We start from the raw sequence: 288,358 nt of genomic DNA, 5'->3' as shown, positions 1-288,358 counted from the left end.
GAATGCGATTTGAGAATGTGATTCAGCTGGGAGACATGGAGCCACTTTGAGGTTTTTATGTTTTAACCAGGGTGTTGATCACAGGAATGTTCACCTTTCAATAATTTATTAGGCTTTGCATTTATTTGGGGTAGTTTTCTGTATCTGTGTCTTCTTTTACAATAAAAAACATAAAAATAGTATTTTCAAATTTGTGACCACACAAGGGAAGTAGATTGAAGTTCTGAATACAATCAACTAAACTGACCTAATTGATACTAGTCATCAACTCTAAATTTTATATTATTTTCCAAGAACACATAAAATCTTTATATTTTATTTTACTTTCTTCAATTGTTAAGAATAATTTCACAAGATTTCAGAACTCATAGATTTTGTTGTCACTTACAGTTATATACAAATTTTAAAGATGTTATTTCACTGTCTACTGATATCTGTAACTTCTTATGACAAGTTGGTGAATTTAAATTTCTGTGCCTCTTCTGAAAGTAATATTTTTGTTTTTTCTGGCTATTTTTAAGATTTTTCTTTATTTTTGGTTTCTAACACTTTCTGATATGCCTACATATGATGTTCTATATATTTAAGCTACTTGGGGTTGCTGAATTTCTCAGATCTGTAAGTTTAATGTCAGTGAATAATTTGGAAGTTATTAATCCATTATGTTTTCAAGTATTTTTATGTACCCCCTCTTTCTTCTGCATATGTAACTCTAAATGCATGTATTTAGATATTTTTATATCATCCAACATACCCCTGATAATTTTTTGTTCTCATCTAATCTATTTTTCTTTCTGTTCTTCATATTGGAACTACAAATTCACAGGTTTTGCTTATAAATCTATCTAGTACATTTTCAGTTTTAGATATTGTACATTTTCAATTGTATGTTTTCCATTTACTCCTTTTTTTTAGAATTTTAATTTCATTTCTGAGATTTATTTTTTTATTTGTTGCAAGTATTTTTTTCCTTACATGATTGAACATAGTTAAAATACCTGCTTTAAAATCCTTTCTGGTAATTTCAACATCAGTATAATTTTAGTGTTTGACTAGGTTGTTTGCATTTTTCTTTCAGAATGGGTTGTATTTTCCAGTGGTTTTGAATATTGAGTACTTTTCGGTTGTGTACTGGACATTGATATTGATATATTGTAAAGTCAGTGGATTCTATTATAATCCTCTGAAGACTGAAAAAATGTATTTGTCTTAGCAAGCACTTGACTAGACTAGAAGAGTAACCTCTCTCCTACATTAAGCAGAACACTACATCTTAATACATCTTAGTTCAATTATTTTATGTTTTGTTGTGTCACTGATGACTGAACTCATGCAAAGTTCAGTCATCAGCAAAAACTTTGGGAAGAATTTAAAGGCAAAATTTAGGCATTCCCTCCCTGGTTTCTCCTTTTCTAGACTTCCTCATTTACTTTCCATTAACTGCAGTTGTACTTAACTCTATTCTTTGGTGCTACAAGCCAGAAATATTGGTATTCTGTCTTTTGCCACCTGATATGGCACAAACTGAGTCTGCCTTCAATCTAAAAGCAAGACATCTAGGAAGGTCACCCAGTGCTTTTTCTTTTTCCAAGTTTTGACTCCTGTCCAATATTTGCCTGCATTCGGTCACTCTCTTGTCTCTTCACATAGTTTTTGGGCTGTGTATATGTGAATTGCTCCCAAGACTTGTTGTCTGCAGGAGAGTTTGCTGAAAAAAGCTGCACCTCCACATTGGAAAAATATTTTTATCTAAGTCAATATATAAACACTCCATTACTGTATCTTATAATGCTCTGAAATGTCATTATTGTTCCAAGTTTTTTTTCTATAGCTCTTCTTCTGTCAGTTCTCTTTTGCTATGTTCTTATTATGTTTATCCATTTCATGGGATATTTACTCATGGAAATTTTGGTTTTTTGAATTATACTTTAGTCCATACTAAACTTCTAATTTTGAGTATTATGTTCTTTTGTTCTTTTCTCATTTTTAAATGAGTATTTTTAGAAATGTATTCTCTAATAGTGTTTGCATAGTCGCCATGCTATTGTTTTAGCACTCCTGTATTTCGTTTGGGCAGGCCAATCTAATGCTTTTTATTTAGGCTAATATAGAACAATTGAATTTGAATCTCTTTGTATTGTCTAAGCTTTAAATTGAGGATTGGAATAATTTTATTCATGCCACCCTTTTTATTCTGAGAACAGAAGAGAGAAAGGAGAGGTGTACACCAGTAGGGCAGCGTACAACATTTGTTAGAGATCCTCATTCTATATCTCATAAAGTTTGGCTAACTATTTTCTACATGTCTGCATCCCAGGGCGGGCAAGAGGAGGCAGGAGAAGGCAGGGTATCATTTTATAGTGAACTGGGGAAACCACTGAGCTTCAGTTTATTCCATAAATTCACTGTGGAATTCAAGAAATTGAAGGGCCCTGGAATATTTTACTGATTCCGATAATGCCACAAGAATTCTAAGTAGGAGCTGCTACTCTTGAAAATTTTTCTACCATGTCATTGGCTACCTAATCACACCCATTTTACTTAATTTCAATCTGGAAGTTATTAATGAAAACTCTCAGAGTTTTCTTAATGCATTTCTTTTCCCTTCTTGAAGCTGAGGATAGGTTATAAGGTGTGTAGCTATCTAAGCTGTATCAAAATCCTCACATCAGAATCATTGTAAAGTGTGTGGTATGAGGTTATACTCTCTTTCTTGTCTGGTTGTTGCTGGTAATTTTTCTTGATTTTCATTCTTTGTTCTTTTGTGCTCATTTTACAAGATTTTGAAGAGAGGGAGATGGTGACTCTTTGAAGCTACTATTCTACCCAGAAGCCCATTGCTGTGGCTTTCTGTGTCTTTCTCTTCTTAAATTATTCTTCACTGTCTCGTCTGAGATACTCTAATGTACAAATTTAATTATATCACTCTTACATTTATAAAACATAAAGGGATTATAGTCTCTTCCTAAAAAATTTCCAGTGCAGTATTCTAGTCCCTTCATAATCTAGCTGCTTCCTACCTTCTTAACTCTCTCTTACTGCTTTTCTCTCACCTTTTCTCCCAGCAGTACGCACAGGTTTCTTGTCATCTCGACCAGAATGATCCTTAGTATTTTTTACATGGTAGGTTCAATTCAAAACCAAGTCTATGTTTCATTTTTTGTTTAATAACCTTCCAGATAGACTGTAGTACATCTATCATTTATTTTCACAGAACTGGAAAGGCTTGAATGGAAGATTTTTAGTTATCATTGAGTAATACCTAATGTGAAGTGTTCAAATAAGTATCTTCACTAACATTTTTAACTTAAAATGGTGAGAAACTTTTGTTCTTTTTCTAGATGTAAGCCTATATTTTATGTGCATCAAAGCAGCTGATAGTAATATTTCAGAGTATTAGAGGATGCCAATTTAGGAACAGAAATTTGACATGTAAGAAGAAAGAGAAAACATATTTACAACTAGGAGAAGAAAAAGAGAGAGAGACAAAAAGAGAGAAAGAAAAATAAAGAGATGGAGAGAGAATACTGAAAGACGCAAGTCTATTTCGAGACATCTTAGATGGCCATCTAAACCTTGTTCTTCTCACTTAACGATTCCATGAGGTAATATTTGAGCTTCACATACAGGCTACTCAGATTTAAGTTTCAATCACTTGCAACCAGAATGATTATTTTTTATTACTTCTATGCAATTCCAAAATCATCTTCATCAAATTATATGATATTTTGTCCTCAATAAATTGTGGATTCATGAAAAATATATCACTGCTTCCTTCATCTTAGGCTCCTCATAACCTAACATACTGATTTGAATTTCAAAATCTGGGTTCTCAACCCTTAAAATTGTTACTGTTTCTTCCTAATTACAAAATAATCTGTGATGGTGCAGTTTAGTTCAGTTCATGAAATGCATTTTTACTATGTACATCTCCCATGCTAAATATCGAGAATATAAAGATGAATATGGCTTTATTTTTTAACAATTTTAAGGCCCAATGAGAACATCCAGCAGAACACACCTATAAGATTATTTTAATAAATGTGGAAAGTGATAAGCTGGGGTGCTGTGAGAAAACAAGACAGGCACTTGGCAAAACTTGAAGATGGCTTCTTGGAAAAGATGTTGCCTCAGCTCCTTGCAGAAACATTTAAAAAACTGAAAATTAAAAAATTATAAATAAAAGAAAAAACACAATCTCACATCCTGCTGTGCTGACACAACTACAGTGAACACTTACTCTTTTCAGGTTGCACACACACACTCACATACACACACACATACAGTATAAGTTGCATTAGCTTTGGACATTTCACATTCAACATTTCTAAACAACACTTTTGATACAATAATTAGACAATATTATTTTGTTATGATGAAGTAAAAGGGATTCATCCTAGGTCATTGAAGCATGCTGCTACTATTGGACATTTCCACTGTTTCAATATTTATTTATTTCAAAATAATTTTAAACTGAATATTCCATTTCACCCATTTCTTCATTTCTAATTATTTACTTAAGACAGATTTCTAGTAATTTACGTGAGTCAATAGCTCAGTTAACTGGCTGTTAAATATGCAAAATATTGGGTAAATTTCATGCCTAAACTTTGGCATAATTGCAGTCTAAGAACACTGAGCTATTTTTTTTTTTTTCTTTTTACTTCCTCGGTAGTGCTTCCGCTTTTCCTCTCTGCTCCTAACCCCTGCCTCACGTTGATCAATCTTTCCTGTTTTGTTGCCTGAAAAACTGTGTGCTGTCCTGGCTGGGTGATCTGCCCTGGTGGCATAGACAGTCATTCATACCCACTGTATATGGGAGCTGCCACTGGGACTCTTGTTTGTTACTTCCCAGATTACTAATCCTTCATCTCAATTAAAAGTACCCTGACAATCACGGGCAGGCCACGGAGGCTCAGCAGGTAGAGTTCCCACCTGCTATGCCTGTGACCCGGTTTGATTCCCGGTGCCTGCCCATGCAAAAAAAAAGTAAAAGTACCTAATAATCACCATAGCACCATGCCATATTGGTGTAGGGAAACTTTTAGCTACCTCAATAATCACACAGTGGAAGGTACTATTTCTCTCATTTTTAAATATGGATGGATTTGATTCTGGTGAAACTTCACCTTTATTTCAGTGTCACAAATAAATTAGCTAACAAGGGAATTGTGGATGGATTTCTATTTCTCAGACAATTGTTTGCATTCTTCACCTGGAAAACATAACAGAGGGTATGCAGATGTTGAAAAGGGTAGAATAATTTCTCACCTGTGAACAAAAGCCAAGCAATTTCTAAAGAGAAAGAGCATATATACTTCTATTAAATGAATATTGCAGTTTTGGCAACAAAATGAATTTAATATTGCCTTATTTTTCAAGGAAATAAATCCTGTTGTAGGAGATTAAACACAGAAATAAAGGGTATCCCCAGCATCTGACTTACTAAAGAGAGATACATGTCTTTATCATTCCTCTCCCATGTCCATGGGAGAGTTCCCTAATTCCTTTTGCCTTATCTCTTCCAATTTTAAATCTTGGTCCTCAGTAGACATCAGGGCCCCCTGTAATGAATGCAAATACTTTTCCTACTTTCCTAGTATCTCATCCCCACCCCAGTGGAATATCTCTCAAATGAAGCTGTCCAATAAAGCATCATATTATATTAATAGGAAATCAGCCTGGGTTTCAGCCATCTTCCAACCAGCTAATAAAATGTTCTATTTTTCTCAAATGTTGAGGTAAGATTATAAAGTGGAGATGAGCAGTCAAGGTTAGCTATATTTTTAATGTATGAGATCAGGGGAACATATATTTATGAAGATCTCAATTTAAAGAAGGAACTTGTTTATCATTTTCAAATCATAGTGTTTTTTATTTATCTTTGTGAACTCTTGGCTATTTAATCATTGGCTGTTATGCATGCACTATAGCACTCAATAAAGGAAGGGGGGTGAAAAAGAGGTCCTAGGTGAAGGAAGAGGTATGAAAGGAATATAATGGCTTCTGCTCCCATTAATTAATCTTTCTAAACATTTTTAATCTCTCTTGTCCTACAATACCTTAATTTATTCCGCAAATAGATATCGAATATACCCAATACAATGCAATGTACCAAGCCTTGGAAATATATCACTAGAAAAACAAATATAATTTCCCTAAAGGAGTTTACACTCTCAGAAGGGACTAATGCTAATGATCAACCAAGAATAAAAACATAATTAATTATTTTATAGAAGTCTTGTGATTAAAAGTAAGTTGTGCAATGGAAGTGCATAATAAGGAGTCTAGAATGACCAGGAAAATTTAGTTGAATAAGTGGGGTTGGATATGAGCTTTGCAACATATGTACTTAAAGGAGGAGTATCACAGTCATAGATAATCACATTGCATAGGACCTAAGATGTAGAAACACTTGACATATTCAAAGCGCTGAAAGAATCGCAATATGGCAGGAATGAAAAAACAAGGGACATAGCAACAAGAGCTCAGCATCTGAATTAGACAGTGGACACATTCCACATTCATCTAAAAACTTTTTTCTCAGAACAATGGAAAACCCTACAAGAGTTTTAGGCATGGTAGTGACAAAATTTCCATAAATTTCCTTTCAAAAACGATTCAGATCCTATGTGAACAACAAATTAGACAGAGGCAAGATAGGATCCAGTAAGAAAAGCTAAAGCTTGAGAATCAATGGTAATTTATACCAGGATGGTGAAATGGCAGTCGATAAAAGTGGACGAATTTGAGAGATATTTAGAAACAGTCATGTTTCATTGCACAAGATGGATGAGAGAGAAATAAAGTTAAGTGCAACTCCCGAGTTTCTAGAGCAATTGAAAGGATGAAAGTAGCATTTGTTTAGTAGAATAAAGACTTTGGATTGCACATGACATAAAACCTAAACAGTATAAGAAAAAAGTGGAGTTAGGAAATTTTAGCTTAAATAACCAAAAGTTAAGAAAAGCAGAGGTAGAATAAGATTTATGATTTATAGTATCGTGGTATCACAACACAGCCAGACGTCTTTCATGTCAACTAATCACTGATTCTCTCAAACTATTGTTTGGATTTTTCTATTAGGTGCATGGGTTTTCTCTATACCATAAGAGATTCAGCTACAGATATCTCTTTGCTTCCAAGCCAAAAGGCTTGAGAACTTTTCTCTGCAACTTTTAATTAGGAAAATCCCAGAAAAATATTCTCATTACCTTGGCTTGTTTCATGTGTCCCCTTCCTATGACCATGACTATAAATGCTAAATGTCTGTGGAGACTCTTCAGTGTTAAAGTCCTTAGAAATTACATTCCTAGGGGAAATCACATCCATAGGAAGGAAACAGTTGAGATTCAGGCAGAGGTACAATAGTTGGAGAGTGACGTGAAAGACTTGTGGGTAATTGGTGTGGCACTGAGCCTTAGACTGTCTTCTGGAAAAATACCCATTGAACCTATGCCAGAGATTGAGATGGAGAGATTATAGCAATATTATGAGTCAGGGAATATATATACATGCATACATACATACATACATACATACATACATACATACATACATAAATACATGCACACATAAATACATGCACACATAAACACAGATTCATATATCAGCACTGCTTACATTTTCCCTCTATAATCTGAGTCACAGTACAGTAGTATTTTTAGTTTGATAGTTCTATGTAACTATAACATTTATGAAAAAATATATTAGTGACTATGCATAAAAAACAACAACTGTGGAATGCAAACAAGAAATGTCCATTAGACAGCCACGGACTAGTGATGGCAGAAGGGACAGCAAATAATTTTTTAAGTATACTACACAATGCAGATGCTTCCATCTGGCCTTTTTGGAAGATGAAGAAAATAACATTCATAAATACAAATAGGATGTTACATGGTCTTTATTTTTCTCACAATGAAGACATATGAAGTATAGATTAATGGTTAAACCCCCCCGGCTGTATTTTAAACTGCTCTCAGTCTCTCAAGCCTACTCCATGACCCTATGTCTTCCCAACTGACTTAATCATTAGGCTGCAGAGACATTATAAAAAGCTACTACAATTGCATTCCTCCAGAATTCAACATCTTTTCCCCAGAGCTACACACTCAAGGCATTGGCTTGCTATAGCTCTTGCCTTTACAGTTCAGCTGTCTTCCTTTCTTCTTTCTCTACTGGGATATGGAGACCCAAGTCCTTAATAAAAGAAAAGCCATCACTTCCATACGATACTGAATAATATGTAATAAAGATCCAAAAAGTTTTCCAAGATCTTCAGCAGCTAACTTAGATCCTCATAGTGTTCAGAAACCATAAGATAGAGTATTCTGTATCTTCTGATGATAAGGGCATCGCAGCCTTACACTAAATCTGTTGTTACCTTGCAGACCCCTACCACTTCCTTCAGACAGCCAAGGCCAGCTAGTATGTTCCTATTTTAAAACCCCTAGGAACAGGAAAATAATTCAAATAATTATTCTCAAGGTAAATATTTGCTAAATTGAGAGATAAAGGAAAAGATGGATGGGTCATTGTAGAATAAAAAAAAGTTGCATTATCATAAAAATAAATACATTAGCACTAAAATGTTGGATGTGAGAAAATGCAGAATGGAGACATAATCTAAAGAAGAGTGGAAGTGACCAGAAAAAGTGCTGAATAACTTACAATTAGAAATTCTGACTACTTCCTATGTTGAAAAGGAAGTGTACTTTAAAAGGTGTGTCATCAGCTTCAATCCGAGAAATAGAGCCAGATTGAAGAGCCAGAAATGAAGAGTATAAGGGACTTATTATAGGAATTTTATTTTACTCAACTTAGAGGGTTGGTAAATTAATATTGGCTCAGTTGCTTGCTCTGCTCTTTTTGCTTCTGGCTCTGAGCCTAAGACACAGAGCCAGCAGGTGGGAAGGAAAGATGGACATGAAGTGGAGTGGATCAGAAACAACTGAAGCCTATGTCTGTCTTCTTACTGGAGCCTATGTTGACTTCTCCCCATTTTCAAATCTCCAACATTACTACTATGGGAACCTGCAGGAAAAGCTGGTAACTTTGCAATGGAGCTATACTTTCAGCTGAAGGTAGAGAGTCATGTATTAGCTAGAGGAGATATATGTCCTACTGCTTTTCTCACCAGCAAAATGAGCCAACAGAGATGCAAAAACATGAGGCAGCTACAACAATGCCTAACCCACACCAACTCCAAAGAATAGATACAGCTTCTGCTCACTTCTGCTCATCTCATCAACTTTCTCTTGTGACAAATCCTAATCAGAGAAATGTAGGGAAGTGAATTTTGCAAAACATGATTCAGCTTAAATAAGTCGTTACATTACGAAAAAAGATATTGGTATCATTTAGCAAGAATTTAAAGGGCTATGGCTTGATTTTTATTGAAAAGTAAAATCAGTTCTTCCTTGTCAGAATATATTCAGTGCTCAAGGGATGTCTGCAGGAGGCTCCAGGAACCCTTGCCTTGACCTCCATCTGAGTGGAGCCCTGATAAAATGTAGCTAAGTCGAGGAAACAAGAGTATTGAAGAGTCGAAGCGTTAAAGGATATATATATGTCTTCTTTTTTATAGTTCTAAGGAGCAAGAATTCCAATTCTTGAAAACATCAGCCATTTTTTTGTTATGCTTCAAAATAACAGGATTGTGTTTACCAAATCCAGCCAGTTTTATATGATTTAGTTCTATTTAGTTCCACCTTCATTCTTTTACGATAGATGTCTTTTGAACATTTAGATAGGAGCACAGTAAGACACGTACATAAATAGTTAGTACATAATTATCTAAATAATGGGAATAGGGAAAACTAGCAAAGCCATTCTCATCTATTCTTTTTCTATTGCCTGATACTCCACACCTGGTCATTATCTTTTCTAAGCCTATTCTAATGCCTGAAACTTCCTGCTGAAATATGAATAGAGTGATTAGCTGGTGAGATTTTTAGTAAGGATTTATTCATCAAATGTCTTTTTCAATTAAAGTAAAATGAAGCAAAAGGAAAGAACTACTTGTCAGTGAGAGGAAGAGGTGTAAGAATCAGATATAATTATATTAAATGTAAATTTCCCTGGCTTCAGAGTGTGCCCATAGAAAGTGTTATGCCAACAGTGATAATTTTTGTCAAAAGACTTAAAAGAAGAGAATTCTAGCACAGCAGGAGCTCACCATCCAGTAATAATAGCCAACGCTTGGCGAGTGTGCAGTGTGTGCTGGGCAGTCTTCCAAGGGCCACACCTGCAGTCACTCAGGTGTAATTCAGAGCAGCCCTAGGAGGGAGATACTAATGATCACCTCCATCTCACAGATGATGACACTGAGTTGCAGAGGTGTTAAGTAACTTATGCAGGTTTATACACCCAGTAGGATGCTTAGCTTGAACCTGACATTTAGATAAGTCAGGGTCTGATTGGGAATTCTCTAATACTAAGTCTTAGTATTAAAGCAAATAAATTCACACAGTCATTATCAAAAGGGAAAAACATCTCAGCCAGATAAAATAATTAGAGGTGAAGAGAAAAGGGTTTTCATAATACTAAGGGATTTACAATCAGAAAATATTGAAGGATTAGATTCAAATATGAACAGAATGTAGACTAGAGGTGAGATTTTAAAATGAAGACTAGAGATAAAAGTATATTGTTGGAGCTGAAGGCATTCAGAATGGTAAGTTCAGTTCCATGCAATTGACCTCTGTCCTTCTGCTTTGTTTTAGTTTCCTAGCCACTAAATAAAAAACCATGCAGTGAGTTGGCTTAATAACAGGAATTTATTGGCTCATGATTTCAGAGGCTTTTCTGTCACATGGCAATGCACATGACGATGTCTTCCCTTTCTCTTCCAAGTTCCATGGACTTCCAGCTTCTTGCTTTCTCTGCGGTTTCTTTCTGTGGCCTTCTCTATATGAATAACTTGCTGAATAAGTTATTAATTCTCCAGTAACAGAATTAAGAACCATCCTGATTAAGCTGACTGCACCATAACTAAGAATAATCTCATCAAGAGGACCTATTTACAATGGATCCACACCTACAAGAATGGATTAAGATTAATAATATGTTTTGCTGGTGTACAGTCAGTCCCTAACAAACTGCAATGTTCTCTCCCTGTCTCTCTACTTTTCCAAATTTAATACATCTGTTAAGGTCCAGTTTGAGCCTGTAGGCACAAGCCCAACATCAGTTTACTGCTGGTGTTAGCCAAGTCAAGAAACTAATTACAGAGTGGAGTTTTGTGTCTAGATGTACAAAGACAGACACTCTTAGCTGATTAACAACTCTCCTCCACCTGGAAAATAAAACCCCACTTTGGTTCAGGGCATTCTCAGCTCCAGGTGATATAAGTTTTTTCCTAGAAGTCTTGGTACACAGGGATGGGGTCATGTGACCCAATTATAGCTAATGAGACGTAAGCAGGCATCTGCTACTTGTTCAAGAGATTCTTTTGTTTTTTTGTTGAGAGAAAAAAACAATTCTGTTTGTCATTGCCACTACTCCCCTCTTCTTCTTTTGAAGGCAGTTATTATGTCTGGAGCTACAGTAGCCATCCTGTGATAATGAGGCAAGGAGTATAAAAAAGAAACCCAACCTGATAATAATGAGAAAATAAAGACCTTGCATTGCGGATGAAACTGTTGAAGATCTGAATAAAACCAGTGATATTTCAGACTTGTTTTTAAGGGAGAAAGTTTATCTCCCTTGTAAAGTTATTTTGGCCATGAGTACTGTTAGTTGTAACTGGATGTATTTCCAACTTCCATTTTCAAAGATTTTCAGACTAGCCTCAGGAAGACTCTGAGGCTTCATCAAGATGTCTAAAGCATGCTGTGGGGCATGGGGAGGTTGTTGTGCAGCACTGGGAATCACAATCCAACCAGTAATTTCAACCAGATCAGTTCTACTTAGTAACAGTTGCATGTTAGGGCTTCTGCTTAAGAATTTATTTAAAGATAAATTTCGCTTATAAGAAAATGTATGAAAAGCATTTGTCTGGCTGATTTTTAACTTCCCTTCTGGCTTTAAAATTCCAAGGTGTGAATTCCTTCTGGATGTCTTCCCTAATAGCTCAATATGATGCTTATTGTTGACAGGGCAGAATACTTTTCCTCTATATTATCTTTTGACAGTTTATTGTGACAATTTCACATTTACGTTATGCGCTATACATAATGCTTGACAAGTTTTCATTTGTGCTAGTCTTATCTGTAGAGATTATCAATTAGGAGAGGGGATGTTTCGTATCTGACACAGTTTGAAATAGTGCTAGACATGTAGGAGGAGTCCGGGATTCATACAGCAAAGTCCCAGCACATGTGCATCTGGTTGGATTATATGCCATCCGGATCCTCTGATCCTTGTTGCCTGTGTGACAGAGATTTCAAAGCTACATTATTCATCACATTCCAGATTACACTGCATGAAAATTGAAAACATTTGAAAGGACTTATTTCCTACCCTCAAGATTCTCAAAGGTAGAAGGAGCTTCTGTACATGCATCTTCTAGAATTTCCCTAATACTCCTAGTCTGACCTTGCACTTATCACTGACACAGGGAAATTGTAGCTATGAAGTTAAGATTATTCCAGCATACTAGGATCTCTTTTTCTCAAGTTGTGGTATTAATGTGTCATTTTGTTTCATAGCTTCTGAGTTAATTTCTATTACTGTTGCTGACCATTGGTTTCACAAAGAAATTCATACTGATAAATTGGTTGGTTTCCACTAACTGTGCTGATAGCTGGATAGGTAATGTCAGAGTATCTGAAAGAGGCAACAAAAGAAAGACATCAATGCTCTATAGAAATAGCTTACACACAGCATTTTAATTTATTTTCCGTTGCTGAACTGGTACAAATACAACCAATGGGTCATAGAGAAGCACATCAAAGCTATTTTACAGTTGAAATGATCAATGATAGCATGTTGGATATGATGTTCAACCAAGAACAGAAGTGGCCTCCTACTTGGGAGCTCAAAGTTGCAGTCATTTGTGTATATGAGAAATTCTTATGGAATGCCTACTATGGTACAGTTTCTTTTCACACTGAGAGTCAGAGATCAACAATATACAATCCCTGCCCTCCAGAAACATGTAAGGAAAAAGAAAATAACAATAATAATAATAAACAATGCTTCTTTGTTGCCTAGCACAGTATTTGCACAGAAAAGAGACTTACTAATGATTAACTAAAATTATTATTAGTGGCCATAATAAATACTCCAAAGCCCATCCACAGAAATTCACAAATGCACTACAGCTTCTATTTAATTTCTTATTATTTCAAAGGCAATTCTAGCAAATATATACAACTTGTTCCTTAGACCTTCTAAAAATTAACAGTGGCTAATTAAATGGAAGGGATACAATTAACAGACAAACAAGAAATTTGGGGAAAAGACAAACTGATAGTAATGGGGATGTCAAAAAATTATAAAAATTCTGTATGCAATAGCAACAACAAGCAAACAAAAAGAATATGTATCATCAGAAGTTGTTCAATATGGGGATGAACAGGTTGTGGGCCTACAAAGTAGAGTAAAGGGGCTACATAAGAACTGAGAGTCAACTAGTATTTGGGCACTAGGCTTCTTCATGTGTTTATTTCATTTGTTCCTTACAAAGATCCTGCTGAAGTAACTTATTCTAGTTAACAAATGAGATGATAAAGCCTCCAAGTAATCAAAAAGCATATTCAACATGAATCATGAATATGAAGTTCAAGATGTTAAAAATCTAAGTATCTAATTTTGATTGCATCTTTGACTTTCAGTGCTGCATAGGAAATACTCCATTGAGGGAATTTATGATTATTTTTTAAATCCTTAGATGGAATCCAAGAGTTTCCTAACACTCTAATCTTACTTGAAGCCAGATATTCTTAATTTAGAGAACAGTTAATATGGCTAAATTAAAAAATATAAATAAATCAAGACCTTTCTTCAAGAATGGAACATCAAACTTGTGCTACTGACCTGCTCACGGGGAGAAAAATCTGCATCACTTCACTCCCGAGAACACAACTGTCAAAAAATGGAAGCCACCCACATGTAATCAACTGATGAATGGATGAAGATAATATATATACATACAGTGGAATATTAGACAGCATAAGAAAGGAATGAAGTTCTGGTTCATGTGACAAGATGCCTGAACTTTGAAGACTTAAGTTGGATGAAAAATAGCCAGACACATAAGGCAAATATTGTATGATCTCAGTGATAAGAAATAATTATTATAAATCAACCCATGGAGTTAAAATCAAGAATATAGGTTACCAGGGGATGGGTTGGGTTTAAGGAATGGTAAACTAATGCTTAATCTGTACAGAATTTCCATTTAGGATGATTATGAAGTTCTAGAAGTGGATGGTGGTTTTATAACATTGTAAGTAATTACCAACACTGAATTATATGTGTATATGGTTAAAAGAGGAAATTTCTAGGTTTTATAATATCTTACTAGAATAAAAACTAAAAGAAAAACATAGGACCTTACATCACAGTGAACCCTATTGTAAACAATGGATTGTAGTTAATAGCACAATTATGATAATCTTTTATAAATTGTAACAAACGTACCATACTAATGTAAAGTGTTAATAACAGGGCAGTAGGTATGTGGGAATGCTGTAACTCTTACATAAGTTTTTTTGCAAACCTACAAATTCTCTAATTAAAATTGTTATTTTTAAAAACAACCCAAAATGATTTAACTCAATTATTGACATAGCATGATGAAAAAAGCTTCCTTTATACAATCCAGTTTTTAAAATTTTTTATTATATAATATGACATACATACAAAGCAAAAAAAAAAAAAAAAAAGCAATAGTTTTCAAAGCACTCTTCAACAAGTAGTTATAGGACAGATCCCAGAGTTTGTCATGGGCTACCATACAATCATCTCAGATTTTTCCTTCTAGATGCTCCAGAACGTTGGAGGCTAAGAGGAATAAATATTTTTTATCATTACATTTGACTTCTTTTTTTGTGAAAAATAATGTATATCAAAAAAGCAATAAATTCCAAAGCACACCACAACAGTTAGTTGTAGAACAGATTTCAGAGTTTGGTATGGGTTACAATTCCACAGTTTTAGGTTTTTACTTACAGCTGCTCCAAGACATGGAGACTAAAAAATATATATCAATATAATGATTTAGTAATCATTCTCTTTTGTTAAATCCTACCTTTTCTGTATAACTCCCTCATCACCTTTGGTCTTTCACCACTCTTTAGGGGTTATTTGGACTATGCCCATTCTAACTTTTTCATGTTGGAAGGGGCTGTCAAAAATATGGGGTAGGGAGATAGAACTAACTGATGTTCTGGAGAGGCTGGGCCATCTAGATTTCAAGACTTATCTGGTCCAGGGACCCATCTAGAGGTTGTAAGTTTCTGAAAAGTTACCCGCGTGCATGGACCTTTATAGAATCTTATATATTACTTCAGGTGTTCTTTAGGATTGGCTGGAATGGTTTTGGTTGGGTTTTGTCAAGTTATGATAGGTAACAATGTCTAACTGAAGTTTGTGTAAGAGTGACCTCCAGAGTGATCTCTCGACTCTATTTTAGCTTTCTCAGTATAACCTTATTTGTTACACTTCTTTTCCCCCTTTTGGTCAGGATGGCATTGTTGGTCCCACAGTGCCAGGGCCAGACATCCCTGGGAGTCATCTCCCATGCCACCAGGGAGACTTTCACTCCAGGATGTCATGTCCCATGTAGGGGGGAGGACAATGATTTCTCTTGCAGAGTTGGGCTTAGAAAGAGAGAGGCCATATTTGAGCAACAAAAGAGGTCCTCTGGAAGTAACTCTTAGGCATACCTATATATAGGCTAAGTTTCTCTGCTACATACATAAGCTTCACCAGAGCAAGCCTCAAGATCAAGGGCTTGGCCTATTATGAAAATATATCTATTATATATATTTTAAATATTATATATATTTTTAAAATATAGAAAATATATCTCTTATATTTGACACAATATCAGGGGTTTCCTCAGTGGTAAAGTTGAGTAGTTCCATATTTTTTCTCTCATCCCTCAAGGGACTTTTCCAGTGTTTCTTAATTATGTACTTAATGTATTCTAGGACAATCCAGTTTTAATGATCCAATTTTATTACACATTGAAATCCAACTTAACTTTACTGTTTTGCTTTTCCTTATTTTCACTTTTTATCTATTCAATTTATCTGAATACATTGAGACATTGGAGATGCCTTTTCTATTTTAAGGTAGAAAAGTAGAAGTTAGTATAAATATATCTTTACAAGTCCCTAGAAGGAGATGGGGATCATCTCTTATTTATGTATTTATGTATTTGTCTTTGAAGTTATGAGCACGGGATTTGGGAATGAGAGCCGAAAGTGAAATGAAGAAACATGGAATAAATAGAATTATACCATTATCTTTGCAGTACTGGAAAGGCAACTGGACTGCTCGGAAATCAAAGACAAGTGTGAAGTCTTCTGGGGATTTGGGAATGTGAGTATTACTAGTTAATGCAATAGAAATCAAGGAGTGGAATTTTAGTCAACATTTCAGTTTTATCATCATCAATAAATATTTGAGTATTTAGGTGTTTTAGGCATAGTGCAAAATAATGAAAATTATGATAAAATTAATAATAGCTACTCTTATTGTTGAAAGCTTATCATTTGCTGAAAATAAGAAATGCCATGTAACACCTAACAATGGCACTGTAAGATAGGTATTGTTGTTTCCTTTCCACAATGAAAAGTCGAGGTTTGAAAACATAAAAAAATTTGTCCAAGGTCTTATGCTGATAAATAGCACTTTTAATCAAATAACATGCGCTTGATATTCAGCCCTTCCATAAACTAGCTCTTTAACTCTAGGTGAAGCTGGTTGCCTAAAGCTGCCTTACTTTATATAATTGCAAATTATGTAAAGAAATTTGTAAAGATTGAATTCAGTAAATATGTGCATGTGTGTGAATGGGTGTGTGTGTTCATGAGTGTGTAGATACACCTGGTATCCATGATTATGTGTATGTGTTAAGCATTCTGCTATATTTCACTGCTCTGTATTTTATATTGCTTAATATCCTTTTTAATTCTTTCAAAATGACCCAGTTCTATGTGCATTTCTTTAATCTCTGGCTTAATTTTTTAATATATATTACATTAAATAGCTAAGGATGCTATTAGTAAAAAAAGATACTTACTTGGTAATGGATGTTAACTTAATCTAAGTAAAATATTTGTATTTTGATAGAAGACTCCAGAGTACAAAATGCAGCCATCAGGAATAGCTCTAGTGGAAATAATAGTTGTCCCTGAGTTCACATTGGAAATCCTGGGAAATGTAGTTGGCGTATGTTGGACTCTTGGTGTTATAACATAGATATTATTGTCAGTCTCCTATAGAGAGGGATGATCTTCTGATTGGATACAAAATCTAAACCATTCTTGATTGCAGTAAACCTTATATCCCATTTTCTATCACCTGGAATAGAAGCAACTTTGATTGCATGGTTCTGTATTGCAAAGAGACGGGGAAAGAGGTACCCAGCATGATGCAACAGTGAAGTAGGAATGGGTTTCAAATCGGATTTAATATGAAAATTAAAACAAAAACAAACAAAACAACTAGGTTTACAATTTGGTATGTGGTACTTAATGGACCATGTTTATTGAAACATATCTAGGTGTAGTCGCCTCAGCCACTAGGGGTCAGAATTACACAGCGTACTCAGATAACAAGGACAAATGGTGGGCCAAAACGGAGGGACCAGCAATCACCATTTGGAAATGGTTTTGTGCATTGTGTGTAGAGTACACTGAAAAAGCATTTGCCATATGCCTGCCAGGTCTAATTACATGTTAAAGGGTAAGAAGATGCAATTGGCAGATGGACTTGCTCCAGCTGATTTTTCCAGAAGTATTTTTCTTTATTCCTTCATAAGATACCACTTGGAATTAAATTTGAAAGAGGCTCTCCCCAACTCTAGGAATTAGGTTTCTGGCAGCCACCATGGCAGGAGAATTTGACATTGAAGAACTTAAAAATCTTCAGAAGAAAATAGGATTAAGAGAGGCACTATGTATGGTTAACCTATGGAAAGCCTTTACAAATACATCTATCTTCCCCAAAATAAAATGATAAAACAGTATAGTTTTTAAAAAATTTTAAAAAAAGAAAATATCATTTTAAATATATGTTTTAAAAGAATTGTAGGTAGAGTTCATTTCTATTATTTCTTAGCTCACCTGAAGCTTTTCATGATTGCATCATAACTTCAAGAGACCCAAGTAGTTGTTTTCTTTATTGTAAATACACACTTACTCATGAAGGCAAGAGGCATGTTTGTCTGCTTGATCTTCAATATGTTTTGTCTTTATTACTGGGCACTAGTTCACACCTGTCCCTCAAGTTCTACCATGAGCCCTAACTCCAGAATTCCCAGGACTCCTCTTTTACATTCTTGGTCCTGGTTCAGCTCTCACCCTCCTCTCAAAAGCTAGTCACATGGAGCTATTATTAGACTAAATTTACTTCCCCCACCTCCCTTTCCCATTACCAAGGCTTTTAGTAGAAACTTAATTTCTTGATATTTGCTTTAGGTCACTTTGCTATTAACAACCAGCAGTTTCCTTTTCCTCTAACCATTCCAAAAAAAAAAAAAATTACATTTAATTAATACTGGAATAGAAATTTTCACAATTGCCAAAAAGCTAATCTGAAACAAATTCACATATATTATTTCATAGAACTTATGGTTGGGAATATGTATATATATTCACACACAACCATGTGTATAGTCATTTGTGATCTTATTGTTTTACATTATCATTCTTAATGCTAAACTAGTAAATATAGCCTGGAAAAATTAATTAAAAATGTATGCATTCTCCTTGGAATAAGATAGTGCATCACTAATGAATCAACACAAATAAGAACTACTTTTACAGCTTTATAGGCAGTGTGATACAATGAAATAAGAGCTGACAGGCGAGGAAATAATAAAATAGTTTGTGTTCAAATATTGACTCTTACCAATTATTGCTATGGACATGGATACTTTTCTTAAATTTGGTTAATAAACCCTAAACCACAGTGATTGTGTCAATTAAATGTATTTCTTTTTAAAGTAAATGTAAATGAAAATGATCCTTAAGAGTTAACAGGTATTGAAGTGGGGATTTGCAGTTCTACTTTGCCAGGATAATACTGTGGCTGTAGTTATAGAATGGTTCTATTTTTTTAATGAAATTTTTTTGCGATATATTCCCATACCATACAATCCATCCAAAGTATACAATCACGGGCTCACAGTATCATCACATAGTTGTGCTTTCATCACTACATTCAATTTTAGAATGTTTAAATTACACCAAAAGAAAAAGAAAAAATACAATGTAAAAGGTAACCCAAATATCCCATACCCCTTATCTCCCCCTATTTTTGACCCCTAATATTGCTGTGGTACATTTGTTACTTTTGGTGAAAGAGAATTAAAATATTACTGTTAACTATAGTCCATAGTTTGCAGTAGGTACATTTTCCCCATATATCCCTCTATTAGTAACTCATTGTAATGATGTCATACATTTACTCTAGTTCATGAAAGAACTTTACTGTATTTATACAGTTAATCACAGACATTGTCTAATGCAAGATTCTCTGCTACACATTCTCATGTTTTAAGCTCCAACTTCCCTTTACATGACTCTGAACTTCTCTTTACCACATTCACACACCATTTCAGCACAGCACTGTTAATTATGTTTATATAATGTGCTACCATCACCCCTGTTCATTTCCAAACAATTAAAATCAACTTGGCTAAGCCTTCAGCATTTGTCAAACAATTGCTCCCCATTCTTTAGCCTCATTCTATATCCTGGAAACCTATATTCTATATTTTATGTCTATAAATTTACATATTATAATTAACTCATATCAATGAGATCATTCAATATTTGTCCTTTTGTACCTGACTTAATTCACTTAACATAACGTCTTCAAGCTTCATCCTTGTTGTCATGTGGTTCAGGATATTCATTCCTTCTTACTGCTGAATAATATTCCATTGTATAGTATCTATCACATTTTGTTTGTTCATTCATCTGTTGATAGGCATTTGGATTGTTTCCATCTTTTGGCAATTGTTAACAATACCGCTATGAACATCAGTGTACAAACAGACATCTTTTTTGCATCCCTACTTTTAGATCTTCTGGGTATACTCAGGAGCAGCGGGATGGCCATGTCATATGTAAGTCAAGTCTAAGCTTCCTGAGGAACTGCCAAACCATTCTCCATGGAGGCTGTACCATTTTACATTCCTACCAGCAGTGAATAAGTTGCTCCAATTTCTCCACATCCTAACACATTTAGTTTTTTATTTGTTTAATAGTGGCCATTCTAATAGATATGAGATAATTTCATATTGTGTTTTTGATATGTGTTTCCCAAATAGATAGTGAAACTGAGTATCTTTTCATGAATTTTTAGCCATCTGTATTTCCTCTTTGGAAAAATTTATATTTATATTTTTTAATAATTTTTAATTGGGTTAGATGTCTTTTTATTGTTGAATTGTAGGATTTCTTTATATATTCTAGATATCAAACCCTTATCAGATATGTGGTTTCCAAATATTTTCTCCCATTGTGTTGGTTGCCTTTTTACCTTTTTGACAAAGTCCTTTGAAGCACTAGAGTATTCAATTTTGAGTTCCGTTTATCTGTTTTGTTTATTTTACTGCTTGTGCTTTGAGTGAAAATTCTAAGAAACTACTGTCTATCACTAGATCTTGAAGATATTTTCTACACTGGCATCTAGGAATCTATAGTACTCATTCTTATATGTAGGTCTTTGATCCATTTTGAGTTAATTTTTGTATAGGGAGTGATACAGGGGTCCTTTTTCATTCTTTTAGTTATGGCTATCCAGTTCTACAAACATCATTTATTGAAGAGACTATTCTATCCCAGTTGAGTGGATTTGGGAGCCTTATCAAATATTAATTGACTATAGATCTGAGTGTCTATTTCTGAACTCTCAATTCAATTCCATTGATCAATATGTCTACCTTTAAGTCAGTACCATGCTGTTTTGACCACTGAGGCTTTATAATATGCTTTAAAGTCAGGAAGCATGAATCTTCCCACTTCATTTTTCTTTTCCTTAAGATATTTTTGGCTATTCAAGTCCCCTTTCCCTTCCAAATAAATGTGATAACTAGCTTTTCCATTTCTTCAAAGCAGATTATTAAAGTCTGGATTGGTACTGCATTGAATCTTAGATAAATTTGGGTAGAATTAACATCTTAACAGTATTTAGTCTTCCAGTCCATGAACATGGAATGTCTTTCCATTTATTTAGGTTTTCTTTGATTTCTTTTAGTAATATTTTGATTCTGTTTTTTGAACCACAAGTTTTGGTTTCTAAAACTCCTGTTTCCCAGAGTTTTAGAAGCCTGTGTAGAACACTAAATGCAAATCCTGAATTATTTCCCTGGATTCATGGTAAGTTTAGTGCCGAACACCCACTGATCTGCATATAGAATCCTGAATTACTAAAGGCTTAGACAGTTTCTCAAATGGGGTTGTGAAAATAGTAATTACTACTACTACTACCAATAATAATAAACAGTGTTTGGTATTCTCTGTGGGGAAAAAGGTTTATTCATTTGGATAGCTGGGAGGTTGTGGAGGGAGAGGTAAAAGGTGACAGTAAATTAGAGTCCTTTCTTGCATCAACATAAAAAACAATCTCAAGTAGATTTGAATTTATATATTTTTAAAGTTGTAAAAGTATTAGGATAAAATGTATGAGAATATCCTATTATCCTGTGATATAGAATACTTTTTAAACACAAAATCAAAAGCCATTAAAAGACAAATATTATTACCTACAAATTTTAAAATCTGTACAGCAAAACACACAAAAGCAAGGTTAAGGGCAAATATTCAAACATGAAAGGGATGGTACACTTGGCAGTCTACCTGACCAACCATCAGAAGGTGTTGTGACTTTATGAGCAGGCACTGTGCCACCTCGCATCTTGGTGCATCCACAAGGACCAATATCACTACTTTCTTGTTTGATGAGAATCTGGTTTGAAGAACAGAAGAAGGAAAAGGATATTGTGAAGGTCATAGGGAAGTGGAAGACGAACTTTGCACAGTCAGCATCCATGGACTTGTGTCTTCCCACATTCTCCTGGGGGTACCTCCTTTGACAGGTATGAGTGTCACCAGACTCCTGAGTGGTGCGAAGATGACTGGGGTGTTTCTGAGAAGGGAATGTACCCTGATTACTTTGCCCAAAGAGAGCAGTGGAAGAAGGTGTGGATCAAAAGCAGGGACAAGAAATTAAGCAGCTGCAGGAGGAAACCCCATCTGGTGGTCCCAAGAGTGAAGCTTTGCCCCCTGCCCAGAAGGCAAGTGATTTGCCCCAATGTGGTGGCACACTGTGACCAGGTCTCAGGAGCAGCCCCTATATAGAGAGAGGTAGACACCTCACCATGCATGTTTGCAAGTAAAATGAATTGCAGAATATATATATACCTGTCCTAATAAAAAAACTAAACCTGTAAACAAAAAGGATTTGTTCACGTTATTAAGGCAAATTAAAAAGCTCCCCCTCCACCAAAAAAAAAAAAAAAGAAAACAACCCTAAAGAAAAAGGGGCAATGTATATAAAAAACAATTTACAGAACAAGAAATTTTAAGGCCAGTATTAGGAAGAAGCAACCTAATGGATAATTAGGCAATGACAATTAGAACAGCATTTAAATATGATATTAATGACTTTGTATTATTTATATTACAGAAGAAATAAATGCCCATCGAAAATATACTTTCTATTTCTTCCCCAAAGGTAACTTGATTTTTCAAGTATGAAATTTAGTCTCCTGGATTTGTATCAATGAACAAAAATGCATTTAAGCATTTGTGCATATGACTGATTCAAATCACTATGGATTTGTGGTGACCATGGCTGTTCTTATTTTTCTACCTAAAGGAAAGACTTTATTTGTCTGTTTCCTTCACTTACAGTAGGTCACAGAGGTCTTTTCATAAAGGCCTTTTTATGTCAGCAAATGTAAATCTTTTGTTTTTCTAACCACATTTTTCTACAGAGCACAGATGCATATATAATTTAATTACTCATGCATTTATTGACAGACATTTTGGCTCTCCATAATGTTTCATTGTAAAGCAATGATGAAATAATAATTCTTCAACACTGACATTTGAAATAAATTTTTCACCCTAAGTTAGCCAAAAAACTTAAGTAACTGATGATATCTGGCAAGACAAGGACATAAAGAAACAAATACACTACTAGGGGAAAAATAATTGTTAATTAAAAAAAAAAACTTTGGGGAGCATCTAGGCAAAAAAAAAAGCTTGGAAGGAAACACACAAAACTTTAAGCTGAGGTTATTTCTGGAAAGTGAAGGTGTATTACAGGAAATGGAGCAACTTAGAGAGACTTTTGCTTTTTTATTCTATATAGTGACACATTTTTTGAAGTTTTACAATAATTATTTATACCTTCGCAAGTAAATAAACTAAAATAAAAATGAGAATTTTCTGATCAAATATCTTTATATTATATAGACTATATCCCTCTTGGAAATGTACAATGCTTATTAGCATATTTAAGCTCTAAGAAGCTCCAAGTTATTCAAACCATATGCCCTTCATTCAAATAACATCTATTACTACTTCAATAATTCATTATTTCTGTAACACTCTTTAGAAAATCATGCTGATTCTTAGTCTTAGAGAATAGCTGTAAAGAGAAATCTTCCCAAACACTCAATTGTTCAAAATCCCTGATTCTTGACAGTTTCATGAATATCAGGCTCAGGCCTTTAGATTCAAGAGCAAACAAACTTTAAGGGAAAATGACATTTCCCACGTTGTTCAAGTAATTAATTCTGTGCTTGGTGGACTTGATGTGTCGGGACAGTGTACCTCCAATCACAAGTACCTGGTCTCTATGGGAAGTTGAGGAATGCTGGGGCCCAGTACAATGAAAATCATTTACTCTAATGCGCTGAAATGTGTCTTGAATGTAAGGCTTAAAGCATGAGAAATATACAGCATAGCCCCTTCATTTTCTCAAACTACAGCTTCTTTGAGCTAGCCTCTCCTCCCTCAGCTGCTGACATTCAAATTGACTTTTTGCGCTTTACAATAGCAGTTCCCGTCTTGTTTTTAGCATCTCCTCCAAGACTACTGCTGTGATTTTCTGCTGATGCACAAGATGGAAGAAAGTGTCCCAGAAAATGAACCACTTATTCCAGTCGTTTTGCTAAAGGACACTCAAGTATGGGCAAAATGATCAGAGAAAATGACAGAGAGCTGTGTGCTGCTGTCAGGAATTGCTTCCTCATCAATGGACCAATTTTCAGAAACTAGACCAAAAACCCATGTGCTCTCAACTTTCAGACAAGAAAGAACTGAGCTGACAAGACATCTAAACTAAAGTGTTGAACCGGATTACTTAAGAAAGATGGAAAGACAGATGGATGGACAGATGGAAGGCAGGAGGGAGGGAGGGAGAGAGAGAGAAAGAGAGAGAGTGTGTGTGTATGTATGTGAGCAAGAGAGCAAGAAAACCTCAGTGATGCAAACCTCTGGGCAGAAACACCAGGATTTGGCAAAGCAAAATTAAAGTTTATCCAAACGGCAATCAGTAAAATTGAAATGTTTACTAATCACTTTGCAAGTTCTGAAGCAATAAGAAAAGGTTGAAAATAAGAATGGAGAGTGCAGGAAGAGGAAAAGAATAGGAACCACAATTTCCAAAAATGAGAAATTTGTAACCCAGAAGATAAAATATAATTAAGAGAAAGAGAGAGAGAGAGAGAGAGGTGCATCCAGAGAGTGACAGCTGAGATCTGCTTATCTGAACAGATTGCTGGAACCATAAACTACTAGTAACACTGTCTTAGTTTCCTAGGGTGCTCAACCACCTTGAAATGGATCAGGTTAAACAAAGTGAATTCTTGTTACTCATAGCATGAGGCTGAGAAAAAATCCATGTCAAGCCATCATCAAGGCAATGTTTTCTTCTGTAAGACTGTGGTGTTTTGAGGCTGGCTGCCTTAGATCTTGGTCCTTAGTTTGTCACATGACAAGGCACATGGTGACATCTCCTGTTGTCTCCCTTCTCTTCCAGGTTCCCTTGAATTTCAGCTTCTAGCTTTCTCTCTTTTATGTCTGAATTTCATTCCATTTATAAAAGACTCCAGTAATAGGATTAAGACCCATCCTGATCGAAGTGGGTCACACCTCAACTGAAGTAACCTCATAGAAAGTTCCTATTTGCAATAGGTTTATACCCACAGGAATGTTCTTAAACATGGTTTAAGAACATGTTTTTCTGGGATACCTACAGCTTCAAGCAACCACAAACACTTAAGTGATAATTTTGATAAATTACTGAAGTCTGAGTTTGCACTAATGTGAGAGTGAAAAACTCTTGGGGTCCTAATCACAGGGAGAACTCACACTTTCACCTTACCACCAGACCAAGGTATCCAGTATGGTATACTTGACTATTGCTCAAAGAGTTGTAAAACACCACCTCTACATAAGGAAGAATTCATCAGGAAGCCTAAATACAGCAAGGTAATCAAAACAAGAGTACCAGGAGAATTTGAAGTCTCTGGCACCTATGACCATAGAAAACATTAAATGCAGTTTAATTCCTGGTCTTCTTAACATAAAACCTCAAACTAAATGCCTATTTACCATAGTTTCTGTTACTTAATATATCATTTCCAACTTGCAACAAAAAATTATAAGGCATGCTGAAAGACAAGAAAAAAACATAGTCTGAATTTAATGAAAAGCATCAGAATCAGGTTCAGATATTTCACAGATACTGGAATTATTTTACAGGGAATTTAAAATAACTATGAGTGATATGTTAAGGGTTTTAGTGGGAGAAGTAGACAATGTACAAGAATTGATGGATAATGTAAGCAGAGAGATGGAAACATCTCTCTGAAAACAGAGCGAAACAAAAGGAAATGACAATAATAGAAAACACTATAACAAGTGCAGATTGCCTTTGATGGGCTCATTAGCAGACTGAACACAACTTGATATAGAATCAGTGAGATAAAAGATAAATCAATAGAAACTTTCCAATCTGATATACAAAGAGAAAAAAAATGAAAACAACAGAAGAGAATGTCCAAGAACTCTGATCATTTAAAAAGGTATTACCTACATGCAATTGGATACCAGAAGAGAGAAATGAGCAAAGAAATATTTGAAATAAAAATGAATCTATACTTTCCAAAATTAATGATAAACACTACACCAGAAATCAAGGAAGCTTGGAGAATATCATACAGAATAAATACAAAAAAAATCAACGCCTAAGCAAATCATATGCAAGCTGTTGGAAAACAAAGTCAAAGAGGAAATTTTGAAAGAAGCCAGAGGTGAAAAAATCACCTTATCTGTAGAGGAACAAGGATAAGAATTACATGAGATTTCTTGCCAGAAATTATGCAAGCAAAAAGAGAGTAGATTGAAATATTTAAAGTGTTGAAAGAAAGAATCCCACCAACCTGGAATTTGATATACAGTAAAAGCTATCTTTCAAAAATGAAGGAGTGGGCCACAATGGCTCAGTGGCAGAGTTCTCCCCTGCCATGCTGGAAACCTGGGTTCGGTTCCCGGTGCCTGTCCATGCAAAAAAAAAAAAGCTGAGTAAAAATGAAAGAAAAATAAAGACTTCCCTGATAAACAATGACTAAAGGAATTTTTCTAGAGCTGTTCTGCCCTGCATGTTAAAGAAGTTTTTCTAGTAGAAGGAAAATTGTTTGGGTAAAAAACTTGGATAACATAAAGGAAAAGTGTTAGAGAAGGAATAATGAAGGAAAAGAAAATCTTTCAATTTTCTTATTCTTAATTGATTTAAAAGGAAACTACTAGTTTAAAGAAATGATAGCAATAGTGTTTTAAGAGATTATAGCATATGGATAAGTAAAATGAATGACAGCAATATTACAAAGGACAGGAGGGAGGAATTGGGAATTAGTATGTCATAAGATACTTGCACTACATGTAAAGCAGTATAGTTTTATTTGAAGATAGACTTTGATTAGTTATATATATATATATCACTAAAATACTTTTGAAGATATATAATTAATATGCTATAATCATAGACATAGTGGAGTCATATCAAATGGTCAACTTAAGCCAGAGAAGGCAGGAAAAGAGGGGAAAATAGAAAGAAAAACTTCATTGAATAGAAAAGTTACAAAAATAAATGTAAATATGAATGATCTAAGTACAACAGTTAAAAGAAGAAGATTGTTAGAGTGCATAAAAAATATCAAACTACATTTTAAATATGAAAATTCAGATTGATTAAAAGTAAAGGGATGAATAAAAAAAAAAGGCGGGCCATGGTGGCTCAGCAGACAAATTCTTGCCTGCCATGCTGGAGACCTGGGTTGGATTCCCGGTGCCTGCCCGTGCAAAAAAAAAAAAAAAAATCAAAGGGATATAGGGTGTATGGTGGTTCAGTGGTGGAATGCTGGTCTTCCATGTGGGTGACCTGGGTTCAATTCCTGGACCATGCACCTTAAAAAAAAAGTAAACAGATGAAGGAAGATATACCATGCTAACACAGATCAAAAGAAAGCTGAAATAGCTATACTAACTTCAGGCAAAGCAGACTATCAGAGATAATGCGGAACACTACATAATAATGAAGGGGATAATTCTCCAAGAAGACACAATAATCTTAAATGTGTATGTACCTAACAAGAGAGCAACAAACCACATGAAGCAAAAACTGATAAAACTAAAAGGAAAACTAGGCAAAGTCACTATCATAATCATAGGCTTTAACATCCTTTTGTCAGTAATTGATAGATGAAGTAGGCAGGAAATCAGTAATGACATTGAATTCTGAAGTGTAATGTGAATCAAATTGAACTAATTGACTTTTACAGACTACTCCACCCACTAGCAGCAGAGTGCACATTCCTCTCAAAACTCACATAGACCATCCTCCAAGATAGATTGTTTTCTGTGCCACCGAAATGCATTAACAAATTTGAAAGAATAGAAATTATACAAAGTATATTCTCAGACTACAATTGAATTAAATTAGAAATGAATAATGCAAGGATTGTTGGAAAATCCCCTCAAATTTCTAAATTAAATAACACAATTCCAAATAACACGTAGGTCAAAGAAGTCTGAAGAAGTATTTAACACATATTTTGAACTAAATGAAACTGAACAAAACAACGTATCAGAATCTGTGGGATGCAGAAAACACACTGCTTAAACACACATTGAATTTATAACATTAAATGAATATATTAGCAAAGAAGAAAGCTCTAAAATCAATAACTTAAGTTTCCATTTTAGGAAATTAGAGAAAGAAAACAAGCAAAGGAAAAGATATAATACATTGAGCTCAAATAAAGAAACCTGAAAAAAAGGAAAAATTACAGAAAAAAAAATTTAATTAACAAGCTAGTTCTGTTCTTGAAATCATCTATACGATTGATAAAACTTTATTAGCTAGGTTAATAAAGAGAGTAGAAGAGAGAAAGAGAGAGAAGATAGAAATTGCCAATATCAGAAATGAAATAGGGGCCATCACTACTGGGCCCATGGTCAGTCAAAGGACAATAAACAAATATTATGAAAAATCTATGCCCAGAAATTTGACTACTCAAACAAAATGTACCAATTCCTGGAAAGGCACAAACTAGCAAAACTCATATAGGGAGAAATAGGTAATCAGTATAACTCTAAATCTATTTTAAAAATTAAAGCAATATTTACTCACCTTCCAAAACAGAAAGGACCAGGCCCTGATGATTTCATTTAATTTTACTGTATATTTAAGGGAGAAAAATACCAATCCTCCTTAATCTCTTCCAGAAAATTGAAGTATTACCCTAATTCCAGCATGATCTTAATATCAAAATAATATTTAATAATTTCAAGAAAAAAACTACAAAAAGATCTCTCTCATGGACACAAACCAAAAATCCTCAACAAATTATTGCCAAATTGAATCTAACAATTTATAAAAAGAATTATACACCATGACCACTTGGTATTCATTCCAGGCAGTTAAAGCTAGTTCAACATTTGAAAATAGGTTAATGTAACCCACCATATCAACAGCATGTGTCCCTAACAAGAAAGTATCAACTCTCTCACTCTTAAGTATGATGTTAAATATAGATTTTTTATAGATGTTCTTTTTTAGGTTGAGGAACTTCCCCTCTATTCTTAGCTTACTGAGAATTTTTATCATGACTTGGTGTTTGATTTTATTGAGGGATTTCTCTGGGATAATTATATGATTATATGATTTTTCTTATTTGGTCTGTTGGAATGAATGAGCAACAATTAATTGAATAATTAATTAACTTTTTTTGCCACATTAGCCCAAGAATCAAAGTACTGAGAAAGCCTGTTTGATCTAGGTTGGATCACATGACCACCTCTGGCTAGAGGAATTTAATACACCTTTACTGTACACAATAGTAGAAAGGTAACTCCTCAAAAGAAGTGAAGAAGCTGTTACCAAATGGAGAAAGAGTGGAAACAAGGTTGGGAGGTATAATACTCAAAACTAATAAAATATAATTGTGCATAAACTTTCCAGTGTAATCCTCAAAAACACTCATAAGGTAAACCTTGTAATTATTTCCCACTTACACATTAGGGAAAAAAGATCCATAACATTTAGATAAATCATTGACAATTGCATAATTAACCTGGTCATTTTATTCTAAGACTAAACTCAAACAATTTTTTATTAAAATTTCAATTTAGTGCAATTTGCATAGAGTTTTTTTTTATCAGTTAGGAAGACTGGCTGCAAGTAATGTACCATGAATGAAAATATGAAATTAAACAATATGAAATTGCAAGATTTCATGTAAAGAGAAGTTCAGAGCTAGGGAAAAGCTAAGCATAGTATGTCTAAAATTTTTATTCTTCTTTTGTTCCTTTGACTCTATAGTACTTCATATGTGGCTCCACCCTCAGTTTGACATCAAAATGGCTGAAGCAGTTCTAGTACTCACAAGCATAAGAAGGTGTTTATTGAAAGAAAGCAATTTTTTTCTGTTTCTAAGAACAAGGAAACTTCCCAGAGGCTTCCCAGCAGACTTTCTGTGATATTGTATTGCTCAGAACTGGGTTATATGTCTATTTCTAAATCCATTACTGTCAAGTGATAAGGAAATTAGATTGTTATATTAAATAACTAGTGTAGATTATTCATTTGGGGTGCAGTAGATATTAAGAAGTCAACCACCATAATTACTGCAAAGTAATCCCTTCAGCACCCAGAATAATCCTATCAGACTTTCAGATCTTTCTATATGAAAGAGTCTAAGAAGTAAATAAAAACTAATGAAAAACACATGGGTACTTTTGATATATATATATATGACAAAGTCTATAGTAAACCTAATTGGATTATTTATTTGCCACTAAATAATATCATATCTAATACTTGGCAAAATCATGACAATTCAATGCTTTGGAAAACTCAACAAAAAGACTAAAGCAATTTCAATCATCACTGCTACTAACTTTCATCACTATTATTATGTGTTTGTTTTTTGTAGTTTCTAACAACACAAAGTTGCAAAAAGTACAGTGTGCGATGTTGGAGATTTTATTATTAAGCTAGTATTTATAACAAGCATTAATTTAAGAAGCTAAGTCACATGACATAGTTTGCTGAATCTTCAGGAAGTTCTGGAATAAGTATGAAGTTATGTCATAGAGTCAGTCTAGAGAAAAAGCCAGTGAACTTTCAAAGTGTACCTTACTAATCCCTTCAGCCAAATGCACTCAGTTTATTTTCTGTTTTGACTTTCCCAGCATCCAGTGTACATGAAATATTTTATGGGTGTATATTTGTGTCTGTATGCATGTGTGCTACCATTCTGCCTACAGACCCCACTGCACATAGAACTAACTATAATTTTTTCTGTCTAGTACAGACACAATCCTTTTCAATATCATGATCCAGGTACATAATGCAAATTACTCAGAGTTGGCATTTAAGATAAAATCTACTTGCAATCATAAAACCACATTATTATACAAATGAGAAATTAGAGATTAGAAAAATTTGAAGAACTTTCTAACTTCTTGATAAGAAGTTACTTATCAAGATAGTTTTGTGACAACTAAGGACTAATGGCTACAAGCTAACATTTGTCTACCTCCTCAATCTACCAGTCTCTCTTCCGAGTGCTTTTAGTGTAATAATACATTTAACACTAATAACAATCATGTAAAATAAACATTATTGTAATCTGATTTTATAGATTACTAATGAAGCACAAAGAAGTAGCTGGTACATCCAGGATTTAAATACAGATGATATAAATCCAGAATCTATGTTTGTTACCATGGTGTTAAACTTCTCAGAAAACTTGAACAAGAATGACAACTTTGGCTTAGAAAATGAATCTCAACAAATGTCAGAAGTACCTAAAATGCATTTTCTTATTCACTCAAACTTTACCTATTATAGCATCACCTGTCTATTGAAACATGTTTCTTGATCTTCTATTTAATTTCAAAACAAAAGTGCTGCTGATAAACTGTCCTTAATTGCTAGAAGTCACTTTCTACAACAACCCCAAATGATTTGTAATTTATTCTCCATTCACATCTCATTACATATAATGCTTTACTTCTTAGCTTTTGAGACAGGAATTTTTAAAAAGTAATTTTTATTCCTTTTGAACTCTTTGAAAATATATCATCATGGTAAAGAAGGAAAAATGTCTCAAGGCATAAATATTGACATTTACTGACTCTGGGTATTAATTTTCCAATTTGTAAAAAATATTAAAAGGTGTTCTTTCAAAATGTCCTCGTATTATATGAACAGCTCTTAGAAAAATGGGTTAGAAAAATGGGTATTTCAAATAATTTATCTGAGAATATTAAAGATAACTAATCTAAGTAAACGATCCCATCCACTTAAAGAGTGAAAAAAATCTCTCTTGTTCAACTTCTTTCTAGTAGTACACTAAGGCTTCCTTCTAATGTAAATACAGAAAAAAAAATCTCTTGGTAATTCCTTAGAGCTTGACACATTTTAAATTTCATTTCTGACATAAAGTGTTTAACAAGAGAATCCCTCAAAACCACTTTCTCAAAAGCCTATAGCTTCTACCAATATGCATTATAATTTTTAAAAATGCAATATAAATTAAGAATTTATTAAACTTAAAAAAGGATGAAATTTAAAATATCATAAGTGCAAAAAGAATATGTAAAAAAATCTCTAACTATTATTTGTAGTGGTGAAAAAAGAGAGAAAAATAAAACTAAATATCCCTCAATATAAGAGTTGTTAAATAAAGTGGGATATTTCCATACATTAAAACGCATGTAAGAACTTTCATTTTTGTCCTAGATGTGGAAACAAGGCTTGTATATATTCTCCTACATGAAACAATTTAAAAACAAAAACAAAAACAAATATTTGAAACACAACTTTCGATACCTTAGACATAGATGAAGGAGAAGACGGATCTCTGCAGTGGGAAACAAATGGCGAGACCAATGACTTTTCCAACTGACTGCCCTCCTGCACAGCAAGGAAGAGGCAGGCCCCAATGGACTACCTGAGGTGTAGAGACAGAACTGAAAGACCAGGAAGAGCAAAGCGGCTAGATCTCACCAGACAGAGCTACATATAAAAAGTGTGCCAGAGATAGCAGGTCTTTCCAAGTATTGGAGAAGAAAAGAAAGCTTTATTCAGAGATAGCAGAGACCCTCTGAGTATTGAGCAGGGTGCAGATCAGCTCATGCTGGAGCTGAGGCTGGGGGCAAATGCACACACACACGCACACACATACACACACTAGAAAGTGTTAAAAGGAACATTGCCCATAATTTATAGAGAGTTGGAAATGGATTTTGTTTTGTTTTGTTTTCCCAAGCCAGCCTGTAACATTTCATAATTTAAGGAATATATACAGCAAAGACCTCATAAGTGTCTTTCCTAAGTAATGTAGAATAATTATCCCTATACTAAATGTTGCCCTAGCCCTGCCAAATTAAGCTTAAAAACGAGACCTGAAAGATTCAAACTGTTTCCAAGTAAATCTGCATTCAAAAATAAGTTTCAGAAATATTTATAGGCATTCAAAAAAATACCAGCACCTAGCAAAGAAAAAGTCAAAATGTCTGATATTCATACAAAAATAATCAGCTATGCAAATAAATAGGAAAATACTATCCATAATGAGGAAACCAATGAAAACTGACCCAAATGTAAGAATTAGCAAGCAGAGACATTAAAATAGTTACTATACCTGTATTTCATATGTTCATAAGCTAAAGGAACTATTAAACATGTAAGACAGAGACGTTTAAGATATATAAAAAAAGACCCACACCAAAATTCAAAACTAAAAACTACAATATCTGAAATAAAAAATACACTGGGTGGGATTAATGGCTAAATAGATATTGCAGAAGAAGAGATTAATGCATTTGAGAATTGGAAAAGGAAATTATTAAAAATGTGAGAGAGGAAAATGTCTTGAAAAATAATGAATAGATCATCAGTGAGCAATGGCATGAGTTCATTTGGCCTAATACAAATGTAATTGGCATTGTTAAAGGAGAGGAATGTGAGATCAGAAATGATTGCCTGAATTTTTTTCCAAATTTAATGGAAATTATAAAGCTCAGATCCAAGAAGCTCAAGTACAATAAAACTACACCAAAACTATCATAATAAAATTGCTAAAAAAAAAAAAGATGAAAAAAAAACCTTAAAAGCATTCAGAAAAAAAACAGGAAAAAATAAAGAAAAGGACACTAACAGATTTATCTAAAGAAACCATTTAAGAGAAATGATAGTGGAACAACAACAAAAAAGTGAAATAAACATCTCTCAACCTAAAGTTCTACATACAGCAAAACATTTTGCTAAAATGCAGGTGAAATAAAGATCTTTTCAGAAAAACAAAAGTTTATATAATTCAGTAGTAGATTTTCACTGCAAGAAAGGAAAGTAATGCCAGATGGATATATGAATCAACACAAAGAAAGCACCTTGTGCAATTTACATGTAGAAATATATAAGGTTTTTCTTACCCTTTAAATTTCTTCAGATGATAAATAGTTGTTTAAATAATGATAATAGTTTAAAATGATAGTAGCTGTTTAAAAAATGCATTGTGGGGGTGGGCCATGGTGGCTCAGCAGGCAGAGTTCTCGCTTGCCATGCCAGAGACCTGGGTTCAATGCCTGGTACCTGCCCATGCAAAAAAAAAAAAAAAAAAAGTGCATTGTGGGATTGATTTATGTACAATGACATAAAAATGTACAATAACAAGTACATAAAACCCAGGAAAGGAAATCTAGAAATAAACTATTGGGGAGTTCTTTTACTATATACATAAAGTAACTTTGATGGTGACAGATGTTTTCGTGTGCACATACTTATGTCAGATGTTGTCAAATTGTATGCTTTGAATATATACTATTTATTTTAAAATAACTGTATAAGCAATAAGTAATTATTAGGCCTATAAATTACTGATCTGAGAGATGTTCACCATGTATTTTTTAAGTAAAGATAAAGCACATAATAAAACATCATACAGCACATATCAATTAGAAACAGTATAAATCTCATTTTCTCCTTTTATCTGGACAGCATGACATTGGTCCTACCTCCTTCAAAGGAGGCTGGGAAAATAAGTATTTAGGTTGTTCAGTCTCACTAATGGAATGATCAGGGGAACTGGTAGTTGGTAATGACTGCTGGGATTGCCAGTGCTAGTGTCTGACAAGATGATATGATCTCATTAATGTGAAAAGAAAGAAGGGGGAAAGTAAAGAAGTAGGAGATATAGATACACAAATATTGATATGAATATGGATGTGGTTATGATAAATGTTATGAACATGCACATGGATATGGATGTGAATATGGATATGATATATATATATATGTATAGATATAAGTATGGATGTAGATATATATATATATGTGAATATGAAAATAAGTTATTTGTATTGCAAAGGGTGTTGGGGGTGGGAAAACAATCCTGATACAAGAAGCACCTTAATCATAATAGAGATTATTTTAGATTGAAAGATTACAGGAAATTATTTTCTTTGATTACTTTTATTCTCCTGAGGTATCTAACATTTTGTGTTCAAATACTTTCAAGTATTTCAGTGAGCATGGGTTACATTTCTCATCATCAAAAAGAAATACAACTATTTATAAAAAAGAGTAGATAACCAAACAGTTGCTACAAACCCTGGAAATAAAAATTGCCCAAACTCTTCCTGCTGCCTAGGAAGTCCCACACATCTCTCACTCCCTTACTTATTTCAGGTCTCCACTCAAATGTAAACACACCAGACGATGCCTCCTTGACTGCCCTATACCGTAATCACTCCCTGTAGCCTTATTCTGCCTTACTCTTCTTTTTAATACTTTTTGCTACGTGATATAATATATTTTTGTGTTTGTTTATTATCTTTCCTCCCTGCTAGAATATAAGCCATCTGAGAGCTGGAATATTGTTTACCACTCTCTCCAGTGCTTAGGAGAGAACCTGGCACATAGTATGCCATTGGCACTCAAGAAATATTTTTGAAAAAATTTTGGCCGAAGTTTAGCACCTGACATTCAGATGTCTTCAAGAAACCTACAACCTTCCAGATGACCTTTACCTAATGAGTCTCTCTGTGCTGTTTCACTCTTCAGGGAAGTGTCTGCTGCTATCTTGCATAGATCTTTCCAGACAAATTAAAACATAACTTTCATTTCCAGGGCATGATGTATAAGGGTTCTAGTCTATTCTATCTATTAAATCATGTGTGCAAACTTAAATATACGTTATTTTAGCACTATAAATGCTTTATCAATATAAACCTACTTTTACTTAAGTAGGTTTCAAGACTGATAGGCACACTTGTTTATTTCTGAAAACCTTAAAGGACAAAGGGTCAGAATAGCCTGTGCCCTTTCTGGTAACATTTTTCAACTTTGCCAGTTTCAGATGGGACAAGGTTTTATCATACATAGGTCTATGAGCCATTAGCTGAGTATATCACTGTTTCTATCTCTAATTCTTTTTCTAAACTCCTACCACTCACCTTTAGTAGTTTAATTCAGAGGAAGTACTGTATGTGAAAACTGTACAAGAACTTAGGAATGCATCAATTTTATTGAAGAAATTATTCAACAAAAAGGAAAACACTGGGATGCGTCTGTTTGTGGAGGTAACAGCAATTTCTCTAAGCTGTCTTCTGCAACCAATGTCTTCTTAAGTATCAGTGAAATGGACTTACTTTTCATGTAGGATTTCCAGAATCCAGTTTACTTCTCACTGATTCTGAGTGACTCATAATCCCCAAATATCATTCCTTTCCTCTATATATCAAAGTAAAAAAAAAAAAGGCAACAGACTGCAGATTCTAGTAAACAAATCAGGCTTTAAATCAATTTGATATTTTCTAGGCAATGCCTAGATTACCATTTTAATCGCCTATACTATGAGTCTTTGTTCAAATGGTTTCATTATATTCATTAAGATCTGCAGGGTATTTTAGCCTACTGCCTCTCCAAGATTCAGTCTAGGACTACTGATGCTACTAAGAATGACAAATAGTTCCTGATTTATATGCCAACTCCATCCTCTTGGCAACAACTTCACAGAGATGCTTTTTTAAAAAAAAAGAGAGAGAGAGTATTGTGAGGCAGTGACCAAACTTAGCAGAGTTTCATGACTGATATGCAAAGTCTGCCATGTGCTCCAGAGGCTGATGTTTCACCACTCATGCCAAACATATGCCACATCTGTCCTGAATTTTATGCAGAATCTTAGAAGACAGAACCATAATGCCATATAACTTTCCCAATTAGGTCCAGCCAACTCTCTGAACTTTAAGTCTAACTGCCCGCCCTACACTGGTTATCCTTCTAGGTTTTAGTTTCTTACTCTCTTCCTCACTCCACTCTCCCTCTGTCTTAATTCCTAATAAAACTTCTGACTACTTTGTTTCTGAGTTTTTATCCATTAGCTCATTGATCCATTACAGACTAAATATCCTGTCTCTAGAACATGGTATACAACTTTTATATTTATATACAAAAAGGATATACAAAGGCATACAGCCTTTGATTCACATGTGAAGATTTTCCAAAAACAGATTCTCACAGGACTGGAACCCATTAGGTTTATGGTGTGTCTAAGAATTTATAATATTTACAAGCTGCCTAGCTAAATCAGTGGCATGAAAATATTAGGAACCTTTGCCATAAGCAATAGTTTCTACTGAAGTCTCCCTCAAATTCAAGAACTGTGAACCCTCTGGCTACCATTGAAACTTTGGACAATTTTGAAGCTAGGGCAAAGAATATGGATATGATAACAACCTTCCTAAAAAGAAATGTTATGTAGGTAGTCAAACTTCACCTATAGACATTAATTGGAAGAAACAATGGAGCTTTGTATCACCTGAAATTTGTAACATCTGATTGTATAGAAGAATTTTGAAGATATTCACATATATATTACTTTCAACTTAAAAGCAGTGTAATTTGAAAATCTCATAAGCTCCATAAGGATAGTAGACTTTCAGTAACTTTTTAAATAAAGGAAATAATCGATTATGACCTATTATTAGACCATCCAGGCTTACTTTGACGAATAAGAGTACTTGCAATTGGAAACTTAACAGTAAAATAGTCTCAGAAGTAGCACACTAGTTTCTGAATCTTCACAAACTCCATATGAGAAAAGAAAGAGCAGTGAGATACTCCATATAAAGAAAGAAAGAGCAGTGAGATAGCAAAACAAAAACAACATATCCTGCACAATATTTACAATAACATTGAATAACAGAATTATCTTCATGAACCAAAATGCAAGCAGATAGGAATAAACTAATAAATCCAAAAAGATTTGGGATAGCTGAGCACCCAAAGAGAAAAAAAAAATCAATAGGAGCAATGAGTTATCTACTATATATGAGAACATGATAACTCCAAAGTTGCCAATAGGTATGTATTAAAAAGGATAGAAAGCCGATTCCAGAACAACTGAAAATGAAATGAGTGTTTCACTCCAATGATGGCTGAAGGCAATGCCTGCAGTTTTGTTCCTGTAGCTTTTAAAAGTATACCCCAGACTTCAAGGAAGATGGCCAAATTAAGTAGGTTGAGATTTGCCCTGCTCCATGGAAAAGTCAGAGAAGTGACAGGAGGGTGACTTAGGCAGCAATTTAGGAGTGCGGCTGACCTGGGAGAGCCTTCTGCCCCACATAGGGCAACTCTGGTGGCAGAGGCCGAAGCACCGAGAGGCCAAAACCTGGAGGTTTGGAGCCCGCAGGAGTACACGGACGGGAGCCAGGCACTAGGAAGTAAGCCAGGCCATGTTCCTAGGGCACGCTACCCTCACCAGCGCAGCCCTGTCATGGGCAACTCACCCCACACCCCACGCACCCAAACCCTGTCACCTGCTCCTATTCCCCATGCTCCAGGCACCCCCACACCACCAGCCCCCAGTGAACGTACCTGCCCCACACTCCCATCCCAAGTGTATCCCAACCCACCTTTACTCCACCCCTCCTGAGCACTACCTCCCCTTCCTTGCTCCCTGCAGGCTGTTGCCAGTGAATAAAGGTTGCAGCACTAACCTCCATGCCCACGCTACCCCTGCCCCCTGCGCACAGTGTCATACAGCCTCATATATTTGAGAAAATTCAGCATCCTTTTCAATAAAAACACTCCAAAAGATAGAATCAAAGGTAACTACCTCAATATGATAGAGGGAATATACGAAAAACCGATAGCCTGCATCATACTCAATGGCAAGATCTGAAAGCTTTCCCTGTAAGATCAGGAACAAGACAAGGATGCCCACTGTAACCATTATTATTCACCATTGTGCTAGACATTCTAGCTAGAGCAAAGAAATAAAAGGCATCCAATTTGGAAAGGAAAAAGTATGACTCCTATTATTTGCAGGTGGTATGATACAATACTTGGAAGATCCTGAGAAATCTACAGCATAGTTACTTAAGCTAATAAACAAATTCAGCAAGGTGGTGAGATATAAAATTAATGTGCAAAAATCGGCAACATTTCTGTACCCAAGCAATGACCTAGCTGAGCAGTGAGTTAAGGAAAAATTCCATTCAAAATAACAACTAAAAGAATCAAATACTTAGGAATGAACTTAACTAGGGATGTAAAGGACTTGTACACAGAAAACTACATAATATTGCTAAAAGAAATCAAAAGAGATCTAAATAGGTGGAAAGAAATTCCCTGCTCATGGATAAGAAGGCTAAAAATAGTTAAGATGTCAATTCTTCCCAAATTGATATACAGATTCAACACAGTACCAATCAAAATTCCAACAACGTACTTTGAAGATTTGGAAAAGCAATAACCAAATTCATCTGGAAGGAAAAGAGACTCCAAATAGCTAAAAGCAGCTTTAAAAAGAAGAATGAAGTGGGAGGATTAACACCCCCTGACTTTAAAACCTATTATAAAGCCACAGTGATCAAAACAGCACGGTACTGACACAAAGGTAGAAGCAGTGACCAATGGAATCAAATCAAGAGTGTAGAAATAGATCACCAAATCTATGGTCAACTGATTTTTGACAAGGCCCCCATCCTCTGAACTGGGACAAAATAGTCCTTTCAATAATTAGGCAGGGAAGAACTGGATATCAATAGCCAAAAGAATGAAAGAGGACCCCTATCTTACACCTTACACAAAATTTATTTCAAAGTGGAACAAACACCTAAATATAAGAACTAGAACCATAATGCTTCTAGAATAGAAGGTAGGAAGACATCTTCAAGATCTAGTAATAGGAGGTAGCTTCCTAAACTTTACACCCAAAGCACAAGCAACAAAAGAAAATATAGATAAATGGGAAGTCATCAAAATCAAGTGCTTCTGCACCTCAAAAGAGTTTGTCAAAAAGGTGAAGAGGCAGCCAACTCCATAGGAGAAATTTGGAAATCACACATCGGGCATAGGTTTGATTTCCTGTATATACAAAAAAAATCATATAATTTTTTTTGTATATACGTAAGAGCAAATAATTATATAATGGGCTAAAGAAATGAATAGGCATTTTTTAAAAGAGTAGATACAGATGGCTCAAAAACACATGAAGAGATGCTCATTTTCATTGGCTGTAAGGAAAATACAGATCAAGACTGCATACAATGAGATACCACCTCAGACCTATAAGAATGGCTGCTATTAAACAAACAGGAAACTATAAATGTTGGAGAGGATGTACAGAAACTGGGACACTTACGCATTGCTGCTGGGACTGTATTATGGGGCAGCCACTGTGGAAGACTGTTTGGTGGTTCATTAGGAAACTAAATATCAACTTGCCCTATGACCCAGCAATAGCACTACTTGTTATATACCCAGAAGAGCTGAAAGCAACGACACAAACAGACATTTGCACACTGATGTTCATAGCAGCATTATTCACAATTGCCAAAAGATGGTAACAAAACAAATGCTCATCAACAGAAGAGTGAATCAACAAAATGTTGTATATGCATACCATGGAATATTATGCAGCAGTAAGAAGAATGACATCCTGAAGCACATGACAAGATGGATAAGCCTTGAGGACATAATGCTGAGTGAAATAAACCAGACACAAAAGGGTAGCTACTGTATGATTCCACTTTTACGACCAGCATAAAGGTATAATCAGAGGTTTATAATACAGAATATAGAGAACTAAGAGATACATAGAAGCTAAAGATGGGTGAACCATCAGCTAATGAGGTCGAACTCCAATGTGAGGGAATAGATAGGAGTGAAGGTGATTCTCTAGTGGGTCCATAAGCAATACTATCATATTGAAGATGAACCAGATTGAAAGGGATTGTATAGACCTACATGTCCCACTGATTAAGACTTGAAATATGAATTAGTTCTCTCAAGAATTACTTCAAAGATATGATTCTTGTACAAAGAGTGCTAAAGTCCAGGGTACAGGGGAAAACTGTTATTGCATGCTATGAGCTATATTCAAAAGGTAACTATCAGCAGTACCACAGCAACAGCAGAGGTAAATAATGGGGGGAGGAAAAAGAGTTAAGAGGAGGTTTAAATTCCCTGTTTGGCATGGATGTGGTTATTGGTTTTCTTTCTCTTGGGAACAATGAAATTATCTAAAATTGAGAATGTTGATGGACTGTGGACTTTAGGCCTTCTACATGATGCTCAATGATTGCAGGTAGTTGAAGGATGCACTGACAGAGAAGTAGATTGGCAAACGATGTTGCATACTTATGAATGAAGGTTGTGCTGCTACAAAAAGGAACAAAATCATGAGGCATGCAATGATTTGAATGAACATGTGGGACATTTGGTGAGACAAAATAAGGCATAAACAAAAGAACAAGAATGGTATGGTCACTTTAGAAAATACTTATAAGAAAACAGGGGCCTAGACTGTAAGCTTTTAGAGTAGACACATGAAGTCCACAGTGGTGATTATTATTTCTGGATTTTGAGAGGTTGTTTTATATATACAACCTGATATTTAGAGGTAAGAATGAAGCCAAACAGTTTGGGGTTAAAGTAATTCAGAACATAGGGGTAAGGAACAGTTTCTACATTTTAGAACCACTCTTTGAGACCGATGGAAGAAAAGTTTATTTGGCCTGGAACTGAAATTTTCTGTAGTGCATAATCTAATTCACCCTATCTGTATTGCTCATTTAAACAACTGAAACACAGGGAGCCCAGAATAAGAAAAAGGTCCTTTAATCCCGTATAAATTATTGTAATGCCTGGATACAAGCTAGAGTATATTAAGCCGATAATCAAAATTGGCAAAGTCCCCTAAAAGATGGGAGAAAGAATATGGAACAATTAAACTTTACTATCAAGGAATCCCCTGATACTGTGTCAAACTTTAGGGATACCTAAATCAATAGGTCATGCCCTCGATCATGAGGCTTACTCTTGTGAAGCTTATGTAGGTAGCAGAGAAGCTTAGACTATCAATAGGCATGCCTAAGGGTTACTTTGGAGGACTCTTCTGTTGCTGAGATGTGGCCTCAGTCTCTCTAAGCTCAACTCTGCAAGTGAAATCACTGTCTTACCCTCTACGTGAGACATGGCATCCAGGGGAAAGTCTCCCTGGGGACATGGGAGATGACTCCCAAGGATGAATCCAGACCTGGCACTGTGGGATCAACAATGCCATCCTGACCAAAAGGGAGAAAAGAAGTGAAATTAATAAAATATCAGTGGCAGAGAGAGTTCAAATAGAGTTGAGAGGCTACTCTGGAGGTTGTCCTTATGCAAGCTTCAGTTAGACATTGCTACCTATCATAACCTGCCAACCCCCAACCAGGACCATTCCATCCAATCCTAAAGAACACCTAGGGCAATATGTAAGATTCCACAAGGGTTCCATGCACTAGAGTAACTTTCCAGAAACCTACAACCTCCAGATGGGTCCCTGGTCTAGATAAATCCTGAAACTTAGAGGGCCCAGACTCTCCAGAACATCAGATAGTTCCATCTCCCTACCTCATATTAGTGACAGACCCTTCCAATAGCAAACATTTAGAATGGTCACACATCAAACACCTCTAAAGAGAGGGATGGAAAGATCAAAGGTGATGGTGGAGTTATACAGAGAAGATAGGATTTAACAAATGAATATAAATGCTGAATCATTAAATTGATATCTCTTTTAGTCTACAATATTTTATAGCAGCTAAAAGTAGAACCTAAAATTGTGAAATTGTAACTCATGTCGAACTCTCAAATATGTTCCACAACTAATTGTGGTGCTGTGCTTTGAAATTTATAGCTTTTTTGTATACATGTAATTTTTCACAAAAGGAGAGGGGGGAAAAAGTCGATTGTGATGATAAGAAAATATTAAAACCCTCCATCCTCCTATATGTTGGAGCAGCTAGAAGGAAACTTATGAGAGGATCATATGGTAGCCCATGACAAACTCCGGGATCTGTGCTGTAACTACTTTGGAAGAATGCTTTGAAAAGTATTGCTTTTTTATTTCTTTGCTTTGTATACATGTTATGCTATATAATTTAAAAAGTTAAAAAAAAAAAAAAGTACACCCCATCCACACAGTCGTTGGTTCTCACATCCAAGAAATTCTCAGTAGGATCTCATTCTTAGCAGAGAGGCTTTTTGCCACTAGTGTTGTTTTCACCCGAGCAGCACTCATGCTTATATGGCAGCCCAGGTAACAGCTTGGCCTTTTACCTGAAGATGAGGTAGCAGTGTTTATAATCTTAAGAGTTACAGACTTTCTGTGGTTCTTTATAAATATTTTCCATTTAAGCACTTTTTATAACAGAAGGCAACCATAAGATCACTAGGAAAACATTAACTTTTGATAGAAGTATTCTAGGACATCTCATTTCCTTGAAGGTAAAGGTGATACAATTTTTTTTATGTTAGGATGAAGCAAACACAGAAATGTTAATAATTATTATAATCAACAGTTAAGGAGAACTTACTTTGTGCCAGGCACTCTCTTTCATCTAGTTCTATAAGATAAGTATTATTATACTCTCTTTTTTACAAATGAGAAAGTGAGACTCAGAGAGGGAGCCATTGAGTTCATTAAATGAAGGAGTCAGAGCTTGAATCCAGGTCTGTTGACTCCAAAAACAGTGCTCTTGACCATTCATTACAGCCTCTGCTAACTTAAAATCTGCTCTACCTTGCTATGTTGCACTCTTTTTTGTTCTCTTGTTCTTGAGTCCATGAAAGACAAGCTCCATCTTCATGCTGATGATCAATAGAATGTTCACAGATACCCCCCCCAAAAAAAAAAATTGTACCCTAAAGCTCCCTCCTGGGACATGGCACCATATTGAAGAGAAATTGAGCAAGTTAGGGATAATACAGAGGAAAGAAAGTGAAGGTTTGGATGGAAGTTGGGTTGGAGAACTGAGCCAGAAAACCTCAAAAATCAAAAATGGTTAAAGCTACTCAAAAATAGAAGGAACTCATTTAAGTTAGAAAGAACACCTTGAACCTATTTCTAAAGGTTCATAAAACTAATTTAATGTAGCAAGCAAAAGAAAGACATTGAGATCAAATTTCTTACAAAATGTTTATAAGAAAAAAGAGAATAAGGGACAGAATAAAAATCCTACAACCAATAAAATCAGACAGATAGACATACTCAAAAAAGGGATTAAAACTCTCTATTTCACCATCTATTTGACCATCAGCTTAAAAATGATATGAACAGGGTGGGCAATGCTGGCTCAGTGGCAGAGTTCTCACCTGCCATGCTGGAGACCCGGGTTTGATTCACTGTGCCTCACCATGTAAAAAAAAAAAAAAAAGTTGATATGAACAACAGTATAGATCTCAATTAGGAAAATTCAGAAACAAGTTAAGAGAATTCAGGAGAGAAAGGAAAATAAAATTTAAAACTCACTTTAGAACTTAAGGATAAACTAAAAGGAACAAAAAAATGAGTAAACAATGAAGTTTTTTGAATAAAGAATAAATGAGGAGATAAGATCCATTGTGAGGAGACAAATCTTAAAGGTAGGCAATGAAGATTCAACACACAAAAAATAGGAGTCCTTGAAGAAGAAAACCAAAACAAGAAAATGGAAGAAGTACTAAAATAATACATAAAGCAAAAAAAAAAAGATTTGAAACAGCATATTGAAACATCATACAATATACATGAAAATCTTGACACAGAATGACCAACATTAAGACATATCCAAATAAAATTAACAAACTTGAAAGAGATAGAGAAATCCAAAGTTTATCTACTTAGAAACAGTAAGTGATGTATGTGAGAAATAAATGTATATTAGCATCAGACTTATCAACATTATGCCAGAATGTAATAGAGTAAATTATTTAAGATAGTCAAGGAAAGAAAATGTGAGTCATTTCCAACAAAAATAATCTTCAAGTATAAAGGGCAAAACAAAAAAAAAAGACGAAATATGTTATCAACATGTGAGAACTCGAAGACGATTGTTCCTATGAATCTTCCTCAAGGTATCTAGCAAATAATACATGTAGGAATGCAAGAGTAGTTCAGGGGTAGAATTCTCACCTGCCATATAGGCGATTCAGGTTCAGTTCTTGACCAGGAACTTACCCCGCAAAAAAAATGTTGTTTGCAACAAATGGTTGTGCAATAATAGGATAGTCACATGGAAAAAGAATGAAATGTGGCCTCCCACCAAATAACATATGAAAAAAAAGGAGTAAGTTTAAAGATATCCAAAGGAATAGAGAGACATCAGCAAGGACTAGTGAGCATAAACTATATAGTTACTTGCATATCTAAGATTAAATGAAGATTAAAAGGGGAGGTTATAGAATTTACTGAGATGGACAGAAAGAAGGCTATGGAAACTGTCAGTAACATAACTAAAAAGCAACAGAAAAATATCAGGATCAAATTCTGTACAAAGTTACTATAAGGAAAAGAAAAAAATAAGGAATAGAATAACATTCTTACAGCCAATGAATGCATACCAGCAAGATATTTTCAAAATATTTTATAAAAATGGTAAGAGAATAGGAAAGGCATGAGCAAAAAGCAACAGGAACAAAAATAATGTTTTTAACCGTTTTAAGAATTATTATTAATGGTGGTACTATCAGAATTGCTTTTCAGAGATTGCTGTACATGAAAAATAAGATAAAATAAATGAGCATTTATGAGTTATTCTAATGCTATCATACCTCTTGCCCTTGGGAACCCAGATTGTTGCCCTTGAGAATGCAGATTCTCATTTTGGAAGAAAGAAGAAGAAACCTAAAAGAGTTTGCACTAAAAATCCCATGGTACTTGAATGTAAATTGGAGATAGCGATCTAAGCACAAAATATACAAATATATCCTGATTCTATCCAGTGAAAAGACTTAGATATAATAACCCAGAATCCACAAATATCCCTTAAGGTCTTGAAAATAAATAGAAAATAGAAAAGAAATTTGGAGACAGAGAAAGACAAGAGAGAGATGGAGAGAAAGAGAGAGACCAAGTTGGACAGAAAGGAGGTGGGAGGGAGAGAGACGGAGAGAGGGAGGGAATGACTGGACTGAGGCACTGATCATCAACATTTGCTGACATCACAAAAAGAGAGACAACCAGATAATTTGTGCATCTTATGGCCTTGCAGTATCTCACCTGTAGTAGTCTGGTCAAAGTAATGAAATATAAGTGCAATTCAGTCTCTTTCCTCTTACATCTGCTCACAATTTTTCCTAGCAAGTGTTTCTTACCACATGATATATAAAAAGTGAAAGAAGTGTATTGATAGTAAGAAACCTAACTTCTAGTTTTAGTTTTGTCAGTTCTGTCACCTGTGAAATGAGTTAGTTGTAGTAAATATTATCTGTGTATGTGTTCCCCAATTCCTAACATACTAAAGTTTTACTATCTTCTCAGCTTTATTAAAGCATCATTTGGATAATAAGACATTTCCATTAGCAAAGTTGCATTTTATCACAATCTTTTTTTTATTCCATTGGCAAAAAGCCTTTCTTCTCTGTCATATTTGAAGAGTAAGCTGGAGAAAATAAAAACATTTACTTCCTTTTTAAGAAGTGAATATCGATCATTAAATTTCAAATAACCATAATTATCCTTAAGGAAGGGTATCCTAGTTTCTAAGACAGTCATAACAAAGTACCACAAACTGGGTGGCTTAAAAAAAAAAAATTCTATCATCTTGCAGTTCTGGAAGCTAGAAATCCAAATCAAGGTGTTGACAGCACTGTGCTTCCTCTGAGGTCTATAGGTTTCCAGAAGTGTCTTGCCAGCAATCCTTGACGTGCCTTGGCTTGTGGCATAATTTAATCTCTGCCCCATTCACAAGGCTGTCTTCTCTCTTTGACTGTTTGCCTGTGCCCAAATTTCCTCTCCTTGTAAGGACACAGTCTTATTGGATTAGGGTCCAAACCTAATCCAGTTTGGTCTCATCTTTAAAACCATCTTCAAAAATCCTATTTCCAACTAGGATCATGTTCACAAGACCAGGGGTTAGGACTTGAACATATCTTTCATGGAGATACAATTCAATCCATAAAAAAAGGGCAAATGATTTTTATTTAGTATTTGTTTTTTGAAGGATGGTGAGCCAAAGTGGTTTTTATTGGATTTGAAGATTATATAGTGGGAGAGAAAGCAGAAACAAGGGTTAGCAGGGAAGGGGAGAGAAGTCTGAGGAAAAGAAACAGGAATACAAGGCACTAGGTCCAGGACCTTGAATGCCTGTACCTCCTCCCTGAAAGTGGCCTCATGGTTCATCTTTGGTCCAAGAAGAATGAGATACAGGACACTAGAACAGGTCAAATGAACCTGTGCTGTGTTAGATTAGAGAAAATTCCTGCTATTCTGAGCCAAGTGGCTTGTTATTCAGTGAGCTGGGATTTTACTCTGCCTAGACTCTAAGATCTCAGTTACTAAATTAAACATACAGTCTTCTGTGGAGTTGAAACACAGCTGTCCTTGAACAAAACGGTCTGGCTTAGAGGGAAGAAGCTTTGGCATGCTGGAAGCATCTGCAGCTTGCAGCACAGCAGATTCTTATAGGCCTTCAGGCACTACTGGAAAGGTAAGTATTAAAGAAGAGAAGCATACGTGTTCCTTGGGCAAGAACTGGGCAGCTTAGGAAACTTGGAGATGACAGCACGGGGTAGATACTCCTATAGCACTGAGACTGGCAGAGGTGAACTAATTCTGAGAGTCAATGCCCTCAAGAATTGTAGCAGCATTCCAGCTTCTCTGTCTGAGGGCTTGTGCAAGATCTTCATACAAAAGACCTAGTCTGGTAGTTAGGCCTTCAGGCAACTGGGAACTTTGTGCATGAAAACTTATATAATCAGGTGGGTGATGTCAACTCTTTGCAGAGTTGCAAGTACTTGTATTTGGTTTTAGAAAAGGGACCCAAAACAGTTGTTGGGTTGGCGATGCAGCCAGGGCTGGGTTCGTGATAGTTGCACAGAACTCTGTGCTCAGAAGAGCCCAGAACTTGGGTTAATCCTATATTGTCACCATCTTGAAATTTTTAAGAACTTTTGAACAATTAGTTCAATATTATCCCTTTGAACTGGTTACCAAAATTGTGTAACCCCCAGTTCTTGAAGTTAATGAACTGGCAAATGCTAGTCTGATTATCAAGGCCTTGCCATGTGTCTGGAGCTTTGGACAAAAACGTTGTCTCAATAAAGAACTAGAGAGCAACACAGGATAGAAGAGTTAACTTATTTTACAAACTTGGCTCCTACAATTGAGGTTAGAGAATAGAATACATTTAGTGGGCACAAAGACAGGAAGGGACACACGAAAGACTCACTAGGTAGAGGTTGAGAAGCTATTATGCCTGATTGCAGACTTTACTTGCTTTTGGGAATGGGGCTTCTAGTAAGTTGCCTTTCATGGTTAGGCTGGTTGAGAGACTGCATGTAAACTTCATGAACTTCAAGTTCATGTTTGTAAATGTCTCCAAAATTTTAATTGCATTTTATTTGGCTTTGAAGATCATGAATACAAACTTTTCCACAATCCAGCTGTTTTATTTTTCTATAAATCCAGATGAGAGAATAATGCCTAGCACAGTGATCAGGAGTGGATGGAACAGAATTCAGTAGAACGTCGAAGTCTTCAGTGGCTGCATATCTGTGACATAAGATTGACAAAAACTTGAGACAGGTCAAGTATTATTTATTCTAAGTATATAAAAGAGAAAATTACACTTTAATCAAGGGACCCAGTCAAAATCATTTCAATAGGATAAGGTGATACCAGAATTCAGATCTCCAAATTCCAGTCTAGTTCTGTCATGCTGTCTCCCAAATTAATGACATTTTACTGAACTGAAAATGTATCCACACGAGACTCATTTATTTGGTGATGAGTCCCTGAACACCGTCATTGGCTCTATGAGAAGAAACTCAGTGAAGGTGAGATTCATGTATCATAACCAGGAAAGGCTGTAGAGTCTTGCATTTCTTATGATTCCAGTCTTCCAAGACATGATGAGGAGGTAAATGAGCTATACGATGTTGTCTTCACTTCATTGTCTTTCATTATCAAGCAATTTAAACCCATGAACTTTTCTAGGTTAGAATATTTCCCAGATATGGTGATGAAGTAAAAGGATTTTTTTAAAATCTAGCTATCATCATTTTGTCATATTAATCAATTAAACCAACAGGTTTCCAGCAATTTCTTTTTCATTATTGTGCATTACAGATCCTTTAAAATATAGTTTCTCTTCTATTTGACTTAAGATTCTGTCTAGTGAGTTGAACAACTGAATAATTATCCAGTTACCTGAATCAGGGTGGACGATTGATCTACTTAATATTGCCTGAAATATATGTCAAGTTAAAATGAATTGAGGGCCTGAAGACTATTTGACCATGCATGAAACCTGACAAAATTTATATCTCTAAAATATACACCTGTACCAAACGCAAATCATGTGCCTTCTCTGCAGAAGATTGTTCTTTGTAGAAAGAGCAATAGAGTTCATTTGAGTCAGCCTTCCTCCTGGATCATGGCTCTCAAACTTGGCTGCACATTAGAATCACCTGGGAAGCTTTTAACAAGCAGGGGTGCTCAGTCCACAGCCCAGACCAATTAAATAAGAATCTCTTGAGTTGGGACCCAGACATCATTATGTTTTAATACCCTACAGTTTAGTCTGCTATGCAAATAAGGTAGATAACCATTGTTGTGAATTTTCCTGAAAGACAGAAAATTTACAATCTTTCTTCCTCTCTAAATGAGCATCTTCTGTCTGAGCATGTACTTTACATTTCATTACTATTCGTGAAAACCTGCTCAGTTTTAACTTTGCTCAGCAATGGACAATCGCTTTAAGTTGAGTTTGTCCCTGATTTAATGGGTTAGATCAGGTCAGATCAAAATAATGACTCCAAAACTCAACTCTACCCCCACTTCCACCCACTCTTTTCCTCTTCAGCTTATTTTCAACCCACTCTTGCTCTGATACTCCCTCAGCAGGGCTAAAGCAGTTGTATATCCTCCATATAGACTTTGATTCCAGTTTATGCCATTGTGAAACTTGGTTAGTTCCCACTCTTGCTAGCAATTGACTTGATTTCCCCCTTTGGGCTTTGCTGTGGTTCTCATTTTCTATTCAGCATTCCCCACTGTCTCTGAAGACATTCTTTCCCTCAGATTTACCAGCAGAGGGTAACCTAATTCCTCTTCCTAATCACACAATCAGCATTCACCTGACTCCCTTGGGGAAATTGTTCAACCCACTCCAAAATTAAAACACTCCTTAGAGGTTAAGCAAAATCATCAGGAGAGGATCCTAGCAAAGTAAATTTCGAATTTCCTCTGACTTCCTACTTGAATGAAGGAATAGCCAAACCATCAGCAGCCACTTGTGATAAATTTAGGCTTGGAGGATTATTCCGGGGTTTAGAAAGGCCAAAAAAGCCAACCAAATTAAGAAAACCTCCTGTGGCAATTTTCTCATCCCACTATAAGTCAAAACTTAAAGGCTCTTAGCTGTAAGACATGCTAGAACTTAAGCATCACAGGCTAGTGGAAGGCAGTATATACCAGGGACTGAAGGGACTTATCCTGATGTTGGGTCTCTAAAATAGTAGCAGCGTATAATTCAGGATAGAGATTTCAAGATATGGTACCACCCTGGGGTATTTGTGAAGCTATTATCAAGCTTAAGGATGCCTAAGGATGCCTCAATTCACAGTTGCAGAAAGTAATACTCAAGACTTGGTGGGCAGAAATAGGGACTCTTTCATGGTGAATATATGGTGAGCCGTGTCCTAGGCTATGTCTGGGAATATGGGTCACTGACGTCAAGGCTTTTCCCCATTCATGTAAGATATAAATAACCTCTCTAGTGCCAGGGCCTCAGCCAAGTAGAATGAGATTCATAGCATGGCTCTGCAGATTTAGCAGTTGAACAGGGAGGTACAAAGCAGGAAAAGAGACTGTAAGTCCAGTAGAATCAGTTCAAGACAAAGTCAGCTGATGGCTGGTATATCCAAGGCTCCGCATGTCCTCAGTACCTCAATCTTCTGTCAGCGTAAATGAAGCAGAATGTGCAAGGCAAGTTGGGTCAATGACAGTTATTGAGCCACTTATATAATGTTTTAAATTCTGAAAAATGCTGCTATGTATTTTTTATTTACATACAAATAAATTTTTAAATTTTAAAAACATTCAAGCAAGGGACATATTGAAATTTGTGTGATGCTTACCTCTGGGAAGGGAGAGGTATAGGAGATTTGGAGACAAATATATCAGACATGATTCTTTAGAAAAATATTGAAGAAAATAGGAATTTGGGGTACACTGTTCTTTCATTTTAGTACTTGAAGCATTTTTCAACAGATTTGAAAGGTTTCATTAAATTTCATATGTGTATATCTATATATGTGTGTCTCAAAGGTATCAGTGTTATTTATTCAAACCTTAGATATTTAAAAAATACAATCGAAGTGATAGGTTATTTTCGATCTCCTAAACCCACTTAATTTCCTTCAGCCATCTGGTAACATGGAAATCATATTTGTAGCTGATTCCATAAACTCTCCCCAAGTCCACATCTGTATCTACAGCTCTAAAGTCATCCCTGTGCATTGAATTCCACTATGGCCCTCTACCCTGATTATAATCTAATGCTCTCTTTCTTAGGTGGAATTTGTAAAGGATTAAATAGTCAATTATCTAACAGTGTGGTTTGTAAAGTGATGGTAATACACTCTTGCCCTAAAATAACCTTCCTGATACTTGGAATACCACACAAGTACTGCTTTATTCCTGTAAGGTAAGTATCACCCTCTTCATTCTTCTTCATTGAAATGCAAATCTTTATGGCTAGGATTTGCATTTTAATTAAGTCCCTAATACTTCAAAGTTAATGACTTTATCCTAAGACTTTTCTTTCTTGACAGAGATGTACAAGGCTAACTGAAAGGTTTTTTTTTTTATTATTTAGGGAAATTGTGAAACATGTACCTGTTACGAAAAATACAGGGAAAAGGACAAATTAGGAACAAAATTATGCAAAGATTTTGTCCTGAGATTTCACAATCCCACAGATGGGATCCATCACTTTTCTTCCCTTTCATATGTTTTAGTAATATACTTCTTAGTCATGCAGAAGGACCTAAACAACTCAATTGGCCCAATAAAATCATCAGCTCAATGTTGGCCTTTGCTTGATATCAGTTTAATGATGTCTCCACTAGACAATTTTATACTATAGAAAGAACGTAGTGATGGGATTCTAAACTCCTGGGCTACATGTAAAGTCTCCTAATCTCTTTGAGCCTCCAAAGCCACGCCTATAAAATAAGCATAATAAAATATGTTTGCTTAGTTTGTAGATTACTAAGTGATCCCTATGAATAAAATCTATGAAAATAAGTTGTAAAATATAAAATGATCTACTTATATATGTTAATTTTGGCATTTGTCATTGCAGGTAGTAGAAAACCCATATCAAACTAGTTTAAACAAAAGGGATATTTGTTTTCTCATATTGATATAAAATCCAGATTTTATGGGTTCAGGGTCAACTGATCAGGGTTTTTGTCAATTAATCTGTTATTCTCTGATTGGCTCAATGATCCTCTGAATACCAGGTTCATATTCATCTGGTGTTCTCATGGTCACAAAGTAGCTGCCAGAAATAAATTGAACCATGCTTACTCAATAATTTCCAGAAGCCTTGAAGAGAAAAGATCAAGTATCATCACATTTATTTCTGGATGTCAAGCTGATTTGTCTCCAGATGAAGCTAGCTAAATATCTCTGTAGTTAGTGGATTGCAAAGCCCTGACTGACAGGGATGTTCACAACCATTGCTACAACGGGCTGGGATTTCTTGGACTGGCTTAGGCTACTGGTAGTGGGGTCAACTCATACAAATTACAATGAGCGTGAGTGAAATGGTTATACCACTTATAATCTTATGCCAATTGATATCTATAGATTTGTTTATTATTTATTATTTATTTTATTAATATTAACTATGTAACCATTATTCTCATCACAGATTTTGGTACTTATACTACACCACTATATTATTATTTCTACCATGTTTACTATATCTTTCTAGGAATTAAAGAGTAGTTGTAGAGACATAGCAATGTCAGTACTTTGCCAAGGACAATGAATATTTAGTTGGTCACATTTCTTTGCAAAACAGCATTCCTACTAGCAATATGTTTAAAAATATTTGTTTTTAAACCCAAAGTGTTGGAGCCTCAAATTTTGTTATAACTGGATAGGTTAAAAAGTAGCTAATAATACAAAATTATATGAACTTGTTTTGAGGTATAAGATAAAAGACCATAGAAGTCAAAACTTCTTGAAGAAAAGAGATGTTACTGAGGGCTAGAACAGTCAAAATGTTCTCGTGAAAGTCACAGCACATCATTTAGGCCTCACCAAACAGGAAATATTACAATGGAAGAAGAGTCAAGAGGAGACTGTATGCAAAAGCATACAGTTAGCAATGTCCCAGTTAGTTTAGGAGACTTTGAATGGGTTAGTTGCTCCAACAGAGTTCATATATATAAGTTATATCTAAAAAAAGATATAAACTTTGGTGAACTGTCTTGGGCATAAACCTAAAATCTTGATTAGATATTAATCCCTGAACTGGTAAGATGAAGGATGGTTTTTTTGGGGTAAAAAAAAGGAGGTGAGATTAGTGATGTTAGGGCTATTTGCACATTGGCATTGGCTAGTAAACATTCAAATTTAGGATTGCAAGTTGGCTATTATCATTGGCTGTGCCTACATTTAAAATAGGGATTGCAAGTTGATTATTTTCATTGGTTGATGGGTTCTGCTACCCTTTTTTTAATGTAATTATTGAGGTATATTCACACACCATGCAATCCAACCAATATTTATAATCAGTGGTTCACAGTATCATCACATAGTCACGCACTCATCACCATGATCATTTTTAGAACATTTGTATTACTCTAGAAAAAAAAGAAGACCGCAAACATCCTCTTTTCCCACCCTCTTATTGACCACTAGTATTGTACTCTACCCAATTTTAAGACTTACAATAGAGGTAGGTTAACTAAGACAGCATAGTATTGTCAGAAATATATTTATTTCTTTATCAGTGGAACAGAACAAACATCCAGATGTAAATCCACACAAACTAAGGCAACTGACATTTTTTTTTTACTATGTAGTTTCACAGTCATTATCAAAGGCCAGTATTACTGGGTTACAGTTAAACAATTTCAGGTAGTTCCTTCTGGATATTCTAAAACCCTAGACACTAAAAAGAATGATCTATATAATGAGTCAGTAGTCATCATCATTTGTTACATCCTCATTTCTCAGTTATACTTTCTTCCTCTCATTTGATCTTTCTCTCAATCTTCAAGGCTATCTAGGCAATGACCATTTGAATTTCTTGACAGGTGCTCTAAATTGGGAAATATACTCAGGTCAACCAAACATCATAGAGCTAAGTCTTCAAATCTGGGACTTATTTCATTCACCATTCCAGAGTGTATAGATGGTGGTGACCCTTTCTTGAATTGGAGGAGAGGATGTGTGTAATTTGTTTTCAAAAATTAATCTAAAACAAATTGGTATATAGAGTGCTTTGAAATGAGAAGAGGCTTGATAAGAAGACACAAATTTAGAAACAAGTGTGGAGGTACAAGTAGAATTATATAATGTGTAAAAGAAATAATTTAAAAAGATATCACAGTGGAAGGATTGATTGATTTTGAAAACTGATTAGATGTGAAGGAGTAGGGATAAAAGAATATCATTTTATTTGAAATCAAATGACTTGAAAGTAATAGGGGAGAACGATACTGGCAACACAGACAAAAAGTTATCGATTAGGAATGTTAATTTTATTGAAAGTTGAAGATGCAGATTTTAAATGGGAAGATTTTTTGATGCCAAAGGATACCATTTCAGTAGATATCTAACTTCTAAATGTAACTCTGCCTTTTGGATTCCTGGAGGCACCCATATCCTAATAATAAATGTTTCTCTCTATGTAAGCAGGGCTGCCACATTCAACCAACCAAAATACAGAATTCCCAGTTAAATTTGAATGTCAGATAAACAATGAACTTTTTTAAGTAGTTGAGTCATATTTATACTAAAAACAAATTATTAGTTGTTTATCTGAACTTCTCACTTAACTGGGTAGCCTGTATTTTTCTGGCAAGCCTGTAGGTGTGCCGTCTAGAGTTGGTTATGTATTTTTGCAACCAAAATTCTCATAAGATGTGATCATTGCAGTTATGAGAAACTATGGGATGTCTGAGGAAGGAAATAGGACATGTATGAGAACAGAGCCTTAGGAGAGATTCATCCCTATGATGATCTAGTTAATTGACCTTCCAGAGCTGTGGAGTATCTATCATTGGTCAAATATCTTAACTCAGTAAAAATGATATGTCTGCTTACTGTACATATAGCATGCTGCTGTCATTCATCAAAATCAAAGACCTTAATGATAAGACCATATCATTGTATGTGTGTGTTTCCCACAGCACCTAACTCAGGCTTGGCCACCCAATGAACACTAAATAAATGCTGGTAAGATTGAAATTTTCATCATATAGATTGCAGGCATGATCAACTCTCTTTTTTTCCTACTCTGCTTTTTGCTCCTTATACTCTAAACTACATTTGAGATTCTTTGAAAGTTGAGAAGCCATAGAGGACTTCACAGTGTTATAATAGCATTGAAATGAAGAAGAAAGAGGTCTGGGGAGGGGTGGGAAACAAAAGCCCAAAGAAAAACCTGAAAGAAAGCCCAGCATTTCCACTAAACACTTCAAGCTCGCCTGCTTCAGCCTCTGCAGGCAGCAATTACATTCCAAAGGAAAATGTTTTACAATTGTAATTACACATAATAGGAGGAATGTATTTTTCCTTCATCCTACTCCCATGGCGAGTCAATTTAATTTTTAAATACAAGAGACATAATTGATTTTAGCCCTAGATTAGTGCTGAAAATGATCTATATGTGTTCTCACTAATGGAACAAAAGAATTGGTCCTCCTTGGAGACTTTTACCCAAACCTGTTCATGCAACAATTACTACAGCCTGACAGGTTAGTGTGCAAGGAGAGGGAGGCGGGAGGGAAACACCCCACTGATTAACAATTGAGCAAAATAATTAATATTATGCTCTTCCCAGTTAATTATGGATTATTCACAAATATATTATCATCATGGAGGCCACAAAATGATGAGACTGCCTGAAGGAGCCCTGTCCTGTTCCCTAGAAAATAAGTCTTCTGTGAGGGATTCAGGGCAAACTCATTTCTGCATTGGACTCTCATGGGAGGGGATAGATTAGAGGTAGGCTAATTTTCCCTAGCAGTGACAGACCTATCTCTTATCTGGCAATGGATTTTCCATCTGCTCTTCTACCAGATTGCCACATAACTGGTGGATAAATGGAATAATGATGGCTCAAGGCAAAGCTATGAAATGGGTAGTTTATACTCTGCCATTTTGCCATCAAAACCTACCCTCAAGCAGGACTTTGGAGTCCAATTCTTACTCTCACCGAGTTGTCAACTAATCTCCCCTAAAGCAGGATTAGTAACTGAAGTATTAGCTTCTAAGACCATAATTCCCAGGTGTATTTGCATTTTAATCAATGACTCCAGGGAGGCAGCTTTGGCGTGGAAAGGTACTGTGGAGTCCTAGGTTCCAATTCACACCCCTCATGTACCAGCTAGGATATTTCTAAACTGTAAAAGAGAATCACATCCACCTCATGCAACTGTTGTGAGACTTTCAGCTGTGTAATATATTGTGGAAGCAACCAGCATGGTGCTCGATAAATCTTTGAATGTCTCAAGGTTTGGAGGAAACCCTCAAATCCCAGAGGAATGAAGCTACAGCTAGGATTCTGTGCAACCCTGGAGAAATCACTTCACCTGTCCAAGCTTCAGTTTCATAGCCTTGAGAAGAAAAATGTTTGTCTTGTGACATCTAAGATCCTTTCCCCGTATCAAGTTCCTAGATTGCATTTCTGCACATTAATAGTGCTATCTATAGTGACACACAAACAAATGAGGACAAGCAAGGACAGGTGACCCAGCCCTTATAACCACAAATGGAGACATAATCATACAAAGTGCTTAAGGAGAAATTTCTGGCTCCCAAACATAGGCTGTGTTAGTGTTTGGGGCCTGTGCAGTTGGCAGTTAGAAATAGTGACAGAGATGTGCCCATGTGGTTTTCCCATAGAGAAAGTGGAACAAGGAAAGAACTGAAAGTAATAGTAAATTCTTTCAACTTCATTTGGCAAAAAATCCAACTGAAAAAATCCTGGCTCTCTTTCAGTGTTTTAGGCCCAACCCCCTGTTGAATTGGAATATATGGTAAAATCTCATAACCATCTCATCTTTCATCTCTGATGATATCACCCAGCCAACACATCCCATTTTATAGGCATTCTGAGAAATGGAAAGATAGTGTGTGCATTGTGTGCATGTTTCTGTGTGCATCTATATGTATGTCTCTGTGTGTCTGTGTGTGTGACAGTGTGTACGTGTGTGTGTCTCTGCATGTATAAGTGTATGTGTATGTATTCCCAGATAGACCATTTTTTTATTAGATTTAGGAATCATATAGTTTGTCTCTAATAATAGTGGATAGGAAGTAAACGGAAATTGTCTGTGTGCCTAGGAAAACAGTGGTGCCTCTAGTACAGTTCGCTGACTAAATAAATTATTTATTAGTAGTTTAATGTACCTTCAATGTTCAAACTCACATTCCCAAACCCCCTCACACCAGTTTCAAGTGACAGTAAGCTGGGCTCAAAACACTCACTTCAAAAGCAGGGAAAATGAGCAGTCATATAAAAAAGACTGCTCCCACTACAATTCACATGGCCAGCATCCTTCAACATTAACTGACGAGTCTGAAGTCTCTTTACTATTATCTCCTTGTATAAATGGATGACCAGAAAATTTAGAAAATTCAGAGGGCTTGAAAATCCTAAAAGTAGCAATGATGAGTATTCTGACCAAACTGCTCGGGTATAGGCAAAGAAATTGGTCACTTATTTGACAGGATATTAAAAGCAATTATCTCCCTGAAAAACGTGAAATTCCCATATTCTGACCTGAATGAATAGGCTTTCAGGAAGTTAATATATCTTTTATGTCTTCATATTGAAATTGGATGAAAATCAGAATTATTTCATGGGACCTGTATGAAAAAATCAACTTTTATCTATTTTGCTGCAAATTGAGATCCCAAATAAATCAAACAAATGCTCCATTGCCAGGAATCTAGCATGCACCTAATAACTGTTTCCTCTTAATTTTAGAAAGCCACTTGCATATGGCAGGCCAACACAATGACAATAGAGTGGGTGTTTTAAATCTGTATTTGAAGGGCTCAGGTAACCCTTAATATCTGAATAGAATTAAACCTCGTGTGTGGTTTCTTATGCCACCTAAATAATAAAATCATTAAAATGGGATTGATTTCTTGAAATCATGATTTGAATGGCCAAATAAAAATTGATGTGTAAAGAATACTGAATTTAGAAATGGAGAAAATGGAGTCTGTGAATAGGTGGACAGTCTGTTGTGTGCAAGATATCACATCAGCTTTTGTTGAAGGGGATCTTCCTGAAGTAAGTTTCAAGATCACCAATGGCTTGTGTTTGCAAGAAAATCACCTCCAGACTCAAAGGGACTTTCCTCTACATGGTTTGTATTTTAGTTTGTTGGCCCATCTCCCCTTTTGACATCCCTGTCATTATTTTTTTCCTGACATTTTGTTTCTGTGCTAGTTTGAAACTGTTGTATACCCCAGAAAAGCCATGTCCTTTAATCATGATTCAATATTGTTTAGAGTGGAAACTTTGATTGGACTGTTTCCATGGAGACGTGACTCTGCCCATTCAACACGGGTCTTGGTTAGTTTACTGGAGTCCTTTAAAAGAAGAAATATTTTGGAGAAAGCTCAGATGCAGATACAGATGTTTGGAAATGCAGATGCCCCAGAATCTTAGTTTGGACATTTTTATGGTTTAGAGCTATAAACTTGTAACTTAACAAATTCACTTTTTAAAAGCCATTCCATTTCTGATACTTTGCTTTCCAGCACTTTTAAAAAACCAAAACGGTTTCCTAGGTAGAAATATTAGAAGCACTGAGTCTGTGGTTAAAACCTAAAAAGATGACAGTTGAGGATAATTTTCTTTGTTGTCCTCTTCTTAACAGAATATAACCTTCTTGAGAAATAAGACTTGTACCTTGTCTGAATTTTCCGCAGCTCTTAACATGGTTTCATTTAAATAATAAGCAATCAATAAGTATTATTTGAATCAATAGATTCATGTCTCTTCAAGGTTAAGGATGTAAGAAGGCATTCAGTAGCCAATGGATTGAGTAAAGCCCTCTACAGTGACAGAAATTGGATTATTAACTTCATTAACACCTGGATAACTGGGTTGATCAGTAGCAATCAATGTGAGAAACTTTCTTTGCCTTTGGTACTGTGCCTAGCACTTTTCATGAATTATATATTCAGAGGAAATCTGAAAAGTTCACTTACTCATCTTACAGATAGGGAAACTCAGGCACAGAATGATTAAATAACTAGACCAAGGTCACACAGTAATCAAGTGTCAGAACCAGGATTTCAGTCCTGATCTATTTCAATAATGATGGAATTGTTTCTTCCACATCACCTCAAAGAAATTTTCTGACCCACAATCTCTAGCTCTGTTCTCCCATTGTATCAGCAATTCAACAAGATCAGAGGTATTCTTAAATTGGGTTTATAGGAGACTGTTGAAAACAGACAGTTTAGTTACTTCTCTTGCAAAAATGAAATATCAAAGAGAAGAAATCACTATCGGGACCTGGAACAGAGAGGGTTGTGTGGAGAGGACTGTTGTCTGGAGCTTTAACTGTCAGTTGAGGGATGAAGCCAGCCCAAGCTAACCCATCTAGGTGGGAGCTTGGGGCATACATTCTGATCTCCTGCCAGTGCTTTCCATTGGTAAATCTAAGAGGAAACTACAGGGCAAGGGGTCTTATTCATAGAGTTCATATAAGTCAGCCTCCACACAAAGCAAGAAGAAAGAGTGGAGCATCTGGAAGAGGAAATAGAAGCTTTCTACCACACTTACCACATAAAATAAGTAAAAGATAAAATTGTGATTTGAGGTCTTTGGAGGCAAGGAAATCTAAAGTACTAGATTGAACCTTAGCTAATTTTTAAAAAGAGAGGAATCTATAGAGTTATAAAAAAAATAATTGTTCACTGCTGAGTTCAGCTTAAGACTGTTTTTTTTTTTTTTATTGAATGAATGGCATCAAGAGCAAACTTATAATGCACCCAAGATATTAATTGGAAAGCAGTTGTAACCAAGAATGAGGGCAGAGAAATAATGGCAGCACATTTAGCACAGTGGGTAGCTCTGCTTTGTCAGATCAAAATTGCCCCCAGACTGGGAGTGATGAGTTTCAATTCCACTTGAACAGTATGGCACCCTGGAGTAGGAGTGGAAAAATGCCAGCTAACATTTTACATTTGGTCTCTAGAGTCAGAATACTTGTTCTTTTAACTCCCTGACCCTCTGCTCTATTCAACATACAGGCTTGAAATTTTCTTATCAACCCAAACCTTAACATTCCATTTTCAGCTATGATACCAGGTCAGTTTCCATTGACCTTAGAGTCTCACCTTACTTTGTGTACTGGGAGCCCTTTTAAAAATCTTCACTACCAGGGGGACTGGCATGGAATGGACACCTAATTGTTATAGACACTCAATGGTGAATAAACAGCTATATAGATCAGTTGGAAATAAGATATATCCCTCCAAGTGAAGGCAGGAAGGATGCTGGGGAGAGAAAAAAAAAAAAGAGTGGACCCAGCCATTAGGTTAGAGAATGTGTCTATTGGACAATTCAAAACCTGTATTTTTTTCCAGGTAGCTTTTTAAAAATGTATTATTTACATTTTCCTAGTGTTAAAAAAAATGTCTGAAAGCAGTTTAAATAGAAAGAAGTAGGAAGAAAAGAGGTAGGAACTAGACATATGTAGGACGATGATTGTTTCTTATTTCATAGTGGTAGAATTCTCCGTTTCTAGGGATCTCATCTTGTGGCCCAGCCAGACACAAAGCCTTACAGAAATACAGAAGCTCCCTCATGTTTCCTGCTTATATCCCTGTGGAGCCCATCTCATAGGTGATTGGGATACAATGAATTATACACCCCAATTTAGACATGTTCTGAATGTTAATACACATTCCTCTGGGTATGAACTCATTGTAAGTAGGTTCTTTGCAGATGTTATTTTAAGCTATATTGTGGCCCAAATGAATGCTATTGGGTCTTAATCCAAATTATTGAAGTTCCTTATAAGCAAGAGAAATCCAGACATAATAAGAGAAAGGCACGGGGAGAAGCCACAAGCCAGAAGTTGGAAGAGATGAGGACACAGAATAGAAAGGGGAGGATATCACCATGTGAAGCAAGGCAAGTACACAAGCCAAGGAACCCCAAGGATCTCTGGCAGGTAGCACCAGACTATAACAGACCTTGGGAAGAGAGCATTGCCTTTCTAATGCTTCTATTTGAACTTCTCCTAGCCTCAAAACTGTGACCAAATAAATTCTCATCATTTAAGCCAATCTATTGTGTGGTGTTGTCATAGTAGCCTGGAAAACCAAGGCAGTGGTCCTCAATGTAACTGATGAAAAGCAGTGGTTAATGTCTTCTGCCTTCTGATAGTATATTCAACTAAACAGGAATTCCTCTGAGGCTATTTGAAAGCACTTGGAAAAACAAGCTGTTGGGAATGTTCAGTGATGAATATTCAAACTTTCCCTGAGTGTGGTTTCTTTAAGGGTGGGCAGGGGTAATTTTTGGATGGATCTAAACGTAAAGCATTGAACAAAGCAGTTAAAGGAGGGCAGTTTACAATGAGAAGAGTTTTTAGCCATATTGCATACCATGTCCCCAGAATTGGTGGGGTTTTTTTCTTATTATAGTAACTTCTAAACTACAATGAAATCAAAGACTTACATCTGAAGGGAAAAATTAATTTCGCCATGAGGTTTCCCCTGCCAGCTAAGCAATCCGAGGCATTTGCAGATTTATATTTCAACCCCTGCCTCTGGGTAGGCAATTATATTAACAAGTGTTTTCAAATTGCCCCATTGTTTCTCAGAATCACCTGTAGTTTCTTACATTTTTATAAAACACTATTTTTTAAATGTCTGTGATTTCTTAACTTTTTTGCTTGTTATCTGCGTACACTTTGGAGAAGAAAATAATTCTTTTTCTAAACTGTTTTTTATTTTGGTTAGTTTTTCTCGTCTGTTTATTCCTTTTGGGATAAGGTTGCTTTGCATATGGTATACACAAGACTGCTAGCTCATCTGAATTGGTTTTATCAGATACCTAGGGAATATAGAATCTGAAGTGGACACGAAACATGTCAAGTGAGAATTAACATGCCTTAGATTAAGTCAGAGAGTTGGATGGAAAGCATGGCTGGGGCAGTTAGTATATTTACTATTGACCTTTCAGACTCTTTTCCCCAGTAGTTATGGTCTCCTGTTTCTTATAGTCTAAGGAAGATATCCACCCTGCAAACTACTAACCCATCTCCTTCCTCGGCCCCCCTTAGACTACTGGATCACTAGTCAACTATAACAGAGGCTCGCCACTACTTTCTCATACATGACAAAAACATACCACAGTTTAAGGTAATATAATGTTTTTAGTAAAACTGAAAATTGCCCCAAATGTAAAAATTGATATATACATCCATTCTGTATAAAATAAAAAATACATAAATCTTGCTTTTATAATGACTATGTACAGTTAATTCAATTAAAAATGCATTGGATTATAAAATTTTGAATACTTTTTTAGGAAAATACCTTCTCCCTATAGTATATCTGATAAAAATCAAATTCTTTTGACAAACTCACTGGTACCACTTGGGAAATGAATCCCAGCACTTAACCACCTTCCCTGTCAACATCCATTATCTTTTAGACTAAAACCCTTTCATACTTGTGTTAACTCAGTTTCCCCTATTTGTTTTTTAACAGTGAGGAAAAAACCTTTAATCTTAAGGTAAGATTTTCACTGGAAATTTTTTCCCAATATGGATTGCATTCATGTCACACGTAGAGCTTTCCCAACTAAACTGTTCAAACTTATATCATCCTCATGTGCTCACACACACACGTTTGTGCCAATCAATAACTGGCTCTAACCTTTGCAGAGCCTAAAACAAGTGTAGAAATAGAAGTCCACATATATTATGCCTAAATATTTTAAAACTGTAAGTCAAAATAATAAAACATTAAATAGTGCATGTTCTATCCTCCTACATTGACAAATATACTTTCATACTGACCAGGAAAACCAAGTTTGAATCGAGACTTCTTGAATTCCTAGGAGATTCATGGCAGAACAAGTGGAGATGGACCCGAGTGGTTCCTGACACACAGCTGTCCCCTTTTCCTCCTTGGAAAATCCCCCTCCATACCCTCACTCAGTACCTGTCCTAGCCCTACACTGTTCAGAAGTTTATGTCTACGGTTGTGGATACCCCAGCCTGTGTGTCCAAGTTCTTTCACTCCCCTTGCGAACAGTTGTCTCTCAATCACCCTTCAGGCTTAAAAGTGCCCACCCTTGTACCAAGACTGGAAAAGACGTGGGTCAGGCCTTGAAGCAGGGCAAGGCCCTGTGGGCAGGAAATTTCAGGGTCCCAGGATCTGGAGACTTGTATAAAAGTGGGTATGTGGGTTCCAGAACATTCCTCCTGGCTCTGCCGACACCTCACTTCATGGCATAGCTAGGAGGGCCCGGGCAGGCTCTCTATAGCATGGAGTTCTGAGCAAGGGCCAGGCTACACAGATAAACTGACACTTCTCCTTAAGCCTCTGTCTACATAAAGTGACTTTTTTTCTCATGGGGAAAGGCCTCAATCCCATAGAGTACAAAGCTGGAGTGGATTTTCCTGCAGCTCTGATGATGTTACAGGCTGCCTTACCTCCAACATGCAAAGAAATCACAATGTGCCTGTCCACTGAATTTCATCAGAACAATCTATCACATAAACAAGGTATTAGGAGTAGGTACCTTCTGGTAATCTTCAGCTACTTGATTTATACACATATGTTCCAGACCAGTTGGCATCACTGAAGATAAACTGAAACTAAGACACTCTGGTTTGTACTTGAGTCTGGTTCAGCTTTCCAAGGGTTTTCTACCACAGGTTCTAATGCATTTGCTTAAAATACAAAACCTAGTGAATATAAGCAACTATTTTAAGCAGCCACAAATTCTATTCCACTGTTAATCCCCACTGTAACCCTCCCCCTTATTCCCATAAAGACTTTAAAATAGGAAGCCTAAGGTAAAACAACTGTTCACTCCCAAACTTGTTTATTCAGGAAGTATTTGTTTCACACATACCATGCAGAGGACTCGATCTATCTGAATGAAAGTAGATAGTATTTCTGATTTCCTCTAGCACCAGACCCAGCACTTAGGTTAGAGAATTATTGTTGATGATTATTAAGTTGAATAATCCAACTCATCAATTGTTTTAAAAATTCTTTCTAAGTCAGATATATAATACTTGAAGGTATTTTCAAAAGGATCCATGCCTTCTCAGATGAGACTCAAGAGGCGAAACGGGAAATTCAAGCTCCTCCTGACAGGTCCACAGAGAACATAGAGGGGCCTGATTTCTTCTCATCCTCTTACAACATAATCTTCAATTCAGAGAAACAGCATCACTACTTCTTAGGACGGATCAAAAAGTCAATTTACCATTACCCAGTACTAGTGACATCTAGGGTGCAATGGCAGTTAAGGCCAAAACTTCTTGGAAATTAAGGAAGTTAAGAAATATAAATACTGTGTTTCCTTCTCCCCTCGGTTCTGTGCTTTTCTTCTTAATCTTTGCTGTTTTTCTCTAAGATCCTTCATGATCCATGAATGTTTCTGCTGATTCTTCTGTCAAAACTTATTTTAAAGGTTCTTTTATCAGTCATCTACACTCTAGTGTGAATTTAGTTAATATGCAGCATTTATTCAGCAGTTATTGAATGTTGTAATATAACTATGAACTTTACAAAGATCAGGGGATATGAGAGTCAATCATCTAGTATAGGATGCATTTGTGAACTACTGAGAAAAGGGAAATTCAAAAATCAAAACCATATGCCAGAGTGCACAGGTAGTTCAGTGGTTAGAATGCCTGCCTTTCATGCGGGAGACCCAGGTTTGATTTCCAGACCATGCTACTCAAAAGCAAAAAAAAAAAAAAAAAAAAAACATGGCACAAAGTTAACTGCCCACATAGACACATAGACATAGCTTGGATAGCCACTTCTTTTCATTAGCATAACTTTACTATTCCAGGAAACTCTTGCCAGCAAGATAAAAGTTGTAAATAACTTTAGTGTTTATTCCTGAATTTTCTGAAAGACCCATCAACTTTTCAATAGAAAGCATCAGCTGGTAGTTTTTCATCTCAAGAGTCTTTGGATGACATGTCTCAAATGTTTTGCCTTGCTTTGTCCTGCAACCCTAAACTACTATACAATGATCCTTGCTCAGTCCTAATCCAGTCTCTGCTGAAAGACGTACCGTGAACCAGACTTTAAAGTCTCAGACCCAATACCTTGACTTTGCCCATAGCCTTCTCAAGATTCTGCTAAGTGAAGGTCTCCCTTATCTTGAAGCAATAAACCCAGCTCTGTTGTAGCAACAAGTTGATCTGATGATATTTGGGAGGCTTGTATTTGACAGATTACTTGGGTTCCTATTTGGGGGCCCTGAATTGCTGAAGAGTTTGGGAACCCACAACTGTCCATTTCTTAGGGTGCCCTAGATTCTTGTAAACACCATTTCATTTGCAATACATGTTTTGGGTTTTTCTGCTCAATCCATTTTGGTAAAAGAATGTCTGACTCTCTTGCTTATGTGTCATGTCTAATGATTGTGTAACCATGTGTTGGATTTTCACCCCCTCAAGCTATTGAGATTGATCACAGATGGAAAAAAATACAAGCTTCACACAAGCCATAATGATGCTGTTTGTGAAAGGAGAAACAAATGAATTCTGAGCCAGCCTTTCATTCAAATGTGTTTGAAGAGATCATGTCTACTAGAAGCTCTTTGGCTCCCTATTTAAATACCCCACACTGAGGCTCAGTACTGTGCCTGTCACAATTGGATTTGAATTCCTTCAGATAAGGCTTTCTGTCCTATTAAAGGGACATAGTATTGTCAATGGCTGTGATCTACAACTAGAAATGAATCCGATTATTAGAGATTTGCCAGGTGGCAAGATCAAGAGAGGAGATATCAAAATATCACAGAGGAAACTTGGAACAACAGATGGCAGATAGGAAGAAAAAATCTTCTGCAGGCTCAGAGAAGACAGAGCAATGAAAAAAAAATCAGCAACAGAAATGTCTGGGAGGGCTTTGGGGTACACTAGCACCTTCATGATTTTCCCAAGGAATGGTTGCTGTGCAAACATTGTTTATATCCTCAGCGATGAAGTGTTCTGTATACTGAAGGCGAATATGATTTTGGGAAATGGCAAAAATTATTTAGCATCCAGGCCATTGGGTAAGATGAGGGGTCATGTAGGTGATGTAATTCTGAATCCAAAATAAGGGTGGAGAGGAGTAATGATGTTATTTTATTATTGTTATAGTTATTGTTTATTGCTTCTGTACTCGTTCTGAAGGCAAGTACCACAGTGTACTCCCCAGTAGTCACTATGAAGGATGCATTTATCTGGGCTATGAAATTCCATTTACTTGTTTAAAATCAACTTGAGTTTTATAGGAATTCAAATGTCAGTCAAAAATTAAACCAGTTGAGGCTTTTTTGAAAATCAACTTTATCCCTGTTTATCAAGAGGGTCTCATAATAGAACTGATTTTTTTTTTCACTTGAAATACCTTATTTTCTGAATGAGGTTACTAATGAAGATAAATATTTACTAGTATTAAAGTCAGATTTCTTGTTGTTCTGATTATTGGCCCACTTTTTACATATAGTTTGGAGCATTCTCAATTTATATGAGGCCTTGAAAGCCTATCATTTTGCATACATCAGGTCTTGTATCAAGCTTTGAGGAGCATTAAATATCTTTGCTTCATATTTGATTAATAGTTTAGTCAGATATAAATGTCTGGCTTGAAATTACTGTCTCTTTCAAAATTTTGAACACATATTCCTTTATTCTTGCTTCTTGTGTTGCTAATTCGTAGAAGTTTGCTATTATTCTGATACTTGCTCCTTTGTAGACTGTCTCCTCTTTCATTCTGGAATCTTTTAAAACACTGCCAATATCTTTGATATTCTTATATTTTAATGAAATATTTCCAGGTTATGTTTCTTTTTTTCTCTTATCTCTGTTTAATAATGTTGAACACTTTTTATCTGAAATTTTTAATTCTTTGTATAGTAGTTCTTAAAAATTATCACACATTATTTCTTAAAATATTTCTTCCCCTGAGTCAATTAAATTTTTTGTTTTGTTTTGTTTTAAATCTTTTTTTATTGTGAAATATAACATAAATACAAAAAGCAATACATTTCAAAGTGCATTTTAAAAGTAGTTATAGAACAAACATCATAGTATGGCATGGGTTACAGTTCTACAATTTCAGATATTTCCTTCCAGTTGCCCTAAGACCTTGGGAACTAAAACGAAATATCAATATAAAGATTCAGTAGTCATACTCATTTGCTAAATCCTATCTTCTCTTTATAATGCCTCCTTCTCCTTTGATCCTCTTCCCAATCTTTAGGGATATTTGGGCAATGATCATTCTAACTTTTTCATGTTGTAAAGGGATGTCAGCACTATGGAATAAGGAAATATAACTGGCTGATACTCTTGGAGAGACTGGTAGCTCTGGGTTTCAGGCTTTATCTGGCCTAGGAACCACCTGGAGGTTTTTAGGTATATGAAAAATAAACTCAGTGAGTGAAAATTTTTAGAGTCTCAGATAGAGCCCTGTATATTCTTTAGGGTTTGCAGGAACACTGTTGGTTGGGGCTTGGCATACCATGGTAATTGGAAATATGTACCTGAAGCTTGTAGAGCAGTAACCACCAGAATAGCCTCTCAATTCTATATGAAATATCTTGGTCACTGAAACCGTAGGGTCAATTAAATTTTTAACTTTCCTTCCATGAAAATTATTTTATAAATATTGATTTACCTCTTCTAATATTTAAATTGATGAATTTATCCTTTAGTTTTATACATACTGCTTTTCAATTCAATTACTGAATCTTTATTTTCACTCAAATTTTTCTTGCCAAGTAATTCCTTTATCATTAAGAATATTTAGCATGATAATTCAAAATGGTGGTTAAATCCTGTTTCTCTGGCATAAGTTGCCTCGTTTGTAACCTTTTCTCCTTCTTTTTTTTTAAAAAAAAGAATAGTGGTGTTGCCGCTTCTCGTTTAGTTGGCTTGTTTCCGTTTGCTCACATTCCCTGGGATGCCCGGGGCTTTGCCAAAGGGCCCTGTAGGGAATGTGTGAGCCCCAAGCTCTGCTTGACTCCCTTAGTGAGTTTAGGGAAGATGGGGTACCTGGAACTGGGCCTTGGGGTAAAGGTCTGGTTTTACTGTCTGAGCCCAACCAACTCTCCTTTGGATAAGTCTTCTCACTGGTGATTCTTTTCCTCAGACAACCCTTCTGCCATCTGCCCCAGGCACTGAGATACTCCTAGTCATTTCCTCTTTATAACTGTCCATTGCTTGGAGGAATATATGTGCAGGGGTAGTTATGCTCAGGGTTTTTCGGGTCGTCTTATACAGATCTGCTTCTTGTCCCAGTCTAGAAGCTGCCCCTCTCCCAGTGGTATGCCATCTAGACCTGGCTGCCATTGGAGTTCCTGGGGCTCCCTGCTTCATAGGGATTCAAGGGCATGAACCAGAACTCCAGGACAATGCAGGAGAAGGAAAATGGCACAGCAAAAAGCCTTCCTCGGCCTGCTCCCACTGTAATAACTGGTTCTCATGCATTTTCAGCTGCTATGCTCCCCCAAAGCAGGAACTGTTGACAGTTATTTCCAACAGCACATTTTCTGTTCTCTAGATGATGTTCTACTTTACACCTTTTGTCAAACCACAGATTAGTCATGAGCACACACTAAGTTGACAGCCATGTGTGTTATCCATCTCCAAGATGCTTCCAATATGCTTTCGTATCCAAGGGACAGCATCACTTACGGTTAAACAGCATATAAATAACCGAATATCCATAGACTGAGAGCAATGGAATGTCAGAAGGTCAACAGGAAGTTGGAAAAAGGGGAACTACTGTGAGCTGTAAAGAAAGGCAGTAACAATGTAAGAATAATATGTTCATATATACTCTACATAATATGTGTGCATAAACATACTATGAATAATTCTTATGACTGTACTTTGTCATAGATATTATTATCTTCTGTTTACAGATGGTGAAACTAAGTTTCAGAAAGCATAACATAATTTGTTAAATCACATACGTAGCAAGTGCTTAGCAGGGATTCAAACACACAGCTCTCTGACTCCAAAGCCATTGCTCTTTTCAGTATACCACAGTCCCAATTATGAAGGAAATTAATTTTAAAGTTTGTATATGTGAATAGGTAGAGGTGACATTTGTGAACATAAACACAGTCACTCTGGTAATGAATCAAGGTGACACATACATCAAAAAGGGAGGACACCCGACACTGCAATAGCAACCTCTGTCTTGTATATGCAGACTCGTGGCCCCTTGCAAGTTGGGGTAGAGTTGAGTGATCAGCACTGGGCATGGTTAGGTAAAGCAGGGCAATACAATGCTCCTCAGAGAATGAAAGTTACTCCAACTCCAAATAAATGGAGCGTTTCAAAAGCGAATTTAAGACAAAAGTTTTAGGGAAAATAATAGTCTCAGGTAGGGTGTCAAAGCTCTGGAATTTATTTTCAGCATTGTCAAGGAGTTCCAGCATTACGAAGTTTCATGAGCAATCTTAACAGGAACGTTGGAAGTCTCATCTGCTTGTCTGATTGCAGAAAGCATCCTGCTGTGGAGGTAGAATGAGAATGCCTACATTTCCAGCAGAAGAGCTCATAATGGAGCATATAGTTATGGCTTCACATGAAATGTAATGTATGGTGCAAAAGATAACGAAGAAGAGTACAATACGATCTGCATGCATTCCTGGGTTTATAGCCAATCAAGTGGAGTATTAAAATCTGAGCACACTTAATTAAATGCCTCATTTTGAGTAGTGTGATGAATAAGGGTCATGAAATGGTTAGTACTGAGAACTGAAAGTCAGATGCCCTAGATTCCATTCCAAACACCATTTCCACTCACAGAGATGGGGAAGGCATCAATTCAAACCCTTGCTCCCTCACACCTTGACTTGAATCCTGCAACATAAACCCTGGGTTAAGACTTTGATTGTCAAATTCTATATGTTACTAGGAAAACATAATTTAGCCTCTCGGTTACGAAGAGAAAGAGCAGATGCTGAATCTATCAATTCACCAGGCCCTGTTTCTATGTTTTTTAAATTGTATCTACGAGTAGATACAAAAGAGTTTTCTAAACTTGTGCCTATCTTCAAAGGATAAATTATAAAGTTTTAAATCTTGTTTGTTAAAGAAATAGGAAGTTACTTTTGGGTAATGGTGTATTTTGCGTATAAAGAAGAATTAAGGGTGGGGGGGGGAATGCAGGAATTAAGTCCTCAAAGGGTCATTGGTGGTACTGTTTTTTGTTTTTCACATGGGCAGGCACCAGGAATCGAACCCAGGTCTCTGGCATGGCAAGTGAGAACTCTGTCTGCTGAGTCACCATGGCCTGCTTGGTACTGTTCTTTTTAATTTAATAGCCTACAAATGCAGGCTGTCTATTTTGAATATTTGTTTGATTAAAACATAAAGGCTTCTAGAAAGCTGAGCAAAGACCTGATCATCCGTTCGTCTCTTCTATGAGTTAGAAATCTCATAAGACTCATTCATTAGAGGCCCACTATTTGATAGAAATTATGCTGGACTTTGGTGTTATTAATCTATATGTAGCCTGGTTTCTGTTTCAAGACTTTCCACCAAATTTAGAAGTTAACATATTTACATGAAACAATTCTTAAACACTGTAATATAGTTTAGATATGGTATCTCCTAAATAGAGCATTTAGTAATTACATGTGAAATCAAAATTATATTAAAAAAATTACTTAGTCCTCACTTTGTGCAGGGCAATGAGGTAGCTACTCTGGATGATTTAAAGGAATTTGAAGTGGAAATCTAGGCTTTCCCTGTTTCTCACTGCCACAAGTGTACTTCCTTAGCTATTACACAAATATTCGAATTGTTCTAAGTGCTTTTAGAAATAAAACCTCTACTGCTATAAAGGCAAAGAATAATCCTCTCGTAAAGCACTTGACAATTTTCAAAGCACTTTTAGCTTCGTGATCTCAGTTCATATTCACAGCAGACCTATAAAATAAGTAGGGCAGGTGTTACTATGCACATATATTTTTCACCTCAGAAACTGAGGTGTTAGGAGATTGCAAGTCTCCCAAAGACACAGCTAAATAAATGTTGTAAAAGAGCCTAGAACAAAAGTATTTTAGCTTTTCATATGTGTTCTTTTCATAACAATATGTAAAGATGCCAGCATTATTTGTTCTATCTCCTTTCCGGGAGAGGAGAGAGAAACATAGGGCTAGGAGCAGTTATGCGATAAAAGCTAATGTCTAGTTTTTCTTGTCTCTAAATATTCTTCATGCCATCCTGCTCACCTTAGATTATGCCCTGTCACATCCATGAATTTTTTTCAGATCATTTTAGCTCCCATTCAGAAGCCTTCTGAAATCTATTAGCATTTATCTGTGAAAGGAAAATAGTGTCCCTTGCTGTTCATTTGACTGTCTATTCTTTTGAGTTTTTTCTTTTACAGTTCATATCTCAATGATTCAATTGTACATTTCTCATAGGCAGATGCCAGAAAAAGAGCTTACTCTACTCCTTATATCAAACTTTTGGAGACTTACAAACAGGGTTGTCCTGGAGGGAGAGTGGGCCTTTAGAAGAGATCTTACAAAATAAAAATAGAGTTTACTTGATTTCCCAGTTACTCTTATTTTGCTAATTCGGTAGTCCAGATATAATAGTTTATTTGTGGTTATTTAAACAAGTTTTTAAATAGATTTATTGAATTCTAATTCATATATAGTAACCTGCACATATTTAAAAGTTACAATTTGATAACTTTGGCATACATATACATCTATGAGATAAGAAAATGAACATATCTACTTGCCACAAACATTTCCCTGTACCCTTTTGTAATCCATCCTTCCTACTCCTCCTTGCTGCAAGCAACCACTACCTTGCTTTCAGTCGTTTATAGATTAGTTTGCACTTTCTAGTGTTTTATAGAAATCGAATTCTGCATACATGGGACCATATAATATGCTCTCTCTTTTTTGTCTGACTTCTTTGGGTAAGCATAATTATTTTGAAATTCGTCTACTTTTTTGCGTATATTGAGACTTCTTTTGTTGCTTGATGGTATTACATGGTATGGATGTACCACAATTTGTTTATGTTAGTGAAATAGCAGTTTGTTTACATTTTTGACTATTACAGTAAAAGCTCCAATGGACAGTCCTGTTCAAGTCTTTGTGTGTCCATAGCCTTTAATTTCTCTTTGGTAAATATCTAGGTATAGAATAGCTGGATTATATAGTAAGCATGCGGTTAAGATTTTAATACACTGATAGTTCCCATTAGCATAGTCCTGGCTTCAAGGATGAAATGGATGCATTAAGATTGTATTCATATCTTGCTATTTTATTGAGGATTTTAATGAGATTTTGGTTCAAATGCCTTTTCAGCATCTGTGGAGAAGCTCATCTGATTTTTCTCCTTAGATTAATAAAATGGATTATATTAATGTTGGCCAGTATTGAACCATCCTTACATTCTTAGAATAAAACTTCCTTAATGATGACTTTGAAATATTTTGTTTTTGTTGATTCTGTTTTCCAACATTATATTAAGCTTTATGCATAAATACATAGGTAAAGTTGACATATGGATTTTGCAATTGCATGGCTTCATTATGATATTTTTTTATAAAAATAAATTGATAGATTTACTTTTTTCTTTTTAGATTCTGAAACATTTTGTATAATACTGGGTTTACCTGTTCTTTAAAAGATTGGTAGAATTCCTTTCGTGAAATAAAAAAACAGAGAATACTGCTTTTTTCCCATATTTTCTTGATCATATTTAGAAAGTGGTTTGGTAAGAATTTCCCTCTCTTCTGGGATCAGTTTTTGTTGAGAACTGAAATCACCTGCATCTGCATAGATTAACTACCAGGACAAAAAACCAAGACCACCTACTCAACATGACTTTACTATACATGAAGGGAATTCCTGTCAAGGAAGATCAGGCTAAAAAAGTAATAAATGCCTTCATCATTTGCATCAGGAAATTCCTGAAAACCATTTTATTCAGTTTGGTTACCTTGGCTAAAAGCTTTTCTGATAAACAATGGGTTGCTTGCCTGGAAGATTAGCATGTTTAACAAACAGCTGTTTATGTATGAAGACTTGCTTAAATTTCCTCATCTCACTGTGCCCTCTTTTCCTAATATATTATGGCATTAACTTTACCCAGCCCCAATCATCTTTACACCTTGATAGGCTCATCTTCAACCATTTCATCCCAGACTCTAAATCTCTATTCATATCTACCAATGACATCTCCTTTTGAGACATTCCTAAGACTTTCAAGGATACATTCTCCTTACTGTGGTAGTTTAATGAACTTTGCTTTGCTTCATTAACAGGTTATTCTGGTGGTGTGTTGTGGGAGTCAGCAGTAAATAGGACAATATATGTTTTAATAGAATATTATCCAATTTGTCCTGATTTCCAAATGTATTTCCATGTAGTTGAACAATTTCTTTTTTATGGCATTTTAAAATAATCTTGTTTCTATTTGTATTTTTCTTTATAACTATATTTGAACTTTTTCCCCTTTATTCTTTGAATAGTTTACTTATGCCTTATTTATTTGATGAGTTTCCCTCAGCATTATTATTTCAACTGTTTTTCTGTTGTATAACTAAAAGGTTATGCTATTTTTTTCTGGGCACCTTCAAAGCTGCACTCCATAGGCACTGGCATTTAATTCTGTCATTACCATAATTTTCTAGGAATGTCACAAAGCCAATTTCTACTTCCATTTTGACTCAAGAGTTGTATACTTAAATTACTGTTGTATACTGTTTTGTGTCAACTTGGTTAGGCTATATTATTCATTTATTAAATTGACCGCTAATATGGGTGTTATTGTGAAAGGATTTTATAGATGTGGTAACATCCAGAAGAATCAATTGTCTTTAAATAAAGGAGATTATCTTTGAAAATCTAGGTGGGCCTCATGCAATCAATTGAAAGATATTACTATATGCTAATTAGTGGAAAGATAGGCTCAGGCACTTTCAAAGACTTCATTATTTACATGTCCCAAATGGTGCAAAAGAGAAGGAGAGATCCCATCCTGGCCTGTCAGTAAGGAGGCCAACTGCTGGTGTCAGGGTGGGTGGATGGTGGCTCCACACACCCCACTTTCCAGGAGAGGGGGAGAGGCCTGTCCTTTATACCCTGGAGGTGGGGAGATGGAAGCATGGGGGTTGGGGACCCTGTCACTAAGTAAAAAGGGTGTACCAAACAGCCTGCAGAGTTCTACCCTGATAAGCGGCTGAGGCAGCTTGTTCCTAGTTTTGGGTTCAATATCAAGGTATCCTCAGGCCCTTCTATTAGACCTATTGTCTCTCCCAGGTTGTGAAATGGAAACATCTGTGTGCAAAGAAAAGGAAGGGGGTAGGCAAGGACTGGGAGATGACCCTTAAGTGTGTCTGTGATTTCCCCAGCAAAGGCTGTAAGAGCAAAACTGAGGCTTCCCTGAGTAGAAGAAAATCTGCCTCAATTTTTTGAAAATTCAGAATCAGCTCTTGCCTGAGAGTTTCCACCCTGCCTGGAGCTAATTATTTAGTGTTGTCTTCATTTTCAACATCCTCTAAAATAAACGTCCATAGTAATGATGATAACAGACATGTTTGTCCTATTTCTGATTTTAATGGAAGTAGTTTTAGCATTTTATCATTTATAATGTTATACACTGTTGTTCTTTCATGATTCCCCATTAGTATTTCTAGAAGTATTATTACTTCACAAATGAATGTCTCCAATATTATTGGATGACTTTTCTTAGTGACTATTAATATTATCATAGACTTTTTATGCATTGATTGTGTTGATAGTTTTTTAGACAAAGAATCACTGTTGCATTTTTGGGAATAAATCCTAGCATTTTAAAGTGTATTTTTCTTTATACTTATCTGGACTCTATTTGACCTTTTTACTTAGAATATCATATGTATATTCTTAAGTAAGATTGATCTCTATGTTTCTTTTTTTTTTTTTCACAGGCAGACACCAAGAACCAAACCTGGGTCTCCTGCATGGCAGGTGAGAATTCTGCCACTGAGCCACCGTCACAATGCCTTTTGTTTCATTTTTATATATCATCTTTATGAAAGGTTGGCATGAAGTACTTGGTGACTTCAGAAAACTAATTGGAGTGCTTTCTCTCATTTCTTATTGTGTGGGATCGTTTATACAACAGTCGAATTCTCTATTCCTTGACAGAATTCAGCTATGAAACTATTTTGTCTAAAATACTTTTGGGTTGCATTATTCTTTTTTTTATTAATTTTATGTTTCATTAACTTTCATTATCTTTATACTAACTTTAGATTATTTTATTGTATTCTTTTAAAAACTTTAGGATAATTTTATTGAAGACCTTTAAAATCAGGTTTACACATTTCCCATTGGTTGTGGTAAGAAATTTTAACCAACATTTTTGGGTGTGAATAAACCACCAACTCTTTCCTTATGTCATGTTAATCTCATCAAGTAATTATAATTAATGTGACTAAATTATCAAGCAAAATTAGTTTGCCTGCGATTGCTTTGTACTTGGGCATGTGACCAAATTCTGGCCAGTGAGATGTGAATGGATGTCTACTGGGAGATTTGGGGGAAAGTTCCTTGTCTTTATAAAGAGACATGCTGGAAGGGATAATCTGTTCATCCAGTGGATGCTGACATATTTGAATGTGATACCTGGATATGAAGCAACCCTCTTGAGAACAAATCCACCCAATGGAGGATGGCATGGCAGATAGAGAGAAGAAATTCAGGGCCCTGATGAAGTAATTGAGCAATGAATTTAGTCCCTAAAGTATCTTATTTTAAGATTCCTTGCTATAGAGATTATTATTAAAACAATTTAAATCTGGATGCTGTGACACTTTTATTCAAATTATCTTAACAGATACAAATGTACTTATTTGTCTTTTCTTCATTTTCTAAAGTGTAATTTCAGTTTTTTACTTTACTTTTTTTTTTTTTTTTTTGCCTTAAGAATTATTCAGAAAAATGATCCTTCATTTGTAGGTTACTATTTGGAGGATGTGAGGACCCAGGGCCCAGGCAAAGAAAGTAAAGCCCCGGCTTCCCTAATAACCAAATCTCACAGGAGTCTGCTAAAACTCCATTGTATCCAAATCTTGAGATGTTAAACATTCTAAGTCTTTCTCTGGGCAGGCTTTTCCCTCTCTTGGCTTTGGGTAGAGTGCAGACTTTCATCTCCCAACTGCCTGCCATTGGAGAAGATCTTCCTCTACTCCATAAGCCCCTAATAAAGCTCATGGATAATCTTCTGTCTGACATGTTCTTTGGTCTCAAGATTGTGCTGTGCTGGAAGAAAGATATATATATATATATATATATATATATTTATTTATTTATTTATTTAAAAAATTGCATTGGATTATTATCAGAGATTGTGGACTATAAAATTCTTCCTTTTGAAATGTATGTTTTATTTATGGATAGGATGTGAATTCTTGCTGTAAATATTTCCTGAATATAAGGAAAAAATGTCTTTTTCTATTCTTGTGGATACAACAGTGTACATACAGTGCATCTGTGTATACATATGCACATAAAACCTAGTTTATTGACTGTATTATTGTATGCCTCTCGGCCCTCACTTATTTCTTGTCTGTTATATCTTCACAATTCTTGAATGAAGCATAATAAAATCTTCTCTCATAATTGCATTTTTATCAAGGTCAATGTGCATTTCTAATATTTTGCTTTATAAATTTATCTGCTATCTTCCTGGTGCATGCAATTTTATGACTTTCATATCTTCTTCATAAATTTTTCCTTATATCATTGTGTAATGTCCTTCAGTATCCTCTTCTTGCAACCTTAAATTCCAGTTTTTTTCTGATGTTAAGTATGCCATTCCTGCTTTGTTTTGTTTGCATTTGTCTGTATTTTTGTCATCTCTTTGTTTAAAAACTTTTTATTACTCTAAGAATTCTTGCAAATAATACATAACTGAGTCATTTTTTATTTTTTTTTATCCAGTCTGTGTCCTCCTCTTTGCAGGAGAAACTGATACCATATTATATAATGCTTATTATTTAATTTACTTTTCTATGTCCTCATTTAAATATTATATTTTTCTTAATTTAGCATCTTTGACTAAATGACTTATTTCCTTTGTTTCTCTTGCTAAATCAGAAGTTTTATTGACTTTGCATTTCTGTAGTTGTTTTCCTCAGTTTTCCTAAGCATGCTTCTTTATCTATTATTATATGTATTTTAGTTTGTTAAGTTGCCAGAATGCAATATACCAGAAATGGAATGTCATTTGAAAAGGGGAATTTATTAGGTTGAAAGTTTACAACTCTAAAGCTGTGAAAATGTTCAAACTAAGTCATCTAGGGAAAGATACCTTGATTCAAGAAAGGCCGATTGGTACAGAACAATTTTGTCAGCTGGGAAGCCAAATGGTGATGTCTGGTAGCTTTCTCTTTTCCTTTTATAAGGTTTCCCCTGGGGAAACATCTCCAGAGGTCTCTGGCTGTTTGGACTCTGTTGAACCTTTTTCAAAATGGTTCCCTCTTAAAGGATTGTAGTAAGCAACCCCACCTTAAATGAGTGGAGACACATCTCTACGGAAACAAAGAGTTCCCACCCAGCAATATTGAATGAGGATTAAGAACATGGCTTTTCTGGGGTATACAACAGATTCAAACCAGCACATTACGTAACATATGTTTTTCCTTTTCCCATATCAAGGCCTTCTTCTTCCTTGGTCCCATCTCAAGAAGACTTAAGTTTAAATGTTCTTAATTCCAGCCCCCCAACCCTGTGTCAGTGTACAACTCCTGAGTTTTGCTAAAATGTTTTGTACTTTTATATATTTATATTATTACTCTGCTTTTTTTCATGCAATATGTCTTTTCTATTAAAAAACATATTCAGTAATTGTATTGAATATTTATGAAAATTATCTCATAATCACTTTAGATTTAAGTACAGTGCAAAGTTCTTTATCCATGATATTCCCTCTCTCCTAATTCATCCTCAACATTGAGATTTCAGTTTTGATTCATTTAGTATTTAATGTTCTTCTTTGGGTCATTTCCTTTGATGGATACTTGCACAATACATTCTCTGATTCTTTGCATATTCACAACTAACCTTTTTTCATCTAATAGGTGAATAATAACTTGACTGGGAATTGGATTGCAAGTTCGGAGTCCTTTCAACTCAATAGACCAAAGATGATTTTCCCACTACCTTCTAACTCAAACTTTTGTTAACTTCGAGAAATATTGCTGTATAGAGCCAGATGAAAAAAGAATTTTGGCTATAAAGGCCATTAAGGTCTTTTTTGCTACTACTCAACTCTGTAGTTGTAGCACAAAAGCAGTCATAGACAATATGTAAACAAATAGGTGTGCTGTGTTCCAAAAAAACTTTATTAACAAAAATCACAGTGCATAGGATTTGGCCCATAAACTATTGTTTGGAAGATTATTTTAAGTCATATTATTCCAATGACTGTTTAAATGTATTATCTTTGTAGTAACTTGTTCTTTAAAAAAATGTTTTTGCAAAATCTCATCATTTGATTTAGAATACTGATAGAATTTGCCTAAATGTGTCTTTTTCTTTACTTCTGTTTTGAAATTAAGTGATATTTCAAACTGCACACTCAGATTTTTTTTTTCAATTTAGAATAATTATTTACTAGTATATGAATAAATTTTCGTCATGCAGATGTTGTAACAAACTGAAAACAGATTGAAATCAAAAGTAAATTAATATTTGAAAGCAGTTAATACAGGACAAAAGTTTGAATAATCAATGCAGTTTTTTTGCTTGCTTAAATGCAGCTTCTAATATGTCTGAAGCACAATAAACAGGCCAGCACACACAATACATTTAAAGGTAGAGGATATCAAAATCTTCAGAAAATCCATTGGCTATACAGCCACTGGACTACAGATGGAAAGCCTTTGAACAAAGGAACTTGGGAGACTCAAACATGCTGTCAGTGGAGAATCTAAAGTCATCAGTCTTGGAAGGCACTGGGCTGACTGCAGGATGCCAGTGAAAAAGGCAGAAAAATTTCACAGCAAGGCTTTCAAGCAAGAGCAGCCTGGAGTGTATTTGTGTGAAATGATATCTCTTTGTGGTTCTGATTTGCATTTACCTAATAGCTAGTAATATTGAGCATTTTTCATGTGCACTAGAACCATTTGTACTTCTGCTTTGGAAAAATATCTATTATATTCTTTTGCCCATTTTTAATTGAGTTGTTTGTCTTTTTTGTTGAGTTGTAGGATTTCTTTTTATAGTATAGATATTAAACCCTTAATGGATAAGTGATTTCCAAATATTTTCTCCTATTGAGTAGGTTGCCTTTCACTATCTTAACAAAGTCCTTTGAAATATCAAAGTTTTTTATTTTAAGGAGAGCCCACTTGGTTTTTTCTTCTTTCATTGTTTTTGCTTTGGGTGTGAAGTCTAAGAAACCAATTACCTATCATAAGATCTTGATGATGTTTCCCTACATTTTCTTCTAGGATTTTTATGGTCTTGGTTCTTATATTTAGGTCTTTTATCCATTTTGAGTGAATTTTTGTATAAGTTGTGAAATAGGGGTACTCTTTCATTCTTTTTTGCATATGGATATCCAATACTCTCAATTCCATTTGTTGAACAGACTATTCTGTCCCAATTGAATGGATTTGGCTTCCTTGTCGAGTGCCAGTTGTCCATAGGTGGGGGTCTATTTCTGAACTCTCAATTCAATTTCATTGTTAATATATCTGTCTTTATAACAGTACCATGTTGTTTGAGCCACTGTAGTTTTGTAATACTCATGTCTCATGGTAACTTGATGGCCCATGGTTAGGTGCTCAGTCTCTCTCTACTAAGGCCCTGTAGCAGGCCAAAAGCTGTTTCTCAAAAGAAGAGTAGTTATCTCAGCAGATGGGAAAGCTTTGCTCCAAAATCCTAAAGGTCTGAATTGTGATTCTCCTATGGGGCCTGCAAGAGGCTCCAGGCAGCATCTCTATTTGCCACTGACACTTCTGGCACCATTGGATCTGCTGGAGCATATGGTCCAAGGGACAGCAGCTTGTACAGCAGCTTCGACCTGCTGCAGGGACTTCTTGTGTTTAGGTCCACACTCAAAATTAGCTGCTTTTCTGGTCACTCTGTAAATGGGCTGGATTAGACTCTCAAATGAGGAATATTTTGTTATAAAAATCCAAAGAGACCAACTAGGTGTTGTGACTCTTTTTTGGTCATAGGAGGGGCCAAATGCCGCAGTTTATCCTTCACCTTAGAAGGAATATCTCAACATGTCCGATATCACTGGACATCTAGAAATTTCACTAAGGTGTAAGTCTCCTGTATTTTTGATGGATTTATCTCCCATTCTCTGACATACAAATGTCCTACTATTAGGTCCAGAGTAGTTACTTCTTGCTTACTAGGTCAATATGATATCATCAATATAATGACTCAATGGATGTCTTGCAGGAGGGAGAAAATATCAAGTTCCCTGTGGACAAGATTATGGCATAGGGCTGGATAGTTGATATACCCCTGAGGTAGGACAGTGAAAGTATATTGCTGTCCTTACCAGCTGAAAGCAAATTCTTCCTGGTAGTCCTTACTAATGGTTATTGAGAAAAAATTATTTGTCAGGTCAATAACTGCATACCAGGCACCAGGGGATGTGTTGCTTTGCTCAAGCAATGATACCAAGTCTGGAACAGCAGGTGCGATTGGAGTCACCACCAGGTTGAGTTTATAGTAATCCACTGTCATCCTCCAAGACCCATATGTTTTCTGCACAGGCCAAATAGAGAGTTGAATAGGGATGTGGTATGACTCACCACCCGACATCCTTCAAGTCCTTAAGGGTAGCACTAATCTCTGCAGTCCCTCCAGGAATACAGCATTGCTTCTGATTTACTATTTTGCTAAATAGGGGAAGTTCTAGTAGCTTCTGCTTGGCCTTTCCTACCATAATAGCCCTCTATTACAAAGCCAATGTGGGGATTCTGCTAGTTGTTCAGTATGTCTATTCCAATCATGGATTCTGGAACTGGGGAAATAGCTACAGAATGGATCCATAACCCACTGGACCTACTGTGAGATGGACCTGAGCTAAAAGTCCATTAATCACCTGACCTCCATAAGCCCCACTCTGACTGTTGGAACAGAATGATGTTTATGGGTCCCCTGGAATTAATGTCAATTCTGAACCAGTGTTTAGCAATTCCCAAGATAATTGATCATTTCCTTTTCCCTAGTGCAGTTATCCTGATAAAAGGCCATAGGTCTCCTTGGGGAAGACTAGGATGAATATCAACAGTATAAATTTGTGGTGGTGTAACAGAGTCCTTTCCTAAAGGGACCTGGCCTTCCACTCATTCAAGGGGCTCTGGGTCTGCAAATTGTCTCAATTCTGGGAACTTATTAAGGAGCTGTGACTCTCTTTTTTATAATTCAAGTTTGACTTCTGTTTGCTTGACCTGAAACTCTTCTGCTTATATGGCTCAAACAAGAATATAATGCAACACCCATCTTTGGTACTTCTAGGTACCCCGTGATCTACACCATAGGTCTCTGCAAGTCAGAGGTTTTTTACTCCTGTTTTGAGTCTGCTGTCTGTTATAATAGCCATGCCTACCTTGTCTTTAGAAATCAAGTATCACACCTGGCTTCTTCTTACTCAACATCCAATCACTCTCATTGCATATAAGGATTCCTGCTCAGTGACAGAAGTTCCCACGGTAATATCTGACTTACAGAGAAGGGTGACTGCAGAGCTCTTCATGGAAAATGGAGCTATTCTCACAAATTTATTTCTTACAGTTCTGGTAAAAGGTGTGTCCTTTATATGTTCCTGGTTGTGTGAGCAGGCCTTCCCTGATAAATCCACTCTAACATTCCATTCTTTAAGCCTTTGAATCCCCTCTTCTACATTATACCAGGGAATTATGGCATTTCAATCTCAGATAATGTCGGCCTCTTTTTGATCCATATTTCAGTCAACCACCTGGACAAACTGTTTATGCACTTTCTAACCCTTTGAGCTACAACACTGAATACAGAACCTCTGCTTAGTGGGCCCATATCAATAAATTCAGTCTGATCCGGCTTTATATTCCTTCCACCATTATCCATTCCCAAATATATTACCATGATTTCTATTGGAAAATTTATGCAGTTCTTTAGGAATATAGTGTACCTCCTTGTAAATGACACTTTTTACTTCACCTTTTGGGTCTTGTTGGGACTTTAGTCTAGTTGTAGGTCTAGAAGAAAAGAAAGGTAGTGGGGAGGGTCAGGAAAAGAATGAGAAGTATCTTTTAAGCCAATTACCTCAGGGCATTCCTTTGCAGTTTCATCTGGTGAAACAGGATAAATTTCTCCAGACAGAGGCACAAGGGCTGTTCCCTCAGGGGAGGTAGTTATATGCATCACAGGCACTGAAAGGTTAATCTCTTCAAGTGGAAATTGGATTGTCTACTCAAGGTGGACTGGAGGTGAACAGCTATGTCCTCAGGGTAGACCATTACAAGTTTATCTAGAAAGAAGTCAGCAGAATCTAGGGTTTCAGTGTCTCCACAGCTGTCGTTATCAATCCATGTGTCTTTATTACAATTTTCAGGATCCTTCTCTTTTCCAAACAATGCCCTCACTTTAACAGCAGACACCTTCAATAGCAATGTTGAGACTTCAGTTTATGTTGTAAATCTGCTACTCAACAATGAGGCTTTGGGTCTGATTTTCAGACATCTCAAGTCTGAGGCTATAGGAAAGAAAGTCTTCCTTCAGGGCACTCATAGAAACGTTTACATCTTTAATATGGTGCTTAAGTTGCAAATTTGAAGTCTTCAGCTCATCTTTTCTTTTATAACTAAATCCATTGTATCAAGAAACAACCAGCCAACATCATTATACCTTTTAACTCCACAAAACTCTGTTAAAGTGTCAAAAACACTCTCACCCAGAGTCTTGCCTCATATAAGCATACAATTAGCAGAATCAAATGGTAATATTTTGCACATCTGTCTTGCCAACTCACCCTGTGGACTGTGCCATCAGTGCCATCCTGATGATTGGATACAGAGTCATTACTGCTTTTGAGTTTAATCAGAGTAGAAACCAATTGTAAAAGCCCATTTTTAAGACTCTGTTTCTCAAGAACTCCAGGTACAAAGCTATATTAGTCAAGGTTCTCTAGCAGAACAGAACCAATAGGAGAGATCTGTAAATATGAGATTTATAAAAGGATCTCACACCATCGGGGGATGTATGAGTCCAAATCTGTAGAGCAGGGCATGAACTGGCAGCTTCAATGAAGGTCCTTAATGAACTCCCAGGAGAGGTTGGTTGGATGAAGCAGAAAGAAAGATTCTGTCTTCAAATTTTCCTTAAAAGTCTTTGATTGATTAGATTAAGCATGACTCACTGCCGAAGACACTCACTTTAGCTGACTGCAGATGTAATCAGCCATGGATGCAACCAACATGTTCATGACTTAAGTCCATGAAATGTCCTCACAGCAACAGATAGGCCAGTGCTTGCTTGGCCAGACAGCTGAGCACCATCACCTGGTCATGTTGACAAATGAACCTAACCATCACAATAGTGTTCTTCTTTGTCTCATAACAGTTTTGTATTTAAATTCTATTAGTATAACTGCCCCAGCTCCTTCTTGGTTACTGTCTATATGGAACAACTTTTCCCCAAACTTGCACTCTCAACCCTTTTGTGTCATTGGGTGTAAGGTGAGTCTCTTGCATACAGAATGTAGACAGATTAGACAGATCATACTTTTTTCTGCCAATCTAAGGCTTGATTTGGGAATTTATTCATTGTTATTACTGTAAAGGCAATATTTAATTCAATCTTTTAACCCTTGGTTTTATATATCATATCTTATTTTTGTCCTTTTTTTTTTACACTTTTATTACCTTTACTGATAATCTTTTCTACACTCTTCTACAAGTCACTGTTCTTGTCTTTTTTTTTTTTTCAGCCTGCAAAACTCCCTTTAGTATTTCTTGAGGACTGGTCTCTTGTTGATGATCTCTCTGTTTCTGTTTATCTGTGAATATTTTAAACTCTCCCTCATTTCTGAATGATAAAGAATTTGTGACTGGCAGTTTTTCTCTTTCAGTACCTTAACCATATTATGCCACTTCCCTCTCAGCTCCATGGTTTCTGATGAGAAAGTGGCACTTAATCTTGTTGCAGTTCCCTTGTATTGCTTTTCTCTTACTGCTTCAGGGTTCTCTCTTTGTTGTTGGCATTTCCATTCCAATTAGTACATTTCTTGGAGTAGATCTACTAGGATTCATTCTGTTTGGTATAAGTTGTGCCTCTTGAATATTTATATTTATGTTTTTCATAAGAGTTTAGAAATTTGGGGGTCATTATTTCCTCCAATATTCTTTCTGTCCCTTTTCCCTTTTCTTCTCCTCCTGGGATACCTATGATGTATATGTTACTACACTTCATGCTGTCATTCAATTCCCTGACATCCTACTCCATTTTCCCCATTGTTTCTCTATCTGGTCTTCTGTCTGTGAGCTTTTATTGTCCTATCTTTTAATTTGCAGATTCTTTCTTCTGCCGATTACATTCTGCTGTTGTTTGCCTCTTGTGTCTTTTTCAGTTTTTAAATGTATTTTGTTGAGATATATTCACATACGTTACAACTATCCAAAGTGTACAATCAATGGTTCATGGTATCATCATATAGTTGTCCATTTATTACTACAATCAATTTTTGAGTGTTTTCATTACTCCAAAAAAGAATACATGTAAGAATAAAATTAAAAATGTAAATTAAAAGAACACCCAAAATATCCCATGCATCTTATACTCCCTATTATTTTTTTGTCTTTACTTTTTACTCATCTGTCCATAAACTTGATAAAAGAAGTGTCCGCCCCAAGGTTTCACAATCATATGGGCACACTGTAAAAGCTATATAGTTATGCAATCATTTTCAAGAATCAAGGCTACTGGACTATGGCTCAACAGTTTCAAGTGTTCCATTCTAGTTAGTGTAATCCACTATAAACTAAAAAAGGATGTCTATAGAATGCATAATAATAATGTCCAGAATAATCTCTAACTCTATGTGAAATCTCTCTGCCATTGAAACTTTATTTTGTTTCATTTGTCTTCCCCCTTTTCATCAAGAAGTATTTCTCAACCCCACAATGCCATCCAGGCTCTTCCCTAGGAATCATGTCTCATATTACCAGTGAAATTTACACCCCTAGGAGTCATGTCCCTTGGGGTGGGGAGGGCTGTGAGTTTACTTGTCAAGTTGACTTAGAGAAAGAGGCCACATCTGAGCAACAAGAGACATTCTCTGGGGGTGACTCTTAGGCATACATGATAAATATGCTTAGCTTCTCTTTAGCAGAAAGAGTGTCATAAGGGCAAGCCTTAAGATCGAGGGCTCAGCCTATTAAATTTGTAATCCCTAATGCTTGAGAGAATATCAGGAATTCCCCACGTGGGGAAGTTCAATATTTCCACATTCTTCCCTAGTCTCTCAACAGGACTTTGCAAATACTTTTCTTTTTAATTATCTCTCCAAATTACTCTGGGTTGTATCAGAGCATCACACTAACTTGCACAAGCCAAAGCAATCTCACTCCCTATTCAGGGTTCCACATAATTATGGTGTTTAAATAAACTGACCATACGAGGTAAATTAGGTAGTGTACTACTGAAAGTATAAATTTTGTTCTCATACAGAAGTTGAAGTTTTAAAACACATTTGATATCATCCTTTACCCTTCAGTCTGATTTACCTTAGTCCCAACCAGATCTACTTCATTCATATCTCATTGATGTCTCATCTCCTTTCCAGCATTTTTAACAGCTGCTGTGTGGGGTAATGTTGACTTTCATAGTTGCAGAATTCTAGCTCTGAGTCTCAGGTGTCACAGAGATATCCAAATTTCCAAGGACTGATCAGATTATACATAAAGAGCTCAGCATCTCAGAATTTAGAATAGCTGTTAAAATTCAGGGATAGATATGATTGTTGTAAGAGCTTACAACTTGGGAACCTTAACAACAAGCCTTCCCCTGATAACTTAGGTTTTCAGATTCAATTCCCAGAGTTTACCCTTTATAGTTAGTCCATATTAGTGAGGTGTTTTAGTCTTTTTCATGTCTGCATATTTCACTCAATATACTGTCCTCAAGGTCTATTCTTTTAGTTGCATGCCTTACAAATTCATTCCTTCTTGCAGCCACTCAATATTCCATTGTATGTATAGAACTCAGTTGCCTTTTCATTCATCAGTTGATAAATCCTTAGGTCACTTCCAGCCATTGCAAATTGTGGGTGTTGCCTCCATAAAAAGCAGTGTGCAAATGTGCATTCATGTCCCTGCTTTCAGTTTTTACAAATGTATATTTAATAACACAGTTGCAGGATCATATAGCAATATTATATTCAGTCTCCTATGTGACCACAGCGCTGCCTTCCAGATGGGCTGTTCTGTTCTACTTTTCTACCAACAGTGAATAGGGAACAGTATATCTCTATCTCCTCTTTTTCCCTAGCATTTTTATCTTTTTTGTTTATTTTTAAGTTTTATTCATGCAACATACAATCCATCCTAAGGAAATAATCAATACTTCCCAGTATAATCACATAGTTATGTATTCACCATCACAATCTAAATGAGAACATTTCCATTTCTTCCACAAAGAAAGAGGAAAAGAAAGAAAAATAAAAATAAAATAAAAAAGAGAAATATCAACACCAAGAATCCCATACCACTCCCTTTTATCCCCCTCTTATGACATTTAGCTTTGATATACTGTCTTTGCTATAGTTATTGAAAGCATATTACAAAATTACAGTTAACTATAGGCTCTAGTTTGCATTGATTGTATTTTTTCCATGTACCATCCCATTTTCAACACACTGCAATGTTCACATTCATTTGTTCTCCCTCAGGTCACAGCATTCTTATATTTGTACATTTAATAACCATCATTGACCACTCTATGTTTTGCTAAGTTATACAATCCCAGTCTTTATCTTTTTTCTTTCTTTCTGCTGTCATACATGCTCCCAGCCTTCCTCCTTGATCCACACTCTCATTCTTCTTTTTCAGTATACTTACAATATTGTGCTACCATCAATATTAATGTCCTATCCATTTCTGGATCTCTACAACCAATCCTGTTGAACATTCTGTACTCCTTCAGCATCAAATGTCTGGTGTCTACCCTCTTTCTATCATCTGAAGACAGGTGTTCTCAACTTTAACTCTCAAAGTTTGATCATTAATGTTAGTTCATATTACTGAGTCCATACAGTATGTGTCCTTTTGTTTCCAGCAGATTTCACTCAACGTAATGTTCTCAAGGTTCATCCACATTGTTACATGATTCAGGACTTTATCTATGAGCTCATCCAACTCACAAAGTCTCTGTTTTTGTTTTGTTTTGTGTTGTTTTTCAACAGCCTTGGCTCCTCATGGTGGGGGTGAAAACTCTCAGTTCCTTTCTTCTTGTTCCATGTTTTTCTGTGCTCAAAGCTTATATTCAGCAGTCTGAATTTGTTAATTAATTTTGCAATTGGCACTTGATTGAGCTACCTCCTTTGCTCTTAGTGGAGAGGGCTTTATTTTCCCTCAGGGAACAAACTCCAAGACAGTGTGCCATTTTAAGGGGGGAGGAGCTTGGGAAACTTACAGTTCTGCATGGGATCTCAGCAATTCCACCCCTTCCAGACTGGTGTAAGGATGTGTGAATTGTCACTAAAGTTCCCCAAACTCTTGTTTCAGATAGTTTCTAGCTGTTTATTAGCTGCCCTAGAGAACTAATTAGATTCCACACCTCACTATGCCACCATCTTGCCCTGTTCAACTCTAGTGAATTTTTAATCTTCTATTTATTCTTTCATTTCTATAAGTTCTGTTATGCTTCTTTTTATACTTTTAAATTTTTCTTTATGCACACCCAGTGTCTTCTTAATATCCTTTATCTCTTTAGCCATGTTTTCCTCATCTTTTTGAATTGATTTAAGAGATTTGTTTCAACTTATTTAATTAGTTCTTCCAAATTATGTATCTCCTCTGAAGTTTTAATTTGTTCCTTTGATTGGATTGTATCCTGTTTCTTAGGATGGCTTGTAATTTTTTGCCAATGTTTAGACATCTGATTATCTTGATGAATTTACTCTGAAGGTCAGTATCTCTCACTTGCCTAGGGTTTTATTATTGATTGACTTTGTATTCAGGCTCTTCTTTGACACCTGGTTCAGCAATCCTAGACTTTTAGAACTGCCCATGTTTCACTGATAAGTTTTTTAAATTCTTCTTTATCTGATTCTTGCTCTGCGATTTTGAAGATTGCACTATTTGTGCAATTATTTTCATCTCCAGGAGATAGCTTCCTTTCCTGTGTTCCTTCTCCAGGAGTTGGGGTTGAAGGTTGGCAGTTGCTGCTGAGTACTTTACTCATAGTTCTTTACTGCAATGCCTCAGCCTCTATGCCCTACTCTTCTTTGGATGCTGTGCAAAACTCCCCTATCCTCCAGCGCCCAAGAATGGTTATTTCAGACAGTTTCTACCTGTTCACAAGCTGTTTTTGAAGCAAAATTGAGTACTACAGCTCCTCACGCTGCCATTTCCTTGGAAGCAATCAGCACCATTCTTAAATATGACATTCCAATCAAGGTCTTAACTGAATAACCAATATTTCCAATATGTTCCAGGAAAGGGGAAGACAGATTCTTATTGAACTTATTCAAAAAACCATATTGTGATGAAAAAAAGAAAATTCAGTAAGATATTCCCAATTCCAGAGATGTCAGGCAAGGAGAATAAAATATCATTTATAAACATATTTCACTTCAGGCTACAAAGCATACTCTACTACATTTTAACAAGATATAGCTAGGTTAAGAAGATAAAAGTTTCCTTTATATCTAGAAAATAGAACATTAAAACAATACCAATATTCCAAATGATACTACAATCATCCCTCATCAGTTAATTCAATCCTATGTAATTAATACTTTCTCCACTAGTCTTGGATGAGCAGTCTTATAAACCTACCTGTTTCTTCACTACAACTCTAGATGTACCATCTGAGTACACTGAAGTGGTCCCAAAGTTGTTTAAGTGATGCTATCAGAAGACTGTACTCAAAAATATCTGATGTAGTGAATTTCCATGGCACTTATTCTTTTTTGTGAATAAGCACTCTAGCCTTTAGCTGATTGCAGGAACTTTTAGGAAAGCATCATCATCACATAAAGAATCAAATGCTCTGTATATGACATAAGACTTTAAATGGCTGTGTTTAATTTATTACTGCTAGTTATCAAATGTGGAAGATCTGTTGAGAGTTTATTGCAAGAGTAAAGCAACTAATAATGGAATTTATTTTTTTCTGCAGAATGCAAAAAAAGATAACAAAGTCAATCCCCAAAAAAGTTGTAGACAGAATAATTATACACATAACATTTAATCCTATTTCAAAGAAGACAGTGGTCATTACATCTAATTTATAAAAAATGGATGAATCATAATCTTTACAGAGAAAATATTCTTGAGATCTAATACCTAACAATCCTTACAAAATATTCATTTTTACATAATACCATAATATGCCAATTGCACAGTAAGAATATACTTTAAAATACATCAAGTAAAGAAACAGAGTAAGTCTGGAGTAGGTCCTTAATATCTGTATATTGATAAAACCCCATAGTAAGTGATGTGAATCCCCAATGGAAAGTCATTAGCTTAGAATATGCTGTATTCGAATTTGAAGAATTAAAGAGACACCAAGATAACATTTAAAACTCCAACTGAAATTATGACTGATAATTTATCCCATCAGTGCCTAATATCAGACAAAGCAACACCAGCATTCTGGTAAATAGAAACATGTCAGGGAGTACCAGGGAATTGACAATTCTCTAGGAACATCCCATAGAGCCTACCATTTCTGAAATATTTATATTAATAACATTTTAGCATACACATTTACCCTAAGGAAAGCTTAGCATGTCTTCTAATGGGAAACTCTTCCCATGCAATACATCAATAACAACATACCAAAAAAACCTAATTATTTCTAGCACCTCTGTTTTTATAAGGTGGAAGAATTCATCTTTGTGATTTTTCTGGGGTCTTCTGGAATATCTTAAAGGTAGGTATTGGTGCAAAAGATATCTTAAAAGTTTTATTTTATTTCACTTTATATTTAAGATTCCATTTTGGGAAAACAAAAATCAAAAGTTGTCAGAAGATTTTAATACATAAACTAGTGTTTTAGTTTACTAAGCTGCTCAAGTAAGTACCATGAGATGAATTGACTTAAACACTGGCAATTTATTAGCTTATGGTTTTGAGGCTAAAAGGAAGTCCACATCAAGGTGTCATCAAAGCAATGCTTTCTCCCTCAAAACTGGCATTCTGGCGCTGGCTGCTGCTGCTGCTTTGTTCCTCTGTCACATGGCAAGGCACTTGTTGGCATCTCCTGGTCTCTTCTTCCTCTCCAGGTTTTCTCTCCATTTCAGCTTCCAATTTCCTGTGGTTTTCTTTTTTGTCTAACTTTCACGCTCTTATAAAAAACTCCAGTAATAGGATTAAGACCTATTACTTGATCAAGTTCGGTCATACCTTGACTGAAGTAAGCTCATCAAAAGGTCCTACTTACAATGGGTTCACTCCCAGAGGGATGGATTCGATTTAAGAACATGTTTTTCTGGGATATATATAGCTTCAAACCACCACAGATAGAAATTGGAACATGCCTGAGAAATACTTGACTATTCATTTCAAAGGGACAATAAATGTTTTCAAAAAATAAACCCAGAAGGCAATATGACTATAAAGGACCTTAGCTGATTTTTGTTTTGTTTTGAGGGAGAAAACTGTTCTTTCACGTAATCAAGGTGCAAGTGTTATAAATCAAAGCAAATAAAATTTGCTTCCAAATTTGATGCTTTGTTATTCTCTTTTATACTCTGGAACAAGCTGACATTTTACTTTAGAACTGATCTCAGGGTGTCCCCATTGTTAGAATTCATTTTGTATTATTATTAAGATGTTATCAACATGCAGTGCATTCATTGTTGCTACCTGTAAATGGACCAATGAAATAAACATTTAAAAATTTCTCAGTTTCAATTTCCAATAAGGTAGATATCAATAACTAAACCCCACAATAAAAGCTCTTTGTGTCCTTAATAAGACTGAAAAGGACAAAAGAATTAGGAGACTAAAAAAAATGACAAAAAAAGTCAAACACAGAAAAAACTCCTTTGGAACAAAATTACTCTTTTCCTTGAAAAGTAGATGTATGTACACAGTTGAATATTTCTGAAACTATTGCTCCTTAGCAGAACTGTTAAAACAAAATAACTTCAATTTCACAGAGAAAACTTTGGATGGACAACCACAAATGTTCCACATCAGTATCCTTGCAGCTTACAGAGCTCATGAAAACACACAGAAACTTTTGACAGCCATGCTTTATACATGTTCTCAAAGTAACAAAAATGAACCTATTCATTAGCAAACCTAAACATATATTCTGTCTATGGCATATAAAAATAAGAAGTAAAAGCACATAAACTTGAAATTACCATTCAGTAATCAATGTTTTAGTCCCCTATTTTAGAAATTGTCTAGGTATCTAATGAATATCCATTAATTAACTCAAATTAATATCATTCTAAGGTTTTAAGTTACCTTCCGGTCCTGAAAATTGTCTTAAAGCTGACAAAACAAAATTGCTGTTGAAATAAAATTTTATTAGAGTTATGAATTTATTTGGCTAAATAAAAAGTAAATTTTTTCATAACCTTAAATATTAAGTATAAGTAAATGTTAATTTATTTGATAATCAATCTTAAGGAATTTGGGAAGAACACAGTTAGGTAAATAAAAGTATAAGCTTGCATTATCCTTAACTCTGGTAAAATCATAGGTGCTACTATTAAACAAAAACCAGTAAACTAGTCCTATTTGCCAATGATGTACCTAGATTATGTTAATTTGAATTCAAAACACACTTCTGAGTTAGTTTCTTCAAGAACATTTTTAAAATCTAGCATTTTGAAAGTATTAAAAGTTCAATTTTCTTCTTTTGGGGAAATTTTAGGAACATTCCATTTAAATAAGCAATTATTTATTTCTATAAGTCAATTAAAATAAAACTCCCTAAAGAAATATTTTATCTAACTTATTAATACAATCCAGAAGTAGAAAAGTATTATATACACAAAATCCTTTCTTGAAGTACAGACATATAGACAGCCACACAGACATAAATAAAGTGTATAGCTTTAATCCTAACATTTCAGAAATGGGTTAATATTAAACACAAATTACAAAACTTGCTAGTCTGTATCAAGGGGCTGTATTCTTTCCAGTGGTTACAAATTCTTCATTGATTTGAACTCAAGAGACAAACAGAAAAGACTTAACATACCAGATTCTTTATCATCTCTCATCCAACAGAGAACAGATTTTTATAAACCATTAATCCTTTACAGAGATCACTAAATTGTGAGATCATTTCCAATGGAGCATAGTTTAGCAGATGTAAACAAACTAAAAATGAATCAAAAACAAAATTAGTAGCCCTGAGAAAGATGGCTTTCTTTGTGAGTTCTCAGCAAGCAATGCTCCATTTGGCTCAGGCAATGAGTAGTTAAGTGCAGAAGAGGAGACCTGGGCAGCACACTGCAGAATCCACTGTAATTGATAATAGTATTGTCACACCTATATTCTTTCAGTTGGGTTCTTCCAATACCTTTACTCACCTCTTATTTGTATAAACTTTTGTAATTTTGTGAAGGGTTAAAAATTCTCTGGTTCCTTTTACTGCCCATGTCCGAGGCTCCAATTCTGCCCATGACTCCCTTGTTCCCAGCATCCTCAGGGATGAAAGGGAGCACACCTCGAACCTAAGTTGTACTCTCAATTCCTTTATTCTTTACATTAAAACAATTCGGCCTTGAATGTAGTTCCTTCAGAGCCTTGCTTTGGCACTTGTGATGGTCAGTTTTATGTGTCTTTTTGGCTAGGCTACCATCTCCAGTTATTCAATGAAGCACTAATCTAGGTGATACTGTGAAAGTATGTTATAGACGTGACTAAGGTCCATAATCAATCGACTTTAAGTAAGGGAGATAAAACTAGATACTCTGAGTGTGTCTGTTTCAATCAATTGGGAGGCTTACTGTCTCCCTCAGGAGGAAGAAATTAAGCCTGAGGACAGCAGCTTCAGCCGGTGCCTAAGAGTTCCATGCTCCCCTTCTTGATAGTCTGCCCTGCAAATTTTATTTTGATAAACAAAGAGTTCCATGCTCCCCTTCTTGATAGTCTGCCTTACAAATTTATTGCAAGGACAATTCCTTGCAATAAATTTAGTAATATAAATCTCCTAATTTTGTTCCTGTGGTTGAACCCTGACTGATACCCTATATATTTTTTAACCTACATTAAAATATTTCCTAGTATTGTACTAACTGTAGACAATGATTATGCATTCTTTTCTAGATGATTTCCTGGAGATATGAGGTCTTAACTAAAAAAATACCTTCCTAGCAGTTGGGAATTCCTTGACTTTGTGTCAAGGAATTGACCTTTTGACAATACCCTTCAGATTATGACATAGGTATGAATTTACTACAACTAACACAGGGCCACATTTATTCCTTTAATTTGTTCATTTGCAGCTGGACTATTTGCCCAATTTCTTGTTATGTTTCCTTTGGAGAGGCTCCACGTTTCTTTAGACTGTTGGAAATGTGTTAAATCACAAATCCCAGGAGAATATATGTACCCACCATATTTTTGAAAGTATACCAACAGGTTACTTTCAGTATATCATGTAAGGATGACTGAAAAAGGATAGTGTCTTTTTCACTAAAAAAGACTGAAACAGCTGAATGTTAATTTCCTTACTGTCTAACCAAGATTACTTTATATGAAAACAAAGTCCATTTTTTACCCTAGATTTAAAATAGATACTGATAATCTGCTTGTAGTAGGCAGAACGATGTCCCCCCAAAGCAGTCCATGTCCTAATCATCAGAATCGATAATATGCTATGTTGTATGACAAATGGAAGTTAAGGTTGCAGGTGGAAGTAGGGTTGCTAATCAGCTGACCTTGAGATAGGGATATTATCCTGGATTATCCAATTAGGCCCAAGGTAATGTCAAAGGTTTTTAAAAGTGTAAAATGGAGATAGAAGAGAGGGTCAGAGTCATGTGATGTGACCTTTCAGCATTGCTGGGTTTCAAGACAGAGGAAGGGGGCCATGATCCAAGCCATGAAGATCACCTCTACAACCTAGAAAGGAACACAGCTGCTGAGACCCTGAATTCAGTGAGTCCCGTATTCATCCTCTGCTCTCTATACCTAGAAGACAGACTTTTTGTCTTGTTTTAAGCATCTAAGTTTGTGCTTATTTGTTACGGCAGCAATACAAAACTAATACGCTGCCAATTTAGAATATATCCTCCTCTCTCTATTTAATAAGAAGGATATGCCCATATCATATATTATTACAGGGTTAAGAACACATTGAGAACAGACACTGTGATTTATTCCTTGTCTATATCAAGGTCCAACACTCTGCTGTTAGACGGTAGGTAATCAGTAAATGTATGGATTTCTACCTTAGGCTACATAACAGAAGGGAGACCCTCAATATTTTCATCTTCAGCATCTAGGCCATTGAAGCTGTGTATAGGTGACTCTTAATTATAAGCATGATCATAATATTTAACGGTACTAAGGTTAATGTCATGCTGAAGTCAACCTGTACTTAATATTTTCCTCTTATTTATCTACCAATTTTGTTATTTTGTCATAAATTATAGAATATAATTATCTCTTTCATAAAGTCTGAGTTTCCTTTCCCTCCCTATAAAATTGATGTGTGTTCTCATTGTGTTTTCTACATATGTTTATAACAGCACCTATAACACTTTAGCTCCCTTTTGTAATTGGCACTTTTTTCCTTCACTAGAAGCAGTGCAGCACATAAACGGTTAAAACATTGTTCCCAGATTCATAGCTGGTTTAAAGCCCTAATCACTGGTTTACAAGTTGTATGACCTTGGACTCATTACTTTAACAATCACCACTTCAATTTCATTATCTTTGAAAGAAAAATAAAAGTGCCTTTCTCATAGGACTGTCATGAAAATAAAATGAATTTACTCATGAAAAAAACTTGATGTGCATTAAGAATTCAAAAGTATAAGAAGCCAGGGTGCACAAGTAGTTCAATGGTTAGAATGCCCTCCTTCCATGTAGGAGACCTGGGTTCGATTCCCGGACCATGTACGCATATATATATATATATATATATATAAGAAGCCAAAAAAAAAAGGATGTTAATCTTTTGAGGGCAAAACCTATGTCTGATTCCTACGGTTTTCCCTGCACCTTGTTCAGAACCTAAAAACACCAGAAACAAGATCTTATCACACGCGAAACCCCTCAATCATAGACATTTAATATCTTTCCCTTGTTCTGGCATCCTTGTGCTCCAATTCCTTTCTGAATTTCCTCACTGCTCTCAGAACTCATACTTAATACAGAATAGATACATATGATTCTGGGTGATATTACATGATGGCAAATTCACATGATATCTGTATCTGGGATGACACTAAACTAAATCAAATTAATGAAGCTACTGAAGTTTTACAAGATTTCAATGTTGAAATTTTGTTAATGATTTCAAACAAAAATTATGTACTAAAACATTTGCTTCCTGGCTATATGTTTTGGTGTCTCCAGCATTTGTCCTCAGAGTGAAGCCATCTGTCAAACAGCAAGATGTTTCTGTCTATACAGATGTTTTGGATTCTTTGATTGAATGTCTTTTTAATTACAGAATTTCCCAAAGTTTTATCTAAATGTTTCTTTTTTAGTTTTTTTTTTTTTCAAAAAGATCTTGCTTTTGATGATTTAAATACCTTTTGTGGTAGGATTTGAAAGTTGATTCCCTAAAATTTCATATTTTGCTTTGCTATTCAACCTTGAAACTCTGAAGTATATTCTTCAAGAAATCACTTAGGTGTGAGTTTATAGAAATTTCTACTTTCAATTCTCTAAAGGCCAGAAAACTCTTGAATGTGTTTAGCTATGAAAGATGCAGCTGAAGTCTGCTGGAGCTTTCAAGATGGAGATATGACCCCAGGCTGGTAGGCATTTGCTTTTTACAGTCTTTAATTTTCTGTCAGCCTAGAAATTCACTTAGTCACAAACAAAGCATAGTTTCCTCAGATTTTTTGAGAGAATTGGAAACCATTTCTTTGTTTTCCAATTTGGTGCCACCAGGTAACAAATGTTCATACCTGCCTATCTGATGTCTCACAATTTTACTAGCCTCTGTAAGAGTTAGCCAAAGAAGGGAAAGCTTGATGTGACAATTCTATTAGAAGCGAAGGGTTCGTTTAGATCATTTTCTCAATACTGAAACCATGCTAGAATTCTCAGGCATTTCTGAGCCCAGTCTAGTATTTCAAAATGACTCTGAATGGTACTAATTTTCTGAAGGGACAGTTTAACTTCTGTAAATAGCTCAGCTCTTTTGAAACTGCTGTTCAAATATGCTAAATGGTCACATCACATCCTTGAATGAAATACACTTTTATCCTTCCCTACAAAATTTGTATAGCAGAATACAACATTACTCATTGGGTCTCTCTCTCTCTCTCTCTCCTTCTCATTTTCAGATAATCACATCCCTAGGGCGTTATAAGTGAAGACATGTATCCAAGCTCCTCTAATCCCCAGGAGTATGATTGCCTTGTGGTAATTATACTCTCTTTCCAAAATGTCGTATACTATTATTATGGTGCTTTCTTGCTCAAATAAAACAGAGATATCAGATAACATAATTACCTCACCTTATCACACTTTAATAAATAATGTAGCAAGGATGGCTTCTGCAATGAGCTTGTCTAAAGAGACCAAGCATCCAAAGGGAAAGTGTATGTGATGCAGCTGATATTAATCTGCAGAACTGAAGGAAAGCAACAGAAACATTAACATCAGATATTTAATCAGGATTGATTAAACAAAACACATAAAGCAGGGAATATCAGAGCAAAGCAACCTCTCCAGCCACTTGGAGGGCAGAATGCCCAAGTGTGAACATTTGACACTTATCTGTTTTTTGAGGCATAAAGAGATGCCTGAGATTTGTTGGTTTTTTTATTCCTGTACTTGTTCTTGCCCCTGCATCTAACATAATTGTTATAAAGGTGAATCAATATATGTTTGAAACATTGGCTATTATACAAGAATGAGCTTCCTGTGGTCATCAATTTAATAACAGCTAATGATTATTTCTCTCACTTTCTTGAAGATTCTCTGCTTTCCCTTCAGCATTTTGAATAACCAAGGGCTGTATTGATCAGTGCTTGGCAGACAGTTCTGATTATAATTAGAAACCATCATAGGACACATAGAAAGCTCTTTCTTCTAGCCATAGTGGCATGTTTATTACCTGATTAAGAAATAATCTTCAAAATATAGACATGATAGGGACCTTCTTAGGTAAAGAATAATCTAAGCAGACTTGAAATCTGTCTACTCAAAGAAATGTAGATAAATATAGCTGTATGTCCTCATTTGAAGCCTCTCCTTTCTCATGAATGAATGACATAAAAGGAGGAAGCTGATGGTTTATGACCTGAATCCTCTCTATCGAGGATTATTTTGAAATGGAAATCAAACCAGTCACAAGTTCTGAGAATTTGCAAACAAGGCAACTTTCACAAGTATGTTACAAGTTGCATTCCTTATGCTATATTTTTATTAATAGACTTGGGCACAAAGAACATTTCTTCACAAGAGAGTCAGATTCAAAAGTCAGTAAGTAATGATGCAAAATTAACTGTGCCACCCTCATAATGAGGGAATAGAAGATACTTCATTTATACATTATATGCCACTCTGCATGAGATATGTTAAAAAGACTGTAAATGAAACTGTGATAAAGGTCCACAGAGACTTAAATATTATTGATCCCTGCATATTAGAGGATAAAGAAGAAATAAAGAGTTGTAGTGGAAGACAAATCAAAAGGGAGAAGTAGAACCAGGATATCCCTGAAGCAATGATAAATGGGTTTCAGACAGGAGTGAATATAACATTGATACTGAGATGTTGAAAGTGAAATGAAATATGTTCTGGTGATTGAGTAGTGACTGACACTCTAGGAAAAAAATCCCAGGATTTTGGTGGTACAGAATCGAGTTCATAATGGTTAACAGGGGCAGTTACCTGTGGCTAACTCTCAGGAAAGATCAGGCTTTTCTAGGACAATAGTTTCGTGGAAAATGCCAGGAAACAACATGCTCCTGGTTTTAACTCCCTTGGGTTATTGGATGAATAAATGTATAGCACAGATCTACATAATAATACTTTTGCAAGCTTGATTTCTAAGAGGAGGATTCTGAGGTATAATTTGGTGTTGCGATCTTCCTCTCAGATCTTTTACTGTTGTTCCTCGCTGACACATCACTAGGTACACTTGGATATTGAACTGGCCATATTCCTGTAAAAAAAAAAACCTATCTTCTGGACTTAATAAGATATGTGATCATTAAAAATATATACATATTAAACACGCAGGATGTTTAAGGCAAAGTGCTAAATTTTACAAGGAATACAAATTTGCTTCTTTCTCAGGTCTCTCTCCTGTTCACCCAGACATTCTGATATGCCATTGGAAGTACCTGGTTAATACAAAGAGTATCCTATTAGATCCCTGCCTTGGGTTGGTCATGTTGCTCCATGGAGCAAACACAAATGTTCAATTTTACCACTGTTCTGGTTAGGCATGTGCCTCACTCCTTCTATACTTGCAACTTGTATTTATTTTTCTTAAAAGTCATTATTTTTTTGACAGCTCATTAATAAATTGCTCATCCAATGTCTTAATTGTTTTGAGAGTAAGGGTTGTCCAAATTACCTAGTTAATTATGATATATTAAACATAAATCCATACTAATATGCTTACATTTCAATGAAATGTTGGTTATTTGGGGCTCTCAGGGATAAACAGATATGCTTATTTACTCTATCTCTCTATCTAGCTACCTATCTATTTATGTAATCCATCCATCTATGCATCTAGTCATCCATCCAACTGTTTTATTAACCAGGAAAATAGATGGGGAGGGCAAAAGGAAATATGACATAATTCCAAATGAAAGTGAAAACAAAATCAACCAAATTCCAGAAAAAAATAGTCTCTATATAAATGGAATTTTTTAAAAGAACATGTGATATTTTGGAATATATTTCAGTCTCTAAAGAATTAATAGAATTAAATCCCCAAGATCACACATAATATAAGGACACAAATCATGAAACACAAAAATAGCATAAATTGTTGGATAGAAAATGGCCAAAAGCATAATATATGTTAAGCTAAAATTCTCTATCTCTAAATTATAATTTGACAAATAATGCGAGTTAAATACAGAAATAAACCAGATATCAATGTCTGTCTCAGGCCCTGTTTTTGGATTTCTTTCTCTCTCCGGATCTTCAGCAGCTCAATCTTCCCACCCCCACCCCTCCAAGAAGAAGCCACTAGAACTTAAGAATTCTATGAAACTAAAAGCCAGAGTTCTCTGAAAGATCAATCCTCAAACTAGTCGTTCTAGGTTACTTGTTGCTAAGTATCAAGAACCAGGAAAAAGTGTTGCAAATTTCTGGGGAGAGAGCATGAAATGAATCCATCCATCCTCCTTTATCTCCCCTGATAAAGGAGAGGAGAGAGGAGAAAAGTATAGAAATCATGTAAATACCTTCTATCTTTGTGATACAAAGATCAAAGAAGGTTACTAGCATCCACTCATATAATTTTTGAATATTTGAATATCTTATTACATTAAGTAGCATTTGTCTTAGTTTATTTTTTAAAATCCCTTTTAGTTTAGGTGTCTATACTTTTTGCTTTGTTATATATTTTTCAAACTGTTGGTGATGGAGTGTTAAATTTTTCATGTAATTGTGTTAACCAAAGATTAGGTAACATTTTGTGGGCTGGATGCTTTAGTTTTAAAGAGGTTCCCAGATACAAATGCTGCAATGGTTTATACTAAATGTCCCAATGAATTGCTTTTACTAAAATATGTACACTGGAGGATTAGAAATTCTAAATATTTATGATTTTGAGGAAAGCTAAAGATATATTGGCCATACTCACCCACTCCACTGCTAAAGCATTTGTTGATGTTCTCCTACCACAAGAGAAAAGACTTATACAAATATGAATGCCTTATTAAGGAGCCAACATGACTTCCTCGGCATGGGGTTACAATGAAGTGCAAGTGAGAAGAAATCCCACGGCCAGAAATGTCACTAGGGGTCTGTTCTGGTTTGAATTTCTTGTAGACCCTAGAAAAGCCATGTCCTTTACTTAATCAATATTGCTGGTTGGGAGTTTTTTGATTGTTCCCATGGAGATATGACCCGCCCAATAGTAGGTGGTCACTTTAGATTAGATGGGTTCCATGGAGATGTGTCTCCACCCATTCAAGTTGGGGTTGCTTACTGGAGCCCTTTAAGAGAGAATCATTTTGGTAAAAGTTTTAGAGCCCATGCAGCCAGAGACCTTTGGACATGAAGAAAGTTAATGTCCTGGGGGGCACTTCATGAAAAAAGAAGCCTAGAGAGAAAGCTAGCAGAGTCACCATGTTCACCACTTGTCTTTCCAGTTGAGAGAGAAACCCTTCTTGAACCAAGGTATCTTTCCCTGGATATCCTAGATTGGATGTGTCTATAGACTTGCTTTGGACATCTTCATGGCCTTACAACATGTAAACTTTCAACTTAATAAATTCTCCTTTTTAAAAGTTTTTCTGTTTCTAGTATATCACATTCCAGCAGCCTGCAAACTGCAACAGATTTTGGTACTGGAGAAGTGGGTGCTGCAGTGGTTTGAAAATACAAAATATGTTAGAATGGCTTTTGAAATGGGTAAGGAAAAGATTCTGGAAGAGTTGTGAGGAGCTTAATAGAGAATGCTTAGAATGCTTTGAAGAGACTGTTGGTTGAAACGTGGACTCTAAAGATACCTATGATAAGACCTTAGACAAAAATGATGAACTTGTTGTTCCAAACTGGAAAGAAGGCACTCTTTGTAGATGGAAAGCAGAATTTGAGAGTGATGAACTTGGGTATTTAGCAGAAGAAATTCCCAAACTAAATGTGAAAAATGCAGTCTGGCTGTTCTTTGACGCTTGTAGTAAAAAGCAAGAGGAAAAAGATAAGTTGAGAACTGAACTCCTGGGTACAAAGAAACCAGAAATTTTTTCTCTGGAAAATTATGGACTTCTAGGAAGGGGGACCCCAGAGAATAGTGCCTCATGTGAGGATTTAGCCAAATGTGGAAACAATCAACAATTTCAGAAGAAGCCAGGATTGGAGATGGAGTTATCCAGAAAGAACTTGTGGAAATGTCTTTTTTCTGATGGGCAGGATCTGAGCATATTGCATAGAAAGCCAACAAGAGTGTTGTGGGATCTGTATAAATGGAACTGCTGCCAGTCTGGACTAAAAACCTCAGAAAAGGGACAAAGTGAATGTAAAGTATCTTCAGAGGCAGAACCTTGCGGGCTGAGGTCTGGAGTCAGGAAACCTTAGTCCAGGACAACAGACCCACCCAAGTACTTGGAGAGTGTTAGTTTGCCCCAAAGGCAGAAGTGGGCCTTCCACCTCCTTGCAGTGAAGGAGTTGTTCCCCCTCAAGCCTTGAAGCACTTTCTCTGGGGATTGGGGGGAGCCTGGCTGCCACCACATGGAGAGGTTGAGCTATAATTGGGGAAGTTAGAGCCCGGGTGTGAACCTGATGCTTGGAAAGGGTGGAGCTGAGAAAAAGGTGGTCTCTGCAATGTCTCCCAAGGTTGCATTCAGAGAGAGGTGGGCCACTTTTTTGACTTTTGGGAAGGATGGGACTACAACTTTCTAAAGCCCTGAAGTTAAATTACTCTTGGTTTTGAAATTTAATGGAGTTTGCCCTGCAGTTTTTCGAAACTGCTTGGGTCTGGTGACCCCTGTGTTCCTTCCACTGTCTCCCTATGGAAATGGGGGAATGTATACTATGACTGTCCTTCCTTTGTATTTGACAGCAAATAACTTGCTATGAGTTTTACAGGTCCAGAGCCAGAGGAGAATTTTGCCTTAGGATGGACCAGGCCTATAGCTGACTTTGATGAGATTTTGTATTATTTCTGAGTTTGTTTTGCATTTGTATTGTTACTGAAATTGCTTAAGGGTTTCTGATATTATGATGGAATGAATGTATTTTGCATTTGGAAAGAACATGTCTTTTGGGGGTTCAAAGGGTGGAATGTGCCAGTTTGAATCTCTTATGGACCCTAGAAAATCCATGTCCCTTAATTTTCATTCAATGTTGCTGGGTAGGAGCTTTTTGATTGTTCCCATGGAGATATGACCCACCCAATTGTAGGTGGTAACTTTAGATTAGATGGGTTTCATGGAGATGTGTCTCTACCCATTCAAGGTGGAGTTGCTTACTGGACCCCTTTAAGAGAATCATTTTGGAAAAAAGCTTTAGAGCCCATGCAGCCAGAGACCTTTGGAAATGAAGAAGGAAAATGCCCCTGGGTTATCTTCACCAAACAAGAAGCCTGGAGAGAAGGCTAGCAGACATCACCATGTTCACCATTGCCTTTCTAATTGAGAGATAACATCATTGACTTTCTTGAACCAAGGTATCTTTCCCTAGATGCCTTAGATTGGACATTTCTATACCCTTGCTTTAATTTGGACATTTTAATGGCCATAGAACATGTAAACTTAAAAATTCCCCTTTTTAAGAGCTGTTCAGTTTCTGGTATATTGCATTTCAGCAGCTTGCAAACTAGAAAGGGTCTGACCAGAGTTCTATCAAAGATTTCCAAGTCCTTGGAGCTTTTAGTCTGTCCCACTTTTAATGCCTAAGTTTTCTGATAAGTCTTGGATTGGTGTTCAATTTCCTCTGGGAGTAATCTTATACTAATTTTTGTGGATTTCATATACCCTAAAATGAATCAAGTGTCACAAGCAATATTTTAAAAAGAGGGTGATGAAGAGCTGGCACAAAGGCCCCAGAGTTAAGGAAAAGTACATTGGTTTGGAGAAAAAGAAGGCAAAAGCCAAAGACAAACCCTAAGCATTTAGCCTGGTAAATACCTTCCTTGGCAAGGCTTCATAATCATCGGAGGAGATTTAAAACAAAACATTGAAGCTTGAGCCCTTTCCCTGGACCAGAGAGAAAGAAAATATGCCCCATCCATATTTCTGGAACGTAGTTAATATGGGAATCACTGATTTGCATATTGAATACTGGGCATCTCCTGATGTTAGCTGAATGATTTGGCATTTATTCCCACTTCACATAGTAAGCTGCCTCTACATTTCTCTAACCATTTAATAAATAGTTCATGTAAAATATAACTGATTCAGTTCTTTTGAGAGAAAATCGCTTTTTTCACAAAACAATGCTATTCTATTACTCAATATACAGCAAAGATAGGGGAAGCCTGATGGACATGAACAGCAGTGCAAAATGTATATGTGAGCTGTCACTGACCAGGAAGGACCCAGCTGATAGGATGCCACAACAGAAATTCAAGCATGGGATTTTCTCCCCCAAGTAGCCAAGGCTGAGGAGTACGAAGCTGAAAATATATGCTTCTATATACTCCTCCATATGTCTATGAAAAACTTTGGAGGGGTGTTGGATGCTTTGTAATTGAGGGAGGGGGGAAAAGAAGAAAAAAAAAAGAAGAGGGATCTGGCAACACAGCTATAAAGATGGTCGATGCTGAATACAATATCTACTGCAAGGGTATTCATCAAATCAAAGTTAATGTTTTAACAGGTAAAATGTTCTCATTAAACTCTAATAAAAGTCTCCTGAAAGAAGTAAAACCATTTTTATCTTCCTAGGTCTTCAGGGTAAGCTCTGTTATCAGAATCAAATTCTTCTAATTCAGCTACTCCACAGAGAAATCTAAAATTCCAAAGCAGTATTTTATTCCTGTGAATGCTTTTTTTTTTTTGCCTTCTTAGAATTTATTTTTACATGTTAAAGACAATAGTATTGTGAAAATCCAGTTGGAACACTTTAAGAATGGTCTGTTATTAAGCATTGTCTTTAATTAATATCAACTCGAATCTATTAAATTTAATAGACTTTGAGTTATTGAGTTTAATTCAATTTCAATAAATTTCAACTAGGTACAATTTGTTTCCATTACTTTTATTAATTCCAGTCACTATCAATTACCTTCAATTAATTTAATTTACTGGCAGTATATGTTCAGGTAATTCTCTATTATTTTCAATTAGTTTCTATTCATTTCAATGGGCTTCTTTGGCTGCTAACTGATTTCATAGAGACAAATGTACCGCTATAATATAGTTTTTACATTACAGGACAGTCATACAAACTAATTAGCTCCTCATTCAAACTTACTATAACACAATTAGGCCACTACTCGATCCACATACAATATGTACTAACCTCTTCCCACCTTGGGCTGATATTTCTGAAAAGTCTGGCCTGCTGTGGAGTCTGATATTTGCAAAGAGATGTCAGTTATTTCAACTGATTCATAGATCAACCATACCTGCTCTGTCCTTGGGTCCTTGTTAGGTGCTGCAGGCAAAATAGGTAAAGGACAGTACATTAGAGATTACAATGGGATTTCCCCCAGTCATTTGTTTGATAGAAGAAGCTGGATGTGTCTTTTTCAGCCTGGCAACCCCATGAGCATGATAGTTCATCTAGAGTAGGTTCTCAGTAGATGTTATGCATCTTGCTGGGATTCTCAGTAAAGTCAGTGTTGAGGTGGAGAAGCAGGGTAATAATGAGGATAAAATCTGGGTCACACAAGTAAGTATGAATATATACTCTCCATTCAGAAGAAAATGACTTAACACTCAAAACCAATATTAGTGCTGGAGGAAGAATCAGAGAACCTGTAATATGCATGCTGCAGTTGAGGTTCTGAAGTTCAGTAAATTATGCAACTTGTATATCACATTACTAATTTGATGGGGAACAACCTTACCTCTTCTATCTAGGGAGCATTTGCATTTAGAAAAATTATCAACATATAACTTTACATAGTTTGCCCAGCACTTTAGCCTTCATTAACACATTTCACATTCCTAACAACCTTGTGTTGGAGATGGTACAAATTTATTATCTGTACTGAGAAACTATGTCATTCTGAGGTGAAATGGTTTGCTCAATTTTGGATTACTAGGAAGTGGTGAGGTTCAGAGGCCAGAACTACTAAAGGAAATAAACCTTGATGACAGAAAAGTCCAGATCCACGACATTTTTTGAGAGCTTGTATTTAGGAAAAGAGGCAGTTCAAATCTGTAAGTGAACATATCTTGCCCACTCACCCATAAGGTGGTGAACACCTTCTTGTCCAAACTATTCCAAATGAATGACTATGTCACTGGGAGAGACACTTCAAATAATGACTCTCTTCTTCCAGCTTTCTTCTACTGGAAAATTCCATAGAAAAATGTACCTGTCTGAATGGAAGTAACATTCAAATGTACATCTGAATGGATGTATGACAGCTGGATAAAGCAGAAAGCATGAGTGGAACATAACACCCCACCAGGGGAGGGCCAGGTGCCTGCAGTAAGAGGCAACTTTGCACAGGGTTCTTTGGCAGCACGGCAATGCTAGAGCCCAAGAGAACTTGGCTCACTCCCAACACATCCCTGGCAGAAAACTCACTCTGAGAAAAGAGGGGAAGAATGCAAGGCTGAATACAAATAAAGTTGCCAGAGCCCTTTAGCTAAGATGCAGGAGGTCCTGGGATGGAAACCAGGGACTTCAACATCAAAAGTAAAATTGACCACAGGGAATGACAGCGCCATTTGAAATGAGGCTGAAGGAATCTCAGTTTAGGACCAGACTACTGGCAGAGATCACCCTTTCCCTCAGCAGCTTACTGGAAGCAAGAATGGAAACAAGATATGGTATAGACAATCAAAAAGTCAAATGTTTAGAAAATTGGGTCACGAGCTATAGACATGTAGTCTGTAATCTCTGCTTGATATCTTGTTTTTCTAGACCCATAGTAAGTTAATAGCAAAACTATTTCTATGAATGTTTAATGAGTGTCCCCACTGTTCCCCAGAATAGACTCGCTTCCCAGGTTTATGAAACAGGATGATGCTTTGTCCCCTCATGTCCCAATTATCTGAATGCTACTCATACTCTCAGGCTTGCTAAAATCAAGTGATAGGTCTTCCTTGACTTCTTCTTCACTGATGTCTGTAGTTCAATGCAGAGAACATTACCAAACATCCACTGGCATCAAGCTCCTAGGATATGGTAGGTATACAAGGATGAAATAGGGCCCAGTCTTCCTAATAATAAGATGGTGAAACCTAGGTCTTCCCCTCTTATTGAGCTGCAACTAGTGAATTCCTCTTTCAGATTTGCCATTGCGCTTTTAGTCTCCTCCATCCCATTTGACATTTATAATTCTAACTTTCATATAGTATTTTACTTTTGTAAAGGTCTTTCATACGCTATATCTTGTTTAATCATACACTGATTTGTGCAATTTTCTAATTATATCAGGTGAATAGAATCCCCAGTTAGACATAAAAAATAGAAGCTGCAGCTCTTCTTTCTTTTTATGTTCCAGCACGTACAGCATCTAGAGATCCCAATATGGACTCATTATTCTGTTGCTACCAGCTGAATGGGGTGGTCTGGAAGAATGGATCAACAGACATTTTTTACATTTATTTATTACATAATAAATATATATTAAGTATCTAGTATGTACAAAACACTGTGCTGAGTACTTCAACCACATGATAGATCTCAGGTCTCTTTCAAATCAACATGAAATTGCAATTCCCAAGGGTATATGATATGGTAGAGATTCTTCTTTATTCAAAAGTCTTCTTCAAGAACATTTGACATTCACATACACACATGTATGTATATATATCACTACTAACCACTCTTCCCTCAGTTTCTACCACCTCAGTGACAGTACATATCAATTGACAATAAGCTACAGTCTCCTTTGTATTTGTTTGGATTATTCCATAAGTATTTGTTTTATGGTGTTCTCTAGCTAGTACTGTCTTTAAAGACCAGATCTGTTTGTTTTCTATCTTCCCTTCCCCATCTATCATGATATTGGGCTCAATATGGCCAACTCACTTACCTTGATATGCTTCCACAGGAGACATCCACATTACAATCATGAAGCTTACTTTAACATGCTTGGTCCCTACGTTATCCAATCTTCATCCATCCATTAAGGATGGCTGGAACCAGGGTCAGTTGATCAATGGTGCCCTCAGCTCCTGTTACATCCTTGGTTTCTTAATATAACTACTAGAAGGCAATGATATAAAAGCCCTCCCATTACTGAAAGATATTCATTTTATGTCCATGTATATCATGATAAGTATTTTAAGGAATTGCTTCATATGGGTGTGTAATGAGTGCATTATTTCTTCCTTCTATGGGGTGAGGGAGTTTCCTACGAATTGTGAGAACCAAAAAGTATAGGATGATTCTTGATGCCATAAACACAGTTCTGGTAAAGTACAACATCAACCTTTGGACAAGATACCAGAACCAAGTGAAGTATTGAATCTAGAGAAGTTACTCGTTTTTTAGAGAAATATAAGATGGCACCTGCATTAGTTTTCTAAGCTGCTGAAATGCAATATAACAGAAATGAAACAGTTTTTAAAAAGGGAATTTAATATTTTGCAAGTTTACAGTTCTAGGGTCATGAAAAATATCCAAATTAAGGCACAACAAGAAGTTACCTTCACTCAAGAAAGGCTGATGCTGTCTGGAACATCTCTGTCAGCTGGGAAGGCATGCGGTTGGCATTTGCTGGGGTCTTTGGCTTCTGGACACCTCTGTTAGCTGGGAAGGCACAAGGCAATATATTCAAGCTTTCTCTCCTGGCTTCTCATTTCATAAGGTTTCCCCAGGGGCATTTTCCTTTTGCATCTCTAAAGTTCTCTGTCTGTATCAGCGCCTCCACTTCTGAGGTTTCCCCAAAATGTTTCTCTTTTAAAGTATTCCATTAAACTAATCAAGAGGCACCCTGAATGGGTGGAGTCATATCACCAACTAATCAAAAGTTCACACATAATAGCTTCAAACCAGCATAGTCAACCCTCTGGGCCCCCCAAAAGACATGTTCTTTCTATATACAAAATAGATTCACTACATCACAATATCGCAAAAGCCTTAAACCATTTCAGTAAAAATACAAATACCATACAAAGTAAAAACCAGTACAAAATCTCATCAAAGTCAGTTACAGGCTTTGTCTGTCCTAAGGCAAACATTCTCTGGTGGCTCTGTACCTGTGAAATTCAGAATAAGTTATCTGATGCCAATATGCAAAGGAGGGACCATCATAGGATACAGGATTCCATTGGCATAGGGGGAAATTGAAAGGTAAGCAGGGGTCACTGGATCCAAACAGCTCTGAAAACCTGCAAAGCAAACTCCATTGGATTTCAAAGAGTGAGAGTTATTTATCCTTGGGGCTTTAGAAAGCAGTAGTCCCATCCTTTCCAAGGGCCTATGCAGCAGCCTTGCTTTCTCTCCAAATGCTGTTGGTGTTACAACACTGGGGCACATTAAGGAGGCCACTTTTCTCTCATCTCCACCCTCTTTAAGTTTCAGGGAAGCACACAGAATCTCTGCCCTCTCTGGGGCACATGCTCAACCCCTCCAGAACAATGGGTGGTAGTCAGGCTCCCCCCAGTCCCTGGTTGATGCACTTTGCACTCCACCCTCTCTGAGGCCTGGGACAGCAAAATTTTTCCTGAGCAATGAAGCAGAAGGACTGTCTTCTGCTTCCTGAGCAAATTCAGCTTCTCCAAGTGCATGGGTGGGTCTGCTCTCCTGGCCTGAGAGTTCCTGGCTCCAGGCCTTAGCTTCCATGGTTCTTTCTCTGAAGTCATTTTTCCTTCAATTTGTTCCCTTTCTGTCTCTTGTAGTCCAAACTGGCAGTGGTTATGTTTATACAGATGCCACAAGACTCTTGTTAGTTTTCTATGCACTATACTGGGATCATACTCATCAGACAATAGGACTTTCCACAAATCCTTGCTGGATAACTCTGTCTCCAATCCTCACTTGTCCTGTAATGGATGATTGTTCCATGTTTGGTTAAATCCACATGTAGGGCACTACTCACTATGGTCTCACTAATGGGAGCCCAGAATTTTCCAGGCCATCAGTTTCTGGTTTCTTTGTACCCAAGATTTCAGTTCTCAACTTTTTGCTTTCCTGTTGCATTTTACTGTAAGCTGCAAGGAACAGTCAGATTGCATTTTTCACATTTCGCTTATAAATTTCTTCTGCTAAATGTCCAACTTTATCACTCCCATATTCAACCTTCCATCCACAAAGAATGCCTTCCTTCCAGTTTGCAATGACTTGTTCATCATTTCTGTTAAAAGCCTTGTCAGAGGTATCTTTAGAGTCCATATTTCTATCAACAATCTCTTCAAAGAATTCTAGGCCTTCTCTATCAAGCTCCTTATAACCCTTCCAGAATCTTCCCTTTATCCATTTAAAAAAATGTTCCAACATGTTTGGTATTTGCAAACTGCAGCACCCCACTTCTCTGGTACCAAAATCTGTACTAGTTTACTAAGCTGCCAGGATGCAATTTACCAGAAATGGAATTGCTTTTAAAAAGGGAATTTAATAAGTTTCAAGTTTACTCAAGAAAGGCTTATGCCATCTGGAACTCCTCTGTCAGCAAGTAGGCATGTGGCTGGTATCTGCTGGAGTATTTGGCTTCTGGGCACCTCTGTCAGCTGGGAAGGCACATGGTGACATCTGCTAGCTTTATCTCCTGGCTTCTCATTTCATAAGGCTTTCCCAGGGGTGTTTTCCTTCTGCATCTCCAAAGGTCTTTGGCTGTGTGGGCTCTGCTATTTCTGAGGTTTCTCCAAAGTGTGTCTCTTTAAAATATTATAGTAAACTAATCAAGACCTATCTTGAATGGGCAAAGTCAAATCTCCATCTAATCAAAACTCCACACCCACAACAGGGCATGCCATGCCCTCCTGTATATCATCTCATCAAAATATCAACCAGGAGTGGTGCATCTTTGTGGCAATAATCCAATCAAAAGGGTTTCTGTCCTATGATATTGAATGAGGATTAAGAGAACATGGCTTTTCTGGGGTACATAACATTTTCAAACAAGCATAGCACCCATAATATGAAGGCAGGGAATCAGAGGGGAGGCTGACAAACTACAGGCCAGAGATGATCAGATTTTGAATGAGTCTGTAGGCCAAGGCTTCTGTTATTAGAAACCAAACTTTTCAACTTGGCTTCTTGTGGGTAATCATCTTCTTTTTTGTTATCCTTTGGCATTCATTCAAGTTTTTATTTATATTTCCCCCTTTCTAATATCAGAGCTCATCTTAACCGTAATCATAAGAGCATAGAAAGAGGTGTGTGTCTCTGCTTGGCCTGGAGTTTTAAATAAGGAGCGAGAGAAGGAGCAGTATCTTCCTGAGCAGAGTCTAAGAGGTGGCAGCAGAAATATAAGTGAGGGAGCTCTAAAGAGAAGGTGGGACCAAAATAGGAAGCCTAGGCCTGCTGATCTGGACCCTCCTGACCACCTAGATTGCTACTTGGTCAACCTGAGAAAACAGTGAGTGTGTATGCCTTTTAAACACAGTGAGATCGTGTGTGATGTAAAACAGATGATAGAAGCATAACATGCTCTTAAAGTTTTACAATTCATTTTTGTATGCATGTAAAACTTGAGGGGGTTGGTTTATTGTAGCAATCTCAGCTGCTGCCACCCTGCTGGCACTCTGTCCTTTTGTCTTTTCAGCAAACAGTTGGTGGATTTATCATTATTAACAGGGACTTCGTCATGTCACTGCCAAAATCATAAACTTTCATTTGACCTCGTTTCCTACCCCCTCAATTTAAAAAATCCTTACTAGGCTTGTTTTAAATCTGTACTAGGCTTTTAAAAACTTGGGCCTGTCCTTTTCATCCACCCATTGCTTCTCACCTTCAAGTTCACAGACACACCTCCTCATTCTCATTCCCACATCCTTCCATTCCCTGTGATGGTCTTCTCTCCTCCAAGTTCTATGCAACATCTAAAATTGTGCAGAGGTTTACTCTCCTTTCTGAAGCTTTTGGTGACTCTACATTCTTCCATGTTGAAGCATAGGTACTATAATATCATTGTATAATGTTAAATTATTTAATTACAAGGAGATTGATAGCTGTCCCAAGGAAAGGCCTTGATTTATGTGCCTTTGCATACCTGTTCAGGCAGTATCAGAGCAAGGAAAAGGCAGCAGAGGCCCTCTCAGGGGTTTCTGAAATATTTGCATCCCTCAAGGGGGGCAAAGCACTGGTTTATTAAAGTGATATGTGTCAGATTTAAACCCTAATATGGGGGTGCAAGGGTAGTTCAGTGGTAGAATTCTCACCTACCATGCGGGAGACCTGTGTTCAATTCTCGGTCCAATGCACTTCCCCCCAAAACAAATAAACAATCAAAACAAGCAAACACAAACAAACAAACAAAAGTTCAGTAAATGGCATTGCAATAAAGGATGCTCACATGGAAAAATAATGAAATGTGAGTCCACTATATAGCCTACAAAAAGAAATCTCTAATATGGATCAAGAAACATTCACATCTGATTGGAAGGGTTTAATTCAGCCTGAATCCTCACATTCAATGAATCTAAATTTCTATTTTTCCCTGGCAGTAAATTTGAATATATTCCAGACAAACTAAGCATATGATCCGCTAAACCTTCAGAAACCTTAATGCCTTATACATAAGTATAGAGCACAAGTTTCCAAATCTTTCCAAATCACTTTGAGACAGGTTAATCCGAGTTTCTGGAGCTCCCCACCTTGTAGCCTTATGTGTTTGTGTAATCCTTGTTGGACAAAGTGGTTTTGTCTTCAGTGAGCATGTGTATAAAACCTTGCATAGAATGCTCTTTTTCTCCACAGGCTTAGTGAAGAGTTCAGGCCTTAGAATGTGAGAGCCCCTCATATAATTCAATAAAACACAATCCCATTGATTCCAAATACCTCAGAAACCTCAAAGATTCTCAGAAGAATAATAGACCAAGAGACAAATACAGGCATAACTACCTGTGGTAAAAAATCAGATCAATGCTAACAAAAGAACTCCATGTGTAGCCATAATCCAGTGTCTCCTGGTAGACCAGAAAAAGAAGAGCAGTGGTTCTGGACAGCAGAGGTTCTACAAGGGATCTTCTGCAACGACTTGCTGGCCTCTCAGTTCTCACATGATCTGTAAAATAAAGGAATCTGGGCCAATAGTCCTTGTTTTTTCATCTAAGTCTGCCTTTCTGTATTTCTGTAGTGTGCTGGTTATTCCCATTTCCTTCCTACCCACTGCCACCAGATGCATTTTCAATCCTTCTTTGCTCGGCTGTGTGTCCATGGCTTTGACTACCTCACACTTCAGATTTAGATTGGGTTTGTCAATGGGAGGCCTCAGCAGGAGCTCAAAGAAAGGGCACAGAGATAGGCTGGGTTATTTCTTCCCTGTTCTCTGCCTCCCCATATCTTTCACAGCTCTACCTCTCACAGGGTGCTGATATCCTTACATTTCCCCCTTGCCTCTTCAGAACCACACATGGTAACACCTTCCCATTATTTCTAATTTCAGTGCCACAATATCTATTAATTCTTCTCGCATCTCTGTTCTGGTTCCTTTCTTACAGTCGAATGAACAACCAGAGTTGGATTGTTTCCTGCTAGGACCCTGACTATATATGATTAGATAATATTGATAACTTTTTGAAAGGAAAAATTAAAAGTACTATGGTACAAATTATCTGAATAGAATGGACAATATAGAGTTCCATAGTACTTCCCTGGTAGAGACTGAGTCGTGGAATTACGCAGGACACAAGAGAAGGGGCCCCTTTCCTTCCTTTCCCTGGCATCCTGTGGGGGTTAGGGAGGAACAGTAAATCTGACTCAAGAAATCACCATGAAATAAAGAGCATTTATAGGAGCATTTTCTGCATGGTTCTGTATAAGGTTTTGTATTATTTTCCTACAGCTGTGTTAAAAATTACCATAAACTTCAGTGGCGTAAAACACCAACATGCATTCTCTTTACGTTTTCAAGGCCACATGTCTGAAATCAGTTTCACTGGGCCAAACCCAAAATATTGGTAGGGCCATCCTCCCACTGGAAACCCTAGGGTAGAATCTACTTCCTCACCTTTCCCAGCTGTTAGGGTTGTATTCTTTGCATCCCTTGGTTCATGGTCAATTACACTATCTTCAAAGGCAATAGCAAATCATCTTGCTCCAGTGTGCTTCTTCTCCAATAAAAATCTCCCTCTGCTTCCCTCTCATAAGAACACTTGTGATTTCATTTAGGGCCCACCTAGATAATTCAGGATAATCTTTACATCCCAAGATCTTTAACTTAATCACACCTGCAAATTTTCTATTGATAGATATATAAGGTATCACAGATTCCAGGTTTAGGACCTGGATATCTGAAGGGTCCCTGACTCAGTCTGCCACAAGTTATCTTTTTAACCTATTATCTAAGTTCTTGCTATCTCTTCCTTAATGTAGAACTGGTTTGAAGATCTAGGTAAACTATGATTGAAATTGTAAATAGCATAAAAACATAAAGAACAGATGGAACAAGAGTATAAAAAGATATATATCAGCAACTGAAATGCAAACTCCAATCAAGCCTATAAAAGAAATTGCTGTGAAGGCTTCATGATAAGGGCTGTACAATAGTTTTTCAATAAGCATAATGATTAGAATTATAGCATTACGATTAGTTGGATAGAATTAATGGTCAGATATGTAGAAACTTCTTTTATACATAGCTGGCTGGACCATCATGCCAATAATGTTGGGGAAAAAAGAAAGACAGGAAATTCAATTTTATTTAATTTTCTTAAATTTTACTTTTTTCTTATTTTTCTGTGAAGAGGGATATAAATGTATTCATGACTAACCTAAAAAGGTGAAATCAATTTAGAGCTTTCCACTCTGTATGCCCCTCATCTATGACTCCAGTCTAGGATGTCAGCTAATTTTGCACATCCCAAATTAACTGCTACTTTCACCGATTATTTGATGAATTGGTTCCCAAGCCTGGCTAATCATCAAAATCACCCAAGCAGCTTTTTGAGTTCCTGGATGTCAGAGAGGCAGAATTCTGAAGATATCGCTCCAGTATTCCTTTCCCCTGGTTATTCAATCAAATACTAATCTAGGTGCTGCTGAAGGAATTCCACAGATGTGGATAGCTGAACTTAAAACAGTGAGAATAACCTAGATTCTTCAGGTGGACCCAGTGCACTCTTATGATCCCTAAAATGTGGATGAGAAGAGCAAGAAAGGTGTGGCAGACGAGGAGAGGCAGAAGAGAGCTTCCGTAGAAAAGGAAGTCAGAAATATTTGAAGCGATAGAAGAATTCTATGTGCTGTTGTTGGCTTTTAAGATAAAGGGGGCTGTGAACCAGGGTAGGTGGGCAGCCTCCAGTAGCTGAGAATGACCTCCAGCCAACAATCATTAGGGAAACAGGGACTTCAGTCCTACAACAATATGGAACTAAATTCTGTCAATAACTTAAATGTACTTGAAAGGAGATTCTTCCCAGTGACACCTGATAAAAGCCTTGCTAGCCAAAACCTTAATGTTGGCCTTATGAAATCCAGATGAGAGAAACTAACTGTGCTAACCCTGACTTCTAAACTATATAACTGTGAGTGCATAAATTTGTGTAGTTTTAAGCCTCTAAATTTATGATAATTTGTTAAGTCAGCAATAGAAAACTGTGTTTCATCTAGGAATTTGTATTTTGAGTAAGGATCTGAAAGTGTCTGATACAATTTTAGAAATGGATATTTTGAATATTAAGTAATTGCCACGCTTTATTCAACAGACCACATTATCTGACATGAGATATCAATCAATGGCAATGACTTAGTTGACTCTTTATTCTGAGTCCAGAACTATAGCTGGATATAGTGCTGGGTATAGACAAGGGAAAAGATGTAGAATTTTTTAGCTTTAAAGAATATTAAAGGTTCAGTTCTGAAGAGATGACTTCAGCATATAAAGTAATTATCAGAGATTTCTGACAATAAAGAATCACAATGTGGATTGTAAAGAATGCAGGCCATAAGAGTTCAGAAATGATTGAGAGCCTACACAATGCAGAAATCAGAGAAAAAAACATGTGGTAGAATTGAGATAATTGAAAGATAGGATTTACTCAGGGGGCACAAAGGAAAATGGAGGATATCTTGTCTGAGAAAAAAGCATCTATACATCAACCCACTTCTTATGGCGATTAAAGTCTCTCTTAGTGATTTATATTTTGGGATAAATTGTCCCATTCATCAGATTTCCTCCAGACAATCTGTGGCATATTTAGGACCAAACTGGACATGTATTATTTCTAATAGTTTCAACATATGGCTGTTTAGGAAGGTGTATGTGTGTATGTTCCTGTGAGGTTATGTGTTCCAGGTACATTAGGTAAGTCTTACTGGGGAGGTAGATTGGAATAGTAAGAAAGAATCCTTAGATAGATAAACCTTGTATTTAAGTAGCTAACCATTACTGGTAACATAAGAAGTATAGAAAGCCTTCCGTTGTTTGTTCACCAGACCCAAAGGAAACTAAATCCATACATAAGGGGGAATTAATTTTTTAACCCAGGGAGAATGGTTGGAAGGTCAGACTTTTTCCATGTAATTTCCTTTTACTGGTGACAAGAGAAGTTTTAGAGTTTGAACTTGTATATTAAAACTTTCTCAGGGGTAATTATTTTAAGAAGATATTTGCCCTTTTGAATATTGGATTGTCTTGATACTATCACTGCTAATTTGAAAATTCCATGAAGGTTTTATAATGGTTAGAAATTATTTCAATGGAGAGTCTTGGAACTTGTTATTCAGGACACCTGGGGATGAACAAGCAATTCAACCAATGCAGATGATAGTGATCTTATATGATTAATAACGCAGGGTATAGGTGGATGTTAGAAAAATATTTGGAATTAGATCATAGGTAGAGAAAGTACTTGAAGGAAAAATTTCTTTAGGACCCCAATATGTCAAAAAATCATTGTAACAAAGCTGAGTCATGCAACATTGTGAATGAACCTGTGGGACATTTGGTGAGGTAAAATAAGCCAGAAACAAAAAAGTAAATATTGTATAGTCTCATTTAGATATACTTATAAGAAAACAAGGGGTTAGATTGTAAACCCTTACGGCAGTCACATTTAGTCTGGAGTGGTAATTGTTATTTCTGGATTTTGAGAAGCTGTTTTATATATGTAGAACCTGGTATTTAGAGATAAGAACAAAGCTAATTAGGTCAGAATTAAGGCAGTTCAGATTACAGGGGTAAGGAAGACATTGTCTTATTTTAGAACCTCATCTATTCTTTGAGACTAAAGGAAAAAAGGTTTATTTTGTCCAGAAAGTACATTTTCTGTAGCACATAATCTAACTCAACCTGTCTGAATAGATCATTTAAACATTCAAACACAGGGAGCCCAGGATAAGAATGAAGGCCTTTAATCCTGTATAGCTTAATGTAATGCCTGGGTACATCCCAGAGTATATTAAAGAGATAATCAAAAAGTATTGGCAAAGTTCCTTGAAGGCTGGGGGGAAAATGTGGAATTACTAAATTTTATCACCAGGAAAACCCCCGATACTATGACAAACATTAGGGACACCCAAATCAAAAGGCCAAACCCTTGATCTTGAGGTTTACTCTTATGAAGCTTATGTATATAGCAGAGAAGCTTAGTCTGCCTATAGGTACCTGAAGAGTTATTGCTGGAGAACCTCTTTTGTTGTTCAGATGTGGCCTCTCTCTTTAAACCAACCCTGAAAGTGAAATCATTGCCCTCTGCCCTACGTGAGACATGACATCCAGGTGTGAATTTCTCCCTGGTGTCATAGGAGATGATTCCCAGGGATGAGCCTGGCCCTGGTACTGTGGGATCAGCAATGCCATCCCGAACAAAAATGGGGGAGAAAGGTAACAAATAAGGCATCAGTGGCTGAGAGAGTTCAAATAGAGTTAAAAGTCTACTCTGGAGTTCACTCTTACACAAAGTTCAGTTATACATCGATACCTATCATAACTTGCTGAACCTAAGCCAAAATGATTCCTGCCAATCTTGAAGAACATTTAGGGCATTATATAAGATTCTACAAAGGTTACATGCATTAGGGAACTTTCTAGAAAACTGCAACCTCCAAATGTGTCCCCGAAGCAGTGAAGTCCTGAAATGCAGAAGAGTCAGCCTCTCCAGAACATCAACTAGTTCCATCCCCTTATCCCATATTATTGACAACCCCTTTCAACACGAAAAAGTTAGAATGGGTGTAGTTCAAATACCCCTAAAAAGTAGTAGAAAGATCAAAGGTGATGATGGAGTTTATAGAGAAGGTAGGGTTTAATAAATGAGTGTGATTGCTGAATCATTATATTGATATTTCTTTTAATCTCCAGTATCTTAGAGCAACTATAAGTGAAAACTTAAAATTGTGCAATTGTAACCCTTACCAAACTCAGAAATTTGTTCTATAGCTAATTATTGTGATGTGCTTTGACATTTATTGCTTTTTTGTATATATGTTATTTTTCTCTTTTTTGTATGAAAAATAAACCTTTTTTCCAAGTGTGGGGAAATAAAAGTTACATAAGCTTCACATTTAAAGGAAATTTCAGTTCATCCAGTTCCCTTTAAGTTCAAAACCACTACTCTGGTCCAAGCCACCATCAGCACCTGCCCAGATTGTATCTTTACTAGTCCTTGAATCCATTCTTGCCCTCCTCCAAGCCAATTCCTTATATCAGCCAAGAACAATTATTTCACAAATAAGACCAGCTTGTATCACCTTAAAATCCTTTAGTTGTTTCATACTGCTTTTAGACTAAAGTCCAAAGTCCTGTGTCTTGACTTACTCCTCACTTTTTGCATCCCAGTACATTGGTATCCCAAGCTACACCAACACAGTTATTCTGTTCCTTCTCACATCCTCTTCCCTCTTATTGACCACTCATCCCCAACACTTTATAAGACTAACTCCTACACATTGTCTAGATTTGACTTATGAGTCCTCCATGACTTCACTTCCCATCTATATTAGACCCTCTAGTATATTCTTTCATAGCCTTTCCTTCACTATCCTTAATACATCTGTTAATTATATGTTTATTTGAATAATGACTTGATATGCATCAAAAATTATGTGGCATAATACAGTTACTATGTCTCATTTTCACTAAATGTAGTTACTTCACCTACTCTGGCACCTGGCATAGTAAAGATGCCTAATAGATATCTATGAATGAAGAAAGAAAAAGGAGAGAAGGAATTGATAAACAAGGGAAGGAAGGTAAAAGGGGGAATAGAGTGTTATTAATTAATGAAAGCATAGCCAAACCAAGTGGTATGGACTATTCCATTGTATTTAACTGAGACTTAAAATTAGAAAAAAAAATGATGGGGAAGTTGGGGTGGTGGAAACATCAGATGGGAGAATCTGGAGATTGGCTAACTTTATTCTTCACCAATTTGCTCTCAAGCCTACCTCTTATCTACCAATCACCAAATTCACTTTTGGAGCCATTTATAAACCTATGCAAAAGATCCACCTAAACTGGGTTCCTATTTCTCAAGAGACCCTTCTATGTGGGTCAGAAGTCAGAATGTTAAAGCTCTGTTCCTTGAACCCTGCTCTAAAGAGATGCTGGGTATCTTGTCTACTTAATTGTGGATGGTAATGAATGATTACTAGCTTTGATTTTTGTAAAGAGGAGAAACTTAGCAATTCTGATGAAAAGACCCTGCTGGCACTCATCACCATCTCAAGGTCTCTCTGTTTCCCTTTAGACTGCAATTGGAGCAAACTGTTCATAAGGAGATATTCTTTTTGGAGCCCTGCCTTAATGAGCCTGGCTTAGTTTACAGAGAGTCTTGATTGAAGAGCTATAAGCAAAGAGCCTTTAGGTTGGGATATTAGACTCAAAAAATGAGTCTAAAAAGCATTAATATCTATCTTTAGGAATGAACAAACTAATCTTGTTATCAAATAAACTGTACAAAATAAAATATTAAAGGAGATGAAGAGGGGATGCAAGTGTTGTTGAGTGGTAGAATTCTTGTCTGCCATTTGGGAGTCTTGCATTCAATTCCTTGTCCCCATGCACTACCCCCCCCCCCGCCCACCCCCCTCCCCAAAAAACAAGCAAAATGTACAAACAAGGAACAAACAAAAGAATTCAACAAATGGTGCTGTAGTAACAGCATACTAACATGTAAAACTAATGAAATGTGACACCACCATAAAGCCTACAAAAAAAAAAAAAAAAGAGAGAGATGAAAAAAGAGAGATGAGGAAAATGATGAGAGATGGTGTGGATCCACCACTCCCCACACATCTGTGCCATGCATTCTCCAATCAAGATTTCATAATGTTCACACTCAGAAAATCCATGCTAACTTTAGTCCTCTTTGATGTACAAAAATCTAATCATTCCACTACTGTGAATATGGAAAGGATAAGGAACATACTCACAACTGGGAAGTTTTCTAGCCATACTCTAGATTTTTCTTGGGCTTTATTAATTCCCATTATTTAAATGTTCCTCAACTATCCGAATTTTGTAAAATACATTTTTGCTTTTTTCCAAAATGGAAGGTAGAGAAAAGTATTAACAAAAATCCTTTCAAACATTTTTCAGCCATTTATACATTTGAATAGTACATATGATAATGTATATGTATATAATACATGTCATAGTAAACATAATTATGTAGTATAGAGGATATACAACCTTTGCTCATTTATCTTACCTTTCTAAATCAACTGATAAATTGCATTAATGGCCCCAATTTTTCCCCTTCTGCACTCTTTTACAAGGTGATCTATACCTCTTTCCATCAAGAGGTCTATTTCTCCAAGCCTTAAATCTAGTCTTGCCTTGTGAATCTGCATGACCAGTAGAATTTTGAGCCAGTTCTGAGCAAGTGCCTTAGGAGGGATTGCAGCTTCTGCTATCTTGTTGGGAACCATGTCATGCTGCCATGTTAACAATCCTAGCCTAGTCTCTTTGATGATGAGAAATATCTGAATTATTTGTTCCCATTGTCTTGGGCTGACATTCAGCCAGTCTCCAGAAGCAGAGCCTCTAGATATCCAACAGCAGATCCCAAAACACAAATGACCCTAGCCTTGACTGTAAAATAGCCCACCTGAGCCCAACCCAAATGGCTGACCCACAAAATCATAAGCTAAATCAATTTTGTTGAAAACCACTAACCAACAGTTATCCGATACATCAATTTCTAATGTTCTCCTGAACATTTTTTTAAAGAAAAGAAGTTCTTTATATTTTACCCTGCTATATAAAGCATGGTGTGGCCAAAAGAGCCCTGAGTTAGCACCTATGGTTAGATTATTGCTGATTATTCTGTTGCTATTTTTACTGTAGAATCTAATCCAAGATGTATTCCCTGTCCCTCAAAATTCTGTGAAGAGCTCACATTGTAACTATTTGTTATAACACATTCTAGCACAGATATAGGGAACCCTCTTAAGACTTATACAATGTGCAAATCTGATTTTCTAATCCACATTGGAAACCCAAAGATAAGTGGAGTTTAGGAATACATTTTGTGAATGATCACTTCTCAAGAGCAACTTTAGGAATGGAAAACTCTTACACCTAAATATTTCTCATTTGTAACTCGACCCTTTTACTGAAGGTAGAAATTCTCAAAGTATTGACCAGAGGTAAAACGAAAATAATCTGGAAGAGTATGTAAAATTATATAAAAAGCCCTCTTCCACTTCTACTAAATCAGAATCTCTGGAAGTAAAGTCTACAATTAAACAAGCACTGCAGGTGATTCAGGAGCAAGCAACAATTTGAGAGCTATTAGGTTTGTTTCAGTCTCCTCAGAATCAAGAAGGGACAAACCACTATCCAGTCTCTAATCATGTTTATATCTGCTCCTTTGAGTAAACTAAGTTATTTAATTGCTTTTTGATTTTAAAGAGAATCTTGGGCAATTAGCCATTTTGATTGGTGACATTAAGGAGAGATGACTGACTCCTGAAAAATAGTCTGATTGAGATTCCAGACAGTAAGAGAATCCTGGAGTCTTAGAAGGACCAAAGGTGCAGATGAAGAAACAAAGAAGAGGACTGTAAGGAAACAAATATTTCATGTTTTCCTAGGGCTAACCCACACTAAAAGTCTCTGGGAATCATGCTGCTTGGATTAGTATGGTTTAAAAGATAATTGCTCTCAGGACTCACCACCAAGTTGAGGTACCACAAGGCTAGAAAGGCTAGCAAGTATAAAATATAAAGCCAACAGGAGATCCTATAACTTCTCAGCATTTAGCTGTCCAAAGCCACAAATATCATTAGCTCTTTTCTCTGCCAGATTTGCTAGTAAGATTTTTCTTGGGTCAGTGACTGAGTACTTTCTCTGTTTCTTTCAGTCTCTAAATGAGAGCCTCCTTCATGAAGATTTGGCCTCATATCTTGGCACATGAAATAACACCTATGCCATGAGAATTATACCTTCTACATTAACAATTCTGGGTTCATTCCTTTAGGTTACATAGAACACTACTTTCCACAGAAGGGAAGAAGGAAGAAAAAAATGAAAACGAAGATGGGGGTTTGAGAGAAGAAAGAAAACTGATATTTACTGAGTACCTATATCATGCACATTTACAAACATCCCATTAACCCTCGCAAAAACCCAATGAAGCAGGCATGGTTTCCTCTACTTGCAAATGATTGCAAATCATTCCTCAAATAGATGGGATTCAAACCTGGTCAATTCTGACTTCAAAAGCAATAATTCTACTTCCTTGGAACACAGGTTTAAAAACAAATATCTCTGAGAGTGCAGAAAGGGAATTCTTATCAGTCAACACACTCTGGTGAAAACACATAACTCTGAGCCCTCTAGAGAGGCATTTTGAAGAGAAAACTCTTGTCTAAGTCAAAGTCTTTAAAATTGTGGATGGTTACTCATTAGTGAATCATGAAATTATTGAGCATCATTCAACAATATTTAATGAAATAAACAGTGGAATAAGAACCAATACAACTGTTATGGGGTGTTATAGAGTAAGGATAGCAAGGATATATATTTTTCCCACAAATCTTTAAAAAAATTATATATATATATATATATATATATATATATATATATATATATATATATATGCAGTACACTGAGTTGTACCATAGCGTATATCTTTTTAATGTGATTTGTTGTGAAAAACAAAAGTTTGAAATCTGGCCTAGAAAATGGGAACGTTGCCCAAGGCAGGGAAATTAGTTCAGACAGAGATAGGTCCAAAAGGGCCCTGAAAGGAGAAGAGGATCAACACTACAGGAAATTTTCATGTTTTAGAGTTTTATAGATTGTGTTGTTCTCCTTACTTTTCAGCTAATAAAATAATTGAAGTACAGAGGTGAAAAGTTCTTGTAGCAAAGGCAGGTGAAGGTCTACAGACACTAATTACCTGTGAGGAACCGGGTCTTACATTAAACTCCTATTAGAGTTTTCCAGTTTTATTCTATACATGCAGGATCAACATCGATTTCCTTTTTATCATGCACTGTCCAAAATGGATGAGGCGTTTCTCATTATCTCTCCCTTGAAGAACATACTCATCATTTATTCAGGACTTGCTGAGATATATGTTCTTTATTTTCTTACTTGCTCAGGAAAAAAAAGTCCTGCTACATTTTCTTCCTCCATTTGGAGCACATAAAGAGTGACTGATAATAGATAGCAAGTATCAGCTTTTCTTCTATCTTGCCTATTGAAGAGGCCAAGGAGAAGTGTAATGAGGCTTAATATATGGAATAAATATCAGTGCACAGGGCTAGCCATTCAGAATATCGTTCTAGCCTCACACTGTCACAGAAAAAAAAGGGAAACATGCAACAGAATTTAGTATGACTGTTTCTAAGCTATAACTTGATATGGCCACTAATAACCATCTGTCAAACCTATGAAAACCTATGACATGGAAATTATTAGCAACAATAATGTCTATTAATTGTGTCGTGATTGAAAGGCCACTTCAAAGTAAGTTTGCATATTTATCTCCTTTTCATTCTTATAACAGCCCTGCATGATTGGGGGAATATTATCTCCATTTTTACAAATGAGTTAAGTGATTTATCCAAGAACACACAAGTTAGTTTCAAAATTGGAATAAAATCTGTAACCATTAACTCCCAGCCCTACATTCTTCCCAATAGATAATGGTACCCTCAATTAATTTAGCCCTGTAATATGCTCCTCTGTTTCCCCATTTGACCTGTTTGACAAATGTATTTTTACAAGTTTGTGTGTTTAAAAGAGGAAAGAAGGAAATGGAGGGTGGGGTGATTATTCTGTCACATCTGCTGAATGCAGTTAATTCATTGGCTTCCTGAATATGAAGTGGTCTAAAGGAATATGTGTCTATTTATGTAACAATCACATATGCTGGGAAAATGTACGTGGTTGAAATACAGATACATTGGTTTCAATTCTCATATTGGTTTAAGTAAATTACATGTTAGGCCCCAGCCAACAAATATATCCGTTACAGTTAAACTTTTCTAATTTGGTTAAAGGACCCTAGATTTATTCAGTGGTGCACATATATCAGGTTATGTAAAATTAATAGCTGAAGTTCATTCATATGGTTTTAATTAGAATGCATGGGTTGGGATGAAAAAATAAAGCGAGAGCTCTGGCTTTGATTATAACTGTATCTGCTCCAGTATCAGTGTCTGCGTTGGCAAATACGTGTTGGCTTCACTTAATACATGCTCGTTCAAAGAAACTGTGCATTGGCTTAATTTGACTTTGAAGGCTTTCATTAAAATATATTGTTTGTCTAAATACCAGTTTAGTTGACGTTATTTAATTATCCAAGTGTATTTACAGGGCCTGGAATTTAATTGTATACGTTCAAAAATATTTGATTGTGTTATGTTTCAAAGAGACTAGTTTCTTTCTGTGAAAAATTCTTGGATCCTTTAAAAATCTGTCCTGCTTCCAAGTTTATGTATTTGTCTCCAAATATCACTTGTGGAGTCTGACCAACTCGTTTTCTTTCTCAGGAAATAGAACTCTTTGAGGGAAAAGCATTCCTTGCTGGGCAATAATGTTTTCCTCAGGTGCTTGCTGAACTTTCTCAGCAAGACCAGAGGGAGAAGTGAATTTTATAGAGCCAATGACTTACTTTACTCCTTAGGGCCTAAATAAGTTTCCTACTCCTCTGTGACCTCTTCCCTGATCCTCAGAGTTTGGAGAGAGATTTCTCTTGCCTACCAGACTACATTGTCATGCCTTGTAGCAGGGAGACCATGCTTTGAAGACGCATACATCCTCAGTTCCCAGTTCTTTGTCTTATACACAGTACAACTCCCACAGTGTTTGTTGATAAATGTTGGAGCTGTTGGGTGAATAAAAGTTACTCTGGGCTTGGTATGAAGTACATTTGATAGCATGATCCTCTTACCTTAAGGGGAGACCCACCCACCCCATTGGGAGGGACAACATCCCATACAGGCAGAAGACCTGGCCTAGCATCTGATCAGTAGTAAGCAGAGATATGCTGCAGAGAGCACCAGGGTGGACAGCCCATGAGTACTGCTAAATCCAGATACATTGGTGGAGGGCAAAGCTCCAGTCCTAGGGAATAGCAATGAAATAAAGCAGAAATCTAGGCTGGGGCTTGTGTTGAGAAAAGTAGTTGCCTTTATCAAGTGTGCACTATTTATCAGGCCTGGCTAAGAGCATAGGTTCTAGAACAGCAGAGATCTGGACACATTACAACAAAGTCTCCTCCTCACTGTAATCTTTCGATCTATCTGAGTCCAAATTTTCTCTTCTCTAAGGAAGCCAATGTTTATAAAGTGTTTATTGTCATGCCTGATAAATACATAAGGTCAGTAATGTTAATCACTATCATCATTGTCTTGGTTCTTTCAACAACTCTATAAACATGGATTATTTTCCACATTATAGTGATCAAAGAAATTGGAGGCTAATAAAGAATAGCTTACTCAAGCCCACTCAACTAGTAAGTGGTCTAGCTGGGAATCTAAATTCCCAAAGATGTGAAGCACACATGCAAGTAACTATATAAAGACCAGCAACACATTGGCTAAAAGTATGATTGGTTCAAAATATTTGGGTAGGGCCCAGCTTGCTAATGGGGATAAAATGGCTAAGCTATAGATATTGGGGAATATCCAAAAATGAAGCCAGACCACTCAATCAAACCCTTTGCAGATCTTATCTTTCTTTTCCATCCTTTCTTCCTCAAATCTTGTTTGTCTCAAGATCTGCGCTCCAAACCATATGACCAAGCACATAATAAGAGAGAGGGCTGTGTATTCTGGTCATCAGCTCAGAGATACTTTCACAAATTATCTTGGTGTCAGAAACCTACAATAAAATCGTCATTGCTTTTGATTCCAAAGTATTTATAGCCTGCAAAATGTCTTCTATTAAAATGCAAAGGTCCCTTGGGGGAGAGAGAATCTTTTAAGCTATTATCAGTTAAACTTGAAGTGGGTAGTTAATTTATGAAAATTGAGATAGAAAATGTTAAAGAATTGAAGAACATAGAACATGTTTCTGGCAAAGAAAAAAAAAAAAAAAGGAGACACTCACAAGGGAGAGAGTGGCGTGGAAAATGATCACTAGAGGTTTGTTACGTTTTTCCTGAGGTTTGTTTCTGTTTTGGGTCACTCGCCCTTCCATTACTCCTCTTTCTCCCTCTCTCCTCTGCTTGCACTACTCTCCTTCATACAACCCTTCCTTTCTCTAAAATTCAAAATGAGCATGCAGGTGTTGGCCAAGACCCAGGGGACAAGATGATAAAAATGCATATTGGAGATGTGTGGGACATTAGTGAAGTTTGCCTTTAAAAATTCCCCAGTAATTGCTGACTTTATTGTAGAGTTTGCTAAGGGCATAGAAGTTGAAGTCATGGTTTAGATCCAAGTTTTGCTGCTTTTTATCCTTTCTGAGCTTCAGATTTCTTATCTTAAGGTCATGGGAAACCCTAACTTTGGGTAGTCATGAGGATACTGCATGTGAAGCCCCCAACACTGTGACTGATGCACACTAATTGCTCAGTGCATGCTCATGATATCGGCAGTGGCATTTAGCCTCAGGGTGGACTCTTCCCTGGATTTGGAACTTCACTCCTCCTGACCACTTATGGACTCATACCATGTTCTTTAGATTAGGTTAGAGAGTCAAGACCAGGGTAAAACAAGAGTGTAAGAAAATACTCTCAAGATATGAGAAGGACTAGACTGAAAAAGACATCCATGTAAGTAGACTGTATTCCCACCAAAGGAAGACCCCTTCAATCAGCTCCTCAGAGAAAGAGACTAGAGGGAGAATCTTTGCCTAGACTACTTTTAGGGAAGGTGCTTTCCACAAGTGGAAGAAATAAACCAGTATGTGGAAAGATTGTAGAATCTCATTTAATTAGAAGCCTGACTCCAAGCTACTTGGATCATGATTTTTAAAATAAAATTAAAAACAGTTATAAGCAGCTCAATAAATGTCTGAAGCCCATGAAATGAAATGCATGCACTTAACTCACAATTTCACAGACTATTAATCAACCAAGAGTCTAGTAACAGAGACATTCAAAAGGGCTGGGCAATGTTCTAAAGCTGTGAGAAGCAAATAATCTTTACCTATAAGCACTGGTCCCTGAACACCTGACTATAAGGCAAAGAAAAAAAAAAAAGGAGACACTCACAAGGGAGAGAGTGGCATGGAAAATGATCACTAGAGGTTTGTTAACGTTTTTCCTGAGGTTTGTTTCTGTTTTGGGTCACTCGCCCTTCCATTACTCCTCTTTCTCCCTCTCTCCTCTGCTTGCACTACTCTCCTTCATACAACCCTTCCTTTCTCTAAAATTCAAAATGAGCATGCAGGTGTTGGCCAAGACCCAGGGGACAAGATGATAAAAATGCATATTGGAGATGTGTGGGACATTAGTGAAGTTTGCCTGTGAGAAGCAAATAATCTTTACCTATAAGCACTGGTCCCTGAACACCTGACTATAAGGAAGAGAAAAGAGAACTTAAAAATCAAACAGTATTGCTATCCAAATCAGAGAATATTTCTTCAGGAGGAGATAGCCAAGAATTAGTTTGTAGGAAATGGTCTCGTATATTTAGAGGGCTTGGAGAAATGAGTGCTCATCGGGGTGTCTATTTAGTAAAAATAATGGTGTTGTCAGATTTTTTGTCAAAGACGTTCTGGGACTCTCTCCCCTTTGGCAAAACAAGCAAACAAAGACAACAGAAGAGAGTGGTAATTCTATCACAAGAGCAATGATTAACGGGATGAAGGCTGTTTGTAACCTACATATTGGTTCCAGGAGAACTTTGAGGCAGACAGTGAATGCCTGGCTGCCCATCCCTAACTGTTGGGGTTGGAATTGGGGCAAAGAAGAAACGGTCCCTCCTCCAACCCCGCCCCTTTCAAGATTCCCATCCCTTCCTATCCTCTCTGGTGTGACTTGTCCTTCCTGCCACCTTCACCACCCCTTTCTGGGGAGAGGTGTCTCTCTCTCTCCCTCTCTGACTCTCATTCCTTTCCAACCTTATAATACACATTCCTTTCCTTAAAATACACATTCTAAGCATCAAGAACTGCTCCCTAAGGGCACCTAGACCGAGCATCTCCATGCTGCTGAGAAATATCTCAACCCTTTGATCGATCATATCAGTTGCTTCCACATTCACCATATGCTGTTGTGGAACAAGCTTGCCATTTATAACCAGCTCTGTTATTTCCCTCTGTGTCCCTAGGCTTCTTCACCTGTGCTTCATTTCCTTTCCCATTAACAAAAAAAGTAGTGCTTACTTTACCTGCCTTAATTTGCTTCCCAGGAGTCCCGGAGAATCCAAATTTATATATAATGAATATGTTTTTATATTCATCCACTCAGCAAATTTATGGAGTGCTTATCATGTGAAAATGATTGGAAAATAGAAAAATTATTCTAGGAATATTTTGAGTCTTCCATTTAGTATGAGTCTTTGGGGAAAAAATCTAACACCAGAGTATTCAGTATTTTATTTCTGAAACAAACTGCTGATGAATGAACTGATTTTTTTTACTTGTCTCACATTGTGGGTACCATCTTCACACTTGCCTGAGCAAGAAGTATTGTTCCTCATGTTTCTCAAACCTGTGGAAGAGGGTAGACAGTGAAGGGGAAGTAGGTGCAAAGCAGCTAGCTTTTCACTGGAGGAAATGACCGCTTTGCTCCCCAGGGAAAAGAGAGCCCTGCAATTACAGCATTTCATATTACTGCCATCCTAAATCTACCAAACCAGACTGCAAACAGCCCCAATACTGGCAATGCTTCTAGGTGCGGGCACTTCTGAGAGTTCTAGAGAGTTACTCCATCTCACAATCAAAGGCTTGACTTTCACATTCAACTGGATACTCAGAATGGTGAGCATCCTTGAGTCCTCACACTGGAAGAAAGCACTGCTTCCTGCCTGCTGACATCAGCAGTGCAGGCACCTGCATGCAGAGGCGGAGTCTGGAACTTCCTTAATCCATGTGCATTAGTTACACTGTACCCAGTTCTGCCATTAGTGACTCATCTCTTTCTGAGGCCAGATTCTCCCATCAGCTATTTCCCAATGCTGCCAATCAATTTCTCTAACCCTCTCTCAAAATCTATGGGCAAGAGAAGCATAAGTATTCAAGGAATACTTCAAGTATTCAAGAAAAGGAGCAAGCTCAGGGATACTCAAGGCCACCTGTGGTGCCAGGAGGGCAAGGGAAATTCTTTACAGGTGGGCATTTTTACAAACTGCTAGAGTTGTCTGAGATACACTGGAGCTGGATGCTGTGCTTAAATTACCTACCCATAAAGTTAGCATGGACAGGTAAAGGCCTTGTTAGGCTGGAATCAAGGCTATGTCACCAAATGCATAGAATTTTTTTTCTACAGCCATTAAAATCAAGGCAAATGGGAGGAACAAAGTATGCGAGGTAATTTAATGCAGACACTTGCTGAAATAATTTATGCTCTGGAGCCTCTGTGGTCAAAAGGGGATTAACTGTCACGGAGGTTTGAAACATCCTGGAGTTCAGTCAGAAATTGCAAATGCCAAATCTGAACCATGGAGATTTGCTATCTGGTATGTTCACATTTTCTGAACTTCACAATCCATGGACACTAATGTCAACTGTGGGTTTATAAATAGGTGAGTAGAATTTTCACTAAAATCAGTGCATTCCATGTGAAATCAAAGTGCTGCAGACAGTGCTATTTTCCTATGATGTTTAACAAAATCACCTCCTTGCCCTTTCCCCCAAATTGTCAAACCATCAGCATCACATACATGGGGGTTGTGTGATCTGCCAGATCTGGGTTCAAATTCTAGTTCAGCCACTTACGAGTTTCTGACCCAAGTCGTATCACCAAACTTCTTGGTAAAATGGTATCATATCAGCTTCTTCTGCCTCCTAGGGTTCTTATGAAGATTTAATTAGCTAATGCATATAAAGCACTTGGTAAAGTGTCTGGCATCTTAGTGCTTAATGATATCATTATCTTGTTTTGTTATTTATAGTTATTGTTGTGTTTTCATCTGGAAGTGACCTTGGAGTTATCTAAAATTAGAACCTCCCACTTCCAAGGCTTTATCCATTTCTCTACTTTGTTACCTAACAGATATCTTTAAAGCATTTTATGCTACTCAGTAAAATATACCAAAATGAAATATATTTTCCCAGAGCAGGAAGAATAGTAAATGTACTTCCAAACAAGTATATGCAAACCCATTTTGGCATTTAGGATGCATATAAATAAAAGATAATGCCTCAGGACCTCAGTTTATAAATATAAAATCATCCTAAACCTTGCTTTGCTTATATTGAAGAGGTAAAACCTTTTCCCTTACACTCCTGAAAGATTCTTCTGTGGAGCACTTTACTTGTGGAATGTTAAATTTTCCAGAGAAACCCAGTTTCTTTAAAATCAAATCAAGTGTTTTTTCATCTGTTTTTTCAAAGAAGGGCAAAAGTTGGAGGGTTTTCTGTGTAAAAATGTCAGACCTGACCTCAGGGGCTGCGAGGGTAGGCTGTGGTGGTAAGCAGGCCTGTAACTCCCTAAGGACACATTCTATGTGCAATTTCAGGAAGTTCTTGGGCCTGTTCACACCCTTATCACTGGGTCAACATTCATTCATCTCATGCTGCAAGGCGTTTCTACACTATTCCGTCTTTTGTTAAAAAGAAAGAAAAAAAAAGTTCCCATTACATTTCTTTCAATGCTTTCACATTCAATTAAAGTAAATTTAGCTGGAATCACTTGGAAAGGAAAGCAAATCTGGTTAATTTAATTGTTTTTATTTTTATTTTTGTTTAGCTGGGGATTAACTAGAAAACATTCATCTAGTTTTCACTCTTATGATTCAAAATATATAAGCATGCTTTCTTCCCTTAGAAATTACAATATTGCCCCAAAACTTACTTTGTGTGTTTTTTTAATGTTAGACTGAGACAAGGTTGTCCATAAGTTTCCATTCATTTTTCATGTTCTGTTACTCTGATAGCAGTAGATAATGTACCAATGGTGAGAGGAACCACCCCACATACTCTACAATACCACGCATATTAAACATAATGCTTCTGCTGATTACTTATTCAATATATTGTCTTGAAAATTTGCTACAACCAGAATGACTGTGTAGGTGAAGGCTCAGACCCAGGACAGCTAAGGCACAGGAGGGCAGAAGAATCTAAGAACGCCTGATGGGCCAGGGCATCAGGAAAAGCCAGCTCAGGAGAACAGCCTACATCACAGGTGATTCCTTCTCAGGTTTCCCTCTGAGAATCAACAGAAACACTTTACTGCCTTTGCTGTGACTTCAAAAAGGAGAGCGCAGTCCTTTAATCTGCAATTATCTGATTAGCAGAGACCTGAAACCAGAGATGAGGGTTATCAACCATTTGGATTTTATTTCCTGCCTAACCACTTGATTATTTGCCATTACCTCCATCTCAAAGTCGGCCAACAGGTGCCTGAGAGATGGATGAATTTCATGGGCATTTTGATTCTGGAGAGGGGCTGAGAGAAGTAGTGGAAAAGGTTTGGAACTGATCCTGGCTGACTCTGCCGCAATGCTGGATGTTTACTATGAAATCCACCATTGCCTGGATACTTGTCATGGTTCATAAAAGAGATCGACAGCTCCATTATCTCTGAGATGCGTGTGTGTAATTCCTATTAGTGTGAGCAAGGGTTGCAGCAGCAGAGCAAATTGGAAGCCTAGTCTTTGTCTTGCTCTAAAAAGTGATGTTGAAAATCAGCTCTCAGGTAAACTATAAAAAGGTCAATCTATCCATCTGAAGATTTGGCAGATTGTTCTCCACCTTAGTCTCAGAATGTCTGTGCTGGAAGAAATTTGAAATGAATCAAGTCCAACTCTCTCATTTTCGAGATGAAGAAAGTGAGTGATAGAGAGGACACCACACTTGCACAAAGTGAAGATGCTCGGCATACGTGAGAGTCCTACCCATACTCCAGGACCCCGATTTCTCTTTCACGGTTCTTTATTCCAAGTGTACTATCTGGCCCTACTAGAAAGTGAAGAAAGTAACAACATAACCCCAAACAAAGAAGTACAAAATGGTCATCTATTTCTAGACAGATTGGGGTATCAAGGACTCGACTTGACCTCTCACCATAAGCACATAAAAGACCAGACAAAATATTTGAAATGATTGCTTTTAGAGATTGGAAGATAGGCAGTGCATGATTGTAAACCCCAAGAGAAGAGAAACAAACAACACAAGTCCCATTCCCCTCAGAAGGAGGGGAGCCAAAACGAGGTCTATTGGATCATTGAGTTAAGAAGATGGCAATCAAAGATCAGGAAGGCTGAGGTAGCTGGAAGTAGGGCACAATTTTTCTGAAAAGGTAGGAGATATGCAAAGAAAAAGAGCTTTTGAAATCCGCATAGGGGTGCCTTGCCTGGTACTATTTTGCATATATACATAGTGAAACTACAAACATTCAGATAAAGAAGAAACGGTTATATGCTGAAAATTTCCCAAAGCTCACAGAATGGAGAAAAATTTAAGCATTGAGAAGCCAGTCCAAGTTCTCTTGGATGCTCTGTTAATTTTTTTTTCCACTCTTTTTTTTTTAGCTTTTGTAACTTGTATTGTATTGAAGTGTATTCTAGTTTCCTAATTCTTTCCTCAGCTTGGCCAAGTGTACTGATGAAACCATCAAAGGATTTCCTCATCTCTACTGCCATGTTTTCTCATTCTAACATTTCCTTTTGCCTCTTTATAATATTTTCCATCTCTTGGCTAAATTTCTCATCTGTTCATGCACATTGTTCCCTTTTCAACAAGATCCAATAACATATTAATCAGAGATATTCTAAAGTTCTTATTTTCTAAATCTAGCATTTGGGTCATCTCTTTCAGGTTCTGTTGATAGCCTTGTCTCTTGTTACTGACTTGGTTTTCCTTCCTTTTCATGTGTCTCTTATGCCCAGCATCTTGCATAGAAAAGGAGAAACTGAGGCAAATAAATAAATTATTTATGCATAGATATTGATCGGTTTCAAACTCCTCTACTGATGTTTTTCACTTAGAATGCAGGCTGGATTGAATGTTTTTTTTTTTCTCAGTGTTAGAGAATTAATGTCATTTTTCTGTTATTCCATGCTCATGCCACTTTCTCTTTAGTAGAATGCTATCATTTATTGCTTGACTTTTGCCAGCCTAGTGGTGGGGACTGTTGCAAATTATCTCTGTTTTCATGGTTCAGTCCCAGTCTTAGGCAGCTGCTATTTGCTTGGGTCTTGAGGGTGGGGCGCTCTCAGCATTCTTTCTCCTTCTCCCTGTGTGCAGCTGTATTCTGTATTATAACTGTGTCAGGTCAAGTGTCTGAGAGACATTTTTTTCTGCCCTTAGCCATAGGAGGCTTAAACTTTATTGGGATAGGATCCTGGGGCCAGGTTTATTTTCTGCCCTTGCTATAGGTGCAGAGGATACTCCCAGCTCCAACATTTTCTCATCAATGATAGGTGTTTATCTGTACCTTCAGGAAAACAAGGGTGTCTGCCCTTGTTGCAGATTCTGAAAGTTTTGAAGGAAGCATCTGGAGATGGGCCATCATACATTTCCCACAGTGGCAACCAATTCTTTACTTCACACTGGTACCACTTAGGGAGACTCACTGCATTCTCCTGCTTTGCTGTAAGTCTTTCTCATGAACACCAGGTACAGGGCTTTGAAAAGAGCCTACAGTGAATGTGAAACTTGTGTGGATCCAGTCCACACTCAACATTTAGCAACATGTGTCTGGTATATGTTTGGTGGTGTAGGTGGGGTGGGGGATCTTGTCTATGTTGGATATCAGGCTACTTATCTGCAATTTCAGTTGTGTGATAAGTTCAAGAAAATTATGTTTATGGTTTATCCAGTATTTGTGCATTGTTAGTATAGAAGCTTTGAAAATTCCTAGCCAACGCAATATTGCAAGCAAAAGAAAATAAGGGGGGCCACGGTGGCTCAGCAGACAGAGTTCTCACCTGCCATACCAGAGACCCAGGTTCGATTCTCAGTGCCTGCCCATGTAAAAAAAAAAAGAAAGAAAGAAACATAAAATGTTTGGAAAATAAGAAATAGAAATAATACTATTCATTTTAAATATAATTAATATGGGGAAGATGACCGACTAGAGTAGCTTGAGATTAGCCCTGCTCCACGGAATAGTTAGAGAAGGGACAGGAAGGGGAATGAGGTGGCGATTCAGGAGTGCGGCTAACCTGGGAGAGCCTTCTGCACCACTGTGGCAGCCCTGGTTGCAGAGGCCGAGGAACTGAGAAGCAGAAGGCTGGAGCCTGGCGCAGAATCGCAGAGCCTGCGGGAGTGCACGGAATGGAACATGGAACTAGGAAGTAAACCAGCCGAGTTCCTTGTGCACACTACACTCACCAGTGCAGCCTCGTGACCAGCAACTCACCCCACACCCCACACACCTGAACCCTGCCACCCACTCCCATTTCCTGTGCTCCAGGTGCCCGTACCCCACCAGCCCCCAATGCACATATCCATCCCACCTGCAGCCCAACCCACCTCCCCTGCACCCCTCCTGAGAACTACCTCCCCCTCCTTGTTCCCTGCAGGCTGTTACCAGCACACAAATGTTGCGGGCACTAAGCTCCCTATCTAGTTACCCCACCACCACCACCTATTGTGTCGCACAGCCTTACTCCATCTTCCCTGAGCTCAGGGTATCCATTTATGGCACTCTCAGACCCACACATGTGCAGGGGCTCCCAGTCATGTCATTTAGCTCTGGGAACCACACTTTACAGCAGTCCTAGAACCACACATGCACAGAGCACTTAGTCTCACTTCCCGCCTCAAAGAAAGTGCTGACCTGCACAGCTGGGTCACATCTGCCCCCAGTCCACAAAAGTGTAATGCCGACCTGTTGCCACAGCTCTATATATGCCACAAAGGGCCCCATGCCTTAGACCAGAGCACACCAGGGCTGCCACAGCTCTATGTATGCCACAAAGGGCCCCATGCCTTAGACCAGAGCACACCAGGGTTATGTCCCCCAGACCAGTGCACACTCATAGCTACATCCTCCCTGGCTGCTGGGCACCCCCTTTCACAAGCATCAGCATAACATTCCAAACCTGCACCCATGCCTGGCCTGAAACCAATCAGTGTACTGAGTTCTCACCCCATGATCTGCTCCCTGCTGTAAAATCATCCGCAAGCACAAGGCCTTAGACTACTGAAAGAAATCAACTCCCAAAGCAAATCAATCAAGATATTTACATGCGATGAAGATAGCAGAAGATCACTAAGCATATCACAATGCAGACAGATATAGCTCTGCCTAATGATCAAATTAAAACACCAGAGGAGACACAGACATTGGAGCAACTAATCAAAGATGTTCATACAACTCCACTTAATAAAATAAGTGGGATAGCCAATGACATAAAGGAGATCAGGAAGACAGTAGAAGAGCATAAAGAGGAATTTGAAAGAATGAATAGAACAATAGCAGAAATCACAGAGAGTAAAGACACTGTTGACCAAATACAAAACATACTAGAGGCACACAACACCAGATTTGAAGAGACATAAGAAAGAATAAGTGATATAGAGGACAGGATAATTGACTTCAAAGATTCAAAACAGCAAATGGCAAAAAAGATGGAAAAAATTGAATGGGAACTCAGGGAAATGATAGAGAAAATAAAGCAGACAAATATAAGAATCACTGGTGTCCCAGAAGGAGAAGAGAGGAGTACAGAGTTAGGAAGAGTAGTTGAGGATATAATGGGGGAAAACTTCCCAACCCTCATAAAGGACATAAAAACACAAGTCAAAGAAGCCCAAAGAACTCCAAATACAATAAATCCAAAAAGGCCTTCCACAGGGCACATACTAACCAGTCTGTTCAAATGTTGAAGAGAAGCAGAAAACCCTGAAAGCAGCAAGAGAAAAACAAATAACTTCATACAAGGGAAATCAAATAAGACTGAGTTCAGACTACTCAACTAGTACCCTGTAGGTAAGAAGGCAGTGGTATGATATGTTCAAGATCCTGAAAGAGAAAGACTCCAGTCAAGAATTCTGTACCCAGTGAAACTGTCCTTTGAAATTGAGGGAGAGATTAAAGTTTTCACAGACAAAGAAGTCCTGAAAGAATTTATCAACAAGTGACTGGCCATACAAGAAACACTAAAAGGAATTCCACTGGCTGAAAAAAAAAAAAAAAAAGACAGAGGAAGGGAGGCCTGGAGGAGGGTACAGAATTGAAGAGTACCACTAAGGGTAATTTAAAGAATCCAAAGAGGAAAAGGGAAAAGAATATATAGATCTGACAAATAAAAAAGATAAGATGGTGGATTCAAGAAATGCCTTTTCAGTAATAACTTTGAATGTTAATGGACTAAACTTACCAATTAAAAGATACAGATTGGCAGAACGGATCAAGAAGCATAATCCAGCTATATGTTGCTTACAAGAGACTCATCTTAGGCACAAAGATACAAATAAATTGGAAGTGAAAGGAAGAAAGATTTTCCACGCAAGTTGTAACCAAGAGAAAGCAGGAGTAGCTATACTAATATTGGATAAAATAGACTTTAAATGTAAAGGCATCATAAGAAGCAAAGAAGGACACTGTATACTAATTAAAGGGTCAATTCACCAAGAAGATGTAACAATCATAAATGTTTATGCTCCCAATCAAAGAGCTCCAAAGTACATGAGACAGACAATGGCAATACTGAAGGAGCGATAGATGTTTTAACAATAATAGTAGGAGATTTCAATACACCACTGTCCTCTATAGATAGAATAACCACCCAGAAGATCAACAAGGAAATGGAGATGTTAAATAACTAGATAATAAATTAGAACTAATGGACATATATAGATCATTGTGCCCCACAGCAAAAGGTTATACATACTTCTCTAGTGCTCATGGAACATTCTCCAGGACAGATCATATGCTGGGGCACAAAACAGGCCTTTATAAATTTAAAAATTTTGAAATTATTCAAAGCACTTTCTCTGATTGCAATGGGATGAAACTGGATCTTAATAACCACTGTAGAAAGAGATCATTCACAAATATATGGAGATTAAATAACACACTCTTAAACAACCAGTGGGTCAGAGAATAAATTCCTAAAGAAATCAGTAGCTATCTGGAGATGAATGAAAATGAGAATACAACTTATCAGAACTTATGGGATGTGGCAAAGGCTGTGCTGAGAGGGAAATTTATTGCCTTTAATGCCTGTATTAAAAAACAAGAAAGAGCAAAAATTGAGGACTTAACAGCAAACCTGGAGGAATTTGAGAAAGAACAGCAAACTAACCCCAAAACAAATAGAAGAAGAGAAATAACAAAGATTAAAGCAGAGATAAATGAATGGGAAATCAAATGAACAATAGAAAGAATCAATCAAACCAAAATTTGTTTGCTGAGAAAATCAAAAAAGTTGATGGGCCACTAGCAAGACTGACAAAGAAAAAAGGAGAGAGGATGCAAATAAACAAAATCTGAAATGACAAGGGGTGCATTACTATAGACCCTGAAGAAATAAAAGAAATCATAAGCAAATACCATGAACAATTATACACCAACAAACTAGATGACTTAGATGAAATGGACAAATTCCTGGAGACACATAAACAAGCTATACTGACTCAGGAAGAAATAGATCTCAACAAACCAATCACAAATGAAGAGATTTAGTCAGTCATCAAAAATCTCCCTACAAGAAGCTAGGGCCAGCTATTCCCCAGATAGCTTCACAGGGGAATTTTATCAAACTTTCCATAAAGAGCTAATGCCAATCTTGCTCAAACTTTTCCAAAAAACTGAGGAAAAAGGAACTCTACCTAACTCATTTTATGAAGCTAATATCATTTTAATATCAAAACCAGGTAAAGATACTATAAGAAAGGAAAACTACAAGCCAATCTCCCTAGTGAACATAGATGGAAATATTCTTAACAAAATGTTAGCAAGTTGAATCCAACAGCACATTAAAAGAATTATACACCATGACCAAGTGGGATTTATACAGGAATGCAGGGATGGTTCAACACAAGAAAATCAATTAATGTAATACAGCACATTAAAAAATCAAAAAGGAAAAATCACATGATCATCTCCATTGATGCTGAAAAAGCATTAGACAAAATCCAGCATCCTTTGCTGATAAAAACACTCCAATAGATAGGAATCAAAGGTAACTACCTCAATATGATAAAGGGAATATATGAAAAAATGATAGCCAGCATCATACTTAATGAAGAGAGACTGAAAGCTTTCCTCTTAAGATCAGGTACAAGACAGGGATGCCCACTGTTACCACTGTTATTCAACATTGTTTTAGAAGTTCTAGCTAGAGCAATCAGGCAGGACATAGAAATAAAAGGCTTCCACATTGGAAAGGGAGATGTAAAACTCATTATTTGCAGATGACATGATACTATACTTGGAAGGTTCTGAGAAATCTACAGCAAAGTTACTTGAGCTAATAAACAAATTCAGCAAGATGGCAGGATATAAAAGTAATGTGCAAAATTCAGTAACATTTCTATACACAAGTAAAGACTTAGATGAGGAGCCAGTTAAGGAAAACATCCCATTCAAAATAGCAACTAAAAGAATCAAATACTTAGGAAAGAACTTAACTAGGGAGGTAAAGGACATGTACACAGAAAACTACAGAACATTGCTAGAAGAAATCAAAAGAGATCTAAATAGGTGGAAAGATATTCCATGCTCATGGATAGGAAGGCTAAACACAGTTAAGATATCAATTCTCCCAAAATTGATCTACAGATTCAACAGAGTACCAATCAAAATTCCAAAAACCTACTTTGAAGATTTGGAAAAGCTAACTACTAAATTCATCTGGAAGGGAAAAAGAAACTGAATAGTGAAAAGCATCCTAAAAAAGAAGAACAAAGTGGGAGGATTAACACTCTCTGACTCTAAAACCTATTATAAAGCCACAGTGGTCAAAACAGCATGGTAATGACACAAAGACAGAAGCACTGACCAGTGGAATTGAATTGAGAGTGCAGAAATAGACCACCAAATCTGTAGCCAACTGATTTTTGACAAGGTACTCAAATCCTCTGAACTGGGATAATACAGTCTTTTCAATAATTGGGCATGGAAGAACTGGATATCAATAGCCAAAAGAATGAAAGAGGACCCCTATCTTACACCCTACACAAAAATTAACTCAAAGTGGGTCAAACACCTAAATATAAGAACTAGCACCATAAAGCTTCTAGAAGAAAATGTAGGGAAACATCTTCAAGACCTAGTAATAGGAGATAGAATTCTAAACTTTACACCCAAAGCACAAGCAACAATAGAAAAAATAGATAAATGAGAACTCCTCAAAATCAAATGCTTCTGACCTCAAAAGACTTTGTCAAAAAGGTAAAGAGGCAGCCAACTCCATGGGAGAAAATATTTGGAAATCACATATCAGACAAAGGCTTGATTTCCTGTATACACAAAGAAGTCATACAACCCAACAACAAAAGGACAAACAATCCAATTATAAAATGGTCTAAAAATATGAACAGGCATTTTTCTGAAGAGCAAATACAAATGGCTCAAAAGCACATGAAGAAATGCTCATTTTCACTGGCTGTAAGGAAAATGCAGATCAAGATTACAGTAAAATACCACCTCACACCTATAAGAATTGCTGCTATTAAACAAACAGGAAACTATAAATGTTGGAAGGGATGTGGAGAAACTGGGAAACTTATGCACGGCTGATGGGAATGTACAATGGTACAGCCACTATGGAAGACTGTTTGGTGGTTCCTTAGTGAACTAAATATTGAGTTGCCCAATGACCCAGCAATAGCATTACTTGGTATACACCTAGAAGAGCTGAAAGCAACAACACAGACATTTGCACACCAATGTTCACAGCAGCATTATTCACAATTGCCAAAAGATGGAAACAAAGTAAATGCCCATCAACAGATGAGTGGATCAATAAAATGTGGTATATACATATATAAATAAATATATATATATATTTATATAAATATATATTTATATAAATTTATATAAATATATATATATTTATATAAATTATATATATATTTATATATATATATATATTTATATAAATTTATATAAATTATATAAATTATATAAATACAGTGTCTATATTATATTATATATATATATATAAAAATAAATAAATAAATATATATAATGGAATATTATGTAGCACTAAAACAAATGATGTCCTGAAGCACATGACAAGATGGTTGAACCTTGAGGACATAATGCTGAATGAAGCTAGCCAGACACAAAAGGATAGATACTGTATGATTCCACTTTTATGACCAGCATAAAGGTATAATCAGAGGCTTATAATACAGAATATAGGGGACTTAGAGATACACAGAAACTAGATATGGGTGAACCATTACTAATGAGGTTGAACTCCAATGTAAGGGAATAGATAGGAGCAGAGGTGGTTCTCTAGTGGGTATATATAATATAATATAATATAATATAATATAATATAATATAATAAATATAATATAATATAATATAATATAATATAATATAATATAATATAATATAATATAATATAATATAATATAATATAATATAATATAATATAATATAATTAATATAATATAATATAATAATATAATATTATTATATATATAAGTAATATTACCATATTGAAGATTACATAATTGAAAGAGGTTGTATAGATCTACATGTCCCACTGATTCACACTAGAAATATGAAGTAGTTCTCCCAAGAATTACTTCAAAGATATGATTCTTGTATAAACAGTGTTTAAGTCTAGAGTACAGGGGGAAAACTGCTATTGCATGCTATGAGCTATGCTCAAAAGGAAGTTAACTCTTGTTAAGAAGAGGTGCTTCTGAAGAAGAGGTTTAGATTTCCTATTTGGTGAGGGTGTGTCTATTGGTTTTCTGTGTCTTGGGAACAATGAAATTATCTAAAATTGAGAATGTTGATGGACTGTGGACTCTGGGCCCTCTACATGATGCCTGATGAATGCAGGTGGTTGAAGGATGCACTGATGGAGAAGTAGATTGGCGAACAACGGTGTATACTTCTGAACAAAGACTGTGCTGCTACAAAAAGGAACAATGCTGTGAGGCATGCAATGATGTGAATGAACATGTGGGACATTCGGTGAGACAAAATAAGCCAGAAACAATAAAATAACAATGGTATGGTCACCTTTAGAAAATTCTTATAAGAAAACAGGGGCCTAGATTGTATGCTTTTAGAGCAGACACATTAAGTCCAGAGTGGTGATTATTATTTCTGTATTTTGAGAGACTGTTTTATATATATAGCCTGATATTTAGAGATAAGAATGAAGCCGAACAGGTTGGGCTTAAAGTAATTCAGAACATAGGAGTAAGGAAGACAGTGTCTATATTTTAGAACCACACATACTCTTTGAGACCAATGGAAGAAAGGTTTATTTTATCTGGAACTGAAATTTTCTGTAGTGCATAATCTAATTCAACCTATCTGTATAGCTCATTTGAACAAGTGAAACACAGGAAGCACAGAATAAGAGGTCCTTTGATCCTGTATAGATTATTGTAATGCCTGGAAACATCCTAGAATATCTTAAGCAGATAATCAAAAAATATTGGCAAAGTCCCCTGAGTGAGGGGGGAAAAACTATGAAACTGTTAAATCTTACCATCAGGGCATCTCCTGATACTGTGTCAAACTTTAGGGATACCCAAATCAATAGGCCATGCCTGCGATCATGAGGCTTACTCTTGTGAAGCTTATGTAGGTAGCAGAGAAACTTAGACAACCAATTGGCATGCCTAAGAATTACTTCTGGAGGACCTCTGTTGCTCAGATGTGGCCTCAGTCTTTCTAAGCCCAACTCTGCAAGTGAAATCATTGTCCTCCCCCCTATGTGGGACAAGACATCCATGGATGAAAGTCTCCCTGGCAACATGGGAGGGGACTTCCAGGGATGAATCCAGACCTGGCACTGTGGGATCAACAGTTCCATCCTGACCAAAAGGAGGAAAACAAGTGTAATTAATAAAGTATCAGTGGCAGAGAGAGTTCAAATAGAGTTGAGAAGCTACTCTGGAGGTTGTCCTTATGCAAGCTTTAGTTAGGCCTTGCTACCTATCATAACCTGCCAACCCCCAAACAGGACCATTCCAGCCAATCCTAAAGAACACCTAGAGCAAGATATAAGATTCCACAAGGGTCCCAGGCACTAGAGTAACTTTTCAGAAACCTACAACCTCCAGATGGGTCCCTGATCCAAATAAGTCCTGGCACCTAGCCCAGCCTCTCCAGAACATCAGATAGTTCCATCTCCCTACCCTATACTAGTGACAGATCCTTCCAATATCAAAAATATGGAATTGCCATGGTCCACACAACCCCAAAGAGAGGTATGGAGAGATCAATGGTGATGGTGGAATTATACATAGGAGATAGGACTTAACAAATGAATATGAATGCTGAATCATTAAACTGATGTCTCTTATAGTCTCCAGTATTTTAGAGCAACTGTGAAAGTCTGAAATATGTTCTACAGCTAATTGCAGTGCTGTGCTTGGAAATTTATAGCTTTTTTGTATTTATGTTATTGTTCACAAAAAGAAAAGAAGGAAAAGAAAGTTGATTGTGGTGATAAAAAAGTATTTAAGCCCTCTAGCCTCCTATATTCTGGAGCAGCTAGAAGGAAAAATATGAGAGGATCATATGGTAGCCCACGACAAACCCTGGGATCTATCCTGTAACCACTTTTTGAAGAGTGCTTTGAAAACTATTGCTTTTTTATTTCTTTGCTTTGTATATATGTTATACTATACAATTTTAAGAAGTTAAAAAAATTAAATAAAAAATTTAAAAAACATATAGTTGATATGTAAAAAATTCAAAAGATTCTACAATTATGAGTTTAAGTAGGCAATTAGCAAGGCCACACAATAAACAGTCATATAGAAAATCAATTTTATTTCCATATATCAGCAACAAATTGCAATAAAGTAAATAAAAATTAAATGAACTCAATTAAGTTATAAAATTTATAACACCCATAAAAAAATAAATATCTAGGATTGAATTAAACAGAAGATATTCATGGGCTGTTTAAAATATATGTTACATTCATAAGGGTTATTCTTGCATATTTGAAGTTTCAATTGTTAAGTTGTTAGTTCTCTCGAAATTTATCTCTGGATTCAGTGCAATGCTAATCAAAATTATAGTGAGTGTTTCTTATTTGTGAGACTTCACAAACTAACTTTAAACAACATGGGAAAATACAAAGGACCCAGGAGAAATGGAGTGGGTTCAATTATCCAGAAGTTATGTCCAAGTCCCCTGGGACTTGTGAATGGGATCTTATTTGGAAAAAGGGTCTTTGCAGTTGTAAAGTAAGTATCTTGAGATCATCCTGAATAAACCTGGCCCTAAATCCAATGATGAATGTAAGAGACAGAAAAAGAGATAATAGAGACAGATTCGAGTGACATAGCTATACGTCAAGGAACATCAAGAATTTCCAGCAGTCATCAGAAGCTGGGAAAGAATCATGGTATGGATTCTCCCACGGAACCTCCAGAAAGAACCAAGCTTGCCAACATTTTAACTTTGACTTCTGGTCCCCACAACTGTGAGAGAATACATTTCTGTTTTCAGCCACTCTGTGATCATTTGTTTTGGCAGCCCTAGAAAACTAAGACCAAAAGATGAACGTTGAAGTAAATACATTGCCAGACATGGGGTCTTTTTAAAAGCAAAAGTAATTAACACTCCATAGTATTAGAACAATACCAATAAATTAATGATAAAGGATAGCGATTCCAAACATATACCTATGAAATGCATACATAGACACTGGTTGATATAGAAGATGACAGTTTAATACAAGAGATAATTGTCTTTATAATTCCAATTAAATTTTTAGTTTTGAGATGATTTTAGTTTCACATGAAGTTGTAACAAATGACAGTGAAATCTCATGTATATTTTATCGAGTTTCATCCATTGGTAATATCTTGGAAACTATGGTAAAATATCACATCCAGGATGTTGACATTGATACGATCCAGATACAGAACATTCCCATAACCTCAAAAACCCTTCCCTTTACTCTTTTATAGCCACATCCACCCACTGTCACTCCTCTGTACTTTACTGGTAGCAACCGTTAATCCCTTCTCCATCTCTATAATATTGTCATTTCGAGAATGTTATATAAATGGAATAATATAGCATATAATCTTTTGAGATTGGCTTTTGTTTACTCAGCCTATTCTCTGGAGATTGTTTCAAGCTGTGACACATATCAGTAGCTTATCCTTTTTAGTGCTGAGTAGTATTCCATGTAATTAATGAACCACAGTTTGTTCACCCAGTCACTCCCTGAGAAATATCTGGGTTGGTTTACCAGTTTTGGTCCATTATGAAGCAAGCAGCTGTAAATATTCATGTACAGGATTTTGTGTATTTTTATTTCTCTGAAATAAATGCACAGGAGTGTAAGGCTGACCATTTTCTAATAGGAATTTTTTTGTTTGCTTGTTTTTACTGTGATTTTTGAGAGTTCTTTGTATATTTCAAATACTAATTCGTTGTTAGATATATGATTTGCAGATATTTTCTCCTGGTCTATAGTTTAAACTTTTGCCCTCTTAGCACGTGCTTTCAGTGAGCAAAAGTGTTTAATCTTGATCAAGGCAATTTATCAATTTTTGTTTTCTTTTGGATCAGCTTTTGGTGTCAGATCCAAGAATTTTGCCTAGCCTACATCCTGAAGATTTTCTCCTAAGATTACTTCTAAAAGTTTTAGTTTCACATTTTATATTTAAATCTGTGATTCATTACTAACTAATTTTTGTGTGTAAGGTGGGAAATGTAGGTCTATGTTCACTTATTTGCCTATAGATGTTCAATTTTTTTCTTGCACCAATTGTTGCAAAGGCTGTCCTTTCTCCATTGAATTGTTTTTACACCTTTGTCAAAACTCAACTGGGCTCTTTTGTAAGAGTTTGTTTATGAGTTTACTAGTATAATTCATTGGTTCACAAGTCTATTTCTCTGCCAATACCACATGGTCTTGATTACATAGCTATGTAGTATGTTTTGAAATTGGGTAGACTTATTTCTCTTATTTTATGCTTCTTTTTAAAAATAATTTTAGCTATTCCAGTTATTTTGATTCCCTATATAATTTTAAACAATATCATTCCTAAATCTACAAGAATCTTTCTGGGATCTTGATTGGGGTTGCATTAAACCTTAATAACAACTTGGGGAGAATTGGCATTTGCACTTTTACTCTGTTTTGTCTTCCAAACCATGACCATGATGTATCTCTTCATTTCTGTAGGTTTTTATTTCTTTCATCGGCATTTTGTAGTTTCAACATACCTCTACTGTGCATGTTTTGTTAGATTTACTACACAATAATTCACTTTTTGAGTGATTAGAAATGATACTGATTTTAAATTTTAATTTCCATGTGTTCATTGCTAGTATGTAGATATAATTGATTTTGTATGTTTATCTTGTATCCTATGAACTTTCTGGATTCACTTATTTGTTCTAAGAGGTTTTGTATTTGTTATTTTATTTTCTACATGGATAATCATGTCATCTACAAATATTGGCAGTTTTATTTTTTCTGTTTCTTTTCATACTTTATTGTACTGATTAGAGCTTATAGTACTCTGTTGATAAGGGAAGTAGAATCAGATAACCTTGCCAATCTTAAAAAGAATTCAGTCTTCCACCATTAATTATAGTGTTGGCTGTACTATTTTGTAGCTGCTCTTTATCAAGTTGAGGAAGTTCCCTGCTAATCCTAGTTTTCTGAAAATTTTTCTCGGGAATGGGTGTTACTTTATGACAAATACTCTCTCTGCATCAATGTATATGATAAAGTGATTTTCCTTCTTTAGTGTTGTAATGAATTAAAATAAAATAGGTAATTTTCATGGCATCATGCTTCCTTAGCATCTCCAAGGTCAGTAGTAACCTAAAAGACTTTGTATTGTCGTAATACCTCAGCATCCTAGACCCCATCATTAGGGCCCTCAGGGACCACCTCTGATACCTGTTTATGCAAGATAAACAGCATCTCCCTTTTATCCCCTTGTCCTACTTGGCTTCACCTCCTCACTAAAGTCAAATGCAAATGCATGAATCCCCATTTTTGCTGGACCAATGGCTATGGCTCCACCCCTGTAGCATAGTTCCCAGGTCCACTGTAAACTCCTGATCCCCATCTACTTGAATGGGCCTAACTGTTGATATTTCACAGTGTGACCCTGCAAAGCAGGCCACTCTTCTCTGTTCTAGGACCTGTAAGTACTAATAAATTTTTCTTTCAAACACCTCTGGGGTCACTCGTCTTTGCCAAACCTGACAATCTATACAATAGAAGTCTATTAATATGATGATTACATAACCTGAATTTTTTTATTATGTAATTTGCAAACCAAGAAATTCACCATTTAAAAATGTACACTTTATTGATTTTTTTCAAGAATGAGGCAGAAATTTATTACTTACTTTTGTTGTTTTACTTGATAATAGACTTTATTTTTAGATGGATTTTAGATTTACAAGAGAATTTAGCAGAAAGTACAGAGAATTTCTATATACCTCCTCTCTCCCAGGATAATTTTCCCTATATAATTGACTGAAATTTGAATGTTGAAACAGTTTTGCATTTTGACCTCACTTGGTCACAGTGTGTACTATTTTATATATTACTGAATTCTGATTGTTAATATTTTAAGATTTTTATATCTTATTTATGAAGAATATTATCTGTACTTTTCTCTTTCTGCCCTGTCTTTGTCTGGTTTTTATATCAAGGTAATTCTAACCTCATAAAGTTATTCTATTTTCTGCAATAGTTTGTGTAGATTTGGTGTTAAATCTTTAAATTTTGTAGAATTCTCCACTGAAACATTCTGAGCTTGGATATTTCTTTTGTTAGTTTTTTTTTTAATTATTAATTTAATTTATTTAATATTTGTGGGATTATTAAAAATCTATATTGGATAAATTGTAGTACTCTGAGTTTTTTGAGATATCAGTCCATTCATTTAAGCTGTTAAATTTATGCATGTAAAGTTGTTTGTAATATTTCCTTATTATTCTTTAATGTCTGTAGGGTATGTAGTGATATCCAGGTTCATTTTTGATATTATTCATTGTGTCTTCTTTCTCAATCTTGCTTTAGATTATTCTTTTTTTTTTTTTTTTAACATGGGGAGGCACCGGGAATCAAACCCGGGTCCTCTTGCATGGCAGGCAAGCATTCTTGCCTGCTGAGCCACTGTGGTCCGCCCAGCTTTAGATTATTCTTGATTATCCAGGTGGGCCATTCACTGCAAAAGATACTGTTAAGGAAATGAAAATACCCACAACCTGGGAGAAAATATTTGCAAAATATATTACTTAAAAAACACGTGTATACAAAATACACAAAGAACTCTTAAAACTCAACAATAAGAAAATCTGATTTAAAAATGGACAAAATATCTGAACAGATACCTCACCAAAGAAGAAAAGATGTGGAAAGATAGTATAAAAGCATGTGAAAGATGCCATATAAACATGTGAAAAGATAGTCATATGTCATCAGGAAATTGCTAATTAAAACAAGATTCCAATATTTACTTATTAAAATGGCTAAAATTAAAAACATTAACAACATTAAATACCAGCAAGGATGTGGGGCAACAGGAATTCTCATTCATTGCTGATGGTAATGTAAAATGGTATAGTCACTTTAGAAGACAGTTGGCAGTTTTTTACAAAGCAAAACATAAGCTTATTGTATTATCCACATGCCTAGGTATTTGCCCAAATGAAATGAAAACATAGTCACACAAAAATCCTGCAAATGAATGTTTGTAATAGCTTTATTGATAACTGCCAAAAACTGGAATCAACCAAGGTGTCCTTCAATAAGTGAATGAATAAACTGTGGTACATACATACAATTAAATATTGTTCATTGATAAAAGGAAATGCATTATCAAGCCACAAAGAGATGTAGAGATACCTTAGATGCATATTGTTAAGTGAAAGAAGCCAGTCTGAAAAGACTGCATACTAAAAGATTCCAACTATATGATTTTCTGGAAAACACAAAACTCTACAGACAATAAAAACATCAGTGCTGGTAGAGTTTCAGAGGGAGAAGAGTGGGGATGAATAGGTAGAACACAGGGCAATTTTAAGGCAATGACACTCTTCTGTTTGTAGATACATGATTTTACATATTTTTCAAAACCCATAGAACTGTACTACACAAGGTGTGAACCCTAATGTAAACTATAATAATAATAGTGTATAAATATTGTAAGAAACATGCCACACTAATGCAAAATGTTAGTACTAGAGGAAATTGTATATGGGATTATGTGCGGGGCATCATTATGTGATATATGGAAATTCTGTACTTTCTGGTGAATTTTCTGTAAAACTGCCTTAAAAAATAAAGACTTTTTTTAAAAGAAGCAGTCCAATGGAACCAGACCCTATGAAAAATAATAAATCAGAAGAAATATGGTTTGGTTTTTATAAACCAGTGCACAGAGTGTGCATTTTATTCTAAGTGCCACAGAAAGCCATAGGATAGTTTTGTAATGTGAATGACACGATTTTATTTACATTAAAAAAAAATTATTCCATTACTTTACCTGCTCTGGGGACCAACTACTGGGGAGGAGGGCAGTGGAGGACACGTAGAGGACATGGGGCAGAGATGGGCAGTCACTGCAGTGGCCTGGCAGACACATAATGGGGTGGTCAGAGGTGGCAGCCCTGAAGTAGAGATGGAGAGAAGCAGACTTTTGACATATATTAGTTACAGTCAACAGGGCTTGCTAATGCACTAGGTGTGAGTGCTGAGAGAAAAAGCTAATTGCTAAGTTCTTGAGGACTTGGGTTGGTGTTGCTGTTTAGTGAGTCATGAAGACTAAGGGAAAAAGAAATTGAAGGGGAAAAAAAAAACTTGTCTTGGGCATGTTAAAACTTAGGTGTCCATTATATTTTAAAAGATATTTTGCTTTAGGGTAATTAATCTAGCTGTTCTCTTGCCTAGAAGACTCAGCCCTTTTCATAGCTGGTTCTTTCTAGTTATTTGGGATTCAGCATAAATACCTTCTTCTCAAAGAGTCTTTCCCTAAGCACTACTCCAAAGTAGCCAACCTTTTACTCTCCATTACCTTATTGCAATTCTCTGGGTAGCATTACTGCTAGCAGATAATATCTTGTTTGTTTATTTTTCTGTGATAATTTAAGCTGAAACAGAGCAGGACCTAAAACAGTGTTTGGCACATGTAGGGGCTCAACATAAATATTTATGCAATGAATGAATGCCCCTGGAAGCAATCAGGCCAGTCGACATTTACACCAGTAGACCAGTAGGTATTACCAGATGTAATATCTACATTAAACATTTATGAAGATTAGCTGTAATGAATGCAAATTTCTTGGCAGTGTGTGACACATGGTAGGCACTCTGAATGGTAGCCAAAATGATCATTTCCACGAATATGTGCTTCCTGAATGGTTTTGCCTTCTCCATTAGCAGTATTTTCCATTGAGACCATGCAGCACCATGTCAGCTACTTAAAGCAAGGAAGTATTTGGTCAGAAGGGAATAGCAAATAATAAAATGATAACAAAAATACATTTGGCTTGGTTTCATTTAACTAAATTCAAATGTTTATTTGTCTTCTATTGAATTCAATCACAAGTAAAATCATAGGCTCATCATAATAGATATCAGTAAAAGTATTGTCCACAAAAATATTCATGTGAAGACAAATGAAGCTGGTAGTGAGATGTACAGTGATTGCACATGCAAAAGCCGATCAGCCTCCTTCATACAGGGCTCTCAGGGACTCACGCAAGAAGCACTTGATTGTCCACATCTGGACTGTGCCCCTTCCTCATGCCATGCATTTTCTGGGTATTGGTTGTTGATAACCACAATTTTGCCATTGCTTCACAGCTATTACCAAACACTCCTTTGTGACATGCGTCTGTTATATATAGGGTGCTCAAAGAAAATGAAGTGGGCAATCTTATATGTTGAACAGCATTAGAGCAGGACTGTGTATGGCTGATTATTACTTCATAATAATCTTGATTTATTTCCAAGCTTTCTGAACCATCCCATGTCAATCTTGGGGATGGCACTTTATTTATGCCATTCCAACTTAAGATGGAAGTTGTAATACACAGGACATGGGATTTTGGTTTTTTGGTGTTTTTTTTTTTTTTGGCTTTAGCCCTCTCTTTATCTCACCCACATCAGGCCCCCTCAGCTTGTTAAAGGTTTGCTTTGGAAATGGAACTGAAGGGTATGATTGAAGCATTTGGAGAAAATCACATTCTCTCTACCCTAGGAAACTATAACTCCCTACAAGGAGGAAGATTTCCCCAGGAGACTACATCTTTGAATTCTGGAGGGTCACATATTTGAAATGTTAATACAATTTTATGGATGAAAATTTTACCTGCAAAACATTTCTAAAATATATGCCTGTCAAATATCCTTTCCTCCAGGGAAAGTCCTCCTACACATCAAAGGCAGCTCTTCTCCCAGAGGCAGCCCTCTGTGGGAGAAGTAAGACTTCTATTATGTGGAAGCAAGGCTCATGGTGTCCAATTATTGTAAACTCTCAATTATCCACACTGCTTGGAGCGCAAAGACACAGAATAAACAATTCACAAAGCATCGCTTTCTATGATGCATTTTCATTAAACATTTATACTGTACGTGTGATCTTGGAAATGTCAATTTCTCTGGATTAGATAGACTCAAATATATGCACTCCCTCCTTGTGCTTACATAGCCCCAATCATAATGGAGATGTAAACTTCCCACTCTCTCATTCTCTCTGTTATGTCTCTCTCTGTCTCTTTCTTCATAAACACACACACACAGCCATATTTATGGGGATTGAATCATGTCCCCCATGGAAGGCATGTCCAGGTCCCCACAACTGGTCCTGTGAGTGTGGCCCCACTGTAGATGAGACCTCTTAGCGATACCATTCCAGTTAAGGTGTGGCCCTGCTGAGTCAGTCTGGGCTTTAACCCAGATTACCGGAATCCTTTAAAAGCAGAACGAAATTCAGATAGAGAAGAAGGGAGCCACAGGGAGAAGCCAGAAGTCAATGGAATCCTTAGGACACACAGAAAACCTTGTCATGTGCAATGCCATGTGACAGAAAAGTCAAGGACCAAGGAAGGCCAGCAGCCAGCCCCAGAACACCAAAGTCCTCGTAGTAAAAGCAGTGCTTTTACAACATCTTAATTTTGGACTTCTCCTAACTTCAAAACCGTGAGCCAATAAATTCCTGTTTTTCAAGCCAACCCACTGTATGGTATTTGTTTTTGTAGCCTGGAAACTAAAACAATGTGTGTATGCATATATGTATGTATATGGATATGTATGTGCATACATATATAATATATATATAGTATATGTGGAATTATCTATATTATATATTGAATTAGAACTTAGGAAATTCTGAAGTTTAAGACCTATCTTTCTTTTCATTTCTTTTTCTAAATATATGGTCATTAGGAGCTTCTGATGCCCCAGCCTTGAGTCTGCATGTCCCCACAATTAAAACCTTTACAGCTCATCTGTAGGCAGCTCAGGCCCACTTATTTTGATAAGCAACACTAAGCTCACATAGAATCAATTTATGGAGCTCCCAAATCATCACTCGTAGTGCTAGTTGAACTTTGTGATTCAGCTTCAGTAAATGGTCTTCCACTTTTTCCTGGAGATTTCACTTGACAGTTGAATCTGGGGCTGGAGCCTTGTCTATCAAACCCTTCCATCAGCAAAGGAGCCCACATTGCTCTTTGCAGTTCACCCTCAGGCCTGATACACCATCCCTGACAGGAGGCTCTGCTCCCTGCTGGCACATTTCCTTTACATCAAATGTCACCATGTTGTGCCCACCTATAGTGCCTCTTCCATTCAGTACCTTCATGGTAGCCACTTTACTCTTACACTCCAGATACTTTATTTGTATTTTGTGTATTTGCTTCCATGTCTGTTACCCACACTGGTTCTTCTTCAAAGACTGGCTCAGATTTTAGACCTTGCTTTCTCCATGAGTTCTCTGACCCACAGCAGTTTTTACTGCTTTGCCTCATTGTAAAATCTGATAAAATAATTTATTTGTGAAGGGATAGTTTGGAAGTTGTTCAGGAAAAAACAGGAATAATCAAGAACTGTTTGCATAATATAATCCTTCAAGGTATTCTTTGAAACACCACTGTTGTACCATTAGCCAATATGGGACATGATTCCTTCTTCTCAGCATGTAGTGCCAGGACAACAAAACTGGCATTTCTCCTGAAGAACATGCATGGTTCTTTTAATCAGATAATTAAAATAATAATTTTTATGTTTTCCATTATAATAGGTTTCCAGGAAAGTCAGGGCTAAATTTTCACATTAACCCAGTCTTTGTTCTAATCATATTTTCCTCTTCCATCTTTATAGATCCAATCTTTATGTTTTCAGTGATGCCTTTTACTGTAAGCCACTTAAAATCGTTTGTTTTGACATTCTGATATATTATTTAACAGTTTAATAATTATAGAAATTCTTGGCAATCAGCATATTTATGGAACAAATTCATGTGGAGGAAACAAAAGAAAGTAGATGGACATGAAGAAATAAGAAAGGGGATGCTTAATTTACAGCAGGGACATTTTAAATACAGCTAATAGATAAATATAGATTACCTTGGTTCTTAGGGAAAAGCCGAAGCAGGATTTCAGGAGAGACTGAGAAGGTGTCATGAGGAATTGTGCTCACATGAATCTTGAAAATCCCAATCCCAGGTGCAATAAAAACAGGTGTTGACTTTCTTGGTTCTTTTACCACTTTTTTGGGAAAAAAATGATAATTAAGAAAATAAGCCTTAAAGTAAAATGCTTAATTATTTAAATTCTTGTATTTGTTAGGAAGGATAAATGTTACATCTTTATGATGATTAGATCTGTATAATAAAGTTATAGTGTGTCTTAAGCATATGGGGTTGTATGTAGAATTCTGGTGGGGAGATGTGCCTTCCAAACTTGGTAAAAGATGAGGTTGATCACTTAGATTGCTTTCTCCAGAATAATAAGACAGAGAGAAGTAAATCTTTGGAAAATAGCTGCCATATGAAATAATTGTGGGGCACTAGAACAGTGATTTTCATGTCTCTGTGAGCATCAGTATCAGCTGGAGAGTAAGTTCTAAGCTGATACCAATACTGCTAATGGAGGGACCACACATTGAAAACCCTTGCAATGGAGTGAAGACCTACAGCTCATCTCTGCTATAATTCCTCCTCCATCTGCAGCTCCATTTCACTGTGATTTTTCCCCTTCATCAGTCCTGAGTGTTCAGCTTTTCCTGGGATTGGCTTACATGAATTCTCAATGGGATACACCTTGGTGAGTTTCTGTTGTTTGCAAGCAAAACAGACTAAGTGTTAAAAGAAATATTTTCATCACATGAAATATCTACTGTGTGTGTGTGTTAATGGAAGTTACAAAAGTAGATGTGTTGCCTCAGCCCTGCTTGAGTTTGTAATCTTCTGTAGATAAATCTGACTGGCTATAAAGGATGTTCTTTCTCCTGCCTCAGTGGGGTCCAGTGCAAGTTGGAAGTAATTCAATCGTAGCAACAAATTTATGTCAAGAAAGTAGCAAGGATGAGGGTTTGAGCAATTGTTTGGAGGGTCTGAGAAAATCTTATGTTCTCTCTGCATTCAGCCCTAAGCCTATTATGACATTGGGGGTTCCCACAATACTTCCCAACCACTAGGATAAGTACTAGGGGAAAAGCTACTGCTCTTCTTTTAGTGGAGAGAATCAGATGTTGTCCTGACACTCAATGGTCCAGAATTCTCTCTTGGGCTGCATTAATTGTTGAAGGCTGTGGATTGTGTGTAGTTTACCCCCTGGCTTTGTATGTCCTCCTTGTGTGTATGTTTCATGGATTTTTGGGGTGTGTGTGGGATGGGATAAGGGAATGATCAGCATGAAACTGGCTGACTCTAGAAAATCAGCACCCTCTCCTGTGATCGTAATGCTAGACTAGGAGTGTGGGGGAGAAAGCAGAATATCCACATATTTTGGACTCAGGGTCAAGCCCAGTTCCCCACTCTGGCTTTCCAAGCAAAGACTCTTTAATCACTGTGGCCTTTCTTCTGTGCATATTTCTCAATTTTTTTCTAATTTCAGATGAAACAATTAGTGTCCCTAAAAACTTCATCTGAGAGATGTTAGCAGATTATTGGATGGGTCTGATGGGGCAGGCAAATAGAGTAAAACTAGAGGAGAATCATGCTGATAAGAATCTTAAATTCAAACACTGTTTTGAGTAATGATAAAGTAGACATTAAAAGGCAAATGATTTGAGTTTTACCAGGCTGGGCATCCAGAGATTGGGATGAGTCCAGCCATCAAGAGCAGGAGCTGTTTGAGTTAGAGGCAAACGAACTGTGGCTGAGACAAAGACTTAAAACAGCAGAAAGGTAAGGTACAATCAGTTAGTGTGAGAAGTGTGTGGAAGAAGGGGGAAGAATTAAGATTAAAGAAAGTGAAGTCTACATGAGCATGTTTATTTTTCCTCCTCCATATTGGAATATAGTGGCTTAAATTTAGTTTCATATTTCCAATGACTTTTTTTTCTAAGAACAGTTTTTGTTTATTTGATAGTTTTCATTTCATTTAATTTCATTTTGTGCTTGTTTTCAGATGGAACAAGAATTGATTGGCAGTTCATAATGTACTGGTAAAAGTTTGCTTTTTTGAAATCTAACAGGGCCAGACCAAAGTTGGTTTCTGTTCTTTATATTTTTTTAAATATTTGTTTGTTTTGTGCTTATGAATTAGAGTGAATGTGAGAAAGCAATATTTTCCTAAAGCAACCTAAGGGAAGAAATCACTGAATACAAATTATTGATTGCATCCTCCCCTAGTGGGCTTGTTATCCTATTGACAGTTTGTCCAAGATCACAAATTAATGCTGTATCTTCTAGGAGAAATATGATATTCATTCAATGTTGAGTAAATCCATATATTAAAGCCAAACACTGATAAATAATGTAAGCCAATAACCTCAAAAAGGCAGATTTCCATATTTCCTGGAAGGGTGACAGCATGCTACTATTTTTAATGGCTCTCACTACTGCCATCTCACATGTGTGAATGATGTTTCAGTGGTTTAGGCTCTGATTTATTAATTAGAATGCAGTTTTCAGTGTGCTAATGTTACCCTGAGTTGAATGATAAGCACATATTTTAAATATGAGGTTTGGCAATTGAGCAATATTTTAGGTTGAATTGGAAAATGTAAAGGATGAAAATCTCTCAGAGGTATAGGTTATTCAGATCACTTCACTGAGTACTGGCAGTTTAAAAATAAAATTATCATTTGTTTTCTTAGGGATGAAATGGAACAGGGTATTACTTTAAAAGCAACTTCTTCCTTCTTTGCTTGAAGACCTCCTTCCTCTTCTACCCCCTCTACTTAACCAAAACCCAGCAATTTTGAAATAATTTACTTTTCTGTGTGCTGGCTCTGCAGTAACAGCATCCAAGGGTATTTTTTTACATTAACAAATAACTATCTTTCTTTTCTAAGTAAAACTTGCCTGCTAATTCTATTGTAGTTGATAACTGCTTTTTTCCCTTGGAAAAGTCTTCTATATAGGCCAAAAAGATGACTGCTGTGTGTGAGTGTGTGTGTGTGTGTGTGTGTGTGTATGCACACACACGTGTTTTCAAATTCAGAGTTCTTTGGTCCAAAGTTCCAGCCAATCCCTGTTTGGTTTACATTGTTTCCCAAACTCTAACAATAGTCTCACAATTTGATGGCCTAATACTCACATTCAAAAACGGGAAATGCCTAAACATAGGGGTTGGCCTTGTTCCCTGGCACCAACTGCACCCTTATGCCAAGTTCTTTGGTATGTGAGTGGATTAATTGCTTATTAATTGTCCTTGAGCTGTTTGTACAGTGGAAAACATGATACCATCTGATGTCAATATGGCATAAAAATGAGTATAGATCACTTTGCAATGTTTAGGCTTTGTTTGTTTCTTGGCTCTTTTAAGTTCTGGCCAAAGCCAGTAAGAAATATCAGTTTTGTCCCAAGTGCAAACTTCATACTTCAACTGATTAATCATGGAATTGTGAGAAATGAAAGTGACAAGTCCTTCTGCATGCACACTCTGGTCTAGGATTGTTGAGGAGCTCTCCAGCCCCCAAGAATGGAAATAGCCTTAGTGGGAGTTCCTTTCGTACGTTTTCTGTAAATAGCAACTATCCTTTAACTTCCTATTCACTGAAGGTTAAAATGTAGAATATGAACTACCTGACATTCGACAATGGTCTAGGACAGATGCTCAAAGGCCCTTCACTAAGAAAATCTTAAAAACAGTGCTCCCAGATTTGGTTAAATTAAGGTAGCTGTTTAAAAGCAGCAATTCATTGACATTATGTCTGGGTCATTTGGTATAGGGATGTTGAGATATTTATGCCTCAAATATTCCCACTGGCTAAGCTGGTTTAGCCTACTTTCCACTATGGTCATAAAGACTTCTGAGGATGATTCTGGATCACCAATGAAAACTATACAGCATTTCTATTTTCTATATGAGATGTCAGGTATATGTTACTTTTTTCCAATAATGTTAAAATTTTTTAAACAAGTTTCTATGCTTACACGGATGATTCAGCTATTTGGAAAAAAGTTTAGTAGTTTGTTCCAGATACACTCTACCCCTCAGGATGAGTAAGTTTCATTTAAAGGCAGAGTACTAAGTTGAGAAAAAAAAAAAAAAGGAAAAATATGACTAATGCTGAAATATATGCAGACACAGTCCTGCCACATTAAGGTTAAATGTGCTTTCTTGTCCTTCATTTCAAAATTCTCTACTTGGATATGTTGAAAATTCTGGAAATGAGTGTTTATGCCCAGCTCCTCACTTCTCTAATCAAGCACACTCCAGACTCCAGTCTCTGGACATGCATTATTGTTAGTTTTTGTAGCTTCTAAACTGTCTTCCTCTTGCTGCTCTATTTACACCCTGTGTGCTCATGAGATTTGGGAAGTAAAAGTTCTTAAACCTTCTATGTATGTGGTGTAGGTTTACAAAGGACAGGGTTCAGAATGTTCTTTAGAGTATCAATGGACACATATTATTTCCCTTTAGATTTCAGGACAAGAAATAAAGTCAGAAAATGGGAGATGGGTGGTGGCTATTTTGCAAGACCTGGCCATCTCTGCCCACCTATTGTCTCCATGTATGAAATGGTGGTTCCGTGAGTATGATAGTCAATTATTTTTGTCTGTGCCACCAGCATCAGAGGTTGTGATAAAAAGAGAGAATATAATCAAAACTACTTTGAAGACTATACATTTCTTGGGTTGTTTTATTATATTATCTTCTAATTATATTCAATACAGGTTAAAAGACCTCCCTCCTATTCTGTCTTTCCCAGTGTTTTTTACCCTCCATTTTCTCCAATGTTCTGTTGTTTTAAACCACTTAACAAGGCCCTCCCCATCCTTCATGACTAAACACACTTCCATTTTGTTTTGAGACTCCTATGACCACTATAAACTACATTATAATTTCTGACATTATGAAATACTATTTTACTTAAAATCTTGTGTCACTCATACTAACTATGTCACGCTACCTTAGAACAAGATTATAAGCAAGGTCAACATCCCACTCTTAAACCTTGTCCCTCATTTTTGACTCAACCACAGATTTGTAAGAATTGTCTTCATTGAACCAAACAGAACCTCAATGTGTACAGGAATGTAGGGATTTGTAATTAGAGAGGATAAACAAAAGACTTTCCTTCAAACATTAGATGTTGAGGATGCACAAGTAATACTTCTGTGATTATTTTTTGTGAACATAGTATTAGGCATTCTCAAGAGTATGGGGGAGAGTGATTAGAGATGAGGTGAGACTAATAGCCAGGGCAGGTTGTTATAGTGCATTTTAGAATAAGAACATGTTCATAAGAACATTGGCTTTACCCTGAGATAAGGAGGAAGCTGTGGAGTTCAGACAGGTGAAGGGCTGTAACTCACGTTTTAAAATATTCTGATTGCCATGGTGAGTTTAGGCTCAGAAACAGGTAGATCACTTAGGAAATACAAATAGTGTGGTGTATGTGGGAAAACACATGTAGGCCATGATTTCTATGACCTAGAATGTCCTTGGGGAGCACTTCGCATGAGGAAGGAGGAGAATCACTCACTGAAAGGCTCAATCTTGATAGGCCTCAGATGCTCTGTCAAAGGGTTTATACTTTTCTTCTTTAGGCAAGGATTTTTAAGTCGTGGCATAATATAGTCCTACGGACACCTTGAAACATTGCAGTGACATTTTGCATTAGATGGAGTCAACATTGAAGGTGGGGAGGTCAATCAGAAAGTGAATGCAGTAGTCTAGAAAAATGACAAGAAGGGACTAGAAGAATTAAAAAAGAAGCCATGTGGAGGAAGAATTGGGGACTAATTTGAGAGCTTTTTCAAAAATTGAGCTTTTATGATTTAACGATTGAATGAAGGTAAGCATTAAAGAGAGGGGACTGTGGAATCCCATTCAGGAGTCTTTGAAGTTTCTGTTGTCCTAGCTCTATGTCCTTCCTCTGAGCTTTAAGATTTATGAATCCAAGAGACTAAAGAATTTTGCATGGCTCTTGAGCAAATTCATTTCCCCTGGTTTCTTAAGTCAGCTGATAAAACAGGATGATGTCCACTATACCTGTTGAAAATAGGTATGTATTTCTTCTAAAAAGATAAATTCTCCTGTTCATGTAGACAGGATCTTTTTGCCTTTACCCTAACTTTCCAAACCTAAGAAAAGCCCTACTCTGTCCATTTCCTGTCACATTTTAAAGCCAGCCTCCAGGGTGTTACCCCTCCTATTAGTTTCCCATGCTATGTAGATGCTTCTCCTAAAATGCCCTGGTTTGATGTATGAACACACAGTTATTACTGCAGCAGGCTCTCCTCACACCCTTTCCATCATAGTTATGGCTGCAACCTAACAGGAACTTCACTGGAAATGAATGTTAGAAATCATAATGGCATTTTGTTTCATGCAGTTTTATTTAGGGAAATGCAATTCAGATATAAAAGTCGGGGCTGTCCAAGAAAGAAATAAACCACTGAGCCCATCATGTCAGGATTTGGTGTCAAGAAGATTGCTTCCTGGGAAGAGTCTGATAACGTTTTTATTTTATATTTCATCCCATCTTATTCAATTTGGTTTAAAATTTAAGTTATAACATTTGTTGCCTAGTTAAGGTTGCTGTGGTGATTAAAATATTGTTTTGTGTGTAAACAGAAGACATCTTTATTATCGCATAAGAAATGGTGCCTGTCATTCCTGTTTTTGTTTGGTCCTCATACAAAACCAGTTCAATTTAACACGTTTATCAAACATCCCCCACTTGTAAGACTCCCAGTGGCCATTGTATAGATGCATCTTGAGTTATGGACCACAGTCCCTCTTCTCAAGATTTTATAACTCAACAGATGAGATGAACCTTGTCCAAAGTAAATATAATGAGAAGGGAATTGCATCAAGTATCATTAGATACAAAATGTCATGAGTATTAAGAAGGCAGGGCAAACTCACTTCTAGCAGCACAAGAGGTAAAATGAATGTGAATATATTGCTTAGGAATCGCTTGTTGGCTTATGGCAGGTTTGGAGAAAGACTCATGAAAATCACAAGACTGGTTGAAAATGTGAAGGCTGGGTCCTGAAATAGTTTACTAAATGGAGTAAAGGCATTCCAGTTAGTAATAACCAGATATGAGATAAAGAAATAAAAACCCTTAATGTATATCTGAGTGTTGAAGGATAGTGAGAAACTCAGCGGACTCAAAAGACAATGTAGAGGAGTAGTACAGCATGTACCATGGAAGAGGCTAGGGCAGAGTACTTTACATCCTCCCAGGGAGTGTATACTTTATTGCCAATGAGAGTCATTGAAAGCTCTAAACTAGAGCATACACTGATCACAGGAGGGGGAGATTGTTGGGGTAGGACACTGGGGTAATGGAGCGATCAGGCTAGTGATGAATGATTGGTGAGAGATGACAGGCCTTCTCTGAGATAGTAGCCTAGCAGGAAGCTGAAGGCAATCAGCTTTAAAGTTATTTCAGGGCTAGAATTAGTTGGGCTCAGTGATTGCCTGGATATGGAAACAGAGGGTGAAATGGACCTGAAGAGTTTGGAGCTTTTTTTTGGTTAGAAGTTAGCCTTTGTAGCCACTAAGCAAGGAGAAGTCACTCTTTTTAAATGAACCGAAACCCATTCATTTGATTGGTCGATTCATAAAATAGCTGCTCTTATACATGTCAATATATTTGCAAATAAGTATTGATGGAAACAATTTAAAAATACCTTAAGGTGTATTTTCTTTTTATTCTGCCTCAGAATGTAGCATCAGTGAAAATTGGCTTCTTACCTTCCTCTCTCTTTCTGTGGTTTAATAAGGTGTGCTGGTGGGAAGAAAATTATTTGCCTATCAACCTTCATCTCCAAAGCATTTCTTCCATGAAGATAGACCAGAAGCACTTTGGAAATAATTACAAAAATTATTAGCCCCATGGATATTCATATTCCAGTTCTTTATTGAGTACTAAATTGCAAAATCATGACTATAATCAGCTGTTAGTGGCACTCTACAGTCAGTGTATTCATTAGTTTGTTCTTGAGCAGCTCTGGTACTTAATCAAAAAAGACATTGATTCCAATTCATCTCAGCTCATATGATTTAGGTTTAGTTGTATATTTTAATTACCTGGTACTAATGCAAGGTTTTTAAAGGTTCTCTAAGCTCATAAAGGAATCCTAATTTCTAATAGCACATGCAGTTGAAATAAAAATCAACCTCTATATTTATATGGCACCCCCCTCCTTTTTTGTCAGAGGAGCAAAGTAATTTTCCCTAGTAGATTAGATTTTTCAGATGAATAAGCTCTTCTCAATATGTAACAGGAACTGGATTTCTATTTGCTCTAGTTGTTGACTAATTTTGATGTCCTTAGTCTAAAGGCTTCTGTCCTTCTCTGAAAGATTTATCTATTCTCAGGAACCTGGCTATTCACAATAAACCCTCCCACTAGATGCCCAAGGTAACACCCCTGATAGACCAAAATTACATCTTAATAGTTTTGAGTATTTTAAGATCTATAATGCACTTGAGTATTTCCACTCTCATACTATTCTCTTAAGATTCCCTCAACTGTGATACAAACCAAGGGTCTATTATGGGAAAAAACATCTTTCTCGAGAGGTTAGAGATAGAAAGCAGTTTGAAAATTGATGCCCTCACATAAAAGATATTAATTCAAGTTAGAGGATGCCTTTGGGGTATGACTATGAGGGAGCAATCTCTTTGGAATGTAGGATATATGGAAAACTGGGGGATAGTAGGCCTTGAGATTTACTGGTTGGGTGTAACTGGCTAAGTCACTCCCCAGGTAGGTATCTTCTTAAGGCCTCCATTTCCACAAAAGTACAATCAAATTTGGATAATCTGAATAACAGAAAGCACCTAGAATGACATCTTACACTCAGTTTTATGGTCCTCCCCAACCCCAGGGGACTTTTGAAATTGAATAATGATTAGATATCCCCAAAGGAAGCTCTGTCTGCTAATTGTTACAGTTCCCTCAAAACTAGCTCTTTGATAGCCTAGTCCTCAGCAACTCTCCCCTCTCTAACATTTTCCTGAAAAGTCCTCTGTTTTCAAGAGGCTGGAAAGCCATTGTTCTAGATGCCCAGTGTTAACCTTAGATTTTCATTTTGTTCTGAGTAATTTGCTTTAAGTTTACAAATTCCCTTCAGTCCTATCTGTTCATGCTACCAGAGGCTGTATCATCTCCTAAATTCTTGGGGCTTATTGTGTAATATAATTTTGTTCACATCTATTTTACCTGATAATGGTATAAAGAAATGAAAAAATAGTCAAAAATTTAACCCACATATATATATATATATATTTTAACTCTAAAAACATATCGCTTTCTTAAACATTGTGAAATTCTGAATGGCTACCAGATACTGCAGTGTTGGTCTTTTTTATTATGAGAAATAACATACACAAAAAAGCAAGAAATTTCAAAATACACCTCAACAATTAGTTATAAAACAGATTTCAAAGTTTAGTATGGATTATAGTTCCACAATTTTGGGTTTTCCTTCTAGCTTCTCCGAGACACTCGAGACTAAATGAAATATCAATATAATGATTCAGCAGTCATAGTCATTTGTTAAACCCTATCTTCCTTGTTATAACTCCACCTTCTCCTTTGATCTTTCTCTCAATCATTTGAGTTATGCCCATTCTAACTTTTTCATGTTGGAATAGGGTGTCAACAATATAAAATAGGTAGATGGAACTGTTAATGTTCTGGGAAGGCTGGCCCCTCTGAGTTTCAGGACTTAATCTGGCCTACGAACTCATCTGGAGGTTATAGGTTTCTGGAAAGTATTCATAATGCATGGAACCATGTAGAATCTCTGATAGAGCCCTAGGTGTTCTTTAGGGTTGGCAGGAATGGTTTTGGTTGGGGTTTGGCAAACCATGGTAAACAGCAATATCTAGTTGAAGCTTGAATAAGAGTAGTCTCTAGAACAGCCTCTCGACTCGATTTGAAGTCTCTCAGCCACTGATGCCTTATTTTGTATAAGTTTTCCCCCTTTTGGTTAGGAAGGCATTGCCAATCCCACAGCACCAAGGCCAGGCTCATCCCTGGGAGTCCTCACCCACACTGCCAGGGAGACTGTCACTCCTGGATGCCAGGTCCCATGGAAGAGTAATGATTTTACTTGCAGAGTTGGGCTTAGAGAAAGGCCACGTGTAAGCAACAAAAGTGATTCTCTGGAAATAACTCTTGGGTGTAACTATAAGTAGGTTTAGTTTCTCCACTACATAAATAAGCTTCACAAGAGCAAGCCTCAAGATCAAGGGCTTTGCAGACTCGGGAGTCCCTGATATTTGAGACAGTATCAGGGGTTTCCCCAGTGCTGAAGTTTAATAGTTCCATATTTTTTCTCACATCCTTCAAGGGACTTTGCCAATACTTTTTGGTTATCTACTCAACATACTCTGGGATGTATCTGGGCATTACATTAGGCTATAGCAAATTACAAGCCCTCATTCCCATTCTGGGCTCCCTGTGTTTGGGTTGTTTAAATGATTTATCCAGACAGGTTGAGTTAGATTATGTGCTACAGAAAACTTAGGATTTGGACAAAATAAATCTCTCTTCCTTTGGTCTCATAGAGTAGGTGAAGTTCTAAAATACAGACAATGTCCTCCTTAGCCCTATATTTTGATTTACCTTAATCCCAACCTGATCAGCTTTGTTCTTATCTCTGATTGAAACCCGATTTCTTTTTCAATCTCTTTAACAGTTGTTGTGTATGGCAATACTGGCTTTCAGACTTGCAGAACTCCTACTCTGAGTCTTAGGTGTCACATAGGTACCCATAGTTCCAGGGAAATACCATGTTATACATATATAGCACAGCATCTCAAAACCTAGAAATAACAATTACAGCTCCAGGCTAACTGTGACAGCTATACGAGTTTACAATCCAGGCCCCAATTTGCTTATAAATATTTTCTAAATGCAACCATCCAATATTTGCTCTTTTGTTTCTGCTTATTTTGCATCACATAATGTCCCACAGTTTTATTCACATTGTTTCATGCCTCATGACTTTGTTCCCTTTGTGGCCACATGATATTCAATCATATATATAAACACCACAGTTCTCCTTTCTGCTTCTCAGTCAGAATATCCTTCAGCACCTCCATCCATGCTGCCTCATGTATAATGTCCAAAATCAACAGCCCATGTTTCACATTATAATATTAGCCTTTTTTACGTAAAACATTCAATTGATTACATGGCTGTGATGTGCTAATTAATTAACTGTCCCAAGTATATTGTAACAAGAAGCTTTAGCTATATCCAAATAGAACTAAGTGGGTTTCTGGATGAGTCTGGTACTTACAAATATTTGACACATTCTGGTGCCTATTTAACTGAGGGAAACATTCCATTCAAACTCCTTTAAGGGCTAGAGGAACAATGAATTGAGCGCATGGAATCTTGTGGAAGAGAGAAAAAAAGAAAAAGAGGATGACAGGGATAGTGTAACAACTATTCTTCTTCTCTGTTTGAGTAACAGAGTTTGATAAACCCAAGGCAAGAAGGGTTACAGCAGTAGCTGTGCTCATAAAAGATCTAAGGTTCTGGCATGAGCAGTGCCACTGTAGGAATCTACAAAGTTTGTATACAGATTTTGAGTGAGAAACATCTCCACACATATCCCTGCCATACAAACATACACTCTGTGCCCAGTCCATAACAGAGATGACAGCCTCAGAACTTAAGGACCCATCACATGAGAAACAGACCCTTGTTGCCAAAATCTCTCTAAGGAAAAAGCTATTAAAGCATGTACCTATTTCCTCATTGAGGTCATTTACAATCTTTTTTGGTTTCTTCTTAAAAAAAGATTTAAAAAAAGGTTTAGATTTCCAGAAAAGTTGTAAAGATTTGTCACCCAGCTTCCCCACACATTAACATCTTTCATAATCATGGTGCATTTACCAAAGCTGACAAATTATTATTGGCACAATATTATAAGCTAAACTATCGAATTTATTCAAGTTTCACTCATTTTTTTCTACTAATGTACTTTTAAAAGTTTCGGATCAAATCCATAATGCCAATTTAGTTTTTTCCTCAGTCTCCTTCAGTCTTTCCTTGTCTTTCATGATGCTGATACTTTCAAAGAGTACTGGTCAGATATTTTGTAAAATGTCTCTCAGTTAGGCTTTTTTTTCTCATGATTAGCCTGGGATTATAGATTTTAGTGTAGAATTTGATTTGATTACATGCCCTTCACATTGCACTGTATGTGTGGGTGGATGATGTGATGCATTACTGGTGACATTATCGTGATCATTTTGTTAAGAGCGTGTTGGCCAGTTTTATCTATTAAATCACTATTTTTCCCCTCTCCATATCTTATTCATTAGGATCAAGTCACTAAGTCCAGCCCACTTAAGGATGGGTGGGGATTAAGCTCCATTTTCTGGATGGAGGAATATCAAAGAACTTTTGCACAAATGCTAAAACTAATATGGTTATTAATAAATATTTTGGGCTAGATATTCTAAGACTATGAAATCCTGTTTCTCAGCATTTCACCTGTTAATTGAGCAATCATCAGTGGATCTTGATTGCAGCATTGATTACTATGCAGGTTTAAAGGTAAATTTGTATTTTCCTCATTTCTTCCAGATTTATTATCTGGAATCCTTAAGATTTTTGCTTTTCTCATAATGTATTCATTTATTCATAAATCATTTATTTATGCCAAAATGGTCTTATAGATTGGTCATCTTATTCCTTGAACTATAATCCCTTATTTATTTTGCTGAAAAAAATTGTTCCAATTTTGGTCATTGGGAGCTCTCAGTTTGACTCCTGTGCCCTTTTGACATGCCCCGACCTCTTTGGTTGTTGTCTTTGTTTATTTGGAACACTTCCTTACTTTCTGGCACTACAAGAAGCTCAGTGGTGTGAGATTGAAAGCTTCCCCTATAAGATCGGGAACAAAACTGGGAGGACCACTATCACCACTGGTATTCAGCATTGTCCTAGAAGTTCTAGAGTGAGCAATTCAGCAAGAAAAAAAGAGTCATCTAAATTGAAAAGGAAGAAGTAAAATTGTTGCTATTTGCAGATTATGTGACCCTATATTTAGAAAATTGGGGGGGGGGCGGAACACAGCAAAACTACTTGAACTAATAAGCAAGTTCAGCAAAATGGCAGGATACAAAATCAACATGCAAAATCATTGGTGTTTCCATACACTAGTAATGAGTTATCTAGAGAAGTAATCAAGAAAAAAATTCTATTACCAATGGTATCTATGGTATCAAATATCTAGGAGTAAACCTAAGCAAGGATGTATAGGGCTTGTATGTAGAAAACTACAAAACATTTCTAAAAAAGTCAAAGCAGACCTGCATAAGTGGAAAGACATTCTGTGTTCATGGATAGAAAGGCTAAATGTCATTAAGATGTCAGTTAACCCAAATTGAAGTACAGATTCAATGCAATACCAATCAAAATTCCAACAGACTACTTTGCAGAAATGAAGAGCTAATTATCAGTTTGGAAGGATAAGAAGCTTCAAATAGCCAAAAACTATGAAAAAGAGAATGAAGTGAGAGGTATCACACTTCCTGAATTTAAAGCATATTCTAAAGGCACAGTGGTCAAAACAGCACAGTACTGGCATAAAGATAGACTTATTGATCAATGGAACGAAATTGAAAGCTCAAAAATAGACCCTTAGATCCATGGTCAATTGATTTTTGAAAAGGCCCCCAAGTCCATTCACTGGGAAAGAACAATCTCTTCAGTAAATGCATTGGGAGAACTGGATATCCATAATCAAAAGAATGAAAGGGGATCTCTATCCTATATCCTATTCAAATATTAACTCAAAATGGATCAATGACCTACATATAAGATCCAGTACCATAAAACTCCTAGAAGAAAATGTAGGGAAACATCCTCAGGATTTAGTGATAGACAGTAGTTTCTTTTACTTTACACCTAAACCACAAACAGTGAAAGGAAAAATAGATGAATAGGAACTCCTCACAATCAAATACATCAGTACTTCAAAGGACTTTGTCAAAAGTGTGAAAAGGCAACCAACTCAATGGGAGAAAATATTTGGAAACCACATATCTTATAATGGTTCAATATCCAGTATAGATAAAGAAATCCTACAACTCAAAAATAAAAAGACAAAAACCCAATTTAAAAAATGGGTTGATGATATAAACAGACATTTCTCCAAAGAGAAAATACAGATGGCTGAAAAGCACATGAGATGATGCTCATCTTCACTAGCTTTTAGGGAAATGAGAATCAAAGCCACAATGAGATATCATTTCACACTTACTAGAATGGTCACTATCAAACAGGCAACCAAAAGCATTGGAGAGGATGTGGAGAAATTGGAACACTTATTCACTGATGGTGGGAATGTAAAATGGTACAGCCACTGTGGAGGACAGTTTGGCAGTTGGTTCCTCAGGAAGCTTAGTATACAATTGCTTTACAACCTGACAATCCTGCTACTCGGAATATACCCAGAAAGCAGGGACATAAGCAGGCATTTGCACACTGATGTTTATAGTAGTATTATTCACAATTGCCAAAAGATGGAAACAACCCAAGTGTCCATCAACAGATGAATGGAAAAATAAAACGTGGTATATACATATGATGGAATATTATTTAACAGTAAGAAACAACAAAATCCCGAAGCACACAACAACATGGATGTACTTTGAGGACATTAAGTGAAATAAGTCAGACACAAAAGGACAAATATTTTATGATCTTACTGAGATGAATTAATTATAGGATGTAAACTCATAACATAAAATATTGAAAATAGTTACAGAATATAGAATACAGCTTAAGAATGAGAGGAGTTGCTTAATATGTGCAGAATGCTTAACTAGGGTGAACTTAAACTTTTGGAAATGGATAGGGGTGATGGCAGCACGTTATTGAGAGAATAATTAGCAATGTTGTATGGTGTGTGAGTGTGGTAGAAAGGGAAAATTTAGTGTCATGCATGTCACCAGAAGGAAAACTGGGGGTTAAAACATGGGACTGTATAACAGTGAATCTTGTGGTGGACAATGTCCATGGTTACCATACAAATATTAAAAAGTTATTTCATGAACTATAGCAGATGTACAATGCTACTATAAGGATTAATAACAGGGGTGTATGGGAAAAATGTACCTATTGCAAACTATGTTAACAGTAATATTTTAATACTCTTTCATCAACAGTAATAAATGTACCACGCCAACATTATAGATCAATAATATGGAAGGATTAGAAGTATGGGGGGATTAGGGTTTTTTCCTTTATTTTTGTATCTTTTCTGGAGTAATGAAAATGTTCTAAATTTTATCATGGGGCTGTATGCCAACCATGTGATGATACTGTGATCCACTGATTGTATACTTCAGATGGTTCCTATACTGTGTGAATATATCTCAATAAAGTTGCATTAAAAAAAACAAAAAAATCAATTCTAAATAAATTATAAATTTAAATGAAGAGAGTTAAACAATACTTTTTTTTAAGAGGAATCTCAGAGAATTTCTTCATGACCTTTGGGTAGAGAAAATTTCCTCAACAGAACCATAACAGAGAAAATATAAAATGTACTACATTAAAATTAAGTCTTTAATTATCACAAGACACCATTAAGAGTGTGAAAAAGCAAGCCCCATAATAGGATAAGATATTTTCAAATGTCTATATGACAAATTCACATGCATGATATATAATGAAATACTAAAAATCAATAAGAGAAGGCCAGAAAACTCAACAGAAAAATAGGCAAAAGATCACTTTTGTCATTAAGGAAATGCAAATTAAACCCCCAAATCAGTCATTGAATTCTACACTTATACTTGGGGAAATTTTCTCTAAATATTTCATATTTTAATAAATGTAAAAGTTTTTAAAAGTGATTTCCATGTATATGCTGTCTACCCCTTTCAGGTATCCCCAAAAATGAGCTGGATAAGCTATATTAAAAATATAGCTGGAAAACTAGCAACAGCCAGTGATAACTATGAATGTGAACTCATTATACACACTGTATGAGATGTTCTGGGAAAATAATTTATATAGTATCCTAAAGAAATTAAATTTTCTCCTTCTTATTAAATATCTTACTCTTTCAACTTCTAAATGGGGTTTAATTTGTAATCATTGTATTTATTGCACCTTATCAAAAAATCTTCATATTTTGCAATTTATTCAATAACAAGAGCCACTTCCTGAATTGCAGTACAGAAGCAGGTAAATTTGAACAGTTTCCTTCTTTAGTATTTGTTAATATGAGGACATCTGTTCTCAAGCAGTAGACTTCTCTCTTTAGGTGATCTCTATCTTATTTGATTTAGAAATGCAAGAGTGTTGTGTTTTAAAAATTAACATCATTTTTATAAGCCTAAATTCCTTCCAATTTTCTGCCTTTCTGTAAATTTACTACCATTTAATGCCATCATTTTGTATCTTTTATTGCTTTTATTTCTAAAATACTCCTCTAATCACCTAAATGTTAGATGATATTGTTTATGGAAAGAGAAGAGCATTTTGGAGAGCAATAGTTTCGAGCATTAACTTTGCCACTCAATGACCTCAATTCAATCCCTTCATTTCTGTGAGACTGTATGACTTCATCTATAGATAGTGAAAAATATCTTCCTCAGGATTGTTTGAACAGATTATATTGGAACCTAAAGCACTATATATTCTATATGCTGACACAGTGTTGTGTATATGTATATATAGTATATAAGAATAGTGTATATTCTTAATATACTAATCACTAAATTTATTGTATTATCACATTTTTCCCTTTCTTAGGCATATCTGCAGCACTTTCAGAGACCATGCTTTCTGAAGTGTTTTGAAATCTCTTTGACTAGCATCTAAAAGCCAAGTCTCCTACTCCAAGCCTTCCCTTCCTAGATTATTGTGAACTCTGAGACAATATGGTCCCTTTCTCCCCAGGGATCTGTCATTTCCACTTCACCAAGCAGTTCTTCCTTGTTAGTCAAAATTAATTTCAAAGTAGCAGCTCTCCTCATTGCTCTTTAGCCTCTTGAGAGTTAAACTTGTCAGAAAGGCAAGTCCAGAATTTATCAATTTTTTATTTTAGTGGAGACTTCCAGTCATCATCTGGACAAACAAGCCCCCTATTGCCATGTACTGTTACAGGCTTAACACAGGATGCATCTATATCCTCTACTATGAACAGATCTCTCAGAGCTGATGACTCACTGCCTGAGTGGCCTAGAATCTACTTCCAACAGTGTGGTTCCTTGTATTCTATTTTTCCATGCTATCCAAATCTTCCTCTCTTAGGTAAATCTTAAACTGTTGAATTTTCATTTACATGTTTATCTTCTTGACTTCACTTTTCTGTTTCTGTTAAGCCTGTTTCTTTAAACATTTTAGGCCCACTTTATTTTAAGTAAGTTCAGGAGACTGAATTTTCTACTTTTGCTAGGAAGTTTACAAATACAAGTTATTAATTATCTCTAGTTACTTTATTACCCACACATTTCACATCTATGGGACACTTAAGTCTAAACAATCTTATTCTCTATTATTTTCAGGATTATTGAGCATCTGTGATGTGGTTGTTTGGTCTTCCTTTTTCATTCCCTCTAGAGTACCCCTTTCACAGTTCTGGCTCTGCATTTTCTTCCTCCCCTTCAAATTTCAATTTAAATGGCTCCTTGTTTATGAGAGAAAATGAATGTCAGGTCAGCTGATTTCTACCAAACTCATTCTTTCTAGACTCCATGAGTTGCCCTCCACCTTTTGCCCAGGCCTATTTTTCTGATTTTATAAATGATGATCCAGAAATCATCTAGATAATCAATTGTGTGTTTCCACCAAGTCACTTCAATTTTTAAACAATGACCTAGAAATGAGAAAAAAAAAAGATACCCTGCACCCCCATATCTTATGCAGAGCTCCAAAGCCTCCAGAGCAGCATTTCATAGAGTATGATCAGTGGATCACAAACCATGAGAAGCTACACTCAAAGACCATAAAGGCCCAATAAGACCTACATAATCTATCTCAGACCTATAGATTTATATGTCCATAATAAAAATGTGGAGATACACTGAAGTTAATAAAAAGAAAAAGAAACAATGTAACTATGCTTAACCCTGTATTTCCAACACTCATTTGGAAATCCATTTGTCATGGAATATATAGTAACAGACCAAGGAGCACATTTTATTTATTATAATCCATAAAATGTTTTGACTGCTTACCTCATGTCAGAAATTGTGCTAGGAAATTACACATACACAAATGCACACACACAGATTAATTCACCCAACAAATATTGAGTGCTTACTATTTATAAGTGTTTTTGTCACTGGGAATGCTTTAGAGAATAAAACAAAAATCCCTGCCATCATTGTAGTCTGTAAAAGAGACTATAAGTTAAATATACAATATATTAGTAATAAGTGATAAGGAAGAAAAATAAGAGAATTTATATGATGTAATTATGGGAAGGCTTCAAACGTTGGATAAGTGGACAGGGAAAATACTCAGAAAGTAACTTTTAAGTAAATGCCTAAAGGAAGTGAGAGAGTTAGCCATGCAGTTACCTGGAAAGAGCATTATGAGCAGGGAGACCTGTAAGCATAAAGGCACTGAGGCAAGAGTGTGCCTAGGTTATTTATTGCACAGCAAAGAAGGCCAAGAACACTGGACAACAAAAGACCAAGAACAGTGCACCAGGAAATGAAGTCAAGAGGTCATGTGTAGACCTTGTACATCGATATTGAGTTAAAGGGAAAGGCCGTGGAGGATTTTGAGAAGAGTGACTTGATTTGACATCTAAAAGGATGCTTTTTTGCTGCTGGTTTAGGCTAGATAGCAAGTGGGCAAGAGCAGAAACAGGGAAGTGAGAAGATGTACAGAGATAGTGGTGAGTGCTGGTAATGGTTTGGACTAGAGTCATCAAGTGGCTAAATCCTAGATGTATTTTGAAAATTGAATTTCAGTGATTTTTTTTTTAATGCTTTGTAGTGTGTGGTATTGTTGTTGCTTGTGTTCTCCACTGAACAACTGGAAGAGGAAAATTTCCATTAATGAGATGAGCTACACTGTAGGAGTAGCTGGTTTGCCAGGGGTAGTGGTAGGGATATCAGGAGCACAATTTTTAAACATATTAAATGGCAGTTGGCTATATGAGTCTGCATTATCTCATCTAATCCTCTTAATCCCACAAGCTGGGTATTATTGCTGTACCCATTTTGCATTTGAAAAAACAGACCAAAAGGGATCAAGAAATTGGGATGAGGTCACCCAAGCAACTAAGCAAGGGCCACCAAGGATTTGAGCTTAGGGCCATTTTCTTTCTCAGGCCAGGTTAAGAGCTGGCAAAATTACTTGTCTGTAACAATGGCTACTATTTTTTACTGCTGAATAGAGAAAAGTGTCATGTTTCTTGCACTTGAAACTTTCTGGGAGGCTCTCAGGGGTTGGATGCATGCTTCAGGAAGACAGTATATACAGTTCTCAGTTATCCATTTCAAAGTGTTTCTAAGCCTCAGAAGGAAATGACCATTCCTCACTGTACATCTTACTTCTGTGTCAGTAACAGAATCTCTGACATTTTTAGCATCTTTAAATCCCCTCAATCACTCTGTAGAGCATGGGGCACTGCTTTCTCTTCAGTTTATTACTCATATGACTATTAATTTATACTACTTATTCTCATGTACTTCTCATAAAGGTTTTCATCTTTTTTGAGCCTTCTTTGATCTCCCTCTACTTTCCCAAATCTTACTCAATTCAGCATTCTTATTTGGCATCTTCTCTCATGTGTTGGAATCCTTCCTGCTCCCTCATAAGCCAGAATATATTTTTTAAAAAATAGCTTTTCTCAAATTCTTTCATTTGAGGGGAGATAATCAGTTGGCAGTTACAAAACATGTTCCATTCCAAACCTCTTGGATTTCGAGTATAACCACAGACATTTTCTCCCCTGAGATTTTCTCTTTCTTGTGCCCAGTAAACAGCCTGAAGCAGAAGTTGAACACTGGAGAGGTATGGGGAGTTTAAAGTAGATAGGAAGACCATCCCATCACTGAAAGCTTGGATTCTCTGTTGATGAATTAGTCTTAATTTTATGGGCCAGATTGGGAAGCACAACAAGACCATGAATCATCAGAAACTAATGGTTATTTTTTCCCCTCCCTGCCCCCATGTCACTCTTAGCCTTGTCTCTTCTGATGCCCAGACAGGGTATAGGATGGAGTGCTTCTAAGGCTTCAGAGAGTCCATTTAGCTACAGATCCTGAGAGTGCCTTGAGTCAGCTTGGTGCAGATTCCACCAGTGTGCTTTGACTTCTCAGCAATCTCCCTCTTGAGAGGCTTCCCAGAAATTTATCCGTTCAGTTCACCCCTGAATGCACTTTGAGCAACTGGCTGACTCTCCCATAAGCATGTTATTAATGGTCTCTTTTCAAAAGCAAAGATAGTGCCCTGGAAAATGCAGTATTGATTTTTCCTCTTCTTTCTCACTGTTTCAATCACTGCTCGTTTGAATGGCTTTCATTTTTAGCAACAACAAGAGAATCTTCAAAGAAAAGTGGTTTATAGGATCAGCCTGAAATAAAACCACCGCTCAATTTAACCTCTGAAAAATACTATTGATATTTTAATAGAAGTTTGGAGAACCTATTGCAAGCTCAATAATAGCTACAAGGAGTTTATACACAGAAATCATACTTAGGGATCGTTTTGTATCTTAGGCAGTATGTGTTAACAGCAAATAATGGTTTAAACCTTGACTCACTTCCCTACTGTATACATAAAGAGCCTTGAGAGGGTGGAAATGTTCTGAGCACTTCAGAAAGGGTGAAAGCCTCTCCATGTCTCTTTAAATGATTCTGTCTCTAATTGGTTGTTGTAGAAAATACTTGGGATGATTTTCCCTTAAGCTCCCTTTTTTGCCTTTTGTTGGCATTAGGTAATCCAAGCTATCCTAGAGCTGGAAGGCTTAGAGAACATGTTGAGGAACAGATTTTTTCCTCAGGTAAGACAAGAAAGCCCAGGGTGATGGTGTAACTTGATGAAGGCAGCCCAGGCTCTCAGTCCTGTTCAGTTCTCCCCCTCTATCAAGCATCCGCAGTTCTTTCCCTTACCCAAACCTTTCTACAGTGTTGTCTTCTCTCTTTCTTCATTCTTCTCCCATACTTTTTAAAATGCCTATGCATCTCCTCAGTTCTTAATTTCTCTGTTCTGCATATGCATGCTCATTTATAAAGTAGAATGGTGATGCTATACCATTTTTTATCAGTGTATTAATTTGCAAGAGGAGAGTCTTAACTTCAAAGGTCACATTAAGAACTGCCTCTTCCAGGAAACTTGTTCTGTGACTTCAGTACATATTGAGGGCTCTCCTTTCACCAACCCTTGTGAATTACTGCAAACCTTGATTATATACTATCTTGATTTGTCTTGTAAATATTCTATGTATGTGCCAAGATTTCTGAGGATTTTTGAATCAATGTTTATTAAATAACCAGATATTTACTACATGCCTAATAAGTGAATAGGGTCCTATGTTAAGGGGATTAGAAATAAGAATAAGTAACATTTTCATTAAATTATTTACATGCATGTTTTACATTTTTAAATAGAATTTTCACAGAAAGAGCTTTGTCTGGAAGAAGAAAGTAGAAAGGAATACCATAAAGAGGGAGAAAGAAAGGGCAAAAAAATTAGGACTAGTCAATGAAGTGGAAATAGATAAGGTATCTGGGGCAATGTAGTAAGAATTCATTTCAAATATGTGATTAAAGGAGAGAAAAGAGCATGAAAAATAGCATGCTTCTGAGTTTGTAGAATCAAAGTTATATTACTCAGATGAGAGAAAAGAACCCCTGATTAGGATGGGCAGAGAATGATTCATTCATTTAAACATGCCACAAATATTAACTGGAAAATACTATACGCAAAGCACAATTCTAGGTCCTAGGGTTAAAGATATTGAGTGAAATAAAACCCCATGCTCCCAGGTAACTTTAATTTGAATAGTGGAATTAGAAAGCTATTATATTGAGTGTCTAGGATGATAGATGCAATAACAGAAAGCAAGATTCAAATGTGATAAATGTTGGAGAATTGTGCCTGGTTAAACATTGAAGGTGAGAGAGCCAGTGGAACATAAAGCAGTGAATGGGGCACCACTTACAATAAGGAAAACGGAAGGGACTGATTTGGAATCTGTGTGGGTAGAGAAGGAGTCTGGATGTATTGGCTTTTGGTCAGAGTGCTAGGGATGGGTTGTTCAGTGAAAAGTTCTTTTTTCCTGGCTCCTTCCTTTCAGGATTTCTCATACTTCTCTTCTATAGAGCTGTTTGAGTCGTTAGGCCTGCAGGAAAGAGGCAACGGAGGCTACCTGATCTGCTTTGTCCTATTTGGAAGAACTAGAGAGCCATTACGATCTAAAACAGTCCAACTACCACAGTAAAGGAAGCCCTAGTCAAATTGGAAAGATTTTTTCAAGTTTCACATGGTTGAGCACCTTATACCAGGGGTCTATGCTGGTTAGGACTAAAGTCTCATAATTAACAAATAGTATACAAGTTGTCTGGCCTTTTCTTTGTACACATCTTCCTTAGAAGCCATGAAAGGAATTATTTCTGTCAGTTAAGCCACTGTTAGTCTTTCCCCAGTAGAGGAAAGCCTAGTATAATCCAACAAGAAGGGTTCCTGCTTGCATTTTCCATGTGTTTAGCATGACCTGATAGAAGGAGCTAATCAGTCCCTTTCCAAAGGCCTCCACAACTATTTTTCTATGCTGTAACTCCTGTAAGTAGTTCAATCCCTAAAACATGGGCAGGTAATGTGTTCCCTTCTGAGAAGTAAAGGTTTGCTTAGAAAATCAATAGGGAGGGAAAAGTAAGGATGAAGAACAGATAACCTAATGTAACAATCTCCCTCTCTGGTAAAGGCTGCATGCTCAATACTTTAAATGCACCACTTCCATTTATTCTCACAATATCTCATTTTACTTGTATAGAAACAAGTGCTCAGAAATGCACAACAACTTGTCACATATTACCTCCCTCAAAAGCCAGATAGGACTTTCCACTATTTGATGTTGATGGTTTTGTGCCTCCTCTCTTCTTTTTGTATGTTCAAGTTTTACTATGAAGTGGAAGAAATATTAAACTAAAGTGAAAAACTATGCCTTTGGTGGAAGTTTACTTGCTGGTTGGAAGGAAATTTGATGGTTAGGAAGATCTCTGATTGCCCCTCATGCTGCACTATGTAGGATACTAACTTTTCTGCCTTTGTAAGGCCAACACAAACACCATAGGGCCACTTTCTTAATGATCTGAAAACAAATGGGCTGGCATATTATGTATGCCTCATTCAAACTAGGCTGACCACCAGAAAACAAATCCAAATAGCGTTTCCTCCCTATTTGAGGTTAGGTGCTTGACATCTTTGATTTCAGATAGCATGACATTGAGTCACTGAACAGAGAAATAGAGCTTTTGGCTTCTTTTTTATAGAGCAGTTGTAGGTTTGCAGCCTGTCTCCCGCCCCATCCCCCGGGAGGTTGTCCTATTAACATTATGTATTACTGTGAAACTTTTGTTACAATTGACAGAACACTATTATTATAATTATACTAGTAACTATAGTCTGTAGTTGATATTGGGGCTCATTGTGTTGCGCAGTTTTATGGATTTTTTAAAAAATATTATTCTGATAAAATATATACAACCTTAATTTCCTGTTTGACCACTGTCAAATATGGAAGTCAGTAGTGATAATTTTGTTCATAATGTTGTGCTACCTCAACCACCATCTATTATCAAAACTTTTTCTTAGTCCTAAATAGAAACTCTGTACCAGCCTAAGAATTACTCCCCATTCCCTACCATCAGCCCAGACCCTGGTAACCCACAACCAGAATTTATGATTCTGTGAATTTGCATATTCTAATTATTTAATATCAGGGAGATTATGCAATATCTGTTCTTTTGTGTCTGGCTTATTTCACTTAGCTTAATATCTTCAAGGTTCATCCATGTTCTTGTATGTATCAAAACTTCATTCCTTTTTAATGTTGAATAATATTCCATTATAGGTATACGCCACATTTTTATATTCTTACATATTTTTGGTTGTGAAACATGGATTGGTTGAATATGTGTTGTGTATGGATGTGAGTGTGTATATATGATATAAGGTATGGCTAAGAGAACCAGATGAGTGTGTTTTTATTTTTAATGATCTAGGAAGATAAATTCTTAATATCATGCAATAGTCATTTTTGATGACAGACTTATTACACATCTGGTGACCTTAGCTTTGGCAATGGGTTAGGAATATTATTTAGTAAAATAATAATGCTAGTTGTGGAAGTAATTACTGTAGAAAGAGTTTTTTAAAAGTGTAAGCCCAGTGTTTTGGCCAAACAATACAGCATGGAGTCAAAACTATAATCTCTGCTATACAAGCAAAAATAATCTCCCAACCAAATTTTAAAATTGACACAGTTGACTTCCACTCACAGCCCATTAGTTAGAATAAATTAGATGGCCTAGATGGTACTGAAAGTATAGTTTTACACTTGTCCAGGAAGTAGAGGAGAACAGAATGTTGGCAAGCGATGTTAACAGTGACTACAACCAGAAAAAAGAGTGAGCAAACAAGTAAAAAGAAAACAGTTTTAGACCATAATAGTTTGAAAGAAAAAAAATAGAGTTATTTTGATTAAACATGTAATGAATTTTAAAAAGGCATAGATCCATAAAGACTGTTGAACTAAAATTTTCCACTGATAGAGCTCTGAAAGAAATACTAAAAAATATATGGGGGGTTGTGTGTATATATGAATTATGTTGGATGCAAGAAGCAAAAGTAAGAAAAGAAATAGGCAAATATTAGTAATCTAAATAAGGTTTTAGGTAAAACTGGCTGATTAGGGGATTCAAACAATTATAAAATTAAGAAGTTAAAACTATCAAGGAAGTTGGGGGCTTCCTTGGGGGCTAATATAAAAATTTAAAGAATTCTGAAGCATATATGTTTTTGGAAAAGAGGGTAGAGATTGATTAATGTTATCAACTATGAATTTTAGAAATATAAGAAAAAATTAAGATAACAGAAAAGGACATTATAATTTCCACACTGCACAAGGAAAATCATAAAATTAACCAGAGGAAAAAACTTAACTTTCAAGTAGCTGCAGTGAGATTGAAAGTTAACTAATAAACAGAAACAGTGAGATTAGACAACAATGGTATGTCACAATAAAAGGCTAGAGGGAAAAACCTACCACCCTAGAATTCTATATTCAGAAAAAAATACATTTATGCTTGAAGAGTAAAAATAAACTAGACTGTTTCATACAAATGAGAACTTTCAGTAGCAGATCAATAATACTAAAAGGGGTTGTTCAAGCAGAATGAAAATGATCCCAGGCAGACAGACACATGGACGTAGTAAATAAAAACCACACAAAAAAGTTAAGTCCAGAGTTAAATATAAATAAATATTGACTGCATAAAATAAAGTTGGGATGCCTTATAGAGTTTAAAATATAGAGAGAGCTAAAATTCATGACAACATAAAATAAAAGAAGGCAGATCTATAGGGTGAAAATGTTCAACAGTTCTAGTATTAGGGATGCAATAAAAGTAATTATTAGATATGAGTCAAAGATAGATGTTTTAATTTCTAGGTTAGCCAACAAAATCATAATAAAAATCTATAACTATTATATTAATAGGGGGTACATCTGAATAATCCAAACTTAATCTACAGAAAATGAACAAAAACAAGAGAAAAAGCAATATAAAAAAGGAATGTTAAATTGAAAATAATTTAAATGGCAAATATAAAACCCACTCTATCAGTAATTTCATTTATATGAATAAAGCATTCCAATTAAAGACTGAATTTAAAAAAAAACTGCACTGCCTACAAAAATAAAGCTTAAATATAATGACAAAGTTGCAGTAAAAGGATGGAAAAATATGTAATGTCCAAATACTAACACCTTATATCAGATAAACTGGACTTTATTGCAAGAAGTCTTACTATAAAGAGGGACATTTCTTAATGGCAAAGGGATCAAGGCTTGGAAAGATATGACAATTTTAAATCTACAGGAGCACATTAATTGGAACTTGAAGTACAGATATCAAAAACCTTGGGTCAAAAATAGACAAAACTACAATCGTGTGAGAGACTAACACATTTTCTATCTGGTTTAAGAAAAAAACAGAAAAATCATGAGAATACCAAAGACTTGGAAAACATGATTAACAAATGTGATCATAATGATGTATAAAGAACACTGCACATAAAAAGAGCACCCACATTTTTTTCACACATGCATGTAATGTTTACAAAGGTTGACCATTTGCTGTGCGAAAAGAACTACTCAGCAAAGTTCCAAATACTTTAATCATTTAGAGTATGTTTTCTGACCTCAATGGAGTTAAGCAAGTAATTCTCCAACTGACTGGAAATTAATAATATGTCTAAATAATATATGGATTAATTAAAAAATTAAAATAGAAATTAGAAAACATTTTAACAGCACATAATGAAGATAAGATAAACAAAAATTTGTGCTCAATAGGAAGTATAACCTATTTGTTTGAAGGGAAATATATTGCCTTAAGTTAGTAGTTTTCAACCAGGGAAAGTGTCCCCATAAGGGCATGTGGCAATGTCTCAAGATATTTTTTGGTTGTCACAATTGGGACCTGCTTCTTGTATGTAGTGTGTACAGGCCAGGGATGCTGCTAAACATCCTATGATGCACAGGACGTCTACCTCAGAAAATAATTGTCTGGGACAAAATATGAATAGTGCTAGGGCTGAGAAACTCTGCCTTAAATACAAATATAAATGAAAACAAAGAAGGGAGCTGAAAATCAATATAAACTAACAAATTAAAACAAAAGAAATTAGAAGGAAGTTGAAATAAGGAAATAGGGAAGAAAATAAAAGGGTAAATCAATAAAATGGAGAGCTGGTGTATAAAATAGAAAAATCAGAGTCAAATATGAGTTCTTTGAAATGATTAATAAAATTGTAAAACCCTATCAAGACTGATCCACAACAAATAATTGCAAGTGGTATTAAGAATAAAACAGGTTACATAACTGATTCTACAAACAGTAAAGAGATTACTATGAACAGACTTGTGCCAATGAATACAAGTTTCATTGAAATTCTCAGACTTCTCAATGAAATAATCCCTTAAAGCTGGCAGAAGAGGAAACAGAAAATCTCAGTAGTCCAATATCTACAAAGACTCTAAAACCATTATTTAAAACTTTCAAAGAAGAACTAAGGCTCAGATAACTTTACTGTTGAATTCTTCCAAGCATTTTATAAACTTTTATGAACCCAACTTACATAAACTCTTTTAGATCATAGTTACAGAGGGAAAACAACCCAATTCTTTTTATGGCACAAGCACAACTTTTGATATCAAAAACAGACAGGAACACTTAAAAGAAAGGAGAAGTACAAAAGTTTGATTCAAATATCCTAGAGTGAATATAGGGAAAACAAATTCAGAACAACATTAAATAAATCACCATAAAGTTGGGTTTATTCAAGAAATGTGTGTTTTAGGATTCAAACATCAAAGTGATTCAACCATTAATATAATAATGGAGAAAAATTATGATGATCTGTGAATTCATTTAAAAAAGATGTTTAACCAAAATATCTATTCATGGTAAAACTTCAGTAAATATAGAAGGAAACAATTTGATGAAGACATCTGTAAAAACCATGAAAACATTATTTTTAATGATAAAAAATTGATAGATTTACTCCTGAGATTTTAACCAGGGAATGAACTAAAGAAAAAGAAATGAAAATCAACAACCAAAATTTAACAAAAGCTGATGTAACTTACAGAAGAAGGAAAAAAAAAAAACTTTCTATTCTGAAAAGAGCACAATGTTATAGATAGAAACCAAAGATTTAATAAATGAATAAATGTACCATGGTCTTACATGGGATGACTCAATATGATAAACTTATCAGTTCTCCCCAAATTAATATACAGCTTTGTTTTGGTTTCCTAGAGCTGCCAGAATGCCACATAACAGAGGTGGAATGGCTTTAAAAAGGGGATTTATTAAGTTGTAATTTTACAGTTCTAAGTCTATAAAAATGTCTAAACTAAGACATCCAAGAAAAGATACCTTGATTCTAGAAGAGCTTTTGAGTCCAGAACACCCCTGTCATCTAGGAAAGCACAAGGCTGGCATGTGCTGGTCTTTTGTCTTCTTGTTTCAAACAGCTTCCCCAGGGACATTTTCTTCTTGCATCTCCAAACATTTGGGTTTCATGTTAGATTTGTCAGCTCTGAAGCTTTTTTTCTAAAATGGTTCCCTCTTAAGGGACTCCAGTTAGCATACCCACCTTGAATGGGTGGAGATACATCTCTGAAGCCACCTAATCAAAAGATCTCACCCACCTTGATTGGGTCACATCTCCATGGAAACAACTTAAATAAAGAGATCCCACCCAACAATATTGAATCAGGATTAAAGATAAGGCTTTTCTGAGTACACAACAGTTTCAAACCAGCACAAGTTTCAACACAATCACAACAGAAAAACTAAGTTTTTTGTGGAAATAAATTAATAAGTTGATTCTAAAGTTCATACAGAAATGTAAAGGCCAAGACTACAAAAGGTGATCCTAAGAAAAAACTAGATGTATAAATACGACCATGTATTAAGAAGTATTACAAAGCTGTAAAAATCAAAGCAGTGTGGAGTACTGGTCTTTAAAGAAATGGTGTTGGTTTAATTGACTTTGCCTATTGAGAAAATGTATATTTTAACCTCTACACACAAAAATCATTTCCGAAGTAAGTGTAAATCTAACTGTGAGATGAAAAACAAGAAATTTTTAGAATAATACATAGCAGAACATAATTATCACGTTAATTTGTTTTCCTAAAAGACAAAAAAATAATAACAGAAATATGAATGCTATTTGTGTTATGTTATATAGTCATCTAAACCTGAGAGTTTGTGTATAATAGAAAGTATTATACTTTCCTTATTCTTAATTCATATTAACAATTATTTTCAGTGTAAATGAGTTTATGGTAATAAAATGAAAAATTTAGGCCAAGAGAGAAATAATTGCAAGAGTCAGAGGGCATCTGATTAGTGATTATTTTCTGTTTCCCTGAATTGGTTTGTGGGTGATGAGCCATGCCAAAATCTTAAACACAGAAATCTCTGCTTATGAAACTTGTTGTGGTTTAGAAATCTAATGATAGTTTCTTTATAGTAAATGACTCAGGACAGTAACTTAATCAACAAGACATGATTCACTTAAAATACATGTGACTTTGTTCCTCATTTCTAGGGAAACATGACTATTAAATCTGATAACATTTGCATATGTAAATGATGGTAATTTGTATATGTAAACTAATATAAAGTTTTCTTCTACTTCTAAAGGGCATTCACCAGTAGTATTAAGGAAGGTGAGACTGTCAGAAGTACGTTATACTGTGCAATGTATATAAACGAAGATGTTCAGCATTTTATTTGGAATATGTTACAATGAATAAGATTGCTAATGTTGAACACAGGGAAAGTTGATAGAAAAAATCATCGATGGAAAAAAATAAGGGGAAGAGAAAAGAAAGAAGTGATCAACTATAAAATAAAGAAGATAAGAGTGGGAGAATCAACACTAAATAAAAAGAAATGGGGGGCAGGCAATGGTGGCTCAGTGGCAGAGGTCTCACCTGCCATGTCAGAAACCTGGGTTCAATTCCCAGAGCCTGCCCATGCCAAAAAAAAGGAAAGAAAAAAAGAAATGGGGAACTAAGGGCTAAAAGTTGCATATGAGAAAAATCAATAACATGGTCTCAGATAAACCACCAGGACCATGGTTCAAGGTTAAGCATTTGACTCAGTGGACATTTATTACAGGTGGAATAGGACATGGACCATAACCAGACAGATAAACAGCTAATTATGAATCCTACATGTCAAGATGATCTTGGTAAGAAAAAAAAAATAACAGAAGGAATCTTTTTAGAAACTGAAAAATTCGTTTTAATTCCTAAAAAGATTCCTATTGACAAAAGCAAAAATGAATACCTAGGAAATATGAATATGTGGAAATTGAACAACAAAACCAGGAATAGTGCCAGAAACTCAGATAAACAGAGTAGTTGGGGTAGAAATAAGGTTAGAAAAAGCTGAGTGTGTGAGTTAAAAATAGACGTGGCAGCACGTAATAGAAAAATCCAATTAAAAAGTAGTTTAAACAGAATAGAACTTTATCTCTGTTTCACATTGCAAAAAAAAAAAAAAAAAATCCAGATGTAGACAATGGACTACACAGGGGAATCCACAAAATTATCAGCTTGTTTCATCTCACGCTCCATTGGTGCAGTCCTTTTCTTCATGCTCATAAATGGCTGCAAGAATGCCTGCCATCACCCAAGAATTTCAAAAATTAAGACTGAGGAAGGGAAAACTCTAATTAAAGTCTCTTCCCAGAAAACTAAAAACCATAGACTTAGTAAAGGGCAAAAGAGTTTAAAACCTAGGACTGTCACATTTCAGGAACTAGGAGTCTTTTCCCTGTAGTACTGCTTCTCTGAAAACATGGAAAAGTAAAAAACCTGTTTCAAACAGGGTATTTTTGATAACCGGAGTAATATTCCTTGTCAGCCAAATGATTCGTAAACATATCTTGTTACAGGGAGAGTTAATGTCAGTGTGTGGGCATCCCAAAACCCACAGGTAAGAAAATCTGTATGAAAGTGAATAATGGAGAGAAAGAATAAAGATCCAACTCTGGAGAGAAGAAAGGAATTAATGAGGGAAAAATGTAGACAGGAAATACAGGAGAGAAGGATGAAGTGAGGGAAAAATAGAATCAAAGAATGAAAAAAGATGGGTATGTGGATGAGGGAAAAGAAAACAAGGTGAAAAAAAGATATGAGCACCAGTTTGGTCAGTGAGGGATGGTCATTAGCTCATTCTCTGTAATGTCTAAGTGACTAGAAATGTCATTTCTCTTTGACAATGCACGGGTTTACATAGTAAAAGAGCTTAAAATGAAAATGATGGGGAAATTCTGTGATCCATTTGGAAGAGAAATTCCAAACGTTTTATCTCTTACAAAAAGAACCACTCCAGCACCCTAATGTGATGACCGCTGTCTTTGTGTGTTGGGCCTGACCTGACAGTCAGACAGGAAGGTATAAAATATGCAGTGAAGGAAAAATGAAAAGGAAAGAAATGGAATGATTACATTTGTAATAATCGCTATAATCTAAAAGCTTTTAGGTCCGACTTTTGTTTGATGGTTGGATTTGCACTGACACTGGTGAAAGAAAAAGTAATAGTTCTCCTTTGGGTAATGGCTGGATGCAGAATAAAACTCTCAATTTCTGTACTTCTGATGCTCAGGTCTTGGGTAAATTAGTTGAAACGTCTTAGACCATTAGAATGATAATAACTGACTATAATATACAGTAATCACAGGCTTAAGGCGGTAAAACTCCTTGATAATGTTTAGTTAGGTGCTAATCTGTAGTACCAAGAAATAATTAAGGGAATTAGTGGAAGAAGGCAACAAGTAGTTGGATAGCTAGCTCCACTTCAATAAGTCAGAGGGTGGATTTCAGCAAATGTGAGCAGTTTTAAGACTTGTTACTGGAGTTACCAAGAACTCATGAATAATCTCTTTAGTTGCTACTTTTCTTAGAAGAGCCTAAATGAGCAGTTTAAAGATGACTCATATGCAGATCCTAACTAAACCAAGATTTCTGGATATGGAGGAAATGAACATAGCCCTTAAACTCCTTAATGAATATTTTCCATTCAATAAGGAGTTAAATGCCCAGTGATAAGCCCTGGGAATAAAATGGTCAGCAAGATGGGCTTGGCTCCAATTTACAAGGGGCTTGCATTATAGCAAGAACCTTATATCCGAAGTCCTATTCCCTGTCTTAAACACAAGTGTTTATAGATGGATAGAAAGAATGAAAACATGTGGTCTATCCTCAGATAATGAAAGTAAATTTGAGAGGAGTTAAGAATTTGAAGTGAGTAGAGATTCAATTTTCTCTGAGTTCTAAAACCTACAGAGACAAAGTAAGGTTCTTTATACTGTACATACATCTCTACTGGAAACTAGAACCTCCATTCAATCTTAGATGCCATTTCTATAAGTTCATCTCCTCCAACTTATTTTCTATCATGTGTAAGAAGTTTTAGCCAATTTTAAGGCTTATCGTCTGGAAAGCTTCATATTTTATTAGAAGGCTCTTGAAGAACTAAATGCAGAATGGAGTACAAGCTAATTCTATATGGCAAGAGCTGTTCCCTAGTTGAGAATGCTGTCTTGGACTTAACTGAAATCATTTGCAATTCATTTTACTATGTTTCAACCAGCAAGCAATGCAACTGGTACCCTGGAGATGGAGGATGCATCACTGTGCAAGTGGAAAGCTCCCAGTCCCACCCTTCCCCTGTGAGGACCCCAAAGTTTCGAGATCTCTACAGCCCATGGTGAGAAAGGAGCCCACCAGGTCAGAGTAGGCGATGAACTCATTTCCTTTCAGACAGTTTTAGCAGGGACGTTGTGACAGAGAATACGTAACTCTGCCCAGATCATCCAGACCTGACATTCAAATTCTGGCTCATAAATTGTTGTTATGCTAGTTATGCAACCCAGTTTTATTTCCTGCTTCAAAATCAGGAATCAAAGTTTCAATGTGACAGATCTGACCATGCCTTATGATAATGCTCTTCTTGGTTGAAGCCATAAGTAGGGACCATCTCTTAATCTCAACAAATTTCTAGCAACTCCCAGTGACATATACAGGTATTGCCTCTTCAAAACTGGTAATAGCGCATTATAGTGTGTATTCTCAAATATGAAAATGTCAAAAATAACATGTACACAACAGATGACATTAATTTCAATGCTTACATTCCCACTGCCAAAAACATCAGAAACAACAACAACAACTAGCATATCATCCAGAAATATTTTGTTTTATAAAAATTCCCCAGATGAATCTATCTGGCTTGTTCAGTCAGTTGCAAGGAGTTTCTAGGTGAAGGACTCATTGTTCAACTGTTACGGCTGCTTGAGAGAATGGATGTATTTACCCTTTGCCTCTCAGTTTGAGGTATTTGTCTTTGGCATGCCTCTTGCAGGCAGTTCTTCAGGCTTGTGTGGTTCACTAAACACACTGCCAAGGAAGGACAAATTACTAGGGTTTTAAGCCACCTGTGGGGATTTTCATCACAAATCTCAGCTTAAAAAAATTCTAACTGATCAACAACATTGCCCCTGGGAACAGCAGGCACTCAACCAGGATGACCGCATGATTCTTCCAGCCCAGTCTGATAATATATTCTCCAGGGAAGTAAACATGGCTAAAGGGTTCCATTCCCTTTGCAGCAATTTTGCCATAATAGTCTCCTCCAGTGTTACTGGTTCCTCTGAAATCCCCTGTCCCTGTCACTTGTATCTCCCAACTCCTGTTATCATTGTGATGGCAGTTCACATTTGTATAACACTCTCTCTTCTACAAAACAGAACAAAGAGACATTGTTTTGAAAGTCCCCATAATTCTGGAAACATGTCTATCTGACAGAGCAGGCAAATGGAGTGAAGAAAGCTGAAGTGATTTACTCAAACTGGTGCCATAAGTAGCCCCAGCTCTGCTGGTCAAAAATGATCTCTAGGGAAGAGTAGACAAAGCCAAGCACAGGGGCTTCAGAAGACCAGGTTCAAATTTTGCCCCACTATCTGTTCATTTCTGAAATAAAAGGAGACAAAGTCTTGTCTGTCCATGTCATAAGAATATTGCTATGCATAAGAAATAAATAAAAAATGGCTTGAAAACTTTTAAGTAATATAACTGTGAGGTATTATTACTTTTAAACATCACAACCAAGAATTTTAAAATGATTTTGAAAGGATTTTCCATGTAACGTGTATGATCTCAGAGCATTTGCAGCAGATTTTTAGTTCAGAATAAGGGAAGAAAAGAGTTCATTGTCTCTTTCCAACATATCCATTTTGTTAAACAATTAATTGAAACCATGCATATTCCTTAATGCACCAAACCAATTATCCTCTCAAAATAACCTTTGCTTAAAGAAAAAAAGGCAATTTCCTTGATCTTAAAACCAATTACTACTAACAATTTGTCCTCACAATGTAATCTTTTGTGTAAATTTAAAAATGCACAACATTTCAGTGTATTTTTCTCTCAGCAGCATGTCCTGAAGGTCTATTTAAGATTTTTACCAATTTATGCAATTTATTTCTGACGATGTCCCTTTTATCATGTATTATCAAAGAGCCTGCCCAATGAAAAGACACAGATTCAAAGACCTCTGCTGTGGTTGCTTGAAGCTGTATGTACTCTAGAAAAACATGTTCTTACATTTAATCCATTCCTATGGGTATAAATCCATTGTAAGTAGAACCTTTTGATGAGGTTACTTCAGTTAAGGTACGATCTACCTCAATTAGGTTGAGTCTTAATCCCATTACTAGGGTCCTTTATAAGAGAATGAAATTCAGAGAAAAAAGCCACAGAAGCAAGAAGCTGAATTCCACAAAATGCAGAAGAGAAGGGAGAGACCAGCAGATGCCTCTGTCTACCTTGCTATGTCACAGAAGAGTCAACAATCACTGGCAGCTGGTCTTCTGGAAAAAGGCATCACCTTGATGATGCCTTGATTTGGACATTTTCCCAGCCTCACAACCATGAGTAAGTAAATTCCCATTGTTTAAGCTGAACCTGAAGCTATTGTGAAATGAGAGAGGACAGGGATAAGCTGAGATCTGAACTCCTGGAACAAAGAAACCAGAAATTTATAGTTTAGAAAATTCTGAGCTTCTGGAAAGTGAATCCCCTGAGAATAGTGCCCCATATGAGGGTTTAACAGAACATGGATCCAATCAGCCATTTTATTCCTAGTCTGGATTGGAGGAGCAGTTATCCAGGAAGGATCCAGGAAAGTCCTACTGTTTGATGGATTGGACCACTGTGTGCTACACTACATGCAAAACTAACAATTTTTTTTGTGTGTGAGATCTGAATGAATGGAACCACTACCAGCCTAGACTGAAAGAGAAAGAAAAGGGACAAAGTGAAGGAAAAATCACTTGAAGGGCAAAACCGTGGAAACTGAGGTCTGAACTGAAGAGAACAGGCCCACCCATGAGTGCGGAAAGGGTGAGTCTGCCCCAGCACTTGGAGAGGGCAGGTTTCCACCTCTTTATTTAGGAAGATTGCTGTCACTCCATTGTTCTCAGAGGGTGGAGCCTATACCCTGGGGATTGCAGAGAGCCTGGCTACCATCCTATGCTTGCAGAGGGGAGAGTCTCCCCCTCATTGTTCAGAGAGAGTATGGCCACTGCTCAGCGCTTAGAAAAGGTAGACCTGGCACTCCATCAGGCCTAGAGGACAAAATATCTTTCATGAATGGTACTCAGGCCTTGACTTCTAATGCAAAATTCCCTGCTGGATTTTGGAATTGTTTGGGACCCATAACCCCTGTTTTCCTTCTAATTTTTCCTTTGGGAATAGAAATGTGCATCCCATACCTGTCTCTCCATTGTACATCGAATTGGGGGGACTTGTTCTCAAGGTTTCACAGGCCCTCAGATGGAGGAGAAATGTGCCCCAGGACAGACTACACCCATAACAGACATTGCTTCTGAAATGACTTAAGGCTGTAGGATATTGTGTTGGAATAAATATAATTTGCACATAGAAAGAACACATCTTTTTGGAGCCCAGGGGGTGGAGTATGGTGGTTTAATGCTGTATGTATCCCCAGAACAAACATATTCTTAAATTTAATCCATTCTTGTTTCTACTCATTGTAAGTAGGACCCTCTGATGAGGTGACTTCAGTTAAGATGTCTCATCTCAGTCAGGATGAGCTTAATCCTATTACTGAAGTCTTTTGTAAGAGAATGAAATTCAAACAGAGAAAACAAGCCATAGAAGTAAAAAGCTGAAACCCAGAGAGGAAAGAGACCAGCAGACACCACCATGTCACAGAGGAGCCAAGGATCACCAGCACCTCATCTCCAGGAAGAAAGTATCACTTTGACAATGCCATGATTTGGACATTTTCCAACTCTCAAATCTGTGAGTGAATACATTCCCATTGTTTAACCCGAGCTATGTCATGGTTTTGCTTTGAGTAGACTAGGAAACAAAAACACTTAACCTGTTGATTTGACTAAACAAGGAGATATATCACAGGGCATTTTTATTAACTGGTCTGGTTGGAAGGGCCTTTGCAGATGAACTAAATCAATTACTTCTTTCACAGAAGTGGAGAGAAAGAGAGTGGTTTGGGGTGGGGTAATGGTACAAACATCTTCGAATTTATACCATCTGTGAACTTAATGGGTTTGTTCAGAAATGTTTCATTTTTGTATTTTTTCTAATATTTTCTCCTTTACAACTCACATGCACAAAATGTAGCCTATCTTGAACCTGCATCAACTATTTTTGAGAAAGTTAAAAATGGCACACAACCACCCGAATGTTTGCATCTGTACAAAATCTGAAGCATTGCTTGAAGGAAACACAAAGATAAGTTTGAAATTTATTTGAAACTATTATGCACCCCAGAAAAAATACATGTTTTAATCTTGATCCAATCTTGTGGGACCAGACCTTAAACAATTTAAGGTGGAAACCTTTAATTGGACTGTTTCCATGAAGATGTGACACACCCAACTGTGGATGTGACCTTTTGATTAGATGGAGATCCGACCACATACATTCAAGGTAGGTCTTGATTCCTTTAAGAAGCATTTTGGAGAAAGCTGAGAACTACAGAAATGCAGACATTTGACTGAGAGAGCAGATGCCTAGGCACAGACGTTTGGAGATGCAGAGACTAGCAGATGTCACCATGTCCTTCCCATGAGATGCTAAGCAAGCCAGAACCCAGAGTTGTGTCCTGGAGGAGCTAAGTGAAGGCCCACAGATGCTTAGAGAGGAAACCGTTGGTACAGAAGCCGGAAACAATGGAAATGGGAACAAAGGCCAGCAGGCAGCCACGTGCCTTCCCATCTGAAAATATCAGCCTTTCTTGAATCAAGCATTCTTTCTCTGGATGACCTTAGTTTGGACATTTTTATGGCCTTAAAACAACTAGCTTGTAACTTAATAAATTCCCTTTTGAAAAGTCATTTCATTTCTGGTATATTGCATTCCAGCAGCATTTAGCAAACCAAAGCAATAACCAAATAATTTCTTTACTTATTGTTGTATTGTTAGTTATTTGGTAAACTTTTTTTTTTATCCTAAATTCTCTTTTCAATAATTTACATAGGAAAAATGCCTCTATCAACAAAGATCCACATAGGTCCTTGCCCCCAAATATTACCACTGCCACCATCTCAGGAATTGCATAATACATTTATTTCCCAAAGGTAGTTGCAATTTTGACTCTCTAAATAGCCCTAAATATTACTTAAAGAGAGTTTTCTTGACATCAGTGTATTTAATTAAAGCTTTAATATAATAGTACTTGATATGCTCAAAAGTTATATTACTATGGCTACTGCTCCAAAATAAAATAAAATAATATAAATCTAGGTAGATGCATTTATTCATTTAAATAAAATAAAATGGGTTGAAATCATCTTAGGCATCTCTGTCTGTAGTCCAAATGAAATCAGGTTCTAATGAAACATTGTAGAAAATAGCACTTTTTTCAATGAGACATAGGCAAGGAAGCCAATTGGCTATCTTAAGAAATAAGGTATGATCTGGCATACCCAGGGCAGCTGTAAAGCATGTAAACTGGGTACCTACCATCACTATTGTAAGGGGATCCAATATGGTATGTTCTTTTTTTGAAGCTTGATTTCCTTAATCGTTTGAGGCTATTTGATACGGTTTGGAGAAATGTAGGCATGGCCTAACTCTATGAAAAGCAGGGACAGAGGAAGAAGAGAAGGCCTAAAATTGGCTGTGGGAAGAAAAAACCAACAGACCAGTGAATCTCAGCATAGTCAAAGACCCACTAAGCTGAAAGCATTTAGATAGAACACAGAAATCTCAGATCCCACTCACTCTAGGCTTAGAAAAGACTCACTTAATAGGACAGTTGACCATATGTCAGAAAGATGGTTACTTTTGAAAGATGTCAGTGGGCTGATAGCAAATTGGAAAATAAACACCTCAGTAAAAGCAGAGGAACCTCTAAAAAAGTTATAGTCTACAGAATTTTATTTTTTATTTTTTTTGATAGGCATATTTTTTTATTTAGACAATTTTAAAATGCAGAAAAATACAAAAAAGAACCCCCCCCCCGTATTTTGGTATTAGATGATGGCAAATATTTTTATATTTTTTAAATAAAATTGGGTTCATCCTGAATGTGCTGCTTTGTAATCTACCATGCTCACTTAGTTATATTAATTTAAAAAAAAATTAAACATAACAAGCAAACACAAACATTCTTACCATATGATCATTCCGTTCTACATAAATAATCAGTACTTCACAATATCATCACATAGTTGTATATCATCATCATGATTATTTCTTAGAACATTTGCATCAATTCAAAAAAAAGAAATAAAAAGAAAACAGAAAAAAAATCATGCATACCATACCCTTTACCTCTCCTTTTCATTGATCACTAACATTCAATCTACTAAATTTATTTTAACATTTGTTCCCCCTATTATTTATTTTTAATCCATATGTTTTACTTGTCTGTCAAAGGTAGATAAAAGGAGCATCAGACACAGAGTTTTTACAATCACACAGTCACATTGCAAAAGCTGTATCATTATACAATCATCTTCAAGACACAGTGCTACTGGAACACAGCTCTACATTTTCAGGCAGTTCCTCCAGTTTCTCCATTATGCCTTAACTAAAAAGGTGACATCTATTTAATGCATAAGAATAACCTGCAGGATAACCTCTTGACTCTGCTTGGAATCTCTCAGCCATTGACACTTTATTTTGTCTCATTTTGCTCTTTCCCCTTTTGTTAGAGAAGGTTTTCTCAATCCCTTGATGCTGAGTCCCAGCTCATTCTAGGATATCTGTTCCATGTTGCCAGGAAGGTCTACACCCCTGGGAGTCATGTCCCACATAGAGGGGGTGGGGCGGTGAGTTTGCTTTATGTGGTGGCTGAGAGAGAGAGGCCACACCTGAGCAACAAAAGAGGTTCTCTTGGGGTACAGAATTTTATTTTAAAAATAAAAATATAAAGCCTTGTATATATAAATTTTTAATGTTCAAGTGAATAGCAGAATGTGCCTTACACAAGTAGGAAAAAGTCATTTTGTAACTTATTTTTAAGAGCAAATGTGGTCAGGCTGAGTTATTAGCAATTGCTTTTCAAATGATAGCAAATGATTCAAATGATTCTTTTAGTGTTTAGATATTTTGCTTCATTTTGTAATATAGTCAGATAAAAAGTATACTCCCTGTGAATTAACTTTCTTTGTGAGAAGAAGTCCAATTCAGACATACTACTCTTGGGTAATGTCTTTACTTTGTAGCAATTGCCAGCTATTTGCAAGGACAAACTACATAGTTAATTTCCTTCTCAAGTAATTTTAACATGTTGACGCGGCTATATGAATCATATTTAAAGAACTCAACTCAAGAAAAATAATAGAATAAAAAGCACAAGCAACAAAACTAAATTCCCTAACTACACAAACTAATGTATGTTGAGTCTTAGGGAGGTTGATAGGCATTTAAGGAATAGTTTCTGCTTATTTTGCTAAAAGACTCAAAGACTTCAGGACTGAAAGAGATTTTGGAAAGCATTGTATTCAATTTGATACAGATGACAAAATTGAAGTTCACCACATAATGACCTGCCCCATATTACCTACTTACCAATTTGGCAGAACAGTGACTAGGTACAGGCCTTCTGATTTCCTGGCCAAAGATTTTGACTAAATTCCACTACTACCATTACCACCCTTTACCATGTTTTGTTCTTTATGAATATAACAGGCATGTTTGTGTTGTGTGTGTGTGTGTGCTGTGAATGTGTAAGCACATCCTAGATGTCTTTTACAGATACTAAAGCCTATCACTTAACTCTCCCTGTCACAGTCAGCACAGGTAGTGGGAGACCAATGATTAAGGCTGAAAGCTAGGCCAAAGTTTATGAACAAATTAGGAGACTTTCTAGACACAGAAAGTTTCCTGTAGTTAGATAATAAGAATTTAAGATGAATTGTAATCCAGGAAATTGTAAAACAGGAAAATAACAAGTCAAAAAAAAAAAAAAAAAAGGTCAAGACTGACAGATAGTATAAGCTGAATCCATTAAAGACAGTTGAGCCAGTTACCCCAGCAAAGGCATGTTCTTAATCTTAATCTACCTTCTTGTGATTATAAATCACATATAGGACCTCTTGAAAAATTTATTTTTATTTTAAATGTGGTCCAGATGAATGAGGGTAGGGCTTAATCCATATTACTGAAGGCCTTATAAAGAAAAGAGGTCAAAGTGAGAAGTTGGAGAAGTCCACAGAAGAGGAGTCTTCTTCCAGGAGAAGCTGGAAGTTGGCAGAAACCTGAAGATCTGAAGAAGGGAGAGGACATCATCATGTGACAGGAGGCAGAGATACAAGCCCAAGAACCCCAAGAATTGCCAGGCATCAGTACCAAAGCTTTCAGGCTCTGGGAGGAAGCATGTTGCTGATACCTTGATGTTGAACTTCTTATAGCCTCAAACCATGAGCCAATAAATTCTTACTTAAACCAATCCATTGTGTATTATTTGTCATAGTAGCCTGGTAAACTAAGACAGGTTTTTCTCCTATGTGCTCAGAAGAGCAGATCCTAAGGCAAAGTATACCTTACAAGTATTTACCACTTTATGTTGGGTGCATCACACATTCACTTTAATAATATTTGAAGATAAATTGATACTTATTATTATCTTCATTTTGTAGATGAACTAATGAGAGCCAGGGAGTTTCTGCTTTTATGTGAGGTCTCGGTACCCAGAGTCCAAGTGCTTTCATGGCTGAGGGCACCTTGAATCATAGGATGTTGTCTTTCACATTTAATGAAACCAAGCCAGAAAATACTGAAGTGAATGTGCCATAGTCTTTGAAGATGTCAACCATGAAAGCCCACTTCCAAAATAACTTTCTTCTACCCAAGCTGGCCTGATGAATTTTCCTTGGAAAGACAAGTAGGAGAAATGCTTCTTTTGAAAAATTAAACTCTCAGAACTATACTCATTAAAACCCAAAGTAGAGGTAGGGTCGTGTTCCTCCAACCTCTCCTTTCTGGACCCTCCCTGATCAGGGATCTTAAACATTCCTGGCATCAAACTCTGCTTCACGCCCACAAAAGGCAGGGGGTCAGAGCCTGCCCATGCTAAAAAAGAACAAAACAAAACAAAAAGGCAGGGGATGAGATTCCCTTCTAGGGCAAGAAAAATGCAAGATGAGCTTGGGATATCTTGTTATCTCTAAAAGCAAAGAAGCATGCAAAGTACTGAGGTCATGTGGAAAGGACATAGGAATTGACTTGTGGGGACTCTCACTGACCAAAGGCAGGGCAATAGAACCATCAAAATAATAACAATACAACTACAACAATAATGATAAAAGAAGAAGAACTACAATGAAATGCAACATATAAAAACTTAAATATCTGAGTTCCTGATAATAAAAAAAAATCTCATTGGTCAATCTTGGACTTTGCTCAGACAATGACTCCATTATTCTAAAAATTGAAAAATATCAAGAGATTACTAAGTATGCATTGTATTTTCGAGTAACTGGAGAGGTGTTAAGGGAAAGTTTTCTTTGGAGTAAAAGTATAGCTTAAAAATGAAAGATTGGTAGGATTAAAAATTATTATGTTGTTATCTCTAACAATGGATGTAGGTAATAATCACAAATGGTTGCTAAACCCTTTGGGTGAAAGTTTTTGGATAACTTCATAATAAATGGATGGCATTTATATTACTTGAGCATTATTACCAAAGGTAGTACAATCAGACATTTTTCTTAACTTGATATAATGCAAAAGGAGGCACATACCACCATCTATGTCTTACTCTTGCTAAAATAATAATAACAAAGATAATAATGGAACTTTTAATCTAACTGAGTCTTCAGATCCAGTTATTGGTTTTCAGGAAAAACAAACACTAGAAAAACATGTTAAGTAATACCACAAGTATAGAATTGGTCAAATATAATGTGGGAGTTATATAGGACAAATGACCCATATTTAAAAATAAATAATTGGCATTAGATAGAAGAAGAAAAGAAAAAAAAAAAAAAAAAGGAGAGATCCTGCATTCATTTGTTCTAGATTAATAGAGAATTTAGGGACATATCAAATGATTGCAATGTGAACAACTTGTTTGGACACTGAAAGATATCTGTGAAAGAATTAGGGAAAATTTAAAACAGACATATTAGAAAATTTTAAGGTATTTTTAACTTTATTTATTTTACTGGGTATTGCAATGATATTGAAGTTGTGTTTTCAATAAACGCTGAAGTAGACATTGGAGTCTTTGAGCAGAGAGGATACAGAGGTTAGCAATATCAAAATTTATCATTCATTTATGAAGGATTGAAGATGCCTCCAAATCCTTACTTTAATAAATAACCTTGCAATATTGATTTTTATGCTTACAGCATTTGTACTTTCCTGAATTATTCTCTCAAGAGGTATGCTCAGATATGAGAACTAAGGTATGAAAACATATTTCTGAGTTATTTTACATTTTTTTGTAGAAAGGGTTGTCATCTGCACTATATTATATTAGAAATGGTATTATTATCCCAGTTTATGTACAAGTATATAAGGTTTAAGAAAGGTGATGGGCGGGCCACAGTGGCTCAGCAGGCAAGAATGCTTGCCCGCCATGCCAGAGGACCTGGGTTCAATTCCCGGTGCCTGCCCATGAAAAAATAAAAAAGAAAGATGATATTCCCGGCCTAGGATCAATTAGTAAATCAAAATCTAAAGCATACATAGTATAACTCAGAGCTTGAACTGTTGCCACTATATAATACTGATTTACAAATGATTATGTGATAGGACAAAAACTAAATCCAAATTTTTTTGCCTTTGTTTAGAAAGCATATCACAGTTTTATATATATGACTTCTTTGCTCTTTCTTCATCCTTGAATTTATAATTTTTCCTCTGATGTAATTTCTCTTGAGCCCAGAGAATTTCCTTTACCATTTCTTTAAGATTAAGTTTCCTAGTGACAAATACTTTTAGTTCATCTTTACCTGAGAATATCTTCTATTTTGCCTTCATTCCCGTGGGGTATTTTGATTTGATTAAGAATTCTGGGTTGACAGTTCTTTTCTTTCACCATTTTGAGGATTGTTCCACTGGCTTCTGGCTCCCATGGTTTCTGATGAGCAATACATGATCCACTTTGTTGTTCCCTTATATGTAATAGGTCATTTGTTCCCAGTTGCTTTTTTTTTTTTTTTTTTTCTTTTTTTTTTTTTATTAATTAAAAAAAGAATTAACAAAACACTTAGAAATCATTCCAATCTACATGTACAATCAGTAATTCTTAATAACATCACATAGTTGCATATTCATCATTTCTTAGTACATTTGCATTGATTTAGAAAAAGAAATAAAAAGACAACAGAATAAGAATTAAAACAATAATAGAAAGAAAAAAAAAACAAAAACAAAAAACCTATACCTCACATGCAGCTTCATTCAGTGTTTTAACATAATTGCATTACAATTGGGTAGTATTGTGCTGTCCATTTCTGAGTTTTTATATCCAGTCCCGTTGTACAGTCTGTATCCCTTCATCTCCAATTATCCCTTCTCTTTTTTTTTTTTTTTTAATTAACGGAAAAAAAGAAATTAACCCAACATTTAGAGATCATACCATTCTACACATGCAATCATTAATTCTTAACATCATCACATAGCTGCATGATCATCATTTCTTAGTACATTTGCATTGGTTTAGAAGAACTAGCAACATAACCGAAAAAGATATAGAATGTTAATATAGAGAAAAAAATAAAAGTAATAATAGTAAAATCAAAACAAAACAACACAAAACAAAACAAAAACCTATAGCTCAGATGCAGCTTCATTCAGTGTTTTAACATGATTACTTTACAATTAGGTATTATTGTGCTGTCCATTTTTGAGTTTTTGTATCTAGTCCTGTTGCACAGTCTGTATCCCTTCGGCTTCAATTACCCATTGTCTTACCCTGTTTCTAACTCCTGCTGAACTCTGTTACCAATGACATATTTCAAGTTTATTCTCGAATGTCCATTCACATGAGTGGGACCATACAGTATTTGTCCTTTAGTTTTTGGCTGGATTCACTCAGCATAATATTCTCTAGGTCCATCCATGTTATTACATGGTTCATAAGTTTATCTTGTCTTAAAGCTGCATAATATTCCATCGTATGTATATACCACAGTTTGTTTAGCCACTCTTCTGTTGATGGAGATTTTGGCTGTTTCCATCTCTTTGCAATTGTAAATAATGCTGCTATAAACATTGGTGTGCAAATGTCCGTTTGTGTCTTTGCCCTTAAGTCCTTTGAGTAGATACCTAGCAATGGTATTGCTGGGTCCCAGTTGCTTTTAAGGTTCTCTCTATCATTCACTTTAAGTAATTTTATTATGGCATGTTGTTTTAGTTTGCCAGCTGCTGGAATGTGATGTACCAGAAGCAGAATGGCTTTTAAAAAGGGGAATTTAATAAGTTGCAAGTTTACAGTTCTAAGGCTATGAAATTGTCCAAATTAAAGCAAGTCTATAGAAATGTCGCAATTAAGGCACCAACGAGAGGTTACCTTCACTCAAGAAAGGCTGAGGAAGTTCAGGGTTTCTCTCTCAACTGGAAAGCCACGTGGTGAACATGGTGACATCTGGTAGCTTCCTCTCCAGGCTTCTTGTTTCATGAAGCTTCCCCAGGGACATTTACCTTCTTCATCTCCAAAGGCTTCTGGCTGGTGGATTCTCAGCCTCATGGCTTTGCGGTGGTTCTGTGGCTCTTTCCTCGTTCTTAGGCTTTCTCCAAAATGCTTCTTCTTTTAAAGAATTCCAGTAAACTAATCAAGGCCCACCTGGAATGTGTGGGCTCACATCTCTGTGGAGATAATCTAATCAAGTTCCTAAAATGCGGTGCTGAATAGGGTCTAAAGAAATGGCTGCCCCACAAAATTGGATTTAGATTAAGCCATGGATTTTCTAGCATTCATAAATCCTCTCAAACTGGTACACGTTAGCATGGATTCCTTTGAATTTATTCTGTTTGAGGTTTGCCAAAATTTTCAAATCAATAACTGTATCTTTATCAAGTTTTGGATGATTTTGGCCTTCTCAAATATTTTTTGCATCAGTCTGTCATTTTGCCTTCTGGGACTATCAAACATTTTGATATTGCCTCTCAGTTCCATGAGGACTTTTCAGTTTTTTTTTTTTTCTCCAATCATTGTCCTCTCTTTTTTTCAAACTTGATAAATACTATTTATTTTCAATTTCACAGACCCTTTTCTTTGTCATCTGCATTCTGCTATTGGGGTCATAAAGTGATTTTTAAATTTCAGATATTGCATTTTTTCAATTATAAAATTTCCGCTTGTTCCTTTCTATAGTTTCCATTTCTCTGTTGATACTTTTCATTTTTCAATTCATTTAGAGTATGCTTACCTTTACCTCATGTAGCAAAATTATAATAACTGCTTTAAAGTTCAACATCTGAGTCAGATGGATGCCTCAGGATTGGCATCCATTAATTGCATTTTTCCCTGAGAATTGTTCACATTTTCCTGCTTCTTTTTATGTTGTCATTTTTCAAAAAAATGTGTTGAACATTTTAAATATTATGTCTTATGTCCACTAGGTCCCATTATGATCCTGTAAAGCAGGCATGAGCAAATCTTTTTTTCTGTAAATGGTTAGATGATTATTTTAGGTTTTGTGAGCCATATACTCTCCTTTGCAGGTATTCAATTCATTTCTGCTGTTGTAATACAAAATCAGCCATAGACCATTCTGTAAAGAAACGCATGGCTATGTTCTCATAAAGCTCTATTTATGTATACTGAAAGATGAAATTCATAGATTTTCACGAATATTAATCCTTAATTTTTTTCTGGCTATACAAAAGAATGCCATGGGATGAATTTCACTCACATGCCATAGTTTATCAATCCAGCTCTAAAGTTGAAATGTTTATAAGTAAGCAATCAATCTGGTTATATCCAGGACACATGGTCTGTCTCCGCTCTGGGTGATGATTCCAAAACCAGCTCACTTCTCAAAGTTTTTGTTATGCCATTGTAGGTAAATCCTGCATATCCCGCGGTCATTGGTTAGAGACATCAGTTGCTTAAATTTTAGTCCACTTCTCAAAATGTTTGGTACTCTGTTTTGTGTATGTCACCCACATGCAGTGCTCGGGGATAAATAAGCCTGTGTCTTCTTCCAGTTCATACAAAAAAGTAAAGGATCCCCTTCTTTAGTCCTCTCCCTTTGAGGATTCGCCACACACTCTCTCCATTGGAGTTCTTTTCTTTTTTTTCTGGCAGAGTGATGGGATTTCTTCCAGAGTTTTAGACAGTCAAATCATTCTTGTGCCCCTCAACCACAGCATGTCATCAGTGTACATCTGACATAGAAAATTATCCTTTTAAGTGTAACTTCCCTTTTAGGGTTTGCTTCTATACATTTTGTTTTTTCACATGGGCAGGTACCGGGAATCATACCTGTGTCTTCAACATGGCAGGTGAGAATTCTGCCACTGAACCACCGTTGCATCGCCCTGTATATTTTTATAATCTACCTGCTTTTGTTTACATTTAGAGTCATAATGTGGCTGATTGTTTTATTTTTCTTTAGAGTTTCAGTTATAATCATTGGAAGAGTCCGTAATGGACTTATGCCATTTTGGTCAGATTTGAATATCTCCTTCAGTTTTAAACATTCATATTTAAATATGTATTTTTCAATACAGAATAAATGCATTTGATGGTACTATGATCTTTCAAAACACAGGAACTTTAGGATACTATAAAATGCACATTGGTCTAGAATTTTGCTCAGTTAACTTTTTATAATTAGTAGTTAGTTTAGTTTATTATATAAAGTGCATCAATTTTCGTGCTACAATTATTCCTGAATCTTTTCTTCTCTTTACTTTTTTTATTCCTTCAGAATGAAGACCCACAGTAATTATTTTGGTGTGGGTCTGGGCTGGTAAACTTATGTACACTTTATCTGAAAATATATTTAGACCCTACTATTAGTATGGTGCTTTTCCATGGTGTGAAATCCTATTCTGACATACATATTTTTTCCTCTCAGTATTTTAAAGATAATACTCCAGTATTTTTAAAATACAGTTTTGTTATTGAGACATTTGCTGTCTATCAATCTAAATACCTTTTTTTCCCCCTTGGAATTCTGTCTTTTCTCTTTGGTAGTTTGAAAGAGTTCTCTTCATCTTTTATGTTTTGAAGTTTTACTATAATGTGTCTAAGTGTGGATTTATGTTTGTTTTCATGCTCCATAGTTGGAGTAAACTTTTAATTGTTTTACAGATGAAATCCTGACAATTATATTCAAATATACTGTTCTTTATTTCCCTGCCTAGCCTAAACTTCGTCCAATATCTTATCATTTTAGTTTTATTTTAATGACCCTATTTTTTTATTTCAAAGATTTTTAATTCTTCTTGTACCAACTGCTCTCATTCTTTTTTAATGATTATTTTCCTTTTATATATCTCATAGAGCATTTTAAATGCAATGATATTCAAGTCTTTTTAACTTAGATTTTATCTGGAGAGAGTTCATGCTATGACTGTTGACTTTTTTGGGTATTTTTCTTCGCATTCACATGCTTTGGTGTTTGGTTCTGCAAATTTATTTTGAATTAGAGGTGGTTTCTGTTTCCTCCCTCCCTTTCCCATGCTCACCAACCCCTTTCTAGAAGACTCTTCCATCCCACCCCTAGTCCAGAATCAGCCTACTTACACTGTTCCTATTGTTTGCCTATATTGAAAATGACACAAATCCAGGAACTGAGCCAGCAGGAGGCTTATCATAGCTCTTGGTCATGAGGTCCTGTTTTTGTCCCCCTGTTTCCCTAGAACCAGTCTCCCTAAAGTGTTTTCAATCATAGTTCATCAACAATTTACGTAATCTCCTTGTTAAGCAAATGCAAACCTATCCCAATCTAATTTTAATAGTGAACCTAATTTTGGCTTTTAGTAGTGAACCTAATTTTGCTCCTCAGTTATATGTGGAACACTTTCAGTTTTTAATTTACCCCAAATAATGAACTCTTTATTGCCCCTGCCTGCATCTCCCATGAACGAGATCACACAGACTCATAGCTCCCGCCTTGATTACTTCTTCATATTTCTATTCCATTTCTGTTGCAAGAAGATGTTTATCTTTGTGTCTAATTTTGTCTTTTTATTATTGTGGGTTTTTTTTCATATTATCTACAATTTTTGTATTTGGGAAAGAGGTTATTATATTACCATCACATCTTGGCCAGGGGAGATGTTTTTTAAAATATTCACTTGCACAATGCTCGGTACCACAACTTGAGCCATTTCCTCTATATGAAATCATCTACTCCTTCAGCTTCACCTGTTAATATCTCATCATTTTTCAAGATAAGATCAAACATCTTTCATTTTAAATATTCCTGGTATTCCTCATGCCAGAAGTTATCTTCACCTCCTCTGAACTCTCCTACTTCTGTAGGTCATTTATATGGAGCTTGTTACATTGTCATTTGCATTATTTGTGTCTATGTAATTCACATAACATTTTGATGATATCATTCAATGGATATCACTGCGTGGACCCTAGTTAAAGAACTATGCCTGGGAATCACAGATCATTGAATTTCTTTGATCTCGCAAAGAAATTCCATCATGCAAGTTAGTCCCAAAGGTCTGTAGAGCAGGGTAAGAAGTTAAAACACAAAGAAAAGAAAACCCTGCTAATTTGTGGGGAAGAAAGAAAGAAGGTGATCAGATGCAAGTTTTAAATTCCTCATCAAAGGGATTCAAAGTCTCAGAGAAGGAAAGGGGAATACATGAGAAAAAGGTTGTTGTCTGACTTCCCATCTGGGACTCTAGGAGGAGACCTCTACAGTGGGCAGCCCAAAACCAAAATGGAACAGCCTTGAGCATAGTCCAAGAGAATGTCCTGCCAACATGACCAGGTAGGGAAGGGGAGATAAGTTTGTATTTGCAAGGTCCATCCATTTTCCCATGTGGCACTGATGCTGAATTGAGAAACACCATCATGTCATTTTGTCTACTGTATATGCATAGTCACCCTTCAACACAGATGAAAACTGTGCCAGTAACTCAAGAATGTCTGTAGCATGAAAAGCCCAGGAGAGATGGTGCAACGAGGTACTGAATTCAGGACCTACATTTGTCAGCAGCAGATGCTAGTGGATCACCCAGCAATATGAAGAAACAAACTGCTCCTCAAAAGATATCACCCTGTGTCCATCAAAGGACCAGATGGCCCTCTTATCCTTAAAGCAATTAAGTCATCTATGTCACAACCCCAAATATCTCAACACACTGCATTTGGTTTTCTGCTTCCTCCTACAAACACTTGTGTGTGGGCATTCATATGCACATGCACACACACACACACACACACAACACTCAGAAAAAGAGAGAAAATGATTGGAGAGAGTCTTTCTATTAAAATCAGATTTGTTTTATAAAAATAATGGCTGCACAATCTCACTTGTTTGCATATCTGTTACATAAATAAATATTCAATGTTCTCCATGTCTTATTTTATTTACTAGATCATAAACTTGTAGATAAAGAATTTCTTTCAGCATTACCAAGAAAACTTAGCATAATCAAAGTGTTCAATAAAGATTTGTCAAACAAACATCAGGAACTGTCAACAATCTTCAATTGTCAACCTGTTAATATAATACTACTATCACATTCTATAATTAATCATTGATAGAGTAGGAGAGAAATGAACAACTAGTGAACACCTATATGCGACTGCTGCTGTGGCCTGTTCTCATACCGTATCTCTTTTTATTCTCACAACAATCCCATAGAATGCATATATTATTCCTGTTTTGGGAAGAAACAACTGGATCTTTACTCTGTATGGAATCAAAACATTTCAATGACAAAATTATTGATTATATTTCGGTCTTATGGAGAACAAATAACTATTAGAAATGATAAAATATGTATTAATGTTTACTATCCTGTAGTCACTTGTCTTCATGTTAACAGGAGAATAATGGCAGGACCTGCCTCTTGGAGTGATATTGAGGATGATACAAGATGCTCATGTAGAGAATATACCATAGTAATTGGCATATTGTAAGCAACCAAAATTGTTGCTTGTATAATTCCTAATTTATCATTTCCTACCTTTTTAATTTTGGTTATTCAAACTTGTCAGGTCCATCTGAGACTCCCATCCTTTCCCGTATACATTATAACACTGCAATGTCTGAACCTTTGAGGTAGTGTCAAATCCTGGAATATAGTCAGAAATCTCCTAATTGGTACTTCTTGGCTCTGTGGATACACGGTTTTTCAGGCAAATTGGTGAGGAAAGAAGCCAAGGCTGAATGAAATGACAAAAGTCCTAGAGAAGGAAAGCTAATTTGCAGCTAATTTCTAAAATATTGGCTAGAGATTTGTTCAGCTTCGTGGGGATGCTAGAGGGATGCAGCCATCACCAAGTAATTCTTCCAGAAATAATAGCGATTCCTGGAAGCTTCCTTTTTTCCCTTCTTCTTCTTCTCTATTTCTAGAAGAATAGACATGAACTGAATGAGCTGATACGTATTTATCGTGCGAGAGTTTGTTTAATGAATGGAAATGACACAGAATTATAGCACTAAAAATATGTGGCCACAAAATTTGGATGGTGATCCCCGCATCAGATACTACTGTTCATATGGGGTGAGTGCCAGGCAAGTTTCACCGTAGGCTACCCACACCTCAACATGGTTATTCAAGGCAAGCTGGAAAGAGTTATTATCCATGACAGCCATGAAAGCAAAATAGAACTGAAAAATGAGCCTCTGAAGTATGAGCAGGGTAGGGAAGAGAGGCAATATCTTCCATAATGCCTTTGGTGCATGAGAATTTTCAACACACTTCCAGCTATTTCACTCCATCTTTTGTATCATTTGTTCCCTTACTTATACACTCTGCTACCTCCCTTGACTGACTGTATAGAGGGCAGTCTATTTAGCATTGTCTTTTCTGGGTCAAGCTGCTCTCATACTCCAGAGCAAACAGTCTGCTCTTTTTGAGCCCAAATATTTTCATGCCACTTCAGACATCTCCATATAAAAACATTACTATCAAAGCTAACAAAATCTCTGTGTCTTTTCTGGGAAACTCTTCACAGAGCATTAGGAGGAGCTTGAATATGTTTCGAGGCTGTGGGTAAAGAGCCAGCAGAGTATTGGAGAGGCAGTTTAGATGACATTGTTTTTCATTTCACAGAGGATGACTCATGTTTCTCTCAAATATACACTGCAAACCACAAGAGATGGCAGCTGTCTAATTAAACCTGATAAAGCCTCCTTAAAAATGAGACTTGGGGAAACATATCATGTAGATTGTAGAGCTGCCCAATTTTCCCTGGAACGCAGAAGGAGCTGTGTTCTGTTTGGGAGGGACAGAGCATGGGGCCTGAGGGAGAAAAAGCAAAATTACTGGCACTATCAAGTTATTGGTGTGAAATAACAAAACATACACGTTTCATATTTAATGCAAACTAGATAACTTAACTTTATAAAACATGCAAAAGGATAACCTCATCTACCATTTAAAAAGCTACAGATGAAGGCTTTGATAATATACCAAATCCCTTCTTAAATTATGAAGATTTATTGGAAACAGTTTATTTTCTACAACAGGTTTTTGCTGACATGAGAACCTGGGAAACCGATAACAGGGATGAACTCACTAGGCCTAAGGCTTTGGGATAGCCCAAGCCATTTCCTCCTTTTTCTCCCTTCAAACCCATGTCATCTTAGGTTTTAAATAAAGGACCAAACAAACACAGGTAGAAGCACATAATTCTAATTCAGATATTATTTGGGGTTGAATTGTGTTCCTTCAATATAGGTAAGTTGAAGTCCAATCCCAGCACCTCAGAATATGATTTTATTTATTCATTTATATATTTTTGGAAATAGTATCACCTTCTATGGGATTAGTTAAATTCAGACTGGAGTATGATGGGCCCTAAATCAAGGGTCCCTTATTAGCAGAGGAAAGTTGGACACAACAAAGACAGGCACAAGGAAGAAGGTCATGTGAAGAAAAGATTGAAGCCCAAGCATTACTGGCAAACAGCCAGAAGTTAGGAAAAGGCAAGAAAAGATTCTCCTATACAGGTGTCAAAGGAAAAGTGTCCCCAGGACGTTGATTTTGAACTTCTATCCTCTAGAACCATCAAATAATAAATTTCTGTTGTTTTAAGCCATCCAACTTATGGTACTTTATCATGACAGCCCGAGCAAACTAAGAGAAAGGAGGGACAAAGGAGAACTTTTTCTCATACATTTCTTTATTTTCCAATTTTATCAGTTCTTTATTTTATGTTACATTGTTTCTGATGCTCTCTGACATGACAGTGATAGGGCATGGACAAATCTGCTATTGACCCAATGATGTAGTAAGAAATGAAATCCCCTAACTGTTGTTCACTAGACAATTCCTACATGGTAAGAGCTAGATTCTTGCCTATTGACATGGCTTCTCCCCAAACTACTAAAACAGAAAGCAAAAAGCCCTGGGCTCTGAGCTCCTCCAACCTGAGACGTCTCTCACTCATGTGAAATGCCCTCTGTATTCATTGCAGACACCTGCCTGTAAGAAACACAGGAGGTTGGAAAGAATCATACACACTGATTTGTAATCTTAGGTGTATCATTCATTACTTATTTGCTGGCTAATGAGCAACCAAAATGAAAGTGAACCTAAACCTAGTTGTCATTATTTATGACAGTCTTTGAGCCTGGGCTGCCTTTTCTCATCTGGTCTAGATCATCCATCCTCTAACTAAATCTCTCAATTTCCATCTCAAACTTCCACCTTCTCCTGGATGCTTTCACATATCACTCTCATCCTTACTAGTTGCTGTTTCTTTTAAATTTCAAAAGTGTCTGCCATGTACTCCAGTTGACATTAATACTCACTTTTATTTTCTTCTTGCAGCTATACAGCTAGGTTGTTCTTTAAGGCAAGAGTTACGTCTTCTGTTTCTTTTTATCACTCACAAACTCTGACTAGAGATTGTTAATCTGCAATATTTATTGCACACACACACAAAAAAAAGAGTTCAGGAAATTTTCCTGTATGCTAAGATTCCAGAGTTGAAGATAGACCCTGTGCCAGCCCCCATGCTGTTCTAGATGAAGTTGAGGCTTCAGGAAGAAGCTTGCCTGAGTGAGGAGAAATACTGACCTCCATACATATAGAGAGTACAGAAACAGCCAAGGCCAGTCTTTTTCAGACTGTGTCATAGGATTCTGGTTCCATGGAATTATAATTGGTAATAAACACAGAAAGGATTCCAGGACCAAATTAGTTTGGAAAAGCTATGTTAAGCAAAGTTTAACAGATTATTTTACCGCAATATTGGGCAGAACTTCTAACTGCTAAAATGCATGCTGAAATTCCAAGAGGGGAATATTGTACACAGAGTTCCTAAAAGTATCTAACCACAGAATGCTTTTTAAAAGAGCATCACATGAGACTAGTGGTAGTTTTGAATATGGAATGTTTTTGGAATACAGATTCAGATATAACCTGAGAAAAGTGTTAGATGTTCAGAGTCCCTTAGTATTTTTTCAGTTTCATTTATTAATCTGTACTCAAAGTTCCTTAAAGTTATTTCTGTTTGGCATTTAAAGTCTTGACAATTTTTAGAATGGCTCCAGTTATGGAATATGTAATAAATTTATCTAGAAATAATACGAAGTGCTCACTGAAGAACAGAGGATCTTAGAGGTTATTTCTTCACACACTGCCTCACCTCCACCACTGCCACCACTCCCACCTTTAAAATATGACATTTTTAATAACATTTAAACACCAATGTTTGAAGTTAAGTATATCAAAACATTTATTTAAAAAGAACGCTTCATACCTCCGCAGCTTATTTTATTTTCCAGGGCATAGTTCATGCTGAAAATGAGCCTGTGCCTGCCGCTAGCATCCTCTCCACTGCTGCCTCATATTTGTCTGTATGTGCCATTAACTTTGACATTACCAGTAGAACTTCTCTGTATTCATGAGACGATGACAGAGAGAATGGCACTCCTGTTCAAAGACAGGGCAACGGGCTGCTATCCTTTCAAGATTCTGGAAACATAAGGATTCAATAAACCTTATCCTATCCACATACAGGAAAAGAATAATGCAAGAATGTGCAGGTTAATAAGAAGGATTAGAACATATGTAGGTACATGTGTGTGATTATAGAACAGAGCAAAGGCACTTGAACAGAGGTAAGGGAATGGAAAGGGGGCTACTGAAGTTAGGGAAGACTCCCTGCAACACGCTACACCTGAACTGGGAATGAGAAGCTTAGGAAAAGAATGAGAGTGGGAAAGAATCCCAACTAGAGTTGACAGTAAGTGGTACTGTGTGGGCTGTTTTCCTCAAACAAAGGTACTGCTAAGTGTCAGTATCATTAGTTAAATAATATTATTATTATAGTATTGCCAAATTATAAATTTGTCTCTTAAAACATATTATTTTGGTGACAATTTTTTTCAAAGTCTGTCATATCCATCCCTTAACAAAATCATAAGCTTTTTTCAGGTGGAGCCATATATTTTCTTTCGTTCGAATCCCTCAGAGCACACATAGGATTGAATACTTGAAGATGCACAATAACGATCTTACTTACTTAAAACTGAGGTAAAATGGAATGTGATAGTTTAAGCAGACAGCATGGAGAATAAGAAGCTCAATTCCATAAAATAGTCATGTGGTTTGTCTCATTATCTGCTGAAATCAGGTAGTTTAACGTGTGTGTTCCGGATGCTGAATTAAAATTCTTAAGCACTCACCTCCCTATTGTACTGGCAACTCACCTTCATTGGCATTATGGCTTGAAGTACATCTGGGCATGCTTTATACCACCAGGTACTTGGGGAGCTGACCTGTCCAGTATGTAAGATTTCTAGCAGCCTGTGAGTGAGATTCAGGTCAACAGCTCTTTTCCTAGCACCTGGAAAAGAAACAAGGTTACCGTTTCAGTAAGCACCTATATCCAGGAAAGTTGAGCAAAAAAATGCTTTTTTGATCTTCAAAGCCCTTTTTCATATCCTTTCTCCAATCCTAAAAGCACTCTGAGTTTTCCCTTTTCTGAGTCGTAATCCACTGGATTATACCTGTCTATTTATTTCTCTGCCTCTTCCATTAGATTGCAAATTCAGCAAAGACAGGGACTAATCCTATCATGGCCATCATCTACTCACCTGTGTCAAGTAGACAAAGAGTAAATAAATAAGCTGAAAAGATTATGTGGCAGGCTTTTGATCAACCGAGCCCATCTTGGTTTCTTTGTCTGTCATGCATAAGGAAGAGGTTATTTTAAATCTGAGCAGTTATCAAGGAGCTTGAAGACCAGCCACTCTTAGGCCAAATTCAAGTACAGAAAATCAAGCCAAATGTCAAAGATCTATTAATCATCCTATAGGTAGAAACTCTGGAAAGAGGGAAATGAGTTGACCAAATGGGAAAGGTGTCAATAGTTTGCCTCATCCAAAGATATGGTTTTTATCTCTATACCCCTGGCCATACTCAAATGAGAGTCAGCTGGCATTGAGACTTTTGGGTTTGTTAGTTTGTTTTCCTAGTTTATCTGGTAAGTCTGAATGACAGTCATTGGTATGCAATTAAACAGTTAATTTGCATACCAATGCCTTCTCATAGACAATAAAACTACAGGCCCAACCTGATCTTTTTAGCTCTGCCAGGTATTATGTATTTGCTCTTCTTCATGGAGTTTAATCTTATTACACAAAATTGGGGAATTGAGATGGAGTAGGGAGGGAGAGTCAATGGTGTGTAATGTGTACCAGTCAGAATGAGCAGCTTAGCCTGGCTATGATTTTTCCTATTGAAGAAACAGAGCTGTTCAAGTCCCATATGTTCCAGCTTGACACTCCTAGTCAGTACAGAACAATGAGAGAATGTGCTGAATCATAGATGTTCCATTGAGTTCCCTGGGATGCAGATATTGAGACAGAGTTTAATGTGGAGGATGTTTATTAGAGAATATGCTAGGTAGCAACACTTGTGGAAGAGAGGAGAAGGAAGTAAGATTGGGCAGAGGGAAAGGTTAAGCTATGATGCAAGACCAACGACAACCTTGGCCAACCACTTGGGGCACTGTGACTGTGGGGCTAGAATGGCACTTCAGAGTTATGTCCCATTCAGCCCAGATGCCAGGCCTTTTATCCTCCTAACATTTTAACCATTAAATGTTGTCCATCTTGAGAAGGAATATGGACGTTTGATGGGATGGCTTTCTGCAACTGATGCAGTCCTTGAGGTGTCCAAAAGTTGCTAAGAATTTCCCGAGGACACATACCTCTTGCAAACTGAGCAAAGAATCAAGAACTCTAACATAACTGAGAGTTCACTGGACATTCCTGAGGTGAGACTAAGATCAGTCAGGAGGTGGCAGGACAGAAAGAAAGTGGGTGCGTTATATATCTTTTATAGACATTGGACCAATATATGCTTAAGTCAGAATAGGACCTGAGGGGAGGAAACGGAGAAGAATTATTATTAAAATAATCATCCCTCTTTTTTTTTTTTTTTGCCTTAAATAAAACCTTTCATGCACTGTCACATCCACTGTTGAATTTGATCATGGTGGCAACCCTATATACTATATAGAGAAGGAAACACTGTCACTAATTCACTAATGAGAAAACTGAGGGTCAGAAAGAGAACGTGATTTTCCTATGTTCACATTGTCTATTTTAGAGCTGGGGCAACAATCAAGACTGTCCAACTTGAAAGTTTTATAATCTATGAAGATTTTTTTCCCTTTCTTTTTTCTAATCTAATGGAATAACTCACTCAAAAATTCCATACTAGGCAAAGACTTTAGCTCAGCAGCACATACAGAGCCCCAAGTTGTGGAGAAGACAGATTCCTAATGCTTGTGTTTCTAACTTCCCAAACTTTCCAACTCTCCTTCTGATTCACCCTCTGGATAGTAGCAAACCTATTCTATCGCCAAACAATCATAATTTTATCAGATCCCAAGTAGAGTCTTCAAGCACCTCCTGAATTTACCACCTCACTCCATAGCTAGAAGTTCAGGCTTCCAGATCCTGTGAAATGATCTTGGGTTATGACCTTGGGAAAAGTACTTCCTATTTGGAACTTAATTTCCTCATTTGTAATATAGTTTATTGGACTAAGTGATTTCCATAGTTCCTTCCAAGTTTAAAATTCAGTTTATGGATACGGGAGATGCATGTTAATAGCTTCTAAAGCTATTCCCTGGGACTGTTGAATAATGCTCCTCAAGCACTATCAAAATTAACTTTCTTTAAAAACTATGATCTTCTAGGTCCCAGTAGCATGTTGCTGCTGAACTCACAACGTTCCTTCTGTTAATTCCAACATTTAGAAACAGGTACGTATATTATAACTTTCTTTTTATTGGTGTTTTGAAAAAAATTTTTAAAATGCAAAGAGCAAGTTGGAAGAGTACATGAAAGGAAAAGCCAGATTTCATGAAATCTGGCTCCCTTGAGGCAACTTTAAGGTTGCCTGGAACCACGGAAATCAGACTAAGGAACCCACACATTTAGAATATAAATTATTGATGTTGCTATGAAGAAAAGTAGATCATCTAGTCAACAAATTATTTTATAAATGAGGAAATCGAGCGCCAAATACAGGAAGTTTGCCCTATGTACAAAGCTATACCAACTGAAGAAAAAATTATGATGGTAATTTTCAAATAATTATCTGCAAATACAACTCTGCAAATACAATTATTGTCCAGGTAATAATTATGGAAGAGAGAAGTATGTGATGGCATTCCTTATAAGGATTCTACTGTCATGCTGCATATCTCTATGGCCCCTAACAAATTAGTTAGGTCCTTAACTGGCCAGAATATCTGGGAGGAATTGAAGTTACTATATCAGGTACCAAAACCCAAGCCTTTCTAAGCCATTGTGGATGCATAACCTTCTTCAAGGATACAGAAACTAGATAGGTCTAATCTAGCATTATGACACTAAATAACAGGTTAGTCAACCCAGCCTGCCACTCCTGGGCATTTGTGATGATAATACAAAATGCCAATTTTCTGTAAGTGGAGACTGAAGGATGCATGCTTTTCTTTTTTCTGTTAGCATTCCTTTAGGTCCAACCTTATGTTGCCTACGTTCTTATTCTTTTAATATTTCCCAGAAAGAGTGCCCAATCTAGGTTTGCCTTCTCCTGCTCCCCCATGATTAAACACAGACATCAATGATCCAGAGAAGCATCCCTCTTCTCCATCTCCAATATTCAGTTAGTTGTCAAGAAACTATCTGATAAGCTAATATCCACTAAAAATGATAATGAATCCAAACGTTCTCATGTGTTACTATTCTCCGGGGATCTATCCTATACTAATAAAGATCCTGGTGGGTTAATTCTTGAAATCAAAGGCATTGGTTTCTAAAATTGGACTTCCATCCAATGCCATGACAAAACAGGGAAGAACACATTTTGCCAGAGGAGTCCCTAGTGCCCCTCTAATCACACTGCATGGGGTAATTCACCTCCATGATCTGGGCATAAGGCCACGCCTGCTGGGGAGCTTTTAGAGAATGCCAACATGCTTTTCTAATTTGCACTTTCTGTATTAAAAGCACAAAGTTACTTTAGTCAGCACTTATATTACTCTACAACAAAAGGCTATAATTCAGTCATCACATGTGACCAAGCCAAGCACTTTACCTTGAGATAATTTGTCTCTGCCTTGAAATTCTGGGGATCTGTTTTTCTTTTCATTTCCAGTTTCCTTGAAGATATTTATATATGAAACAAACATGAGTAAAAATATACTTCAGTTCTTATTTGTACAAAATACCCACAAAACTAGGGCGAAACCCAACACCAAGGCATTCTCTGCCTCCTCCGCCTAACTGTCCATCAAGACAAAAAAACTCTAGCTGAGCAATTGAGTCTTACATTTATATCTACATGACATTTAGGAAAATTGAAGACTGGAAGCTACACATACAACTGAAACCAGTGATTAAAGACAATGAGATTCAGTCTGAGGAATACACAGTGATATTATTAAAGAGACACTGAACAGTCCTTCAGACCCCAAATTTAGACTATACCAAAAAGCTAACAGTTTTAGAATTCATCACAAATGGGAGCTTGAGTTTCTTTTAACATCAATAAAAACATGTATTCCCTGCAATCGTGCATTCTGTCTGAAATATTTGTAACTCACCTATTTGAAACAGAATTTAAATTTTTTTTCCTAGAAGCCATTTATTTACAGTCAGGACAGGAGTGCCATCAATAATGTTGGTTTTGGGGTCAGACAGACAGTGAGAATTCAACTCTGTCACCAGCTATATGATTTTGGCAATGTGCTTAATCTCTTTAAGCCACGAATTACACATCCATGAATATAGTCTCTTTATAGCTACAAGTTGCAATTATGAGGAATAAATGAAATATATTAAAAAGCGCCTGATGGATATAGAAATCTCCAATAAATATTAGCTATTATTTTAAAGTATAATTATTGCTTAAACTTAATGTTATTTCTAATCACACTGCATTGGGCAATTCACCTCCATGATCTGGGCATAAGGCCAGAATATATTGATATTGGGTCATGAACAAGGTGTACCTCTAGAAAATAGAGATATGGTGAAAGTTGCAATGGGACTGAAATGGTTTGAGAAAGACATATCAAGCTTGTTTCTAAACTGAGGTCAACTCCACAGACAGATACGATAAGCCAGTATGAGGAAATGGCAGGAGTGCAGTACCAAGGAATAGTATCCCAGAAAACTGATAACCTAAGGGAGGACTCCATTGAGTTGGGGAGGTTCTTCAAATGGCATAAAGGAGCAACATGTCAGATGCAGGACCAGTCTGAAAAACTTGGGTGGACCTCACTCCTTGCCAGCAGGTATGGCCAAATGTTGAAGACCAGAGTATGGCTTTGTGACTTCCTAGAAGCACACTGATTAGTAAGTTGTATGGAGTCTGAAAAAGAAACAGATGTGGATAAGACAATAATTCTTGCCTCGAAGAAGCCAACACATCAACACATATACCATTCAAGGTAGGGCATAAAAGAAATAAAATCAAAGTTTATTGTAGATCAAAATAAGTTCAGAAGATATGCATTTTGTGGAAGAAAGTGGATTTAAGAAATACATATAGAAAAGATTCACACAGGAGTTAAAGTTATTTAAATGTGGATGCTGTTTTTATAATAATAATGGTAATGATGATTGATGATGCTGGGATAATGACGACTATGGCACCTAGCACTGAACTCTTACTGGCTGCCAAGAAGTCCTCTTCTTAGTACTGTGCATGCCAACAGGCTTGTGGTTAGGTGGTATTATTACCCCTGTTTTACTGATGAATAAATTGAGGCTCAGAGAAAAAAGTTACTTCTTGATATATGAAGATGGTGAGAGAGATTTAGAGGTGGAAGGAAAACATGAGCAAATTACTCCTATTTTACTTTAAATAAACTGAAGCTCAGAGAGAAAAAGTTACTTCTTGATATATTAAAATGGTGGGAGAGAGAATTACAGCTGGAGGGAAGACATGAGCAAATTAAGGAAGAAGAAACGGGTCACTTATTCAACAAAATTAGAATGGCCTGGTTTGGTTGGTGCTTAGATTAAACAGAAGAGAATAGTGGAATGAATTTGGACAGAAAGGTTGAGAGAGCTTTGAACCCCAGCTTTAATGTGATTGGCAAAAGAATCATTGCAGATATCAATGAAATGAAGTCATAAAAGAAAGCTCTACTTTAAGAAGTTTGGTATGGCAGGAGAATATAGAATGCATTAGAATGTAGGAAGAGAGTAATAAGGAGCTTAGAAAGGTTATTTAAAAAGTGTCAAAGTTATAGTAAAATTTCCAGTTACCCTTGAAACCTCTCAGAGGAAAAAATTGACCCCAAAGTAATTTTATTTTGTGGGTAGGAGTCCTGCAAGTATAGAGATCCTGTTTCTAGAATTCTGTGTATACTGGAGAGTGTATGACCCAGAAACCTGACAGGTGAGAACAGCAAGCTTGTGCTCAGGTTGCTCTCTCACCAGATGATCTACTTTCCCAGGGGTGAAAGAGGAAAAATTCACCTTTATCTCCTACCCCAAACCTCTCCTTTTACACAGGCTGCAAACATGACCACAGAAAAGATAACTAAACGGACACTCCCGGATCTTTCCTCTTACTTCCAATTCCAACACCCCCATCAGCATCAGACTTAAAACTTCACATCTGATGCTTTGCAACCTGGAACTTCTAATAACTCCCTTTTGACTGCCATGAAGAACAAGGGAGCAGCAAGGAAACAGGCTTAAGTAGAAGAATGAGACAGAACTAAGACCATGAGTACAAAAGAAGAGGATAAGAAAATGATACCAGAAGGTATGATTCCAAAGAAGGTATAGGCCTTCAATTACAACTCAAGTGTGCTAAAGCTTAATTCTTCTTATAGCGTGCCCCATGAACTATAATTTTTTAGATGAAAAGTCAATCAGGAAATTCACATGACACTTGCAGTACTTGCATATTTTCCTACTGCTTAGACCCCAAGCTATGCACAAATCCTAAAATTTTATAAGATGCTATATGATTATTATTATAAGTAATTTTATTACAATTTTGAAGCAAATTACAAAACTAAATGACATAAAAGATTAAAACTGTGTGACAAAAAGCTAACACATAGATTCATAGCTTCTACTAACACAAGAATTCATTAATTCAACAATTTTTTTTTTTTTTTTAGTTTCAGGCAATCTTCTGGAGACAGAGATAGTGATGCACAATATGGACAAAGTCCCTGTGCAATTGTCTCATTTAATCATAACAATTTTTTAAAAGAGGCATTGCAATTCTAATATTCTGAATGAGAAGACTGCAATTCTGAGAGATTTCATGATTTGCCCTAGTTCTCAGTTTGGAAACAGAAAACTCATGACTTTTGATACAAACCCTCATACTCAGATTCCTGTAGAAAGCAGCCTTATGGATCAAGTTGAAGGCTGACGAGGACAGATCCAGAAGACTAAAAGTGCCTTTAAAAACAGTTTTGACGGTAGGGAGCTTCACCAAATGACAGTATCTGTGGGAAATATCAGTTTCGTAGATGAAGTTAAATGAAGGTAACTGAGAGGCCAGAGGCTGGAAGCGAGTATTTTCAAGGTGTTCTTTTGAACCCATCAATCTCAGTAGAGACACCACCAGACCTACTTTTGTATCTCATTCATGAGACCCTGGTGTTGCAGCCATTATGGGTTTCTGTTTGTGGCACACTGCCTTAGATACTGCTCCAACCCAAACAAAACAGATAGAAAGGAAAACAATACTTAAAATTGGGTAAAAATGCTATTTTGCTAGCCAGGAGACCAGTAGGGTCTTCTCTGATACTAAAGCTTTGTTTTGACATACCTTACTTCTGTTTAGAAATACAGAGAGTCAAAGCTTAAGGGAACTTTACAATTCATTGAGTCCATCTCTTCATCCAATAAAAGGAAACCAAGGATCAATGAGGGTAAATACCTTGTTCATTTAGAACCAGTTAACCACAGTCGCAAGTTGAGCACCTCAGACTCTTTTGTCTCAGTTCAGATTTCTTTCCATTCTTCTAAAATGGCATTCCAGGTGATTACACTCTGATCTAAAATATGCCTGTAATTTTTACTTATTTGTCCCATTTCCTCTTACCCATGATAGTTAAAGAAAATATTAAAACTAAGGTGAAAGGAAAGAAGTAAGCAATCTCCTCAAGCTCCAACCTGAAGGTTTTTCATAGCAACTTGGTTACTGCTATCTGTCTTGTATTTTATACATAAATGGATGTTCTCGTTTGCTAGCTGCCAGAATGCAACACACCAGAGATGGATTGGCTTTTAATAAAAGGGGATTTATTTTGTTAGTTCTTCAGAGGAAAGGCAGCTAACTTTCCACTGAGGCTCTTTCTTATGTGGAAGGCACAGGATGGTCTCTGCTGGCCTTCTCTCCTGGCCCCTGGGTTCCAACAACTTTCCCCAGGGTGACTTCTTTCTGCATCTCCAAAGGCCTGGGCTGAGCTGCAAGTGCTGAGATGAGGAATGCCGAATTGCTTGGCTGTGCTACGTTGCACTCTCTCATTAAAGCACCAGTCAATTAAGTCAAATGTCACTCATTGCGCAGACATGCCTCCTAGCTGACTGCAGATGTAATTAGCAACAGATGAGGTTCACGTACCATTGGCTTATGTCCGCAGAAACAAAACTAGGTATGCTCACCTGGCCAAGTTGACAACTGAATCTAACTAACACAATGGATGCTCAGAACTGAGACCAATTTAATATGTTAGACTCCTAAAGTTGTCAAGTTGGGAGAAAAAGAAAGGATCATGGATATATTAAAAATTGATATTCTATAAAGGTCCTTAAAACTGAAGCCAGGCAAATTGTGATAAAATCTAATAGTTATGCATCTGTGTGGAAGACATTTAATCTCTTTGGCCTTAATTTCCTCACCTATAAAAAATAAAATTAAAAGATATTTTAAAAATAAACTGGTGAAGCCCTTTCAAGATGGGACATTCAGTGAATCAAAGTCTCTTAGAGGAATAGCCAGTAAATTGGGATTGCAAAAGCAGATGGCCAGGCTGGCAGTGTCCAGAAAGTGACGGCCCCTTGGCTACCCAATTATACCTCTCAAAGAAAAATAGGAAGTTCCCAACTGCTTCCAATTATAATGTCCCCTGTGCTGGGGAAAGACAAAGTTAAATATCTTAAAGGCCTAATGAGGTGTGTGGGAGCAGCCTCCCTCTGCAGTTTACAGCTATTCACACTGTTAGTTCTCACTGCCCAGTCAGCAGGCATGGAGAGATAGCCAAGGGGAAAGAGTAGTTGTTTTCTGGACTAAAGCAAAACAAAAGAAACCATATCAAAACTTGATTTTATTGTTTTCACACAAACTTGACAGAAGACTCTTAAATTTTTCTTTTTCTTTTTTCAACATCCCAATAGGAGAAATGCCAGACATGTTGGAAATAAAGTCTAAACCACTCCCTAAAAGAGTTAGCAGTTTAATTAAGATTCACAAAATTTAGATGAGGCCCATATAGAATTATCACTGTTGTCCTATCAAAACTAGAAATATGCACATCAGAATGTGTTTGGGACAATGTAGAACACAATGGTCAATCTCCCACGAGGCTTAGATCTTTCCTGAGTTCTTCCACTAGCATGGTGAAAATCATCTAAATCTGATCATCTAACTAAAAATGAGCCTAAATTTATCAGTAAAATTTGTAAATGAATCCTGACATCAAATTCAATACAATTATCAGAATCCATTGTGATAAAAGGGAGTTTTGCATATTAAAAGTTCAGTTGCAATGTGTGATAATATTCTAAAACACATTTTTCAAAATAATCTGTTTTAGATTTCTAAGATTATAGAATTCTTGTGCTGAAAAGGAGTAGTAAGAACTCTGTATGTATCTCCAGACCAATGTGGGTAAATTTTAAGCCTTTTTCTCTAGATGTACGTGCCATAATCTTCCTTAGTAAACAATTCTTTATTTAGCATTTCCCTTTATAGTTACTTAAACTCATTCTTTCTGCAACTTCACTCTCCTTCCTACCTCCTTTTATGGAGAGCTTTAATTCACCTAATTCACAAGGCTTGATAATTTTACTCTAGTAGTTTTAATTAATTATATATTTTAATTGACAACATTTTTGTTAGATTCCTCTGGGTTTTCAACACATTCTGATTAGACATTAAGGTGAATATTTTGCATATTAGGTTTGCAAGTAAATCACTTAATGGTAGGAAAAGTCCTAAAATTCAGAGAAAGAATTCTGCAATATTACATTCAATTATTTAAAAAACAAAATCCAGAAACAATCTGATAGTTGTGGGTTGTAGTGTTTTTTTTTTTTAATTTGGGACCAAAGATTTTATAATCCAAACTCTTGGTCAGTCCTGTTTGCCAGCCGGTGGTCTCCTGTGTGTATTACTAAAAGTCTTCCTGAAGCCTCATGTTAAAAATAAACCCCATTAGCTCCCATGACCTTAAATTTCACTGTGCTCATTTTATTGCATGGGTGTTTCAATACAAAAGCTGTAGGGAGAAAAGTAAATCTTTATGTTGTTATTAGTTGTGACCATCATAAAGTAATGGACCTTAAGATACCATGTGTGCTGGTTTGAAACTGTTATCTACCCCAGAAAAGCCATGTTCTTTTAATCCAATATTGTGTTGCAGACCTCTTGTGGGTGGGGCCTTTTGATTACGTTGTTGCCATGGAGATGTGACCCACTCAATTCAAGGTGGGTCTTACTCCTTTTACCTTCCCCGCCCCATGAAGAGAATAAAAGGCAGAAACATAGAGAGCTCAGAGCCAATATAGAGAGCAGAGAAATGACAGAAGCTTAGAGACAGAAAATGCCCCAGGAGATGCTAAGCTAAGAGATGAAATCCAGTTTGCCCCAGAGAAGCTAACAGTGAACCCACAGTCACTTACAGAGGGAAAACACAGGATCTGAGAGGCATTTTGGAAACTACCCTAGGAGAGAAGGGCCAGCAGACATCACAATGTGCCTTCCCATGTGACAGAGAAACCCCAAGTATGATTGGCCTTTCTTGAGTGAAGTATCATGGCCTTAGAACTGTAAATTTGTAACCTAATAAATTCCCTTCGTAAAAGTCAATCCATTTCTAGTATATTGCATTCTGGCAGCTTCAGCAAACTGAAACACCATGTAATTTTGAAATTGCATTGTTTATCCCCCTGTAGAAATAAAGGTTATCAGAGACCAAGTTTTGACTGTGGGAATAGAATACAAGAGTTTAGGTATTCAAGACACATTGTATAAACAAACTATAAGGAAATACAAAGATAGAGGGCTCAATATCCAAGATGGCTTTATGAACATTACATTTTACCTGGGGCCAGCACTTTCCCAAGGCATCCAATAGCTGAAGTTTGAGAATTCCCAGAAATAAATGCATAGCACTTTAGAAAAATTAAGAAGAAAGTTAGCCCCTAAACTTAGATGTTGATTGCAAAGATTTACCTAAAGACAACTAATAATTCAAATAAAAAATCAACCGAAAATTTCAGGAGAAAATGACTATGGTCGATTTTGGAGCTCACAGATTTGATATTAAATTAACCAGAGAAACATAAAGACAAGCCAGAAATTTAAAAATGCCTCAAGCTTTTCCATCACATTAAGGTCTTCCCTCACCACCAGGGTTGTTTCTGACCTCAATTCAATTTAGCAGTGAAGATGATTCTCCTGATCCCTGAAGAATTACCCTGAACTGTACCAGCCCTCGCTGTCTTTCCTTAAATCAGCTTTATTTCCACTGGAAAATTAGACATCTATCAAACGTGAACTTTATTTCCACTGGAAAATTAGACATCTATCAAATGTGAACTTCTTCAGAGGTGGAGTTCTGAGCACTTCTACCCCCACCTCATCTCTGACCAACTAATTGAGAGTGGGGCAATTAAATAGCATTTGCTTCCTTTTTAAAAGTATATGAAATATTTCAAGTTTTAGTTTCTCTCCCTCCTTCCCCCTTCACTCTGTATTTGCTGGAACATAGCAATGGGGTCATTTATTCAACATGCCATGGTGACTGGTGCTGTAATCTGTTTTCGTGACTGTTGAAAAATGCTTTGCAGTAATTTTTAAATGTCTGGACAAATGAGATGAAGAGAAGGGCCCAGAGCAGGTGGGTGCTTAACAGAGACTTATTACTCTAGTGATGCAAAGTCTACGGGCACTTCAATAGACTGAGTGATTTTTCCGAGTGTGAGATCATTATGAAACCGCTATCATTCTGTCATGAATAATTGATCATCACATGTCAGGAGGTGGGGGGAACAACAGATGTGATAAACAATGCAATGAATGTGACAAAGAGGAAGCTTATAGTTTATTATTTTACTGCCTATTATTTCCACAATTTGTGAAGATGCCGTTGGCACAATCATCCAATCCCTGCATAGAATGTGTAAACTGCATGTCAAGTAAAAGTCTAAAATTAAGTGATTTAACCCTGACTATGAAACGGCCCCTTTGGGTTTTGCAGAAAAGTCCGTCTCTAAGAGAAGGCAAGATATGTAATGACTCTTTTTGAAACTGTGCAGCTAGCAGAGTTTCTTTGCCTTCCATTTCAGTGTCATTCTCACAGTTGATGTCCCATTTGCCCTAAGAGTCAGTTCACCTGTGCAATCATAAATCCAGCTCAAGATCCAGACCACGAGGGTTCTACCCAGCCACCCTCCCCAGCTGGGCCACTTCTTCAAAATTTACTCTTCTTTATGTCTACCAATCAAACATCTTATTCTCTCTCTTTGCTATTAGCTGTCAGCAGGAAAGTAATCTGATTAAAATTAACTACATTAAACCCAGCATCATGATGACTGCTAACTTTCTTCTGACCCACTAATAAATGATATATTTTTTTTCTAGAAAATAAACTTGAAATATGACAAATAGACTGCCAAGTTCCATTAAACCCACCTAAACTATCCATTTCTGATATTTCTTAAAAATCACAACATACATCAGAAGAAACAAGGAAAGGATTATTGGTGACTTCAAGCTCTGGGTAAGAATAATTTAAAATTTAAAGGCCCAGGTAGAGTTTTTCTTTTTTTTAATATGAATATAGAAAAATTTAAAAAAAACCATGATAATAGAACGCAAAATTAAAAGACTGGCAAAGGATAGAAATTTTCTTAAGAGATTCAGGGAAAAATAACAAAAATAAGACTTCCCATATTTTTGAATATAAGATTAAACTGAACGTAGGAGAAAATTTTTTCTAGATAAAATTCTAAAAGCAGATTTGAAGGAAAATAGCATGTGCCATAGGAAGAGGAAAAAGGAGGAAGAGGAGAAAGGAAAGGAGGGAAACAGAATGAAGAGAAGGATGATTCTCAATAGCTGTCAATTAAATGAACCTAATCCACCTATAAAATGCACTGTAAGAACATCTTAAGTCCAGTTATGGAGGTTGGACCATTTGCCAACATTCATGCATTATTACTTCCATAACATTTAATAGTCATTCAACCATTCTCTATGCATTACCTACAATAGTCTGGGTATTCTTTTAAGTACTGAATCTATAGCAATAGAGAATAATAGACAAAAATCCCTGTCCTCAAGTAGCATGTATTCTAGCAGGGGAGCAAAAATATTTATGATGTTAGACAGTGTGGAGCATTATGGAAAAAATAAAACAGGGACAGAGAATAGAAAAAAAATGGGGAATGGATACATTGCAATTTCAGAATTTGGATGGAATACCAGGAAATATTAGACTGAGTAGTGAGAGAGTGAAGAATGCCTAAGGGAAAAGCATTAGAGGTAGATGGAAGAGCAAATGCAAAGGCCTGAGGCAAAAGCATAGCTTGTGTGTTCAAGGAACAGTGAGGAAGCTAAAACTACTCAGTAATGAGCAGCAAGGACTTAGGAAGTAAGGTCAGAGTGGTAAGGGCAGAGGTACGGAAGATTACATAGCACTTACCAATTGTTGAATGGATTTGCTTTTCTCTGGTGAGATGGAAGCCTTGGAGAGAATTGATATGACAACTGGCTCTTAAAATTTCTGCTCAAACTGACACAAATCCTGTTTGGTTAGACAAAATATGTCACAGGTCTAGACTTAATATCAAAGTGATAAGAAAAGGATATTGGCTTTTTAATTTAAGAGAAAAACTCCTGGCTTCCCATACTTTTCCCTCATTAAAATTAATACAAAAGACTGTTGCCAAAGACTGTGGGAAGATGGTGCAGTAGGAAGTTCCAGGAATCAGTCCCTCCACCAAAATAACTGTTGGACTTGCAGAAGCTATCTAAATATTTGAATCAACTATTTTGAAGTTCCAGGGTCTAGTGGAATACTGTGCAGCATTCAGGGAAGAGTGGGGAAAAGAAGTTACTAAATTTTGGTAAACAAACAAGTTCTGCCCTCCCTGCAGTGACTATAATCCCCTGGCTCTCAACTCCATAATAGGCACCAAGGGGACTCTAGCTTAGGCTGCTGACAGACCTTGCACTCCTGGCACAGCTTGCTGGTTCCAGGATGGAACATAAAAACCAAGTCCTGGGCGGGCCGCGGTGGCTCAGCGGGCAAGAGTGCTTGCCTGCCATGCCGGAGGACCCCGGTTCGATTCCCGGCCCCAGCCCATGTAAAAAACAAACAAACAAAATATAATAAAAAATAAGAAAATGTTTAAAGATGTTTCCCTTTCTTCCTCCCTTCCTTCCTTCTCTGTCTTTCTTAAAAAAAAAAAAAAAAAAAAAAACCAAGTCCTCCAAACTCTGGGGGTGGGGGGCGGGGAGTGTGGTCTGAACACTGATCATTACTTTTGATTAGCTAATTCAGATCAGTGGAAGCTGGCTCTGAGAGTACCCAATGTTACAACCCACCTCTGGCAAAAGTAGATGATGAATTGTAAAGATAATAACGGTGTTGGTTTAAAACCATTATGTACACCAGAAAAGCCATGATCTTGTAATCCAATCTTTTAAAGGCAGGCATATTGTTGGGTGGGACTTCTTGATTAGGTTGTTTCCATAGAGATGTGACCCCAACTATTCAAGGTGAGTCTTAGTCTGATTACTGGAATCCTTCAAGAGAAGGACATTTTGGAGATGCAGAAAAAAAAATTCCCCAGGAGATACCAGAAAGACCCACAGGAGCCGAGCGAGCTGTTTGAAACCAGAGGCCAGGAGAAAAGTACAATAGATGCCCCCATGTGCCTTCCTGTAAGATAAAAGAACCCAGATGCCACTGCCTTTCCTCCTCTTCTTGGTACCTTAATTTGGACATTTTCATGGCCTTAGAAATGCAACTTGTAACTTAATTATTCCCCTTTATAAAAGCCAGTCCATTTCTTCTATATTGCATTTGGCTGCTTTAGAAAACTGAAATAGTAACTTTCCTCTTAACTATAGAAAACAGTTAAAATGCTGCATTAACTGATTAAGTGCTGAATCAAGAAAATACAGCTTCAAAATCCATAGAAGAAGGTCCTGGAGCCCTTGCTGGACCTTCTCTCATACCCTCCACAACACAGAGTGGAACGAGCTTGTGCTTGGTTGTGGATCCCTTGCTTTATTCCAGAGAGAGCAGAGTGGCCCCTGTGCACGTATTAGGATGCATGCATGTCAGGGCTTATCTACTGAGTAGAAGTCTGAGGTATGAGCAGGGAACTTTTCTCAAGCTAACCTCCCAGAATTTGTGTTAGAAGACAGAAGCAGCTTGCAGATAGCTGGAACAGTTGGAGAAACCATTAGTCAAAGTGGCTAGGGCAAAGGACTACCTGCATTATGTCACACAAGAAAGCACCCAAAAGTTGTGAAGATCTATTTCAAACAGAATAGAAGGCATTTATTTGAGCACCTGTAAATTGTAAACAGGGGAATTACTAAGGCCACAAGCAAGCACACAGAAGATGTTGAAAATGGATGGTGTACAAGATTGTGTTAGTTAGATTCAGTTGTCAACTTGGCCAGGTGAGCATATCTAATCTTGTTGCTGCGGACATAAGCCAACGGTACGTGAACCTCATCTGTTGCCAATTACATCTGCAGTCAGCTAGGAGGCGTGTCTGCTGCAATGAGTGACGTTTGACTTAATTGGCTGGTGCTTAAATGAGAGAGTGCAATGTAGCACAGCCTAAGCAGTTTGGCATTCCTCATCTCAGCACTTACAGCTCAGCCCAGGCCTTTGGAGATGCAGAAAGAAGTCACCCTGGGGAAAGTTGTTGGAACCCAGGGGCCTGGAGAGAAGACCAACAGAGACCATCTTGTGCCTTCCATGTAAGAAAGAACCTCAGTGGAAAGTTAGCTGCCTTTCCTCTGAAGAACCAACAAAATAAATCCCCTTTTATTAAAAGCCAATCCGTCTCTGGTGTGTTGCATTCTGGCAGCCAGCAAACTAGAACAAAGATATATATCTGTATATATACAATCAATGCAAGCTAGGGTCTATAGAAAACAGTAACATTGCAATGTGTTTCCATTGAAAATAACAAAGGTGTTATGCCAAAACTAAATGACAACAAGTGGGTGGGGAGCATGAGAGAGGAGTATGGATTCTATATGGAAGAAAAGGAAATGTCTTCGTAGAGGTTATGGTGATGCAGGCATATCTATTTACTTAGGTTGGATTGTATGATGTGCAAATAAAACTGATTAAAAATGAATTGAGACAAAGAAGTTCTAGAGAAAATGTGGAGAAAGAGATATACCTATTTACTGTTGGAGAGAAGCTGAGAGGTGCAGCCCCTCTGGAGGGCAGTATGGTAGTTCCACAAGAGGCTAGGGGTGGTGTTGCCATATGATCTTGCAACCCCTTTGCTAGGTATATACCTGGAGGAACCGAGAGTTGGGACACAAATGAACATTTGCACACTGGTGTTAACGATGGCAATGTTCATGATCCACAATGGATGGAAGTGGCCTAAGGGTACAACAACTGAGGTATGGAAGGGGACACTGTGGTGCTTATGTACAACTGACTACTAAGTAGCTACAAGAAGGAATGAAGCTGTGACACATGCAACTATGTGAATGAAGCTTAAGGACAGTGTTTTGAATAAATGTCAGAAACAAAAAAGAAAAAGAAAAACAAGCAAGCAGAAGCCCAGGGAAAGAAGCAAGCTCCATGACTCCACACAGACTCAGATGAAACAGAGAAGATCCTGCCCTTCATGTTTGCCTTGGGCTGATCTTCTTAATAGGAGAAGGAAGCTCTAAATGAGACTATTAGGTAAAACCAAATTTCAGAGACAGTGAAAGTTGCTTTTTGCTTTAGTTTGTTTTTGTTAGTTCTTGGCTATGTTGGTTTGAAACTATTATGTACCCCAGAAAAAGCCATGTTTTAATCCTGATCCAAACTTGTAGAGGCAGCCATTTATTTTAATCCTGATTCAGTATTTGTAAGGTGGAAACTTTTGATTAGCTTATCACCACAGAGTTGTGACATACCCAATTGTGGGTGTGACCTAGTGATTATACGAGATGTGACTCCACCCATTCAAGGTGTGTCTTGATTAGTTTACTAAAGTCGTTTAAAAAGAGAACTATTTTTAAGAAATCTCAGAGCCTGTGCAAATGCTTGGAGAACAGTGGTTTCAGCGCCAACATGAAACCAGGACATTTGGGGATGCAGGACCCAGCAGACATCGCCATGTGCCTTCTCATGTGATACTAAGCAGGCCAGAACCTAGAATTGTGTCCTGAAGGAGCTATGTGAAGGCCCACAGATGCTTAGAGAGGAAACCACTGGCATCAGAATCTGAAAGCAGTGAAACTAGGAACAAGGATTAGCAGACACCAGCAGCCACACGACTTTCCAACTGATAGTTTGTTCCAGACGGCATCAGCCTTTCTTGAGTGAATGTAACCTCTTGTTGGTGCCTTAATTTGGACATTCTCATGGCCTTAAAACTGTAAACTTGTAACTTATTAAATTCCCTTTTTTAAACTTTTTTATTGTATAATGTAACATATATACAAAACAAAAAAATAAAAAAGCAATAATTTTCAAAGCACTCTTCAACACACAATTACAGGACAGATCCTAGAGTTTGTCACAGGTAAGCATATGATCCTCTCAGATTTTTCCTTCTAGCTGCTCTAGAATATAGAAGGCTTGAAGGCATAAATATTTTTTTATCATCATAATTTACTTTTTTTTAAACTTTTTTTGTGAAAAATAACTTATATACAAAAAAGCAATATATTTCAAAGCAAAAGTGCCATATTAGTTGTAGAACATATTTCAGAGTTCGGCATGGGTTATAGTTCCACAGTTTCAGGTTTTTACTTCTAGCTGCTCTAAGATACTGGAAACCAAAAGAGATGTCAACTTAATCATTCAGCAATCATATTCATTTGTTAAATTCTATCTTGTCTGTATAACTCCACCATCACCTTTGATCTTTCTATCCCTCTCTTTAGGGGTGTTTGGGCTATGGCCATTCTACATTTTTCATGTTGGAAGGGTCTGTCACTAATATGGGGTAGGGAGGTGGAACTATCTGATGTTCTGGAGAGGTTGGGTCCTCTAGGTTTCAGGACTTATCTGGCCCAGGTACCCATCTGAAGGTTGTAGGTTTCTGGAAAGTTACTCTAGTACATGGAACTCTTGTGGAATCTTATTTATTGCCCTAGGTGTTCTTTAGGATTTGCTGGAATGGCCCTGGTTGGGGTTTGGCAGGTTATGATAGGTAGTAATGTCTAACTGAAGCTTGCATAAGAGCAACCACCAGAGTAGCCTCTCAACTCTGAAATCTCTCTGCTGCTGATACTTTGTTATACTTCTTTTCCCCCTTTTGGTCAGGATGGAATTGTTGATCTCATGGTGCCAGGGCTGGACTCATCCCTGGGAGTCATCTCCCATGCCACCAGGGAGCTTTTTACCCCTGGGTGTCTTGCCCCACACAGTGGGGTGGGGGGTATGATTTCACTTTCAAAGTTGGGCTTAGAGAGAATAAGACCACATCTGAACAACAAAATAGGTCCTCCAGAAGCAAGCCTTAGACATATCTGTGTGTAGGCTAAGCTTCTCTGCTACCTACATAAGCTTCAGAAGAGTAAGCCTCAAGATCAAGGGCATGGTGTATTGATTTCAGTGTTCTGTAATTTAACACAGTATCAGGGCATTCTCTGAGGATAAAGTTTAATAGTTCCATATTTTTTCTCCCATCCCTCAAGGGACTTTGCCAATACTTTTTGATTATCCATTTAATATACTCTAGGATGTATCCAGGCATTACATTAAGCTATACAGGATTAAAGGACTTCTTTCTTAATTCTTTGCTCCCTGTGTTTCAGTTGTTCAAATGAGCTATACAGATAGGTTGAGTTAGATTATGTGCTATAGAAAATTTCAGTCTGGACCAAACAAATCTTTCTTTCTTTGGTCTTAAACAGTATGTGTGGTTTTAAAATATAAGCAATGCCTTCCTTATCCCTGTGTTCTGAATTAGTTTAACCCCAACCTGATCAGCTTCACTATTATCTCTAAATATCAGGTTATATGTATGTATATAGCAGCCTCTCAAAATCCAGAAATAATTATCATTTCTAGTATTCTGGCAGCTTAACAATTAATGCACTGGTACTCAAGGAAATCTCTGTCATATCACTAGCTGGATATAAACTTATGGAACAGGCAGCTCAAGGACAGAATTCCATAGTTAACACTTTGAAATATTAAAAGATACATTCTGTAGAAAGGACTATAAGGCAAAAAAATCAGGAACAGATGGCTCATCCAAAGGATCAAGATAAAAATCCAGAAGTGATCAATGAAAAGTTGAGGTAATGGATGTGGTGATTGCAGCACAACATTGTGAATGGAGTTCACAGCACTGAATTATATGTTTGAATGTGGTTGAAAGGGGGAAATTTGGGGTTGAATATATGTTTACAGAATAAAATTTAGAAATAGGGCTGATCCACACATACAATTAAATCTTATTTAAACATGGACTATAGATATTAGTACAACTATGAAAATGTTCTTTCAGTAGTTGTAACAAACGCACCACACTAATGCAAGGTATTATTAATTTGGCAGTATGTGGGAACTTTATATTTTATGCATGATTTTTCTGCAAAACCTACAACTTCTTTAATTAAAAAAAAAGAAAAGAAAAAAGTGATGAAAACTGCATGACAAGTAAAAGATTAAAATTGTTTTAACCCTGACTATGAAAAGTGCCTTTTGGGTTTTGCATAAAAGCCTGTTTCTAAGAGAATGTATAGATCATACAGTCTTATTGAAATAGCTAATAAAAATAACAATAATAATAATAACAGATTCTACCACAACATCTAAGTAGAGCTGTTAAGTGGGCAGTTGGATATTTGAGTATGCTATTCAGGAGACAGGCCCAGACTGGAGATATAAATTTGAAAGTCATCATATTTAATTAATATTTAAATACATGAGATTGAATGAAATCTCCAAAGGAATGAGGTCAAATAGAAAAAGAAGAGGTCCAAAGATTGATCTCTGAGCCCTAGGCCATTCTAACATTCACAGTTTGGGAAAGTGAGGAGGAACAAGCAGCAAAGACAGACATGGAATGTGTGGTGTGATATTCTTAAAGACAAGTAAAAAGAGTGCTTCACAGAAGGCAATTAAGGTGAGACCAAAGAATAATCATTAGATATAACAACAAGGTTATCACTTTCACCCCTGCTAATAATTATGAAGTAGAAAAAGTGAATCAAAATCCTCACAGCCATGTATTCAAGTGAAAATGCTAGAAGAGGAATTAGAGATATAGTATGTAGATCAGTTTTATGAAACTTTGTATTTTAAGCAGGAAAAAGAAAAATGTGGCAGGAGCTGAAGAAGTGGGCTTAAAAGTTTTAATTTTTATTATTTTAAGTGAGAAAATAAAACACATATGTTTGATAAAATGATTCAGCAAAGGTGGAAAAACTGATTATGCAAAATATGGTGCAAGGGATTGTGAGGAAGAGAACAATTTCCAGCATGACAGCATGAGTAGTTCTACAGACCAGTTCTCCAGTGAAAATTATAAAGAAGCACACAACCATTTTAAGTCTCTAGAAAAGGTACAAAGGGCAAATAACAAACAAAGAAGGAATTATTTTTTTAAAATCTACTAAAATTCAGTAAGGAAAGCAAGAATCTATAGTATTTGAATCAGGACCACTCCCTCTTTTCTACATCTAGCTTAAAGGGACAGAATCTCCACTCCAAATTGATGCAGTCAAGAACCCAGGGCACTTTCTCTCTCAGCTCCCAATTAAGGGACTTTCTTCCATCAAGGAATAGAACATGAACATTTCTCATTCTGCCACCAGCAATCTGTTTCTAAGGGTAAGCACTATGTGAGTGCAACTCAAAAGTAGGGGCTCTTTTCTTTCACTCAGCCCCTAGTTGTGGGACAGTGGCTGTACCTCCAGGTGTGGCTCTGTGGAGGATATTGGAGCCCCAATATCTAAGTCCCAACAGGCAGTGTTTTGGTAGTGGAAGAGGCAAGCCAAGGAGATCTAAGTCTACTGACCCCTCCTTCTAGAACTCAGTTCTTAAAGTAGGGATGTCCCTCAAAAAGTGACAAGCTATTTACCATAACACAAACTCCAGAGCTGTGGATAAAAATATTTACCTGAATGGAGAAGCAGGAACTGACTTCATTTGCAACATAGAGGGGAAAAGTCTGAGCCTAGTGGAACTATCAAAAACAGTAGAAAAATAAAAAATAAAAACAGTGAAGGTAGTGCTGAAGGGCAATTGAGGGAAATTGGTAAATTAATTGAAGATGCACTAAATTGTAGGACAGCTAACTTGCCAGAGAGACCCAAGGAAAGAAACAGCTGGAAGGAATCTTTGTGTGTTCTAAACAAATACCAAATACTGACATGGGGAATTATCCCTCCAAAGTAGTCCAAATTTGAATGAATTAATCTGCAGAGAAATCTATGCCCTAAGATATTGTTGTAAATAATAGAATGATCATCCAGTAATAATTAAAGTTTAACAGCTGGATTTGGACAGGGAAAAGAGACAGTAAAGAGAACACTGACAAAACCATTATTTTTCATTCCAGGGTGACTGAAGGCATGCCAAAGTTTGCACCCCTCCTCTTCCCTCAGAGGTGCTTAATACTTACATAGGCCTCACTAAAATAATCCAGTAAGTGACTAAGATACCAAAAAATGATAATAAGCCCCAAGGGGTGGGGGTGGAGGTATCCAGTACCCAAAGTTGCTACAATATATTACCTAAGATGTCCAGTCCCCAAGAAAAACAATTATAAAATATGCATAGAAATATGAAATGATGACCAATACACAAAAAAAGACACACAAAAGAAACTTCCTGTGAGAATGGCCAGATGTAGGATTTAACAGAAAAAATTTCCAAATACCCATTAAAAATATATTCAAATAACTGAAATATACCATAAGTAAATAAGTAAAGGAAGGCATGATGATAATGTATCAAATAGAAAATATCAATAAATAGAAATTGTACAAAAGAACCAAATAAAAATTCTGGAATTGAAAAGTACAATAACTGAAAGAAAAAATGCACTAGAGGGGTATTTTTACAGTAGATTTGAGCTAGTAGAAGAAAAAGACAAAGATAAATATATTGAGAATATGCAAACCAAATAACAGTAAATAATGAAGAAAAATGACAAGAGCCTCAGAGGAATGGGGACACCACTTAGTACAACTACATATACATAGTGGGAGTTCCAGAACAAGAGAGAGGAACTGAAAAAAATATTCAGAGAAATAATGGCTGAAAACTTTCTCAACTTATTGAAACCCATTAACCTACATATCCAGGAAGCTCAATGAAATATAAGTATAATAAATACAAAGAGATGTACAAACAGACACATCATAGTAAAAATATTGAAAGAGAGGCAAGGAGAAACTTTTGAAAGTAGCAGCAGAAAAATGACATCACTTACATTAACAGCTGACTTCTCATGCATAACAATGGAGGTTAGAGGACAGTGGAATAACATATTCAAAGTATTCAAAGAAAAGTCATCAACCATGAAGTCTATATCCAGTAATGCTATCTTAGAAAGGGAAAGTGAAATAAAGCCCTTCCCAGATAGAGCAAAACAGAGAATTTATTGCTACCAACTTACCTTACAAGAAATACTAAGAAGGTTCTTCAGGCTGAATGCAGGTGAACTAGACAATAATTTAAATTCAAACAGAACAAAAACAAATGGCACAAGTAAAGTTATTAGGTAAATATAAAAGACAATAAGTGCATATTTCTTCTCATTTCTAATCTAACCAATCTGAAAAGCAATTGTATATAGTGTATTTAATCATTGACATATAGAAATATATTTGCCAATAACAGCAAAATGGAGGTTAGTGGAAGCAAAGCTCTTAGGGGTTACTGAAATGACTCCAGAAGTTGACTCAAATCCACAGGATCAAATGAAGAAAAACTGAAATGATAAATAAGAATTTTAATATAACAAAACCTATAAATAAATATTTGCTCTCCTTTCTTCTCTCAGCTGCCTTAAAAGTCATAAAGTTATATAAAGTAATACTTAAAATAATGTATTATTGATAATTTAATATGTAGAAATGTAGTATATTATATTATAATACAATATTATAATAATTCCATAAAAGAGCATTATTTTATGCTCTTTTCAACTTACATCTAATTAAGTTACTATAAATCTGAAGCTGATTCTGATAAGTTATGTATATGGTAGTCCCTAGAGCAACCATTAAGGGAACAATTTTTATATCTATAAATGGAATATCAATCAGTTATGTTAAAATGTAGCATGACACTATAATACGAATGAACTGTGAAAGCATTATGCTACGTGAGAGAGGCCAATCAGAGAAGACCACATAATATCTGATTCCATTTATATGAAATACACACAGTAGATGGAGCTTTAGAGACAGAAAGTAGATTAGCAATTGATTAGGACTGGGGAAAGGTATAATAAGGATTTAAAAAGGTCTAACTTTAGAAGTTAAAATCTAGGAGAATTTCTTTTTGAGGTGAAGGGAACATTCTAAAATTGTGGTGATGGTTGCACATATTCATAAATATACTAAAAGTCATTGAGCTGTACATTTTAAATGCATTAATTATATGATACGTGACCTATCTCTCAATAAATATGCTGGGAAAAATAAAATCAAGAGTGGAGAGAGATAATGGATTGATATCTTAGCTAGCAGCATGAAACACATACATAGAAGCAGGTGGAAAGGCACAGCCTATGAGCACAGGGTAGTGAGTGCATAGATGTGGTGGGAGCTCATGGCTCAAACTGCCAGAGTCTCCCTGTGAATGCTGCTGATAATAGTGTCAAGCTCCTTTTTTCTCTGAGATATGCTTTGAACATTTCTACCCAAGTCCTCCTCATATCTGAATCAGACCCTGGTCCCATCAACCTACATGTATAAAAGAATATCCTGGCCCAAACTCAAGGTTCTTAATATCTATCTCAGGAGGCCTTCCTGCTGAAAGCAAGTCAATCGGAAAGAGATGAGGCATCAGGCATTATCTTATAGAAGTGTGATATTTCTCTTAAGAGGTGAACAGAACAATTGAGTTTGACTGCAATATAATCCAGTTCATTCCTTACCTTGGGTAATGAAAAACCTAGTTCATGGGTTTTTGTGAAGATTGAATTAGAAAATACATATAAGCACTTAAAATAGTGCATGGTCCATTAAAAGTGCACACATACAACCCATTGCTGTCTTTACTGAAACAATTATGATTAAGAAATAATAAATAATACGTTGAGGCTTGGCAATAGGAGGTCTGTAACTGTGAATTACACTCATTATGTGATTGCAGGCCTCAAGACCCAGAGTTTGGTCCTGCACTATTTTAAGTTATTATGTAAAATATTAAGGTGATCCCAGATAAAATATAGAGATGGTACAAAAGTAGAATATGTTCTTAATAAATTAGATGACACCATCAAGTTTCAATTGATTGTCAGCACACTAGATGATATAAAACACATGCTTGAATTTTAGTGTGGCAACAGCCAGCAATGATAGAAAAGCAAGAAATTTGCTAGTAGATATATGGGTGTGGATTCTGGCTCCATTAGTTATAAACTGTGAAATCTGGGCAATTGAATCTGTTCAATTCCTTCAGCAATAAAATATGTGGAAACAGAAGAACAAATTACTTCCTCAATTTTTGTTGGTAGCTTATATGGGAGGTTTTATTCCATCTCCTCACCAAAAGTAATAATAATAATTCATGCATAGCATTATTATAATATTGTATTATATAATATTACCTATCATAATATAACATTATATATAATAATATAATTAATAATTGTAATTAATAATAATTTATTATTATAGCTGAACCTGTCATGAAGATGTTCAGTTGCAGGTTCATAAAAACCTACTAGCATGACTGAAAAACCTATGTTATTGCACAAGAATTTTACAATTATGTCTACCCCAGTTGATTCTGTATCTCACTAATGTCATCAAAGATATGAGCTCCTTCTATCCACCCATCTGCCAACCCTAAAATGTGGCTTTCATACTTTAGGCCATAAGATATAGGCTCCATCTCCATCTCCCTCCATCAATACTCCATCCCAGATAGAAAGAAGGGGGAGGGCAAAAGGGAGAGCAGCATTCCAGCCAAGCCTGTCCATTTTAAAGATCTTGCCCTATATCTAGTGACTTTCCTTTACAGTGCATTGGCCAAAGCTGTGTCAGCAGGGTGCTTCTAGTTACAAAAATGGGTAAGGGGGTGTGGGAAAATGAGTGGGGCTGTTGAATCAGCCATCCTCTGATGAGTGCTTCAGTATTAGACAGTTTCAAGCATTTTATATACATTAACTCATTTTGTCTTCACAACAGCCCCATTGTAGAGATGAGTAAACTGAGATACAGGGAGGTTAGGTTACATGCCAAAGGCCACCCTCAGAACAACTGCTAGTAGGTGTTGTACCAATGTTCAAAATAGGAAAAGTGCCTCTTCACTTCATTAGTAACAAGCACACCTGTTTGCTGCCCCTCTCCTGTGCCAAGGCTCATGCTTCAGGTGATTAGAATTCAGGCTGGATTTTAGTCTCCATTTGTACCATTGGCTTTGAAACCTTTGTGTTGGGCACAACCTGGGCTAATTGTACCTGGGGACTTGGATCTCACAGTGATAAAGTGAAGCAAACAATGTACATAAGAGATCCAACACCAGAATGCACTCATTTAACCAGCATTTTCCAACTGCCATTCTAAGGTTACATATGAAGTTAGGAGTGGGAGTATATTTCCTGGGAGTGTTAGGTGGCCCAAGGAACAGAAAAAAATGTGTTAGTGCTTCTATTGCATGCTAGTTATCAATGGATTGTGATTCCATTAAAACTGTCATTTTTCTAAAAGAGGTTCACCTGGGGCCAAGCCTAGATAACAGAAGAAACTGAAACCTTTCTACATCAGAATGTAGAACATCAGTCTGTGAGCTGGTGGTGTTGAAGTCAGAGTTGTATTCCTTTTTAATGTGGTGATATACTCTGTTTTTCAGAACTAACATAACAGTCTTTGTAAACATTGATAGGAAACTTGAAGGGACATGCGAGCCAAACTTTCTGAGTTATAGCAGGAATATACCCCAGTGGAGGGTTCCAGTTACCTGGAGGACAATTACAGAAACAGAGCTGAGTCCCATATCTAAGTCAACATGGAGCAGAAGAATAGAGAATATCGCAGGGACAGAGTTATGGGTGGGCAGAAATGAGGCAGAAATGACAAGAAGACCATGGCTGCTCAACACACAGAACAAATTTTGAGGAAGGCTATAGACTACCTGCAGAACCTGAAATGGGGAGAACACTCCATTACATAAGGGCATGAATATATTTCAAGGGAAAGGGACACCCAGGTAAACTAAGTATAACTATAATACATATGCCTAGGATTTCCCTGAGCTTCAACTAATACAATGGTACTTAAAAGTGTGTTATAAACAATAAGTTGTGATATAGTTGTTAATTACTATTACTTCCTTCCTTGTTGTCTTTATTGTGATTGTTCTGGAAGCATTTAACTCAGAGCCTTGCATATTATAAGTTCTGTGTATTTATGGACTGGTTGACAAGATGGTTTTTAAAAAGAGAAACTGACATCTATTTTCTCTAACCCCCATTTCCACTTTCCAATCCCTAGAGGAGAGATAAAATTTACAGTATAGGCAATTCCCAGGGGTTGAAACTTGCTGAAGGGAAACTGGTAGGCAACACAAAAGGAGGACTGTGGCACTGCTTGAAGGAGCTTACTTGGTCTGTTTACAAGAAGAGCAAGCATCCTGATTGTAATAAGTGAGCTTGGAGGGCTAGACAGCCTCTTTAATCTCAGAAATGACACTGTGAACTCCAGTTCACCTGCTCGATTTATTTACATTGCTTTTGCCGGCTAACAAATCCAACTCTCCATCAGATTAATCAACATTTATCAGCCAGCAGCGGGAGCATCATTTCATAACGTAAGTAAAATAGAGAGGGAGTGAAATGGAATAGAGAGAGAATAAAACTCCCATTATTCTGTGGCTATTTTATTCTCTATGTATTTTATTCACATAATGAATGATGTACTTTTGGCTTTAACAGCATAGCAACCCTGGGTTCTGTTTGTTTAATGTTTCCCTGCCAGGGGCTGTGCAATTCAATAGCATATGTGCAGCAGGATAAAGGAGAAGGATGGTCAAGTCCATGTTTGGGGGTTTAAGATTACTCACATAAACCAAAGTTATCCACAGCCTGGTCTTAGTTCAAATAGATTACCACTAATCAGCAAAATAATTGGTCTGTGGTATGTCATTGACACTTACTGCAAATGAGCCATTCATTTCATTCATATAACAATTATTTCTCAAAAATTATGTATTGACAACGTTCAGTTTTACCAGAGCCTTCTGGTTCTAGAAAACAAAGAAGGCTTAGAAACCCTCCCATCCTTTGTGTTCCACTGAGCATCTTACTGAAAGACCCATGTTCCTCCACATGACTTAGATAGTCTTATGAATGCTCCCCTTGTTTACCTAGGATAAGGCCAGACACAGACCCTCCTAATCCCCATTCTTTGTCCCATAAATGATTAGATGAGCTGCTTGTCCCCACTGAGCAATCAGAACAAAATGCTTGCTATTGTTAAGAACTTTGGCCTACCCTGAGCTGGAGCCACCACACAGCCCCTCCATAAGGGTCTCTCAGGTGGGGGGATGGGGGAAGGCTGACCTCGGGTAATCATTCTCTGATCTGGTATCCAATCACCCCTTCATCCTACTTCCCACAGCAGATCCTTTCTATCCTCATTTACTCCTCTCCATAAAAGAAAACCCTTTTGACCTAGCCCTTCAGATGCTTACAAAATCTTAAGTTCAAAGCATTCTCCCTATCCTAGTCCCTATTGCAATATTTTCCCTCTGCTATTGCCATAGACCACTCAACTTTGAAATAATCTCATCAAAGTTTCTCCTTTCTGAGTTCAGATTTCTTTTTTATTTGACAGTGCTGGTGACTGTTCTAGATGCTGGAGATGTAGAGGGAACAGATCAAAGTGCCTACCCCCTTGAAGTTTGCATTTTAAGAGGCATTACATACAGTAACAAATAAATATATTGCAAAATTGCATGTGGTAATAGTATTATGATAAAAAGAAAGTAGGCTATGGGACAAAAACAAAAGAATGCTACTTTGGATAGGTTAGGCAGGAAGACTCCTCTGAGATGATAGTGGAACACAAACCTAAATGAATGAAAGAACCAGGCATTTGTAAGTCTGAGTGAAGTACATTCCTGACAGAAGAAAAAACGAGGACATTTGAGGAACACTGGAAGGCTGGTGTTGCTGGATAGGGATGAGTGAAGGAAACAATGGTAAGAAAACACATCATGGAGGTAGCAATGGGCAGTATCATATAGACTTAAGCAATAGTACATATTTGAGAATGAAAAGAGGTGGAAATTTTAAACATTACTTTATGACTTTGTTCCTGAATATACTTCCCAGACAGAAATTCTGATTTAAAATTCTTTACTTTTCAAATGAAGCACTGATATTGCCCAGGTTATCAGTATTTTAGTGATGTTGATGATGATGATGATGATAATAGGGTATTTGACAACTGACTAGTTGACCAATATTGATTCAGTGACAAATGATCTTTTTATATTGGCTTGCTTTATTTTGCTTTTTAATTGAAGTGCTGCATGCAGAAAGAAAAGTGTACAATTCATATGTGAAAGGATGCATGAATTATCACAAGGTGAACATGCCACCTGGATTAAGAAATTGAACCTTGGCAACATCCACAAGTCTCCCTTCCTGGCTTCTTCAATCACAATCCTACCCATTTCCCTGAAGTTGACCATTTTCATGACTTCCATTAGCATACATCAGTTTTACCTGATTTTTCATGTTTATATAGATATGAGATTCATCCTTTTTGCGTGTAGTTGTGTATTTGCACTGCTGATTAGGAGTCGATTGCATGAATTCACCTGATTTAATTATCCATTATACTCTCAATAGACATTAGGAATGTTTCCAGCTTTGGGCCATTAAGCATTAGGTATTATGAATAGTATACAAATAGTATGCTTACTTGTATGTGCACACTTTTCTGTTGGGTATATTCTTGGGAGAAAATTGCTGGGTCATGGCATAAATATATATGTTCAGATTTAAAAGAAAATGTTAACATTTTTTCAAAGTGAATGTGTATATTTACATTCCCACCCCAGCCATTTTTATAAGTTCATAGAGGTATCTCATTGTTGTTTTAATTTTCATTTCTCAGCTGATTAATGAGTTAAAGGACTTTTTCATCTGTTTATCAGCCATTTAGATGCCCTCTCTTGTCTAGTGCCTGATTCCCTTACCCATTTTTCTCCTGGACTGTCTTTCCCTTATCGATAGGGAGAAGTTTTTTTTATATGTTTTGTATATAAATACATGTGTATGTGTGTGTGCGTGTGTGTGTGTGTGTTGCAAAATAATTTCTCCTGCTCTCATAGCTTTCTTTTTTCACTTAAAGTTGTCTTTTAATTATATGAAATTTCCAATTATAATGTAGTTTCATTTGGAATCTTTTGATTTGTAAGAAAGATCTATTTGTGAGAAATTTTTGCCTAGTCCTAATTTCAAAACAATATTCTTATATTATTTTCTAAAACGTTTTTGTTCTACCTTTCACATTTAGATTTATAATACTCTTAGATTTGCTTTTGTGTTGGTATTACTCATTAGGTTTCAAATATCTTTTTTTTCTTATTTTTAGATGGATCTTAATTTGAACCAGCCCTATTAATTGGAAAGATAGCCTTTCCTACATTTTACAGTGTCATCTTTGCTATAAGAGTTGTACTGTATATTGTAAAACCATTTATATATGGGCTATTTCTGGGCTTTCTATTCTGTCTACTATTAATTCATCTGTCCGACAAACAGAAGAGTCTAACTATAACATGCTTTTATAGTAAATTTTTATATCTGATAAAGTGCTTCTCAAATTGTTTTCCCTTTGTCCATATGAATGTTTAAATCAGCATGTCAACTTCCAAAAGAAAAATTGAAAATATATTAACTGGGATTGCATTGAATCTGTGGATAACTTGTAGAGATTGGACGAATTTATAATACACAGTCTTCTAATCCACAAACAGTTCATTTATTTACATTCTCTTTAGTTTTCTCTCAAAATGTTTTATCACTTTCAGTATAGAATTCTTAAACTTCTTTTAGCAAATTTATTACTAGTCAGTTGATGTATTCTTGTTGCTGTTATAAAAAATATTAGTTTTAATTGTTTCTACATACTTAGAAATACAACCCATTTCTGTATATTGACCTTGCATAATGCAAACTTGCAATCATTATTTACCTGTAGCTTCTTTGGGTTTTACTATATACAGTTATGGTATCTGTGAATAATGGCAATTTATTTCTTTTTGTCCAAATTTTATTCTTTTAATTTTTTTTCCTGCCTTAATACCTTAGAATGGGTTAGAATCTCAGTACAACATTGAACATAAATGGTAATATTGGGCTTCTTCATTTCATCTTCAATATTAGTGGAAATTATTTGATATTCCATCATTAAATATGAAACTTTCTGTAGAAAATTTTTAGATTTGATAACCATCATTAAATATACTTTCTGTAGAAAATTTTTAGATTTGTTCCTTCCTATTTTGTCAGTAGTTTTGATTTTTTAAATCTGAATGGTTGTTGAATTTTTTAAAACTCCTGTTATACCTATTGTCATTTTTTTTCCACTTTACTTAATCAAGGTACAATACCTTGATTGATCTATCTTAGATTAAACCAACTTTGTATTCCTGAAACTAAACCCAACTTGTTTATGATGTATTTTTGTACACGTAATTGGATTTTAATTACTAATATTTGTTTAGGATTGTTAAATCTGTTTTCATAGGGATTGGCCATAAATCTTCTTTTTAAAATAAATTTTCAGGTTATTATGGTCTCATAAAGATGAGACGTATTTCCTCATTTTTAAAATCTGAAACATTTCATGTAACATTGAAATGATTTTTCATTAATATTTGAAATAATTCACTGATGATGCATGGAGAGTTGTTTGCGGGTGAATTTCTTTAAGAATAAATTTTCTTTAAAATTAATAAGACTGTTAAGGTTTTGGCTTTCTTCCTATATCACATTTGTTACTTTGTTTTGCAAGGAATGTTCCTATTTCATCGAAATTTCCTAATTTATTGCAAAAAGTTGTTCGTAATATACTTTTATCATTTTATAATATGTATGGCATAAGATATTGTCAACATTTTCATTCATCTTGATTATCTGTGCTTTTTCTCACACTTCCCCCAGAAGCTTATCAAATTAACCTTTTTAAAGAATACAATTTTTTAGTTTCTTAATTCTCTCTAGTATATTTTCAATTACATTATTTGTTCATTTTTATTTTTTATGTCCTTATTCATTTAGGTTTAATTATTCTTGATTTGGGTGTTTAGCTCATTGATTTTCAATCATTCTTCTTTACTATTATATGCGTTTAGGATTACAAATTTTCTTCTAATTATAGCCTTAGTGGCAACTCAAAGGATTTGATATATCATATTTTCTTTATCATTTCCAAAATATTTTTCTACCTTCATCGTGATTTCTTGAGGCGTAAGTTATTTCCAAGTGTCTTGCTTATATCCTAAGTTGTTGGGGATTTTATAAAGTTTGTATTTGTTTGTATGTTTATTTATAGCTCAATTACATTATGGCCAAAAGATGTATTTGAATTTCCACCCACGAGCATTTGTTGAGATTTGCTTTATGGACAATTAATATATGGTCATATTTAAAATATAGCCATATTTTAAAAAATATTTTGCATGTATTCTGAAATTGTTGAATGCTACTATTCAAACAGATCATTAGGGTGATTTCCTTGGGGTAAGAAAATTGGAGCCAGCAATAGCCTGGGTTATTGCCTTTATTTATTTTTTATTTTGCATTAGTTTAAAATTTACAGGAAAGTTGCAAGCATGATACAAAAATAATGCATAAAACTCTAATATTCCTCTCATCCAGATCCCCAGATTTATAAACTTTTAACATTTTGCCACCTTTGTTACATCATTCTTTCTATCCTTCTTTCTCTCCCTCCATTTGTCTATTATCATTGTCTGTCTGTCTATCTACTTACCTACCTACTCAATCTTTGAGAGGAGGTTGCATATATCATGTTCCTTTAACCACTTAATACTCCCATGTATATTTCCTAAAAATGATATTTATGATGTAACCACATTAAGTTTACTTGTCAAGTTCAAGAAATTTAAATTCGATATAAAGCACATAGTCTCTGTTCTCCAATTTTTTCCATTTTTCCATAATGCCTTTTTCAGGCATTATCTCTTCCATTTTTAGGTATAGCCTGGGATCACACATGGCACATATTTGCCATAGTCTCTGTAGCCTCTCTATCTCTTTTAAACTGTAGTAACATATATAAAGTAAAATTACCCATCTGAACCATTTTCAAGAATACAAGTCATTGGACTTAATCACATTCACAATGGTGTGTTACTTTCACCACCATCCATTACCAAAACTTTTCCATTACCTGAAGCAAAAGTCCTGTACCCATTAAATATTAACTCCCTGTTCCTCCTTCCCCCACCTCCTCCTAACCTTGAACACTGCTTTCTGTCTCTATAAATTTGCATATTCTAGTTATTTCATATAAGTGGAATCATGCAATCTCTGGTGACTGGCCGACTTCACTCAACATGACACCTTCAAAGTTGATTTATGCTGTAGCATGTATCAGAATTTCATACCGTTTTACAGCTGGATATTATCCGATTGTATACATATGCCACAATTTGTTTATCCATTCATCTGTTGCTGACACTTGTGTTGCTCCCACTTTTGGGCTACTGTATTGCAAATAATGCTACTATGAACACTGGTGCACAAATTCCTGTTTGAGTCTCTGCCTTCAATTATTCTGGGCATATGCCTTAAAGTGAGATTGTAGGTTATATGGTAATCCTATATTTAATTTGTTGAGGAACAACAACAAAAAAGAGTTCAGTGGCTGAACCCTTTTACATTCTCACTGAGAATATATCAAGGTTTTTATTTCTCTGCATCCTCACCAGCATTTGCTATTTTCCATTTTTTAAATAATAGGCATTCTAGTGGGTGTGGAGTGGTTATCTCATTGTGATTTTGATTTGCAATTCCCTAATGGCTACTGGTATTGTTTCTCATGCTTATTGGTCATTTGTATATCTTCTTTGGAGAAATATCTATTTGTCTTTGCCCATTTTAAATTGGGTTGTTGGTCTTTTTGTTTGGTTGTAGGAGTTTTTGTTTTATAGTCTGGATATTAAACCTTTATCAGATATATGGTTTCCAAATATTTTCTCTGACTTTGTAAGTTGTCTTCACTTTCTTGAGAAAGCACTTTGATGGACAAAATTTTTTTTAACTTTGATGAAGTACTTTCTACGTAGTTTTTTTTCTTTCATTTTTGTGCTTTTGATTTGATGTATAAGACTTAATTACCTAACACAAAGTCCTAAAGCCATGTCCCTATGTTTTGTTCTTACAGTTAACAATTTTAGCTCTTATATTTAGATCACTGATCCATTTTTAGTAAAATTTGATATGTAGTGTGAAGTATGGCTCTATTTTCATTCTTTTGCATGTGAATATTTAGTTTTCCCAACTCCATTTGTTGAAGAGGCTATTTTCTCCTATTGAGTGAATTGGCAAAAAATCAATTGGCCAAAGATGTGAGGATTTATTTTTGAACTCTGAAATTGATCTAAATGTCTCTTCTGTTTTGGTTGCTATAGCTTTGCAATAACTTCTGAAATTAGGGAGCATAAGCCCTCTAACGTTTTTTCTTCTTTTCCAAGATTGTTTTGGCATTTTGGACCCATTTCTTTTTCATATGAATTTGATAATTGACTTTTCCATTTCCCATTTGTCTGGGTTTAATTAGAAACTATTAAACAGGAATGTTTGTGGGAGTTTGGGTCGTAGATCTCTGCATAAAGTTAGGACACCTGAAGGGTGATGTATTCACTGGTAAATTAGGGAAACAAAATATTTATCCACAGAAGAAAGCCTGGTTATCTCAACCTTGCTTTTGTATGGAGCAGGGATTAAAAAAAAAAAAAAGAAAAAAAGAAGAAAGAAAGGGAGGAGAAAACTCACCTCACATGAGTTTGAGAATAGATTTCACAATCAAAATTGACTAAATACATGAGGAATCATTCCATATGGATAAGGGTCAGCAGAAACAGTAACAACCTGATCAGACCTGCAAGACTACAGGTACTGACATTTTTTATTAATAACATAAAATAAATATATTTAATATTAAAAAAAAGAGAGAGTACAACGTGTCATAAGTGAACCAGAGACTATAAATTGATAAGACATTGGTAAAGGACAGAAATAGAATTTTTTAAAAATGTAACTGTAAGGATTGAAATTTAAAATTCTATGGAAGTTTAACCTGCAGAACTGAAAGAGAGGTCTGAAGAACCTCAATTTGTTTACCCAGTTAAGCGAAAATTTAGAAAATATTTTTTAAAAATTGAAAAGATAAATGGAATAGAAAGGAAAATATTCAATCAACTGTATTTCCAGGAAAAGAGAGTAGTGGAGACCCACTATGTGGAGAGAGTTTAGCTAAGAATTTTCCTTATTGTTTAAAGACGCTAAACATCAAAATCTGGAAACCCAGTTAATCCCTAGCAGGATAAGAATAGATATGAAATTAGATATTTATACTACTCACATCATGGTGAAATTTCAAAACATTTAACTTACTGTTAAGTTATAGTAATGAAAACAGTGTGGTATTGGCATAGACATAGATTAATGTCAGGTAAGATAAGTTCAAGAGCTCAGAAATAAATCCCAGCTTATAGGGAAACATTATAGTTGACAGAACTCCTATGATGCAATAGGAAAAAATTCAAGTAGTCTAATAGAACAAAAGGACAAAAGGTAGAGTTATATCATAAAGTACAGGGCGGTGCAAAAGTGGCTCAGTGACAGAATTCTTGCCTGCCATGCCAGAGACCCGGGTTCAATTTCCGGTGCCTGTCCATGCGAGAAACAAAAAAAAGTACATAAATTTTTCAGAAAAGGCAAAAATGAATTACTAATAAGTGTAAAAACAAAATAAATTCAACCTTTGTAATTATCAGAGAAATATTCCACTTACCATCCTTGGTGAAAGCATGGCTGGTGGGAATTTAAATCCATGCAACTTAAGAAAACAATTTAGCATTACCATGAGTAAGAGTTGATCACACTCATATGTTATGACTAGGGTGGTCATACATCCTGGTATATGCTGTTACCCCCATTTACTTTAATTATTAAGAATATCTACTTCTAATTTTCAAAATGTCCCACTTTGAACAATATGTTAAAATGATTACCCTACCGTGATACTAGAGAAACAGAAGCAACAGGAGAGATCTGTAAATATGAGTTTTCTAAAGGTGTCTCACACAACCGTGGGAATTGAAGAGTATAAAATCTGTAGGGCAGGCTGTGAAGCTGGCAACTCCCATGAAGGGTCTGGAGAGGCTTGCGGGCTGAAGAAGCACTAGAAAAGCCTCTCTTCTTCCTTAAAAAGCCTTCAATGGATGGGATTATCTCATTGAGGGAGACACACTTTAGTTGATCACAGATGGAATCAGCCACAGAAGCAATCAACTGACTGATAATTTAATACACCAGCCTCCCAGTTTATCAACCAGCCATGGAATATCCTTGCAGCAACAGTCAGGCCAGTGCTTGCCTGACCAGACAACTGGCCATAATCAATTGGCCAAATTGACACCAGAACCTATAACCATCACACCTACTTACAAGCCAGCAATTCTATTCCTGGCTATCTTTATCTGAGAAAAACTCTTGTTCACATGCACCTGGATAAATCTATAGTAATGATTCTAATAGCATTATTTTTAATAGCAAAACCTGGACTTAAACTAAATGTCCATCAATAGTAGAATGAATAAATACAAGGGGTTTTTTTTTCCTTATACTGGAATATTATATAAAAGTAAAATTAAATGAAGTAAAGTTTCACCCACAACATGGATGGATCACAAAAAAAATGTTCAATGAAAGAAGCAAGTGACTGAAAAATGCATACAATATCTATGGTTCTATTAATATGAAGTTTTAAATGCATGCAAACCTATATATTGTTTAGTCATATATACTCTTGTTGAAAAACTACTTAAAAATCAAGATAATGATTCACACAAAATTGAAAGTAGTGGTTACTTTTGGTGAGGAAAAAGGGAATCCTTTTCAAATGCACTGGTTCCTCCCTTAAGATAAGTGCAAGCTGCTGAATAAGAATAATAAATGCTCATGAAATGGTATGAGGCATTTAAATTTAAAAATCATTACTAAGTTCTAATAATTTGATAAGCAAAAAGCATAATATTGCTTTTGGCTTTTTTTTTAAACCTTTCTGCCTATTTTGAGTTGAGTGATGGTGTTTACACATCAATTGTAACACTTTTCTGTGTTCTTTAGATAATATCCTTTCATCTATAAAACATGTGGGAAATTATTTCACCCTCCTTATTGTTAGCAAAAAAGATAAGCTCAAAGATATAATTTTGCTTCCTTTAAAATATTCCAGTATCCCCATTGCCATGACCAATTTTGGGGTTTGAATTTTTGCAGCTTCATCATTGAGAAAAGTGCCAGCTTAACTTCCAGGATATAATCCTTATTACCTGAATGGTAATAACTGAATGGCACACCTTGATTAGGTGTTTGGACTCATGGACCATTTGTTTCTCACCTGGAGGAGTCTTTTGGGATTAGCCAGGGAAACCTCCCTTATTAAAAACAGGAAACTAAAGCCCATGGGGAGGATGTGACATACTGCACATACTGCAGTTGGTGAGCCACAGAGCTGAAAATGGGCATGAGGCCTCCTGACTCCAAATCAAGCTAGTGGACCAGTTTGTGTACTTGCTCGAGGTAAAAATAAACACATATGTGACTTTAAACTGCCAGGAGATATAACTGTGCATGATGCTCTTGAGATGGGAACATCTGGATGACATATCAAAGGTAGGAAACAGGGGAACCAGGCATAACTGCTAATTAAAATCAGTGATAAACAACATTGGGCAAATGTATTAGGACTGAGCTTACAGCTGAAAGTCAAGGCTTGGCCACCAAGGAGAGGCTAATAGCATGGACTAACATGTTGTAATGAAACAAACCACATGGCCCCACCACATGCATGCTGCACTACACTGCATTAATCATGCCTGTAGCTTTCATTTTGAGTGGCTACATCGGCACATCAGTGTAATGGGTAGTGGAAGAAATTACATATTACATTTAATTGTCACATTGAGCAGCATTGTGATACAGGCTTTCTTGGAATTTTAATAGAGTGACCTGGCTGGCCTGCCAACTAATATAAAATCAGCCTCCTAACTACTTTCTTTACTGCCTTCTTGATAACCTCAACTGATAAACTCTTATGACCTTTCTCAATTTAATTCAATTTGTTAGACATTTCAAATTGACTTTTTTTAAACAAATTGATGGTAAATGAGGAATTTCCCCCTACTAGCCACCCCTCCCTCGTTCCTCCAGGAAAGATTAGATAGATGAATTGGAATATAACTGGATGAATTGCATAAATGCTCAACATTAATTCATGCAAGGCAGCAGGCAATTTCATAGTGCATTCATTTCCTAATTTTGTTGCTTTGGGATGAATAGCTAAAACAAATGTTGAGATTATTCTTTTGGTAACAAAAGACTAAACTTTGCGGTTAAGAATTTGGGCTTCCATGACATACAGACATGGGTTTGAATCCTCGCATGACTACTTAGTTACTGTGCAAAATAGAGAAGTTATTCAATTTCTCTGGGCTCCAGCTTCCTTAATGTCAAATGGGAGTGTAATGCCTATCCCATCTGGTGAGTATAAGAATAGTTAGAACTTGTGCAAAAAGCACTTAGCTTGGTGTCTGGCATGTTAAAGTGCTCAACAACTGGCTCAAGTTTCTTCTTCTCACTTTTAATGCCTCATCAGAGTCTGCCCTCCAGAATCAGCATCTTCTCTTGTCTCAAGATTCTTTACATCAGCCAGATGCTCTACGGTAACAGTGGGTTTAGTTAGCCAGGTTGGGATAGGTTTGTATGAAAACTGAAATCCTATAGCATTCCTGAGTCTCACAGAAGTGAGGTTAGTGATATTTTGTAGGTCTATGACTCTGGATTCCGGGGACATCTGAAGAAGAATTAAACCCAAACCACCCTATCATGGGACTTTCAAAAGTTAAACTGTGAAATCAGATCTATCATTACCTGGGATTACCAGGTGACCATGGGCCTGTCTCACAACAATTCTTAAATATTTAAGGGATGCCTCACGATTGTTCTTAATAAGACGACTTGGTACAGTTAGGCAAGCTATCACCTTGCATATGCCAGGGTAAAGAAGGCTGAAATTAAGGAAGAACAATTAACAAAGTAAATATACTTGTATTTAGCCTCTCCCTGCTACCCTTACTTACTCTAGGTTGGTCAGAAATCTGAATCATGAGCCTTCCTCTTCAATGTGATATCCCCCCACTAACCACCCTTCCCTCGTTCCTCCAGGAAAGATTAGATAGACGAATTGGAATATAACTGGATAAATTGCACAAATAAAATAAAATAAAATCCCAGTACTGTTTATTATTCACGATCATAAAAACAAAATTTGGGAGGAGAAGACTAAATAGAAACGTGGTTCGTAAATTGGTTGCGACCTGCTTTCATTCTCAGAATTCACTAGTCAAATGGGGATATGTGTAAGATGTGAGATGTTGCCATCATCATCACCTTCATAAATTCTTGTCAGTTTTTTCCACTGAGCCCAAACATCCTCGGTCTGTGCACCACACACTCCGCCCTCTTTTACCAATACCCGTCTTTATTTAAACATTTACTCTCTACTAAGCCCAGTGAATGCCTCAAACATGTAACAAGCCAGTGCTATTACAATTCCTCAGTTTTCTCCACTAGACGTAGCAGCTACATAAACTCCCTAATTCCCCATTGCCACTAATGGAATTCCAGCCTCAAAGATTTTAACAGTTATCTCCTCTGCAATCCAAGTTACTGAAATGGTTCCTGCTCTGCCAGTTCAGGTGTCATTATTTGGGAAATATTACTTCTCAACATTTACTTTTTCTATTTGCTTGCTTTTTTTTTTTTCTTTCTGTTATTTGCAGTTCAGCAGCTATTAAGATCCAGTGCTGTGGAAAACAACAATAACAACAAAAGAGCCACTTAATAACTAAACTTAAAAACCAAACTAGTCAGCAGTGAACAATGCCTTGTCAACATTTCTAAATGGAGCAGAAAGAAGGCGAGCCAACAGGACAGAGAGAGGGCAAACGAGAGAAAGGGATGCTTCCTGATGGATGAGTATGCATAAGTGGTTCTGATAATGGCTAAGAGTACAGACCTGCAGCATATTAAAGAGGAGGAGGAGGAAGCAAAAAAGCTAAAACTCTCAGGCAGGCATCCCAGTGCAGTGATTTGGGCAGACCTAGACCTTGCTGAAGTCAATAGTATGTCTCCCGGGTACCTTTCAGTCTCCCACCCCCACTTCAAAGCTCTTTCCTGGTTTTAGCGTTTTAGCATCATTGCCTCCTTCTGTGTCCTGTTCCCACAGAGCTTTGCCCTCAGATAGACAAAATAAATCCCCCAGCTGATAAGAACTAAATATGTTCTCCCTCCCAGAGGTATTTACAGAAGCAGAAGAGACTCTCAAAATCCCCAAAGCCTTCACGCTCCACAGTAAAACATAACAGATTTCAAAGAGAAAGAGATATTTCGGGCCCAGAGTTGCTCAGTATCCAGCTGATCACCCCCTAAAGATAGCTGCCTAATAGGTAATATATTCTTAAATGGGCTTTCTTTGGTGACTTATATGTTAGAGTAAGAGCAGAGTTGTGACCAACCATGATGTCAGTTCCAGAATTAGAACCCACCCTCCAGCTGCCTCTGGTGGTGGGGGTGGGGTGGGGTGGGAGTTTGGGGAGGCTACAACACACCTCTCTCTCAGAGCTCCAGTCAGATTGCATAGGTCAAGCAAACAGACCATCCACAAATTGCAGCAGATCATGATGTCTTTTCTTCTCAGTCAGCTTTCCCCTCTTTTACCCAAAGTAACTAGTTAAAATTTGTGAATTCGTTCATATTATAGAAGCACTGTCATACTTCAGCACTTTACCATGGTTTGACAAGACCCTGTTGAAGGAGCAGCATTTCTTGGGTTAAACTTGGTTCTTGACCACTGGCCTGCAATTATCAAATCAATTTTAGAATAGAAACTTACAAAAATAATTTCCCCAAACAGTCTAGCATTGTCTAAGATGTATTTGTCTCCTTGGCCTTTTTTTATTGTTTTACAAGACCTGAACCTGAAAGCCTTGCCCAATTTGTTGATCCCCTTATTGGAGATTCCTGACAGATGGAGCTGCCATTCTGATTTCACTTTCCAAATGATCTATGACTTAAAAAGCACCATCTTTTTGAAAACTTCTCTCAACTCATCAGTGTTCTCACTTACACTTTATCTACTGCTCTTGTAAAGAAGGCCCCTTGCCAGGCCTGACTATATGGTGTCTTCACACAGATGTTTAATAAAGATATATCAAAAAACCATTCACCTTTTCATGAGTAAATTGAACCATATCACTCCATTTACATAAAGTTGTAGAACAGGCAAAAGGAAACTACGGTGGGAACAATCAGAAGAGTGTTTGCTTCTGGGTGTAGGGTGGAAATTGGGAAGAGCAGTAAGAAACTTTCTGGGGTGACAGTCCCATGCAATGTTTTGATAGGGGTTTTGATTATACAGATGTATGCAATTGTCCAAACTCAGTGAACGTACTCTTAAGGTTTGTGCATTTCACTGTAGGAAAAGAAAAAAAAAAAAAAGACAAAAAGAAGCAATCAGTTGATTCCCATTCTTCCAAATCTGTTTTCCCCTCAATGATTCTCCATCTCAGAAAAATCCCACCATGCAGCCTGTCACTCAGGGCCAAAACCTTCCCTCCTTATTACCAATCCTTCTTTATAACCCTCCTAAAATTAATCTATCAACAAAGCCTGTTGTCTGTAACTCCAAAATATAATTGAATTCAAACTTGTTTTATGTTTTTCATTACCAGTATTCTAGACCAAGCCACCATCAATTCTTCCCGGGAGCACTGGTCTCTTTCCTTCTGTTCTTGTCCCTATCTCTTTTGCTTCATAGTCTAGTTGCTACACAATAGCTATTTTGAACTGTGTAAATCATAAATCAGATCACTATTCTCCCATGGTCCTTCAATGGCCTCTCGTCACAACTAGAATAAAATCGCAATTAGAATATCTCCGCCACCCACCATGGCTTACAAGGCATGAAATTATCTAACCCCTGCCAAACTCTGCAAATTCATTTCTAACCTCTAAGCCTCTCTCACTCCATTTTAGTCATGCTAAATGACCTTTCTGATGTTCCACCAGTTCCTTCAAGTAGTCAGGCACATTCCTAAATCTCTGCATGGAGCTTCCCACATATTAGCCCATATCCCTCCCTTGCTTTAAACAGGACTTCCTTCTAATTTTACCTCCTCAGAGAAATCTTATTGGCAACCCTCTCTAAGTTAGTACTCCTATCATTTTCTATCCTATTTTTTATAGCACTCATCATTCTTTTACATTGATTTCTACACATAAACATATATTTTTAAATTGTCATCTGTCCTAGAATATAATCCCCATGAAGTCAAAAACTTTATTTTTTCATTGCTTTAACAATTCATGGAACATAATAAGTGATCAAGAAATACCTCTTAAATCAATAAATGGGTAAATCAGTCATTAATGAAAAGTTTTAAAAACTCTCTGTGGTAGATAGTCAAAGATAGTGTGACCACCAAAGCTTTCCCTCTCTGTGCTTGCATACTTCTCCTCCCATCAACAGGATTAATCTAGTCCCACTCCTTTCAAATCTGGGCTGGTTTTAGTGAATGCCTTGACCAATAGAATTGACAATAGTAATGCTTTGGGACTTCTGATTGTACATCATAAGAAATCTTGTAGTTTCCATCTGAATATCTAGGAACTCTCACTCTTAATCTTCCCTCTGGGAATCAAGCTTCTAGCTGTGAGACTCCCATGTCACTAAGAAAGGCCACATGTAAGTGCTCCATTGACAGTCCAGTGAGCTTCCAGCTGACAGCCAGCATCAATGCACAGTCATATGAGTGAGCTATCTTGGATGTTCAGCTGAGTTAAGCTTTCAGACAACTTCAGGCCCAGCCACCATTTGATGACAGCTGCATTCACATTCACATTTCATTTCTTCACAGCTGAATCCATTCAACTCACAGAATCAAGAGAGATAAGTTGTTGTTTTATGCTAAGTTTTGGAATTGTTTGCCATGCAGCAATAGATAGCCAGAGAACTCTTCAAAATATACTCTATTTAATCTACAACTCAATTTAACCTCTCAGTGAGTTTTGTACTTGGTTTAGGGAACTACAATTAATTAATATGCTGACTCTCTGATGCTCTTCTTCATGTCTTCAAATGATGTCTTTGTGTATGAACTATTGATATAACACATGTGCTCTCTTTGTCCCCTCCACAAATACGAGTATTGTAATACTACTTATAGTATCTGAATTAATTATTCTTAATGTGTTCAGTCCCCCTTAGGAATGCAACCTGTTGATGAAACCCATACCCAAGCCTCCTATATCAATTACCTCCATATTGTGATTATCTTCTTTGTCTTTAAACATATGGCACCCCCACTGAATGTTCTCTTTCTTTCACTCTATATGTATTTAAATTCTGCACATTCTCCAAAAACCCAGCTCAAGTATTTAATAGATAATTTTATAAACCTTCAATTTATTTTGCTAGTCATCAATTTATCAATATTCATTGTTCTGTAAATGTTCATCTAGAAATATTCAAGGCTTTGGACATGAAAGGAAAAGACAAAGCTCTGCTCATAACTCAGTGACTTTTTTGCTTTAAGAAAGGAAAGAGAATAATATTTATAAAATGCATTTAGAAAAATGCAAAATATTACATAATGTAGAGATGATTGATGCATGACTTGAAGTGTGGTAGCAGTTCAGAGAAGAGAGAGATTGGTGTTGCCTATGAAAACATGAGAAAGCCTTTTGAAAGAAGTGGGCCTTGTGACAGGTCTTGAATAATTGGTATAATTTGATTAGGCAGAGCAAGTATAAAGACATTTGAGGCGATGTCTTAAATAGATGTAGGTTAGAAGACGTATATACAAGGTTGTGAAAGAAATTTTGGCTTATTGGAGCTTATAGTGGGGCTGAAGATATGGCTGGAAGGGTGATTTGAAGTTTGGTTATAGATCAGCAATCTGTTCCTTTCACTAGAGTATTCTTGTCAATTCCATTTAACCAACTTTACAGTCACTAGAAGATGTGAGTGAGTACACCTCTCCCGAAACCATACTGCCTTTGCTCAAATCAAAGTTCTCACACTTGACAGGTAACTTCTGGAAAGCTACTTAACCTGTCTGTGTCTCAACTGATCTTCTCTAGGAGAACAATAACAATAAGAGTTATGATGTAAGTTTGTTGTAGGGATTTTATCCCCTATATCTGGCACATGGTAGCACACAATGAATTTTGGTTAATATCATTAATACTATGATGTGGAGGAAATATTTGCAATGAAATGGCCATTTTGCCCTCTATGTCACACTCCTAGATGAGTCCTGATGAGTTCATTGTCAACTAAAACATTCTGCACTTTTTCAAGTATCTTGCAGCATTATCTTGCTTTTTTTATAATTGGACAATTTAGTAACCATCTTCATTATAAAATAATACCCTTGAGAGTAGTCATTACAGTTTCATTTCACTATGAGTGATAAAACTAAAATTCCACTATGTGTCAGGTGTTGTTCTATGTATATTTCATGTGTTCATCACAAAAACCTCACAAGAAGCTCATGATAAATGGATAATCGGTCTGGATCCAATAACTCAAGGGTGTGTAGATACCTTGAAAGTTTCATGTTATCTGAAAACACCATCAGGCAGGAAAAGCAGTGGCATCTAAGCTCACAAGCTTCCATCTTCTAGTATCTTGTTCCTAGACTGGAGATTCCAAAGAACTCTTAGCAATCCATACCTTTTTTTTTAATGGAAGAGTAAGAAGAGGTTAATAAACTTACCTGATGTCACACGAGTCAAATGCCTTTTCCACTTCCCTGCTTTGTTGTGGAATGTATATGAGGACCTACTTTGAAGGTGGTTTTATCAGACATTTGGAGATAAGATCACTTTAATGAGGTCAACAAAACCTTTGCTAAAAGATTTGTTTTAAATTATCCTTGAGCCCTGATCAGGATCATGTTTCTTCTGCCTTATTCCCACTGGCTCCTCACACCTCTCTTCATTCCTTCCCCTTGCCGTGTGTTCCCCACCTCATCAAACTTGTCACTAGATTTTCAATATTGCCTTCTTAAATCTTACACATAAATATATTAACTGGGAAAAAATCTTTAAGAAAAACATATGCAAATGTCATTTCCTAGGTTTTTTTGAGAGTTATGCAGATTTCAAAGCCTACCAACTGAGTTTAGAAAAGTGACATTGTAAATGGCGATGATTACTAGAATATCCTCTTAAAAGCTTTTTTTGATCTTTTCTGACTTCCCTAAAAATATAACTCTTCCTAAGAGGGTATCCAACAATTCTTTTAGCAATTCCAAAAGGTAAACTGAAAGATCTGAAAATACTCTTGGGGATTCATTCAGCCACTTCAGCCCCACCAGGGTGATGTTCATAGAGTCATTTCTGCTGGATCACAGAGTCAATAACCCAGATTATGGAAAGGCCTTCCTTTAGTAGTTGCCCCCCCCACCCCAGAGCCCCGAGACAAAGGTTTGCATGAGGGTAATTTATGGAGAAGGGAGAGAGGGAATGACATGAAAGCAAGGTCAATCAGAGGGATGTGCTGGTCACTCACTCAACTCTGCCGAACCTTTGGGGGAGCCACATGAATTACATCCAGAGTTACCTCTCAGGGATAAAAGGGGATTTCTAGGTTGTGCATGCTGAGTGCCAGAAAGGGTACTGCGCCCATGTTCCAGTGTAAGAGAAGCCCCAGGGTAGGAAGGGGAGGTATGCAGAATGCCCCAAGTAAAAGCCTTGATGGTCCCTGCAGCAGAGGCTGGATTAAGGATGGGGACCAAGAGGGTTTGTATGGATAAAAAAGGAGTGTAAGAAAGGCACTAAGAGATAATCTGGAACCCAATCTTTTTAGGGGTGAGGAAACTATGGACCAAAGAGCATTGACTTATCCAAGGTCACAAGGAGAGTTAGCAAAAGCAGCAGAGATAGCACCAGGGTTAATAACCCCTAGGCCAGTAATAGTAATACCTGTTGTCCCTTTTGTCCTTCCTAGCAAAACAAAAATTTTCACAAACTTGTGTTTCATTTGAATTTAAATTGATTAAACTAAGTTCATAGTTCCCCAGGGATGAAGCAGAAGTCTGTTCTGAGTTTGTAACCAAACAGGGCACAGAGGTCATAATCTGCACCGCAGCATAATTTGAAGTGATGAGACCTCAGGTTTCCCCATGGAAATGGTTCCTACTGATTCCATGTTCATGTCCTACAAAGACCTTGAAGTTTGGGGAAAGGTATGAGTTCTGGAGGCAAATTACATGGGTTCAACTTCTAGCTCTGCTTTGTACTATACAGGGACCTAGGTCAAGTTGGTTTACTTCTAAAAGTCTCAGACTCCTCACTTATAAAACTCAAAAGGCTGGTGTGAGGACTAAATAAGATATCATATATCAAGTATGTGAGACTATGTGTAGGAAAATTTCTCAAATACAGTTATAAAGAATTCCAGATAACATGACCTGGGTAGGCCAAGACAAAAAGCCTACAGCCATTGGCTTCCTACAAGCTCACAACCAATCATTTTATATTTATGTAGAAGGCTATCTACAGTACGATTTTTACATACATCTCTGGTGCTTACATCATGTCACTGGAAGAACAGCTTAAAGTAATCGAAAAGTTATCACATGATTTTATTTTTTACTCACCTGTCCTTCTGCTGTGTTCTTACTCTTCTGATAATGCCCTTTGATTTTTCACTCTGGGGATTTAAATTCCTCTCATCTCAATTTCACCAAAAGGATCTGTCTCTCCTCTGAATGGCTATATCCCATGGACTGGCCTGGAGCAGGGAAAAAATAATCGATGCACGTCCACTGAAAAAGCTAAGTGATGAGTAGCTCCTTCCGCATTTCGCTGTTTTATAGCTTCAGATAAACGCAGTTAACCTCAGGAGCAAGCTATCCTTTCCAGAAATAGTTACAAATCTCCTGCCATGTTCTAAGCACTGAGTGAGGCTCTTGGAATAAGGCAGTTAGCAAAGCAGGTTTACTCTCTGACTTTATAGCACTTATAATAGACTAGTAGGGCAAACAATAAAGGGTTATAGGAAAACTAAGTTTACTATTGTGATAATTGCAAGAAAGGAGAGAGCAGCATTATAAGGCAAGAAAAGTAGGGGTGTCTCAGCTTGTTCAAGGAGGTCAGTGAGTGTTTCCCTAAGGAAGGTTTTTGGATATGAGATGTGAAACATAACTGTGACATGATGAGATATGTAGCTTGGGGAGGATGGAAGAGAAACATGTCAGAGAGAGGGAATGGTATATTTTGAAGACCCTATGAATAGAGGCATCTTGGTCCAAAGGAGCAGGTAAAGGAAGCCCAATGGAACCCAGTGCAACTGCCACACAGAAAACAAAGGAAAATATGGCATGCTTGATGAGGCCTTGAACTGCACTTAGAAGAGAATATTTTTAAAACAACATATCACCAATTCCACCATTACTGGTAAGATATCAATACTTTTTTTAACTTTTTTATTGTTTAATTTAATATATATGCAAAGCAAAGAAAGAAAAAAAGCAATTGTTTTCAAAACACTCTCCAACAAGTAGTCACAGGACAGATCCCGGAGTTTGTCATGGGCTCCCATACTTTCCTCTCAGACTTTTCCTTCTAGCTGCTCCAGAATATAGGATAGAAGGCATAAATATTTTTTTTATACTACAATCAACTTCAAAAAAAAAATTTTGTGAAAATAACATATGCAAAAAAGCAACAAATTTCAAAGAACTGCACAATAATTTAATGATTCAGCAATCATATTTGTTTGTTAAACCTAACTTCTCTACATAGTTCCATCATCACCTTTGATCTTTCTATCCCACTCTTTAGGGGTATTTGGGCTATGGCCATTCTAACTTTTTCATGCTGGAAGGGGCTTTCAACAATATGGGGTAGGGAGATACAACTAGCCAATGTTTTAGACAGGCTGGGTCTTCTAGTTTCTGGACTTATTTGGTCCAGGAACCCATCTGGAGGTTGCAGGTTTCTGGAAAGTTACCCTAGTGCATGGAACCTTTGTAGAATCTTATATATTTCCCTAGCTGTTCTTTAGGATTGGCTGGAATGGTTTTGGTTGGGATTTGGCAAGATATGATAGGTAGTAATGTCTACCTGAAGCTTGTGTAAGAGCAACCTCCAGAGTAGCCTCTCAACCCAATTTGAAATCTCTATGCCACTGATACTTCGTTACACTTCTTTTCCACCTTTTGGTCAGGATCCCACGATGCCAGGGCCAGACAACCTTGGGAGTCATCTCCCATGCCACCAGGGAGACTTTCACCCCTCGATGTTATGTCCTATGTAGAGGGGAGGGCAATGGTTTCACTTGCAGAGTTGGGCTTAGAGAAAGTGAGACCACAAGATATCAATATTTTATTATAATGTATAATGATAAAAAATGTAGAGATCATGAATATTCAATTGGCATCATTTGAGTTAAGAACCTCTCCAAGAGTAACAAATGTAATATGTAGTTGGAAAGTATTAATCACTCTCTCTTATTGGAACTTCTTAAATTTATATGTGTGTGTGCATGTGTATATTCATGCTTAAGGAAGAAAGTAGAAACATCAAGATTTGATGGACATTTTCTTTATTGAAGCAGTTTCCAATTTAAGAGCTCATTTAATACAATTTTTAAAGAAATATGGCATCTTAATTATAATTAAGAAAATCAAGGCTTCCAGATGGGTACTCAGTTAGTTAATGGCAACAGTGGAGTTAAAAGCTAACCCTTCTCTCTCCTCCACCATTGTTTATTCCACTGTCCAAGAAAGCCATGAAAGTTTGCTGATCCCTGATAGTCTAAATGGCCGTCAAGAAATGCCATGATAACTCTATCAGAACAACTAGAGTGAAGATCTCAAATGAAGGTTTGAACATACAATTTCCTCTCTTTAAAAGCTTCCTATGGTAACAATTCTCATCCACACACATGCCAGAGTCAGGTATCTTTTTAACCAGCATACCAAGGTCTGTGGCCTAGATAAAGAGACTGAGAGTTTATCAGAATCCCTGCACAAATGTGATCAAAACCTTTCTCTTCTTCCCAAGAAAGAATAAAAGAATCCAAATGAAATGGGTGGTGTTATAACATGAATCACCTTGAATTCACTCTAATATATCTTTAAGAGTCAATTAGTCACAAAATATGAACCCTATTATTAGTAGCAAGTTCCCTGTGGCACGCCTCGTGATGGGTAACAGCCCATCAGAATGTCTTAAGAACTCAGTTGGGAAAATCTGCTTTAAAGACAGTTTCTCACTTTTCCTTGTTTCTCTCTTCCTCCTTCTTCCTCCACAATTTGCTCACTTTCTTCCTTCTCTCACCCTACTTCTTCAGAAGATCCCATCCTTTAGGCTGCGTGTCCTGATTATCAAAAGAAGGAGAAGCAAGATCCACTTATGTTTGCAAAATGCTCAATCTTCAGAGATAGATGTACAGGTACCATCTAGAAAGATTGAAAGCAATAGGCCACCTGAAGCCTTGGAAAAATGTGAATATTTTCTGACCCAGCAGCACAATTGTGTACATGTGCACACATACACATACACACATATACATGCATACACACATATGCACACACACACACATACACAACACTGAATCTGACACCAGCCAAATAGACTCCACACCTACCCACCTTAATAGTGAGGGAACCCATTAGAAGAGCCATTTTCAAGAATATACAAGGTGAAATGGGGGCAGAGAGGCAGGAGAAGGTTATTTTGAGGGTTGGTTTAAATTATGAGGTTTATTTGGATCCTCTATCATTCAGCAAGAACCTTGTAAATGATGTTTGCATGCACTAAACTCATGATAACTGAACTGATGAGTTAAAGACTTGACTGAACATTTAATGTTGCTTATTAAATAATTATGACGAGGTTTGATTAATGGCCCTGATTCCCTGAACTTCCAACTGAGATTTTCAGCATGAGTTTCATTAGACAGACATGAATGGCGCCTCTGCAACCCAGTTGCAAATGAACTTGAAAAACATTCGAACTGGAAACCTTCAAATGTGAATAATTCAACCATCCTGGTCTATTTTTCTCAGTCCCCAAACTAGCATTTCATTTTCACTTGATGATGGAGTAGAGGCAAATTATCCTATGTCTATGGGGTTTTCTAAAGTATCATTGCAAGATATCTCCATATGTACTTAATGAAAAATTAATCTGTATTCTTTGTGGAAGGATGGAAAAAACTCTTCAATTTAAAAATTAAAATTCTTATTTTGAAATGTCAATCATCTTCTTCCATGAATACTGGGGCAATGTATGCCCAATGCAGGTGAGAGACAAGAAATGCTACAATTTATTGAAACCAGTGAACTTGTTAAACTTCTGACTCAGAGTCATTTGTTGTAATGACATGTGTTATGCACTTCTGAAACACCTCCATGCCCTGGTATAAGGGCTCATCAGACCAACTAACAATATAATTTCAAATAAAAGAGTATTGCAAATATGGGTATTTTTCCTGTATCTCAAACCTTTTAAGTAGCCATGTCTATTTCTAATGTCAGATTCAAATTATGTATCTACTGACAATTTACATTTGTGTTTTGTGTGTTCATGGCTTTTTTGTAAAAATAAGCAGAATGTCTAGTCCACACTCAAAGGAAAGTGGACTGTGGTAGTGTGAAAGGAGCTCTGGGATTCAAGAGAGGTGAGCTCAATTCAGAGAAGCAGTAGAAGGTGATGGGACATGTGCTAAAATCCCAATTCTATCGCTATTATCTATGGAATAATGGATAGGCCTTAAATCAGGACTTCCTGAGTTCAAGTACTGTTCTTCCTGCAGCCAAACTGCATCTCAGGAAGTCACTTAAATTCTTTGGCCTTAGCTGCCACATCTGAAAAATGAAGATATTTGCCCCTATGCATATTCATATTTAAAATTGATGAATTAGCAAGCAGTTCTCTAGAATTAATGTCGGTTGTAATTACCTAGAAATATTTAATTGGTCCATAAAAATGGGACGATGTTTTGACAAAAGTAATTTAAAATATTTTAATGCAAGATTTCGATGTATAGTTTGTTCAGAATTTTCTGGGCTTCTAGTGGCTTTGAAAAGTCAATCTGCCTTATCCTGAATTCCTGAGTCTTAAATAAAAAATGAACAAGGTATCTAAATTCAATTTCTTCTTATGTTAATCCAAAAATAGTTTGGAAGCATTTAATAAATGACAGAGAAGCCCTAGAGGTCATAAATCACAACTGACAATGTCTCCGATATGACCATGGTTTGATCCTGATATTGTTCAACCATTTTTCCTCTGACCCCTCCCTCATGGGCAGAATTTTTCCTGCACTACTTCTCACTGATTTTACAGAAGAAAGCAGATAGAGTAGGGGGAAGCGTCATTTAAAAGGGGTCATTCAGCATGTAGGGATGCACCATAGCATTTTTCAGGTATTTAGTTTAGAGATTATGAAAAAAATGAATACCAGACCCAAGTTCCATCATCAAACTGTGTTATTGCCATTATTATCCTAAATCTTTTGAAATATTCTCCCACCTTTGTTTGATTTTCTTTTAGTGTTTACCTGTTGGCTTACACCAGGTTAGCTAGAGAATGGAATGCAGTATGGCAGAACCTGGATTTGAGCCTGCCTTGGCTGCTGACCCACACCCTGAGCATCTGCATAGTGAGCTGGGAGTGCTGTCTTGTTGTCTTGTCATGGTTCTCCTCTAATATCCATTTTGACATCTTCTACACCTGCTTTTTAGTCCCAAAGAGAGAAAATCTAGGAGCTTTAATGGATGGATTTAAATTTAGCTTCTGCTACCATCCCATAATCAAGGTTGTATTCTCACAAGTCTCCCTAATCTATGTCTGCATTTCCTCTCAGGTGGCAAATTTATTCTCCCTGACTACCTGCCCCTAGCCTATTCTTTTTCTAGACTTTTGGGTCCTCTTGTGGCAAACTCTTAAGCATTGACATGTCTTAGAATTACTACTAACATACTTTACATGTCTGCTTCCCCAAATCTGTCTCCCAGCTCCAAATATATGGCTGTCATTATCTGTTGTGGGTTCTGGAACTGCCCATAAACCATCACCTTACTGGAGATTAATTGATAGAGAATTGAAGCAAGTAGGTCCCTAAAAAGGGGAGGGAGGAGCATAGAACATTAAATTAGAGAATATCAAAGCAAACAATGCATTTTATAAGCCACCTGAAAACTAACCCTTCCTGCTATTTGGAAAACAATTACATAATTTTCCAGGATAATTTGGGGATGAAGGAAACTTGATTTTCAGATGTTCTCCAGGATTATGGGTACAGGTACCAGGTGAATTGTTACACATCACCAGTGCTCCCAGAACTCACTGGAAAGAAAGAATTTTCTGCAGCTATTTGTTCTCATGTAGCTCTGGGTAAAAAACAATTCCCAGAGAAGCCAGCTGGAACTAGCAAAGTTGAAGTAAAGGGAAGAGGAAAACTATAGGAAGGTAAAATTTAAGGCTGACCAACATACCCCATCCAGGCCACAATTTTCTGGCTTCACTTCACTGCCTTCCCTCACTTTCTAATTCCCAGGAAATTCCTTTTCTCCCTGGAAGTCTAGGTTCATCTTCCCCTGGCACATATCCATTCCTGAGCATTTCCTGGAGTGTTAAAGATTTCTTCAACCATCACTTTTTAATTTACCCAATCTTGTTTTTACCTCCATAAGAGAAAAATATTCACTTGTGAAAAACTGCATTCAAAGCTGATGTAACTCAACAGATTTAGAAATGGATAGGATAGGCAATAAGGAAAATTAGTGAAATAGACACTGCCCTCTTTAACACCAGGTAAACTATGTCCTGTGAGCCAAATCTGGCTTATGTCTATTTTTGCAAGGACTGAGAACTAAAAATGGTTTTTAAATATGGACCTTTTTGAATGATTTGCTGAGGAGAACGCAAACTTGGAAGTTCATTTAAGTGAAATGTTATTCTCTCTCAAAAAAAGAATTCCATTCTTCTTATTAGTACACCTATATTACAAAAAGTTGTACACAATTACTTTAATTATTTAAAAATTTCATAATAAAATGTTTGTGGAAAGTTGTTTTCTCTCCTATTATATGTAATATCATACCACCATTATGATTATAATGATGATATTATTGATTTTGCCTCTTGGCCCACAAAGTCTAAAGAAAAAGTTGCTGACCCTGTTATACACTGTAACCATTGTCTAAACATAAATATTAGTTCCAGATCTCTTTTATTATTCTCTACTTGCTATTTGGTTTTAATAAATATCATTAATTAAGAGCTCTTTGTTTTTTGAAGAATATTTCTGATCGGAATTTATCCATCACACTCTCTTGGTTGCTGATTTTTTTCATAAAAGGACACATGAGTAGATAGTTTGATTAAATGTCATAAGTACTTGGAATCTCAGGTAGGACAGATTTTTTGGTTTGTCCAGAGTGATACCCCGATGAGTCCCAGAGTGATTTGATCAGTGAGTGGAAAAGTATTTGTAAGCCCCCTTTGGGGAATGGTGAGAGCGGGGAGAAATTCAACCTTCCCAAGTCGAATTCTTGACATTCTCACAAGCAGTGTGGACAACCAAAGCTACAGGCTGAGCCCCCAGTCTTGCGGTTTGTTCCTATGAAACTTAACCCCACAAAGGATAGGTCACATCTACTTAAAATTTAGGCCTAAGAGTCATGCCCAAGAGAGCCTCTTTTGTTGCTCAGATGTGGCCTCTCTCTCCAGCCAACACAACGAGCAGTCTCACCACCCTCCCCCTCTCTGCATGGGACATGACTCCCAGGGGTGTGAACTTTCCTGGCAACATGGGACAGAGATCCTGGAATGAGCTGAGACTCAGCATCAAGGGACTGAGAAAAACCCTAGAAAAAGCTGAGAATTAACATCAAGGAATTGAGAGAAACTTCTCAACCAAAAGGGGGAAAGTGAAATGAGAAAAAGTGTCAATGGCTGAGAGATTCCAAACAGAGTTGAGAGGTTATCCTGGAGGTTATTCTTATGCATTAAGTAGATATCACCTTGTTGTTCAAGATGTAGTGGAGAGGCTGGAGGGAACTGCCTGGAAATGTAGAGCTGTGTTTCAATAGCCATGTTTCTTGATGATGATTGAACAATGATATAGCTTTCACAATGTGACTCTGTGAATGTGAAAACCTTGTGTCTGATGCTCCTTTTATCTACCATATCAACAAAAGAGTAGAACATATGAAATAAAAATAAATAATAGGGGGAACAAACGTTAAAATAAATTCAGTTTGAAATGCTAGTGGTAAATGAAAGCAAGGGGTAAGGAGTATGGTATGTATAACTATTTTCTCTCTATTATCGTTTTATTTCTTTTTCTGTTGTCTTTTTATTTATTTTTCTAAATCGATGCAAATGTTCTAAGAAATGATGAATATACAACTATGTGATGATATTAAGAATTACTGATTATATATGTAGAATGGAATGATATCTTATTGTTTGTTTGTTGTTAATTTTTTTAATTAATAAAAAAAGGACACATGATGGAAACATCATAAAAAATATGGCAGTTCCTACAACGCATACATGTGAGCTTAAAAATTGGGTAAAATAAACAAAATATTGGTTTGAATGCTGATGTATTATAATAGGTTTTTCTCAAATTCATCATGAAAGTAAAAAGAAAACCTACAAAAATGGGGGAGAGTATTTGGAAACCACATATCTGATAAGGGGTTAATATCTAAAATATATAGAGAAACCCTACAACTCTACAATAAAAGGCAAATAACCAAATTTTAAAAATGCAAAAGACTTGAATAGACATTTCTCCAAAGAAGATATTCAAATGGGCATTAAGCACATGAAAAGATGCTTAAGATCATTAACCATTACGTAAATACAAATCAAAACCACAGTGAAAGGGTGGTGTGAGAGTGATTCAGGGGCAGAATTCTTGCCTGCTATGCCAAAGACTAAGGTTCGATTCCTGGTGCCTGTCCATGCAAAAAAAAAAAAAAAAAAAAACACAGAGAATGCCATTCCACACCCACTAGGCCATTAGGATGACTTATTTTTTAAGAAACAGAAAATAAGTGTTAGAGAGGATGTAGAGATATAGGAAAACTTGTTCATTGTTGGTAGGAATGTAAAATGGTGCAGCCACTGTGGGAAGCAGATTTGGTCCCTTAGAAAATTGAGTATAAATTTACCATATGATGTGGCAATCTCAATTCTAGGCACAGCATATACCCAAAAGAATTGAAAGCAGGGACTTGAACAAATATTTGCACACCAATATTCATAGTGTCATTCACAGTTGCCAAAAGATGATAGCAATCCAAATGACCATCAAAAGGGATGAATGAATAAACAAAATGTGTGTGTCTGTGTTTATATACATACAGTGAAACATTACTCAGCCATAAAAAGGAATGAAATTATGTTATATGCAAGGACAGGGATGAACATAGAAGACAGACTTGTGCAAAAGAAGCCAGCTAAAATGACAAATATTTCATGATCTCACAATGTGAAATAATTAAAATAAGCAAAATCATAGAGTCAGAAATTAGAATACAAGTTATCAGAAGTGAAGTGGAGGTAGGGAATGAGGAGTTAATGCTTAATTGGTATAGAATTTCTATTTGAGGTGATGCAAAAGTTTAGGTAGTGAATGGTGGGGATGGTGGTGCAACATTTAGTGTGGTTGGCACCACTGAAATCTGTGTATTTGAATGTGATTGAAAAGGGGAAATTTAGGTTATTTATATGTTACTAGAATAAAAAAAAAAAAAGAAAATCATAGGACTGTACAACTAAAACAGTGAACCCTATTGCAAGTTACGAACTCTGGTAGGAAACAAGTATAGTGATGTTACTTCATCAATGATAACAGGTGCCCAATGCTGGTGTAAAGTTTTGGTGATAGGGAAGGCTCTTTTTGTGAGGGTTGGGAGCTCCATATCTTATGCTTGAATTTTCTGTAAACCTGCAAATTCTCTAATTAAAAAATCTTTTAAAAGATCAAGACAGAGTTAAAGTGCGTCATGAGGTCACTAAGATGTCTTCAAGTCCTGAGTCAAACTGTTTAACTGCCTTTGTGTCAACTGGGCCAGATGATGCCTTTGAAGAAAGAAAGCCAACAGTCTTGCAAAACACTGAGGCAATGATTAGTGAAAACAAGCTACACTTCCATTCTCTTCTCCCATATGTCACTCTCCCAAATAAACAGAATAAATCGTATAAGAAACAGTCCCATAAACCAAATAATTTCTAGCAGATAAGAACTATTTTCAGAAGCAGTCAGATACAAAATGAGAAATGTATGTCATCAGTTAAAATAAAGAAATCAAATGATGCTAGCAGAATATTGCTCCAAGAAAAATAGTGACATTTCAGTTGCTACAAAAATTCTGATACACAATAGATAGCATGAAGGAAGTTCTAAGTTTCATTTCTATCTAAGATTCTTTTAGACAATCAATGAACAGATGGTTTCTCTGGCATTTAAATCCTTTTTTTTTTTTTCCATTTGTCCTCTGAAATAAAGCAACCAGGCTAAGGGAATCATCATTACAGTTTCATATGATTGTTCTGTGCATGATAATCTGATGTACATGGTTCTTCAAGATTTTGCAGGGGAAGAAGGGTGGTCTATTGCTTAATACAAACAAAAATGTTCTATTTCCAAATAATATTGACAAATGCTGAGAGTGACCCCTGATCCTTAGTCAGCATGGAGAATTAAGGGTGGCAGAAAATTCTTTCACCAACAGTGTGGAAACATTGGCCCGGGGCATGCCAACTACCTAACTCCAAGGTATGATCTCATAGTACAGTGTGATGGACAGGCATATACAAAAAAGTTTTCAGTTATAGTTAAGCAAGGAGAAAATATAATTCTCTTTCTCCTTCAGCGGCAGTGTTTTATCGTATTTTGGCTTTGGATATTCATAGGTTCAGGAAGTTTCTTTATTAACTCCAGCCCATGGACAAGATCCAGACTGGCAAGTTCTGCAGAGCCTGGAGATGATGGAAAGGCAGCCCAGAGATCAGAGACCAAGAACAAAGAAGGCTGAGGTCTAAAGCAGAAAAGAAATAAACTTAAGGATTCTGACCTAGTCCAACGCTTTCATTTTAAATAATCTAGCTTTTAGACTTCCTGGGAACTGGTCAAACCTCAAGTTCCTTCCCTTACCACAAGTTAAGCTAGCTAGGGCTGAACAGTTCTGCTACCTTGAGCCAAGAATTGGGTTTGGAGATTAGCATTTTATCTTTGAAATCAGCCTGGTGCTAAGTAGAAGTGTCTACTTGCAGTCCACAAAATCATCACAGTGAAGTCACTCCCAGGCAATAAGGAACTCTCCTTTCCAGTCCTTACAGTCAAGGAGGCCCCCATACCTAATTGGTATGAGAAATGTGTAAGTATGTGTATGAGTGTATGGGGGGGGTACATTATATCTGGGCGTGCCATATATGTATTTTCCTTCAGAGTAATTTCACATCTTGATATACTTAAGATTACATTAGTATTAGGGAATGTATCATAAAACAGATTTTATCTTATATATGCTATACTTTCCCACTTCAAATCTATTCACATATACTATCAAATCATTTCCATTTATTAATATATAAATTTTTCTGAAATAGAAATTAGAAAAAAAATCAGTAATTCTTTAGAGGACAGTCATTGTTTCTTGGTATACTGATGACAAATAGCCTGGAAGACTTGTTTTTAAATGATGGAAAAAATAAGGTATGGTTAAAAGAGCTATAAGAAATGAGAGTTATCAGGTTAGATCATGTGCATATCATTTTAGAATTTTAAGAATAAAGAACCCTGACATTCTCCCGAGACATTGCAGTTGTACTACCACCTGTCTGTAAGCTGACCTAAGTGATCTCTTGAGGCTCCTTTCCCTCATTGAAATTAATTCTATGCTGATACTGAAATTCCAATTTAATTCAACTGTGTCTTGAAAGGCTTGCCACGTATGTGTCCAGCCTCCGCAGGTGCTATGGTAAGTGCTTTCCAAGGGAAAGGCAAAGCAAGGTATTTGCCACTAGCAAGTGAACAATTCTTACAGGAAAAGGAAGAATTATCTTTCACAAAAGATCCAGAGACACAGTGGAAAGAAGAGCACAGAAAAAGGATGGTAAATAAATGAGGTGACAAAATGAGAATAAAAACAACTAATAGAATAATAAAATGCCAGAACGATGGACAATGTGGGCTGAAAATCTGAGGTAGGTAGAGAAGTGTAGGAGGGATATTTGTCATCAGTGGAAATGAAAGAGTTAAGCAGACTTTGAACTAAAGTTAAACCACGGGACCAAATTGATGCATCTCCTTTGATTGTTCGAAAGCCAATAGAATCCTCTGATCCATTCCATTACACTTATTTATCTCGTGCTGAGCTAAAGGATAGAGAAGACCTTTCTTACTCTAATAAGTGAATAGCCCTGCCTCCCTCATTGCTGCTGCATCTTTGCTGACCTATATTTCTCGCTTATGGATGGATCACTGCTAGCGGGTTCGACAGACGCTATAATAGCATTATGCAAATGCAAGTTCACTGCCACTCGGGAATGCTCTAGACTGATCGCTTCATTATCAGCCTTATCAGAAAATACAAGAGAATTGTGCCCCATACTCAGTGAGATGAGAACATAATTTAAATTAAGTAGTTTACTGTCTGGCTACCCTATTGGCTAGGGTGGGAGATGAGGAAAGCTGATTTCAAAAGCTGGGATATCAACAGGCATTGTGCGGCTCTGGTACTGCCCTAGCTGGCTTCCTGTGCTCTCCCCCTCCCTTTGCTCTGCCCTCTTCTCTCCTTCAAATCAGGACTTATGCTAAGATACTTTGCAGCATTCAATTTGTTCACCTACTGTCATCTCTCCTTCAAGACGCTCTGCCTTAGAATAGAAGCAGTTTAGCCCCATACCTAGAGAGGCAGATTGTTTAGTCAAAATATTTCCAAACTCAGGATGAGACTACCTGAATTCTATACACAGTGGGTGTGACCTTGAACACTTTATATGCTTCTTTTTTTGTAAAAGTTACTTAACCTACTTTGGTCTTATCTATAAAGTGAGGAAGTCTGCTAATAATTTTAAAGCCCTTTTTAGCAACAACATTCTATTTTTACTTGGACTTTTAATTTGATACATTTTTTCCTGAGGCTTGTGTTTTAAAAGTGAGCTGTTACTATTACTGCCTATTCCAATTAGCAATTATCATGGGTTCCTATAAAAAAGTGCATATGAAATTATTACTCATTTTAGTGGATTATGAAAATTAATATGGCATTGTTATTACTAATGAGACCAGTGGATTCAGGATCAGAGATCTGGGTTCAGATTCTGACATTGACCATCATGTGCTGGGTCACCTGGCCTAGTTCTCAGTTCCTGCTATACTCACAGTCCGGAATGCATTGCCATATATCTTCTTCTGGAAATCTCCTATGTATTCAAAACCTAGCATTCAGTTGTCACCTCTTCTGTCAAACTGCCCTTTGCATCGCTACAATCCTGTTTTCATACTACTACTGTACCATGTCTCCTATTGCAATGTAGTTGTTTGTTTACTTTTTTTTTCTCTTTCTGGTTGTGAAAAATGGTCTTTCTGGTTCTTGAAAAATGGTCTTTCTTATCTTGATATCTATTATTGCCACCATGATTCAACATATCTGGTCCATAAAAGGGTTCAATAAATGTTTAAACAAGGCAGGTCACAACGGACCAGACTCAGACAAAACTTACTGCAAAGTTCTATGAGAAGGTATTATAAAAGAGAATACTTCTGTTCCCTTCTGGAAGAAGTGGACATAATTTTTAACCACTCCAGAGGAGAAGTCTCCAGAGAGATAGAACCAGAGTGCCTATTAGAGGAGAAATTGACTCAAAAATCTACGGAGCTGTACCAAGCCAATCTTGAGCTAATATCAACATGGTCAAGTATGTTGACCCTGGGCTGACTTCAAGCATAAGGGTCTGCCAGCAGACAGTGGAGAAATTTTGACTGGATTTAAAGCACAGAGTTTAGAGTCTAGACCTAACCTTTCATCTTGTGAAAGCTTTGACTTTGAAACAATTCCACTGGCCCAGAAACCAGTGAGGTGTGGCACCCATTACCTTGAGGTCAAAGAGACATCAAAAGGTCCAGTTAGAAACTCTGTGACAAAGGGTGCACTCACCCTACCTAGCAGGAGACTAATATCAAGTGCCAAATTTGTAATTAGAGTCCATAAAACTCATGAGCTCAACCCAAGTGTTTGTTTTTTCCATGATTCTAAAGCAGAAGTTCTAATAGACAGTCAATATATTATTATTGAATTAATGAATGAATACACATTTCAGTTCCTTCATTAATTAGTTGTTTCTGAGTTTATGAGACATTAAAATTCATTTAAAGACATAGATCTAAGAAAAAGAGAGCAATGTACACATAAAACATTTAGAGCTGAAGAGACACTTTGAATCATTCTATATCACCATTCCTTTGATAAAGAAAACTGAGGTTAAGAGAGGATGGGTATCTTTTGCTTGATTCTTTCATCTGTCTATGTCCACAGGACTTTCAAGTTCTAGTCAGACATTATTATTCAAAAACCACCAATTCTGGGATCTAATATCTTGCATGAAATTCTACCTTCAACAACTGATGGCAAAATTCCTAGAGTTGACTGAGAACTTCTTAAAGTCTGGTTACCTTCTTTTAGATAATCACTATAGCATCTGCATAAGGACTCAGGGCATTCCATCATTCAAAACCAATACTGCAATCCACTTATCTGCCAGGTATTCTGCCCAACTTTCGAGGTTGAATCTGCTTTTTTTCCTGGCTTATAGACTCTTACTTAGAATTTTACATGAAATATTAACCACCACCTTTTTCCCACCCCTTATTAATTGGCCAGACAGTTAGGGGTGGGATAATTAGGGGTGGCCAATAAGCAAAAATACCACTAGGGCCTTCAGCGTTGTAAAAAAAAAAAAAGAAAACATGCTCACTTCCAAGTGCCAACTCCCAATGGAATTTTGTTTGTTGTTGGGGGATGGAAAGTTTTGATCTGTTTCAAGTTTCCATGGAAATCTTAATTAGTTTGGTAGCCTTTTTGTCCCCAAGATGGTAAGTTTTGGAAAGTGTGAGGAATCTATTTCCCATGTCTCCATGGAAGAGAAGCAGGCTGGACACATCCCTTAAATTCAGGGGGTGTAGGTAAGCACAAGAACCAGCACTCTCTCTCCTCTGGAGTTTATTGAGATTTTGAAACTCATGTAAACCCCATATCAGTGGAGCATGAAGGAAAAATTGTACAGTGTGCTAGGATAAAGAGAATAGGAATGGAGAGGATGGATAAGGTGAGAAATTCCCATACCAGTTACCCAAGGTCTCAGGGTTTTGAAGAACTGCCAAGATGGGGATGCAGAGTATAACCAAAGCAGAGGAGACACGGAAATCACACAGCTGGGTTGGGCAAAAGAGAGATCCTGCCACCCCTCTGTGTCTTCCTTGTTAGAAAACCGGAATAAAACTGAACATTGTCTGAGTAAATCTCAATCACCCTAATTATTTTTTCTCTCTCTTCTTTCAAAAGCCACATCACATCTGCTGAAAAGTCCTGTGATGACAGAAGTGGAAATGAGAGGAGAAAGAAAGAGAAGAAAGACCCATGCATAAAGGAAGAACTGAGTTTGAGAATATAAATTAGATAGTTGCTAAGATATAAATAATCAAATTAGACTGAAAAATCACTTAATTAAAATGACTTCACAAGAATGAACAGGATAAGTTATCTAACATGAGAAAACCAACTTTCAGAACTAAAAAAAGAATTCTAGTCACAATAATAAAACAAGTGCCGTGTTTACGCAAGTCTGAATGGTGAGGCGACTATACATCTATACCCATTACAGAACAAAAGGAAACGTGGCCCAATGGTTAATTAAATAATACCAATTCAAAGAAGTCTATGATAACAGAAAGCCTTAGCTTTCCAGGGCTGCTATAACAAATACCACAGACTACATGGCTTCAACAGTGAGAATATATTTTCTCACCGTTAAGGAGATCAGAAGTTCATAATCAAGGTGTCAGCAGGCTCACACATGCTCTCTGACGTACATAGCATTCTGGTGGTAGCCTTGTTGGCAATCCATAATTCAAACTCTGCCTCCATCACGTGATTGCCTGCTGCTACCTTTGTCTCCTACTGTAGTGTCCAAATCTCCCCTGCTTATAAGGACTATGTCCTACCACTTCAAGACTCACTCTGATTGAATTTGGACTCATCTTATCTACTAGATTCTTCCAAGAGCATATTCACAAATCATTCACATTCATAAGACTTGAGGTTAGGACTTGAACATGTCTTTGTGGGGGACATTATTCAATCCATAATACAGGATGACAGAAATATGCTGGGAGAGGTGACTAACAAGGATCCATAGGAATAGTGAAAGGTTAGAGAAAGTTCACTGAGGAAATCAGCTTTAAGTAAATCCTGGAAGACATAGTAGGAATTCACCTTCTGAAACAGGTAGAGTTTACTTTTTCAGAAAGTTGATATCATATCCTAGAACATACAAGTCACTGTATGTGTGCTTTATTACTCCCACACATCCCAAGTCCCAAGGTTCATCACATAGAAAAGAGTGAGAAAACTCCAGGCATAGTAATAGCAATACTTACTGAGTGCTTCCCATGAGTCCAGCAATGCTCTAAGTAATGCACATTTATCATTTCACCTCATCTTCTCATCACTTTCTGAGGGAGGCACTAGTACTATCTCCCTTTACAGATGAGACTGTGGGGAAAAGAAAGATTAAGTACCTTACTCAAATTCATGGAGTTTGTAAGAAGCAGAATCAAGATTGGATAATTCCAGGGTCCATGTTATTAGCTATTAATAACTTTTGAAAAGAAAAATGAATGAATGGATTTATGAATGAGTGGGTGGGCAGATGGATGGATGGTTTCTTAAAAAAGCACAATGATTTTTCTCCATCCTTTCCTGATTCTGCTTCTGTATTTATTTAGCTACTGGCATCTTGGCTTTGTCCAAACCTTGCACTAGATTTTGGACCCCTTGTCTCCAACTTTGATCTTTAGCTCTAATGATCCAAAATCCAGGTGGTTTTTTCAGTTCAGCAACAAGTAATGTAGGGAGAAACATTTTTTGTGGTCCTCAAATTGCTCCTCATCATCACTTTGAAAAGGCTTTGCCAAGCTTATGTCCCTGAGAGTACTTAGCAAAATGCAGTGTATTCGAGGTTAACAAGGAAAGCTCTCAAAACTAAATGCCAGATGGGCATGTTTCCTGTCATTGCCAATCAGTGGATCTGAGCTGCAGTGAACCCTCAAGTAGATTCTTCCTTCCAAGGATGGCCCCAACCAGCAATTCTCAGTGTGGCTCCTGAAGGGCTTATTAAACATGCAAACTCATGGGACACATCCTATGAGTCCTGAGCTGCCAAAGGTGTGCCTCATTTATATATTTTTTAGAATTTTTTAAACTTTTTTACTTTATAATGCAACATATATACAAAGCAGAGAAAGAAAAAAGCAATAATTTTCAAAGCACTCTTCAACAAGTAGTTACAGAACAGATCCCAGAGTTTGTCATGGGCTACCATTCCATCAGCTCAGATTTTTCCTTCTCACTGCTCCAAACACTGGAGACTAAAAGGAATATTTATATGCATTAATCATCACAATTGACTATTTTTTTTCTTTTTTTTTTGAAAAATGACATACATACAAAAAATTTCAAAGCACATCAGAACAATTAGTTATAGAACAGATTTCAGAGATCGGTATGGGTTACAATTCCACAATTTTATGTTTTTACTTCTAGTTGCTCTAAGATACTGGAAACTAAAAGAAATATCAAGATAATGATTCAGCAAGCATGCCCATTTGTTAAACCCTACCTTCTCTGTTTAATTCCACTATCACCTTTGCTCTTGCTCTCACTCTTTAGGGAGTATTTGGGCTATGCTCATTCTAACTTTTTCAGGTTGGAAGGGGCTGTCAATAATATGAGATGGAGGATGGAATTAGTTGATGTTCTGGAAAGGCTGGCCCCTTTTCAGGACTTATCTGGTCCAGGGACCCATCTGGAGATTGTAGGTTTCTGGAAAGTTATACTAATCCATGGAACCTTTGTAGAATCTTATATATCACCCTAGGTGTTCTTTAGGATTGGCAGAAATTGTTTTGGTTGAGGTTTGGCAAGTTATGATAGGTAGCAATGTCTAACTGAAGCTGTAAGAGTGACTCCCAGAGTAGCCTGTTAACCCTATTTGAACTCAGCCACTGATACCTTATTTGTTACACTTCTTTTCCCCCTCATGGTCAGAATGGCATTGTTAATCCCACAATGCAAGAGGCAGTCAGTCACATATTTTTAACAAGCTCCACAAAGAGATCTTGTGCACATTAAAATCTGACCAGGAAATATCTGTAACAGCATGATCCAGTATACAAGTTCACCCAACTATCCTTAATCAAAACCAGTTTCATGAAATGATCCTTATCCTTACCACATGTGGCATACTATTTTCTAGTCCATTTTACTCTATATACATATATATATTTTATGTATTTTAAGTCAGCTCACAATTTGAAAATCACTGATCTAGAAGATGACACTACGTAGACAATGTCATTTTGCAGGAGTTCCCACCCAGTTCTGTGCCACTGTACCTGGATACTCAAGGCCTTTTCCCTGGGGGTGCCTCTCTGGGCTTCTCTTGAGCTGTACCCCCTATACCCATTTCTGTCTCCTCTCTTATATAAATAATTACTTTCCTTCCTATTCCTCAGTTCTATTACCAGAAAGTTTTCTATGCAAAACCTAGTCTGATCAAATAATTTGGGCTAACATATTAACTCTATCAGTCAATATTTGCATTTAAATCCAGAGGAGTATTTATGTAATTAAGTAGAGAGATTAATAGCTGTAGTTTTTCAGGATTTTATACTTCAAAATTTGGTATAGAGCCTCTTGTGCCTTTGTGTGGACTTGGATCTCTTTTACCATCTACTGTGCTCTGCTTACCCAACTCCCAGTTTAGGCAAATTGCTGATCTCCTTTGAGTCTAGATTCTTCATCTGCATAATAATAAGATAAAATCCCGACAGGGCTGTTGTAAAGAGTAAATATGATTACTTGTGAGAATGGCTGGCAGAGCATTGGATACATCAAAAGTTCTCTTAGTGTGGGAAGTGACTTTTTTTTCTTACTCTTCCCATCCCTTCTCTCCCTGTGTCCTCTCACCTCCCCTTTCGCTTTATTGTCTTCCAGCATGCATATGCGGCTGTCAGGGCATGCCTCTTACCTTTGTTGCACTCCCCAGGATCCCACCCCCACCCCTGTCTTCCTGGGTATCCAGAACCGGGTGCCCTGAATGTGGCACTCCATTCTGTCTTGCCAATAATTGGGAAGGGCATCACCCCCTACTTTCATTCTCAAGGATCATCTCAGTGCTGTCCACTTGCCTTCTTGAAAACAATCTGATCAAGGGAGGGGTAAAGGGTATGGTGTGTATATTTTTTGTTTTTCTCTGTTTTCGTTTATTTCTTTTTCTGATGTCTTTTTATTTCTTTTTCTGAATCGATGCAAATGTTCTAAGAAATAATCATGATGATGAATCTGCAACTATGTGATGATATAGTGAATTACTAATTATGTATGTAGAACGGAATAATCAAAATAGAAATGTTTGTGTTTATTTGGTGTTTTTTTGTATTTAAGAAAATAAAAATAGAAACAAAAAAAAAAAAAAGCAATCTGATCATATAATCCAGGATAAAATGTAAAGGACGATGGGTTAAAAACCTCCAGTAACAGTTACTTTTTCTTAAGGAACTACTTGTCAAGAGAGATAAAGAACAAACTAGTCCCTTAATGGCAGAGTCTTAGGCATCAGCAGAACAGTGGGGGAGTTTTGAGATGAAAAGGATCAGATGGTTGCTTTACTAGTGCCCTTAACCATCCAGCCAAGCCCTGGACCTTTGCTATGGCTCCTTTGTGGTTTCTTATTAATGAGTCAACTTCATGGGGGTCAGCTTAGGGGGACAGATGACAAATTGCTGTCCTCTTCTGATTTCATTTGCTGTCAGGAGCCCTTTGATCCATGACTGCTTAGTAGAGATTACATTGCACCAAACACAATTAGTGCTGGAAAGCCAGGGCAGCCTCACCGAGGAGCATCAGGCCAGACAGCTACTTGATTTTTGAGCTGCTGCGATACTAGCAATTGCCTCCTCTCTGATAGAAGTGTCTCCACCATCTGCCAGATCCAGTGCTTTACATCCAGAACACAGCACAAGCTCTATGATGGGTGCTTCTGGAAAGCAATGAGGATGCGCAGAGTCAACACTTGTGACTTTTTCATTCCATCTATCTTCAAATAATAACTGAGCAACTACTTCAGTAATGCCACTGGTTGGAAGGAAGAGAGAAAAGAAAACGCTGGTGTAATGGAGTAGAATCTGCAGTTCTAAAATGTAAAGGGGAAAATTCATTTATGTAGACCAGCCGAGCAACCCTGAAGGGGAATCACTTATTGTCAATGCGATTTTGCCAGCTTTACACAAATATTTTGGCTATGTGTATATTCTTGCAGTGCTTAGTAAAGAATTGAGCTAATATTAAATCAGTTTTATCCACATCTTAGCACAGGTTGACATCTTTCCAGATAGGCATTAAATTTTCTGAGTTACATGGCTTTAGATTTAAAATCACTCACTGGAATGTAGCAGGCTATTCAGGAACTTTCTATCAGTGTAATGTGGGTCCCTGCTGGTGTTGCCTAGTTCCAAGGTAATTGCCAGCTTCGGGTTTCCCTAGAGATGCTCATATAGGTCCATCCCAACAGATAACATGCTAATGCTGGCCTGTGTGATGTGGCACCCTTAATACCTGTTGGTGCTCCCTGACATTAGACACAGCTTTACTGGGAGCATAGAAGGAGGACCCCCTAGGACAGTTTCTGGGAGACCAACACTGATCTAATTTCTTTCAGGAGAACTTACTAACTTTTCCTTTTTCTCCTAGGATATATCCTCTGTAACTAATGATTCATTTTTTGTTGGGGTTTACTTTTTCAAGGAGTCTGTCCTGTCTGGGGCATGGTCTTGGGTTTCTTGCTCAATTTCATCTCTGTTGATCTGATGTGAGCAGGGTGGCTCATTATCACTTTGGTGAGGGAAGTCTCCTACCTTACAGCTCCTTCTGGATTCTCCTGATTGGAGTCTTGCAGGGTCCTCTATTTCTACATTTCACTCTAAATTGGTATCTCAGGACCTGAAACTTGGGGTATTTAAGTGTCTGCCATCCAGGTTGTTCCCTCTGTCCATGCAGTTTTAGTAAGCCTGGGAAAACAGTAACCCTGGATGTAACAACCCTGGCTAAATCTCCCCTGTACATACTCTGGACATGCAGCTTCTAAGGACAAGCTTTTGGAGTCAAGGGGTCCTTCAGAGACAAGTATCTGACTCTGTGACTCTCCCTCCAATTAGAGCTTTGACTCTCTACCAAGATTTTCTTTTAGGTTTTGACTCTCTACCAAGATGGTCTTTCAGTTTTGATTTCCCTAGATTTTACACTCCCAATGCAGTTTTCCATTGTGAATTGGGGAACTGTTTTGGGAGCAGTGAACTCCACAGTATTGATCATTTTCCTGTACAGATACTTTGGTTTGTCTTCACTGCTCTGGAAGGCGTGAGGCTGGGGCATCCTGCTCACCAGTAAGTAGTTCTAAGGCTTCCCAAAATTCAGTTAATATCCCTGCCCTTGTTATTTTGGAAATGATCCTTCCTCCTACTGTTTCTCCAACAGAATCTAACCATGTCTACTCTCTTTATGACTTACATCTCCAAATGCTCCCAGATAGCAAACTGAAGCATGAAGAAGTTACTAGTCTCCACATACCTGAATGCAGTATATACCCAGAGAGAGGACCATGAATGATGAAAATAAAGATACTTTTTACGGAGAACCCAGTGAGAAAGTGGAAAGTGTACCTCCAGGAGAAATTGAGCAGGTATTAGTTGCACGTGCCTGAGAATATTGGGACTCCATAGAAGAGCCCAACTATAGAGACACCCTGGAGAAGAGCCCAACCCATGAGGACACCCTGGAGATGAGTGTTGAAAAAAGGAAAAGCCAATCATACTGAGTCAGCATTAGGGTAGTACATGTCATGGTGAAGTACAGAGGTTGGGAGTAGAGGAAGGCAGGCAAATGCTTCATGGGCCAAATTGGGTGAGAGAATGGTAACCTGAGAGAGTGTAGAGTCAGATGAAGACATCCTTCTACCAACTCTGCCTTGAGCCTATTCTTACTCTCCTCTCTTGGGAAAAGTACAAACCATTACTATTAATGAATACTATGACTTTCTACCTAAAATCCATTGGACTGTGTTCCTTTTAAAAAGGACAAAGATTTTGGTATTGTTCCTTTGAAAATCTCAAATAAGGAGGGGCTTTCTATCTTGGTTCTTCCTCTTTTTTTTTTCTGTATTTCTGAATTGTACGGCTGTATTGTATTCTGTATTGCCGAATCTCTGGTCTACAGATGCCTCTAAGCTCTGTCAGTTAGGGCTCAGTTCCCTGAGGCCAGAGCTCAGGTTTTAGCATCTGAGAGGCTTTCAGAGATCCAGTCTTGCTCTAAGAGTCATTCCTAAGACAGAAGCTTAACCCAGAGACACCTGTCATGGGAAGGGGAATGATGCCAATTATTGTGTGACTCAGTTCTCTCAAATATATCCTACACTGTCTTCTAATCCATTCCAGGGACAGAGAATCACAGTGTCAGTGACCCTGGAGTATTCTTACACCCCCAGATAGATTAGTCTGTAAGCTTTGGGGGCAAGTATTTTTCCTAGAACAAAATGTTCTAATATTTCCCGAGAAGGCCAATCTGTCTATGAAAATGCAATTGATTTAGGAAAGCGGGAAGAAGCATAGGAAACACAGGAGTCTATTTAGGCTGGAAGTTGGATCTAGGGTTCCCTCACCTGACTTCTGTCTCTTTTCTCCCCACATATGGACTCATTTGGTGGAAATACAGAAAAAAAAAAAGGAAGAGCCTTGCACCACATGGAAAGGATAAAATAGATTAAATGGCCCATGAAGTTAAGCTTAAGTGCATCCATGAGGCACTGCAGGTGTTCTAGAAATAGAGATCTGGTTACATCTTCTGCTATATACACCTGTCTCAGGCAGCAGTAGGAATGCACTTGCACACCCCAGCCTGGCACTCCAACTTACATCACAGTCATGGGACAGAAAGCTCCTCTAGGGTGGGAGAAGGGACACCATGGGGAAGGTGAACCCAGCCCCTGTCACCATCCGGGGTGATACAGATCAGAGCACATCCTGGACTATTAGATCCTTCTACTCATCTCTAGGTCTTGGAATTTTCCAACTCCAAATTTATAGCATATCATATACAGCTGATTCTCATTATCTGCAGTAGTTATGGCCTACAAAGCCAGTTTGAACAATGAAATAACAAATACTGAACCCTTATCCCTAGGGAAAATACAGGGTTAGGTTCTTATGAGCCTCTGGTCACACCAAACAAAGAATCAATATATAACCTAAGACACCTTATACCTTTGGCTTCCTCCTTAAAGTTGCATACAAAGAATCCCTAGGACAGTCGCTGTTTCACCAAACTTTTAGAGACTACCCCTATTTAACCCCATCTAGAAACAGAAACATTACCTTCAGGACTTTTTTTTTCTACCTTCAGAAACTTTTTTCTTTTTTTTTAATGGGCAGGCACTGGTAATTGAACCTAGGTCTCTGGCATGGCAGGCGAGAACTCTGCCTGCTGAGCCAACATGTCCCACCCACCTTCAGAACTTTTTTGAGCAACACTTAAACACTGTTTACAGTATGAGAGCTGAAACAAGAAGGCAGTGTGTCTTTGCCTCATTCAGTATCAGCTGAGAGCTGCCTGATTGGTGACTCAAGTTTTTTGCCACTCTTCACACACCGGGGGATGACCAAGTAAGCACCTTGACTATAGAGTCTGTGATGAATGAGGACAACTGAATACCGTCGTACAGTTTTATTCCACATATACAGATACAAACCGGGTCCAGTTTTATCTCTTGGCCTTCTCAGCTTTGATTTCCCCAAACCCACAGCACTGAAAGTTTAAAGGTTTCCCAGGAATTTATGTTAATTCCCAGGGCTTTGCACTTTCAGAATTTCCTGTCTTCAACTCCAGCTTTCCACATAACCAGGTCTTGCTTTGCATCAAATCCAGACATAGAACTCAGCTTCCCTCCAAGTTTACCCAAACTGATCCATTTCACAAAAAGCAAGAGCGAACAATGTAGCTTCTATTAAAGAGAGAGTGTCAAAGGTGGAAGGGAGTGCTAGTACTCCCCATGGCAAAGAATTTAATAACTTAAATGTAGTAATTTTTGTCTAGCAAAGTCTATTTGGGACTGTGGTGTCCTCCAGGCTTCTCAAATCGCCTCTCTTCCTGTGTACTGCCTTACCTTGTTGTTCCCTTTCTCCCAACATAATTTCACTCATGATTATGCAGAGTAATTCAGCTCCTCCCAGTATCTGCCCCAAACTGCCCACCATCTGGATGTGGAGACTGGGTGAGTCCTTCTCTTCTTTTAGAGCAGTTGTACTTGTATAAAATGATAAATTCGCTTGTTTTGAATTATATCTGTGGTTACTCTGTGAAGGATTTTCTGATTTAACCTTTTCCTTCTTAAGTCATCACCCACATTCCTATTGGCTTCTCAATAAATCCTTAAAAAATGAATTTTTATACACACATATCAGTAAATCAGATTTATGATCAGCAGGCATACAGCAGTTATAATAATGATTATATGATAATATAATTATGATTAATAATAATGATACGATTATAAACTAGAGAAATCAAGCATTGTATCATCTATTTACTTTGACTTTTTCAATTGTCTGGGACACCCAAACCTATTTTTGTAGGGAAAGTATTCACAAAGCCATATGAAAAAAGATACCTGTAAAAGAAGACTTGGGAGAAAAAACTAGCCTGTCTCATGGAAAAGCATAATAGAGAACAACCACAGTGAAAGCACTTTGATACTAATACAGGGCAAGAAGGAAAAATAAATGAAATGGAATACAGCCCAAAAATTGATTTCAATACCCATGGACATTTTTCTTTATTTCAGGAGGTGTTTCAAATAATTGGCAGGAAAGTTGCAGTCAAAATATTCTGGTGAGATGTATGGGTGTCTGAGGAAAAATGGATTTCCAGGATGCTGGAAAATGGAAAGTGGAGATGTTTATTCAGGGACACCTGGGCACTGACCTCACTTCTCTCCCCCAGGTGATAATAAGGACCTGCTGACATGGAGCTTACACAGCAGGACTAATGTTTCTACTTATTTCCATAAATGGAAATGTCTAGTTGGAAGTGTGTGCATTTCTCTGGAGGGATCATAAAAGCAGCAAGTCAAAAGGGTTGTGGCATGGCAATATCGAAGCTTTCTAGATCCAGCAGACCCCACTGTTGTGATAAATAAATCATCCATAGATGCCTGACATCACCCAAGACTCTGAAGGCCATGAGGGATGCTTCTGCCCCGAAGCACTGGGTGTCTTCCTGTGCTGGCTTGCCAATTCTCTTCCAAAAATATTACGTAGGCTTCTTTATTGATGTGCTTTTTCTTCTCATTAATCTGTGATCCACCTGAAAAGCTGCAGAATCCACCAATAGAAGACTACATTCATTCTCTACTTTATTTCTTCCTTAAAATTGTCATCAGTAAAATTTATTTTTATAAATTTTATGAAGTTTATATTTTCTTTTTATTTCTTTAAATAATAAGAAAAATTATTTTCTTCAAATATAGGGAAAGAAAATCATAAAGATCCATCAGACTTTTCTTTTTTTAATATCAGAGTTGAAAAGCTTTTATAAGCATAACTGTAAAACCACTGAAAATACTGATTGATAAGCTCAAATACATGAGTTAAAATAGGCTCATTTGTAAAAATGTTGTCTATCCGGGGATGAAAATATCCTCCTGAGAACTATGGTGAGAGTTTCAGTACAAATCATTATCCTCAATTCTCAAAGATATCAGGTTTATCTTTACTGGTGAGTTAACTGAATTAATCCATTGCATATGCAGGGAGCAAAGCATCACATCACCATTTAAAAATAGCTCTATAGATTATAGATCACATTAAAAGATACTGAAAGAATTATTGTTTGGAGCAAGATTTAAATAAACTTATTTAACCTTATTTTAGTAGCCAGATTTTCTTCATCAGAAAAGGAATGATTTTTCCCTCCCCCTCCTCCTCTGTTCTCCTTCCCCACCCCACCCCCCATTGGTCTCACTCTCCCCTGATTCTGTCTTTCTCCATTATGCAGGAGAAACCATAAGAGAGTCTATTGTAGTTAGCTGTGAGGAGCAGGTGGGAGGTGTAGATTATCAGAGTTTAAATTTGTAGCCTGTTCTTACTCTGGCACTTCTGGGGAGAGGAAGCTCTGGCATATGGAGAGAATCTTCAGGTAAGTGGAAGTCAGGGCCACCTGAGCTGCAGTTATAATGACTGAGCTGACGCAGGTGGGGAAGCTTTGGGTCTTTATCCAGAACTGACATTTACTTAGAGCAGTAGGAACTTCATCACAACTTCCTCTGGTTTGAAGTTTCAAAGAGTTCTTTCTGCCCCACTGCCACTTTTGAGTTTTATTGTCCTGACACTGGTCAGGGCTTCCAAACAGAGCTTGCTTGGAAGTGAAATAACCACAGTGAAGATGGTGGAAATTAAGTGGACCTCAGGTACGGTTGGGGCAATGCCCATTTTTATTTGCCTATACAAAAGATTTTCTGCTCCTAGAAATAACCTCAATTTTAATTTTGGAAGGCTCCTCCCCTGTGTATACACACTTCAGTACACACACATCTCTTCCAGATAGGCATATGTAGTTTAGATCAGATGCTGAAAAAAACAACTAGAGCAAAAGTCAGCAAAATTTTTTTTAAAGGATAAAATATTGAGTATTTTAGGCTTTGTTGACCAAGAAGCAAAAATGAGAACATTGTACAGGCAGTTATACAATGAGAGAAAGAAAAAATTCACATAATTTTTAATTGGCAAAATTCAAAACATAAAAATATAGTATTGTTTTGTAATTCACACCTACTAATGAGAACAGAATTCTTTTTTGGAGAGCAATAACATTTTGCTTAAATAGAGGTTCTAAGTTAGTATTCCCTACAATCAAAATCAATTACAAATGTTCATTTGTTAATATGACTGATAATGAGATTTTACATACAACATCTTTGAAAATGTCTTTTCACAGATAGGTACTGCCAAATATTGATATCAATCTATGAGCTTATGATTTTAATTGAGGATATTCATCATTTAGAGGGTAGCTATAGAATTCTATCAGAGTCTTCTTTTGATATTTGTCTTTTAGCTTGTCATTACATTGTAGATTAATCACTTCTAATTGAAGGTTAGGTGATGCTCCTCAATTGTACAGTTAAATAGATTTTGAAATACAGAATTTTTTTTTATACTTGCAATAAGTTCTGAAAAAAAGCTGCCAAAATTCTATTTGAGCCTAGAAAATATATCCAATGGAAATTTTTGTGGGAGTGGAACCCTCACTTGTTTTAACTTTTATATAAAGCATATAAAGTTTATAAAGAAAGTATGTAAAGCAGCTTAATATTAATTGTGAGTCATGCAATGGTAGTTGTCAAAATGATATCACAATATAAATTTTACATAAAAGTGCTATTTTGCTTTGTAATTCAAGATTTCATTCATTTAAAACATTATCAAGTCTGTAACAAAAGCTAACCTCCAAAGGTATTCAGGATTTTATAATACTGGTTGAAGATGGTTCTTCTTTTCTGAAAAAAATTCCATCACAACCCCAAGCTCAAATGATTGCAATGAATCTTTACCACTGCTAAGCCATAGAACTGTCTGGTTAGGCAAGTCAGTATATCCAACTTATATTTCTGAAAAAATTTCGCAAAATTGATGATGCTTAAGTCCACAGGAGCAAATGAAGCTCACAATTAATACTACCAGTTTAAAAGCCCAGGAGAGATTTGAATAGTTCCTGCAAAGTACCATTGGTTGAATAAAACAATGAACCACCATGGGCTTTAAATACTTTACATTTTCACAAGATAAATAAATGTATCCAACTAAGTCTTTTCCTGCCCACACATGTATTATCTTTTGCAACACATCTTAACAGATTCCTCTTCAGGTTGCATGGAATTAGGGTTTTCACAAACTGTTTAAAAATATTCTTGATTGTAAATGCTTCACACAGATAACTCACAGAGGCTACATCTTCAGTCACTTCAAACTCAACATTTGACTCTCAAACAGCTGAGCAGTATTGAAAGCATCTGTTGATTCATTGAGACTCAAGGAAAGCCACTCAAGATTGCTTGCCTTGTTTTTTGATTAACTATTGGGATTGCTCCAAATGTCTCCAACTCTGAACAACTACTCTCGCCAAAAGGTTAATGACCTTAAAAAGTTTATTTTCTCTGGACATATTTCTGTGGTTGTTACAATCATGCATGATTTCAATTAATTTGCCATTAGTAAATGGCTTTTCTTGCTTAGCTAACAAATGAACTGCTCAAAAATTTTCCTTGGTTGCAGCTTCATGTTCATTTTTCATTGTTGTGAAGAAATTCTGTTGTGATGAGTTATTCTGTTTTAAAATTTTCTAACTTTCTTGGCCATTGTTCTCCTCCAAGTTGAGAATATTGTGATGAGTGCTTAGTCTAGTAATGTCAATTTATTTTGTAATATTTTAGCACTGCTACAGTGCCATTACATAATAAAATACTTTGGCATCTAATTTGAGGGAAATATATGCTAAGGTCAAGTGCGTGCTTTTATACTCAGAGATAAAGTGACTTTCCATTCTGAGCCCTTTTCTCATGCTAAAGAGAGCATGATATATATACCTGTAGAAATACCTGTTTCCTTATTCATAGTGAGCTACCTATCTGACTCCCTTCATAAGGTCCCACATATCTATATCCTAGAATTGCCTTTCTGTATCAGAGTTCAGTCATAGACAATAGCAGCTGGAATGCTGGTTTATGTGAAAAGAAGTTTAATAAGCAGTGTACTAACACAAAATTGTGAGAAAGCCTAAACAAATAGGCATTAGACAAGTGTCCAGGATAAACTGAGAATTTCATTGCAGAACAGCCCTCCCATATTTCTCCTATTTCTGTCATGATCAGAAATCTGCAGTACTGGGAGGCTGTGAGAACAGCTATCAAATTATCAGAAAACTACCAAATTGGAAAACCATTTGCCAAATCAGGATGTCCCTGGCGCTGGAGTTGTGGACAGGCCCACAGATTTTCATATTCTGCCTCTCCCCCCCTTGTCTCAGTTCCAAATCCAAGCCTCAGTCGATGGCACCAGATTGACAGAAACCAAATAACACCCAGCATTGTCAAGACAGGAGTTCTGAGAAATGCTATGGTTTATCTTTCCTGCCCCAGCTTGTTAAGAGGAGGTTGGATTGCATACCAAGGGAGCCAATCCACAATTTCCACAACACTTTCTCTTCTATCTCTTTCAAGATATGTCTGTTCTTATAACCAGCCTGGTGAACTAAAGTATACTAGATTTTAAATGAATGAAAATGGTAAATATTGATCACCAAGGTTGTTCACATTGCAAGTGAACTTAAGTCTGCAAAAATGGATACTGGAAATAAAAATCAGGAATCAATCATCAGCTTTCATTTAGAGAGATACTTGAAAAGCTTAACAAAAGTTATACATTTAAGGAAGAGTGATGTCATCTCATCTAAATCAAATCATCTTAAATTATAGTTACTTCTTGTGGGGCTGTAGTCAATTATTTGACATAACATTACCTGTAATCAAAAAATGTGACTTTGGGGCAGGGAAATGTAAAAATTCCTCTACCCCAAATGTTCTCTGCCAGTAGTTGTGTACGTGATTCTTTAGAATTCTTCACATGAAAAAATAATTGAGGTAGAAAGAATATGATATGGTTACTATCTAAGGATTGGTGTTATTGACCCATATTTAAGTAAACTAAAGGAATTGGAGTAATTTTTCTCAATATGCACAATTAGTAAGTAGCACAATCACAATTTTTAAATTAATTTTGATTTTTATGAAAGTAATTTAAATTAATGACATTAATATTATGAATACTTAATAAAAAATGTTAAAAGCTATAATGAAAAAAAGGCCATGCCCTACACCTCAACTCCTCTCCACAGGGGCAATGCTTTTTTAACTTTTTAAGCTCGTTTTATTTTTACCTTCATATAGATAATATGCTTGAATTGCTACTTTTTGAATTATTAAGGTTAAACATCATCTGATGACTTCCTGTCTAGAAAGAGGTCAAGTTAATGATGCACACAACACCCATATTTCTCTCCCTCTCAATTCTTCCCAATATATACACATCGCATTTCTTTAAACCAATATTTAACATAACTGCTGGATCAGGTTACATACTAGGATTACATGCCTTTTCTTGTCAACTTTTACTTCATTTAGAGTAAATATTTGCCACAAATTATTTCACTTTGTTTCCTATGTAACAATCTCCAACTTTCCTAAATACTTAAAGAAGAAGGAAGGAAGTTTGGTGGAAAGGAAAGGAACATTGATGGAAAGGAGAAGAGAGGGGAGGTGTGGGTAGGACACCTCCTCACACCCACCATATCCTTTCTTATCCTATTATTTTGGTTGGGATGTCTTATAAATATGAAATAATAGAATAATAGAAGACATCCTTAACTGTATTAAATCCTATATTTTCAACGAGTATGACATTTTGCATAGCTTTTTGGTTGCTATATTATATCAATTTAAGAACATATTTAATGTTGGCATATATTTGAATAATACCCAAGAACTTGAAGAAGAAATAAGAAAAGAAATAAAATCAATAGCATAAGTTAATATAATGGAAAACAAACAAAAATGAATGTCAACAAAATTTAAAGATGATTCTTTGAAAACAATGAAATGCAAAGCACTCAGAATGGTCAAGAAAACTGAAGGTTTAAATAAGCAATATTTGATATGGGGAAAAAAGAACTTTATAAAAGTCAAAGGAACATAATGTTAGCAACTTTATTCAAATAAATACATTACTGAGATAAAATTGACCTTTACACTTAAAATATAAATTAACAAACTTAACCCAAGGAGAAATAAAAAGCCTAAATAAATCAATAACCATTGGAACAACTGAATCAGTATTTAAATTTGTCTTTTCTCTGAAGAGGCAGGGCCAAACCCAGAAAGTTATTTCGGATGTTCCTGCCAAACCTACAAGAATCAATGCCCTATCTCTTACAAATGTTCCCAGGGAAGTGATAAAATGAAAAAGCTGCCAAATTATTTTATAAAGATTGTACAAATTTGATGTCCAAGCTAGTAAAAGAAAGTGGGGGGAAAAAAAAAGAAAATTCTAAGGCATTTCCATTTAAATGTAAAGAAGTAAAAATGCTAAATAAAATGTAAGAAATTTGAATCTTTCATGCACCCAAGATATATAATATAGAAAGATAATTTTCAAGAGTACAAGAAAATTTTGAATATGTGAATGTAATTCACTTTGGCACATAAAAGAAAAGTCATGTGATTATTTAAATAGACACAGAAATCATCTTTAATAAATTTCAATCGTTTCCCCTTTTTAATTTATCCTGCTCATTTTGCATACTCGTTGCTTAAAAATCGCATATTTATTCACATTCTTGACATTTTGGGCTAGATCGTTCTTTACTGTGGTTGACTGGTCTGTGCATCCCTGGGCTCCACCCACTAGATACCTGCAGCAGCCTCTGGTCAACAGCCCATAATGTCTCCAATTTTCCTAAATACTTAAAGAGGAAGGAAGAAAGGTTGGTAGAAAGGAAAGGAAAGGAAGGTTGGTGGAAAGGAGAAAAGAGGAAAGGGGATTTGGCTCCCCTAACCTTAAGCTGGGGAGCCAAAATCCCCCACACGGGAGAACTCCTGCTTACTTGAATCAAAGCATTGTTTGAATACTCTTCGGAGACTTGCTTTGCTCTCTTGAGAACAAATGCTGAAGACGACTCAAATCAGCACAGAGTGATAATCTTTAGTATGTTCTGAGGTTGCATGGCATGCTATTGTGCAGCAGTGAGCCAAAGTTTGTTTAAACTCTCCCCAACTGCTGGGCAGAGAATCTATTTTTGCCTATGTTTTGTTCATGTTCATAGAAGTATCTTTAGGATAGAGTCCTAAAAATTGGATTGTTGAGCAAAAGGACAATTTTATGTGTAATTTTGTTTTATATTGTGAAATTCTCCTCTATAATATTTGTACCATTTTCTGCTCTTTACAGCAATGTGTTATAGTGCCTGTTTCCTAACTGCTTTAAGAATGCAGTTTGTTTTATTCAGGGGGATGGGGACCAGGGTAGGGGATTGTGGTGATATATTTGCAAATTTCATAAGTCAGAAGTAGGACTTCAGAGTAATCATGGCAACAAAGGAGGCACTCTGGTGGTGACTCTTATTTCACTTATTTAAGTAATGTAAAGGATGCTTTTCTATATTTAAGGTCCACTCGCCTTTCTTTTTTTCTGTGAACACCATGTTTATATATCTTGTCCATTTTTTTTCTGCCAGAGTTTTGGGTTTCATCATTTGGTTTCATCAAATTTCATCAAATTTTTAACATTTTATATTCTAGAGAGATTTTCTCTCATATAATTTGGAAATAATCTCTAATTTGTCACTTGTGCTTTGACTTTGCTCACAGTGGTTTTGCCATTTGACTTTTTATTCCTTTTATGTATTAGAATGTTTATTTTATTGCTTCAGGGTTTTGAGTCATGGTGAGAAAGGTTTTCCACACTCACAAATCACACATGTCTTTTGCTTATACTCGAATGATGTTTTTATGTTTTATTTTTTATCTTAGATCTATTTGGAAATTATTCTAGAGTGAGTGCAAAGTATGTATCAAAATTTTTATGACTATCCAGTATTTCTAATACCATTTACTAAAAGCTCTCTCTTTCCCCTAGTAATTTCAGATATCATCTTTATCATATGCCAAATTTTTCTGTATGCATTGATCCATTTTCTTATCCTCTGTACTGTTCTAATGAGTCCAGCTGTTCTTTTCTGATCCTTGGTATTTTAAATAGACATTTTATAGTATATTGTAATGTATAGTGAGACAACATCATCATTGTAGTTCTTCAAGATGTTCCTAGCAAATTCTCTATAAATGTTGCAATCAACATGTCCAGCATCAGCAAAAAAAAAAAAAAATGGTATTTTGTCCAACACGAAATGTCTATTTAAGACCATTTTTGTCTCTTTCAAAAATGTTTTAACTATTTCCTCATACAGTTATTACACATTTCTTATTCAACATGTACCTGTGTGTTTTATCTTTTCAGATCTATTATAAATAAAGCCTTAAAATAATAGTTTGAAAAATCAGGCTTTATTAAAATTAATAACTTTGGTTTGTCAAAAGATACTGTTTAAGCTCTGAACGTCAGCATTATGCTATACAACAACTGTTAAGCTGAAAAAGAGATAAGACTTCAATTAGCGATATGAATGAAATGAATCTGGTTATGATGAAGGTAAATCAGAATGCATGGTAAAGATTGATGTTGTCTGAATTTTAAAACCTCAACTTCTGTGTGAGACTAAAGGAGGAGATATTTATTTGGCCCAAAATTTAAATTTTCTGTAGCATACTGTCTAATTTAACCTGTCTGGTCAATTTATATAAACAACCTAATTACATGGAACTGAGAAAAGGGAATGAGATCTTACTATTCTATTCTACACAGGTTAATGTAATACCCGGATACATTCCAGAGCATTGTGGGCAGAAAATAAAGTATTGTCAAAGTCCTCTTCAGGGATTGCAGAAAAATGTGGAACTATTAAACTTCCCCACCTGGGGAATTCCTGATATTCTTTCAAACATTAGGGACTCCCAGTTTAATAAGCCAAGCCCTTGATCTTGAGACTTGCCCTTATGAAACTTATTTCTGCAATGGTGAAACTAGCCCTGCTTATAATTATGCCTAAAGAGTCACCACCAGAGTGCCTCCTTTGTTGTTCAGATGTGGCCTCTCTCTAAGGTAACTCTGCAAATAAACTCACTAACCACCCCCCTTGTAGGATACGACTCCAGGGTGTAAGTTTCCCTGGCAATATAAGGGATGACTCCCAAGGATTA

At 36.5% G+C, this 288,358-nt stretch overlaps 1 pseudogene; it reads left to right on the top strand.

Annotated features, from left to right (window-relative positions):
* Positions 1 to 22,090: 22,090 nt before the first annotated feature.
* LOC143662418 (NADH dehydrogenase [ubiquinone] 1 beta subcomplex subunit 9 pseudogene) lies at positions 22,091 to 22,500 on the top strand (annotated as a pseudogene).
* The last annotated feature ends 265,858 nt before the right edge of the window (positions 22,501 to 288,358 follow it).

Source organism: Tamandua tetradactyla, chromosome 18, assembly GCF_023851605.1.
Source record: "Tamandua tetradactyla isolate mTamTet1 chromosome 18, mTamTet1.pri, whole genome shotgun sequence".
In the NCBI taxonomy this organism is placed as follows: Eukaryota; Metazoa; Chordata; class Mammalia; order Pilosa; family Myrmecophagidae; genus Tamandua; species Tamandua tetradactyla.
The sequence above is the reverse complement of the archived record's forward strand: the minus strand, read 5'-3'. Positions and strand labels throughout refer to the sequence as shown.